General features: G+C 34.5%; 41 protein-coding genes, 1 long non-coding RNA gene, 1 other non-coding gene and 3 pseudogenes across 63 annotated transcripts; 25 read left to right on the top strand and 21 right to left on the bottom strand.

The window, feature by feature from the left end:
* Positions 1-2753: 2753 nt before the first annotated feature.
* LOC123215448 (peptidyl-prolyl cis-trans isomerase CYP63-like) lies at positions 2754-6532 on the bottom strand. The gene is made up of 4 exons (XM_044635544.1): positions 6407-6532; positions 3927-5090; positions 3194-3421; positions 2754-3030 (listed from the first exon to the last, which is right to left on the bottom strand). Exons 2-4 carry the CDS (start codon positions 5048-5050, stop codon positions 2895-2897), a joined length of 1488 nt encoding a protein of 495 aa, XP_044491479.1. The 5' UTR covers positions 5051-5090; positions 6407-6532; the 3' UTR covers positions 2754-2894.
* A 3476-nt stretch (positions 6533-10008) lies between these two features.
* On the top strand, positions 10009-11874 carry LOC123215513 (NEP1-interacting protein-like 1). Its single transcript, XM_044635644.1, has 6 exons — positions 10009-10214; positions 10305-10734; positions 10935-11086; positions 11223-11306; positions 11411-11575; positions 11673-11874. Exons 2-6 carry the CDS (start codon positions 10572-10574, stop codon positions 11796-11798), a joined length of 690 nt encoding a protein of 229 aa, XP_044491579.1. The 5' UTR covers positions 10009-10214; positions 10305-10571; the 3' UTR covers positions 11799-11874.
* Positions 11875-12622: 748 nt separating this feature from the next.
* On the top strand, positions 12623-15522 carry LOC123220089 (reactive Intermediate Deaminase A, chloroplastic-like). The gene is made up of 6 exons (XM_044642104.1): positions 12623-12887; positions 13543-13658; positions 13837-13881; positions 14288-14361; positions 14453-14502; positions 15030-15522. Exons 1-6 carry the CDS (start codon positions 12704-12706, stop codon positions 15131-15133), a joined length of 573 nt encoding a protein of 190 aa, XP_044498039.1. The 5' UTR covers positions 12623-12703; the 3' UTR covers positions 15134-15522.
* A 144-nt stretch (positions 15523-15666) lies between these two features.
* LOC123220098 (OVARIAN TUMOR DOMAIN-containing deubiquitinating enzyme 2-like) lies at positions 15667-19913 on the top strand. 3 transcript variants are annotated; one of them, XM_044642114.1, is made up of 8 exons: positions 15667-16310; positions 16763-16846; positions 16938-16986; positions 17690-17795; positions 18362-18453; positions 18993-19111; positions 19485-19560; positions 19719-19913. In XM_044642114.1, the coding sequence occupies exons 2-8, from the start codon at positions 16782-16784 to the stop codon at positions 19773-19775; spliced, it is 564 nt and encodes a 187-aa protein (XP_044498049.1). In that variant the 5' UTR covers positions 15667-16310; positions 16763-16781; the 3' UTR covers positions 19776-19913. The 3 variants fall into 3 exon arrangements, with proteins under 3 accessions (XP_044498049.1, XP_044498056.1, XP_044498064.1); XM_044642121.1 differs by having other exon boundaries at positions 18993-19124; XM_044642129.1 differs by lacking the exon at positions 17690-17795 and having other exon boundaries at positions 16938-16983; positions 18331-18453.
* A 116-nt stretch (positions 19914-20029) lies between these two features.
* On the bottom strand, positions 20030-23086 carry LOC123194953 (receptor-like protein EIX1). Its single transcript, XM_044608491.1, has one exon. The coding sequence runs from the start codon at positions 23084-23086 to the stop codon at positions 20030-20032; it is 3057 nt and encodes a 1018-aa protein (XP_044464426.1).
* A 2991-nt stretch (positions 23087-26077) lies between these two features.
* Positions 26078-28534, bottom strand: LOC123194870. Its single transcript, XM_044608393.1, has 6 exons — positions 28135-28534; positions 27833-27962; positions 27432-27579; positions 27193-27314; positions 26900-27004; positions 26078-26492 (listed from the first exon to the last, which is right to left on the bottom strand). The coding sequence occupies exons 1-6, from the start codon at positions 28532-28534 to the stop codon at positions 26078-26080; spliced, it is 1320 nt and encodes a 439-aa protein (XP_044464328.1).
* Positions 28535-30755: 2221 nt separating this feature from the next.
* LOC123194800 (receptor-like protein EIX2) lies at positions 30756-33791 on the bottom strand. The gene has a single exon (XM_044608264.1). It carries the CDS (start codon positions 33789-33791, stop codon positions 30756-30758), a length of 3036 nt encoding a protein of 1011 aa, XP_044464199.1.
* A 5143-nt stretch (positions 33792-38934) lies between these two features.
* Positions 38935-39258, bottom strand: LOC123194729. Its single transcript, XM_044608141.1, has one exon. The coding sequence runs from the start codon at positions 39256-39258 to the stop codon at positions 38935-38937; it is 324 nt and encodes a 107-aa protein (XP_044464076.1).
* Positions 39259-46613: 7355 nt separating this feature from the next.
* On the top strand, positions 46614-53404 carry LOC123221856 (eukaryotic translation initiation factor 3 subunit A-like). 2 transcript variants are annotated; one of them, XM_044644802.1, is made up of 4 exons: positions 46614-47199; positions 47750-47891; positions 48453-48584; positions 51420-53404. In XM_044644802.1, the coding sequence occupies exons 2-4, from the start codon at positions 47808-47810 to the stop codon at positions 52968-52970; spliced, it is 1767 nt and encodes a 588-aa protein (XP_044500737.1). In that variant the 5' UTR covers positions 46614-47199; positions 47750-47807; the 3' UTR covers positions 52971-53404. The 2 variants fall into 2 exon arrangements, with proteins under 2 accessions (XP_044500737.1, XP_044500745.1); XM_044644810.1 differs by lacking the exon at positions 47750-47891 and having other exon boundaries at positions 46617-47199.
* A 2106-nt stretch (positions 53405-55510) lies between these two features.
* Positions 55511-58920, bottom strand: LOC123194652 (annotated as a pseudogene).
* Positions 58921-59376: 456 nt separating this feature from the next.
* Positions 59377-61908, top strand: LOC123224429. The gene is made up of 5 exons (XM_044648087.1): positions 59377-59761; positions 60135-60795; positions 60881-61118; positions 61490-61552; positions 61634-61908. The coding sequence occupies exons 1-5, from the start codon at positions 59401-59403 to the stop codon at positions 61700-61702; spliced, it is 1392 nt and encodes a 463-aa protein (XP_044504022.1). The 5' UTR covers positions 59377-59400; the 3' UTR covers positions 61703-61908.
* A 160-nt stretch (positions 61909-62068) lies between these two features.
* On the bottom strand, positions 62069-67825 carry LOC123224418 (heat shock 70 kDa protein 16-like). Of its 2 annotated transcripts, none has more exons than XM_044648074.1 (10): positions 67607-67825; positions 65861-67176; positions 65049-65267; positions 64873-64968; positions 64678-64773; positions 64286-64486; positions 63613-63759; positions 63409-63537; positions 63199-63329; positions 62069-62499 (listed from the first exon to the last, which is right to left on the bottom strand). In XM_044648074.1, the coding sequence occupies exons 2-10, from the start codon at positions 67028-67030 to the stop codon at positions 62457-62459; spliced, it is 2232 nt and encodes a 743-aa protein (XP_044504009.1). In that variant the 5' UTR covers positions 67031-67176; positions 67607-67825; the 3' UTR covers positions 62069-62456. The 2 variants fall into 2 exon arrangements, with proteins under 2 accessions (XP_044504009.1, XP_044504013.1); XM_044648078.1 differs by having other exon boundaries at positions 67603-67819.
* A 3102-nt stretch (positions 67826-70927) lies between these two features.
* LOC123216605 (1-acyl-sn-glycerol-3-phosphate acyltransferase-like) lies at positions 70928-74237 on the top strand. 5 transcript variants are annotated; one of them, XM_044637088.1, is made up of 7 exons: positions 70928-71066; positions 71618-71982; positions 72393-72428; positions 72881-73030; positions 73165-73263; positions 73348-73440; positions 73772-74237. In XM_044637088.1, the coding sequence occupies exons 2-7, from the start codon at positions 71641-71643 to the stop codon at positions 74006-74008; spliced, it is 957 nt and encodes a 318-aa protein (XP_044493023.1). In that variant the 5' UTR covers positions 70928-71066; positions 71618-71640; the 3' UTR covers positions 74009-74237. The 5 variants fall into 5 exon arrangements, with proteins under 5 accessions (XP_044493023.1, XP_044493015.1, XP_044493046.1 ...); XM_044637080.1 differs by having other exon boundaries at positions 70946-71203; XM_044637103.1 differs by lacking the exon at positions 70928-71066 and adding an exon at positions 71279-71297.
* A 1483-nt stretch (positions 74238-75720) lies between these two features.
* Positions 75721-80248, top strand: LOC123219889. Of its 3 annotated transcripts, none has more exons than XM_044641846.1 (4): positions 75721-75898; positions 76058-76099; positions 78510-79661; positions 79766-80248. In XM_044641846.1, the coding sequence occupies exons 3-4, from the start codon at positions 78570-78572 to the stop codon at positions 79871-79873; spliced, it is 1200 nt and encodes a 399-aa protein (XP_044497781.1). In that variant the 5' UTR covers positions 75721-75898; positions 76058-76099; positions 78510-78569; the 3' UTR covers positions 79874-80248. The 3 variants fall into 3 exon arrangements, with proteins under 3 accessions (XP_044497781.1, XP_044497790.1, XP_044497797.1); XM_044641855.1 differs by having other exon boundaries at positions 76058-76110; XM_044641862.1 differs by lacking the exon at positions 76058-76099.
* Positions 80249-80426: 178 nt separating this feature from the next.
* On the bottom strand, positions 80427-85795 carry LOC123219881 (polyadenylate-binding protein-interacting protein 4-like). Its single transcript, XM_044641835.1, has 13 exons — positions 85425-85795; positions 84792-84913; positions 84524-84675; positions 84170-84320; positions 83645-83679; positions 83324-83372; positions 83184-83214; positions 82664-82932; positions 82315-82569; positions 81777-81875; positions 81580-81633; positions 81149-81236; positions 80427-80954 (listed from the first exon to the last, which is right to left on the bottom strand). Exons 1-13 carry the CDS (start codon positions 85591-85593, stop codon positions 80776-80778), a joined length of 1653 nt encoding a protein of 550 aa, XP_044497770.1. The 5' UTR covers positions 85594-85795; the 3' UTR covers positions 80427-80775.
* Positions 85796-86841: 1046 nt separating this feature from the next.
* Positions 86842-90798, top strand: LOC123220209 (polyadenylate-binding protein RBP45C-like). Of its 4 annotated transcripts, none has more exons than XR_006503002.1 (7): positions 86842-87240; positions 87596-88070; positions 88422-88503; positions 89662-89717; positions 89789-89919; positions 90014-90110; positions 90207-90260. XR_006503002.1 is itself a non-coding variant. In XM_044642288.1 (7 exons), exons 1-7 carry the CDS (start codon positions 86944-86946, stop codon positions 90474-90476), a joined length of 1218 nt encoding a protein of 405 aa, XP_044498223.1. In that variant the 5' UTR covers positions 86843-86943; the 3' UTR covers positions 90477-90798. The 4 variants fall into 4 exon arrangements, 3 of the variants coding, with proteins under 3 accessions (XP_044498223.1, XP_044498215.1, XP_044498231.1); XM_044642288.1 differs by lacking the exon at positions 88422-88503 and adding an exon at positions 90474-90798 and having other exon boundaries at positions 86843-87240; positions 90213-90371; XM_044642280.1 differs by lacking the exon at positions 88422-88503 and adding an exon at positions 90474-90798 and having other exon boundaries at positions 86843-87240; positions 90207-90371.
* A 68-nt stretch (positions 90799-90866) lies between these two features.
* On the bottom strand, positions 90867-91640 carry LOC123220227 (late embryogenesis abundant protein Lea14-A-like). The gene is made up of 2 exons (XM_044642311.1): positions 91328-91640; positions 90867-91226 (listed from the first exon to the last, which is right to left on the bottom strand). Exons 1-2 carry the CDS (start codon positions 91531-91533, stop codon positions 90977-90979), a joined length of 456 nt encoding a protein of 151 aa, XP_044498246.1. The 5' UTR covers positions 91534-91640; the 3' UTR covers positions 90867-90976.
* A 984-nt stretch (positions 91641-92624) lies between these two features.
* LOC123225494 (DEAD-box ATP-dependent RNA helicase 32) lies at positions 92625-96795 on the bottom strand. The gene is made up of 8 exons (XM_044649464.1): positions 96317-96795; positions 95818-96093; positions 95138-95461; positions 94670-94861; positions 94399-94554; positions 93809-94227; positions 93389-93540; positions 92625-93181 (listed from the first exon to the last, which is right to left on the bottom strand). The coding sequence occupies exons 1-8, from the start codon at positions 96683-96685 to the stop codon at positions 92823-92825; spliced, it is 2247 nt and encodes a 748-aa protein (XP_044505399.1). The 5' UTR covers positions 96686-96795; the 3' UTR covers positions 92625-92822.
* Positions 96796-97039: 244 nt separating this feature from the next.
* LOC123225472 lies at positions 97040-108360 on the top strand. 5 transcript variants are annotated; one of them, XM_044649434.1, is made up of 14 exons: positions 97040-97177; positions 97407-98538; positions 98646-99381; positions 99530-100025; positions 100738-100889; positions 100966-104400; positions 104507-104719; positions 105009-105212; positions 105304-105444; positions 106035-106193; positions 106511-106861; positions 106937-107369; positions 107653-107743; positions 108087-108360. In XM_044649434.1, the coding sequence occupies exons 1-14, from the start codon at positions 97144-97146 to the stop codon at positions 108298-108300; spliced, it is 7791 nt and encodes a 2596-aa protein (XP_044505369.1). In that variant the 5' UTR covers positions 97040-97143; the 3' UTR covers positions 108301-108360. The 5 variants fall into 5 exon arrangements, 4 of the variants coding, with proteins under 4 accessions (XP_044505369.1, XP_044505360.1, XP_044505387.1 ...); XM_044649425.1 differs by having other exon boundaries at positions 105304-105507; XM_044649442.1 differs by lacking the exon at positions 97040-97177 and having other exon boundaries at positions 98372-98538; positions 98669-99381; positions 105304-105507.
* A 1554-nt stretch (positions 108361-109914) lies between these two features.
* Positions 109915-113265, top strand: LOC123225501 (purple acid phosphatase 18). Of its 2 annotated transcripts, none has more exons than XM_044649474.1 (5): positions 109915-110072; positions 110851-111519; positions 112011-112199; positions 112283-112371; positions 112746-113265. In XM_044649474.1, exons 1-5 carry the CDS (start codon positions 109935-109937, stop codon positions 112957-112959), a joined length of 1299 nt encoding a protein of 432 aa, XP_044505409.1. In that variant the 5' UTR covers positions 109915-109934; the 3' UTR covers positions 112960-113265. The 2 variants fall into 2 exon arrangements, with proteins under 2 accessions (XP_044505409.1, XP_044505419.1); XM_044649484.1 differs by having other exon boundaries at positions 109920-110068.
* Positions 113266-114215: 950 nt separating this feature from the next.
* LOC123208792 (protein FATTY ACID EXPORT 6) lies at positions 114216-116924 on the top strand. The gene is made up of 3 exons (XM_044626342.1): positions 114216-114571; positions 115910-115997; positions 116599-116924. The coding sequence occupies exons 1-3, from the start codon at positions 114373-114375 to the stop codon at positions 116669-116671; spliced, it is 360 nt and encodes a 119-aa protein (XP_044482277.1). The 5' UTR covers positions 114216-114372; the 3' UTR covers positions 116672-116924.
* Positions 116925-117669: 745 nt separating this feature from the next.
* Positions 117670-123835, top strand: LOC123228979 (annotated as a pseudogene).
* A 198-nt stretch (positions 123836-124033) lies between these two features.
* LOC123228969 lies at positions 124034-128862 on the bottom strand. The gene is made up of 7 exons (XM_044654507.1): positions 128272-128862; positions 127562-127702; positions 127089-127454; positions 126223-126468; positions 125666-125758; positions 125080-125280; positions 124034-124566 (listed from the first exon to the last, which is right to left on the bottom strand). The coding sequence occupies exons 1-7, from the start codon at positions 128590-128592 to the stop codon at positions 124351-124353; spliced, it is 1584 nt and encodes a 527-aa protein (XP_044510442.1). The 5' UTR covers positions 128593-128862; the 3' UTR covers positions 124034-124350.
* Positions 128863-134521: 5659 nt separating this feature from the next.
* LOC123224974 (glucose-6-phosphate/phosphate translocator 2, chloroplastic-like) lies at positions 134522-139094 on the top strand. Its single transcript, XM_044648785.1, has 5 exons — positions 134522-135351; positions 136117-136342; positions 136874-137096; positions 137773-137986; positions 138716-139094. The coding sequence occupies exons 1-5, from the start codon at positions 134854-134856 to the stop codon at positions 138725-138727; spliced, it is 1173 nt and encodes a 390-aa protein (XP_044504720.1). The 5' UTR covers positions 134522-134853; the 3' UTR covers positions 138728-139094.
* A 649-nt stretch (positions 139095-139743) lies between these two features.
* Positions 139744-141343, bottom strand: LOC123222570 (annotated as a pseudogene).
* An 11426-nt stretch (positions 141344-152769) lies between these two features.
* On the bottom strand, positions 152770-155066 carry LOC123222553 (septum-promoting GTP-binding protein 1). Of its 2 annotated transcripts, none has more exons than XM_044645400.1 (6): positions 154422-155066; positions 154209-154329; positions 153984-154080; positions 153844-153883; positions 153490-153588; positions 152770-153130 (listed from the first exon to the last, which is right to left on the bottom strand). In XM_044645400.1, exons 1-6 carry the CDS (start codon positions 154767-154769, stop codon positions 152966-152968), a joined length of 870 nt encoding a protein of 289 aa, XP_044501335.1. In that variant the 5' UTR covers positions 154770-155066; the 3' UTR covers positions 152770-152965. The 2 variants fall into 2 exon arrangements, with proteins under 2 accessions (XP_044501335.1, XP_044501342.1); XM_044645407.1 differs by having other exon boundaries at positions 153490-153573.
* A 5073-nt stretch (positions 155067-160139) lies between these two features.
* LOC123214693 (protein LHCP TRANSLOCATION DEFECT-like) lies at positions 160140-161997 on the bottom strand. Its single transcript, XM_044634637.1, has 2 exons — positions 161647-161997; positions 160140-160624 (listed from the first exon to the last, which is right to left on the bottom strand). Exons 1-2 carry the CDS (start codon positions 161908-161910, stop codon positions 160367-160369), a joined length of 522 nt encoding a protein of 173 aa, XP_044490572.1. The 5' UTR covers positions 161911-161997; the 3' UTR covers positions 160140-160366.
* Positions 161998-162457: 460 nt separating this feature from the next.
* On the top strand, positions 162458-163595 carry LOC123214150. The gene has a single exon (XM_044633896.1). It carries the CDS (start codon positions 163230-163232, stop codon positions 163593-163595), a length of 366 nt encoding a protein of 121 aa, XP_044489831.1. The 5' UTR covers positions 162458-163229.
* On the bottom strand, positions 163592-165514 carry LOC123214142. The gene is made up of 2 exons (XM_044633884.1): positions 164994-165514; positions 163592-164142 (listed from the first exon to the last, which is right to left on the bottom strand). Exon 2 carries the CDS (start codon positions 164078-164080, stop codon positions 163592-163594), a length of 489 nt encoding a protein of 162 aa, XP_044489819.1. The 5' UTR covers positions 164081-164142; positions 164994-165514.
* A 1623-nt stretch (positions 165515-167137) lies between these two features.
* LOC123214675 (microtubule-associated protein TORTIFOLIA1-like) lies at positions 167138-172200 on the top strand. Its single transcript, XM_044634615.1, has 6 exons — positions 167138-168106; positions 168670-168861; positions 169308-169407; positions 169502-170121; positions 170210-171085; positions 171723-172200. The coding sequence occupies exons 1-6, from the start codon at positions 167408-167410 to the stop codon at positions 171918-171920; spliced, it is 2685 nt and encodes an 894-aa protein (XP_044490550.1). The 5' UTR covers positions 167138-167407; the 3' UTR covers positions 171921-172200.
* Positions 172201-172402: 202 nt separating this feature from the next.
* On the bottom strand, positions 172403-181510 carry LOC123214668 (DNA polymerase I A, chloroplastic/mitochondrial-like). The gene is made up of 12 exons (XM_044634604.1): positions 181135-181510; positions 179209-180064; positions 178897-179085; positions 177461-178140; positions 176217-176655; positions 175309-175404; positions 174677-174769; positions 174414-174608; positions 173658-173750; positions 173346-173558; positions 173170-173259; positions 172403-172928 (listed from the first exon to the last, which is right to left on the bottom strand). Exons 1-12 carry the CDS (start codon positions 181341-181343, stop codon positions 172767-172769), a joined length of 3315 nt encoding a protein of 1104 aa, XP_044490539.1. The 5' UTR covers positions 181344-181510; the 3' UTR covers positions 172403-172766.
* Positions 181511-183431: 1921 nt separating this feature from the next.
* LOC123230145 (probable serine/threonine-protein kinase PBL23) lies at positions 183432-185687 on the bottom strand. Its single transcript, XM_044656276.1, has 5 exons — positions 185387-185687; positions 184670-184845; positions 184391-184580; positions 183923-184314; positions 183432-183825 (listed from the first exon to the last, which is right to left on the bottom strand). Exons 1-5 carry the CDS (start codon positions 185511-185513, stop codon positions 183568-183570), a joined length of 1143 nt encoding a protein of 380 aa, XP_044512211.1. The 5' UTR covers positions 185514-185687; the 3' UTR covers positions 183432-183567.
* Positions 185688-189803: 4116 nt separating this feature from the next.
* On the top strand, positions 189804-192758 carry LOC123194515 (receptor-like protein EIX2). The gene is made up of 2 exons (XM_044607781.1): positions 189804-190995; positions 191050-192758. Exons 1-2 carry the CDS (start codon positions 189804-189806, stop codon positions 192756-192758), a joined length of 2901 nt encoding a protein of 966 aa, XP_044463716.1.
* Positions 192759-198253: 5495 nt separating this feature from the next.
* On the top strand, positions 198254-201229 carry LOC123194433 (receptor-like protein EIX2). Its single transcript, XM_044607661.1, has one exon. It carries the CDS (start codon positions 198254-198256, stop codon positions 201227-201229), a length of 2976 nt encoding a protein of 991 aa, XP_044463596.1.
* A 1763-nt stretch (positions 201230-202992) lies between these two features.
* LOC123194337 (receptor-like protein EIX2) lies at positions 202993-211546 on the top strand. The gene is made up of 3 exons (XM_044607556.1): positions 202993-203974; positions 204257-205830; positions 211382-211546. The coding sequence occupies exons 1-3, from the start codon at positions 202993-202995 to the stop codon at positions 211544-211546; spliced, it is 2721 nt and encodes a 906-aa protein (XP_044463491.1).
* A 5899-nt stretch (positions 211547-217445) lies between these two features.
* LOC123194253 (receptor-like protein EIX2) lies at positions 217446-222556 on the top strand. Its single transcript, XM_044607447.1, has 3 exons — positions 217446-218133; positions 218263-220265; positions 222470-222556. Exons 1-3 carry the CDS (start codon positions 217446-217448, stop codon positions 222554-222556), a joined length of 2778 nt encoding a protein of 925 aa, XP_044463382.1.
* A 958-nt stretch (positions 222557-223514) lies between these two features.
* On the top strand, positions 223515-232296 carry LOC123194153 (receptor-like protein EIX1). The gene is made up of 7 exons (XM_044607346.1): positions 223515-224967; positions 225564-226355; positions 228276-228861; positions 230267-230328; positions 231209-231317; positions 231453-232161; positions 232254-232296. Exons 1-7 carry the CDS (start codon positions 223522-223524, stop codon positions 232294-232296), a joined length of 3747 nt encoding a protein of 1248 aa, XP_044463281.1. The 5' UTR covers positions 223515-223521.
* Positions 232297-235192: 2896 nt separating this feature from the next.
* Positions 235193-238157, top strand: LOC123216747 (receptor-like protein EIX2). The gene has a single exon (XM_044637303.1). The coding sequence runs from the start codon at positions 235238-235240 to the stop codon at positions 238094-238096; it is 2859 nt and encodes a 952-aa protein (XP_044493238.1). The 5' UTR covers positions 235193-235237; the 3' UTR covers positions 238097-238157.
* Positions 238158-239436: 1279 nt separating this feature from the next.
* LOC123210641 lies at positions 239437-241758 on the top strand. Its single transcript, XM_044629116.1, has one exon. The coding sequence runs from the start codon at positions 239526-239528 to the stop codon at positions 241587-241589; it is 2064 nt and encodes a 687-aa protein (XP_044485051.1). The 5' UTR covers positions 239437-239525; the 3' UTR covers positions 241590-241758.
* A 210-nt stretch (positions 241759-241968) lies between these two features.
* On the bottom strand, positions 241969-243639 carry LOC123210651. Its single transcript, XR_006501281.1, has 2 exons — positions 243518-243639; positions 241969-242399 (listed from the first exon to the last, which is right to left on the bottom strand). It is a non-coding gene; the product is annotated as an uncharacterized LOC123210651 (long non-coding RNA).
* Positions 243007-243084, bottom strand: LOC123196159. The gene has a single exon (XR_006497621.1). It is a non-coding gene; the product is annotated as a small nucleolar RNA R21 (small nucleolar RNA).
* An 883-nt stretch (positions 243640-244522) lies between the features above and the next one.
* LOC123213707 lies at positions 244523-246650 on the top strand. Its single transcript, XM_044633188.1, has 2 exons — positions 244523-244786; positions 246247-246650. Exons 1-2 carry the CDS (start codon positions 244624-244626, stop codon positions 246528-246530), a joined length of 447 nt encoding a protein of 148 aa, XP_044489123.1. The 5' UTR covers positions 244523-244623; the 3' UTR covers positions 246531-246650.
* A 1483-nt stretch (positions 246651-248133) lies between these two features.
* On the top strand, positions 248134-252113 carry LOC123209293 (probable folate-biopterin transporter 4). Its single transcript, XM_044627284.1, has 7 exons — positions 248134-248344; positions 249446-249573; positions 250008-250229; positions 250426-250884; positions 251053-251250; positions 251329-251466; positions 251664-252113. Exons 1-7 carry the CDS (start codon positions 248264-248266, stop codon positions 251923-251925), a joined length of 1488 nt encoding a protein of 495 aa, XP_044483219.1. The 5' UTR covers positions 248134-248263; the 3' UTR covers positions 251926-252113.
* Positions 252114-252894: 781 nt separating this feature from the next.
* On the top strand, positions 252895-256102 carry LOC123194973 (vacuolar protein sorting-associated protein 22 homolog 1-like). 2 transcript variants are annotated; one of them, XM_044608496.1, is made up of 4 exons: positions 252905-252999; positions 253114-253226; positions 253441-253576; positions 255751-256102. In XM_044608496.1, the coding sequence occupies exons 1-4, from the start codon at positions 252948-252950 to the stop codon at positions 255771-255773; spliced, it is 324 nt and encodes a 107-aa protein (XP_044464431.1). In that variant the 5' UTR covers positions 252905-252947; the 3' UTR covers positions 255774-256102. The 2 variants fall into 2 exon arrangements, with proteins under 2 accessions (XP_044464427.1, XP_044464431.1); XM_044608492.1 differs by lacking the exon at positions 255751-256102 and having other exon boundaries at positions 252895-252999; positions 253441-253740.
* A 603-nt stretch (positions 256103-256705) lies between these two features.
* LOC123194076 (receptor-like protein EIX1) lies at positions 256706-261079 on the bottom strand. The gene is made up of 3 exons (XM_044607252.1): positions 258278-261079; positions 257122-257199; positions 256706-256801 (listed from the first exon to the last, which is right to left on the bottom strand). The coding sequence occupies exons 1-3, from the start codon at positions 261077-261079 to the stop codon at positions 256706-256708; spliced, it is 2976 nt and encodes a 991-aa protein (XP_044463187.1).
* Positions 261080-265005: 3926 nt separating this feature from the next.
* LOC123194330 (receptor-like protein EIX2) lies at positions 265006-268130 on the bottom strand. Its single transcript, XM_044607513.1, has one exon. It carries the CDS (start codon positions 268016-268018, stop codon positions 265073-265075), a length of 2946 nt encoding a protein of 981 aa, XP_044463448.1. The 5' UTR covers positions 268019-268130; the 3' UTR covers positions 265006-265072.
* Between the last annotated feature and the right edge of the window lie 7143 nt (positions 268131-275273).

Raw genomic sequence — 275273 nt, 5'->3', positions numbered from 1 at the left:
ATTTATATTTATCAATTTTTATTAAATATGATAATAATTTATATTTAATAATTTTTAAAATAATTTATCTTTAAAAAAATATTTTTATTTTAATAATAAAATTACAGCAAATTCCTCTTTAAACACTCGAAACATGAATATAATTAAAAAAAAAATCAGTTGCATGTAAGAAACACCTTGATTCATTACAAGCTTTTTGCAACTCCCATGAAATAAAAGCATAAATTTTTGCAGATTTCCGGCTAGATATTACACTTTGCTAAAAAAATAATTAAAGATTCTTGCAAGTTAAAACTTTCTTGGTTGAGCAAAATGAGGCTTTATATTATTATTATTTTTCTTTTTTTTATAATTTTATGAAATTTGAGTGGAAAATGGCACGTGTTTCACTTGGGTGGTCAGCTTTTTGTAATTTCGATGTGATGGGAGGCTTATCCTTAGCAAAACCAGACCACACATGAGAGTTAGTTATATATATATATATAAATGAGGTAAATTTGAGATATAATTATTGATTTATAATTCTTGTATTAAATAAATTAAAATTGTATAAACGTGACAGTGATTTAAATTTAAATTTTTATTATAAAAAAATTTAATATTTTATTAATTTTTATTAATTTTTAAGCTTTCATTTTATAGTATGTTAGTGTTGAAGTTTAGATGTAATTAAAATGTCTTATGTATTGTCTTAGTTTGACCATCAATTACAATCATGAATTCCGCTTAGAATTATGTGTTGATAGACGGTGCTCAGCTTATTCTACATGTTTTTATGTTCGAAGTTGGTAGAAATCTCTGATGGTTCCAGAGGAAGTTTGGCAGTGGGGTGGCTTTTGGAACCTGCAAAGAAAACTTACTTAAGACTCCTTATATTTTTAAATGAGAAGAATCTTAGCTGCGTGGATACTTCTGCATCCAATCAGTCATTAGTTAATTTATTCAATCATATGTGTGTGTGTGTGCATGCATATATATATATATATATATATATATATATATATATATATATATATATATATATATATATATATATATATATATATATATATATATATGACATGTTTACCAGAAGTTTGGTGCAGGAAAAAAAATGAAATGGCTTGAAAAATGGACTTGCAGTCATGGTCACTTTATGAATGAATTCTATGGAAAATGATAATCATGTCTTCAAGCCTGGCTTGTCTGTCTACCACTAAATGGCAGTTTTGCATTGAAAATGGAGGCTGCCCTTGACCCATGTTAGGGAAATAATGATAGTATTATTAAATTTTTGCTTGCCACTCTTCAACAACCCACCAGACCAGAAATGTGAATCAGAAGCTGATAATGACCATTATCTCTGCTTCTTCAGTTGGTTCAATTCAATTCCAGTGGCCGTGAGACCCCAACTAAAAGCAGGAAAAGACATCCTGGAGAGGATTGGAGACTGCCATGTCACAAGTCACAACACAATAAAAGTCCACCTGGTTTGAAATTATTTGCCAATTTGGATATGCACGAACTGGTTTAGTGCTTACACAGATGATGTGAAAGATTAGATAATGGGCAACAGTATTTGCCTAAGAGATATTGGAAATCTTCAAATGTTTCCAGGCAAATTTATGGTTTGAGTTTGACTACTGGATAATCTTAATCACGCTGCCACACATGGAGAGCTCAGGCACTGAATTCATCTCCATAGGTATCAAGAGAAATGGCGAATTGGGTAATCATTTTTTATTATGTACTTTTAGGTACAAGGTTAAGTCTGCAAACAAATGAACTGGACTAGCTAAAAACAAATCTACTGCAAAGCATGATAAGTAGTTGAACTGGTGAAGACATAGTCTTAGGACTAATTGAGCCACTAATGTGGAAGATGTTACATGATGCGAGGCAGTGAGCAATGTTTTCATAATCAGACATGTCCTTGACCCAGTAAAAGGCAGGAAAAGACATCCTGGAAAGGATTGGAGTATGTCATGTCACAAGTCGCAACACCAAAAAAGGCCACCTGGTTTGGAAGTTATGCCAAATCTGAATATGCATGAACTGGTTTAGTGCTTTACACTAATGATGCGAAAGATTAAACAATGGACGACAGTTTTGCCAAAGAAACAATGGAAATCTTCAATTTTTTCCACGCAAATATATGGTTTGAGTTTGACTACTAAAGAATCTTAATCATGCTGCCACATGTGGAGAACTCAGGCACTGAATTCATCTCCACCTGTGTCAAGAGACTGGCGAATTGAGTAATAATTTTTTAATCTGTACTTTTAGGTACAAGGTTAAGTCTGCAAACAAATGAACTGGACTTGCAAATATTAGATCTGCTGCAAAACATTATTAGATAAATAGTTGAACTGGTGAAGACATAGACTTGGCACTAACTGAGCCGCTAATGTAGATGACGTTATCTGATGGAAAGCAGCAAGCAATGTTTTACTAATCGGACTGGGCCATGACCCGGTCAAAGGCCTGGTTTGCGTTTTTCCCGAGTTGAGTGGTTAGATCACAGTCAAACCAAGAAAACAATACTATTTAAATATATATATATTTGTAATATACCACAAATTCATTTGTGGTCCGATGGTGTAACACCATTGAGTCACAACATTTGCAAGACATCAACATGCCCTTGAATCACGGTTCAATGGCTAACATGTTTCCTAAGTCAATTGGACTGGCCACCGGGTCTCAGTCAAACCACTCTAATTGGCCGGTTCAATTAGGTTTTCATAACCATTGCAGTGAGAACTAGTGAACTATTGTTTTGTTGAACACTAAAGCAAATTTATATCTATTCCCTTCAGACATATTTGTCAAGTAATATAAAGTTACACTATTTTGCTGAAGTCGATATCCAAAATACAAATGAGCTGTTGACCATAAATACTAAAACTATTGTTTCAATGTGTGGATTTTGACTTTTCAACAAGGATAACACGACCATTCCATTCAGTCTCATCTAGGGCTCTGATTGCTGCATCTGCATCGTCATCTGTTTCCAGGGATAGAAAGCCAAATCCACGAGAGTCCCCTGACCTTAAACATAAGAAAGAAATACAGGGCTTAAATCAATAGATGGATACGGCAGACCTAAATGAAGAGACCCTCCGTGCTGAAATTTAAACTCTATATTCAAGTGTGCCTTCATCAATTTCACAAAGCCATTATGCAACATGAATGACATGTATGATGTAGTTACCTCTTATTCCGAACAATACGAACATCTCGAACACGGCCAAACCTAGAAAACTTCCTCTCAAGATCTCTTTCTGTGGTCAAAAAGCTAAATCCTGCAACAAATAGATTCTTCCCGGGTTTCCCAATTCCAGTTTTTCGATTAGGAGGAGGTGACCAGGGCCTCCGCCTGGGAGAGTAGCGGCGATGGTGATATCCATGAGGAGATCTTCGCCCTGGTGAGTACCTTCTCCTACAACCAAAAGGAATGAAATAAATTATCATGCCACTGAAAAACAAACTTTGATCAGTAGAGAAAAGTTGCACAGACATAGAGAAGGTACAAAAGGAGAAAACAATGCGACAATACATGGAAGGTCTCGTGGTCCACATCGCCATAACATGTTTCCTAGTTTGGGATACTTAGCATCATTCTTTTTATTTGTCCAATGCTTATACATATTGTACATCATGAGAAAGCAAACTTATCTTTACAGTGTTGGCTTTAACTTATATGCAAATTGATGATTAGCATACACAAATTAAATACAGGAAACCTTTGTGTTTTAAATGGTTATATCATTTTGCCTTTACTAACAAGGACAGAACACCAATCTGCATCAAAATGATAAAGAATTAATATTCAGGGACATAAGGTGTTTGCAATTAGACTGGGCATAAGATACATTATGAATATATTCCCAATGTTTCACGTAATTAACGTTAGGCACCCAAAGAGATAGTAGAGAGAATATTGCCTGGAAGATCTATGATGATCTCTCATATACGGGGATCTAGAGTGAGATCTGCCATGATAATCTCTCCCATATCCAGAAGAGGTATCCCTATGCTGAATGGGTGACCTTGACATTGATCTATCATGCCTTTGGTACTTTTTAGGTGAGTAGCAGGGTTCTGGAGAAGTAGACACGTGTTTCAAGGATGAAAATTTCTTATGCTGTGACCTCTTTGGAGAAGCAGAGGGAGATAAATGATCATTTGGTGAAATTCTTTTAGCTAGATCAGACCTTTCAGGCAAAGCAGAATACTTCTTTTTATGTTGGGTCTGGGAATGCGATTCATCTTGGATACCTTCTCGTAAAGGCAGGGATAGCCTATGGCCATTGGGAGACAGGTGAAAGAGTGGAGATCCTTCCGGTGAAACCAACATTTGGTTAACTGTCACTGGTGATGCTGTTCTCCCGTGGGTGTTCCCAGGAGAGTGTAAAATAGAATGTGACATATCTAGCTTTCCACTCTCAGATGCAGAATTTTTTGAGGAGTTATACACTTCATTCTTAGGTTCACCTTCACCATCACCTGAGTTACTAAACTCATATACGGACTTCTCAACAGAAGGATCTTTAATTTCTTCATCTTGGTGACTGATATTTGGCTTATCTGCATTGGGATTGCATTCTGTTTCCTCTACTTGGTTGCTATCTGCTGCTAGAGGAGACTCCTGTGGATGAGCAGAACTTTCGGTTCCCCTTTCGTTGTGCAAAGTTTGTGCCTTAAATTCAAAGGAGGATTTATGAAAATAACTGCCGGGCAACTCATCCATCTCAACTCGGTAATGTTTACCATTGGAAGGAGACTGTGTCCTCTCCCGATCATAATCAATATTTGTTCTCCTCGCATTGTCTTGATCAAATTCATTTGGAACAGAGTGGGATTTACCATAACTGCATCTCAGATTGTCCTCTCTCAAACCAACATGAAGAGAGGAGGAATCCTGTGGGCCCTGCTTTTTAAACTCCACTTGAATTTCATTATCCATAGCTAAGTTTCCACAACCATGACCTTCAGCCTTTTCTTCTCCATCAATGGCAAAGTTGTGGTCTAGCTCTCTAGAATCATCTATTTTAAGAACCTCACTCATTTCTTTTACCCCTTTCAATGAACTCTATCTGTCCCTGGGGCTAATTTTCAAGCCATAAAATGGGTAAAAAAAAACGATCAAATACAGCACATAGCGCAAAGAAACAAAAGAAACTGGGCAAACCTTTTATCTGAAGCCATGAATAAAAGAAGTCAACCTTTAAGAAACAAACCCAAAAAGGAAAAAGAAAATGAATGCTCAACTATTATTTGAAATTCTTTGGCCTAACTCAATGAGGCATGTAAAATAAGTTATAAGTCATTATCCATGAATGAATACATAAGAAGTCGCTGAAGCCTCAATATAGATGGATACCAGGTTGCGCATCAGAGCTAGAGATTCATATGAAACAAAAAATCTGCCATCTAATAGGATAACTTGAATGCCTTAAAAGGATTTCTTAAAGTTCAGACTCAATCGCACCTGCCCAAATAAGGGCAGCACTCGCTCAGATAAAAAGGAACAGTATCGATTGCTACCAGTCACAAGACTTATAGAAGAGAAACCTATAGCCTTGCAATCGCAACAAACACCATCTCATGCTGCAGTCTTCTAGCTAAGATAGCAATACTACATATGATATGAATGAATTGAGCTTGCAAATTCATGATTGAAAGTCACCACTCTGTCTTGCACATTATCAGTTGCCACCTTTGAAGGCATACTAACAGAATATGACAATTACACTCATCCTCCCTCATCCTATGAAATGAACACTTAAATGATTTCCAAACACAGGTGAATTTTTTCCTTCATTGCCAGCTTTCTCACTGAATTTTACAGAAAATTTAATCATCCCAAGTAAATTTCCCAAATTTCTCCTTTTAAAATTAGAACTTAGAAGCAAACCTGTCTAAACTGTTGAGTTCACAAAATCCATCTCCAAACCAAGGAAACTTATTCACCAAAAACCAAAAAAAAAAAAAAAAAAAAGAGCTCAACTAAAACAAACACCTTGCAAGTTAAACTCAAGTACCAACAATGATACCCACTGACATGCAATTGCAGTTTTCTACAATAATCTTAAACTAGTCTCCATACACCACAAAGCACTACCAGAAACTCCATGCTCGGTCCACATACAAAGGGATTGGCTAATGCCCATATAAAGTTCCATCCTTTTCATGCATAAAATCAAAACTTGCACTAACAAACGAACAAGAAACATAAAAAAGGCACCCAAAAAAATATATATACACGAGCCCAGATGAAAAAATGCATGTTTTACATGCACCACGAGCTTCACAACGAATGTTTCTATCATAAAAACAACCAACTAAACTCCAGAAATAAGCAACATTACAAGTAGCATATAAAAAGACTGTACTTTATTATAAACATAAAGATATTGATCACCTTTTTGTGTAATCTTTATGTGAAATTTGTTTGTTAGGCAAGAAGACGAAAGGTGAACGAAATTTTCAGAGATTGGCAATGGCTGAACTTTATTTTTACTTTTTCACTGAGCAAAAGTAAAAATTCGGGAAAATAAACAGTTTCTGTTAAACTTTTTATCGGATCTAAGGCAACTTTTTCTGGGTTGGAATGGATAGTGATTTCGTGTCCATTTGGGCTGACATAAGTTTTGGTGGGGTTTTTTGTGGCCCATGATGTACAACACAGGGATAGTGCCCAAGAGGAGTTGCCATGGCGTAGAATATTTTATGTGTCCTGCTTTAGGGTTGGATTTGAATATAGTGGAACTCAAATAAGAGTCCGTTTGAACTTGGATTAAATTTAGAATGGTGGTCAATTTTAAATCAATCTCAACTTCCTTGAATTGGCCATAAGAAGTTCATTAAAGAAGTTATTGGATAAGATAGAAAAAAATTGTTGAAGATTAAAAAAAAATATCAAAAAAGAAGTAAAATCATATAAAAAATATAAAGTTGTAAAAATAATGAATTTACCAACGATTTGATCAAATTAAGTTAGGATTATTTTTACTTAAATTCGGTCTGATTTAGATTCACCCCTAAGTATATTTGCATATAGTATCAAAATTATGTTTTTGTTATATTCATATGAAGGATTGTGTTCTATTGTCAATGAATAACATTACTTTTATTTATGTTATCAGATCGATCATATCCATCATAGCCTCAAGAACAAAATTAGTGACCTGTAGGGCTGGATTCGAGCCGAGTCGAGCTCGACTCGGTTTATTTATGGCCGGCTCGAGTTTGGCTCGAGCCGAACTCGGCTAGGCTCGAGTTTGGCTCGGTTCGACTCGTTTTTCATATCAAAACAATATCATTTTATATATATATATATATATATATATATATATATATATATATATATATAAACGACGTCGTTTTATATAAAAACTTAAAAAAAAAAATCTACCGAGCCAACTCGAGCTCGGCTCAAGCTCGATCGAGCCGAGCAGAACCCTACTCGTTTCGGGCTCGAACCGAGCTGAGCCGAGCTCGAGCTCGAGCTGGCTTGGCTCGAGTCCAGCCCTAGTGACCTGACCCACAACAAACAGAGGATGAGAATAGAAATTAGGGAGAAGATCCCCACCCCTCCTCCCTTCAATTTGCATCCCAGAATAAAGGTTTCTAAAAATTCACTCTCACTAAATGAAGGAATACCAAAAAAGAAGGCCAAACGACTATTTCCCACCCAAGGTTTAGCGTTTTCTCAAAAGTCCCCCCTTTAACTATGGAAACACCAAACACCCACCCATGGCCGGTTAGATTTAACCAAACCCTAACGGCTGAAAATTTTATCTCCTTTTGCCCCCCTAAACTTTAAAAACTGAAATTTTCCCCCCGCCTAAGTTTTAAAAAATGACAGTTTCACCCTAGGGTTTGGTTTTGAAATCTCCGGCGACCTCTCCGGCTCCGTTGCCGACGGCCGCTCCCTCCGGAAGCAACCTCTCCTTCCGGCGATCTCTTTCCTCCCATTTGGAGGTCCGATCGGCGCCCAGAGAAGCCGTGGGAGACGAAGACTTCGTCGGGAAGACGAAGTTCTTCGTCTTCCCAGACGAAGCCGATGCCGTCGTCCTCGTCTGGGAAGACGGTCGTCTTCCCAGAGGTCTTCTTCTGGGAAGACGACCGTCTTCCCAGACGAAGACGACGGCGTCGGCTTCGTCTGGGAAGACGAAGAACTTCGTCTTCCCGACGAAGTCTTCGTCTCCTACGGCGTCTCCGGACGCCGATCGGACCTCCAAATGGGAGGAAAGAGATCGTCGGAAGGAGAGGTTGCTTCCGGAGGGAGCGGCCGTCGGCAACGGAGCCGGAGAGGTCGTCGGAGATTTCAAAACCAAACCCTAGGGTGAAACTGCCATTTTTTAAAACTTAGGTGGGGGGAAAATTTCAGTTTTTAAAGTTTAGGGGGGCAAAATAGATTCTATTTTAGTTTATTTTTAATATTATAGCTAAAATGACGATTTTACCCCTACCACCGTTAGGGTTTGGTTAAATTTAACTGGCCATGGGTGGGTGTTTGGTGTTTCCATAGTTAAAGGGGGGACTTTTGAGAAAACGCTAAACCTTGGGTGGGAAATTGTCGTTTGGCCAAAAAAGAAATAAACCCAATGGGATATCAATGTAGTTCTAAAAGATAATATATATAATTCAAACTGTGGACTCATTTTTCTAAGTTTGTTTTGGAGGTTTCATTAATGGAGTCTTGGGAAATTGCAAGTCAAGTTGGTTCTTAATTTTGCCGACCTGCAGCCACAAGAGAAATGGAAAACTTGGCCAACCATACTTATTTATTCAATTGAAAATTATTGCTTGCATAATACTGAGGTTCCATTTTCGGAGGCGTGCAGACACCAGAACCAGAGAGCAAAATATATTGGAGTGGACCTCATCCACAATAACTGATACTAGAGCATCAGACTTGATACATTCTTGGCTTATAATTTAACCAATTCGCTTGGTGAGCCCAAATGCATTTGGAGTTGCTTTGATTTGCATTTGATACAAACAAATAGGAGTCTGAGCTAGTTTACATTCGTATTTTTTGTTGTTGTATAGGAGTGACTTGAATTCTCAACACCACATATTCTAATTCAAGAAGTGTGGATCCAAGATGTAGATTGTCGAAGAGATCCGTAGTGGCAATTGATAGATCTGATCTCATAGTCCATCAATGATTTCATATAGGGTTCGGCGTCTTTGCCTCCACAATATGAGCCAAATGATTCAAGCGAATTTCTTAGTACACGGGTACAAATACGACCTGCGGGCAAGAAAGGCAATACCTACACATGTAAGTATCTACTTCTTATCTTGTAATCTTCTCAATTTATTTTGAAAATTTCTCCATTTTCAGTCAATGGTTTTTCATATTAGAATTTTCACATAAATTCTGTATTCTTGTTTAGAGAATTTGATCTCTTTACTGCTTATTAACAGCGAATAAGCGACGTGGAGTATAGGGCACTCTGTGAAACCTACAAGCAAATCTGCAAGTCTAAAATAGTTTGAAGAATAAGAAGTTCTAGTTTATTTTCTACAAAAATTTGAAACCATGTGAAGTTTTCGGTCTGCAGCGGCCAAAAAAGGTTTAGAAGCTAAAGGTTTCCTAACATTGGATGAGGCTAAAAACTAGACTAAAATTTGAAATTGAAGGGTGGTACATAGAATCATTATGGATAGAAAATATAATTATAGGTGAAGGAGACCTATCAACTATGTGAAAATATCTAGCCAATGCTAAGATTGAATTCCACTTAACAGGACCACTTTCTTCTGTGTCCCAAACATGATCTTCATACTCATAGTTAATTTTCAGCCCACAGAAGCTGCAAAAACAATCCCAGCACCCGGTTTTGGAGGTTTCGGATTCCTCTTTGAGCTGCTATTGGCGCCCCTGGCTTTGCTGAAGTATTGTAGGCAGTCTGAGTGTCACTAACTAGCCAAAGTTAACCTTAATTACATAATGCAAAAGAGCTATCTACATAGATGGCTGTGGACCTGTGGTGGTAGCCATTGGTGAGTGTTCCAAGACATTTTGTATTCAAACAACTGGTCAGGCTCACTTACTCATGGAACAATGCCCAATTGGTCATTTCTAATTTGTAGAAGATATACTGAGTTTTGATATATAAAATGAGAGAAGCATCAAAGCCTTTAAGCAATTACTAGCCAAAGTTATACAAATTTTTAAGCACATAATTCACTTTATCTGTCACTGTAAGCTCTAGGTAAGAGTTATCTTCTAATAGAAACAATAATGGATGAGCAATCAGTTCACTGACATTTTATATTATATTGTTTTACCATTGTTGTGATAGTCTGATCAGAAGCATTAATGCTCATTTCCCCATTCATGTTGCATCATTGCATGTTGCTGCACTTGTCTGGGAGCTCCGGCCCTCAAGTCTAAGCCTCATAAATGCTGCTTTTCTTCTTGCCCTATAAAATGCTTGAGTCTCCTGTGCACATTTCCAAGTGAACCTCTCATCTAATCCTTCTTCTTCTTCTTCATAAATATTAGCACGCCATCCAAGCTAGCAATTGGCCTTCACTATCTCCTTTTTCATCTCTTAGTTGTTTTCCCAATGTTGAAAGAGAGGCTTTCTGGGCTAGTGAACATTTCATTCAAGTGTAAAGTGGTGGTTTCTCTGTGCTTTTTTGCCATGTTTGGTGCTATTGGAACTGAGGTTTTGATTAGAGCCTTGAAGAGAGGTCTCTATGCTTCATTCACCTGCATTTTTGCATTAGGTATTGGTGCAGCAAAAGATGCTAACTGAGTTATATGTATTCTTATTGTTTTTGCTTTTGAAGATGCATGTATCTTCATTTCATTCATGCAGCTAAATCCATAAGGCTTATCCATCAACATTCGGTCATTCCAAGGAGTTTGCACATGTCATTTGTGGTTAAACTTGAAACTTAAAGGCTTATTTCTTTTGGTTTTCCAGGAGGGGCAATAGTTGGAACAATAGTGGGAGCCATGAAAGGCCAAACAACTGAAACTGGGTTCCTTCATGGATCTGGAATAGGTGCAGTGGCAGGTGCCATTACAGCTGTGCAGTTGCTAGAATCAGCAGCTGATGGAGAGTCATTGTCCAAGGTAATGGCCAAAACTTTCTCTAGTACTAATTATAACACACTTTCTCCATTAGGTAAGAACAGTTTTTTCAAATCAATAAGAAATGGAAATCATTGAAGGGCCGGAAAGAGATAATCAATTTGATTTATTTTTACAGCTAGCACTCTTAACCAGCTTAATGAATGGCAAGGTTTTCATGGAATGGGTAAGTCCTGCAATGCTCAAAGCCTATCAGTGGCAAGTAAGTATTGGATTATTTACATAATCTCCATTGAAGTTTGTTTAGTGATAAATTTTAGTCACATAATGTGGAATCTAATCAGAGTCTAACTTGGCTAATCTCAGATTAGCTCATTGGAAACCACTTACAGAGAGATTTCTGATGTTTATGATGTCAATGAAGTTAATGGACTGTCCAGAGATTCAATTCAAAGGCTTCCTGAATTTACAGTTAATTCTGACATAGTAGTCCAAATTTGCCAGGAACTTTGTTGCTCAATTTGCTTACAGGTGAATACAAATCTTGGCTTGTTTTGAGTTATTAACAGATTTATAGACTTCAGTTAAGAGTTGTGGGTTCTTGGAATTGACTGTTTTCTTTTTTCAGGATTTCTCGGAGGGGGATTCTGCAAGAAAGCTTCCTCATTGTGGACACTGTTTTCATTTGGAGTGCATCGATCAATGGCTAATTAGAAATGGCAATTGCCCTGTGTGTAGAGAAAGTGTTTTGTAAAGATATAACATATTTGTAATTGTAGACAAGTTAACTCACTCATCTGATCAATTGAAATCTAAATGTTGGAAGAGTATTATCATTTGCATGCATGGCTTGTTGGAGATTGATTGTGAATAGAGATGGTGTGCCTACCTCTCTGATATGTTGTCCTTTTGACTCTGCATTTCGGCAAATTGATTTTACGGTGGATTGTTAGAATAATCCTCTAGGCGTTTTCAGTTTGGTGGTCCAACTCTGCCAAAATGGATTTGATTGTTAAGTTTGAGACTGAAGAATTGTACTCTAAGTGGTAGTGGGCTTTAAAGACCCACAACCAGCCCAAACAACCCAAGTTATTTCCAGTCCAGCCCAATCTTGGTTTTGTGAAACCCAAACCCAACTAATAACATTTTCTTTTTTTAATGTCTGATTGATTGTTTCCCTCCGAAACAATGATAAAAAGGACGAAAATGAGTGGTATTACATATTTTATATATTAAAGAAATAAGTGGTATTATATATTTTATATAATTTTTGTCTCTGATTGAATAAATATATAATTTTTTTATATATTAAAGAAATAAGTGGTATTATATATTTTATAAAATGATAAGCATGCCCTTTAATGTTAAAGTTAACTAATGAAAATGAATTTTTTAAACTTAAAGATAAGATGGTGTTTCATCAAAGCTGAAGGAATAATCATTTTACTGTTTTTTTAATTAATAAAATTATATATCTAAATAATTATATATTATTATATAATTAAATAATTTTTTCAATCACATTGTGATAATATTTATGCACATAACTTTTTGGTTTTTAATAAAAACAAATAAACAGGGCAATAAAGCCACCTTTTATAAGGTCTTACCGAACTCCCCAGTAAAACCGAGACAGCAACTCAAGAGAGACAGAGACCAATGGCTTGGTGTTCATTAAGGTCGCTCAATGGCCTCACCATCGACATGGGTTTACTTCGCACCCACTCCTCGTTGGCTGCCGTCGGCATCGGCTGCGTTTCCGTCGCTGGCTCCACCCTGTGGCGTTCTTCTTCCAGAAGACACACCAGTCCCTTTGCTTGCTTATCAACCTCAGCTATTACTAGTAAACATCGATTTTCTTTTTAAAATTTTCGTTTTTCTGTTCTGAATTTTTCATTTTTAATTAATTTACGTGATACCCATCTGAGTTAATGATGTAAATGTATAGTGGAAAATCAGTGTGGTTGGTTTGAGAGTTTGATTGTGATGAAAGTTTGAGACTTTTTGTTGCTATGTGTAGTTTAGAGTGTCGGCGGGGTTTTGTGAGTTGAAAATGAGGTTAATTAGTTGTGTTCTTGCTTTTGTGATTGGATGATATTGTTGCAATTTGATTAGCATAAAATGTGTAGCAAGTAAAATTGCGATTTTGGAACTTAGGTTCAGTTTTTTGGTGCTGATATGTATTAATTTTAAGACTTATAATGAAGTTTGGGACTTTGATAGGTGATAGTTGAGTTTCAGCTGTAGACTCTAGTTGTTATATTAGTTGTGGATTTCAACTTAAATATAATAATTAGCTGAATGGTGGAACTTTTGGACTGCATTTTGCGCTAGAAAATACACCAATGAAATATAAAGAGATCACTGACTTGGTGATTTTGTTTTGAGATTGTGAGATTAGAAACCGATGGGATAATTTTTAGTGTACATATGAGGCTTTATTTTTTTTAATCATGAATTCATTGCACATAGTATTGCTGACTATCTTGTAAATGTAGGTTTGAAGGAGGCTGTTGTGACTAACAAGGCACCTGCAGCCTTGGGACCGTATTCTCAGGCCATCAAAGCCAATAACCTTGTTTTTGTCTCTGGCGTTCTCGGTCTTATTCCTGAGGTTTGTGCTGTTTTTCATTGAGGATCTGCTTCAATATTAGGTTGACTTATAAGTGGCTTTATCTCATTATGAAATGATAGAATGTTCTTTCAAATTGTGCACACACACATTTTCCAGTCTTGTAGATTTGCTTTTCATGTGCCTCTGCTAATTGTACTTGTCTGGTACTCTATTCTAGACTGGGAAGTTTGTCTCAGGGAGTGTAGAGGAGCAAACTGAGCAGGTAAATCCTTGACCTATGAGCTTGCCATCTCAGTCCTTAAATTTTCTTTTTAACATTCTGAGTGTTAGATGAATTAAAAACTCTGGTAATGCTAAATGCTGTTCATTTTTCTTGGTAATAATTTTTTAATAATCCATGTTTTAGTGAGGGCCTGGACTGTTTAAGGCTGTTAGATGTTCATACAACTTTTGCATGTTTAGGAAATGCTATCGCTTTTACCTTATATTTTTTCCTATCAAGAATCAAAATCTCTAGAGCACTTTTTATTTCTATTGGTAAAGTTTTTTTGACTTAAAGCAGTATCGACTGGTTTTTCTGTTGATTAGCACCTAGCTTGAATAAATTTGACAGATAATTTTCCACTTTCTTTAAAGCTGACAGATTTGGGCTTATGAAAAATTTGCAGGTTCTAAAAAATATGGGAGAAATACTGAAAGCTAGTGGTGCTGATTATTCCTCTGTGGTTAAGACAACAATTATGTATGATCTTCTTTCACTTTGCACCGCAGTCTTGATTCTTTAGGTCTATAGTTAGGGAAAGATCAGTCTTTTTAATTTTTTCTCTCTGCAGGTTGGCCAACTTGAAAGATTTCAAGAAAGTAAATGAGATCTATGCTAAATGTAAGTTTTATGTTAGTTGAGTTATGTTAATTGAGTAATCAATTTGGCATGTAATGATTCTCAAGATCAATCATGTTTGGCATCCTATTAACTGAATGAACAGAAAGAAAATAAGGTCTGAATCATGCAATTGCAGTATAATGTGATACATGATATGGTAATAGCTAAAGTGCGCTCATTTGGGAATTTTCAATTTGGTATGAAAACACGCATTCTACTTTGAGTTACCTAGTTTGTGAAAGTGATATGATGGATATTCAGTGGCAATCATGACAGAATCTCAAACTCATAAGACCTTGTTGTAAGTTACATGTAATTTTTATATATATTAGAGAGTGAAGAGGACCAAGATCAAGTGACTTGTTAAGAGTGGATTTACCACAACTTGAACAGAAAAAATCTTTCTTCCTTGAGTTCGTTATCCTTTTAAATCAATCCTATTGAGATGTACTTGATAACTGTATATTGTTTATCTTGCTGCTATCACCTATACCATCTAACCAATTGTTTTGTTTTTGTTGCTGTAGACTTTCCAGCACCTGCTCCAGCTCGTTCAACATATCAAGTAGCTGCGCTGCCTTTGGATGCCAGGATTGAGATTGAATGCATTGCAGCCCTCCAAAATGCCTAATTAGAGTGAAGTTCTGCAAGAGTGAATAATAAAGTAGAAGAAGGCATATCGAGAACTATAGCTTAGAAAAACTTTCTCAGTTCCATTTTCATTGCACGTAGTAAACTAATAGGCTGTAATTCTGCATTAGTCCATTCTTGCTGCTGTCAAGGTATGTTCTGGGAAGTTCGGGATCCAGTCCTGCCACTTTGGTGACCCTGGACTAAATCCTCTCCTGTTAACTGTACTGCTATTATGTGAACATTTTCTTAGAAAATGGATTGCCCAATTGCTATTTTCAGTTTCTTATTCGGTTAAGCAATATATATGCAGGCTGGGTGAGTGGCTCAAAATTGTGACCTGGCGGTTTGCTTGATATTTGCTAATAAAATTTGCTGCATGTGGTTGTATATTTGTGACTAGTGAGATGCATGCTCTTTAAAAGAAATAAGATTTAAGACATAATTTATCTTCCCAGTTTCTCTGTTTTAATAATCTATAAATCTCCTTTCTTGCTTTGTAAATTCGAGCTTGAAATTCATGAAAACGTATAATCTTTAGAAAACTGGAAACAATAGCCTATGGTTCCCGTTCATGGTTATATAACTCAAATAGGCATCATAATGGTAAAACTTAAGAACATCTCAATGAATTAAGTGAAACTAGTTAACATAATTTTTAGGAAAATAATGAGAAAGACGGTAAGACATGGATGAAAATTGTTTATGAATAAATATTAAGAGTTAGTGAGACATTGATTTGGAAGTCTCAAGATAAGACAAATCTTGAACTAGAAAGTTAAACTTGACTCACTAATTAAGATATTTAGTTAGAAAATCCGATGCTGATCTGTGGTCAACATTAAAAGTGTACTGTTGAATCCAGGACTTGGCCTACACATAATTTAAGCTTAGAGACAACTGCCATAATTTACACCTGTTTAATGAGTAAACAAAAAATTAGAAAAATATTCTACTCACTAGTTTTCAGATCTTTTTTATCATAACTATATGTCCACCAGAGTCCAGTTAAATTATCTAGAACACAAAGAAAAAATCTTCATTTATTTTATGATGCACAGCAGGCCTTTATAATTAGCACGTGTTTTGTCCATTTTTTTTCCTTCTTCTTCTTATCTTCTCCATTTCTTTACTGCAAAGTTACATTCTTTATTCCATTCGGTGCTTCTTTTTTCGTGGTATATATGCCTCTTTTTATTTTTGGATTCCCCTTTTGAGTTTTGATTGCTTATTGTCTGCCCTGTTTGCTTTCTGTATTGTTTTTCTAAACTGTGTTGGTTCAAATTTTAATTTTTAGTTTTTTCTTTCCAAGATTGGATTTCTTTTTTTAATTTGTGGGTGTGCACCAAGGAGAGATTTTGTATTTTCTTGGCGGGTTTTAATTAGCAACGTATTCTGTTTAGCTTTTGATCTTCTTATATATCTTCTATGTTACTATGGTTCTGAAATAAGGTTGGAAAAGTTGAGAAATTTGAGATTTTTTTTATGTGTTTACTTCATTATCCTTTTTATATAATTAAAATTTTTTTTCTTCAGGTTATTGCTTCATGCTATTGGTTTCTTGTTTCCTTTTTTGCTTTTTTGCTTGAAATTTTGAGGCATTTAATGATGTATTTGTGATTGTTTTCAGGTGCATATATCCCTGTAAGATGGAAGGGATTATAGTTAGAAGGGTGATTCCCTCAGACAATAGTTGCCTTTTTAATGCTGTTGGGTAAAGACTAAACTATAAGTTTATTGTTAGTTTTCATGAAATGAATTTTCATCTCTGTTTCTTCATTGCTCTTCTATATTTCTACTTACAGATATGTTATGGACCATGACAAAAATAAAGCTCCTGAATTGAGACAGGTTCTTATCTGCGTCATCTTACCTTTGCTCACAAACATGTATAGTTTAAGATCTCAAACATTATTCGGTTTCTGTTCATGTGTTTTTATTCAAGCTTGTGCGCACTATGAGAATTGGTGGGATAAGTTAATTTCAGTTAAGTGTAAATGTTCAAATTTTGTGTTGGAGAATCGATATAGCTTCATACATCTAGTTCTGATATATGTGCTAATTTTGCCGTGTGAGATTAATGATGTATAGAAGTTATGGAAAATGCCTTTATTTTTGGGTCTTTCATTTTATTTATCATTTTAAAAACAAATACTACCTACAAATAAGTGATATAATTGACATATTCAATTGCCCTTTTCTCTTTGATTTTCTGAACACTGTGATTATGATCTTTTGAAGGTTATAGTGGCTAGGGCTGGATTCGAGCCGAGCTGAGCTCAGCTCGCAGCCAACTTGGGCTCGGCTCGGTTTTTTAATGGCCGGCTCGAGTTCGGTTCGAGCTCGACTCGAGCCAAACTCGGCTTGGCTCGAGTTCGACTCGTTTTTGGCTTGGTTCGGCTCGTTTTTCATATCAAAACGACACTGTTTTGTATATATATATATGGATCAAAACGACGTTGTTTTGTATATATGGAGCAAAGCCCGGCTCGTTTCGGGCTCCAACCGAGCCGAGCCGAGCTCGAGCTCGAGCTGGCTCGGCTCGAATCCAGCCCTAATAGTGGCAACAGTGGCAAGTGATCCTGTAAAGTATTCCAAAGTTTTTCTTGGAAAGCCAAATAATGAGTATTGTTCCTGGATTCAGGACTCAGAGAAGTGGGGACGTGCATTGAATTTCCTTTTTTAGGGCATGCTTTGGTGGTCGGTAGACAAATAAAAGTAGATGGGCCTAAATTGTTACGTATGACATTAATGATTCATCTCAGAATTGCTGGCATTTCTTGTTTAGAAGTATATATGGGAAAGATCTAGCTTTGCCGTGGTTCTTAGTATGTGTAAAGGGAGTGATTTTCATGTTTGCACCATGGCAATGTCCTCTATTTTATAACTGTGCTCTTGGGGTTGGTTTAGGTGATGACTTCTTGTACTTTGCAATTGGATAATCTAATAATATAAACATGTTATCTCTATTCTCTTTTCATAATTGACCACCTGAAGTGACATTTTAGCTGCTTCTAGGATTCTCTTTATTCTCATGGAGAGGTTCTGAAATCATGTTGTATCAGCTTTGGTGCTTTCTTTGCTATATAGGAAGTTTCAATAAATTGCACAAATATTTCATTTCAGTGAATTTGTGTTTGCCCCCCTGCGTGTTTGTCTCACCATATGGCTCTGATGTTATTTCTGTTACTTGTTCAGTTACTTAGTTACTCTGTGTTCTACTCTGAAGGTGCCATTGAACTTGCCATATTAGCAGATTATTATGGATGTGAAATTGCAGCATATGATATTCAGACCACAAGATGCAATTTATATGGCCAGGTTAGAAGCATTCTCACATCTGTTTTGCATCAGATCCCAGCAAATTTGCATTACTAAAATTTTCTGTGCTGTTTTTTTCCCCCTTATTTACTAATTGACAGGAAATGAAGTATTCTTAAAGAGTGATGCTGATCTATGATGGGCTTCATTATGATGCTTTAGCTGTATGGAACCTTATGATCCATTCCTTAAAATAAATTTTAATTTTTAAAATTTTTTTCAGTCAATGATGTAGTCGAGGAATGTATTACAGCTCATATATAGAACTCCTGGTCAAGGAGAATCAATCAGTTTATGGATGTTGCCAGATATGAGGGCTGGTACCCAAAAAGTTCAAAAATATCATAACTAAAACTTGCATTTCTGAAGCCCTACAAGAAATTATTTTTTGGTGATTCTTCCTCTTGCTTAGGTTACTTATCCTAACCTCCTAATATAATCTTATGTTTCATTACATATTTGCATGTGCGGCCAAAAAGATTTATTCATTGCATGTTTTATCTTTTCAACTCATGATTGACACATGGTGTTATCAACAGATGTCTCCATTTGAGGGAGCTCCGGAGGAGTTTCATCAGAACATATTTGCTGTGGGGAAAGACAGGACCTTAGGGCCAGCTGAGGAACTTGCTCTTAATCTTCTTAAAGAGCAACAAAGGTGGTCGTTAACGGTCTGTGCAAGTTTTACTTAATGATCAATTCCTTAAAATTTTTAAATGTTTAATATCTCAAACCAAAATGTGATTGCACAAGAACATGTAAATACAAGAACTGTTTCCCAGATTAGTTCAACTGTTTCACAAGCGGGAAATTAGATGATTATGGACCATTTAAATAGGAACTTAGTGGTTCGAATTTATTGGGTAAATCTAGTAATTACACATTTTAGTTTTTAGCTTTGCAATGTGAGATAGATTATAATTACTAGATTTTTTTTTTTCATTTTTTCCTGATATGTATTTTTATGCATTTTGAAGCACTTTACTCCCCATCGGTACTCATCATCTGTACATCGTTATGTTATTTGCCAGGAGAAGGAGTTACACTTACACTGCCAAGTTCACTTTGCATTGTGGAGTATGCCAAATCGGGGTGGTGGGCCAGAAGGTAATTTCTTATCTGTACTAATTTTGTTGGCCTTAAGAAAGTAAAAATGAAAAATAACGCTGAAAAGGTTTATGCTAGATGTGCCTAGTTTACTTCTTGTTAGCTCTTTCTTATAATGATTTCACAAATTCATATGCTTATTTTACATGACTGTGCAGGAGGCTGTGGAGCACGCTCAAGCAACAGGCCATGTTAATTTTCAGGAATATAGATGACAGTAACCATGTGAGAAACCTGCAAAAATAGACCCATTTCATTTTAGTAACTCTTTGACATCAGAAACCACTGCTTCCTGGAATTATGTTACAGAATTGGAAGTTAAATACATTCATGATTGAACTACTTTTTATAAAGATTGCTGTCTTCTATGTTCAAACAAAATAAGGCCCCTTGATAATGGAAAACTTTATTCATGATTGAAGACATTAAGCAGGACAGGTACAAAGATTAAAAAAAAGAAACACTGAGTCTAGCAACATTTTCTCAGAATAATACCAAATTTGTTGCCAAGGAAATTCAAGAAGTGGCAGTACTTGTACCTCCATCTTCTGCTAACAATTAGAGGACCTAATATTATACCCCAGAACCCCATCACAAACCCAAGTGACATGCCCACATAGAACCAATCTACTTCATGTTCATTACCATCTCTTAATCCTCCATTCTCAAACGCCGGTGGTCGAACAATCTTTGTGCATTTTGTTGGAAGGGGAAGCCCACAGAGTTCATTGTTGATGAAAGAGGATGCATCAAAAGTTTGAAGTTGAGTGCCTGAAGGAATTTTCCCTGTCAAGTGGTTATTGGACAAGTTTAGATTACCCAAAAAATTTAAACTTGACATACTTTCAGGGATATTGCCACGAAGTTGGTTGACAGAGAAATCAATTGATTCCAAAGACTTCATTTCACCAATATTTTCAGGAATTTTTCCTGTAAGGAAATTGTGAGATAAATTCAGTGATTGCAATCCTTTAAGCTCTGTCACTTCCACAGGAATTTCTCCAGTGAACTTATTGTTGGACAAGTCAATATTTCTCACCAAATATAAAATGGTATTGTATTCCATCAGTTTTCCTTTCACTGCAACTATTGCATCCTCAAGTGTTCCAGCAACTTGGTAATGTGAAGCATAGTATCTTATCGTGAAACTTGGAGAATGGTATATTGTCACCATGGCACTAAAGTCATTGATACATTTAGGTATGCTTCCATCAAGATTGTTGTCAGCAAGGTCCAACACTTGTAAAGAAGATAGACAACAAAGCTTCATTGGTAAATGACCATGAAACTTATTTGAACGGAGGTTGAGAATCATCAAACTTGAAAATCTTTCCCCTATCCATCTAGGAACCTTACCAAAAAAATTATTTTCACCAAGATCAAGTGTTATTAGTTGTGTTAAACCTCTAAAAGACACAGGTATTATTCCAGAGAAACAATTATTACGAAGGTGCAAAGACTGAAGGGAACTTAAGGATCCCATGGAACTTGGAAGGCTGCCAATAAATTTATTATTATTTAACTTCAAAACAGTCAAATTTTTCCAATGCATCCAACAATCAGGTAATTCTCCAGATAGAAGATTATTTTCTAAGCTGAGAATTTTCATTTGTTTTGACTTATTCATCCTAGAACATAAAAAATACTTAATTGATCCTGAAATATAGTTGTTGGAAAGATCTAGTAATAATACATTGAAGGATATGAAAGGCAACTGACCAGATAAATTATTCCAACTGAAGTCAAGAGAACTAGGAACCTCATATAAATCTGGAATCACTCCATAAATTTGGTTACGAGAGAGATTTAAAAATTGTAATCCTGAAATATATTTCCAAAACCTACTAGGAATCAAATCTGAAATTCCTGAGTTGGATATATCCAAATCCACTAAATACTTTTGTGACAAAATCCAGGATGGAAAGTGAGGCCCTAACTTACAAGATGCCAAATATAAGGACTCAAGTTGGAAAGGAGGAAGCCAATCAGGATCGACTTTCATGGTCAGGGAGTTTCCAGATGCATAAAAAATAGACAATTTAGAGAGATTTTCAAAATGAATGGGCAAAACAAATCCGTTCAAACTGTTGTATGAAATATCAAGGTATTCTAAAGAAGAAAGTTTTCCTAAAGACTCAGGAATTGAACCACTCAAATTGTTATGAAAAAGATTTAGACGTATTAAAGACGAAAGTTCTCCTAAAGAGGAAGAAATATGACCAGAGATGGAGTTAAAACCTAGAAACAGTCTCTTTAGATTTTTAAACTTCCCAAGTTTACTTGTCAACTTACCAGATATACGACAAAACTTCAAATCCAGTAACTCTAGTTTCTTAAAAGCACATCCTAAAAAAATATCAAATATTTCAGATATGTCTTGACTCAGTAAATTAACACCTGACAAAGAAAATGAAATCAAGTTGCAAAGACTTCCCCAGGATCTTGGAATTCTCCATTCAAGTTGAAAATTGGATGAAAGATCTAGCACTTTGAGTGACGTTAGGTTTCCTAGATCCTCCGGAATTGTACCTTTCAAGAAATTCTGTTGAAGAAAAAGGTACTCAAGATGAACAAATTGGTGCCACCAGCCTGTGGGTTTTGTAGAATTGAAATTGTTCCAAGATAAATCAAGGTGCCTAAGAGAAGTCATATTTTGAAGCCCATCAGGGATTGGACCTGATAAACTATTATAACTTAGATCAAGAAAGACTAAACTACCTTGACCCAAAACCCAGCTAAAGATGAAAGAGTCTTCAAGTTCATTATAAGAAAGATCAAGAAAGGTAAGAGACGAAAAGTTGACAGTGGATAGTACAAGATGTTCATTTCTGAGTCCACAATCTGACAATTTTAACACTAATAAAGATGGGAGTGTGTTTACCACAGACAACCAGTCAGAGTCGTCTATATTGTTTACACTACTCAAATCTAGGTACTTTAACAAAGACAGGCCAGATAGCCAACGTAGATTGTCAACACTCAAATGATCGACATTGAGGTCAAGATATTGAAGATTAGAGAGATTCCCGATTTGGTGAGCAATCATTCCTTGAAATCCAGCTCCAGAAAGATTAAGATAAATTAAATTCTTCATAGAACCAAGAAATTTAGGAATCTCAATCCCTTGGAAATCATTAAAGCTCAGGTCCAAGTGAATTAATTGCTTTAATTCAATCAAGGAGGGATTTATCTTACCAACCAACTTTGACCTCTGAAAAGCCTCATAGTCAGCTTCTGATGCGTGATCAAGAATGTATATAGAATTAGGATTGCCTAGGTGGAGTTGAAGGACATGGCCAGTGAAGTTGTCGCAGAGAACACCAGCCCAGGTACAACAATCTCCATCACCACTAGTCCAAGAGGCAAGACGTTTGGAAGAATCCTTGAGATCATTCTTGAACCTTAAGAGTGCTCGTCTCTCACTTTCAATACAGCCATGCAGGTAAGAGTGGTTGGAACTTCCATTACAGAAGCCAAGGTTGATAGTTGCTATAGAGAGGAAAAGAAAGGCAACAATAAACCTCATTGTCGGTTTCATTTTTGTATGTAGAAGTTATAATGTGAATGTGAAGAACATCCAAGGGGTTGCTATTTATAGGGTGCTTTCTATCAGGTAATCCAATTTGAAAAGTAGAAATATATGACTAGAAAATTAATCCGTGTTGCACAAATTGGAATTCCAACATTTTTCAACAGTAATTCATACCCATCAAGTCAAAAAGTAGGACTCAATTGTCCACACGTAATTGCTATTGATTCTACCAATGCACTTCACAAGAAGTCATGAAACTACAATTTTCTTTGATAAATTTGACGTTAATGAATTATTCTGCCACGGATATGTAACAATTGAGTTTATTCATTGACAGAAAACAGAGCAGGCCATGGCAATTCCAGAAGAAATGCTCACATTCACATAGGCTCTACTGCCTGGTATCAGCAAGTTGCTAATGTAAATTTAGGAAAGGCCAAAGGACTATTTCCCACCCAAGTTTAGATGCAATTTTAAAGTTACACCCATCTGGTTTGAAAAATCTGAGATCTCACCCATTGACCAATTGTGGTTAAAATTTTCTGTTAAAAACATCAGTAAAATCGTCATTTCATTAATAATATTAAAAAAATATAAATTTATTACATTTTTCTCTCCTAAGTTTGAAAAACTAGCATTTCACCCCTCCTAAAGTTTTTTAACTTTGAAAAATCACATTCCCTCCCCCCCCCCCCCCCCCCCAAAACCTTAGAATTTTCTTCTTCCCCTCCAACCACTTTCTTCAGTGATCTGAAAATGACAACGACAAAACCTCTTCGTCGATGAAGAGATTCCAGATCTCTTCATCGAAGAAGAGACCTAGGATGATGAGATCTGAAACCCAGATCTCGTCATCGATGAATAGATCTAGATCTCTTCGTCGATGAAGAGATCTGGGCTCTGGATCTTTTCGTTGATGATGAAGAGATTCCAGATCTCTTTGTCTCCGGCAAAGATATTCTAGATCTCTTTGTCGACAAAGAGATCTGGAATCTTTCTTAGATCTCATCGGATTTCTTCATTCTAGATCTCGATGGATTTCTTCGGCTCTAATGAAGAGATCCATTTCAGATTTGTTTATGTACATTGACCAACCATTTAGGATAGAGAGGGGAGGTGGTCGGCGATGGTAGCCGGAGAGGTGAAGAAAAAATTTGGGGGGAAAATATGACTTTTTAAAGTTAAAAAATTTTACGTAGGAGTGAAGTTGTTAGTTTTTAAAAGTTAAGGGCGAAAATATAATAAATTTTATAATATTATTAATTAAATAATAATTTTATCTCTGTCTCTAACAGAAAATTTTAATAGAAATTATGTTATGGGTGGGATTTTGGGTTTTTTAAACCCCATAGGTGTGACTTTGAAATAACACCTAAACTTAGGGGGAACTAGTCCTTTGGCCTTTAGGAAAATATATTTGACCCCACGAGTTCATTTAGTACATTTTAGAGTAATTAATTTGTTATCATTCTTAAACGATATAAAACGTTCATACATATTAATATGTCTCGTAATTTGTTGATGTAAGATTTATCTAATGGTGTTTCTCCTATCGAAATTTCAATAAAATGATGGATTCTGTTTAATTTGTACTAAGATGAAAGCTCTGGAAATTTATTGATAAAGAGTTAATTTGTAACTTTCACAATGCCAATTGGCTCTTGGAAAAAAAAGTTATTAAGACTTCAGTTTCTACACAATGCCACTAGCAGGAAATTTACTTGATAATTACTTTCACCAATATCCTACTGACATTTAATAGCTATGAATCCGACAAATAGACTGGACTTGAAGTCTAGCAATGTTGGATACGGTGATCCTATTTGGAGAACATACGTTCTAGATAAAGAATTGCGAGTTCTGGTATTAGAACCGTTTTCCAAAGAGATGACACACGTTCTAGGTGTCATGGCAAATCAAAATGAGGCCGTTTCACCATTTTTCACTGGTCACTTGAAAAGCTATTTTGTTGTAATGTATTGGAATGGGTACTCTATAAAATGAAATAGTTGTTTGATTGCAGATATAAATTGTGTTATTTGTGAATTTATTATTAATATGAGAACTAGTTATTTAAGTGGCTAGGGTTTTGAATTATATTCTTGATATTCAAGAAGTCTATCAATCCCTTTCATTCTTCATATAATTAAATTTCAGTAAACTGAATTTTTCCATCATCTGCCTGTGGTATTCCCTAATTTGGGATTATACTTAAATTTACTGTTCTTTTTCTGCTTACCCTGTTTATGGATTGCTTGTTTTGTTACGAGTTACTTAGGATCCGCATAACAAGTAAACACCACATTCTGATGAAACCTCATAAGTGCTTACTGAACCATTAAAGAGCTTTCTTGTAATTTTAGTCGAATGAAATTCTATATTAAAGCTAGATGACTTGGAGTCACCAAAGTTGGGACAAATGGGGCGGCCTTACTGAGCTCATCTTTTCACATAAATGGGGCAGCCACCAAAGCAAACATTGCCGAAGGAAGAGGAACAGTACCCTTGATCAAAAGAACAAAGCACTCCTCTGTAGCTATATCATATGTTATCAAAACGACTACACTTACTCCGATCTGCACTGTTTTAATATAGTATATTTCATCTTCTGTTATCAGCACAACTCTCCATCTGTTAATCTTCTTCTATTCTTTAATGTTTCTAACACAAGTTCCATCAGTATGCTTAACTGCCTCCCTCCAGACAAAATTCTTCAGAATTCTGTCTTGCCTTAAGCACACTGACTTCTGCGTATTGATATCCAGCACACATCTTTGCCACATTTGCAAACAAGAAAACTGAACTTTACCAATTCTGAAACATCAGCACTCACCATCAAACATTCTAATTGTTGCTTCCTGAAATATAGTTTCAGTATGTCAAACACTACCTTCTCCACAATCTACTTCTTGTTTATCTTCTTCTTCTCCCAGAACATTCTTTCCCAAAGGTAGCACATTTAATTCACTTCTAAGTTCGCAAAATCTAGACTGCTGATGGTGGCTTGGTAATTGTGTCAGCAATTTGAAACTCAGAAGCTACATATTGTACCGCAATCACTCCTGCTGTAACCTGACTTCTTATAAAATGAATGTCTATGTGCTCTGTTCGACTATGTAAACCAAAGTTCGATGCCAGTAACCCTGCACTTACATTATCACACCATACAACTGTTGTTTGATCCATGTGCTTCACCTGTAACTCATTCAGTAAATTCTCCAGAAGCCCATAACGACTTGTTCTTCGTCTGTCACCAGTATCTCCTGCCCAGTTCGCATCAGAGTAGGCTTCTATTTTTACCAATGGTGCTGGTTTGAACACCAGTCCATGAGAAAGAGTTCCCCTAATACCCCGTAAAAGTCCATTGCATGCTCTCCACGGAAGCTGAGTAGTGATGAAGCTATGGAGCAGTGAAGTTGGCTGCTGGAAAATTTTGAATTTTTGAAGATGGTTTTGGTGCAGAAAGTTAAAGCTGACTGGATTATTTTTGTAGCCTTAAAGTGATGACAAACTTACTTAACCATTTTGTAATGCTTTTGGTTAGATTGCAACCAAACCAAAATTGTAGTAGTTGTGTTTGGTGTACTTTGATTATTAAGGTTTGGTTAGCTTGTGAGAAATTGTATGGGTAAGCTTATTTTAAGCTGCTGTTGTACATGAATTTAGTGGAACTGATGTAAATATAAATGTATGAAAAAGAATAGAAAAAGTAGACTTTTCACAGCCAAAAACTTCTTCTGTTCCAACTCTCTGTTTTTCCCTTTTCTCTCCTCTGTTTTTGCATTTTTTCATGTTTTCTTTGCATACAAATCTCCATTAAAAATCAACAAGTAGAACTGACTCAATTTGTTAACAGGAAAAGACACATCAAGTCTTATTAAAGTGATATACTGCAATGCTCCAATGGTACCCCTGCAAAACAATAGGATTATCGAACAAATTACTATTCCCACTGTACAGTTTTGTTCCAACAGCCATTGGTGTAGGACAAGGATGTGCTTATCCCATTCCAGTCCACTCTAGAAAGTCCACAGCTTACTTAGTTTGACATAACATCAGGCCTTCTTCTGTTTCCTGACTTTCAAGCCCAAGGAAATAACCCAACTCCCTTGATCATAGCAAATTCTTTGTTCAAATCAGCAACCAATTCTTGAATATACTTTGAACTAGTTCCAATCAACAATATATCATCAACATGTGCAAAAAAGTACACAGTCATCTCCTGATTATTCAAGAAAAACACACTTGAATCTGCTATAGAATTAACCAAACCCTTACTCAACAAGGCAGCCTTCAACTTCTCCACCAAATAAGCTTTTTCTGATGATGCTTATTTTACATGATTGTGCACAAGGCTGTGGAGCATGCTCAAGCGGCGAGCCCTGTAAATTTTCTGGTATATAGATGACAGTAACCATGTAAGAAACCGGCAAAAATAGACCCATTTCATTTCAGTGAACTCTTTGACATCAGAATTCACTGGATTGCTGAATAACCAATAAAAATTTTACTGTTACCTGGGACTTGTTGTGTAGTTGAAAGATGTACTACTTTATATTCTGGAATTCTGTTACAAAATTAAAAGTTAATTACATTCATGATTGAATTACTTTGTATAAAGATTGCTGTCTTCTAAGTTAAATAAAAAAAAAGGCCCCGTTATTATGGAAAACTTTATTCCTGTTGAATACATTACCAAATTTGTAGCCAAGGAAATCCAAGAAGTGGCAGTAATTGTACCTCCATCTTCTGCTTGCAATTAGAGGACCTATTATGCCCCAAAACCCCATCACAAACCCAAGTGACATGCTTACATAGAACCAATCGACTTCATGTTCATTACCATCTCTTGATCTTCCATTTTCAAACTCTGATGGCCAAACAATCTTTGTACAGTTCGTTGGCAGGGGAAGCCCACAAAGTTAATTGTTGATGAAAGAGGATGCATCAAAAGTTTAAAGTTGAGTGCCTGAAGGAATTTTCCCTGTCAAGCGGTTATTGGACAAGTTTAGATTATCCAAAAAATTCAAACTTAGACATACCTTCAGGGATATTTCCATGAAGTTGGTTGGTAGAGAAATCAATTGATTCCAAAAATCTCATTGTACCAATATTCTCAGGAATTTTGCCGGTTAAGAAATTGTGAGATAAATTCAGTGATTGCAATGCTTTAAACTCTGTCACTTCTATCGGAATTTTTCTAATGAACTTATTGTTTGATAAGTCAATGCTTCTCACCAAATTTAAAATGGTATTGTATTTCATCAGTTTTCCTTTCATCGAAACAATTGCATCCTCAAATAGACCACCAAGCAAATTGTCGTTGCAATAAATAGTGAAGTATCCTATGTTACTTGGAACAGGGTATATTGTCACCATCACACTAAAATTATTGATACATTTAGGTATGCTTCTATGGAGATTGTTGTCAACAAGGTCCATTATGTGTAAAGAGGATAAACAACAAAGTGTGATTGGTAAACTATCGTGAAACTTATTTGAATGGAGGTTGAGAATCACCAATATGGAAAATCTTTCTCCAATCCATGTGGGCACTTTACCAATAATATTATTTTCACTAAGATCAAGTGTGGTTATTCTTGTTAAATGTCTAAGAGACAAGGGTATTATTCCAGAGAAACAATTGTTGCCAAGGTGCAAAGACCGAAGGGAACTTAAGGATCCCATGGAACTTGGAAGGCTGCTAATAAATTTATTGTTATTTAACTTCAAAGAAATCAACTTTTTCCAATGCATCCAACAACAAGGTAATTCTCCAAATAGATAATTATTTTCTAGGTTGAGAAATCTCATTTGTTTTGACTGATTTAACTTAGAACATAAAAAATACTTGATCTATCCTGAAATATGATTGTTGGAAAGATCTAGTATCGACACATTGAAGGATATAAAGGGCAACTAACCGGATAAATTGTTCCAACTGAGGTCAAGATAGGCAGGATGAGCGACCTCATTTAAATCTGGAATCACTATAAATTTGGTTATGAGAGAGATTTAAAAATTGTAATGTTGGAAGAGATTTCCAAAACCTACTAGTAAGCATATCTGAAATTCCAGAGTTGGATATATCCAGATCTAGTAAATGCTTTTGTGACAAAATCCAGAATGGAAAGTGAGGCCTAAATTACAAGATTTCAAAAATAATACGTGAAGTTGGAAAGGAGGAACCCAACTAGGATCTGCTTTCATGGTCAGAGAGTTTCCGGATGCATCAAAAGAAGACAATTTAGAGAGATTTTCAAAATGAATAGGGAAAACAAATCCATTCAAATTGTTATGTGCAAGATCAAGATCTTCTGAAGATGAAAGTTTTCCTAAAGATATATAAGTCTCTAATTTATTACACTTGAATTACTGAAGAAAAAGTAGTGTTAATAGTGAAAATATTTACTATTATTTTTTTACAAAGTGTTTCAGCTCAAAGGACCACAAATGATAGTGAAAGACTTGGAGTCTTCCTCTGTTTATTAGATGAAAAGGCAATATTTCCACTTAACAAAGGTAGAGGCATGTCCGAGGATTTTTACATTGTTGAATTTTTGAAGAAAAAGCACTGTAAACAATGAAAATATGTACTACTATTATTTTACATCCTATCAGTTCATAAATAGTCTACACAAGAAAGTGTTATTTATTGACAAAAAAATGTTAATTTGTAACATTTAGGACCTCCGTTTTCCAACAAGAAAGTTTCCTTGATATTGTTAGGGATTTTTAGATTGAACTGTTATCTATACTAAATCTCGGTTACAATAAACACTTTCGTTTTGGGTATATATCTTTTCAATGATATTAGACATTTTGATTTTTGATTGATAGTGCATTACTTTTCCCCTTTAATTTCCATTTTATCTTCAACAAGTATGAGGGAAGCAAGCTTCCCTATGTTCAAAGGGGATATTGTGTGGTTGTTGTAGTGTTTAAGGGAGAGCTAATGGCTGGCAAATAATATTCAAATATAATGCCAGGAGCTATGTGGAAGACATTCCTTCCATAATGAAGTAATTTGTCCCTGTTTGATCAAGTGGAAAACATTTTCTTTATCAACTGTTTTGTATTCTTCTTAAACCTAGCCTGAATCCTGTTGTTTAAAGCCTCAATACCATAATGAAAGGAAACAATCCACAAATTGGGCAACAAGAGAAAGAGCACAAAGAATTTACGTGGAATACCCAAATCTAGTTGTGTTTTTTAATTCTTGTTCAATTTGTCCATTGTTTGCTTTCATTACGAATTACTTGGATTTCCGCATAAAAAGTAAACACCACATTCTAATGAAACATCATAAGTGCTTGCTGAACCATTAAAGGGATTCCCTGTAATTTTAGCCCAATGAAATTCTATATTAAAGCTAGATGAATTGGAGTTGCTCCGGTTGCTGTTTTTGTAGTGCATGATTCTGCTGGGTGGACTGCTGTGGCGATGTTCGATTACAAGAAGTGAGCTTCTACAAAGAACTTTCATGTTGGAGATGAAATCGGTATGCTTCTTCACTCTTCTACGTCATTCTTTTATTTTTATTGACTATTCTTATGATGATGAACTTTCTTTTGTTCTTAAAAATATAATCCTTTGATTACTGTAATACAATCTTACGTTATTGAGGTACATAAAATAAAGCAGCTTCTAATACATAATAAACCTAGTTGCAAATTCCCAAGACACAATAAAATTTTTCCCCTAGCCTATCCAAGAAGTGACAGTACCTATATCTCCACCTTCTGTTGACAGCTAAAGGACCTATTATGATCCAAAAGCCCACCACGAATCCAGGTCCCATGCTGACATAGAACCAATCCACCTCATGTTCCTTACTAGCTTTTCGTCCCCCCCTTTGAGACTGTGGTGTTCGAGTAGCATTAAAACAATCTGGAAGCGGAGATCCACAAAGTTCATTGCCAGAAAAACAAGATGCATCTAAGCTTTGGAGTTGAGTGCCTACAGGGATTTTTCCAATTAACTTGTTGTTGGAAAAGTTCAATCGACTCAAAAATGACAAACTTGTGATGCTATGAGGGATTTCGCCAGAGAGTTGGTTGTGAGATAGATCTATAGATTCTAGTGATTTCATAGCACCAATATTCTTGGGAATTTTTCCAGTGAAAGAATTGTGAGATAAATTCAATGATTGCAAGGCTCTAAGATCTGTCACTTCTGCAGGAATCTCTCCTGAGAAATTATTACTAGACAAGTCTACAATTCTTACCAGATTAAGAATGGTATTATATTCAACCATCTTCCCTTTCATCACAAGTAATGCATCCTCCAGAAAGTTCCCATAATTGATCCGATATTCTATAAGTTTGTCAGCAGAATTATTCATTATCACCATATCACTGAAATTATTGATACATCTTGGTATGCTTCCAACAAGATTGTTATATGCCAGATCCAGAATTTGCAGAGAAGCTAGATGACAGAGCTCAATTGGCAAAGGGCCCTGAAACTTGTTTGAACGAAGGTTGAGAAATAGCATCTTCGGTAATTCTTCTCCAATCCATGCTGGCACACGCCCAGAAAACTCATTTTCACCAATGTCAAGTGCTACTAAAGTTTTGCAATTTTTCAGGGACACCGGTATCATTCCTGAGAAATGATTTTTACGAACATGCAAGGACTCAATAGAAGGCAAAGATCCGAGGGAGGTTGGAAGATTACCAGAAAAATTATTGTTGTTCAAATTGAGAACCCACAAGTATGACCAATTTGCCCAACAATCAGGTAAGTCTCCAGACAAAGAATTGTTTTCAAAATTGAGAACTCGAAATTCCTTTGATTCATTTGTCCCACAAGACAAGAAATGAAAAAGAGATCCTGACAAAGCATTGTTGGAAACATCAAGTCCAAATACTTCGAATGATAACTGTGGGACTGGACCTGAAAAATTGTTCGAACTTAAGTCAAGAGACTCAAGTTGATTAGCCTCTATTAAGTTTGGAATCTTGCCATAAATCTGATTATGAGACAGGTTCAAATAATTATAGCCGGAAATGGATTTCCAAAACTGATTAGGAATAACATCCGAAATTCCTGAGTTGGATATATCCAAATGTGATAATTTTTTTTGTAAAAGAACCCAAGATGGGAACTGAAGCCCTATATGACAAGATCTCAGTCCTAACACTCGAAGTTGAAAAGGTGGTTTCCAATCAGGATAGACTTCCATCGTGAGGGTGTTTTGAGATGCATAGAAAAAGGACAGTTTAGTGAGGTTTACAAAATGAATTGGGAAAAGAGATCCATTCAATTTGTTGGATGAAAGATCTAAATGCTCCATGGATGACATGTTTCCCAAAGACAATGGAATGAAACCGTTCAATTTATTATGAGAAAGATCTAAATTCACCAACGATGAAAGTTTTCCCAAAACAGAAGGTATAGGACCTGAAATGGAGTTGTTTCTCAGATTTAGAGTCTTCAGGTTCCTAAATTTCCCAAGTTGATTGGTGAAATTACCTGAAAGTTGACTGTTTGTCAAATCCAATGACTCCAGTTTCTCTGAAACACATCCTGAAAAGACATCTAAAATTTCAGATATCTCTTGACTCATGTTGACATCTATCAATGCAATTGCACTCAAGTTACAAAGACTTCCGAATGATCTTGGAATTCTCCCTTCAAGTTCATAATTGTATGACAGGAAAATTACTTTGACAGAAGTCAGGTTCCCTAGAGCATGTGGAATAAGACCTTGAAACTTATTCCACTGAAGTGAAAGTAACTCAAGATATTTAAATTTGTACAGCCAGTCGGGTATCGAATAATTGAATGCATTAAAAGCTAAATTCAGAGATCTAAGAGAAGTTAAGTTTTGAAGTCCATTTGGAATGGCACCTCCAAAACTATTATAACTTAGATCAAGATGCACTAAATGACTCAGTTCAAAAACCCATCTAGGAACCAACAAATTATCACAATAATTCTGTGAAAGATCCAGGACTCGAAGAGAAGACAAATTAGCAATTTGTAGTGAGGGAAGATGAAGGATTTGGCAATATGAGAGTCGTAAAACTTCCAAGGAAGGAAGAGGATTCATCACAGATAGCCATTCAGATGCTCTACTTAGATCTGCATGAGTAAAGTCGAGGTGCTTCAGGGAAGAAAGACAAGATAACCAACTAAGATCTTCAGCATATAACGAAGTGTTATTACTGAGGTCCAGGAATTGCAGATTAGTGAGATTCCCAATTTGGTGAGGGATTCTATCTCCAAATCCAGCATCAGAGAGATTAAGGTATATTAAATTCCTCAAAGAACCAAGAAATTTAGGAACCTGAATTCCTCCGAAAAAATTAAGGCTCAAGTCCAAGTGAACCAATTGCTTTAACTCAAGCAAGGAGGGACTTACCTGACCACCCAACTTTGAATTGTAATAAGCTTCAATCTCAGGCTGAGATGCATACTCAAAATCTATTGGGTTGATCGGACTTTGAAGTTTGAGCTCAAGGACATGGCCTGTTATGTTGTCACAGACAATACCAACCCATTTGCAACAATTTCCTTCACCAGTCCAAGAGGCAAGGCGGTTTGAAGAATCAGTGAGATCTTGCTTGATCCTTAGAAGTGCTTTTCTCTCGCTTTCAATGCAACCAGTATAAGAGCTTCCGTTGCAGAAGCTGATGTTATTGATTGCTATAGTAAGTAACTCAAGAAAAAGAAGGGCAGTAGTGAGATTCATGGTTGGTTTCATTGCTTTATGTAAAGTATGAAGGAAAGAAAAGAAATGTGCATGAGAAGATAATCATCAGAAGCCATTTATAGTGTATTTCTCCTTCAGTACTGTTTCATTTCTGTTATCGTCTTCTACATTGTCGCTGCACATTTACATCCAAGTCAACTACTTTTGTTTGTTCATTGACTTTAGTAATTATGAACCTGTGGCCCGGAAACCAACTTGGAAAAGTAGCTATAATCTCTGTTTCATCCTACATAAGAATTGAAGGAAATGTTTTGTTGCAGACACCTTCATTTGCACATAGTAAGTCATATAAAGCGGGAGTTACTGTCCAATTTGAATTTTATTGAACTCACGGCTTTGTTTTTAAAAAAGCCATCTCATTAGGGAGAAGGACACAGTGAGTTTACATTGACCCAAGACCTTCAATTACAGTCCGATATAAAATTTTTGACATCAATATAACCCTTTGTCAGGAGGTTTGATTTACGTAATAAAGGCCACATAAAACCATTAGATATTATTTGTTTTATCGTTAACCTTACAGTTTTGTCTTTAAAAGTTGTTGCTCAAAGAAGGGGAAATAATGGGTTTATATTGACATAAAACCATCAACTACATGTTCAATGTGAGATTTTTGACGTCAACAATTTTCCTGGCAAAATTTTGCGTGAGGATTACGAAGATAATTAATTTCAATGATCCTAATCCCACGTCCATAGAAGTTAATCAAAGAGGAAATTGATATAGCTTTGAATTTTCAACATGAATCCCTTTCAAAATACAACTTGTAACTTGTCCACTCGGGTGTAATTAAGTGCTGATTGGTTTCAATTTAATTTAGATTTGTGATTGAAAATGAAGTAACATCTACCAACATCTTTCGACTGGGTCTTCACAAGGCAATTATTTTCTTTCACACAATTTTTTGACTGGCACGAACTTGACTTTTCAGAGTACTTGATCTTTCCCAAGCTCTTAGGTTAATTACTTTATCATATGTAGTTAGACTTCTTCTACTACAGATTATCTGATTAACTCTCAGTATCAAGCAAAAATATCTTTATTAGAAATTAGCAGGGACCCTCATTGTTGACTGATAATGCACTTTGTTTTGGATCGATTATCACAGTTGACGAGTTGCCAGTGGAAGACTTCGTCTTTGGGCGGCATGCATGGTCCTGTCATTGCTTTTTCAAGTGTCTCTATTTTGCTATATTTTGTTGGGATATCCATCTTATCCATCTTAGAAGCTGGACGCGACTTCAAAGCAATATTTTTAGACCAGATTGGGATGGTTTTAACCTAAATCAGTGCCATCAACATAATACAATTAAAGGGCCAAAGGACTTATTCCCACCCAAAGTCTACTTTTTTTTTTTTCAAGTTTTCACTTATTATCTTTCAAACATTTAAATATTCACCCATGGGTTATTAAAATTAACTAAATCCGTTAGTTTTAAAATTTTATCTTATTTTTTCCCTTAAACCCTAAAAACTAACAATTTCTCTCATACTTAAGTTTTGAAAAGTTACATTTCCCTTATAGGGTTTTAATTTTTTAGTGAGTTTTTTTTTCCAATGAATGGCTGCTTCTCTAGTGTCTCCCAACAAAGTCTCTCCCTCTCTGACGTTGTTTCTCTTTTCTGGCCATTCCCTAGTGCATTGCTCGTAAACGAATCGTTGGACGAACGATTTGATTTATCTGTGAGCAATACACCGACGAATGGTTGAAAAAGAGAGACAACACTGGAGAGGAAGAGACTTTTTCGGGAGACATTGGAGAAGCGATTGTTTGTTGGAAGAAAAACTCATTGAAAAATTGAAACCCTAGGGGGGAAAATGTAACTTTCAAAACTTAAGCATGAGAGGAAATTGTTAACTTTTACTGTTTAAAAGAGAAAATGAGATAAAATTTTATTTTTTTAATATAACTGGTTAAATAACATTTTTATCTCTAGAACTAATAAATTTATTAACTTTAATAATTTTTATATAAATATTTGGGTCGGTGAAAGATAACGGATTAAAACTTGGGAAAGTAATAAACTTTGTGTGGAAATAAGTTCTTTAGCCTAATCAATGTCTTTAGTCTAGTCATATCTGTGCCCAATCAGATTAGATTCACCGTTAATAGCTCAGTAGCACAATAGTCACTATTGATGTGCCAGTTGCTTGATCCTCAACAATTGGTTTTATTCATACTGAAGATTGAACTTTTTTTTTCATGGAGCCCAATAACACTCCATTTTCAAACATATTAATTACTGTAGAAAATTTTCAATGAGCTTTGCTCTCAAATAGCTCAAAGAAATTAATAGATTATGTTTTTGCTGATTTTCCCTCATGGTTTATTTTTTCTTAAATTTACATTAGCAGCTTGCTGATATTTCCAGGCAGTAGACCAGTCAAATACCAGTTATTTGACCTGCTAGCTCCTGGAATTGCCCTGGCCTGCTAGCTCTGATTTCTGCCAATGAAAGGATTCAATTGTTTCATGTTGCTGGCAGAATAATTCATTATCGTTTAAGTAAATTGTGGTTTCATGACTTCTTGTGAACTGTATGGGTAGAGTCAACGGTAATAGCACGTGGAAAACTGAGTCCTACTTTCTGACTTGATACGTATGAATTACTCCAGAAAAATGTTGGAACTAGCGACTAACTTCGTGCGATAAAGATTAATTTTCTACTCAAACCTTTCTACTTTTCATATTGGATTACTTGATAGAGAACGCATTATAAATACGAGCCTCTTGGATGTATCAATAATTTCAGTGTCATGGTGACAATATACCCTCCTCAAAACAACACAATAAGATACTTCACTATCTGTAGCAACGACAATTTTTTAGGAGGAATATTTGAGGATGCAATACTTGGGATGAAAGGAAATGTGATGAAATAAGATACCATTTTAAATTTGGTGAGAAGCATTAATTTGTCCAGCAATAAGTTCTTTGGAGGAATTCTCATAGAAGTGACAGAGCTTAAAGTATTGTAATCACTGAATTTACCTTACAATTTTTTCGAAGGCAAAATTCTTGAGAATATTGGTGCAGTGGGATCCTTGGAACCAATTGATTTCTCTACCAACCAACTTCATGGCAACATCCCAGAAAGCATGTCCGGTTTGAATTTTTTGGATAATCTGAACTTGTCCAATAACCACTTGACAGGGAAAATTCCTTCAGGCACTCAGCCTCAAAGTTTTGATGCCTCCTCTTTCATCAACAATGAACTTTGTGGGCTTCCCCTTCTAACGAACAGAGTTTGAAAATGGAAGACAAGAGATGGTAATGAACATGAAGTAGATTGGTTCTATGTGGGCCTGTCACTTGGGTTTGTGATGGGGTTCTGGGGCATAATAAGTCCTCTAATTGTAAGCAGAAGATGGAGGTACAAGTACTGCCACTTCTTGGATTTCCTTGGCGACAAATTTGTTAGTGTTATGAGCAAATGTTGCTACAAGTCAGATTTTTTCCTTTCTGATCTTTGTAGCTGTCCTGCTTAATGCATTCTATCGTGAACAAAGTTCGCCATTATCAAGGGGCCTCTTTTTGTTTGAACTTGGTACTTGGAAGACAACAACATTCATAAAATTTGGTTAGAATATCATGAAGCGAGGAGGCTGGAAGGAGCTTTGAGATCTTGGTTGAACCTTAACACTCAGTGCTTGTCTCGCACTCTCAATGCAACAAACAAAAGAGCCTTCCATTGCAGAAGCTGATGTTAATAATTGCTAAACTGATCATAGTTGATTAATTCATGTGACAGAATTTATAGATAATCTCCTATTTTCCATTATTGCACTGGAGATCCATAAGCATCTGGTGTTCTTAAAAGTTAAAAACTGAAGATAATCTTGTGAAATCATCTATAATGAACCCCCTTACACACAATGTTTGAATGTACATGATAAATTTCCATCGTTATGATTTTATTTCATTGTGAAATCCTCTGCATAAAGATATCCATTCATCTGGTTCTGTGAGTCATAAACAATGGGTAAAGAAAGGAACACAGAAGATGACTTTACATAAACAATGAACAAAGGTCTATCAATCAACCCACATGCACAACACATAGATTTTTACTTCTTAGACAGTTTTATTTAATAATACTATTAAGTAGCACAACTGACAGCAGCCACCAAAGTTGAGACAAATGGGCAGCCTTAATGAGCCCATCTTTTCGCATAAATGAGTAGACTTTTTCAGCCTTGCAAATTCCATTTCTTTATTTTTCATTAACTGGAGTATTAAATGTATGTTTCCAATGCGTTGAACCATTCAAACTAACCACATATTTCCCTGTTTGTGGACTGTTATTGTCTCTAGTGGTTAGAAAGTTGTTGCTGTTGAATAGCTAATTCATGGAAAATGATATACGCAAAAGAGGACACCCGAGTTTTGAGTCTCTTACTAGTTTCAGTTTTCCAAGTGTAACAGATACTCGAATACCAAATTTTTCTTAAAAAATTTTAATATTTTATCAATTTTGTTAATTTTTTTTAAATAAAAATAATAAAAAGTCTATTATATAAACATTCTTTTATTAATATATACAAATAAATTATTCAATTATATAATTAAATATGAATTGTATAAGATAATATTAAAATTCGATGTAACACAATTAGGTCATGGACATCTCACATCGTTTGATAATATTGGACGAAAATATCACAAACGGTTGCTAGTTGAGTTGGGTCCTAGCTAGTTGAGTCCCATGTTAGAAGATCTGGCCTGAGCAAAAATTGTAGATAACAAAACTTAACAGCAAATCTATAACTAAATATTTGATTTGACAAGTTTTACAAAGTTAATATTGAAAGATTATATTTATAAGTAGGAATTAAAAGAAAACAGAAAGATAAAGCTCTAAAAATTAGAAAATTGGTTAAATCAATGGAGCTGTACAGAAAACCAGAGATTGAGAGAGAAACCTGAACAAAAGTTACTCTTTGTTTACACTCTACAACAAAACCCTGGTGCCATTTCATATGTACTAACAAAACCTGCCATAGAATTCGAATCCCTGTAACTCCATTTTTCTTTTGAAATCCCCACTAAAAATTTTCTCAAAAATAGAGCTAGAAAGTTTCTCATTCACTGCCTATAATCAGATGTTTTTCCTTCCCCGTGTTAGTTCACTTCAGGAATACTCTGCAGAGCCGGCCGCCATGGCCGGTTATGCATCTCATAACGATCACTGACATTTATCAACTGGGCTAAAACCTGCTGCACTGACAACTCCTTCAGGTCCACCTTCCCCAGCAACTCCTCCAGCTGCTTCTTCGTTATCTTAATCTTCACCTCCGTCGGTCCTGTTGTTGAAGACGATGTAAATCCAACCCGTCGTTCCTCCATTTTCAAATCCTTCTCACTCTTATCACTGGCCAATGAACTCCAGTCGTCCCCCGCCCATTGCATAGACGACGACGATTCATGCCTCAAACAATTCCCCATTTAAAACCTGTTTCTGAGTTTTCTTTTCTCTATGCTTTTTCTTTTTTTGTTTTTGCGACGATTTGGAAATGGAAAGAGTATTGGACTTGCTCATATAAAGAGAGAGATTGGAGGATAAAGATGGAAAGGTGGATGATGGTGGGAGATAAGTGGCACGGAAAGAGTCAAACCTAATCGATGCCACGTGCGATAGTGTGTCTCTGACATGGAAGGTGACCTCATCAAGGAGCCGCTTTAGCTTCTTCAGCCGTCGGTGGCTACAAGCATGGCTTCATCTTCCTCCTCGTCGCTATATAATTTTTTGGGTTCACATTGTACACCAAAGAAGCAATATTTTGTGTAGATTTGATCATTTTTGCATTCAAACATGGAGTGCTATCTACATATTCCTTATAAATTTATACACAGATAATATATTATCATGTGATTAAATATTTCTTTATTTTTAATTCAAAATCATTTAATCATATAATATACACATAAATTGGGTATAAAAAATGTATATACATAGTTTTATTATATAACTATATAAAGATATAAATACTATTATATCATCATATAATTCGATATTATTTTATCTTTAATTCAAAATCAATTAATCATAAAATAATATATTAATATTTGTATTTATATTTATGCTCGTTGCTATTGTATCTTAATATTGTTTAAATTATATCTAGCATTATCTTTTCTTCATGATTTTCAACGTATTTTTCACATTTTTATTTATGAGAATAAATGTTTATTCAAACTAGTAGTGTGGTCTAATTTCTATTAAAATTTCTATAAATAGAATTTTTATTACTTTTTACTATCTTCTTTTGTAAAGCCAATTTTTTTCTTTTTGATCGATTTAATTGTGTTTTCAGATGTTTTATACAAAATAAATGCCTTCAAGGTAAGTATTATATTGTTCTTTTTAAGCACGTATTTTTTTCCCTAATAATCCAAACATTTTTTTGACGCAAGTTTGAAATTGAAAACCCCTATTTGCCTTCAAACACTACAACTTATAGAAAGCCAAAAACTATTTAGATTTTCAAAAAAAAAAAGAAGTTTACAATGTTTTGAATAAAAAAAATTATTTAATAAATTAATATCAATGTCATCACCCACCACGACTGTGAAATTTCAAACATCTAAGTTTGACTCACACTCTTATAAATGATCTTGAGTGTATATATATATTAATATATTTTGGTATTCTCGTATTAAAATTTTAAACCTTAAACAGATGGATTATTAGACTAGTTTTTAAAGGCTTAATGATCAAACTTAGGTGGAGGTCCACCAAAAGGGGGTTTTATAATTTATTTTTTATCATAAAAATGAGTCACAACCATCGAACCATCGAACAATGAAGCAAAATATAAATAATCTTAAATTCAAAACTTGTGTATTTTATCTCTAAGACATATCTTAAGTGTAAAAGTAGCGGCTAATATTCAAGCAAGAAAATATGTGTTTGAAATCTATTGACAACATATCAAAATTAAACTTGATTTTTAACTTATTTGATATAATAATTGTAAAGTCGATTATTGGATTTAGAGTTTCACCTTCTTAGTGTAATTAATTTAGTTATAATATAGTTTTATTCAAATAAGGGTTCTTCATTAACGGAAAAAAGAAACCATATACATTTTACCAATCAAATTCATGTATTTTGGTAACCCTAAGTAGCTATTCTTAACAATCAGTCTCCTCCTAAACACATTTAAAATCCTAAAAATTTCCTTTTTCAAAAACACTTCCAATTCTAGACAAGTCACATGAGTCAAGGCAGGTGTTCGGTGCAACCTACAAAGCCATGAAGCCATCAAATTTCTCTAAGCCGCCAAGCCGTTAAAATTGAAGCCACAAATTGAAATCATGCTCGGCTTTTCAAGTGTGAACGGAGTTCAAGATGGAATCTTTACACCTCAAAGCAGGTGTGAACACGATTTGTTGAAAGGAATCCTTCGTGTAGATGCCACTTCCCTTTCAAGTGGCCTCCCTTTACTATAATTAATATATATTTATTTTTTAATTTTTTATTAAGCACCCTACTTAAGCTAATCATCATTACGCTAATTACGGGTTTGTGAACTTATGATTCCTTTTTTAGGAGAAATTTGGAGAAATAAATAACCCAATAACACTATTGCTCTTTAATTTTTTTTATATTTTTACTTATTATGCTTTTATTTGTTCGAGCTTGATTTATAAAAATTTCGTTACGATTAAAATTAAAAATATGGTACAATAGATTTTTTTTAAAGAAAATTATACTATTTTAAGTTACAATTAAAAGTAAAACTCAAGTTTTTGTAAGGAAGTAAAACTCAAGTTTTACTGACAAGAAATCTTATTTGACAGAATCCTACCACTAGATGTAAATTTTGGGGGAGACTAACTCAATAATTTATTAATACAGTCTATTAAAATAATATATGTATATAAAAAAATGTTAATATATATATTCAAGTCTTTTTTATCAAGTGTATAGTTGAACATGAATCATTTAAGTTCATTTTTGATATATCACATCGTTATTCTAACTATGGTTGGTAATTTTGTATTTGTTTTAATAGTAAGACTTTAAATATGTATGTAATAAATTTTACGCAATTCACCAAATATGTATAAGCTTATAATGATGACAACGAGGGATAAATTAAGAGTAATGATATGTACACCTCTTAGATTCTAAGGGTTAATAAAATTAGTAAAATATTAGAATTTTTAAAGAAAAATCTTGAATTTGAACTTTTTCTGTATTTGTAAAACTTTTGATCACTACATTTCTGGTTTATCCTTCTGAAAAAATTATATATACATCTATTGACTTATTATAAGTACACATAATATTATTTATAAATTAATGTAATATTATTTATAAAACAATTCTATTGTAAATTAGTAAATTAACAATTGGAGAACATTTGTTTTCATTTATTTTTATAATGGTTGGTTGGAGAGTCCAATTAAGTTGGCTACCTCGAACATAACACTAACACACCTTCACGTTCAAGAATCGGTAGCTCTCTAAAACTAACCCTAATTTTGTGGTCATCTTCTTCATATTTAATTGCTTACACAATGAAAATCAAGATATAGAGTCGGTGAGTCCAAATTAAGTAATTTGTTGGATTGATATAATCTTTATGTCATATGACACCAGCTTCACTGGGTTTCCTACACGTGGCATGGTCAGATTGCTCCTGTTACACCCACCATGCCTGTAGTTTTACATCAACTTACATACAAGAAGAAAGAAAATTTTTTATATTGAGCAATGTTGATTAGAAAATAAAGTATATTTTATTTTCACTTAATGTAGTAACAAATAAACTGACATTTATAATAAAATTTCTTATCTTAAATAGTTACTGATTTTGTTGTAATGCATTAAAAATCAAAGTCAGCTTCAGACTATATTAGATTTATATACTTTAATAAGAAATTAAGTAAGATATCACGTGTCATTAATTATTTTATTAAGATTATTAAAAACTTTAGATTATATACGATAATATGAAGGGAAAAAGACAATTTTCTATCCAAGTTTTGTTAAAAATAATAAATATATCCCTATGATAAATGAAAAACTCAAATATTCACCTAAATTTTAATCTGTTAAGACATATTTACAAATTTTTTATTAGGATTGAAGGGTAAATTCATTATTTTTATCATTAATATTAAAATAATTAAAATTCTATCACATTTTTTCCCTTTAGTTTGGAAAACTAATTTTTCTTCTAGTATTAAGTTTTAAAAAATTTATTTTTCTCTCTAGGGTTTTAATTTTCTGGTGAAACTTTTCCCTCTCCAACAACCAGCACTGTCCGACTATTTCTCTCACTTCTTCAAGCCTCGTCTTTACTGGAGAAGATGAGTTATCGTCTAAATGAAGATGAATCGTTTTCATCCAAACGAATCAATGAGACCATTGATTCGACTTCATTGGCTAAAATCAACGATCACGCCTAAAACCATGGGCTAGGAGAAGACCAAAAGGCCACAAAAACATGGCGGCTGCTGCTGATTCAATGGTACATGATGAAAATACGATGGAAATGGTACGGTCTTCAATTCGTCCTTGATTTGTCTTCAATTTTTCATCGGCTAGAGCTTCTTTGCATGTCATCAGAGTCTTTGACAATGACAAAGGGAGAAGGGAGGACTGAGATGGTGGTTGTCAGCGATGGAGTCGAGAGATTTGAGGTAGAAAAGTCACTTTTCAAAATTGAGATCTAGCATAAAAAATTATTTTAAAAACCTGAAAAAAATGAGATTAATTTATATACTTTTTAATAATATTATTAAAATAATGATTTTATCCTCATATTTAATAACAATTTTAATGAAAATTTAGAGATAGATAGGTGTTTAGGTTTTTGAATTCCCATGGGTGTGTTTTAGTCCTTCTACCAAACATTGGGTGGGAGAAACAGTCCTTTGGCCTAACATGAATTAGCGACGTGTAGCCAACTCAAAAATGTTGAGTGTTTGACCAGAAAAATATAAGATTCAAATCTAAATTTGCTTTCACTTGATAATCATACTCACTCCATATATGTATACTACTTTTTTTTTCAAAAAAAAAAAAAAGAGCGTAAATCTCTATGTTATGAATATTCTTTTTACACTTAACATAGTGATATTCTTAAATTATGGACTAAAATATCAAATTAGCCTGGCTAAACTTGCTATATCAAGAGATATAAATTTTTTATTTAGAAAATAGTTCATGCAATCTTAATTCAACTTGAATTAAAGAATCAAGATCTGGGTAAGAGATATAAATATTATATATATGATATAAATTATCATGTGTAAATGTTCAACATGAATTTGTCAAAATTGGACAAGAAAGGCAATGAGATGAAGTCATGCCTAAAGAGCAACAAGAGGCAAAACCCGGCAATAACAATATTACGTGTATATATTTTTATATATAATTTGAATATATAAATAATATATTATTATGTATATATTTTATTTGTTTATATAAAAATTCAAATCTTTTTAGTAATATTTTAATATTAAATTTTTAAATTTTGATTAAAATTTCACTTGATGTGATCGATACTTTCCTGTAGGGAAGATTCAGTGAAATCCGTGAAATAGAGTTCGATGATAAAATATGAAAAATATATAAAATGAGTTCCATGTTAATGTTAGGGCAATAATGCCAATAATGAATCATGGAAAATTGAGAACCAAAGTGCTCACTAACTTCGTCTTATTTGGTCAGAATGAATCTTGAAAAGGAAAACCGCTCGACCCACTGAGGGAAAGTATCGGAGAAAGATTTTGGTAAAAAGCATCAACGTGTTTATGCATGTAAATAAATTTCAGAAGCTTCACATTTTTTTCTATAATATTGTAACACTTTATAATTGAGCATTGACCCTAATTTAATTGAATTGAATTGATCTTATCCAATATTGCATGCTTACTAACTTGATGTTTTAGCGAACCACCTAATTACCACTATTTTAAAATCCAGATTGATCGACTCGATTGAAAATTTGTGTCAAATTGATCTGGGTTATGGCTAAACCCTATTTCAGTCAATGAATTACCAAATTGATTTGGAGTTAAATTGAATAAATAGTATTGAATCAAAATTCAACTATTTAGTAAAATTGACTTAATTGTCATACTAACATTACATAAATAATTTTTTTTTTGAAATTTTAATTATATTATATTGACATTACCAATTTAGCCATTTGGTTAGATGGAACGACCTCCAACTGACTCTTTAACTGAAACAATTCTCAATCTGAGTTTATAAATATTATTCATTATAATGGATAAATCAATTGACTCACAAACAAACCTTTTGAATGAATCAACGCCTAATTTAAGTCTAAATATATTGTTAATTACAATATATAAATAATTTCATGTGCAACTTTGAAAAATATGTGATGTTCAATTATTTTGAACATATATATATGTTTATGGGTAACATGCATGACTTTTTCTTATCATAGGGTTACTTGAAAAAGTAAAACCATATGAAAATACTCTTTCATATAGTATAATTTTGTTTTATCTTTACAATATATCTTACATAATTGGCCATCCCTTAGAATTTTTTTTTATTTCATTTGCATGATCAAAAAAATGGTTCATGTTTAACATATTATGGTAAATGCCATTCGAATAATTTCTAATGAATAATATTTTTAACATATACTAATTAGAATAACCTTATAGTTGGGTTAACATTATCCTCAAATCTAGACATCAAACTAACAATTTCTAATAATCAATAATATTTTTTATTATTTCTAATTAGAATTACCCTATTATATTAGGGCAATATTACCTCTTCTCGAATATGAACTTATAAATTTTTAAACTTTTATTAAATTGTATAATGGGTATCATGAAATACAATACTACTTCATGTATTAAGAAATGAACGAGAATAATAATGAACACTAACAAAAAAAAAAACTTTTTGAAAAAAAAAACAAAGGAAAGAGATAAAAGTTATTTTATCTTTCAAAAATTAAAACAACAAATATGTTGAGTGTTGGATTAAAAGCTTTGATAGAAAATAATAATTTACTGGTGCAAATAAATAAGTTTCAAATAAATCAGAAATATATTTATAAATGAAAAACAGTTTTGAAAAACTAGTTTGGGAGAATTTGATCAAACAAATATTTTATTATTAAAATTGAAAAATTATCTTTAAAATAAATTATTTAAAAAATTATAGAATATAAATGATTATTATATTTAATAAAATTTAGTAAATATAAATAATTATTGTGATTGGTTAGAGGTAATAAAAAAATACTAATAAATTATTTTACTTAAATATTTTTGAGTATAATTATTCTAAAATATTTTTTTATATTACTTGTTATGTTAATTGAAAATAAAGTTATTTTTGTCTAAAAAATTAATAAATAAAAATATAATTATAATAAAATCAAGATTACCTTAATAATTTTTTAATACCTAAAATGAATGTGATAATCGAATAATTACTTATATTATTTATCATATCTTTATTAGTAATAAAAAATTATCATAATTTTTTATTATTAACAAAATAAATAAGATAATATAAATAACAAAAAATAAATTATTAAGATAATTTATATTACACATGAAGCAAACAACTTTTAAACGTTTTTAAACTTCATTAATGACATTAATTTTAATTCCAAAAGCTGGTTCATTTATTAAAAAATTTCCTAATTTCTACTTATCACTAAAACCACTTAATTAAAGTTAAGAAAACGACAGCGTGTAATCTCTAACGCACCCAAAGGGACTTTTTAAATGACACGAGTTGCAACGTCTCTCTGCAAATCCACATCATCATCGCCAACAAAGCGCGTCGCTGTTCCCCACACGACACCGTTTCACTCGTATTCCTCTTAGGTCCATCCTTTTCTCTCTACCCAACAAACGGAAACGTTCGCAGCTGGCTCACTCTTTGCCTACGTTCAGACGCAACACAAAAAGCAGGACACACTGACACGCCAAATACGAAGACTCGGACTCTCTTGTTCTGGTTTCTGTTTATGCTTCTTTTAATGGCTGAATCCGGGTTTCAACTATGAAGATCACTGAAAGCCCGCATCCCCGGAAAAGGCCGACTTCAGCTTCAGATCTCAAGCTCACTCGTAAGAACACCGGAATCCTAGTCTGAACCGGGTGAGAAAGCCCGGAGTCCCGGGTCGACGGAGTAGACCGGAGACCCCGCTCTTGAAGTGGAAGGTTGAAGATAAGGAGAGGAACCGGAAGGCTGAGGTTGAGGAAGAGGAGGTTAATGAGGATGGGTGGAGAAGTCGCCGGCAACATCGAAAGGCGGCGGCGGTCGTGTCTGCGAGGAAGCTCGCTGCTGCACTTTGGCGGTTGCAGGGGTCGGAGAATGGCAGCAGTGGCCGTGGAGAGTGTTTGGAGCGGTTAGGGTTTCAGGTGAGGTTTAAAGGTTGAGACTTTTTTATTGTTTTGTTTGTTTGAGAACTGTGTTTGTGTTTGGTTTGAGGAATTTAAATGAAGAATTATTGTGGGGTTTGTGTAATTATTTGATTGAAGTGATTTCTTGCTTTGTTGTGAAGTTTTGCAGTTTGAGGAGTGAGACTGATACTGATTTTTACGGCTCTGTCATTATCATTTTTTTATGTTTTTGATTACTCTTGTTGCTTAATTTTGAAGGGTTTTGTGTGTTTGTGCTTCAAGTTTTATACTTTTTAGTTTGATCATGATTTTGTCATAGCAGTGTTCTTTAGCTTGGTTTATACTACTTCTGAAGTGTATATAATACTGTATTTACACGCCCGTCATATTGAATTGGTTCTATATTGGGACTTTTATAAATGTTTAATGACTTCCCGGAAATTGGCTATCTTTTCAGGTGTGTTGTCTTCGTAAATGTGGATTTGTCTGGATGTTATCGTTCAGAATGCTTTTAAGTGCATTTGACAACATTTATCTGCATCTTTGATTTACTTGATTCTGTCTACAGATGTGTGTACACGTGTTAAATTGGCTTTTGCGAAAGGAATGTATCTGGAAGTGTTTAAATGGCTTCCGAGAAATTTAGGCTGTTTACTGCTGTACTGCATTTTGTCATTTTGTTATTTACTCTGATCTATCTGTCTGACTTGGTAAGTTTGTTCTGTCTCGATTTGGAGATTGTGAGGTTATTGTGTTATTTCTTTCCTGTAGCCTGGTTCTGGAGAAGTGGATGTTCCATTGGAAACATGTATCTGCATCTTTGATTTAGTTGATTCTGTCTACAGAAGTGTGTATCTGAAAGTGTATAAATGGCTTCTGAGAAATTAGTGTTGTTTACTGTATTTTGTTGTTTTTTATTTACTTTGATCTTTCTGTCTGACTTGGTAAGTTTGTCCGTCCCGATTTAGAGATTGTGAGTTAATTGTCTTATTTCTTTCCTGTAGCCTGCTTCTAGACAAGTGGATGTTCCATTAAAAACATTTATCTGCATCTTTGATTTACTTGATTCTGTCAACAGATGTGTGTACACATGTTTAATCAGCTTTTGCCAAAGGAATGTATCTTGAAGTGTTTAAATGGCTTCTGAGAAATTCATGTTTCTACTGGATTTTGTCGATTTGTTATTTACTTTAATCTTTCTGTCTGACTTGGTAAGTTTGTTCTGTCCTGTTTTGGAGATTGTGAGTTAATTGGTTATTTTTTTCGTGTAGCCTGGTTCTGGACATGTTGATGTTCCATTTCATGTTCGTCGAAGTGGCAAAGCATATGGTTCTGAACCAAAGGATCCTTTACAGAGCCCTAGCTCATCTATCACTGGCATTAAGAATGGATTCTTATGTAAGGTAATGTTTCTTAATTTATAACTGAACATGACTGTCGATAATTTGTCTGATTTGAAGAATATTGAGTGCCAATCATTTATGATAGTTCTTATAAAAAAGAATTTATTGAACTTATCGAAAAATTATTCATGGGAATTAACATAAGACTTACCCTGTTTTATCATCTTCAACATGTGGCATAAATTCTTCCTTGCTTTGCAACACACTATTTGATTGGATGTTAATGCAAATTTTGAAAGCACTATTTAAGTAAAATCATACCAAAGATTGGTTTTTTTCCTTAACTAGCCATTGCAATCATTACCTGATAACAAGTTCGTTTACTTTGCTTTAATTGATCAGTGTATAGAGAGATTGACATTTTCCCTGTGGAATAGTTAGTGCACATTTTACCCAGCATATGCACCTAATGACAAATAGAAGCTTGCAAATTAAATCCAGCTCAAGAAATCACCTGGGATTAACAAAATTCTGAGAGACAAATTATTTGAATTCTATTAATCTCCACATTGTGCATGTCTTTTACTTTTATGTCTTTTGTTTTTCTTCAATTTTGTTGGTATCATATCTTTTGCTTTCAGACTATCTTATGTCCTCTCTTAGCTTTCTTTATTTTAAACTAGTGTTAGACTATATAAAGGTTTGGCTTCCAGGAGTTTTTCTGCATTTATATATTTTTAGAAATCTAAGTTCCAAGTTTGAAAGTAACCAAATCTAAATGCATAAATTGTAAAACTCTATATTCTGGTGGAATAAGAGGAATTTTTAGGATTGCATCAATTATGCAATTCCATAGATTTTCTAAAAGAGAAAGGTTAGTGTCTGGGGTCTCTAGGTAGAATTTTGTAGGATGGTAACCACAGGTAAAATTAGACATCGATATAATAATTAGATGATGTATGTTGCAGATGGCAATATGTCTATTATCCTTATCAAATATACTCCAATCAAGAGTCACTGTGAACTCAAGATGAGGTCAGGCCTTATTCACCTAGACATATATAGCCTACATCAACAACCTAAGATTAGGTCTGGATTCGAGTCAAGCTAAACTTAAGCTCACTTGTAAGGACCAAATAAACATTAATTTAATTGTCAACATAATGGAAGATGTTCCAAAAACTAGTTAGACTTTATTTGGATTTTTCTCTTCGACTAGATATTGTCTAGCAAAAGCGGTCTTCCAATATCTTAGGTCGTGACTTGTTCATTGGATATATGATGTTTATCTTTGATTAGTCATGCGTCTATCAATCATATCTAGTTCTAGAGACTCATCATGTATTTCTTTAAACAAATTACAATAATATTTAATTGTACTACTGGTTTAATTCATCATCATTCCACAGGAGTAGTTGAGACTTGTACATTTTGCAGACCTATGCCATTATCCATGGCAATAATCTTCTAACATTAGTGCTTCATGTGTTACAAGTAAAGAATTACAAGCCTATATAAATGAAAAGTTCATGACTGGTTTTTCAATCAAGTATTATTGAGATTTGTTTGAGAAACACTTAGTGAATCTCTTAAACTAGAAATGATTGATCCACACATGATTTATCATAATTTCTACTATAAAATATATCTCACAAATTGAAAAAAACTTACACCTAATAAAATGTGAAGATACAACCGACGAATAAGGCCACAACCTAAGATACTGGAACCACTTTCACTAGACAACATCTAGAGGACTTGAGTACCCAAATGTTATAGGGGTACGAAACCATCGTAAGGGCTTGGTCTAGGCTATATACTTGGGCCAATAAGGCCAGCCTCATCTTGAGTCTGTTGGGACTCTCAACTAGAGTAGATTTGATAAGGATACTAGACATGCTATCATTCGCAACATACATCGTCTAATTATTAGGCTGATGTTTGATTTTACCTGTGGTTATCATCTTACAAAATGCAAAATTCTACTCATAGACCCCAATCACTAATCCTTCTTGTTTAGAGAATTTCTAGAATTGAATGACTAGTGGAGTCCTAACAATTCATCCGACTCTACCAGAGGGTAGAGTTTTACAATTTATGCATTGAAAAATTTATTATAGTTACTTTCAAACACGAATCTTAGATTTCTAACTTAGTATCAAGACTGCAAAAGCCTAATGATTCTTGATCCAAGACATGTTTCAACATGGTGGGTTGAGCTAAAAGAAGCTAGACCCTTGGGTTTAAAGCCAAGGAAGACCCATGGGCTAGCCAAGAAGAGTTAGACCTTGTTTTACACCGAGCCAAAGCCAAATTTAGATGGGCCACACCTTGTATGACAAGTGTGAACTAGTAGCACAAATGCACTTGAGGGAAAATGTTGGAATATATAAGACCCACATTGCGAAGAAAAATAAAAATTAAAGGGTGTATAATTTAATACATATCCAAGTTAGATTGACTTGAGTCATTTTAACAATTGGAAATCAAAACATGTTATAGCCTAAATTAAAACTCATAATTATTAAAATGTTAAAGTAGTTAGATTTCTAACAAGATTATCTAAGGATTGGCTGCAAACTGGCTAGGAGGGGGAATTTGCATATGGAAATTAGTAAAGTAGTGAGAGGGTAATAGAAACTTATATTGAGCAAAATGAGGGCTTAATTAAAATTTTTGGTTCTAGAAGTTAAATTTGGTATATAGCAGAAAGTACTTTTGCAAATTTTCACTTGGTATAAGAAATGAGATTAGCTGAGCTACATTTTCAGCTCAATGAGGAAATTTTAATTTCTGCTTTTGTTGAAATAAGGATGTTGCCTTACATTTTTCCTTCTTTCCTGTTCAATTTGATATTCTAATTATCTAATTGAAAACCTATTTCCTCTTATGTAGCTCGAGCCTTCTTTTCAGTTTTCTAATTCTGCAATGGAGGGGGCAACGAAGTGGGACCCTGTCTGCTTAAAAAAATCAGATGAGGCACAGCAGATCTATAGCAACATCAAGCTTCTTGACCAACAGGTAAGCGCTGTATCAGTGGTTGCTGCTCTTGAAGCTGAACTAGAGCAGATTCGCACTCGCATGCAGGAGCTTGAGACTGAGCGTAGGTCTTCAAAAAAGAAACTTGAGCACTTCTTGAGGAAAGCCAGTGAAGAAAAAGCTGCATGGCGGAGCAGGGAACGTGAGAAAATCCATGCATTTATTGATGACCTCAAAGTGGAGTTAAGTCGAGAAAGGAAAAATCGCCAAAGAGTAGAAATTGTCAATTCCAAATTAGTTAATGAGCTGGCAGAAACAAAATTAACAGCAAAAAGGTATATGCAGGACTATGAGAAGGAAAGAAAGGCGAGAGAATTAATTGAGGAAGTGTGTGATGAGCTTGCTAAGGAAATTGGGGAAGTTGAAGCATTAAAAAGGGATTCAATGAAGCTCCGAGAGGAAGCGGAAGATGAAAGGAAAATGTTACAGATGGCAGAGGTCTGGCGTGAAGAACGTGTTCAAATGAAGCTGGTTGATGCAAAGATAGCGCTTGAGGAGAAGTACTCTCAGATGAACAAACTTGTAGCAGAACTGGAGACATTTCTGAGGTCAAGAAGTGCACCACCAGATGTTAAAGAATTGAAAGAAGCCGAGACGCTACGACAGGCTGCTGTCTCTGTGAATATTCAGGACATCAAAGAATTTAAATATGAGCTGCCCAACCCAGATGATATCTTCTCTGTATTTGAAGATGTTAAATTGGGTGAACCCAATGAGAAGGAGATTGAACAATGTGGTGCTTATAGTCCTGTCAGCCATTCCTCAAAAATTCATGCTGTAAGTCCTGAGGTCAGTGAGGTTAACAGAGATAGCATTCATAGGCACTCTATTGCATATGTTGAGCAGAATATTGATGTGGAAGAAGATGATAGTGGATGGGAAACTGTGAGCCATCTTGACGATCAAGGCTCAAGTTATTCACCTGAAGGGAGTGCATTAGCTATCACTAATCGGCGACATAGTAATGTTTCAAGGAGTGGAATGGAATGGGATGATAATGGATATGAAGGAACCCCAATTACTGTAATCAGTGAAGTATGCTCAGGCCCAACAAAGAAGAAGGTGTCATCTATATCAAGGCTCTGGAGATCTGGCCTGAGTAATGGAGAAAACTATAGGATAATCACGGTTGAGGGGATGAAGGGTAGGCTTTCAAATGGAAGATTATCTAATGTGAGTATTGCATCACCAGACCGGGGGTCTGGTAAAGGTGGGCTCAGCCCTCCGGATTTGACAGGTCAATGGAGTTCACCAGACTCAGGAAATCCTCACATTATGCGAAGCATGAAAGGGTGCATCGAATGGCCTCAAGGTGCACAGAAGAATAGTTTGAAGTCGAAGCTTTTGGAGGCAAGGATCGAAAGTCAGAAGCTTCAGCTGCGACAGGTTCTTAAACAGAAGATTTAGGAGTAGCTCGTGAATTTGGAAGCCGAAGCTTGCTGAAGGTTACTGGAAACGTCAGTGGAAATAAGTGATTTATCTTTCAACCAGCTAAGGAACACCTTATCTCCAGCGAGTCCAAGCTGCTCAAGAAGTTCCTGAAAAGCTTGTGAATAATTACACAAGATCGGTCTCATAAACTTGCTCATGTCCCAGCGCCAACTTTTCTCCTGCATCTCATGCAATGCCCTGGAGTCTTGTTTTATGTTATATGTCAAAATATTGGAAACAACTTATCTTGGTCCTATTGTTGGATCCTCCATTGTGATGAGATGCACTGATTTCAATCATTGGGAGTATAGCAAATTTCTTTTCCTGTGATCCAGGGGGAGCAATTAGTGCTCTTTGTATCTTTGAAGATGTCAGGACACCATCAATAAAAGTAAATTTTAGACCAAAAATTGATATCCTTCTCTTTACTGCAGTCAGCTATGCCGTTGGGAAATTTTACGACTGAGCGCTTCTAACGTGTTCAGGCAATTTAGATCTTAATTCATTTGTCAAATTTTGCTAAGCTGCTCATCGGTACACAAGTGTTTGTGTTGGTGAGATGAAATCGATTTGAGTCAAGTTTAAAATTGATTTGAGTTGGGATTGAAGTCATAATTCCCAATTGAAGCTAGAATTCATTCAAGTTGATATATAATGTTATTGGAGGGTTATCGATAAAGTAAATAGTTAGCACGATAAACAGTATTAATAGATGGATAAATGAGTCAATTATAAACTAAACTAAAGCTTTAACTAAACAGTGTTAATAGATGGATAAATGAGACAGTTATGAGCTACACTAAAGCTTTAGCTAAATATTGATTTGTTCGAGCTATGTTGTGGAGTTGGTTTGAGTCAATTTGGATTAGATTCACTTTTAAATGTTTCAACAATCAACCTGTTTGTGACTTGTATACACTTCGACTCAAATCCATATGAGTCTCAAAGAAGTTGAATTTGAGTTGGAGCTTCAAATTGACAATTTGACTTGAGTTATATTTATTCACCTTTTTGGTGACATTGTTTTTTCCGTTGATGATATCCCTTAAACGATACTATATACTTTTTTAATAACACAATTCAATACCTTATCATCGACCGTACGATGATGAGATTATGATATTACATGGAGTTCTATGATACAAAAATTTGTGTCATTATCGGATCAATAGACATTTTATTAAGGAAAAAAATTGACAACAAGAGTGTAAGTATGACATATCTTCTGAGTCTTCTAACAAAGCAATAAGTGGCAAGTACCTGACAAAGAGTCTTCTAAAACCAAGTTCTGAATAATTAATAAACAATCCAGGAATGATCAACATTTTTGCATTTGGGGGAGTTCTGGAAATCACAGATAAAAATAATCTTACGATAAAACGATCTAATTACATTAAGAAAATGAGTTAAAGATAGATGTGTAGTTATGAAAAAAAAGACGTAAATTCTTTAGTGTACTAATTTATTAATGTAGTTTCCTTTTTAGTATAGTCTACCAAATCAATATAAATTGTACATTAATTATATAACACTAAAATTATGTCGACAAACAATAAATTTTATTACAAATGATAATATGTCATCATATGATTAGTTGATTTTGAAATAAAAATAAAATAACATTCTAATATATTATCGTTTGTTCTTAAGTTGATCTCTATTGTTTGTGCACATAATACTATACATTATATAAATGTTTAATTTACCCCTAATAATGCCGACCGGAAATGTTTTTCTCTCAAATTACATGAGAAAATCCATGAAACTTGAGCATTTCTTAAGGAAAGTCAGTGAAGAAAAAGCTTCATGGTGGAGCAGGGAATTATGCATTCACTGATGAACTACAAGCTGAGTTAGATCGAGAAAGGAAAAGTCGCTGAACAGTAGAAATTGTCAATTCCCGGATTAGTTAACGGGCTGGCTGATACAAAATTGACAGCAATAAGGTATATGCAGGAGTATGGGAAGGAAAGAAAGGTGAGAGAGGAAGCAGAAGATGTTAAGGAAAATGTTACAGATGGCAGAGGTCTGGTGTGAAGAACGTGTTCAAATGAAGCTGGTCGATGCAAAAGTGGCACTCGAAGAGAAGTATTCTCAAATGAAAAAACTTGTGGCACAACTGGAGGCTTTTCTGATGAGGTCAAGAAGTGCAACACCGGATGTTTAAGAATTGAAAGAAGCTGAGATGCTACGACAGGCTGCTGCCTTGGTGAATATTCAGGCAATGAACTTTGTGGGCATCCTCTTCCTAACAGTTGCTCTGGGATTGTACAGAATGAAAATGGAAGTGGCAAACATGGGGTGAATGACTTTATTATAATAATCAGATACAGGGCATTTATCTTATGTTAATTTGTATGTTCATTCTTCAATAATCAGATGTGATTTGTATATTATTACAACAAACTCAGAATGACTTTATTTTGTCCAATTAAGCGAACATCTTCTAGCTTTGCAGAATGAGTATCAGATATTTCCCATAGAAGCCATGTTTATTTAACTCTGTTCAATGCCTTCTAATAACGGAAGGATACATTAATGGGAAATGAAATTCCACTATCACCAAGAACTATGGTGTGTTCCCCAGAAGGTAGGAGAATATTGGCTCCATAGTCCACAATTCTTAAGCTCTTACAAGCATTAAACTCAAATTTAACCATCTTAGTCTTTCCCGATTCAACAAAAACCCTTTGGAAACCAATCACTTGCTTGATATGAGTTCCAGCAATGCCAGTTGGCGACTTGGAGTAAACCAAAATCACCTCACTGCGATCTAATTCACCTATATTTTGGACTGCCAAGTGAAACTTAAAATGTTCTTCACATCTTAGATCGTTTATCAGAATTGCAGGGCATCTGGGTTGTTGGGTGCCATTCATGTAGTTTATGTTTCGACAGGGTTTAAATTTATCCAGGTTTATGGAGATTAAGCTTTTCAAATATGTTATTTTATAGTTGAATTTAGTGTAGCTGAGACCATTACACAAATGGATACACTGTTGAACCATCGAAAAATTTATATCTTCAACCCAGGTAGCCTAACTTGGCAATAGGCCTCAATGACATAGAAGGCATGGGTAGCTTGTTGACATAATCAGATTAATACCATGTAATAGGCAATCTTCCACCTGAAAAATAAGTCCATATGCATATATTAAGACTAGCTTATCTGATATGGGAAAAAAATAAATAAAATGCTTGCCAGGGTTGTATTTGCCAAAAACTACATCTGCAATGGCTTGCCCACCATCCTGTCCAGGGTAGCCAGCCCATAAGATGGCTTCAATCTTTGCATTCTTCTTAGCAAATGAGACATTGACACCGCCAGCAGACATGATCACAAGAATAACTGGACCTTTGGCAACTTGTGCTGCTTGCTTGATAAGGTCAGATTGGTAACCTGGAAGTAGGTGACCTTCTCTATCCAATGCCTCATCCTCCACGGATAAGCCCAACCCAGCTAAAATTATAGTTGCATCAGCATTCTTTGAAGCTTCCATGGCTTGGAATATCAAGCTATCACTCTTGCAAGCAACATCACTGCATCCCTTTCTGTAAGTAACATTGGCATAAGCTGAGAAGCCATCAATAGCAGAGGTGTACTGACATGGAATACCTGCATAATTTCCAAGCATGGCATCTGTGGCATTGGCATGTGGCGCAATCAAAGCCAGGGTCTTGAACTTTGAGGAATCAAGAGGCAAAGTCTGGTTATCATTCTTCAGAAGAACAGTTCCCTCTTTTGCTGCTTCTTTGGCTAAATCTATGTTTTCAGGAGAGCACATATCAGCCCTTCCAAGAGATTTATATTGAGGGTTTTCATCGAAAAAGCCTAGCCTCATTAGCACTGCATAAAGGTGGCTCAATGACTTGTCTATATCTTCCTCTCTAACCTTCCCTTGTTCCACTGCATTTATGGTGAAGCTGGTGTAGTAGTTCCCACATTCCACATCTACACCTGAATAAATATTGAACCTAATTGTTTAGAAACCCAAGTAAACCCATCATGGTTATTATAGTATAATATAACACTCAATCATGTAATAACACATCATCTGAGTACTCTCAAATTGTGTGCACATAACATTGTTCTTAATATATAATCTGCTTTTTGTGCTTGTGCAATGGCACTCTATTTTGTGTCACCAAGAAATTTGTGGTTCACAACAATAACTTCTAATGCACCACAATCTGAAACTATGTATCTGAAAAAAAAATACTGAGTTACTTAAAAGGAAACATTTCGATGAATAATATATTTATCAGCAGCACACACACACACATACACACACACACACACACACACACACACACACACACATATATATAGGATCTAAATTTAGTACCCATGAAGATCCCATTCTCCCCTACTGGTCTGATTTAAAAGTTTAGGATCGGCACAAGAAGGTATGCTGTTGACACGATTATAAGAGCAGCTAACACTGCTAGCATCGCCTTCTTTAACGCACATTTTGAATGGTCTTTGAAATGTCTCAATCATATCTTGCTCAGTCACCTTCAAATCAAAGAAAATTCCGATAAAAAGAATTTCTGAAGTTGATTATTATTTGACATGCAGGAATTACCTTCACGTCATATTGTAAACGGTCGACTCCCTTCCAGTTTTCAAGGTCATAGGCAACATAGTGCTTGCAACAGGAAGAAACTTTCAGGGGTCTGGAGTTGAAATCCTCATAGTTTTCATATCCCTGCACATCTTGCAGCCCTCAAACATCGTTTACAGCATATCTAACAATAACAGAAGGATCTTCACCTGATGTTTCCATGATTCTTCCCCATCTGGGATCTCTTACTACGTTAACATTTGGACCCCAAAATGTTAAACCAATCCGCCGTAGATCGTAAATCGCTCTTGCTTCTGTCGAGATGGCCTGCAATAAATGAAACAAGTGCTACTTAAACTAAATGTGATACCCTTCACATAGTAAAACACATAAGAGATTGTTGAGTTTGTATATATATCATTTGTTGCTCGGAAATACTTAAATAAAACTAGCTAAATAATTTGAGTTATTAAGTGTATGTCTGAAAGCAAGTGGATCGGGCTATTAGGATAGGATGTTGAGTCCCATAAGAGAGGAGAGTTGTGAATGTGACACTCCTAAGTCCTCACTAAGTCAGGTAATGGATGAAAATCCTACATATTCTCTTGAGCGATGGTTCCTTCAATCTCAGTAAAAACATTAAATCCCAAAAGGTGAATATGACAATTCCAAATCCCAAAAGCAAAACTATGATGAATGTGAGGAAATAAATATGACACTTCTTGGTTATTGTTGTGTAACATAAGAGAGCAAAATTATGATGAAGTGTGCATCTAAAGTCTTATAAAAAGAGTGAATATGATAGTTTTAGAAAGTAAAACTATGATAAACTAAGTGTTAACAATATCTTTACAATTCGTCAGAATATTATACTATAATATAATAGTATATCTCTTTAATGTGATGTTTTCTTTGGTAAGCAGCAGAAGAATAATAACCTGGCCAATCTTTTTCCACAATGACTCGTTGAAGGAAGCTGTAGTGAGTATGACAGTGGGAAACATCGTTGCTGATGGGACAACGCTATCAAAAACAGTGGTAGGGGAGAAATTGGACAAGCCATGCAGAGCCTCAGACCCCCAGTTATATGACAGCAATCCCAACCTGGGCACACCAGCAGCCACAGGTCCCAGCTGCTTCACCTTTTCCTCAAGTGTCATACGCCCCACCAAATCCTTCACCCTCGCCGCATAGGGTAGCAATGAGTCACAGAAAGCAAAGCTCGACATTTGCAATTCAAGCTCAGCAAACCGGGATGGATCACACACATAGGTATAATTACTAACACTGCTCCCAAGATTAACAAGAAAAGCATTTAACAGACAGATTAAGAATAGAATAAAACTGAGAAATTTAGCCATGGCTTTGTGTGAGACTTGTTAAGGACTCCTGCATGGTGTTTTTATTCAGAATTTTGCAGATGATCCAACCAATGTAATCATTCAGTTTTCACATTTAGCTTTAACTAACATGGCGTTTTTTAAGTTACTACTCTGACAGGTTAATGTAACCATTCAATTAACGGAGCTTACATTAATGGGGCTTCTTCCAGAGATAGACTCACTTCTAGAGGAAATAGAAATAAGGTTTACAGAAACAATATCAATGTAAACCATTCAATTTTTTCATATAGTTTTTACATATAAGCAACTCTGTGAACAAAATCACAACTGAAACTGTTTATTGTTGTATGGTCTTGTATTGACTATAACATGGATCGGGTTTTTTAAAATCAAAGCCCAAAGGCCCACCCGCCAAAAATTTCGGGTTTTGGCGCAAAAAATAAATACGAATTAAAAAACAGATCTCCTCTCTCTTCGTGTCTCTGAGCGCAAATTGGAATGGCGGATTTTGAGCCACCGTCGTTCTCTCTGGGGCTCGATTTGGATACCCAGTTGGGTCCCCCGATCCCCATCCTACCCATAGACCCATCTCCTCAAGCTTCCCCTACCCATGCCGGCATCCGTACGGACAATATCGATGATCTGGAGCAGGTGGAAGTCATGGACTCAGATCCTGAACCGGAACTCGAAACAACCCGAGTGCTCAAGCGCCTTAGACGGGGTCTTGGAGCTGGACTAGCAAACCCAACATCGACGCCGTTGTCAGAGAAGAAGCAAGTAGTAGAGCAGCGGAGGTGTTTTGACTGTGATGATGAGATTGAAGAGTTCTCTTCACAGGAGGAGGGTTTGATAATTAGAGGTAAATTAGTTTTAATTAATCATTTTATTAAAGTGGGTTTTAAGTGTTAATCAGTGTTTTGACTAATGCAGTATTGTTTTTTTTTTTTTTAATATCGTAAATAAAGGTTTAGCGTGAACTTTAAATTAGGGTTTTGGTACTCATTTTGTGCTCATAAGATAGAAAATTTTTAATTGTTTTTTATATGGGTTAAGATGAAATCTTTTATAATTTTTTTTAGTGGGTTTCTCTGGTTAAACGTCTGTTTGTTTTTTGCGGTATAATTTGAAATCTTTTATATGTTAGTATCCCTGGTATCATTTGAAATGTCAATTTAATGCTTTTAATTTTTTTTTAATGATGTTTTCCGAATCAATTGTTTTTTTAAGTGCAGATCAGCATTCATCAGTACGACATCAGTCTATTTGTAGCAGTTCGAAGACCCCATTGCGTGGACATGGAGTTTTTATCACACAATCATTGAGGAAGGGTGGGAAAAGAGAACATGCTTCTGATGCACTTTCTTCTTCAAGTCTGGCTACAAACCAGAATGGATGGATGTTTCCGAAATTAACTATTAGTCCTCTTCGGAGGTTTCAGTTGCTTGATTCTGATTCCGACACTGATCAGCCTTCTGTCAGTGAAGATGTAAGCAGAGGAGCCCAGAGAATTGATTCATCAATGAAGGAAGCAGAGTGTACTGCAAGTGAACAAAAGAAAAAAAGGCCGCTGGATGGGCAACAAAATGAGGATTTATGGAAGGATTTTTGTCCAATGAAGAGCTCTCACATTCCAACACCTGTTTTGGACGAGTTTTGTGAAGAATATTTCCAATCTGTTAAGGATAAAATGCCTTACCAAAGTATGAACAGCAATGGAAACTTTGAACAGTGCTGGTATCCATCCGATCTTCTTCCTCCTTCGCATTATTACTTTTTTCATGATGATCCAAGGATTCAGAAATTGGTCCAGAATCGCTTGCCCTACTTTTTTCCACTAGGCATTGTTGGAAACAGAGGAAGTCAGCAGCCTGGTGCATCAGTTATTAATTATATGTAACCTCTTTGCAAACTTTTTGGTTAAATTTCCTGTGAACAACTTCATCCATATTATTTATGCAATTATATCTAACTGTGTCAGGAACCAATTCAGCAATGGAGAAGCTTCTAAACAGAAAGGAACTCAGAAAGCTAAAACAAATAAAAGCTCAAGTAGGGGAAGAAAAAAATCAGAAAAGCCAAATACTGAAGATTTGCATGCTTCTGAAGGCTGGGTAGACCCAAAAAGCAGTGCAATTCCAAAGGATGCTGGCAAAAGAAGAGTTCATGCAAAAGGTCAATCTGCAGGCCATTGGTATACTTCACCAGAGGGAAGGAAGGTAAGTTGAATTATAATCAACCATTTCTTTTACTCGATAAAAGTGCATTTGTGATGTAGAAGTTCTATAGCTCCATCGTTTACAACTGGCTTATAATGGCCCATATCACTGCCCTGAAATTATTCAAGAAACAGCCTTTTGACACATATACTATGTCATCAGTACTTCTAACAAAAGTAGAAAGAAACAGCCTTTTTACATACTATGTCATCAGTAGTTACTAACAAAAGTAGGCAGTTGGGTGGAACTGGAGGGTTTCTATTGTTATTCCTTTCCACTCAGCTAGCTATGTGTTTATAATTTCTTACTATTTAGACTGCATATATTTCATCAGTAAATAATCAGTTACATCCTTCTATAATTCTCTGCAGGTTTACATCTCCAGGAGTGGGCAGGAGTTGACAGGTCAATTTGCTTATAGACAATATAGAAAGGTACATATTATATCAAAAAACATTTTATGTTAGCATTTTGATACTCAGTTAACTAACAGTTCATACAAATGGTTTTTTTAGGAAACTGGCACAGGGTTTAAGAAGTCGAAAAAGAAAACTAGCGGCAAAAATAAGAAAGCCAAGAGTTGACATCTTCAGGGTGTCAGTTCTCAGGTTTTGTGGATTTTTGTAATTGGGTTCGGTAACCTGCATTCTGATTGTACAGTTGTTCTGGATTATTGTGAAAGTATAATGTTGCAGGTCTCTCACTTCGCTTACCCCTTTGAGATGGTAAGAAATTACAGATGCTTGGTATTTTGTAGTTAATACAAAGTTGTGAAAAGTTCTGGATCCAATTCTGAATCAGAATTTATGTTCTAATCATATCAAAATCCCATATAACCATCCACCATCCTAGATTGATACCATTCAATGTGTTGTAATTTGCTACTCAAAAGACGATGAAACTGGACTTTTCTCAGAAAGATCAGTAAAAGGAAAAAATGAGTGTAAAGATGAACAAGCAATACACTGCACTTCCTTTATAAACATCATACAAAATTCGTTAAGCATTGCATTGTCAATGAACTCTAGCAAAATTTTTTTGAATTCACAAATACAACAAACCAAACAATAAAATTCGGTATACATAACAAGAGTCAAGCCAGTTTTCTTCCGTATTTGTATAAAATCCCACTTAACTTTTTCTTTTTCTGTGATAAATTCTATTGATGACCAATGACATCTTCAAACTTTCATTTAATAATAGATGGTTGGAAAAAACTGTGGAGACTAACATTGGCAGTTTGCACTTAGTGTATGGCTAAAAATCAAATGATTAACAATAACAAGTCCTGAAATAAAGCTACTCTCCAAGGTGGTGATCTAAGCCTTAAATCTAGCCTCAATGCTTTGGATGTGTCTTTCTCCAAGCTGGCTGGCACTTCCTGAAATCAATTTAACAAAAATTAATACACTTGAGATGAAAATAAGGTTCACTAAAAGTAAATAGTTCCATATACATAAAAATGAATCTAGCCCCTAACACAACGTAGAATTACAGAATGGATGGTGTGGAAATCCATTAAACAAGAGCTACTGAATACTTTTGATGAAATTAACAATATCAGAAAGTAAAGAATGGAAAATACATTATTATAGCAATAAATGAATCAAGCCCTAAGGGATGGTACATAATTGAAACATGGTAGTGAAAACCATTAAACAAAAAGTTAGTAAATGCTTCCGAAGAAATTTAAAAAATTAACAAGTAACCAACTTGCGAATAAATAATTTATGGGAACAGATGGACTAGTTGATGATGGATAGTGAGTGTGAAAATTGCAGAATGGGTTAAGGGAAGAGTTAGGTCAAGCACATTTCCTTGTCCATAAATCAGTGTTGGACTGATAAAAGTCCCATAAAAACCTACAGGGCAAAGTAGAATGCAATAAAGATAAAATTCTCCCCATATATACAAGTTCTTATCTCCTTCCTAAATATATGATGTATAAATAATTATGAGAAGATATTTGATCTTGTAACAATGATTGACTTTGTTATCATTTACCTTTTTTTTTTTTTAACGACGAATCAATAAAAATCTAACTTTTCTAATATGCAAAGTAAAAGCACAAGAATAGTACAATTTTAGTTCCTCTGTCCTGTTCCTGATGTCAGTTGACCATAACACAGGGTCAGTGTTCTTTGGTAAGGAATCTTGTAGTTGAGTTTTCTCTCTTAGCCACTTCTCTGCTTTGAAGCACTCATTAATGACCTGAAATATTGAAAATGTCAAGCATAGCGAAAATGATCATAAAAATATAACTGTCACTATGACACAAGAGTAGTCATACAAATTCTTTTTCCTGAGCTGAAAGTGGCTCAACAGCAGTTCGGAACTCAACAATCAATTGTAATAATACTCTTTTAGCTTGAGCTCGAGCTTCTCCATCTTTATATCGATTCTCAATTGGATCCACCAACTACATGAAACCAATAAAAATCAAACTGGGATGAAGAACAAAAGAGCAAACATTGAGATTCAGATAATGACTCACTTTTTTAAGATCCTGCAGTTTCGAGGCATATGCGTTTTCAGTTTCATCATCACCATCCCCATAAAGCCACTCCTCTGTCTGCTGTAGATTCTTAGATATTCCTTCTCTCTCCTGATCAGTTGCAAAGCTCCGATATGTGTTGAAAAGCTATAGACATACATGTTATAGTTTAGAAAGCCCGTAATAGATACAAATGCACATAATATGAACCAAAATTCCTTAGTTTGACTATACCATATGGAAAGAAATACCCAAATAATAGTTCATCTATTTATATGGTTTATGCTAATAATAATAATTCCCTCTTTTGGTCAAGGAGAGACATTTGAAGCTATATTCTCGTGATGACACAACAACATTTATATTAGTTCTCACTCACATGTAAAAAAAAAAAAAAATGAAATGTATTAGTTGACAATATGAAAGCCATCCATTGTACATTATAGAGCCACATAAAAATCTACCATATATCTTTTAAATAGGTCATAAAATCCATTTACCAGTGCTTTATAGAATGGAATTACTAGATGCATTGAAAGTGTTATAAATTCTACGAATGAACATAAAAATTAAATTAAGGTTATGACATAAGTTAGCAGGTTAAGTCAAAACTGGGCAACATCTTTGTATCTCAGGATGACAATCTGTATTAATTGAAGTTTTAAAATCTTGCCTTACTCCGTGTCTCATAGACATAAGACTCCAAGTTATTTTTTTTGTCTTTGATTTGTTCTATAGTTCGATCATGTTGGGCCAACTGATGTTCTTTCTCTTGAGCATTGGTGAGCTCAGCTGCAGTAGTTTCACCATATATATTTTCACTAACTGACATCTCAAGTCTCCTGCCGGACTTGTCTTTTGACACACCATCAGCCTGCAGGAAAACAGCTCAAAGATTTACTTCTACACCAAAGCTTTACCCATAGGATTGTATTGAACATTATTCTATTCGGCAACAAAAGACCGAATGATGGGGAAAATATTGCACGTATCCTAAAGATGAAAATTCCACATTAACATAGGTCATTTCCATTCCCATTGCAATAAGAATGGCAAGAAACTTACAGAAGAATGTCCATGGACATTTTCAACCGCTGCAGACTCCATTTTACCCATTTTAGAGGGCTCTGTAACCGGATCATCTACATGACCTTCTATCAACTGAAGCCGCAATATTAAATACCACAAACGGAAACTCTCAGCAAACTGAAAACTAGTAAGCTACACAAGATAACAGAACAAAAGAGACTTCTTACTCACCGAAGCTGATTCAACAGTGACAATACCATGGAGGTTTAGTTTGACTTTAACTTTAATCCTCACATTATCACTATGGGAGCCCTGGAAAGGGCCAATCTGCATATGCATACCCAGCAACTTAATAGCTATTACAATCCAGTCAAAACAGGAGTTTTCTCTTCAAAAAGTACACTTACAGTGAAACGGCTAATTTTTGAAGATATACCAGATGGCAATTCACCTGGACTAACATAGAATGCTTCCAAATGAATCAACCCACTCCGCTGAAATGTCAAAAGTTTAACACTTGGAATGGGTTGACCTTTAGGAAACAGTAAGCCATTGGCATTTGATCCCAGGCATATTGGACCTTCATCTGACGAGATTCCTATGGAGAAAGGGATAGAATCTTGAACCTGCATAAGACCAATGACTGGATATTACCTTCCGCATTATATAAAAGATACACAAACTTAAATATACATCTGCATAACAGATAACATGCGGCAGGTAAAAGTTTTTTTTTTCTTTTGTTTTTACCAATCCAATTTCAGGCATGTATAATCTCTTATGTAACTACTTCTGGCAAGTATAAAATCATCATATTTTCTAAAACAAAACAAACCAGCCAAAAGTTGGTCTTCAGATATTACTTTTCACTCAAAACAGTAAAGAAAAGGAAGCAATTAATGTCTATTCATACCAAGACTCTACAGATCATAAGTATGCTTGTTTCCCAAAATCTTGCCAACAATAATTCAGAATTTCTATTATATCAGAGCCATGAAATTTTTACAACAATCAAAAAGACAAAAACTAAAGCCCCTCTCTATTATATTGATTTTATTCACTTTAAACCAACCGGGACAATTTAAAGTTTCAAGAGGAGAAATTCTTACGAGGTAATTAGCAACTACCAATGTGTCCTTAAAATAACAAGTTGAAGCTCCTTGGAAAAAAACTCAAAACATAAACAAGAGGTCAATAACTAATACTTATTTAAAAATACCTCGTATTCTTTGACCCGAAAAACAGGACTGAGCATTGCACACTGGAGTGCACAGCCACGTGCCACACACTCACTTGCATTCAAAGTCCGCTTAGGTTCTCTACTAAATATAGAAGTTAACAATCTAGTAATAGCTGGTATCCTAGACCCTGACCCAACAACCTCGACAGAATGAACTTTGTCCACAGTCAACCCAGCATCTGCTAGAGCTTTTTTGCAAGGAACACTAATCATCTCTAACAGTCCTGAAGCCAGCTTCTCAAACTCTTCTCTTTTAATAGAACTTCTAACGTCTTTCTCGTCCATCAAACACTCAATATTCACAGGTGCCTCTGGATTAGCACTAAGAACTCTCTTCAACTTCTCACATTCTGCTCTCAGCCTAATACATGCCTTAACATTAGAATACACATCAATATTATACTTCTCTTTGAACTCTCCGGCAAAATAACCAAATAACACCTCATCAAAGTCTCTCCCTCCCAAATTGTCATCAAATGCATGTGAGAGAACCCTCATGTGCCCAGCTTCAAAAGCTACAATAGAGACCTGGGTATCACAATGACCAATATCAACAAATGCGACATTAGTTGCTCCTGAACTAGAGAAATCTGTTTTATAGATCCCATAACCAAGTGCAGTTGCAGTACAGTCATGTATCAATCTCAAAGGCTTCAACCCAGCTATTGATGCAGCATTCAAATACTCGCGTCTCTGCAAATCTGTAAAGTATGATGGAACCCCAAAAACACAATCTGTAACAGGCATTTCCAAGCCTTTCTCCGCAATATCTTTCAAATGAGCAAAGAGCATCCCCATAATCTGAACAGGAGTAAATGTATGTGTCTCACCCAAGTATCTCACATTAATCCAGATGCCACCATCAGGGCCTTCACAAGATGGAAATGGTAACCTTTTTAGCTCATTTTCTAACCCAGGTTCCTTAAATCTCCTACCAATCAGTCTCTTTATTTGAGATATTGTGGATTTTGGATTCATCATTGCAGAAGCAACCCCAGAAGACCCAATAAACCGCTGCTTCTCCCCAAAACATACAACGGCCGGGGTTTCACGTTTTGATTCCTCATTCAACAACACATCAACACCCCGTTGCTTTACTGCAGCAATAACACAGTTTTCATTCCCAGTATCAAAGCCCACCACACTCATTTCGATCGACCAAGCACAAATACATACAGAATAACACTTAGAATATGAACCCGCCAATAAACAACCAAAGTCAATGCACTTTCCCTTCTACTCCTTCCAAAATAACCACTTTTTACCAGTACCTCTTACAGTATCCAAACCAAACGCTGCATACAACAATATATCAGCTCATGTTCATCATAACAGAATCTAAAAAGGTAGTAATATTCTATGCCTAGTCGATCATGCTTTGTTTCAACAAGACATAGAATATAACATAAGCCAAAACATCTAAATTTTCATATAAAGATTTTCATTTATAATATTTCAATAGAAACAGAATCCTTCATTCACAAACCCTGACATTACCATTTGACTCAAATGCGTTTAATTTTTCAATCCAACTAAACCAAAACAATAGCACCCAGAATTTCATTTTCTTTCTAGTTCCCCATCTTCCCGTCAACCAAACGTCCGATACTACGTAAAAAACCACAAACCTAATAGCAAAATGATAAACTGGAAAACAAAAGTGAAAACATTGATCACGGCCTATAGAGATTCAAACATTAAAGGTAATAGAAACAAAGTACCTGCCTTGTAATTGAAAAAACAAAACTTTGATGATGAGATGATGCAGAAAGTGAAGAACAATGAAACCTTAGAATTGAAGACAAAGTGAGGTGGTGGTAAAGAGACAATATCTCTGCTATATGCCCGCAGAGGCAGATATCATTTCGCTCTGAAAATTTACACGCGCAGTGCGTACTGGGTCAATTTTATCAATCTGTAAGGGGCAAATTGAGAGAGTTTCACTTAGTTTAAGTCCCTTATTTTCTCCACGTTTCTTATCCCCATATTATAACATAATAATTTTGTCAAATTTTAATTAATTTTTAAATAATAAACATTTATTTTTGTACTAATTGTGTGGGTTTGACCAACATAAATTGACAAAATAAGAAGAATTAATTTAATAAATTACCCTTTATTATTATTATTTTAATGCCTTATTGTTTTAAATCCATAATTTCCATATTTTTAATGTCTTTTTTGTTTTTTTAAATAGGCATGGTCTATGGTATGTAGTATCCAAATACGCATTCATTCTAATGATTAATGAGCATTAATTTAAAGCTTAGATTAGATCAAGTTTAACTAAAATAAATAGTATCAAATTATGATTCAATCACCAGGGTAAGAATCGAATAGTTAAACTAGGATATTAAAATCCCTAAAATGAGTCTCAAATCAAATTTCTACATCCACATAATTTGAGTTCTCAGTCTCTTATGTCAAGGTTGACAACCAAACTTCCTTTCAATTTTCGTCACCTATAAGACCTAATCCTTCCTTAATTGTTTTTGCCAATAAATTATAATTTTTTTTATATACACAAGACAAATTATAATAACTACAATTGAAATAAATGGATGTTTCAAATGTTGTAAAAGATTTCGAGACATTGCCCAATTTGTTTGGGGAAATGGCTTATGGATTGGATCAAGTAATATTGTCATGTGTGTTACTAACAAAGGATTAAGAATGTTATGGTGGAAATCATAATTGAAATGGAAACGGAAATGGATTTTTTTTTTTAGGCTAAAAGATTATTTTTCACCCAAGTTTTATTTCAATCTCAAAAATATATTCGTATAAGTTAAAAAATTCAAATACTCACTTATAGGTTAACTTTTATTAGAATTTTCTTTTAGAAGTAAATGTAAAATCATCATTTTATTATTAAACCTTAAAAAATTATATTATTTCCCCATTCTTTAGTTTAGAAAACTAATAATTTCTCCTATGGTTAAAATTTAAAAAGTTTTATTCCCTTCCTAGGGTTTCAATTTTTCAAGCAATTGACAATCTTTGACTATCTCTCTCTTCTTCTGGTCTTATCCTCATAAGAAAAGACAGTATTTTGTTTAGACGAACTCATTTTCATCAATTCATCATTAATTCTAGATGAATCGACAAAGATAATAAATTGTTTTTATTGCTTAAAGATCCAGTCTCACTATCTTTCAATAAAGACGATTCATCTTTATCCAGACAAAGTTTTATCTTTTTTAGTGAGGATGAGACCAGAAGAAGAGAGAGAGATGATTGGAGGCTATTGGTTGTTGAAAAGGGGAAACGTAGCTTTTAAAAATTTAATAATGAGAGAAATTATTATTTTTCTAAACTAAGAGGAAAAATGAATAAATTTTTAAAATTTTTGGATTTAATAAGAAAATAACTTGGTAGGAAATAGTCCATCGTCCTTATTTTTATATATGTTATATTGTTATTTAGATTATGAATTATATTATTTATTATTTATAATTTATTACTATTTTCTTGGATGGATGTATCCAAATAATTTGTTTATTAGATTTTAAAATCTTATTATGTCACGCTTAGATTTGTAAAATCGGGTCAACACTCTGACAGTTTCAAACTTATTACTGAGTTGTTGAAATCGATGTAAACTCTTGTCCATGTTGGATGTGAGTCAAATTTTTCAAAAGTTTGATTAAATTATGAATTGGTAACCCAATTGGCTTCTTCAATTGACAAAATTTATTATTTAATATTAATTGGTCCTATTATTTGTATAATGCAACAATTTTTACCTAAATGTGCAATTTAAATTTAGGCCAAAAGACTCACCCAAGGTTTAGTTTATTTCCAAATTTCGGTTTATAAAATTTTAAAAATTCAAATATTCATCAATTAATTATTAAAGTTAATAAAATTTGTTAATTTTAAAGGTAAAATCATCATTTAATCAGTAATATTAAAAAATATAAAAATTGATATTAATTTTTCCTTTAGTTTAGGATATTAATTTTTCCTTTAGTTTAAGATAGTAATAATTTTCTTAGGATTAAGTTTTCAAAAGTTATATTTTTTCTATAGAGTTTCAATTTTTTGGCAAAACCTCTCCCTTTTATGCAATCGACACCCTTCAACCCTCTCTCTCCTTTCTTTTGGACTCATCTTTGTCAAAGAAGATGAGTCTTCACTTAGATGTAGACAAATCGTCTTTGTTCAAACAAATCAATAAAAATGTAAAAATCATTTTCATGGATTTCAGACAAATTGTGATGGGAGAGAACGACTTTCAAGTTACCGAAGAGGGAAGAACATCGTCACAAGGATAAAGAGATCCGGAGAAGTTGACTATTTGTCAAAAAATTGTCTTTGAAAAACTAAAACCCTAAGGGAGAATGCAATTTTTTAAAGTTTAATTATATAAAGAAATTGTTAGTTTTTAGGATTTAGGGGTGAAAATAAGATAAAGTTTTATTTTTTTAGCATAATTAGTTAAATAACGATTTTACCCCTATAACTAATAGATTTTATTAACTTTAATAGTTTATGAGTGGATATTTAAGTTTTTGAAATTTTGTAAGTAATAGTTTAATAACAGACTAAACCTTTGGTGGAAATAAGTCTTTTAGCCTCAAATTTAAATATAAATTTTTATCAATAAAATTATAAATACTTATAACGAATAGTAATTTATATAATAATGATAATATGTTTTACATATACAGATGATATGTGATTGTGTGATTATATATTATATCATTCGTATATTTTATCATTAATTTAAAATCATATAGTCGTATCATAATACATAATCTGTATACTTTTATTATATATTAAAAATATATATATATAATTTTTTTAATATAATAAATATTTACTCTATCAGAATTAGATCCTATTTATATTAGTATTTCTTGAACAATTTTTAAAATGTGAGAAAATAAAAAAAGAAACATAGACCATATCTTTGTAAGGTTAAATCAAACCACATAAAACACATGCCAAATTTCAAAACCAGCTTGGACTTTTTGGGAGTGGCAAAATCTTCAATCGTTGCAAACAGTTATATGATCTACCATTTAGAGCCACTCTTTTTAGTCTTTGTCCTTATTTATCACTTTTCTTTGTCTAGTCGTCTCTCTGACGGCTTCGCAACTCGAACGCTTGTATAGTCTTCTTTGGCTTAAACTTCCTCAACTTTCGCTCTTATTTTCTCTGGAAAATTCTTGGTGACAAGGCAAGTTATTATGAATTTAGTCTTATTTGGTGAAGAAGAAGATTGGTGGGTATTTGTTGAAGAGTATTAAATAAATATACTTTGTAGCGGTGCTAGTTGTTTGAGTTTTGTTTGGTAACCGAGAAAACTACAAAAGAGTAAGTCTATGGAGGGCCATTTATTTTTGTTTAGTGAGGAGACCATTCTGTCTTTTTTCTTGTGTTTTATTGATATTCGAGGAAAGAACTTAAGGTGGTGGTTTTTTTCTTTTTCTTATGATTTGTGTTGTTTTGTTTCTGTACATTTTCTCGGCTGCCCAACGGAATGTTTTTCATTGCTTCAAGACTTTTCTCTTATCTACCCAGTTTCTAACATCATTTGTTGCTATCTTTTATCAAGTACTCTTTGTCTGTTTTATTCCAATATTCGTGTTATTGGTTGACGTGGTACAAATATTTACTAGAGATTCTGATTTTCCTTCTCTTTCCCAGCTTCGAAAGAGGAGATTTTTTCTTCAACCTATTGATTGAATTAAGTGCTAAAATCATCTGTTTTGTTCTGGTTCTATTCAGGGAAATCTTTTAACGATTGACTTATGGAAAGTGCTGGAAGTGATTCTTTTCTGAGGAACAGAAGGTTTGATAGTTTCTTCAACACAAGTTCTGAGTCTCAAGTGAAAGAACCTCTGAAAATTCCAGTGAAACAAGTTGAATATAGGTCAGGAGGCCCGCAAGCCAGTAATGAATGTGTTGATGGTGATGGTGATGATGATGGATGGTTTTGTGTGTTGATATCTTGGGTAAGAATTGTCACTTGTTTTGTGACAATGATGGTCACGACTTTCATCTGGGCACTAATTATGATTCTACTGTTGCCCTGGCCCTATGAGAGGATTAGGCAAGGCAATGTTTATGGACATGTTACTGGTAGATTATTGGTAAGTTAAAGTTTTTTTATTCTTTTTTCTAGGGTTTTAAGTTAAAGGTATTGAAATTTGTTGTGAGTTACTGTATGGTGCTATTACTTAACTAGACTTTGTTGTGCTTAGTCATATAGAGCTCTGTCAAAATTGTTGTCTTCTGCTCATCTAATTGGCTACTTTTTCTGCTTTGCTTTATTCTGGCCAAACATATGAATTCCTTTTGATAGGTTGGTGGGTCTGTATATCTAGAAAGTTCACTTAAATCTAAGACTAACCATAGTTCCAGAATTTACTATTGTCATTTAGAATTTATGTGGTTCTCACAAGAGTTTGTAATAAACAAGCTCATGGATGACCCAAGGAGAGGCTTTTTTTTATCTCTTGAAAGTTGGAAGTACTTTAAGTGTGAGAATTTGTTCTTGCAGATCATGCTAACTTACCAAAGCTTGGAACAGTTGCAGGTATAGTCTCAAGTGTATTTATGAAAAATAAAATGCTCGGATGGATTATTAAGAAACTGGTTTAGGAAGATAAAAAAAGTGTAGTGAATTAACTGTAGGGACAAATTTTCTTCAAGGTACCCATCTTTCAACCTGAAGCGAATTTATATGACAAATGTATGAGAGGCATATGGTGACATAATACAGTCCTTTGAGGAGCAGTTATGAAGTGATACAATTGCCTTGATAATAAGTTGGTAAAATGAAAATTAATTTTATGGTTGACAAGGGAATGTATTTATGCATTGTTTTTCTCATTGTAAATAATGGCAATGCAAGTGTTTGCTGACACTTTGTTGTTGATATGATTGTGTTCACTGTTCATGCTTTCTTGTCATAGGTTCCTTGTTTTTAACTTGAGGCTGATGCAGTTGCTTATTAGGTAATTGAAATTCTCAGCATATTGATTGCAGATGTGGATCTTAGGGAATCCAATCAAGATTGAAGGTGCTGACTACTCAAAAGAGAGGGCGATATACATCAGTAATCATGCATCTCCAATAGACATTTTCCTTGTAATGTGGTTGACTCCCACAGGCACTGTTGGCATTGCAAAGAAAGAGGTATTTTTCTTAATGTAAATGAGAGTTTATGTTTTTGAATGAACATTTCAAAGTGCCCCCTTTTATGAAAGATTGGAAAAATTGATTGAGAGTCTTAAATTTGATCAATGTATGAAAATTTCAACTTTGCATAGATCATATGGTACCCACTTTTTGGACAACTTTATGTTTTGGCCAGACATATCCGTTTAGATCGCGCCAAACCAACTGCAGCCATTCAGTCTATGAAAGAGGTAACCTTTTTTTTCTCCTCTGCATCATTTGTCAGCCATTTTTATTTTTGTATATTTCTAACCTGTGTTTGTTCTCCTGTTTAGGCGGCTTGTGCAATTGTTGAAAACAAACTCTCTTTGATCATTTTTCCTGAGGGTACAAGGTCCAAAAATGGACGACTTCTTCCGTTCAAAAAGGTAATACTATTGATATGTGTTGATTTTGATAGGTATATATACATCTAAGCAAATGCTGCAGTTGATATGGTCGTCTTTGGATGGCTAGGTTCATTTTATTCATAACAGTTATTCTCCGCAACCAACTGGAGGCAGATCTTTGATTTGATTAAAATATTAAAATTTAGTTTTCCACAGTTATAAGCATAATAGTAGATTGGAAAATGCCATAGTCATTGGAATTCTATAACTGCAAAACAATCAGTCAATTTATATGGTAGTTTTCTTACCTTGTTTATACGTTTTGCCAGAGGCATTTCCATTAAATTTGTTTCTCCAAACTTCCTTTCAGGGTTTTATTCATTTGGCACTGCAGTCCCGCCTCCCTATAGTTCCAATGGTCCTAACTGGTACCCATCGAGCGTGGAGGAAGGGCAGTTTACATGTTCGACCAGCGCCCATTACCGTAAGGTATCTTCCTCCAATAAGTACCGCTGATTGGACGGCTGACAAGATCGATGACTATATGACAATGCTCCATGACATGTACATCAAAAACCTTCCTGAGCCTCAAAAGCCTCTTGTATAGGATGGCTCCAAAACTTGCTACAATCCATAGGTCTGTTATCTCTATTGTTACTTTTTTCTCTCCTGAGATGATGCTCCATGTTAAAAGCAATAATAGTCATAGTCGAATAGATTATCAGCACTACCGATGTATCATACTGCCCATTCTCCTGCTGAAGTATCTCTTTGTTTGATGGCAAAGCTTTCATTCATTGTAATCAATCGAGGGTGGTTCTTATTTTCTGAGATTACTCTGAGATCTTCAAGACTTTGTTCTTTCTCTCTTGTTTACATTATTAGATCAATATTAAAAATTAAAAATTTTAAATTAGGCATGATGTTTGTTGAGGGAAAAACAGTTCAACTCTACCAGAAAAGGTTCACAGAACCATATAGATTTCTGCCATATGAAGACCAATTGTATTAAACCTAGACTGGACCAGCCTCTCTGACTGGTCTGACTGGGAACCGGTGATAAAATTTGGTCCCAATCATAACTAAAACTCGTTGAATTGGCTAAAAATGTTGCACTACAATTTAATTATTAGATTAGATTGATTCGACTATTATGTTAACGTTAATAAAAGTAAAACTAAAACCTATTTTGAAATTTTAATTATATCATATTAATATTGGCAATTCATCCAACTTGTTTGATTGATCATTTGATTGGGTGAAGCCCAATCTTGGACTAAAAACATCGGTGAAGACAAGTTAAGCAAGAGGAAAATAATAGATATTGAAACCATTGAAGTGTTTCGGTGTTTATTTATTCATCATTAACAAACAATTTGTACCATAGTTTGAATGGTATTATCTTTGTCAACTAGAAGTAGGGATGTCTCTATCTCTGTAAGGGATATCAATTCTCGTCTCTGTTATGGGGAGAAAAATAATTAATTATCTCCTCCTTGCAAAAAAAAATTTTTCTTCTCATTCTCTCTCCATTCTCACGGGGAAAAATCCCTTTTTCATATCTGCAAGAAAAAATTTCTTTCTTATATTCTCTAAACACAATATAATTATATTAAATAATAAAATTAAGTAAAATTAAAATCAATCTATCATTTCAAATGTCACAAAAACCTAAATAAATTTAAAAAACATAAATAATTTAAACTATAAATATATGTTAGTATTTTAAGTAAATATATTAATATAAAAAGAGAAGATAGGGAAGATATATATGTATCCCCGTCTTCGACTTGTCCCTAATTGTAGAGATTATTTTAATCTCTATCTCTATTTTTTTTTTCGTTTTTATCAGAAATCTCTTCTCTTTTAAGGTTAGAGTGAGTTAAGACCTATAAAATCTGATTAAAATTGTCATCTTTAACTAAAAGTGTGTGTATATATATATAAAAGAAGTGCCTATTTATAAGAATTTAAATTTCATATATTTTAAAAGAGATTTGAACCTTTTCGGGGAATTTAAACATTTTCTCATTAGTGAAGTTATTCTTAAGCTATTTTATAAGCATGTTAATGGTCAACCCTGCATAAAATCAATACATTATATTTGTAAAATAATTTTAAAAACACCACAAACTGAACTGTTCTTACCTTGCCTGCCAGCTGGCTCTACTCTCAAGACATCCAGTGGGGTCTACAAATCTACGTGTCACTATTCCAAATCATCCCATTACATATTTCCATTGCCAATACCACTAGGCTGTCTGCTGGCGTTACCGTTACGTGGCAATTTTCCATATGCCAGTTTTTGAAGTTTTATCTGGGCTTGAAAAGACCACCTCGTACGCTTCGCCAAAGAAGCCGAGACAATAAATCTTAGTAAAATCCCAAAAACAAAAACTGAAGATATTGTTTTTGACAGCAACAAAAAGTCCAGAGCTGTCATAAAGTATTTTCATAAAAGAAAAAGTTTTACTGGAAAAACACTACCCATAAGAAGGTAAGCAAAATCTGTTTCAAAACCCTAATTTTGCTCGAACTTTAACCTTCTTTTCTTTCTGGGTTTGTGCTATAGAAGCAAATGTTACTGATTTTGTGTAGAAAGTTACAAACTTTCTTGCAAAGCTTAGATTTTTATGCCTTCTGTTTCATGTTTCAGGTGTTTGTTTTGTCAAAATTGCTGCTTCAATGGTGTAGAGAGGTGGAGTGAAAGTGCTTACTCTTCTCTTTGTTGGAAAAAAGAATGATGAAATTGCTTGGTTTTGTTCTAAAGTTTTTTTTTTTAAATCACTGTTTTACTTGTTGTTACCATTGTTTTGTGACTTTAATTTTTTGTTTATTTTATGTTCAATTTCATTTGTGCTGGCTACAGCTTTTCTTTTTGGTAGACTTTAGTTGTACTTTCTCTCTGTCACTTTGCATGCTGTGAGTTTTGTGACGGTTCAGTAAGCATGTTGTATTATAAGTTAGATTTTTTCTTTTTTGCAATTATTGGAAAAAGAGTTTTGTGAAATATGTTTTTATATGGGTAATAGCTTTGTAGCTTGGCTTTCCTTTAACAGATCTCTGTAGATGCTATCTGGTAAGCATGGCTGCTCAAGGAGAATTTTTGGAGGCAGAAACTTGCCTAGTGTAGTAATGATAGCAATTGAGCTTCCTTTTGATTGAGTTGCTTTATTTTGGTTTTACATTTAGTGGAATTTTTGTATTATGTTTCAAAACACCACAGCTTATTTTGTATGATAATTACACTTCATAAGATTTCATATATGATTTGTTTGCTTGATTATAGTTAGCTAATTGTGATTATTACCACTACTTCTGGCCCAAATTGTAGTCCTGGGCAATTGCTAGACATAAATTAAATTATTGAATTTAAAAATATTGTGGTAAAATTCTTATTGATTATCATAAGTTCCTTGAACTATGATATTTAAGATCTAATACACTAAATGTAAATCAAGGCACAGAGGGAGTACTTATTTTATATTTCTTTTTTGGGATCAGATCATGAATTATTTTTTGCTAATTTAATCTTGAGATTACTTTCTAGATGTGAAATAAATGATGTGAATCACGCAACTTAAGCTCAGAATGCTGAGTTGTGGTTGCATAAGGGTGGGTTGCTCTCTTCAGGCTCTCGCCTGAAGCTCCAAATTTAGGTTTACTGAGATTTAATTCTTGTTCACCTTGCTATCATTAAAACTTTGATCCACATTCCCTAATAGGAGACCAAAATCTTGTTGCGGGGCACAGCTCAAACTTCACATGTAATCAGTTGCGAAGTTCCTTGTTATAGTTTTCTTCAAGCATTGATGCTTATTGTTTGAAATGTAATGCTTTGAAAAATATGCCCTTATTTTAATGATGACATATGTGGGGATGCCAATCGTGAAGTTTCCCGTGGAAAGGGGGATTCCAGATCTATAGGCAAGCGTTAGACTTATGTTTTACTCACATTTTCCAGTAGACTTTATGTTTCCTTTGGTGAACTATCTCTGCCACCCATCAATCTTTGTAATGAATTCAGGCAGCTGTAGAATTCCTAAGAAGGCATAGACTACAATCTTTTTTGATAGTAGAAGTACTATGGGAATACGGCACAGAATATTAATGTTTTAAAGACATGGAATCTTTTCCAGATATTTCATTCTAAATTGAAAATATTTTACCAAATGCCTCTCCTACATTATCTTCATTTTTCCCCTTCAAACCTGAGTAGATAATGTAATTTTTTTTTGTCTAGTAAACAAGTCTTAGTTTCACAGGTAACCCTTTGGTGCCTTACTGACTTTAGTGTTGCTTTTGTCAGTACCGAGTTGATTCCAAAATTATCAATATCTCCAAAATAAAAAGCCTTTGTTCTATGACTCTGTTCATAGTCGTCTATGTCAGTGGGCTTAATAGTTTTTGGGTTGATTGCTTGTAAATGTTAATCTTATTCTATTACATTTTGGAATTTCCTCCATGAAATAAATCTAACTTAATTGGCTTGGAGGGATTGACTCTTCAAAAATATTTCTATTGAGGCATTTTTTGTTTTATTATTATTATTTTTTGCTGCGTAATACTTAGCTATAAGAATGATAAAGAGGTTTATGGGTTTATCTAATTAATTAAACTTGAAGGTTTAAAAATAAAATTATTTTTATGGTAAGGCATCAAATTTTTTCACTTCTGCGTTGTCAAACGCAATTTAGAATTCTTGAATATGAATCATCATGATTTAATAGCTAACTTTGACAGATTGTTCAATCTTTGATTAAATCTCAGTTTTACGGGTACGGATATGAAATCTAATGATTCTGTATCGTATACGGTAATGAATCGGTTGTCTTAAAAGCTAGTAGTATGCAGCATACTAGCTAGGAAGTCACTACTATATCATATCTGTACCAGACATTAATTCACTTTGGATACTCCTTGATACGTATCAGAATTCATTAAATTGCAATATTGCTTTGTCTCATATTAGGGTAGCTCGATCTACATTGTTTACTCGCCCATGCATATGCACATGTGTGTTTATAGCTGTATAGCATTATGATTACATAATGGGTTTTAATGATGTGGTTGCTTCTATAGACAATTAATTTTTTTCTTTGCTGCAGGGGGAAAACCATATAAAATCCTGAGCAAAAGGCAAGATCCTATTACTATAAATACTGAGAATGGACCAAGATAATCCAGGGACTAACCCTGATAATTCAGCAAAGTTTCCCATAAAGCGTCAACGTGGTCGTCCAAAAAAGTTTTCTAGACTTAATTATGAGGAGAATGCTGTTAGAAGGGATCAGAATTTAAATCGGAGGGAGAATGCTGATAAACCTCGTGGATTCGCAAATGTCAATGGTAATCATTCCCATCAAGTAGATTCAAACAGTGATCTGAATGATGTAATGGTGGGTCAAGTGGTTCATGGTGTTATTGAGGCAGCTTTTGATGCTGGATATCTGCTGGCTGTTAAGGTTGGCAACACTGAAACCACTTTGAGGGGTGTTGTTTTTAAGCCTGGACACTATGTTCCTGTTTCAGCAGACAATGATGTGGCTCCTAATGTACATATGGTCAGAAGAAATCAGATTCCATTCCCAGCAGATAATCACAACCATTCCCGTGGCTATAACTCTCGATCCAGGGAGAGGAGTGAGCAGCATGTCAATTCTTCTAGAATTGGAACTATCAATACGGGGGCCCCAAAAAGCAGTCAGACAAGTTTTGCGGCAGTCCAAACTTCTCAACCAGTGATCCCAAGGAAAAACATAACACCTGTTGTCCTTCAGCCTGTTAATTTGTCAAATGGGGGAAGGGTTGCCTGCCAGCCAACTTCAGTTGCAACCCAAGCTCCTTGTCCAGAAGTCTCTAAAGGCAAGCAGGTCATGGAAACTGTGCATCCTTCAAATGGATCAACACCTTCCAACCAGGTGAAAACAGCTGAAAGCCAGCCTGTTCAAGCTCAAAATTACCACCAGGTGGTGCTAAACCAACCTTCAGTAGAAGTATTGCATGAGGCAGAAACCAAATCGATGAAAATGCCTGACATGCCTTTTGAAAAACTGGTAGAAGTCATTCAGCAAATCCAATCACCTTCACAGTCAGAAAAGGCTCAAACTGGGAATGTGAAGGATGAAACTGTTAACACAGACCAGGCTCTCTCTATTGAACCCCTGCAAGCTGTACAGCCTAATCCTACAGCTCAATCAGCATTTCTTTCTAAACCTTTTGACATCTTCACAACTGGCAAAATGACTGAGCTGTTGCAGGTAAATTATAGCTTAAACTGGAAATTAATTGCCTTTTAGTTTATCTTCTGTCAGCCAGTAAATTTGAGGCAGATAATTATAGAACTGATATCCAACACTTTCAGGCTGTGCAGGATAACACGATGGAGAACCAAGTGCATCAAGCTGAAGAGCTTACCACAGGTTCTGAACTGAATTTAGATAATCTCAAGAGCCCCGAAGCTGAAATTTGAGAGTAAGAAAATGTTCATTCCTAGAATGATTCAGGGGCTTGAGTGTCTGATTTATCCAGTCTTGCCCCAGGCCTTCAACTAAGAACCTTGTCCTGGCATTTTATGTTTTTCCTCACATGAATTTCTGGGCCATGGAATGTACCGATTCTGTGTAAGGTTTGTGCATCTTAAAATAGGTAGGTAATTCTCTGGAGAAAGTTATAATTCAGAATAGTTGAAGACCACAGAGGATCTATTTTCGGCTGAACCTAATATTTGTGCATTTTATTTCATGATCTTACAAAAGATTTAGCTTTGTGTAAAACTTTACCCTTAATTTTGCAGGGCTGTGTTCTTAATTTTGGCATCTTGTTGTATACCTTAAGATTCTGATCATGTTTGCTGCACACATCAATGGCTGTTGTCTTAGTTCTCGTCTTTACTTATGGCAGGTTGTTCACCAAGGAAGCAAATTTAATTTTTTCCAGCCCTTATTATAATCTCTGTAGTGGGTTGATATGTGAATATGATTAAGAATGACATAAATTCATAACAATTTAACTGGAGGACATTGTAAGCCAAACTATTGCAGCGATCTTCATTTCAAAATTGTAGATGCTACTATTCTTTGTAGCTACAGCTGTTTAACTGGCAATTCCCAAGTAATCTCCCTAAAACTTTCCCCACCAGGTAAGAAGAGAAATGAGACAAAGGAGCAATCTTCTCTCCTTAGTCCCAATCAACGCTTCAGTACAGCCAGAAAAAAAAATTTGCAGTCCCTTGTACATAAAGAATAAAGTTAAAAAAAAAAAAAAATCCTATTTTGGACGCCCTTAAAACAAACACAATAACCCAAAAATTTTTATTGGCAAAAAAAAAAAATTTGTGTTGTGATAACCGAAAAAGAAAAAGAAAAGGTATTTTCATGGAAATTTGGTGCTGTAGAGACCATTTGATCCTGGCACTGGAATTGGGCGGTTGGCAGGGATTGGAGGTTGCAGAACTGGAATGTGGGTATGATTTGGCACTGCAAAAGGTTGCAATCCACCGGCCACAAGAGGGGAGGGAACACACAATTGCAGTGCTTGGCCTGCTGCAGTTCCTGCAATCATTAAAAAACTGCTTGAGCCAAAAATGCTAGACTTCAAAGCAAGGTCATTAGAGTATAAAAATTAATTCAACTGCAGATATGTTTAACAGCAAACACCAGTACACATTCCAAACAACATGCATATTTTCTAACGAATTAATTTTTAGATGTTATAACAATATTCATCATTTTGCACTTGTTTATACCTTGGTGCTTCGGAAATGGGACCTGATGTGGTGTCAATGCAGGTCGAACAGGTGCTTGTGAGATGGCTGCCATACCCTGAACAAAATCCTTCCAAAATGAAATAAAATGTGGTTAGCCAGTCACAGAAATTCATGGTGATATAAATCACATAGAACTCAGGGAAGGACTTCTATAAAAGAATGAAGAGATTGAAATGCAATGAGTGGTCAAACCATCCACCAGAAGAAAAAAAGGAGACAAGAACTCTGAGACAGTAAATCCAGTATATCCCTCCATGCCAAGAATTACAAAAAGCAGAGGAGAAGACAAAGTAATATAATTAGAACTTTCAAACTAAGAGCATCTAAAATTAATGAATATAATTGGAACTCTCAAACATCTGAGAATTTAAACCATGCAGTTCTATCATATTGCCGGCATTGCATCTTACATTGGAAACTGGCTGCATATAAAGAAGCTGTCCCCCTAATCTTCCAACCATAACCTAAGAGAGAGAGAGAGAGAGATAAATAAGTATCATTCATAAGTAGATAATATCTAAATGTCCCCCTATATAGTAACAGAAACTCAAAAAACAAGAAACAAATTGCAACAAAGAAGGCAGATGAAATCCTCCCAACTACTCACTCTTTGTGAATTTGAATGTACATAAGCAGGTCCAGCCTGAACAGGAAACTGACCCGCATATCTAATTGGTTGCGTCCGGGTTCCAACATGTCCAACGAGCTATGGGCAGAAAGGAACTCAGTCAATAAATTGCACAATCTATACATACACATACATTGCAAACACTGCCAACCTAGGTACAATGACATAACAAATGATGTATGATGCTACAAGCTAATTCCACATAGACATGTTTCTGTTAGTAATTCATATTGGGAGTCCCAGAAAAAAAGAAACTTGCAAGTGAAAACCTATTTGATGCAAGAACAAATTCTTAACATAGGCAAAGCAAGTAACCATTCTAAGTAAAGCATGTCCATTTCATAACTGTAATTGTAGTATGCAATAGTACTACTAAGTACATTGTTCAAGCACCTCAACAAAGTTGGCTTTTGGCACCCTCAAAGATTGCATGTGGACAGTTATAGTTATGCTTGTTGCAATATAAATACAAAGAAAATGTAAACATAAGTACATAACAAAGTCTGATAGTACGCACAGGTTGGGAAAATTGAGCAGCACTGCCACCATTTCCAACTGCCAAGTTACCATATGGTACAAACTTAGCAGGCACTGATGAATGAGACACATAAGGACCCATTCCAACTTCTGACTGCGCAGCAGCAACAGGTATAAAAGAAGAGTTGCTCGGGATGTAAGGTGTACTTGCAGCCACTGGTGCTGCAGTAGTAGCTGATGATGAATTTGTAAATGATGGTGAGAAGATCTTTGCTCCTGGATTGAGCTTAAATTCCTAAAACAAAGAGGTATGCCTAAAAAATAAGCAAATAAAAACCTAAAAATAGAAATAATATCAGAAAGATTATCCTTCCCAATACATAACCTACCTTGGAGACTTTACCGGACTGTGAACTTTGTGGAGGGACCATTTCCGTTGATGATGCTGATGTAACATCAGCAGCTGGATTCAATGAAGTCAAAACATTTGAATAAGCAACATCTGAAGAAGTATCAGATAAAGTGGGCCTTTCACAACATTGATTAACCAGTTTGTCACATGCATAAGCAGGGTCATGTGATACACCATTATGCTGTTTGAGTGTCATCTTTGAATGGTCTCCCTCAGCAGGTATCACTTGAGCATGAGACGGTTCCACTGTGGATAAGTATTAAACAATTATGATAAAATTAATCAGACGATGGCAAGTGCTTATGCTTAACACCAATAAGCAATGATTACATGGTCAAAAAAACTCAAAGATAAGTTAGAGTTCTTGACTGTGTTGAATTTTGTAATAAGAAGCTAACAATATGGTGGTCCGAACCCCACTGCCAATGAAACACTTGGAACTTCTACTTAAAATAATTTTGGATGATGTCAAAGATAACCAAGGATATCAAACTCACAGTTTGAAACTGACCCTTGAACTTCATCAGCCTGCAGAACACAATCATAATCAATAAGTAAATATAGCATCAAAAACTACAGGACCAAATAATTTCCACTAAAACAAACCAATAAAAAGAATCAGCTGGAATTGACATACATTCTCCTTGTCAAGATCAAGCACCCAAGTGGGAGCATACTGAGCCTGTCTGTCAGAAAAACAAATGACAGGATACTCAGGGTGGGAAAGAAATATAAACATAAAGGATTTAATGAGATACGGCACAAAGCCTACCAATCTGTCTATTTCCAGCAAAGATATGGCTACTTGTTTTGTAGAATAATTGTGGAAAGAACTTCAAGCATAACTGAAAATTGGTTGATGTTTTATCCAAAGCTAAGACCCAAAATTGTTCAGGGAAACCAAAATACCAATTGCAAGAGATAGAATTGAAATAAGCAGAAAGTTGATCAATCATACCTCTCATTAACAGTGTCACAAGAAGCTTCTTCACCCTGCATTGAGGGGGAAGGTAAAAAAATGAACAACACTTCTTAAAAAAATTTCTCATCTTTGTTTTCCACTTTTATTTTGAAATTATGACAACTTGGTTGTGCTAGACCTTCTAGATCAATGTTTTTATAATCAATAATACTACATGCACAACTTTGAATACAACTTTGTGCATAAACAATGATGTGTCACTATGTGATTGAGTGTTGTTTTATCTTTAATTTTTAACTATCCAATCACATAATGACATATCATTGTTTGTGCACAAAAGTTGTGTGCATAGCAATACTCTTTTATAATTGGATGCTTATAATAGGAAGCATAGCTTTCTGTTGAAGAAATATCATGCTTGACTTACATTTACTTACATATATATGTAAAACAAGACAAAATTTTAAAGCCTCTTCCAAGACTAGACCAAAAATTAGTTAAACATATATCTGTTTGTGAATGTAAGTGTTTGTGAAGAATATAGAGATGTATAGCAGCCACCTTTGCCACATTTATCCCATCTTCTTTTGCATTATCAACTTCTATGGCATTCCTCACATTATTCAATGGCAATCTTTTCCTTTCATCATCCACCTCACCTTTGGTGGGCACATCACCATGGAGAAAACCATTCTCGTAGCCACCTGAGTTCCTGCTTACATAGTTAAAGATATTAGTACACAATGCATCTGAACTTTATTTTTCTGATAGGCACAACCAGCTTCCTAAAATACATCAAAATAACTCTATTTAGCAATTGCAACCTTTGCCCTCATGTAAGTATCTATTCAGGCAATTTTGTTACAGAGCACCCAATCTCACGAGAATTGCATGAAAATGAAGTGAAGCTTTTACCTTTTTTGATTAGGCTGTTTATTCATGTCAGATCTATAAGATTTATTTGCCTCACTTATTTGATCCTCAGAAGAGGAAACTGTCCCTGTAAAAACTTCTAGATTCTCACCAGCAAAACTACCAGCAACGCCATCAGGAGGAAGCTGAACTCCCTGTGCACAAAATCCCACATATATGTTAGGCAAATTGTACGAAAGTAAAACTGAACAAATAACAAGAATTTTAAATATATCAGAAAAAAAAGGAGGAAAAGAATAGCGATTTATACCCTTGCAACAACTTGCACAAGATCGCCCGACAGAATTACAAGTGTTTCCACTACAGCCCCATTTGCTACATTTGCATTACTTTTTCCCCTTCTAGTCATTTTTGCTTTCTTCAAGACAATGCCTTGACCAACCACAAACTAATTCAGTAAAACTCTCTCAACATTCTACGTAAGAAAAAGAATTAATGCCATATGAAAACATTACTCCAAGACAAATCTATGCTCCAATAGTTTAATTTTTGGTTTCTAAAACGAGAAAAAACTTAGTTGGACCATGTCAGGATCATTACATTAGCAAATTTTATCTTCTCAGTTCCTCTTGTATGGCAAATGTGCATAATAAAAAGGAAAAACAAATATTAAAAAAATAAAAAATTTAAAGGAAAATCATAAATACTATTGACATAAATAAACAAAAACTCAAAATCAAATCCGATCACAACCATTTATAACAAGATCACCACTAACACATAGAACCCAAAGCCGGATACATTTCCCCATAAAATGCAAATCCCAGATACAATTTCACAAAACAAAAAAAATTCCCAGAACCAATTCGAAAAAATGAAAAACAAGGCACAAAACTAACACAAACTTCAACTTAGAATAAAAGAAACAAAAAAGGGAAAATACCGTAGTCCTTTTCAACAGAAGCAGTGTAGAAGATTCCAGAGTAAACAGAACCGTCCTTTACGTGGACTTCGACAGGGAGGCCAATGATACACATCGTGGCAAAAATCAGGGCTTCACTCAACGAAGAAGAGTTATTGGTTTCGTGTTCTGTTCTGTTCTTGTACCCCATCTCTGTTTTTTTATATATATTTTTTTATTTCTCCCTCCCTTTGCTTCTTAGAGATTGAATAGAAGCGTTTGCGTTATAAAAGTGTTTCCTTTCGCAGAGACGTTTGCGTTGTATCGAAGGAGAGATCTGAGAAGTGGAGACGGTACGAGGAAGAAAGAGGGTACGTCTCAATGTCTTTATTCCAAGCTTATTTTCCGAGGTATCTTCCCCTAAAAATTCACAAATTTTAAATTAATGTATTTGCACCCCCTTGTACTTTGTCTTAAGTGGTGGGATCAACATGTATTTTTACATTTATTTTGAAGAAGTCTAAGAGAAAACATTGTTGAAGAAGAAATTAAAAATACAAAAAAATTATGAGAGAAAATAAAATTATTGACAACCATTTTAAGCTGAATTGGGACTCTTCCTATTCAGATTCGAGTTTTTCAAATCGAGATCAAATTGATTTGTTTCATACCCGCTCTTATTATATTTGACCATAAGACTATGAAAGTGTCGTTAAACTTGTCACATATAAGTTACATTAACAAAGATTTAGGTGTAACTTTCTGATTTTACTGGACCTTTTAAACTAAAGCTAAAGATTAGCAGTCAAAATACGTCACCAAGGTTATTTTCTGATTTTACATGTTTCTTCTTTATTAAAAACTTAGGAGAAGGTTATTTTCATCTAAGTCCCCAAGGTTTCAGAAACTAAATACGTCCTTTTTATTGCAAGCTTTAGGAGGCTTCTAATGGAAGGATCAAGATGAATAAAATTAATAATAAAATAGAGTAATTGAAGGGCACCCAATTGATCATAAAATTAATTGATCTAATGATGGATTAATTATTAATTAATTTCATATTATTTTTAAATATAAAATTTAGATGTAAATTTGGAAATTATTACTTACCATAAAAAAATTGGAAATTATTTCCCATATCATAAACAGAAATACTTAATATAGTTATTGCTATTATTATTATTTATAGTAAAAATATTTATTATTTAAATATTATTTTTATTTTATTTAATTTATAATTTTAATTATTTATAAATACACATAATAATGGTTATTTTAAGGAAAAAAAACGTTATTACATGCCTAATAAGTTGGGCCGGGTAAGGCCTGGCTTGGTCCAATCTGATACCCGAACAACCATACCAATGACAGCCGATGCACCCTATCCCAAAACTAACCTATAAGTTCCCTCCACGTGTCCTCGAGCTTTTCACCTATAAATAAGCGGCACGATTTCTATGATTTTCCCTTTAAAACATAACCCTCGCTTCTAGGGCTCACTCTCGCGTATTCGGATCTCAAACTAAATATTTTTTAGTTTAATTCTTTTTTTTCCTCAACGATGATGCAGCAGCCTCCTCCAGTACCGTCGCAGGTGATGCCGCCACCGACCTCCGATCAGAGCGGCCAGTACCAGCAGCAGCAGTGGATGACTTACCAGCAGCATCCGCAGCAATACCCGCCAGTTACGCCTCCTGCTGGATGGACGCCGCAGCCAGTCCCGCCGCCTAGTCAGCAGATGCAGTACGCCATCCCGCCTGATACGGCTACCGACGGGATCCGGTCGTTGTGGATCGGAGACCTGCAGCAGTGGATGGATGAAAATTATCTCGTCAGCATCTTCGCTAATACCGGGGAGGTATATACGCTTATAATAATGTATTAAAATATTTATATTTTATGGTTGCTATACCGAAATGTAATCAAATTAGTAGTGAATCGTCATCCGTTGTTTAAGATTTAGAAGATCTTCTTTTCTTGCTTGTTACTTGATTGCCAAATTTATCTCCTTTTAGATGATTTGTTTGTGCTTTTGAATAAGACTTACAAAGTATTTGCAAGTATTGTGTTTAAGTATGTTGATTGCAGTTAGTTGACATGAGAGGTTTAGCTTGTAGTTGAATAGTGGTTGTTAAATTAATGTTGATGGGCTTTCTTGTATTATATGATTCATACTTGTTTTCTTACTAATGTGTTTGTTTGTTTGCTTATAGGTGATTTCTGCAAAGGTTATCCGCAACAGGCAAACAAATTTTCCCGAGGGTTATGGATTCATTGAGTTTGCTAGTCATGCTGCTGCGGAGAGGGTTTTGCAGTCTTATAATGGTACACAGATGCCAAGCAGTGAGCAAAATTTCCGACTAAACTGGGCAACTTATGGAGCTGGTGAGAGGCGCTCTGACGAGAGTCCTGATTACACGATTTTTGTTGGGGATTTGGCTGCTGATGTTACTGACTACATGTTACAAGAAACATTTAGAGCTGTCTATCCATCTTTAAAGGGTGCTAAAGTTGTCACTGATAGGACAACTGGACGTACTAAGGGCTATGGGTTTGTGAGGTTTGGTGATGAAAATGAACAGCTGCGTGCCATGACTGAAATGAATGGAGTGCTCTGTTCTACTAGACCCATGCGGATTGGGCCTGCAGCTACCAAGAAACCTGTCAGTAGCCAGCAATATCAGAAGGGTATGTGTTGCAGTTGGTATTATGATTGCTGATTTGCTGTAGTTCTGCAGTAAAGCTGTTTGATTTTTGCTATGATTTGTTTATGTGTTTTTCCTCTCGTTCATCTTTTACATTATAAAGTAATTAGGTTATTTGTAGTGGTCAGTTGAATGTTTGTTGGTTATGTGTAAACTTTTTCAAGGTGAATTTGTCAAACAGTGTTCTAGATTCACGTTCTTTCAGTTAAGCACCTGGAGAATGCGGAATTTACGAAGTCATTTCCTTCCAATAATTGCCTTTGTAAACTTGGGATCATTTAATTCAATTGAAACATGCAAAAACTTATATAAAACTCATGTTGTCTTAAAGCAGGACATCAAGAGGCTCCATTATGGGGGGCCTGGAACTGATTTCGGATGAAATGATACCACTTTAATGCGTGGCCTCATTTTAGGTCAGTTATTTTGTTTACGTCATCAGCTTCTTCGGTTTCGCGTGGCATTTATTGTGCTACATTCGTAATTTCTTTTTTCCAGTTCCTCGTACCAGTTATGTTCTTTTTCCGAAGTCAATATTGTTCTTTTCCTTAGTTCTTTATTTATACAGAAAAACTGTTGTTTATTTCTTGTGGAACATTTTCCTTTGCGGTTACATTTTCTTTTCACTTTTTGGTCCATTTGTAAAATGTGCTTTTTGTATTAGAAAGAACCCGGATTTATTTTTGTGCTTGGTCAATTAACACAAAGCTATCTGGAAGCCTAATGGGTATTGGATAGTGTTGCTTGCATGTTAATCTGCGTTGCTCTGTATTCTTTTATAGATCTTGTATCATTTCTGGTTTAACTGTGCTTCCTTTTTATTCTTTTGTTCTCCTTTGCTACTTTTGTTGCTTTTGAGAGCATTTCCAGCCACACCAAACAACTCAGGCTGTAACATTTTCAATTCCTTAGCTTATGTGTGGTTGCTTCTTTTACCCCTACAAATGCATAGTTGACCCAATTTTCAGTTCAAGCTTGAAATCACTGTTCATCTGAATCTTAGTTGTGTTTCTGAAAGTTATTACTGCTTTTCTTTTTAATTTTATTTTTTAAAGCGCTGTGTATTCTGAAGCAGTTAAATTTTAGGTGTTTAATATGCCTATATCATCCTTATAACTTTTTGGAAGTGTTTTACATTGGTTTTGGACTTTCCGATGTACAACTTGTGTATCACATGTTATAAATTGTTTGTGGAAGCCCAAGATCATATCATTTAAATACATAGTTTGCAGTAATCCCCCCGTTTGTTGATTGTTTGTGATGGTTACTCATGGTCTTTGGTTTTTTATTATTTTATTTATTAATATTATTTACTATTTGTAATTGACTTATGTCATAGCAATCAGGTTTGGTTTTTTTGCCTGTTAATAAACATTATGGCTTGTCAATTTGGTAATTGGTGTGGGAGTGTAATTGTCCCAAATTTTCTTTACCAACTGTAATCGAAATTTTTGTCATGTTCAATTGTTTTTAGTGTGACAGACCATTAATATGCCTAGGTGTGAAGGCCTGTGGGAGAGAAATCAGTTTGAACTTTAATATTTTTATTGTTTTGACGTGTTTGTCATTTGCAGCTACCTATCAGAATTCTCAGGGAAACCCGGGCGAGAGTGATCCAAATAATACAACAGTGCGTCATTTTTCTTCATGTTGGTCCCTTTGTCTTGTCAATATTCGACTGACTAGTCACCTTGAATGCAGATATTTGTTGGAGGCTTGGATCCTAGTGTTACAGATGACATTTTGAGAACAGTTTTTGGTCAATATGGCGAGTTAGTTCATGTGAAAATTCCATCAGGCAAGCGATGTGGTTTTGTACAGTTTGCTAATAGGTAAACAGTGAGCTACTTCAAATTGTGTTTTTTTCCCCTTACATTCAATATTGTTTTCTTGCTTGATTTTGATGTTGCCTATGATGATCTTAAGAGCTTGTGCGGAGCAAGCCTTGTCGATGTTGAATGGAACCCAATTAGGAGGACAGAACATTCGACTTTCATGGGGACGTAGTCCCTCAAACAAACAGGTTGCATTACCACACCATATTTTTTATCAATCTTTTCTTGAGCACATTTTCCTGTCGTCTGTCAAATTGATAGTGTGCATCAATACATTAACTTAGGATCAGCCTGATCAAGCCCAATGGAATGGTGGATACTATGGATATGCACAAGGATATGAGGCATATGGATATGCGCCTCCTCCCCAGGACCCCAACATATACTATGGTGGCTATCCTGGATATGGAAATTTCCAGCAGCCAGGGGCATACCAACAACCACAGCAGGTGAGTTGCATGGCTGTGATTGATAGCTTATTTTCTAATTATATAGTGAATTTTGGGGGGATTATTATATTGATTTTCTTATTATGCTTGTGGATTGTGCAGTGATGAGTTCATGCTAAGATGTTGAAGTTGGTGTTGCTGTGATCAGATAATTTTAGGAAGGGATGTGCGAGCTGTGTTTGGAGTTAGAATATGATTTTCTATTTTTCTTTTCTTTTTATCTTTTGTTTGAAGTGGGTGTTTGAGCACAGAGGGGCATAGAGATCATAGAAGGGCATTTATTGATGAGATAATATGGTGCAGCTGCTACATTGCTTTTGATGCTATTTGTGTAACATTTTCTATATTTCAATTTTTCTTATTGTGATGTGTTTTCTAACAACATGGGAGTTTTTATAACGTGTTATCGCATTTGCTTTTGTGTTTACATTTGTTTCCTTTTTTGGTCAACATGTTTGTGACCTTAAGGCCATGAGTTTGATAGTTTCTTCTATCTGGACGTTTAAAAAAGATGTATTCATTATTAACTCAAATCGTGGTGATTATACATTTCACACCTCCATCATAACAACAAGAAACAGATAAGCTAAAAAGGGGGGAAAGCGCTAAAATAAATCAGAGAGTGTGGGGAGCTTGATCTCCCCCTTCCTGGAGATGGGAATAGTGAAGTCTCCAATGATAGGAAGATCAATGGTGAGACCCAACTCCACCTCATAGTCAATGTCCCAGTCTGCACCAATGTCCCTTGCCAAGCTCACCAGTATACTGTAGGGCACCTTCATTGGCACCTCCAGCATCGTCTTGTCACTTGCTTTCAGTGATCCAGGGTCCGGCAGTGTTCCCGAAACTATCACTCTGAACATATAAAAAAGAAAGAATATTAACATATTTCATATCCTCTTAAGGAAAGTGAAGAAATGAAATGAAGGTGATGGGTTGAGAAGAACTGAAGAAACCTGCCAGCACTTTTGAAGGTATAGGAGATTTCACAGATGGGAAGAGAATGGCTATATGGGTTATCCACGTTGACCTTAGCGGTATACTCAACACATTCACGACTAACGTTCTTCAAATCAACGTCTTCAAGGGTGGCCTCTGGCTTCTTTACATCGGCCAACTTCTCCGCCACAAAGTTCTTGGCTTTGTCCAACAACTGCGCCATTGGGAGAGAAGAAGATACGGGGTAAGAACCTCTTGTTGTAGTGCTTATATAGAAGGCAGCCGATGGTTGTTGACACGTGTGAAGATCGAAGTGTTTTGATGAAGACGCGTGTGGATCTACGTGTTGACGTCGTGGGGGTTTCCGTGGGTTAAGATCTGATTGATGGCGGTGTGAGTGAGGATGACGAAATAGCAGTGGCTTTCCATGCTTGAAGATTCAACTGCAAATGGGTGCATGTGCTTGTGTCCATATCATATTCAATGCAGCTCCATCCAATGCTCCGTTGATATTGGAGATCAACCGTCATGATATTATAATAAAAAAACACAAGCGAAAACATAAATTTCTTGGAGATGCGGGGCATCGATCCCGTACCTCTCGCATGCTAAGCGAGCGCTCTACCATCTGAGCTACATCCCCCTCTTTGATAATGCTTTGGTATATCTAAAACTGTTTTATAAGTACTCCGTGCTTGGGCATGCTATGCCCAAGCAACAAAGCATGTTGTAGATAATTACATTTTATAGTGGCTACTTACTTTACTTAGTAGACAACTTAACCATTAGAGAGTTTAGAGTAAATAAATCTCTTACAGTGAAATATAATATTAATCTCTTTTTTTTTTTTTTTGCAGATATTAATCAGTATACTCTTTGTTAAGTGAACATCTAATTTAGGTTGAGTTAGACTCAATTCAAGAAAATCCTTGTTTGAATTTTGCTTGGCTTGAACCTGAATTAAGCATTTTCAATCCAAGCTGCAAGCAAGGTTTGTTTTAGTTCAGATCAAATACACCTTAAACATATCTTTTTCTTTAGGATTGGCTCTAGACAAAAGGGAGTGAACTTGGAAGTTGAGAAACCCAACCGAGATATTGACAAGTGTAACCTTACTCACAAGCTGATTCAAACCAAGCAAAACCCAACAAAAACAAACTCATTTTTAAAAACAAGTCCAACCCATGAATCTCGCTTGCATAAGCTTGATCTATTCTTGTTCAATCCGAGATAAAACCAGTTTAGATCAAAATCTAGTAAGGGTTTTGTTTGAAGAGAGCTCATAATGTTCTCTTTGCCATGTGTAAAGAATACTTACTAATCAAAATTGTAACTTAATTTGAATATGGATTCATGTAAACAAAAGAGACAAAAAAGTTGCCAGCCTAAACATATCTGAACACTCAATATTCTACAACTAATACCGAAGCTCGTAAGTCACAACATGTTATGGCAGCAAAATTTTCACAGCAAAAAACTTGTACAAGCTGAGAGACGTAGCACGTATATATCTTATGAGTGCATTGAGTTCAACAATTTAAGAGCCAGTGCCTCTTGCTCTTCCAGAGTAATAGAATCAGCTTTGGAATCTTTGCTAGTCTTATTTGTTTTGCACTCACCATTTTCATTGTCACTATCATTATCACTTCCACTATCATAGTATATCTTTGACCTTTTCCTTCTTCCATGCTCCATTTCTTCTTCTGACCTAGAGGGATTATCCTCATCCTCTTCTTCCACGTCCCCCTTCTTCCACTTCATTTTCTCCTTGACTCGTTTCTCTCTACGACGCTGGCGATCAAGAAGCTTGTCTTCCTTGTCTGCATGCTTCATATCTTCTCTTAACTTCCGATAGTACTCGGATTTTTGGTCTGTGAAACATGGAACATAAGGTGCATCAAGATTAACGAGATTTCAGGAGAGGGACAAGAGTTTTGCTCTTATCACATTTCCAATTACAATCAGTCAGTTTCAAACGCTGATTGCCTTTTCATCCAACAAATTTTCTTGTGATCATTCAAGTTCAGTTATACCTTAAAAATAAGATTAGTAACACACACCAAAATTGCTAAACATACCTGGATCAAGCGGGAAATTGCTACTATTGGGGTCTGCCACTATCGCAAGTGGAGGTAGTGTTTTGCCTTCTTCATCAAAGACAACCCTGGTGCCCACAGGTCTATGGATGTTTATCTTCAACTTCTTTTTCTTCAAAATCCTAGTTGCTGGACTGAAAGACAAGAATACCAACTCAAATTACATAACAAAGGTGAAAGAGTGAGATTTAGGGTTCACTATGACTGATTCAATGAATTAAACAATTGCATTTATAATGGAAAAAAATTCTAGCTGGAGATAGTATATCAAATCATATATATTTTGGTTGGAAAGATACGCCATTCTGAGATAAGAATTAGCTGTCCAGCCCACCAGCACTTTTTGCAAGGCCATCTTTATCTTTAATTCATAAAAAAATAATTTCTAGGAAAGAAGCATACATAACGTCTTCTATCAAGCTAGCTTTCCCCTCATACTGGTTATCCTTCATTAGAACAATATCTCTGTCCACCTTCTCTTCCTTCGAATCATCAACAAGCAGATCCTCCTTAGGAATTGCTGAGGCATCCTCTTCCCCCTCATTATTTTCTAATTCAAGAACTGAGGGTTTTCCAGGCAGCTTTTTCCCTTTAATCTTCTGGTTCAAAAATCGGATTTTTGGGGTCATAGGAAGACCCAATGAGGCTGAAAATTCATCGATAGAAAGTTTCATCACATCGAAAACCTCTTTATCCTTTTGAATGTGAATTGACCGCAAATATGTGATGAAGGCCCTTTGTGCCAGATGCTGCATATCAGGATACTTGACAAGTAAGGCCGACAACAAGCCAGAAACTGGCTGCAGCCTTTTTGTGTTTGCCTAAAAAGAACATTAATACCACAAAATCAGAGTACAAAAGGTCACACATATATGTTCATGTGACATGATGAATTAAAAATTCAAGCCATCAATTGCAAGGCTATGGTCTAGCCAGGTTGCTTAACCATCCAAATAGTAACAGGAAAAAAACATATGAATCAATGGACCAACCTTTGTAAACTGTATGGGTATTTTTGCTTCTCGCAACTTTTCAAGCATTTTCATCTCTGAAGGCATTAGAAATAAGACTGACCTCCCACCAGAATTATAGCGGGCCGTTCGGCCAACTCGGTGTATGTAGGATGCAACATCTTCTGGACAATCCACCTAAAAGAAAAGGAAAAGAAAATAAGAAATGATCTAAGACAAATTTAAGGAAACTATGATATTTAATATATATCTTAAAACAGACGTTGCTCCCTTGAATAGCTAAATATCTCACCTGGACAACCCAGTCAACTGCCTTATTAAAATCAAGACCTCTTGAGGCCACATCTGTGGAGAAAAGAACTGAACGCTTCTCACAGAACTGGGAATATATTCCCATTCTTCTCTGCTGCTTCATCCTACCATGAAGACACTTCAAAGGTATCCCAGGACGCAATTTCTTAAAAGCTTCAAAGACAAATTTTACCTAGTAAAGTGTAATATTCTCCATTATCATCATCATCAAAGATAAGATTATGAAAAAAAGAGAGATGAAAGGGGAACAATTAATAATTTAAAAGAGAACAAAATGAAGGACATAACATGAAATAGAAGTTACAAGTCCTCATACTAACTGATAAATTCAAGCAACAATTAGGGGCCAAAGTACAGCAACTCATGTTGTCTATGTTCATCAATATGACAATCAAATTACCTTAACCAAGTCTATATTTGTAAACAAAAATGAATGACATCAAATTACCTGTTTGCAGCTTGAAAGAAACACAAGAATCTTTGAATTAAGGTGTGCCTTTATGAAACTCCACAACATGTCTAGCTTTTGGTCAAGGGGAACGATCATTGCAGTCTGCTGCAAGTGATTAGGAGTAGCTGTCACAGACTCCTCATGCACACTGAGATACTCAGGGTCTTTTAAACTCAGTCTTGCAAGATCCTGAACAGACTTTGTTTGAGTAGCTGAGAAAAGAAAAGTCTGTCTGTGTCTTGGAAGCTGTGAGACAATTGCATTTAAAGTCTTCTTGAAGCCAACATCAAGAATACGATCTGCCTCATCAAGCACCAAAACCTGTTTCCTGGCCAGAAAGTTCCAACCAGATCAGCAGACAAACAGATGGAAAATTAACTCTGAGCCTGAGTAATAGCATCTATATTGAGGTTAAGAAAGTAGCGAGTGGCAAGTGAGTGACATGGCACAAGGGATGACAACAACAACTACATGCAGAAGAGAACTGAAAATGCTTTGAAAAATTCAACCAGAGTACACAGAAGTAAAATTAGACAAATCTAGACTCTAGAACTGAACATCAGAATGAGATCACCACGGCAAATCTAAATTGTTAGACACAATCTGTCGAGAAATGACTACTAGAAAGGAAAAAAATCTTCAGGACCAATAACAAAAGGAAAGAACATAATTTTGACCTGAAGCTGTGAACATTCAAAGTTTGGTGTTTCATCCATGTGCTGAAGGAGCCGCCCAGGGGTGCAAACCAAAACGTTCAGCTCATTTACACGCTCCTTCTCTGTATCAACATCTTTGCGACCACCAATTAGGAGCCCAGCACTGAAATTATGGTACTTGCCAACAGCTTTCAATACATCAAAAAGCTGATCAGCTAATTCCCTGGTGGGAGATATTATGATACTGCCTACACCATCCTCGGGACCCCATCTCTCTCTATACAACTTCTCCAAAACCTGAAATAAGCAACAAAGTATAGCACTGGCTAAGTTCCTTTCCATGATTAACCAAACGAATTACTTTTCATAATTCACAAATAAAAATTAACTTTACCCCTCGAAAATATGAAAGGTTAACCATTTGAACACTATCTATCAATACACCAACCACAGAAACCATAACCCAAAAATAATTTTAAAAAAAAGTAAATTTCGAGTACCCTGCAAAAAAATCACTTACTGGAATTACAAAAGCTAAAGTTTTTCCGGACCCAGTTTTGGCTGCCCCCAAAATATCTCTCCCACACAATGAATGAGACAAAGCAGCCCTTTGTATATCAGTCATTTTCACAAAGCCGGCTTCTTTTAGTCCATTTTTCGTATTCCTTGATATGGGCAATTGATCGAATCTCGTGGCCCCCACATACGAGGAGAACTCACCTACACCAATACGCCCGACGGGTGCTTTCTTATTCATCGGCGGAAAGGATAGAGGATTGGTGCCGGAGTCCGGCTTCTGAGAGTCGATCCATGAGTTCAGGGTTTCGATTTCTTCTACTTCGTTCATGCGAAGCGTCTTGCGGTTTGCTTTTTGCTTAGGTTTCTTCATATTTGGAGCGGTGAATGAATGTGTGAGTGGCGATTGTTTGGAGGATTTGCGAGAAGAAAAGGTGACGGAGAGAGAGTGTTAGGGTTAGGGTTTAAGGATTTTATCAGAATTTGTTAAATCTGTAACAGGTTTCCTTAGACGGAGCGGATAAGTGTCCGGGCCGGATGCTGGCCCGTTTGAAGCAATTTCTGGGCTGAAGCTTTGCGTTTCTTGCTAAGCCCAAAATGCATCGTTTGAGACCGGCTGAATCTATTAAGTGAAAAGACACAATTAACCTCAACTGAGAACAAGGATACCGTTATCACCTGTTAGGGGTTCTGATCCCCGAAAGGAATACTGTCCCTCTAGTATCCAAACATCCTCCCAATGACTCCGCAAAACCCTATTCTGTCCTGTGTCCTTAAACCCTAGTAATTCTACATTGTCCTTCACGTTTAACGATTTTTCTTCATTCTTCCATGGACGAACTCAGATCACTCTCCGGTGATAAAGGTCCAATTTTTTGGTTCCTTTTTGAAAAAATTCAGTTTCCCCCAAAAGCTCCTCTTCTTCTTATTTTTTCAAACTGAACTGACAAGTTTATGTTTCTTCAATGAGAAATTTTTTTTTTTTGGGTTTTTTTAAATTAAGATTTGAAATTTGTGATTTTTGATATTGAACTTTAGTTGTTTATCCTTTTTGGGAAATAATTTGCTTAATCATGTTTACAATTTAATTGCAGTTATGTTGGATGACGATGATGAGAGTGAGGTGGAGGTGGAAGAAACTCCAATGCTTGTTTTCAAAGCAAACCATGAAGCAAAACTTAAAGAACTACTGCATAATTTAAATACCTTAGAAATTAAGATATGTTCACATGCTGCAAAGGAGTTTATTAAACTTCTGAAAGGAGATTCTGGAGGTGAATTGTTGAGGTTGTATGTACACACGTCTAATAATTTCTCGGAGGTTATGGAAGCATGGAAGCTTCGACAGGGAAAGCCGGGAATGTCTTATATTTTTTCTTTAATATGTGCTATTCTTAGTCATGCTGATGGATTATATAAACCAAACGACCAGGAGAGAGTTGGTACTAGTAGGGCTATTGACAAGTTGGCTAGAATGATAATTGATGAAAAGATGGGTGATGTGTATAGGGAATTGAATAGTAAAGAAGGGAAGCGCCAAAATGCTGCACTTTTGCTAATGGCTTCAGTTGTCAGGCGTGGCTCAGGGTTGGCCACCGAGGTTGCAAAAAACTTTGATTTTAAGCTTCCAGTATTTTCGAAGCTTTCGGAGTATAAACAGAAGGGGGGTGACAAGAAAAGAAAGCACTTGACAAGGAAGTCATTTATTAGGTTTGCAATGTCGTTTTTGGAGGTGGGGAAGCCAGGCTTGTTGAGATGGGTCTTGCAGCAGAGGGAAATGTTTTCTGGTGTGCTTCGTGGGCTTGGGAATGATGAAGATGAGATTGTTATGTATGTTTTGTCTACGTTACAGACTAGGATTTTGACGGAAGAGTCATTGGTACCCCCAGGTCTCCGGAGTGTTCTGTTTGGAAGTGTTACTTTGGAACAGTTAGTCAGCATCTGTGGGAGAGAGGACGGTGGTGCTGCTGCAGAGTTGGCTTACCGTGTTCTAGTAATGGTTTGTACTGAACCTTCCAATGGCTTGATGCCAGACTTGAAGAGACGTCCAAATCCATTAAGGGGTAATCCAAAGAGATTACTGGGGCTTATGAAGAAGCTAAAAGCTACAGAGATCAGCTATCATAGAGACTTACTTTTGGCAATTCTTGAAGGCAAACCATCCTTAGGTTCAGAATACATGGATCAATTCCCTTACAACCTTGAAGATTATGCATCTCCAACCTGGTCAATTTTCCATTACAACTGTATTTCTTATGTGATCTTTCCTTATAATTGTTTGTTTGATTATCATTATTCCTGTATTCTATGAGTGGTGACTGAAACTCTTGCAGGCTTGCTAATGTTTCTCTGGCAGCAAACTTGGTCTCCAAAGTGGGCATGGGCTTTTCATTTGATTTCCTCGATGCTCAATCCCATGATCCACCTTCTTTTAATAGTGCTGATGTGCAGAGTGTCTTGAATTGCATATGTCCTCGCCCATTCAGCCGATCAGTGATCAATAAGGGATTGCTTCATTCTGATTATCTTGTGAAGCATGGAACTCTAAGACTTCTTTTGGAGGCTCTGAAGTTGTTAGATTCCTTCATATGTGTTTTACATCAGAGTTCTTGTTCTAGCAATCAAATGATGCAGAGTTGGACATCTCTTATTCAAGAAGTTCAGAATGCAGTCCGAACTTTGTTCCCTGATCCACAAGTTTTACTTACTCTATTTTCTTTGCAAAGTAGTCATAATAGAAATTGTGAGTCACATTCAAAGAGAAAAGCAGAATCATCATATTTTCTGGAATGCAGCAAGAAAGGTGTGAAGAAAATGAAAAAAAATGTTATGGATGAGGATACGGATATAATTGTAGGTGGGATAAGTTCTGATCCTCAAATTGATCCATCTGAGGACAATGACAGAATAGTAGACACACTTATAACAGATGAGTTGGACCATGAAAAAGATTTTACGGATGTAATTTCTGAAATTTGGGGTTTGGACCAATGCTCTGGTCCTGTTGCTCTAAGTGATGCAGACATTATCTTCCTCTCTAAGCTTCTCGATGCTCTTAAAATATATATTGTGAGTTTTAATTCTCAGCCTCCTGTTTGTTGCTTACCTCTACTTTATTTATGCATCCTATTTTTTAAATGACTGATAAGATGGACTCTTTTGCACTTTTGTATGATTCTAACTTCAACAAGTCACTAACAATTTTTTGTCTTGTCAGCGATTGATGCCCAGTGTTTTGGAGGGATCATTTGATTTTTTTGCGAATCTTCTGAGTGATCCTTTAGCTGTAACAACCAGTCTGCAGAGCTCTCTTCTTTCTCTCCTATTCGAATATATTGAATGCTCTCCAAGGAGTGGGCTCCCCATCAAAGCACCACCATTGATGTACAAACATCTGCAGTCATTTATTAACTTGTCAATTTCTTCACCAATCAGTGAGATAAAGGATCATGCATTTAATCTGGCACAAGCAGCCATGTTCAGCACTGGTGCATTTGATAAAAACATAAACGAAATTAGTGCATGGTTCTTGTTTTTGCCGGGTTATAGTAGGAACAAATGTCTCACTGAGGAAAAAGGGGTAGCGGTGCTGCAGAGCTTGTCTCGAGTTGTTGTATCATTCCTTTGTGATGCCATTTCTACTGTAGGGAATAGTCTATTCAAATATTGGGCTATTATTGAGACACACACTAACCATTTGAAAAATTTTAAAGGTAAAAATTTATTTATATGCTTTTTATTTCAATTTTATGTAGCTATAACACTTTAATTTCATGGGCTACTTTGTGAATTGTATATGTCCTTTTAGAGAAGATACTGCATGTTTATACTGTATTTATTCCTTGCTGCTCCTTACTTCCATGTTTATATTGATTTCCCGTTCAGTGTGGTGTGGCCTGATGAATTTTCAATCTGGAAATTGTATTCAAGATCCTAGGGAAATTCTTGCTTTTTATAGTGTTTCTTCAACTAGTTGAAGAATTGTATTGCTACAAATATAATTCTTATTTGCTACTCCAGTTATCTGAATCTTCTGTTCTTTTGTGACAGACTGGGCCAGTGTTGCATCTAATTAGATAAAATGGGTATTAAAAAGGAAAAAACTGTCTTTATGAGGGAGTACCAACTGCTATCTATAGATATGCCATTTGTGCATGTCTCAGGACCAGGATTTTGTTTTATCATCTGTCCAATCACCATTTGTGTCTCTGTGTGTGCGGGTGTTTGTGTGTGTGTCACTAATTAGTTTCCTTAAACATTTTGTTCAAGAAACAGTTTTCAACTAAGAATTCATCTCTGTGCTTTTGCTGGGCACATTGTTGATGATTTTAATGTAATCTGATCTTTAGTTCAGGTTCTTGTACTTCTGACAAAATTTATGATACAGATACAATTTTCTGTGCTGACTTCTCATTTGTTTAACAGGTGTATCACCTGATTTCAGCCCCCTCATCATATGTGTGCTGCAGAAATGTCTAAGAATTCTCAATTCTGAGTCTGGAACTTTTTCATTGCCTGAGAAGTCTATGATTTCATTATATGTGAGCAATACATTGAAATATCTCTTGCAAACTCAGGTAAACATTTTCTGTTTTAGGTTATAATTGCAGGCTTTTTTTTATGTGAAATAATAAGAGAGCTGGATTTTGATAGGTAGATGTGGTATCATTATCTGCTTTGATTGAATCAAATTTGTCTGAGGGACTTGTGGGTCGCTGTTCTGTAGATGATGATTCTGGGGATGGCTTATGTGAGTGGAGGCCCTTGAAGAATTTGTTACTTTTTTCACAGAGCCTATCACATCAACAGACATGTTGCATCTTTTCTTTTGACAAAAAAGTTATGCCTTCTGATAACTCTTTTTTAAATACACTTGGTGAAGTAAAAAATATTGTAAGCAGTGGGCACACTGTTGAAATAACTGGAATTGTCAAAGCCTTCTCTTCTGCAATGTTGTGTACAACACCTGATGGATTATTGAAGAATTTTCCTTCAGTGATTGCCATTTCTCAGAATCTTCTTGGAGTTCCTTTCTCTTTATTAACATCAATAATCTTTCTTGATTCAAGTTTTCTTGCCAGTGTTTCTAAGATGTGGCCTGAAATTTTTTTCCCTGGTCTGGAAAAGGCAATCACCAGGATTCATCATGAAGTTGGAAAAGTTGATACTCGTGGAATTACCTCTCATTCTCTATTAGCTGAAGGAATGCAATGTGACATTGATTTTGAGGAAACTGAGTCTGCTGCTGATGCATTTAGTTTCTTTCTGAAGCAGGCACCTTTCCATGTGTTATTTCCTGCAATTATGAGAATGGATGTTCCTGATCTATTGGAGCCCTTGCTAATAAAAGACTTGCTTTTGGCTAAAGTATCTGAGTGGACCAGTGATTGCCTCATTTCCTATCTGCGACTTTTGCTATTTTGGCTTCATCAGATACAATTATCTTATAAAATTGAACCCATTGCGAAACTCCGGAAACTTTCTGAAATTTGCTTAATTTTTGTAAAGCATGTTTTTGCTCAACTTTCTGGATGTTCAAGGAAAGCTAGATTTCATTTGTCAGCAGAGAAAATTCAAGAAATGGCTGAAATAGTATTCCGCCATCCTGCAGTGTTAGCTTCATTGACCTTTCCTTTGAGCTGTAATGAGGAATTGACGAATGGAAACTTAGAGCAATGTTTGGAGACTTTGCTGAATTATTCTCAGCAAAAAGTTCATAAAATAGATCAGCATGCCCTAGATGTGTTGGCAACAACCTCTGACTTCTTGCTGTCTTCATTCAGTGGCCAAGATTCTATACTCAAAGTTGACGTTTGTGTGAGCAAGCCACTTATCAAGGCTTTCAATGCCCTGGTAAAAAGACTTTTTCTGGAACTTAGAGACAAGTTTGAGTTTTGCATTGCCACTGAAGATGTATTACCCCTCCTTCCAAGATTTTATGCTTTACATGCTTTGATAAGGTTCATATCCCCCTTTAAACTTCTTGAATTAGTACATTGGATGTTTATTAGAGTTAACATGGAAGAACTTTCCCTTCACAAATCTTGCGATGTGTCTGTTCTTTCTGTTGCATTTTGCATTGCTGGTGGTGCTTTTGAAGCTCTGTCCAATTACTTGCAGCATCCTATTATGAAGAGAGTGTTGTGTGATTTGCTTTGGGAGACTACAGAGAGAAATTTTGATGTGAACCATGTGGAGGAAATCTATGTTGGAGTATGCAAGTTTGCGATTAATTTTGATCTAGATATTGCAGACACTTGTTTGCTCAAAGTGGTTGAAGCCATTTACTGTCAGAATTATCTGCAGCAAAATATTCTTCATCCATTGAGCTTGGGAATTTCAAGGATCATAATGAGGACTCCTATAAAAATGATATCTCACTGTGTTTACAGGACAAACATGACCAAAGCTAAACTCCTGTTACTATTCACCAAGATGAGCTCTTTGCATCTATTAATGTTTGGGAACTTACTTTTAGGTATTGTGAACAAGGATTCACTTGTTTCCAGCAATCTGATGGGAACCCATGACAATGCTCTTGCAGATGAGGACTTTATAACGCTTTTGCCTGTCGTATTATCATACTTGGATTCTAATTTTGTTAAGTTTGAAGAGCAGTATCACAGTCATTTTAAAAGTATAACTTCTTATTATTCAAGGATTCTGTTTAATGGTTTCCGTAATTGGAAGAGCTTTGTGTCTGGATTTCTGTTTCAGGAAGAATACGACAACTTCTTCCCATCATCTGCTGAAGAACTTCTCAATTTCGTTGATGATAGTCTTCTTGGAAAATCAATCCATATTTTGCAGTATCACTTTGCCTTGAGCAGAGACTCATTGAAAACAAAGAAATTAATGAAGCTTTTCAATTCTATTTTCCCATGTTCTTGTGCACATGAGGAGCTACAAGTAGACTGTGATGTTAGTGAATTGAAATTTAACTCGGTTAGTGAAACAGTAAACCTCATTAACAGAGTTGTTGCTAAAATATCACTTGCTAGGATGCTATTATTTCCAGAAGATTATCAGGTTTCCTCTGTGCAAATGGAAGTGGATGAGGGATCAAAGGAATTTTCTGTGAAACCAGTATCTAAAGAACAGAATCCATCAAGAATGCACTTTATGAATATTTTGGTGGGTACCTGGCAAAAGATGGTTAAGAAATTACCCTCAGTCTCTGACAGTTCAAAAAATAAGAGCACAGATTGTTTGTTATTGTATAAATACTTGGAAGTATTCATTTTGAAAAGTATTCTTGAATTAACCACAATGATGCTTGATGGTCTTATTGAAATGCAATCAATTCCCTTCCTAGAACAATTGATCAGATCATCTCTTTTCTATAGGTTTGAGGATCCCACAACTCTGAAAATGCTTCACAGCATCATAAGTTCACTGTTGGAGGGAAAATTCTCACGTGTTCCATATCTGCAATTGCTGCTTGCTCATTCCCAGTTTGCTTCTGCCATACAGTCTGTCTGTATGCCATCAATGGCTGTGACTGGTGTATTTTTGAGGCCCATGTCCAGTATTCTGAGATTGCTTGTTATCTCTCATTCTAATCCAAATGCCATTAATGAGAAGAATGATCTGGAAAGAACTAAGATGTTTGTGAATCAGTTGGAAATTGTTAAGTTACTCAGAGCACTGCTTCAATCGAAGACCCATCTATGTGGTTCTGATTTTGACAAAGATAGTGGTATAAATCTTAGAGAATTGCATTCGTTACTTCTGTCTTCTTATGGTGCAACACTCGGGGATATTGACTTGGAGATCTTCAATGTTATGCATGAGATTGAGCTTATTGATAAATCTGATAGTGAAATAGCTCAGTTGGATTACCTCTGGGGAAGTGCTGCAGTAAAAGTAAGAAAAGAACGGGCTCTGGAGCAGGATATATCTTGGAATGTCATGACTGATACTGAAGCAGTTAAAGAACGTAGAAGAAGTCAATTAAGAGAAAACCTTCCTATTGACCCCAAAATATGTGCTATGACAGTTCTATATTTTCCATATGATAGAACTGCTAGTGGTGAACTTTCATCTTCAAACAGGCCTCAAGTGGATAATCTTACTAATATATGTGATGTATGTCCTTGACTAATGAAAATCTGAAATACAGCTTTAAAGTTGTTTGAAGTTGTTGTTTTTCCATTGCTCTCAAATTATGTAATAATTTACTGGTCATATGCAGATGCATCCCCCTGGCGTTGAAAGTATTCAAAGATACGATCCTGTTTTCATTTTATCTTTCTCAATTTATAGTTTATCAATGGGTTTCATAGAACCTGTGGAGTTTGCTGGTTTAGGCTTGCTTGCAGTTGCGTTCGCTAGTATGTCTTCACTGGATGTGGGAATGAGAAAGTTGGGTTATGAAACTCTTGGGAGATTTAAGATTGCACTGGAGGTAATGCTTTATTTGTTCTTGATGCTGCTTGTGGCATTATAAATTTTTATTGCATGCAGATTCTTTAGTCATATAATGGCAGAAATTTCTCTCAATTTAATCCTTGACAACACATGAAAAAATGATGACATTTTTAAGTTTTTCTTTCTCCCAGGCATTAGAAGCTAAACAATTATTTAATTTTATTTTTAATATTTTTAAAGTTGTAACTAGTGGTGAATAGTTTTCCTTCCTATAGTTTAATTATATTGAAAATTTTAATTTATCAAGTTTCAATCATTTATTGCAGAAGTGTCAAAAGAAAAAGGATTTTATGCGACTTCGGCTTCTGTTGACATACATACAAAATGGAATAGAAGAACCATGGCAGAGAATCCCTTCTGTCATAGCTATTTTTGCTGCAGAGACATCTCTCTTGCTGTTGGATCCTTCACATGAACATTATGCAACCTTGAGTAAGCTTTTGATGGGATCTTCGAGGGTGAATATAAAGGTATATGTTTTGCAATTCTGTCTTTTATTTTATATTTATTGTAATATTCTTTGCCTTGCAGTGATAAACTCCTTTTGTACTTTATTTGCAGTGCATACCCTTTTTCCATGATTTTTTCTTGAGCAGTTCTATTAATTTCAGAGCAGAGAGGCTGTGGATGCTTCGTCTTGTATATGCAGGACTGAATTTTGATGATGATGCTCAAATATATATCAGGAACTCCATACTTGAGGTTCTACTCAGTTTTTATGCCTCTCCTCTGTCAGACAACGAATCAAAGGAACTAATTCTTTTGGTAGTTTTTAATCTCATTATAACTATTCATGCTCCCTCTCCCATGTATGGATATATGTTAAAATCTTCTAACTCAGACTTTTCTTAAATCAATAAATAAAGATTAACGATGGTTGCCATCATAATCCTAAAGCACATGGGATGACATGTGGTTGAATAAAACATTTTTGTGCTTTTATCTTCTGTTCTAACTGTGCCATGGTTTTAAATATATAGGATGAAATCTTTGATGAACTGAGGTAATTGATATTGTTGTGTTCTTTCACTTCTCTAAAAATAATGAACAATGATATAACTTTAAGAGTTAGTTGGGCTTGTTGTCTTTTGGGTTTACAATTCTACCGAGTTGCTAATCTTGGATAGTTCTCATGTCACTATGTTTTGATAATGAATTGCAATTGTCACTTTTTGGGGTGCCTCTGAATGCTTGAATTTATAGGCTTGGCATATAGCATTTACATTTTTCTTCTGGCATACTCATAACTGTTTAATGGTAAACTGAAATAAATTGACTTGTTTGCTTTGCAGACAGTGAGGAAGTCTGTTAAATTGCACAAATTGGCTTGTTACCTAGTTGAACATTGTGGCTTGATTTCTTGGTTATCAGCTCTTGTCTCCAATATTAGTGGGATGCTACTTGGAGATGAAAAAGGGTTTTTCTTGGCACAGTTGGTTGTGATTACAGAGGTATCAAATCCTTGTCCATTTGGCTTGGTCTCGCTTGGTCATAACAATGTTATGATATTTATTTTTGTTTGTGTCCCTTTTTCGTCTTCATTTCCAGATGTGTTGTTGTTGTTGTTTCTTTGAGTAATAAAATAAACAATTGATATGTGTTTGTGTGTGAGGGGCATTGAAAAGGTTTGCAATTTGACTTTACATTTATCAATAGTGCAGTTACCTTGTGTAAGTTTGCATGCAATACTGCTAAAGAGTTATTATGTTATTGTTTCAATAGAAACATTTTCCAAGTTTCTCGGATTCATATGTGTCTTTGAATTTAGGTTGTCAACAATGCTATTTCATCCAGAAATATCACTGAGTGGCTGCAAACACATGCCCTTGAACAGCTAATGGAACTTTCATCTCTTCTGTTCAAACTCTTAGTTGCTGGGATGAAGTTGATAAGAGAAAATGTTTCATTGGTTAAATCAATATTACAGATTTTGATATCAACTCTGAAGATATCACAGAAAAGGAAGATATTCCAGCCACATTTGACACTATCACTTGAGAGCTTTTTTCAAATTTATCAGACAATCGATGCACATGATAATGCAAGACCTAGTGCAAATGCAGAGCTTGGGCTTAAAGCCATCCTTATGAGCACACCTCCAGTTGACATTTTCCACACTGTAACTCTCTCTTACTTGCTCTTTCCCTTTATTCTGTGGACCACCTAATGGATTTCTTCTTAATGTGCTTTACAGGACCAAGCAAAGCTTTCAAGTTTTCTTATGTGGGCAATTTCTACTGCTGTCAAGTCTGACTCTGGAAAAATGCACTGGCTTGGAAAAGTCCATCAGCATTTTGCGAGCATGTCAGAGGAGGCACCAGTTGAGGAGTCCTTCACATCAAAATTTCTGCGATGGCTAGTTGCTTCTGTTATTCTAGGGAAGCTTTCCTTGAAAAATGATGATTTTAATTCCAAGTTTTTAAAAAGGTCACACAAAACTTTGCTTTCTTTACTGGAGACTATCGAAAAAGGATGTGAAGGAGTCAACAAAAATAGATTGGAATCTGAAGAGATATTAGCTGCTGCTATCTTTTACCTTCAACAACTTCTTGGCGTGCATTGTCCAGTGCTTTCTTCTGTTATATCTGCACTCTCTCTCCTACTCTATGATGACTCACAATGTGCAGGTTTGCAACTTATGTCAAATAATTACCTGTTACTTTTGTGTTCGGCATCCTTGTATGATTTTATTTTGGGTGCACTAATTAGGACTGAGATAGTTGGATTGCCCCCAAACCAAATCTAATCTGAGGAATTAATTATCTTGTAATATGTAGACAATAAGTTTCCTTGTGCTTTGGCTTTCAGACTGATATATAATTGTTAGGTGAAATGGAATTTTCAAGTTTTATCATTCAATGGAAAATACATTTCTATGAGTTCTAAATTTTCTCTGTTCATGTTAATCAGAATCAAGTTTCAAGCTTCTTCATCATCCTTCCATGGCATCAGTGTGTTCAAGGATACGTTGTCCTGCTGAAGTAAACCCTTCTTGGAGATGGTAATGCATCCTGTCTTTAATACTTTCTTCCTGTTTTCTTTCATTTCCTTCTATTGCAGAGATAGGATTGATGTTCATTGCTTTAAAAATCCATGTTTTGTTAAATCTTAGGCCGTTTTTCATGTGATCTCTAATAACATCGGCTGTCTTCTTTTCAACCTGAAATAAAAAAACCAGTTGTATTGTTATTGAAAAATTGCGATAAATTTCCATTTCCATGAACATGGAAATAGATTCTCCTATATATACCGCTCAGTGTTTGTGCTTTTGACTGTGGTGCATTATTTGTTCCCTGTAATCATACTGTCGATCTAAATGGCTTCACCGAATCTGTTTTGGGCAGGTCATTTTACCAGCCATGGAAAGATCGTTCGTCCGAAATGACTGATTTGGAGAAGATGGATGAAGTTCATGCTTGCCAAAGTCTCCTAGTGATTATTTCAAATGTGGTTGGGAAAAAATCATTAGAATCTGGGGTCTTATCTTATCAAGATTTAGAAATTTCTGGTGTATTTGAATGGGAAAGGAGTATAATTAAGACCCAATTGTGTCTCTGAGCAAAATGTATCTGTTAAATGCTAAGTCTACTATCTATTTGAGATTAAATTTTGTTTGTACCAGGAGTTTTGATTGAAATTTGAAGCTAGAATCTTCTCAAATTCATGAAATCTTGATAAAATACTTAAATGGTAGAAAAAATAATTAACGTCCATCATTGAACACAATGGTCAAGCAATGATTCTAACATGCACACAAACAATTTTATATATTTTTTTAACTGGGATTTCATCCGTATTAGTTGGACAGACAAACTTGAGATATAGTGATTAGATATATAATTATTATAACAGATAAATCAAGATTTTATAAATATAATAGAGATTTAAACTCGGATATTTTTTCTAAAAGTTCTAGTGCACATAAACAATTTTACACGATCAAAATTAATTATAAAATTTCAAAACTAAATGGTGATACAAGAGGTAAAACAAAAACATTTAAACTTAATGCCATTTCCCAAAGTAAGCTTTTACTATACAGAAACAATCCTTCAACAACTATCTCTCCATAATTCCAAAAGTTGGATGGTTTTTTTAAGGATTTGTAAGGATTATGCTTTTGGAATATTATATTTTATTATAATATTTTCATTTACTATTATTTTTAAACCGGTCCATTCCATCTACTTTTCTGGCCATATCTTGAAAGCTCATATATGGAGATTAGGGCTGGATTCGAGCCGAGCCGAGCTCGGCTCACAGCCAGCTCGGGCTCGGCTCAAGTTCGGCTCGTTTTCAGTTCGGCTCGGTAACGGCTTGGTTCGGCTCGTTTTTTATATCAAAACGACACCGTTTTGTATATATATATAAATCAAAACGACGCCGTTTTGTATAAAAAAATTTTAAAAAAATATACCGAGCCAATCCGAGCCAGCTCGAGCTCGGCTCGAGCTCGATCGAGCCGAGCTGAGCCCGGCTCGTTTCGGGCTCGAACCGAGCCGAGCCGAGCTCGAGCTCGAGCTGGCTCGGCTCGAATCCAGCCCTAATGGAGATGCCTCGAGTCCAAAAAGATTATCCAATTATAATTACCAACTTGTTACTTTTGGATTCTAGTACCAAGATTCCTCTTTGATGGATATTGTCACGGGTTAGAGATCTGTCGCAGCAAAATTGTCCCTGTGGTACCTGTGACCATTTCATAGGTTTGATTTTGTTCGACTTAGATTCATCACGAGAGCAATTTTAACTTTTGATTAGTTTACCCATAAATGATTTAGTTTCTCAAAAATACTTTTTATTCATTTTCACGAGATAGTTTGATTTCAAGTATGATAAAATATAAATTCAACTATTCTTTAACAATATTTACTTGTTTGATATCATGATTGTTAAATAAATTATTACACTCAAAATTTTACCCAGTTAACATGGTTAGTTCTGTCCGATCATAAGGTAACTCACAGGTTAGATATCACCATGAAACCAATGCCTTTGTATGCTCTTCAAATGTTGCCTTCCCTGTTGCTGACAAAATACACAGATTGAGAGGAGTTTACCGCATGATTAAATACTCGAATTGACGATGCTGACTGACTCGAACATGGGCATTTTGGTCATTTCACTGTATCATGGAATTTTCCGGTTGCTATGATTAATGCGCAAACCAACAAACCGTGTCTCTTGACAAAATTATGGACCCGAAATTGGTGTTGACACTTTGTCTCTCTTTGCTCGGAGCAGCTGCCACCACTGCCGATTACGTTAGACCTCAGCCCCGTAAAACTCTTCAATTAACATGGAACTTAAAGCCTGCTTCTTATCCTCAGCAAGTAACCTTTTAGTTTCACTTCATTACTTCACTTTCTGGGTTTCTGAACTCTGATAGTTGTCTTCTTATCTTGTTCTAACTGTAGTTTTGGATCTTTTAGTGTCTAGTTCTTAATGTTAGCGTTGTTTATTTGATCTGATCTAAACTGGGTTTGTGTCTGTTTTTCTTTTCTTTTATTTTTGGCTTTTTATTATTATCATTCATGTGGAAAATCATTTTGGTGAAATTGCTGGGAGAGCTTCAAAATGTCTTCTTTCCAGCTTAATGTTACTCATTTGATAGTTTACATTAAGAAATATTGTTTCTTTTCTTCCGTTTTGGGTTTCAGCTAGGAAGTGGCTCAGGAGGATTTTTGTTTTTTCTGCATGTTCAACTATGATTTGATGTAAAAACCATCTGGGTATACAAATGGTGCTGAAAGAAAGAAAATTCCTCAAGTGGCTTTACGTTGAGAAATGTTTTACAGTCATGGTTAGGGTGCTCTTTGGTATATTTGATGAGTTCTTGAAAGGAACTTATGTGGTGTTAGCTTGATCTGTTATTTTATTACATGCTGAATTATAAGCATCAAATGAGACAATGGCATGTGATTGACTGGCGTATTTTATGGGAATGATTTAGAATTGTAAGAAGAGGGTGTCATGCTCTCTCGTTTTATTTTTTTGTCATTTCTGACTTTGCAGTTGAAACATTTTTAGGAATTATGGAGCAAATTCAGAAAACATTGAAGTATTTGGCTAGTGTTTGAGGTAGTTCTCTGCTTTATTTCCTCTTTGCAGGTTCACATTTCTTTGGCAGGAGATAGCCACATGCGAATCTCATGGATCACTGACGATAAATCTGCTCCTTCTGTTGTCAAATACGGAACATCACCTGGGAGATACAGTTCCACAGCTCAAGGAGAGAGTACCTCTTATAGTTTTCTATTCTATAACTCAGGGAAGATACACCATACTGTCATTGGGCCTCTGGAACCTGACACCGTTTACTTTTATCAGTGTGGTAATCAAGGTCCTGAGTTCCAGCTCAAGACTCCTCCTGCTAAATTCCCAGTTACTTTTGCTGTTGCAGGGGATTTGGGCCAATCTGGCTGGACTAAATCAACACTAGACCACATTGACCTATGCAAATATGATGTACACCTGCTTCCAGGGGACCTTTCATATGCTGATTACCTGCAGAGCAGGTGGGACACATTCGGTGAGCTTGTCCAGCCACTTGCAAGTGCAAGGCCATGGATGGTAACAGAAGGGAACCATGAAAAAGAGAGAATACTACTAGTTAATGATGGATTTGAGTCCTATAATGCCAGATGGAAGATGCCATTTCAAGAAAGTGGATCAAGCTCCAATCTTTATTACTCTTTTGAAGTTGCAGGGACTCATGTTATCATGCTTGGTTCATATACAGACTATGATATGTACTCAGACCAATATAACTGGTTGAAGGTTAGTTATTTTATCTTTTTCTTTTTGTTCCCTTTATTGACATGTAATGGCAATAGTTGATCTATTCAATATTAAACAAATGTTTACACCTCACAGATCTTTGGATTCTGTGATCCACATCTTTATGAGTTTTATGATTAATGTAATTCTGGTCTTCTTCTGCATATGTAGAAGGCCTGAAAGGGACTTTTCTAAATTTAATGAAATTTGGGGTCTTGATAATCAAGTTAACATCTTATGTAGGTCCATTTGAGGTATAATCAAGTATGATTTATTTGGAATTCCCCTACCTGTGGCAGGCTCATTCATTTTCATCAGGAATAACAAAGTGAAAGATTTTGTTTTCCAATTGATTTGTCTTGTCACCTTTCTTTGTCCTTAAAATCAATTGTAAATATGAAACTTGACCAGTTTTGTTGTCCATAATATGGTGCAGTTATAGTTCTATATATCTAGTCACTGAAGTTTGTTTCATCTCCCTTGATTGGTAGGATGATCTTTCGAAGGTTGACCGGGATAAGACACCATGGTTACTTGTTCTATTCCATGTGCCGTGGTATAACAGCAATGAGGCACATCAAGGTGAAGGGGATGGGATGATGGCAGCCATGGAACCATTGCTCCATGCTGCTAGTGTTGATATAGTGCTGTCTGGTCATGTTCATGCTTATGAAAGATCAGTATGCTATTGCTGCTTTAACTGCTCTCCTTTTTCTCTATAATATGAAATGTATCTCATCCTATTAGATTATCTGTTTGACAGAAACGTGTTAACAAAGGAAAATCTGATCCTTGTGGTACTGTCCACATAACCATTGGAGATGGAGGGAACAGAGAAGGTCTAGCACAAAAGTAAGTTATTCTTAGAGCAAGACCTTGAGTGCCAAATTTTGACTGTAAGAATAATTAAAGATAAATAAATAAGAGTTAGCGATAAATCCTCCTCACCATAATCATGGAAAAGATGGAGTTTAATTTATGTTTGTGTTAATGCTATGGTTGGGTGCTATGAGTGTGTTATAAAACATTATAATGGGAGTTCAGTAGAAAATTTTAAAGTTTTTGTAGCGAACTTTTCTTCTGATTGAGAATTATGCATTCTTTGTCATTTGCTACCCGAAAAGTCCTAAGCTGTGAATTAAGTTGTATTCTAAAAATGTATTAGAACAATGATCTAAGTTTGCCATAGGCTGATATTTAACACGGGTCCCATAAATGATTGACAGATACAAAAATCCGCAGCCTGAGTGGTCAGTTTTTCGTGAAGCAAGCTTTGGACATGGGGAACTCAAGATTGTGAATTCAACTCATGCATTGTGGAGCTGGCACCGAAACGATGATGACGAGCCGGTAAAGTCTGATGAAGTCTGGATAACCTCTTTGTTGAGTTCAGGATGCCTTCCTGAGAAGAGTCAAGAACTAAGCACCTTAGGCTTCTGAAAACCATGGTATTGCGACATACCTGGATATGGTTCTGCTAAAGCTCTATGTAAATATATTAAATAGAACTCTATAGTAATTGTGTGGATGAAGAAGTCACTGCTTGAATTGGGGAATAACCTCTTTCCCACTGTGCTGATATTATGAAATTGCTCCCATGTTTTGGGCTACATTTCCATTGTTTGTTTGTTTATAGATAAAGCCTTTTTCATAGTGAGAAATGGCAAGGCTTGCTTGTACTCTGTTAGCATTTTTTGTATTCTGAATGTAATGATTTCGAAGTCAGTCAATTTTAGTCGAACTCGAGATAGTGAGTCCCCAATACTTTATCTCAAATCCTTAGAAGTGGAATACAAACTCAGTAAGGGTGGCATAACGACTAAGCAACTGCTTATTTGAATTGGGGCCTTCTGATAGAACACTATTAAGCTCATGTTTCATGGAACATTGATCAATTTTGATTTTGATTCCAAAATTTTAAATCTTAGGTATAGGTTAATTTCGATTCTCAATCCGATTCTTGTATTTCTTCAAAGTACCTACACCCGCTCAAGCATAGGATTTATACCAAGCTCAACTGGCATTTTTCATTGGGTTGAATTCGAGTTTAAGTGAGTTTAAATATAGGTTAACTGGAATTTGTTATACTAACTTTAAATCAAATTTAAATTTGTTAAATATATCGTCAAAAGGTCGTCGTAGAATGAATAATATTATTGATGAGATAAATATTTAAATAATATTATCGAAATGATAAATAGTATCATAAGTGGAATAAACTGTATACTTAAAAGAGGATTTGAGTTAAGTTATCGAATTAAAACTTTAGTTTAAACCGAAACTGAGTTGGCTTTTTTTGAGTGTCTCCCTAAATGTTTTGCTTAAAATGGCTTTTTGTTGAATTATAAAAAAGTAGAGTTATTGTGGGGGAGCATTTGGTTTGTATTAATCATAATTTGACAACATAAAAAAATATTCATGGCATAAATTATAATTAATACGAAGAATATTTAAAAAAATCTACTAAACAAATCTTTTAATAAAAATCATGTTAATATTAATTTAATAAAATACAGTAATTATTAATTTTATTAAACAAAGTGTTAATTAGAAGACTTTCAGGTAATATCTTTTATTAATAATCTAAAATAAAAGATTATTTGAATTAAATGTGCCCTTATGGCAATTTTTTTTTTTTAAAGAAAAATAATATTCTTCACCTAATAAAGGCAAAAGAGTCATTTTGAGCTGGCAAAGCACTTGTGGAGAACACGGTCGAGATTCCTTTAACTAAAGCGCGAGCCTTTTAACTAACGGAAATTTTCCACGCGCCTCTGGGTCTGAGAGAAACTTTCACGGTTTCATTTTCTGTATATAAGTTTCCCGAGAAACAAACACCCAATTACCGTCAGTATGCACGACTTCTGCTTCACGATCCCCTACGGCTTGATCCTCGTTGGAGGAGGTGTTGTTGGATTCGTGAAGAAAGGTAGCATACCTTCCTTGGCTGGGGGTGCTGGCATAGGATTGCTTCTCATCTTGGCTGGCTGGTTGAGCCTCAAAGCCTTTGAAAAACGAAAGAATTCTTACTTTGCTTTAGTTCTTGAGACTGGTATACGCTTACTTTTTCTGTTTGTTTTTACTTCTTCTTCTTCTTCTTTTTGTTTTTAAAAATGTGATCTTTCAGTGTTCGATTTGGTTCTTCAATGATAATTGCTTATGTGGGATCTAGATTATTAGACTATTTTTAGTTTTTTCTTAATCTTTCATAAGATGTTTGTGTGAAAGCTTCGACATGTTTTGATGAAGTTTCTATATTTAGATGATTGTACAAATTGAGTTCAATTTCCTTGATTTACAAGTTACGCTTTCGGTTTTAAATAATTGCATGGTTGGATTTCAATATAATTTGCTTTACATATTAATTGAGGTTTGGTTGATTTGATGTATGCACCATGTTTTTTCCCTAGCATCTTCAACCATAAGTTTGGATGTGTTTAGGAATGCCTATCAGTTTGAGATAGATATAGATATAAGCATACATAATTTTTCGTGGATATTAAAAAAGAAATAAATGTAGTTTTGTTATATTAATATGGTTACTAGCATGTGTATATGAGTTCAGTCACAGTTATTTTTTTTATTATTACTTTATCTAAAATGCATGCGTCTTGTGTACTTGTACATTGAATCCTTCAAACATTCTTGATGTATTGTATAGATTCAGTGAATTTTGCAAGTTCATTGATGTTGATTTTTGGTTTTTGTGGATCCGAGGTGGCACTTTGTTTTCTTTTGGGATTGTTTAACATGTTTTGATCTTGTTTTGAACTCTTTGACAACATGTAACTTGGAAGGGTTTTAGTTTTAATTGTTGAAATTTGTTACATGTTTGGGGATTCTTATTGTTTTTTAGGATAATCTGTGGGGGTGGGTTTGAAAGAAAACTAATTTGGCATCCATTTGGTTGAGGAAGTGAGTCAAGTGAATTGTTGTATGGGATGCCTGGACAAATCTTTATTGATTTAGGATAGAGTTTGTGATTTTATTCTTTCATTCTAATTTTGTGAATGTGACCTGCATACATAGGAAGATAATTTGATGGACCATGTGTTCATTAGGGATGTAATTTCCATGACATCACATAGGTGGTTGTAGGAAGATCTGATGGTTAGAGAATAACCGACTCTTTAAATATAAGTATCGAAATTCTGATTTAGTTAATATGAGAGGTGAGTGACTTTAGAGCCAAAGAGCTGACAAGTGACTTTTATTTACAAACTACTTGCCTCTTCATTCCTTCTACTGGTGGGCAATTGTTGATAGAAAGCAGGTGTTTGTTTTATGTTTTTCAGCCTTTCTCTTTCCGTTTTTATCCATGTTTACTGCAATTTTACTTTCAACTAATGCTAGAATTTGTATTTGCTCTGACTGTTAGCTGTTGATGCAGTTTGTGCAGCAGCATTGACTGTGGTCATGGGATTGCGCTATCAGCAGACATCTAAGATTATGCCAGCTGGTATTGTAGCTGGGATCAGGTAATCTGAGGAGAAATCTGGCTTTTTTGGCACCCTTAATCCTCTTATGCTGATGGCATGATCCTGATATTGTATTCACCCACCTGCTTGTCATTTTATTTGTTCAGTTACACTTTGTTTCTTTAGATGCCATCCAGAACATATAAAACATAGAAAAAAACTCTTCATGTATATTTTTGTATTTATCTTTAGTGAACTTTCCCAAAAATGGATTCCATCTGATTGTCTATTAAAGAATAGTCAAACCTTTTTGGTGTGTTTGAGCTCATGGACATAATTTGTGCTCTCAATGTTTTAGACTATAAAAATTATGTTGTGGCTCATTTGTTATGGTGCTGCTCCTGTGGTCCTGTTCTGTATTGGGTTAGACTTGTTCTTTCAGTCCAATGAAACATGCTATGCCTTGGCCTCTACTTAGTTTCGCTTTACAAGAACATGATCATTTTATCCTTTTCTTTTAGACTTTCCTACCAGTGATGTTAATTACAGTTTGGATAATATCACTATTGACTTATAAAGACATCTAATTATACTTAAGTTGCTACAATATATTCATTATTATTATCATTTTGTATTGACACATAACAATTGTTTCTTGCAGCGCTTTGATGACTGGGTTTTACCTGTACAAAATTGCTACTGGGGGTAACCATATCCCTGCCAAGACTGAGTGATAGCTTTGAGTTTTTTTTTTTTTTCTTGTAAGATTAATACTGAAAGATGAAATTGACAACAGAGATGAACATGCTTCAATTAGAGGATTTTACTTTCTTGAACAAAGGTGTATTGGTATGTATTACTCCTACTGGTTGTGTGTATAAGACAAGATTGCTGGTCCTTGTAAATGAAACAAATGCTGTCTCTAAGCGTTATTGTTAAGGCGGTCCCATTATAAGAGGACATGGTAGACTCCAGTTTATTCTTGAATGGACGTGTTTTTAACTGTTAAAGCACATTGCATCTGATAAAATACACACAAACACGAAACACAAACAGAATCACAATCACTGTTGATTTTAGTCTCATGATTAAAAATTCACTTGTTCTGATTTGGGGGAACTGAAGCTTGGAGAGTGGCTTAAATCCCCAGAACATAATTTATATGTTTGATGTGAATTATTCATAATCATTACTCAATTACTCATCAATTAAGCTAAATGAACACCACTGATTGGGTGCAATGTTTAGCCGTGGTTAACTTGGTAATCTAGTGGTATGATTTTGACTTTCAAATGTCATCCTATCTATATAAAATTGTAACTTTACTTACTATTATTATTATTTTTTCTGTTTGCTACTCCATGCTTGATGAATATTGTGGGTTTGGAGATATATAAAGAATTTAGGGAAATATTGTGGGTTCTGATTTTACCTTCCCTTGGAAGGAGGATTATACAGGAACGGTAGACATCCATTGAAAGAGATTCTTGTTATTCATGTAATCAATAACAGTAGGACCAGAAGAAAGTTGAAGAAACAGAAAGAATTAAAACATTGAACAAATTGATGGTGGTTCATAAATCAATAAAATATGAAAACCTTCAATAATCTATCTCCATCATTGATAAAATAAGCAGAAAAATGACATGAAGATCACCTCGTATACAATGGAAGAGTAAAGTTAAAATAAAGCTTAAAAATGCATATTTGAAGTAAAAGGGATGACAGATTCCAAGTTTCCAGCTCCAAATAACAACAAAGAATATTAAATAATTTGAGTCTTAAGGTTCCTATATAGCTGTTCATCTTTTCTGTAGCTCATATTCATCAGTTAAACTTCTCTCATATTGCTACTTCCAGCTCAAACCATGAGTGCCTTGTTGACCTTATTCCTTCTCCTCATTCCAATTTATTTTCTCATAACCAGGAGAAGGTACTTGAAGAAGCCCCCTCCGGGTTCACTTGGAATACCCATTATAGGCCAGAGCCTGGGCCTGCTTCGAGCCATGAGAGCAAACACTGCAGAACAATGGCTTCAAGAAAGGATAAGAAGGTATGGTCCTGTATCAAAGCTAAGCCTCCTTGGAACACCAACAGTGTTCATTTATGGTCAGGCTGCTAACAAGTTAGTGCTCACCAGTGACTGCAGCACACTTGCTAATCAACAAACAAAGTCAATGCACATGATCTTAGGTGAACGGACATTGTCAGAACTGAGTGGCGAAGATCACAAGCAAGTGAGAGGTGTGTTGTGCAGTAGAAATATAAAACACAACTTCTATGCTATTGAATATAATAAATAATTAAAACAGAAAATAAAATGCAGAAAAATAAAAGAAAGAGAACACAAGAATTTACGAGGTTTGGTAAATGTACCTACATCCTTGGTGCCGCTGACTACTTTCACTATCGTCAAAGAATAGTTACAAAGGAAACATAAACTATTAGAGATCTCTAAATAATATGATTCTCTCAATACAATTGTATTTGACTACAACTGTCTTAGGGATGATTTTGAACTAAAACTAAAGCCTCTATTTATAGCCTTTAGTAAAATACAAAGAGATTAAATTAATAAATGTGAGACATAAAGAGCCACTTATTTCAATAATCTCCACCTTGGCGATTTAACGAGTCCCACCAAATTTCCTTTATACTTTCTTCTTCAGCGACGACTTCAAATACGCCTTTCGGCGCAATTTAAGCTTGCAGGATGTTGATCAAGTTCAAACAATGATTGAACTTGATCGTTGTTACCACTTTTGTCATCATATCTATAGGATTCTCAGGATTCTCAGCAGTCTCAACATACAATAATAGATAAATGAAAAACCCATCTTGTAGCATGCGAAAATATACACAATTATCATACTTGCTTCTTGTGTACCTATGCTCCATCATAAATTGATCAAATCGCTTGTACCACTGTCTTGGTGATTGTTTCAGTCCATAAAGCGATCTCTTCAATTTGCAAACCCAATTCTCTTTATCAGCAACCTTAAACCCTTCAAGCTGAGTCATGTAGATTTCCTCTTCCAAATTACCATGTAGAAATACAGTTTTCACATCAAGTTGAACTAGTAGAGGAATGTTTTACAACTGGAGAAAATACCTCATCAATCCCTTCCTTTTAAGCATAGCCTCTTGCTACCAATCTTGCCTTGTAGCGAATATCTTCTTTGTTAGGAAATCCATCTTTTCTTGCATACGCCCACTTGCACCCAATTGTCTTATTGTGTTTTGGCAATTGAACTAACTGTCAAGTTTCATTCTTCTGAAGGGATTATAATTCCTCATCCATGGCTTTCTTCCACTTTTCAGCTTCTAGACTTTTGACTGCTTCTTTATAAGTGAAAGAAATATCATCATCTACAATTGGAAGTGCATAGGCCACCATATCAGCAAATCGAGCAGGCTTACGTATTTCTCGTTTTGGTCTTTGTGATGCAATTGATTCTTGTTGCTGTTGAGGTTCTTGGGTTGAAACCTCTTCATCTTCACTTTCCTCCTCTGCCACTGGAGTATCACTATCATTTTCAACAACTCTAACTGGGTTTATTGTTGTGATTGTCTCAAACTCCACCTGTTGCGGAATACACTCCACTGCTGTTGAGTATCATCGATCTTCTTTGTTACCTTCTTTAACATGGCTGATTCATCAAAGGTAACATTCCTACTATGAATGATTTTCTTCAACTTTGGACACCACAAACGATATCCTTTCACTCCAGAACTAATCCCCATAAAGATTGCTTTCTTAGCTCTTGAATCTAATTTAGACTCCTTTGTATGATAATAGACAGTCGAACCAAACACACGTAAGGAATCATAGTCATTAGCAGGTTTTCCAGACCATACCTCAAGGGGTGTTTTCCCTTCAATTGCAGTGGATGGTAAACGATTAATGAGATGACATGCATATGTAACAGCCTCAACCCAACATGGTTTACCCAACCCAGCATTGGACAACATACATCTAACCTTCTCCAACAAGATTCGATTCATGCGTTCAACCACCCCATTCTGTTGTGATGTTCCTTTAACTGAGAAATGACGTACAATACCTTCAGCCTGACAAACTTCCAAAAACGGATCACTAATATACTCACCACCATTATCAGTTCTTAGTCGCTTAATCTTTCTGCCAGTCTGAGTTTCAATCATCTTTTTCCATTTCAGGAAAACACCTAATACGTCATTCTTTTTCTTTAAAGTGTACACCCATGTCCTTCTAGAAAAGTTATCAACAAAAGTAACAAAGTAGTGTCTACCTCTCAAAGAAGCTGTCTTAGTAGGTCCCCACACATCAGAGTGAACATAATCCAAAATACCTTCAGTATTATGAATTGCAGTGCCAAATCTTACTTTTGTTTGTTTTCCCAAGACACAATGCTCACAAAAATCCAACTTGCAGGTTTTTGCTCCTTTCAATAAGCCTTGTTTCACTAAACTAAATAAGGCTTTTTCCCCTGCATGTCCCAAACGCATATGCCAAAGTCTGGTTGTTTCATCATCTACATCTTTTTCAGATACTGCAGCTGTTGATCCAAAAACTGTACCACCATTATAATAATACAAGTTATTTCTTCTTGTACCTTTCATTACTACAAGAGCACCAGAGATAACTTTCAAGACTCCATCTTGTATTGACACCTTGAAGCCTTTGGATTCCAAAACTCCCAAAGAAATGAGATTTTTCTTTAACTGTGGTACATGTCGAACGTCTGTCAGAACTCTAGTTGACCCATCATTATTCTTCAAACAGATTGAACCTATCCCCTCAGTTTTACAAGGACTATTATTACCCATGAAAACAACTCCACCATTTAGTTTTTCATAATTGAAGAACCATTCCTTGTGTGGACACATATGATAAGTGCAACCCGAATCTAGAAGTCATTCGTCATACTGAGATATCGTTGGTAGACCTACTAGAGCAAAATCTGACCCATCTTCTTCAATTTCAGCTACACATGAAGCAACTTTGGTCTTCCCTTTATCTTTCCTTTGTAACTTCAGACAATCTTTCTTCCAATGTCCCTTCTCTCGGCAAAAAGCACATTCATCTTTACTAGGTCTTTTATGAGATCTACCCCTTTTTTCTTGCTTCTTCATATACTTTTTTTTTAACGTCTTCCACATTTTAGTTGCAAACGTCTCCTTCATGAATGGATATTTTTGCTCTCTACAAAGACACGTACGAATTGTACCACAAGTTTGATGGTTGATCCTCACCCATTCTTTATCATCCATCTTCTCTGGTTTTTCCTCTTTTAGAGCTATATCAAGATTTTCTTGACACAGGGTGTCCATCACCTCACATTGCCACAAGCCAAAATTGTTGCGGCCATCAAATTTTTCCACATCAATTTTTGCGGTTGTCACAATTGTCTTTGTTGATGTCGATGCCATTTTCTGCTTACTACGATTTACTTGGTAGATAGTTTTTCAAATAACCAAGTTTCACAAATTTATATTCAATAGCTAAAACACAATTACTATAACCCAGGATAGTAGTAAATGTCAAAAATGATAATATATGCACCAGAAAAGTACCCAGGAAAGATTGGTGGGGACAAAGCCTCCTTAAAAACCAATCTCCTTAGACAACATTTTCCTAGACATGCACATAACCATATAAATAGCTACTCACTGTTCTAAACCTAGGCTCTGATACCACTTGTTGTGCAGCGGAAATATAAAACACAACTTCTATGCATTGAATATAATAAATAATTAAAGCAGAAAATAAAATACAGAAAAATAAAAAAAAGAGAACACAAGAATTTACGAGGTTCGGTAAATGTACCTACGTCCTCGGTGCCGCTGACTACTTTCACTATCTTCAAAGAATAGTTACAAAGGAAACATAAACTATTAGAGATCCCTAAATAATAGGATTCTCTTAATACAATTGTATTTGACTACAACTGTCTTAGGAATGATTTTGAACTAAAACTAAAGCCTCTATTTATAGCCTTTAGTAAAATACAAAGAGATTAAATTAATAAATATGAGACATAAAGAGCCACTTATTTCAACAAGGTGCCCTTGTCTCATTCTTGAAGCCAGAATCTTTAAGGAATTATGTGGGCAAGATGGATGAAGAAATGAAGAATCACCTTGAGTTGCATCGGTGTGGGAAAAAACAAGTCACGGTATGTTGATGGCTTCATGGCACCAAAATTTTGTTTGCTTTTGCAGGTTAAAATTTTTCCAAATTAATGTGTTAGGTACCTCTTAAAAAGGAACAAATACACTAATGTGAACAATACTAATACAAATTGGTACCTAATAATAACTCTGCTAATCTCAAATATTTAAATTATTGCTAGGTGTTGCCCCTGATGAAGACACTAACATTCAACATTATATGCTCTCTTCTATTTGGTGTTGAGCAAGGAGGCCGGAGAGATCAATTTGTTAATTGCTTTCAAGAAATGATAGCAGGAGTGTGGTCAATCCCGGTTAACTTTCCATTCACATGCTACAACCACAGCTTGAGAGCAAGTCGAAGTGTCCAAAACATGGTGAAAGATCTCATACGCAAGAAGAGGATGAAACTTGAAAAAGAGATTGCTTTTCCTCATGCTGACCTTATCACTTGCTTGCTCAGCAGCCATGATCAGAATGATGAAGACGTAATTTCTGAGAAGGAAATTATTGACAATGTCATGCTTATTATGTTTGCTGGATGTGACACAGCATCTATTTTGATCACATTCATGTTGCGCCTTTTAGTTAATGATACCGTTGTTTATGAAGCAGTACTTTCAGGTATCTTCATGAACATGCATTACAGTTTAAACCATTTAAGCCACTTAATCTCTTTCTGCTCATTCTAAGAATCCAGAGAATTTATGCTCTAACAGGGCAAGGAAAACTTTGGTGAAATGATTCTATAGCATCTTGACAAATTAACTTAGTTATCAGGATAGAATGAGATGCTTAGGTGCTTGGTTAAATATTTGGTCTTGCAGAACAAAAAGAGGTAGCAAAGAGCAAGCCTATGGGAGAGTCACTTACAAGGGATGATCTTGCCAAGATGAAGTACACATGGAGAGTAGCATTGGAAACTGAGGATGGTTCCTCTGATCTACAGTGTCTTCAGGAAGGTTTTGAGAGATATTGAATTTGCCGATTACCATATCCCTAAAGGGTGGCAAGTAGTGATAATTTCTAACTTTATTTTACTTTGCAATCTATCAATGCTTTGTTGTTTCTTATCAAGTTCATCTTTCTAAAATATTTGACTAACATCCTCCTGATTCATATGCAGATTTTCTGGGTTTCTAACATGACTCATATGGATGATAGCACATTCCCAGATCCATCAAAGTTTGATCCAAGCAGATTTGAGAACCAAGCATCAATTCCTCCCTACTGCTACATTCCATTTGGAGGGGGGCCTCGCAAATGCCCGGGATATGAACTTTGAAGGATCGAAACACTTCTTACAATCCATTATCTGATCACTCAATTTTCGGGGAAGCAACTTTGTGCAGACACTTCTTTTAGTAGGGATCCTATGCCTGTCCCAGCAGGACTGCCTATACAAATTGAACCAAGACAGCTATTACAGAAGGCACAAAATATAGGGCGGTGGCATCTATTTCAAGCTTGGATAACTATCAGATTGGCATGATCCAACATTGGCACTAGGGGTAATGTATCCCCATTAAGTTACGTATTTCATATTATGATAGTTAAGTCCAGTGATTATGCATCTGTTAGTCTGTTACAAAGGATCTTCAAGAAGGATATCAGAAACTTCTGGATTATCTTTACTTTATAAGTTGCGTGCTGCTTCTAGTTGCATCCAAATCTACTTTGTCTTCAGGGTGCAAATCATGAAGAAATTGCCGCATTAGTCTGCACACAAATTGTAGCTCAAAAACTATTACATGAAATTGAACTTAAATTCCAATCTTAACATAAGCCAAGCCCATACATACTTATTAATAAGCATGCAAACAGGATAAATGAAATTGCCAATCACAAATCTAATCATAGCCAAATTATCCCCATAAGAATGTTCTATCTTTCAACAATAGATCAATTCAGCAAAACAGAGAAAAGTGCAAATGCTAAGAAACTGGGAAACTATGTAATTACAATTAATCTTCTAATGTTTACATTGTCTAAAGATTTGATAGCTAGGGTGGTCTCTTGAATTCCTATCACTGTATATACATTAGTAGTCAAGCCTGTACCCTTTCGGCATATTTCCTAACATTCTAGCAGTCAACACATATATTGGATATCCGTACAAAAACTGGTATCACATCAACCATAATTGAACCAATTCCAAGGAAAAATCAAATTGAAGCTGTTCAGCAGTCCTCTTGCCTGGAGTATCTAAGTGGCAGAGATTGACACCTGTCATTCCAATGAGGCTATGAGTTGGAGCTGTTCAGCAGTTCTTCATTCTGGCGTATTGTGGGGGCAGAGTTGGACACCTTTCATTCATATGAGGATATGGGTCCAATGTATTGTATCCAGGTAATTCCATACGATACTTTCCTTTAATCTGACAATAAGGGAGCTTCACGTCATCGTTATCATTGCACCACTTTGGCAGACGGCTTGAATTATTCTCAAAAAACTTGAGAATGTAGGCATCTTTAATCTGCAATTTCAACCATATATGAATTAGAATAAATAACCTAATGAATCTCACATTACCTTTTGACTACTTCCTCTGTATACAAATAATTATTGATATTTTATTGCACATTGAAGAGAGATTATAGAAGGTTAATAATCATCCACTTTGAAAGATGTTTGTGTTGTTTCCTCTAAAATCCTTTTCAGGTTGAGTAGGGTTGGGTGGGGTAAATTGATCCTAGGTAATCATTTGTATGCAAATAGAAAATAACATTATAATCTGACAGCCAAAATCAGCCTGAAAAGCATTGTAGTTGAAAAAAGGCATTTTCTTCCAGCAGCAACACCAACACAGTAATTAATTGTAACTCCCACATGATTAAAAAAATGTCTCAAGAAGAAAATGATTCAATTTGACTGCTGTACATTGTTAACATCAGGAAATGGAATTATTGGGGATACCAAGTCACTGAATGAGCCACTAGACATTTATTAGTAAATGAAGTGGGGTTGAAATCATTCTAGATAGACTAACCGTAAACTCGGTGACTTGAATAGAGCTAGCAATTGGACCAAACAATCCTGCCTCCTTATACATTTCAAGAATGAATGCAATACATGATGTTGACTTCCCATCACTATAAACCCAATCATCCTGCTCAGGTATCGTCAGCAGTTCATCAAAGGATAACCCGCGCCTTTCAGTTTCCACTAATAAATCAGGAAGATCGAGATCCTGCACAAAACATTAAAATTTCATCAAATATTCAACGATAACCCCTTGCATATTGTGTTTCAACAATGATTAAGCAAAAGAACACTTAAAAATTATTACAAAATTTCTTTAGACAAGGGATATCTGATTATAACGATCAGAGCTTGGGGTTCAGATTAAGCCATCTTATCCACGTATTGCACATGAAATACTTAAGTGACAAATGTATGAACTAAATGATCTCTAATACAGACGTTTACTATGTTAATCAGCCAATCAAAGGTTCACAAACTGAATATTGAAAAAGTAAATTCTTTGATGCAGGAGGTATCATGATTTCAAGACATTTTAATTATGAATTATGAGAAGCATGATTTGGGAAATTTAGAATAATTTTACATTGTACCTGAGTTCCAAGTCGCTTGTTCAAGGCTTCATTCCACATGTTTGCAGCATATGCAGGCTGTATGTGGTTCCATACGGTCATAACAGAAGCAACCTGTAAGACCATAATGTTTGCATTCAACTATTAACCATGAACAGAGAAACTATATTTTATTACATGAAATTCAATTGCAAAAAAACAAGCGAAGGGAAGGACAACCAAAATTATAAGTACTATAAAACTGGTTAGCTGTCTAAGAAATATAACATCTTAAGATTTCAATTTGATAAAGACAGAAACAAGATGGAGGCCATGACATTTTATTAGCATAGAAATATTATTTGTCCCTATTAAGGCTTTAACACCAGCTTTAATAAAGAAATCCAAATTGACAAGTGAAACAAATTCTCCAGGGCAATTTTCTAAGTGCATCCCCTTGTTTTCCAGAGGCAAAAGTAAAGCTCACATTGATGGAAATACAGCTTGTGAACAAGAATTAAAAAGATGATTGGACAATGGAAACAAGAAAAGAAGAGAATATCATAATACATATATTCAGATGGGGAAAAATTTATTACCAGATGAGCATCCAAGGGGGGTGGATAATTGTCATCTATAGTATCTATCCAGCTAAATATCAGGTTATGATAACCGTAAGGTTTTCCAGCCATGCTTAAAGCGTACTCCCATGCAGCGGTCTCATTAAACTTTGCTCGAATGTCAGGATGCAAAGGAAGCAGTGCTATATGGGGATTGGAATCATCCTTATTCAGTTCAAATTCCCACCATTCATCCCACGGTAACACTGCAATTACATCTTCACCCTGAAAAAAATGGAAGGCAAAACTTCAGTATTAATCTAATCATTGTTAACAGAAGTATATAATCAGCCATGCACGTGATTTCCTAGCCCCTATTAATCAAGCATAGTCTAAAATAACAGTTAACAAGAAATTTTTGTAGAACAGCATTTCAAGTCCCACTTAACCCTTCATAGGTTGTTGACACATGATCAATAATTCACATTAACACATTTGGCAGCAGGTTTGTTGTTTTCTAAAAACTAAAAGAATTGTTATGTTGAGGTGTTACATGAAATAGTACAAAGATTACAGTGGAATCTAAAAAAAAAAAGTTTAAAAGAAAATAGAAGGCAGATAAGTGGGGGAACAAATAAGGATAAATAAACATTTATGTGTCACAACCGAAAAAAAAAAAAACCAAAGTCTGTAAATTGGGCATGAAACATTCAAGAGGACTGCCACAGGAGCAACCAAATAGCTACAGCAACAGTTTTGCACTGCATAATTAATAGTAAAGGATTCTAACTGGAAAAGTAACAAAAAATTTAAGAAAGAAAAATAATCATGAAGAACCTAATAATAGTTTCAAACTTAATAAAGTCCCATTATACCATCATTGCTTAGCAAGTCTAAGGTTTTACCTGGTCATTTTCATGCCCTGATTCACCAACCCATAGCTTCCCTTCAGAATCCCTTAAGCAAACAGCAGAATGACCAGCGTAAGATCCACTGACCCACTTCTCCAAAGTCTCAAAACCTCCCCACCTACCACGGATCTTTGAAATTGCAAGGAAATCACCCGATTTAATGTCTTCAACACTAATGTTTGTAACCCAGGGCTTACGGCGCTCTTCAAAGTTAGCTCCCATGTGCTTTTGGAGAAACCCAATATTGGAGCTCTCACCCCATCCAGTATTAGTAAACAGAGGAAAGACATCCCATAGAGCTTCAAGGGTCCCAAGCATCCCAGCTTGCATGAGGAAAATTGAAACTCCCTTGTTTTTCACCTGATATTATAACAAGTACACACACAAATAAAAACAGATATGTGCTGCAACTTAAAAGCATCTAAAACAAAGAGTAAGCTCTGAAAAAGCAGAAAGTTGAAACTCACATATTCATACTCAGCTTTCCCTTCCCACTCATTGAATTCAAAAGTATGCTCCCGGGACAAAAAATAGTAATCCCAAGACACACGGTAAGGAGTTGCAAAGACATAAAGATCCATGCATGTCCAACTATGAGCTTTGGTAACCTGTTAAGAATATAGATACTTCTTTAAGTACTTCAAGTTTCAGGACTGTAACAACCAATTCTTTTACTGACCGATAAGAAACAGTAGCAGTACTACAACTATATGACTTGCACAGTAAAATTACAAGGCAAGAAAAAGCAAAGTTCAATGATATATGATGCCTAAACCCAAAAACAAAAAAAACAAAAAATCCAAAATTTCCAAGTTCAACCAAAATACTAAACATTATTCACAAGACCGCAAACTTTCAGAGAATCAAATACAGCCAAAGGTATAAGTACAGGAAACAATTCAAGTTAAATTATTTAATGCACCATAAACTTGACAACCTCAAATTCAGCTCTAGAAAGTTAAAACATTGACGCAACAAAAACATACAGAATTGTCTAACCTTTTCATCCATAAACAAAAACAACAAAATCTATGAAAGTAAGTAATTAAAAAATACTAAACTTTACACAAACCCAAATCTTTAAGACATGATTAGAAAAAAAAGAAGTCAAATTTATCAATAAATTCAGCAAAATCCTAACACCCAAATGCCAAATTTCCGAAAATAAAAAAATAACCTTGATATGAAGAGTCCCACCGCCGAACTCAGAGGCAGACTTGTTATGAAACTCCATCCACGCCTGGTTCTCATAAAAGCAAGCACCCTTCCACTCAACGGAGTCGTTTACTGACGAGACGGAACCCACAAAAGCCGGCAGCAAGTCCACCGGGCCGTTGAGGGAGTTCAATATTGGCCACGCGACCTGTCGGGGCAACAAAGGAAGAACATCGCGAGGGTGAAAGGGCAATTTCGTCCAGCAAGTGGCGTGCGTGAACAAAAGTGATAAGATTGTGAGAAGCTTTAAAAAAAGAGAAGAAGATGGAGGAGATAGTGCCATTATTTCAAAACCCAAGAAAATTATTTTTCATCAATTTATTGGGAAAGATAGAGAATCTTATGGGCACCGACATTCTTAAAATTTTAACATGGATTCTTTCGGAGAAAATATTCTAAAAATCCTATAGATTTTGTGTTCCTTGGCCATCACCATTAAACATTGCTTATGGGAAACTATAACCTCTACGTTAGAACAAACTATGAAATATTTTCACCTTGGTTTGTTCGGAGAATGTTCTTTCCTTAAAATTGTATTCAAGAATCTTTAATGGATTAATATTTTAGGATTTTAAGTCTGAGATGCGAGACTTTACCATTATATGAAAAAGGTAAGTAACCATATCACCCCCAGAGTCCGACAAAATAACCTGTTTTAACCTTTCAAATTAAAAAAAAAAAATTAACCTTATATTTAGCCATATATTAAAATAAACCATTAATTTTAAAAATTAACAAAAATTTATGTAATTTTATTTAGATATTATTATAGGAGTGCAGTTAACTACCATTCCGTCTTCCATATTTAAAATATTATAATAATATATTTATTAAATACAATATTATAAAAGTGTAAATATTATTTTTTTAACTTGTTATGGATAAAATAATATTTTTTTATTTTGTTTTAAAAATTATTATATTGTCTTTTATTTATTTTGAAAAATATTTATAGATTTGCTAGTTTGTGATATAAATTTACGTCCCTAAAAATTGTATTAATATCTTTAACATTTTAAAAAATTATAATTCACCATTTAAACACATAGCTATATATTATTAAAACTCTTATATATGCATATATTAGTAATTTTTGTTAATTTTTAATTGAAATTAAAAAAAATCCAAGTTCTTCCTAAGTCCTCCCTCAAGTGATACTTGCAGTTTTCAATTCTAGACAAAATTTCCTGCATCTTCTTGTTAAAATTTGTTGTAGCGTTTCCTCTATTGACAAATTTAAGTAATATTATACGTATTTATTTTAAGTATATAAATAAATATACATTTATGTATATCATTATATGATTTAGTGTTATTTTATTTTTAATTTAAAATAATCTAATTATAAGATGATACGTATCAAATATAAATCTATTCATGTACTCTAAATAGGTATGTATAGTTTCATGAGACCAATTTTGATGCTAACACTGTCAACTCAACTCTCACTTCTCCTTGTTTGGCAACTTAACGGTCTGCTAACGCCATCAATTTTTCAGCATTTTCCTCAATTCTATTACTCAACCTGTTTAGACCAGTAACAGGATTTTCTTCTGTTTTTTTACAACCATGTGAATTTTGTTATTATATTCTTCCATGAGTAACAATGTCATTTCCAAACCTTGGGAAGCTTGTAGCCGAAGTAGCTAGATTCAAAGGGACAAAGCAATAAGAGAAAATGTGGTTGATCAGACGATCTAACTGGTTTACCAAAGATACTGGGGCCATATCCAATGTTAGAATGCCGCCAATCGTACCAGAATGACGAAATATGAAGTTTTCATTAACGTGTGAGCAACCAAAAGCCATAGGAATACTTGTATCAGACAAAAATTGAAGTGTCTCTTGAGAAAGAACACCGATTGTCAAAGCGCCATTGAAAACACATCTTCGATTTACACAGTTGAAATGTCGCGGATTATTGTAACAGAAAGGATGATCACTAGGAACCTGCCTGAAAGTGTGGGGAGGCATTTGAATCATAAATTGGTGTCACTTGTGGATAACATCTCACACAAGGTTTGCATTGAGTTCAAGTAAGGCCAGAGCCAGTATCCACCAGTAGATATAAAGGAGTGCTTGGAGTTCCAATGTGTAATTTTGCTGTATAAAAATTATCATCACGAGAGAGAGATGAAGGCGCAAATTATCTGGGTTCAAATTGAAGGCTCTAGCTTTGGAAAGTAGCAATATTCTACGCATCTTTTCAGACTGAGATGTGTTTCTGAAATATAAAGGAGATTCAGGAGAGTCTCTAGGAATGAGTCTGAGGCTAAAGCCAATTGAATTCGGAGAAGTTAATTGGATTAAGCTCAGCATTCTGAGGTACAATATCGGAAGAATAGTTGCAGAAAAAGCTTGAATGTGAGCCATTTTGGACTTGATTGGTAAGATGTTTGATTGATAAAATGGATACTTAAAGAAGTTTCAAAAAGCAAAGTGGTTAAATGTTTTTCTCAAACTGGTAAAGCTATTACTATCTACAGGAATTCAATAGCATATCTCAATCTTCAAAAGTTAATTTAGGGAGGCTGAGTGGCCGACCTTTCCCGGAAGATTCAATATTTTTGAATTTGTCAAATGGTTAAAAACCCTAAAAGAAAATTATATTTTAGTTCGATTAAATGATCACTATGTGAGCATTTACGAATCTATCTTAAAGAAACATTATCTTTAAACAAATGGAATTAGAATATAATGGGCAATAAGTTTTGATGTATTCAAGGTATTTATAAATGTATTTAACAAACTATAAGCAATGTGAGCATATATGTTACACTTTGTGATTGTATTTGCACCAACTCTTCCATACTTGACACCTAACTGGCTTTATTGTCTAATTAACATGTGCATTTTTACGATTTAAACATGTGCCATCATTTTGTTTGCTTGAGTTGGGTATTTAAACCAGCTTTCTTCTTCGTTTGTAATAGACCTGAACTTTGCATTTTCGCACTGATTTTAATTAGCTTGGCCGGGTTTATTTTTTAATGTGTTTGCAGCTTAATATACTGTAGCCAACTGAATTGGAAGAACTAATTTGAACGGGATCCATTTTGGAATGCAGAGAGCCTAATTTTAATACCTTTGATAATGATCAAATGCAGAAACTCAAGAAAAGCCCAACAATTCATCAGTTAAACAAGACTTGTAAGTCTGTAACTTGTTAGGACTCAGCAAAACCATTATTTCATATTTCTTACCACTGTCACAAAAGGAGTAAAAAGCATTAGTTTCTATCCGAAAGACAGTTCTCCGGTGCAAATTGAAGTAGACTGACTATTGGTATCGTATATGAATCGAGTATTCTGTTGATGCAATGATCTCAATATACTTAGGCGTCCCCTTCTGTTTGGAAGTTTTGGTATACAAAAAATGCCTTCCTCATGGTTAAAAAGATAAACATGTGCTGGTTGAACATGAAGATCAGCCCCCTGAAAATGGAATGTCATTGAGGCATAATAATGGAATTTTGGATTATATCTGTAACAAAGATTATAACCCTGAAACCCACCATCGATTTTCTGAAGGTGGAAATGGGCAAAATACTGCTTTAAAATTGAAAATACAAGGTAATAGGTATTTTCCACAAGGGAAGTTGATACTGAGCCAGAATCTATGTGAAAGCCACCTCTTGCAAAGGTCCCTGGGGGAAACTGCACCTGCCTCCCGACAATACTTATATCAATTAAATTCAGAGAGTAATGCCAATTATCGCCTTCGTTGACAAACGGTGTTGATTGGAAATTTCTTCCGTGAGTAACAATGTCATTGCCAAACTTCAGGAAGCAGTAGCAGACGAAGCTAGATTATGAAGGACTAAACAATAAGAGAAACGGTAGTTAATTAAATGGCCTAACTGTTGTACTAAAGATTCCGGAGCCATGTTTCATTCCTAGAATGCTACCAATCTTACCAGTTCGACCAAATCCGAAGTTATCATTATCTTGTGAGCAACCAAAAGCCATAGAAATGCTTGTATTAGACAAGAATATAAATGTTTCTAGGCAGACAACATTTTTAGTTGGAGCACCGCTGATATACTGGCGATTGTAAATACATCTTTGATTGACACAATCGTAACGCCGTCTGTTATGACAAACAGGATGATTGCAAGGTACCAGCCTGTTAGTATGAGATGCCATTGAATCATAAATTGGAGTCGTTTGCGAATAACAATTTACACTAGGTTTGCACTGTGTCCAAGTAAGACCAGAGCCAGTATCCAGTGCTAGATATAAAGGTATGCTCGGAGTTCCCATGTGTAATTTTACTGTATAGAAACGATAATTGCGAGAGATATGATGGTGCAAATTATCCAAGTTTAAATTGTAGGCTCTAGCTTTGGACATATGGAAAATTCTGTGCATTTTTTCTGACTGAGATATGTTTCCGAAATATAAAGGAGATTCAGGGTAGTCTCTGGGAATGAGTCCCAGGCCGAAGCCTATTGAATTGGAAGAAGTAAATCGGATTAGGGTGAGCATTCTGAGGTACAATATGAGAAGAGCCGTGGCAGAAAAAGCTTGAAGGTGAGACATTTTGGAATTCATTGATGACTGGTGAGAAGTTCGATTGGTAAAATGGATATTTAAAGAAGTTTCAAGCAGCAAAGTGGGTTAAAAATTTACTTGCTTAAATTTGTGAAGCTATGAGTAATGGCAGGAATTTAATACTGCATCTCAATCTGCAAAAGCTAGTTTAAATTCTTATCTCTCCCAGAAGATTCCATTTTTGTGAATTTGCCAAATGGTTAAAACACCTGAAGGAAAAGTTCATTCCATTTTGGCTAAAAGATCACTATCTAAGCATTCACAAATTGCATGCTAGTTTCAGCAGGATTGCTACTAATATATCCTGAAGAAGCTTTATCTTTAAACCAATGGCAATGGGCAATGAGTTTTGATGCATTCAAGGTATCCTTATTTATAGAAGCTTCCAGTTTCATGCTTATTTCAATTGCTTTTATAATTTGGACATGGCTAGAGAGGAAGTATAAATATCAAATACAATTGCTGCGTCATGTCCCCTTTGTAGGATATTAGGGTTAACCCATGGGTGCACTTAGCAAAGCCCAAGGTTGACAGTTGATAAATGCTCAGTGGTTGGAAGAAATTTACAACACATATATTTAACATTTAAATATAACTCATTAATGATGCAACAGCATTGTGGGATTATCAACATATTACAATACAATAAATGGACCCTTTAAGTTAAGATCGATGAAACCATACAAGATTAATTACATGTCATAATGTCTTTGACATATATACCAATGAGAAATTCTTAGAACACAGTGACATAGTAATGCTCTTCTGTCAGTTTCTTTATAGCTGCTGACAAATTAACCTCTATGTGCATAGTTTTTATAAACTGTCTTCTTTCAGTCTACAACTGTCAAAATCTTGTTGGATCTTCTAGTACCTTCTGATGCTTGTCTGTTGTATTAAAACTAGTGATCAGATCTCATAATTTGATGTTAAAACTGTATTAGACTAAGTCCTTAATATGACTTTGGCCATTTGGGGGTTCAAATCTTACTTTCTAAACCTTTACTGCATCTAAAATTACCCCAAATTGACATTTTAAGAGTCAATGGAGATGGGTTGTTCAATGCATCCCTTCCATGAATTGGAGAATATTAAAAAATTGAAAAGGAATATGCTCTGGTTTCATTCTTAAGTCCCTAACGAATATTGATCTTTGAAAATTCCACTTTTTAAGGCTTCTCTATTTCATGGCTGGACAGCAGTTAGAATTAGAATTCCAATTTGTTATAATAAGTCGTAAAGAAAGAACATAAATGTTTTTCATGTTTTTGATTCATAGCAATTAGTACAGAAACAGGCCAAACTGGGTCAACAACAAACCAAAACAACTAAATTAATGAGACTAAGCCTTGATCTTCTCCTTCAATCTCTGTTACCCTTCAACCAAGTTGTTGAAAAGTTGCTGTGGGTAGTTGGCACTTTAACTCCAATCACAAGTTTTCTCTCTCACATGGCAACATATGTTTGGCAGCAGTTGAAAGTGTTTTCTAAAAACAAGAACTCCTCCCCACACCGAAACCAAACTCTTTCTTTCTAACCAAACCACCTTAACTTCTCCCCCTTTTATAATTGTAAGGAAAGGTTGAATGAAAGTTACTTTGATACAGTAATTTTTGTAAAATAAATATATATTTATACAATCACATGGCCTGATTCTCTATTCCGTAACATTAATTTTAGAGATTTTTGGACTGAAATTTCAGAGAAAAAGACAAACTTTATAAATCTTTTCTTAGTAGATTTCAAAGCCAATCTTGTCTTGTATTCTCCATATTAAACCGCCCAAAAGAATTATATTTTTCATTAAGAACAATTACAACTGTTCCTCGGTCGGTCCTTTCAACCTTTTTCGCTGTGTGTTTGCGTTTCAGTGATTCTGTTGTGCTGCAAATTTTATATATATTATATATTGAAAGACTGTTTTTTAAGTAATTTTCTTGACAGATATTAGTTTTTTTTCTCGATTATTGCGCATAAGGTTTGATCTCAAGATGATTTGTTCGATCAAAACTTCTGTGTCTGTTCCGATGATGAGTGGATCTGATTCAGTGTCTTGTAAGAGATTACTTTCACAAACACAACAGCGATCTTCTCTTTCGCCGTCTTTGCCACAAATCATCCCAAAGTTTACACTTTCTGTCACAAAACCTCTTCACGTTTCATCTGTTTCAAGCTTTGAGAAACCCCAGAAGTTGTCGGTTACATGCAAGGCTTATGAAGCGGAAAAATCGCAGCCCATTGAAGGAGCTGAAGTGGCTAAATCGGAGACAGCGAAGAAGGTGAAAATCGGAATCTATTTTGCGACCTGGTGGACGTTGAATGTGATCTTTAATATTTATAACAAGAAGGTGTTGAATGCGTACCCATATCCGTGGTTGACTTCAACTTTGTCTCTGGCTTGTGGATCGTTGATGATGTTGATTTCGTGGGCAACAAGAATTGCGGAGACTCCAAAGACGGATTTGGAGTTTTGGAAGACTTTGTTTCCTGTAAGTGCAAGTGGGTTTTGTTTGGTTTGCAAAAAAACTGGGGAAAATTAGGGAAAGTGATGTTTTTGGTTTTTATGTGCTTCTGGTTTTATCGTTCGTCGAAAGATAATTACAGTTTTTTTGTTTGTTTGGGTGCAAAGAAAGTGAAGGAAAAAAGAGCATTAAAATATTTTTTTAGGTGGGTTTTTAAAAAAATATTTTATTTTGTATTGACCTGTTTTCAAGGGGAAAAGGGTAAAAAATCTTAATGGGTTTTTGTTTTTAATTCCTTGTTGAAGATAATTTCATTGTATTTGTTTTGTTGCTGGGTTTCCAGGAAAGTGATGGAAAAAGAACATTAAAATATTTTTTGGGTTGGATTTTATAAAAAAAAAATTTATGATGTAATGACCTGCGTTCAAGGGGAAAAGTGTAAAAAATCTTAAAGGGTTTGTGTTCAAGTTCTTTGTTAAAGATAATTCCATTATGTTTGTTTGGTTGCAGGGTTTCCAGGAAAGTGAAGGGAAAAGAAAATTAAGATATCGGTTTTGGGTGTCTTTTCTTAATTATCTGAAGCTGTTGTAGCTTTGTTTACGGGAAAAAAAGATAGGAAATTTTAAATTTGGCTAAGTCAACTTGTTTTTACCATTTTTTATATTTTCTCGCAGAACAAAACGAAGAAATGGAGATTTTTGATACTTAGGATTTATATCATAGTTTTTATTTGCAGGCAAACTGGTGGAAGATGGTCTGATCTTAATTGTTATGTAATTTTGATGCAAACAGGTTGCTGTGGCACATACAATTGGGCATGTAGCAGCAACTGTCAGTATGTCTAAGGTGGCAGTTTCTTTCACCCACATCATCAAGAGTGGAGAACCAGCATTCAGTGTTTTGGTTTCAAGGTTTCTTTTGGGTGAGAGCTTCCCATTGCCGGTGTACTTGTCCCTTTTTCCAATCATAGGTGGCTGTGCTCTTGCTGCTGTGACTGAGCTGAACTTCAATATGACTGGTAATAAAATCTCTTTCATTTCTGATTTTAGAATATTCTCTCCATCTTTGTGATTTATCCTTTGCAGTATTTGGTAAACTTCAATTTCTTTTGATTATTCCTATCTTTTACCTTTGAGAAGGTGTAAAAATAGAAGAGAATTTAATTATTGATCTTGTCTATTTATCATTTGGGATTTAGGAAATATCTACTGCCTCAATTATGCATAATTGAGGCCAATGTAGCAATCATCTGTTGCAATGAATGTATGTTGTGAGTTCTTAGCATACAAAATTGTCACATCGGATATAAAATCAATTTGGCTTTATTAACCATAAATCCAGGTTTAGGTATGAAGGGAAATTTTTTCTTCTTATGATCATTTCAAGGCAATGATGAACTTTTTTTTTGTCTGTCGAAGCACATGGGTTTGATCTTGTGGGGAAATTCTGTTACTAGAGAAGATTATTACGGGCTTGAAACGGAATTTTAATTGTTCTTCCTTTAGGGGTTGTCAGATTGCTGAATTTGGTTGGTGGCTGTCTATTTCAGGTTTTATGGGGGCCATGATATCAAACTTGGCATTTGTCTTTCGGAACATATTTTCAAAGAAGGGCATGAAGGGAAAGTCAGTTAGTGGAATGAACTACTATGCTTGTCTCTCTATGTTATCTCTCCTAATTCTCACACCTTTTGCAATAGCTGTGGAGGGACCACAGATGTGGGCAGCAGGATTTCAAACAGCCATGTCTCAAATTGGACCGCAAATCATATGGTATTACCTCTATACCTTGTACTGTTTTGTTGCGTTGATTTGTCTGCGTGTAATTAATTTGTGGTTGTAAGATGGTTAAAGGTGCAAACTAAATTATGCTTTAACAAAATTTGTTTGGCCCCTTATCTCTTGTTTGATGTGGAAATCTTAACACTATCTGATTATCTCTTTATCTGATGTACTGCTCAACTTGAATGATATATGTTGTGTTGAGTGATGTCCCAGTAAGAAAAGTCCTTTTGATACTCCGATAGTACTAAAGTTCACAGACTGTCAAAAAATGTCAATTGGTTGGATAATTAACTAGTTACATGATGCTCCTCTCGCATATGCATAAGGAAGTATAGTACTTGGATGAAAATGGAATTCAGTATATTGATTTGGGGATTTGTATCCATCTGCTGTATAAATTGCATCATCAGTTGGCTAAACTTCATGCAGTAATTTTTTGTGTTGACTTTTCAAATTTAGTATCGATTCTATAGTTAATGATTTAACAAGTATAATCTCAGAAGCCATATGTTTCCTTCTCTTTAACCTAAAAATCATTAGTAGAGTTGGCATTCTGAACACATGTGATGTTAATGGTAATGACAATGATATAGTTTCTTTCATATTTTTTTTCTTTCTTGTCTTTGACTGAAGTAGTATGTGTGGCTGTTATCTTACATGATAGGTGGATGGCAGCTCAAAGTGTGTTCTATCATCTATACAACCAAGTGTCTTACATGTCTTTGGATGAGATCTCTCCTTTGACATTTAGCATCGGAAACACCATGAAACGTATATCTGTCATAGTCTCCTCAATTATTATCTTCCACACACCAGTCCAGCCCATCAATGCTTTGGGAGCTGCAGTCGCAATCCTTGGAACATTCTTGTACTCCCAGGTAACAAATCATACTCCTGACTTTTATTGATTTTGAAGTAGCTGACAGACCTGAGATACTGAGAATTTTATTTGTTTGCCTTCATCCTCACATAACCTTGTTTCTGTGACAAGAGGCCAAAATAAAGACCACAGAATTTATCTCAACCTCTTTTGGAAGTTAATAACTAATGCCCAGAAGAATATCAGATGAAAGATATGTGAACCTTTTGCTCAGACTTGAAATAGATGTTTAATCATTTTTGAGAAAAGACTGGTATAAGGGACAATTTACGGTACTAGTCATATAAGCAAGAGAATTGCCCTTTGTTCATAATATATTGAAAAGGTTCTAACGATTTATCTGATTATTGATCTCTTTGGTTGTAGTGTCTTCTTAAACTGTCGGTCGTCTTGACTAATAACCCGCAAAAATTACCCCTTTTTTTATTTTATCAGTAGCAGGGATGAATCATCTGCCAATTCTTTGAGCAGTTTCAAGTGGTGCAAGATAAACTACCAGAAAATCTATATAGCTGCTGTTGACATTTAGGTGTTTGCTGTTAGGTGATTTGAATCTGTGTCTCACCTAACTTGGGCATCTTATACAGACTCACTTTTTGTTTGCTTTTACTTTTTCCTTAAAAGATCTCGACTCGATATATAATGTGCATGTTAAACAAGTTAAATACCAATGTGAAGGTGACCAATTGCTGTAATCTAATCTAAAACCATGTTTTCCTTTCTGCAGGCAAAACAGTAAGGGAAGTGGGGCTGGAGACTGGAGAATTTATATTTCATCAAGCTAACAGCGATGATGAGGGAGTTTAGCGTAGAGTAGATCGGTTGCTGTCTTTTGGATCAATGTTCACTGGAGTTTGGTCAGATAGACCAGCAAAGTAGTGTCTTAGTGTAGATAATAATGAATAAAATAAATAAATGATGATTACAAACAGCATTATACAGGGTAATCAGGGAGGCTTATTTCTTATGAGGTTGAGGGGAGAAATATCCCAATAAACAAGGCTAATGTCTAGAACCTTGAATGTTTGAAGAGACTAAAGTTTTCTTTAGAATTTGTTCAATGTTGACAAGTGTGCTTTCATTTAAGAATTTGTTCTTTAGTTTTATTGTTCCATCCTATAGAAGCATTCTTCTACTTTTTCATTTTTTGGAAAAAGAAGTATTGAAAAAGTTGAAGGCGTGTTGAAAATTGATCTTTTGAATTGAATGCAATACTTACAAATTGTAAGTTACAATGTAAAATGCCCTTTCATCATATTCGGCTCAATTCGAATCAATGCCTACTCACACACAACCCGTCAAACCTTCTTTTTTTCTTTTTCCTCTTTGAAACTGAAGGTACCAATGGTATTTTTAGGACCTCTCCCCATGTTTGCCGGTTTCAAAGAAATCCTGAATTATCCTCTAGTATTTATTCAATAATATAATTATAAAAATATTCATTCATAAAAAATAAAATGCACAATCGAAGCATTTCTGTTGATAACTTATGAAGGAATGAAGTTCTTTGGTTTTGGTCCCTCTAGATAGAGATTCCATTGTCATAGTGAAACCATTCAGTATAAAAATAATTTATATGTTTTGGTGGCTCTGGTTGAATATGGAGGAGATTTCAGTGAGCCAGAAAAATAAGAGTTTATGCATATATATCTTCTTCTTTTTTTTCCTTAGCAACTATAAATTGATACCAATTATTCTGCCCAATCCCACAAGAGAAAAATGGTAGGAGATATGAGTAGTAGAAAACTTTTCTGATCTAAATTTTCTTTAAATAGTTCTGAAGATTAAAACCTTATAATACAAAATTGAAATACAAAACACTAGAAGAATATTATCAATGGAGCTTTTCCTTGAGATGGAATAACTCACTTGCTTATTGGCAGTCATTGAATCAAATTGCCGATGGTGAAGATTGCTGTCAAAGTTTTAGATGCTTGATTGTTGTTTGAACATCCTTATCACCTCTGCCAGTCCAGTTAAGCACAACTCTTGTTCCATTAGGAAGAGTCGGGCACAGTTGCTCCAAATAAGCCAGCGCATGAGACGTCTCCAGAGCAGGGATTACACCCTCTAGTTGCGATAATCTCTTGAAAGCTACATGCAAAACAAATTCAACCTCTTTTAAATGATGACTAATTATCTGAAGGATAATGAAATAGTTAACTATTAAAAAATTCCACTGATAATTGACTTTCTTGGCCTCAGAGACTAAACTTCGAATTTTCGAGGTAATAAATTAAGCATAATAAAATTGTAAGAAATGGCAGAATGGTTATTTGGTTGAAAAGTTTAGAATACAGTGGAGGAAACAGGAACTTCATAGCATAGCATAAACAACAATTGCAACCATAATTCATCTATGACAACTCAAAAGCTTGAACAGAAATCTAATGTCATCTCATACCTTCCAACGCTCCGGTATCAGTGACAGAATGGTACTCAGCTTTCAGAAAGCTGTGCTCAGGTCCAACTCCAGGGTAATCCAAGCTGCATGCTATGTTAAAATTTATAAGAACGCACAATATTTAAAGAAGGGTGAAGAAAAAAGAACAAATAATTGACAGTCTTACCCAGCACTGATGGAATGAGGCTCAATTATTTGCCCATCATCATCCTGTCATAAGTAGCTCCCAGCTCCATGCAACACCCCGACTTCCCTTTTGGTCAAGGTAGCAGCATGCTTGCCAGTTTCTATGCCAGAACCTGCAGCTTCAACACCAATCAACCTAACATCCTGGTCATTGATAAATTCATGAAAGAGATCCATGGCATTTGAGCCTCCTCCAACACACGCAACCAGGACATCTGGTTTCCCACCCCATTTCTCCATAGCTTGTTTTCTTGTCTCTTTACCAATCACAGCATGGAATTCTCTTACCATCATGGCGTATGGATGAGGACCGGCAACTTGATCCCAAAATATAATGGGTTGTCTCAACATTAGTCACCCAATCCCTTATAGCTGCAGATGTTGCATCTTTCAGCGTGGCTGTCCCAGAGCTCTAACCTGCATTATATAAGCAAAGTTTCCAATCATAATAATTAATACTGGTTGATTCAATTAAGAGAATTAGCGATAAAAACCAATAATTAGGAATAACAAACCTCAGCACCCAGAAGTCGCATTCTGAAAACATTAAGAGCCTGCCTTTCCAAATCTTGGGCACCCATGTATATAATACACTGCAACCAAATCGGGCACAAACAGTGGCAGTGGCAACTCCATGCTGACCAGCCCCAATCTCAGCAATAATTCTATAGTATTTCATTATCACCTTATCGGCAAATATTAACTTCAACAAGTTCATGTAACCCAGAACGTTTTAGTTTCTTGTTATCTAAATAATTGCTATTAATTTCTCGTTTCAGAGTGAGCTGCTAGTAATGAGTGGTAGTACACTGTATGATTAAACGAAATGTTGGATCTTTTTTTTAATGTTTTTTTATTGTCTATAGCTTTCTGGGAACCCAAACGAACAGACTGTAATAAGTGTACTTCGCCGTTTTGATATATTTGTTTGAAAACTATTTCATTTGGTTGGTTGTTTGTGTTGGGTTGTGCTTAATTTCTGACAATTTATGTTTTGATGTTGTGATCTTTTTTATATTTTGGCATTATCTTTGTTTACATGAATAAACCCTTGTTGAAGTTGTGCTTTGAATTCTCATTTTGTGCCACTATGGAGATGAGCATATAGTTGTGGCATTGAGAAGTAGTGATGGGGTGTGATATAAGCTACCATTCAGAATCGCCTGTTAGAGATCGGGGAAGAGAAGCCCAACTAGGAAGAGCTTGTCTCGAAGAGAACGATCACCTGTGCAGCGCAAGATCTCACATAGGGATATCTCTCCAACAATAGAGAGAGATAAAGAGAAAGAGAAACATACTAATCGTACTAAATCTCCAAAACGTTCTCAGCTTGACTTGCCAATTTCTCGCTCACCTTCCCCACATACAAGACAATTAACGAGAGCTTGAGATAAAAGAGAGGTGGAGAAAGTGGCAGAAAGGGAACATGAAAGAGATCATGTTAAGATTGGTGACAAGGGAGCACATAAGGAAAAATCTCTTTCTCCCATTTCTCATTCTCCGTCTCCGTGTTCTAACCGGTTGATGAGACTCCAAGATGAAAGGGAGGCTGAAAAGGCAACAGGGAGGGAGCATGAGAGAAATCATGGTAGGGAAGTGATAAGGGAATATACAGGGAAAGTTCACTCCCTCCTATTTCATGCTCTCCTTCCCCTCGTACGAATCAGTTGAGGAGAGCCCAAGTTGAAAAAGTTGCTGATAAAGTGACTGAGAAAGAACATGAGAGAAATCATGGTATGACTAATGATAAGGAAAGGCGCTCATCCATTTCTCGGTCTCCTTCACCGTGCACAAAACGCTTGAGGAGAGCCCGAGTGGAAAGAGAGGCTCCAAAAATGACACAGAGAGAGAGTGAGAAGAATCGTGATTGGACAAGTGATAAGAGCACACATAGAGAAAGGGGTTTAGATAGGGAAACTGTGAGTGAGAGAAAGGATAAACGTGGTTTTGATAGGGATATTGAGAGTGAAAGAAAGGCGAGAACTTCAGGAAGAGATGAAGACAGTAGCAGGTCTACAAGAACAAGACATGAGCAGTCTACTTCAGTGTCGGATCAACCCTGCAGGAGTAGGCATAGATCTCGCTCACCTCAATCAGCTGATGGTGCCAGAACACGTCGCGAGGCGTCCGTTGACATCATCCACCCCTTTCTACCTATGTTATTATCAACATTATTTGGCCTTTTCTCCCTGCTCAAAACAAAGTCATTGAATCAAGCTATCTTTAAATTCATGCATCATGAACAAATAGATTTTCTGACTGGAAGTCAAATTTTTTCCAGGTGACAAACTCTAGAGGAACTGAACGAAGGTGAGAACCTCTCAAGCTTTAAACTTATCTCGTAAGCTTTTACTAGAATTTTGCTGGGGACACCTGTAGTTATAAAATTATCCTTTTGTGCTCATTAATGACAATGGAAATAATATTCTAAAATTTAGTATTTTTTGGACGGTATGAATAATTTAAGCAATATATCACTGGAGGAAATATGGCTTTACCAATATATCAGACTTAACCTTAGTACTATGGTAAAAGCATACAGTGTACATGTGGTTGACTGGTTTTTTCAGTCACTATGTAAATGTTTTCTGTTTGGAAGAATGAAACTCCTTGATTCTGACGTCTTGAACTTTATAGGCCTTAAATGACAAAAAGGATTCTTTTCCTGAAATAAAGCATTGATGTTGTTTCTGAGGGGGCATTGGCAGGTTGCTTGACCAGGAATGATGATGTTGATTCAGTGGCTAAGATGAAAGCTGCTGAGGAAGCCAGAGACAAGGTAGTTATTAGCTTTTCCTCAACATTAGCTGATTATTTGTTTGGCGTCATTACTCATGGTAGCCTGACAACAACTTGCAATGTAATGATAACTTCTCTTTCCCCTTTGATTATCTGAGTCATTAAGATGGTATAGATCATCTTTACTTAGTGAGGTCAATGGTTATGTATTGTGTGTAATATTTGTTGCGTTTGTCTTTGTAACTTAGTAAAAACCTTCATTTGAGCTCTCTGGAAAGCTTGTTGCTGAAACAAACAGATTAAGAGGTAACAACTACTTCCCTGTAATTTTAGACAAAGAATCTCCCTGTCTCGATTTGCCTTATTATCTAGGGACTAGCTTAGTAAGACAGATACCTTATTACGTATGCCTTAATCGTACACTTTGATGTTTTTTAAGGCAGCTAGGTTTTTACCTTAATCTTCTCTATTTTAAGTAGATACATCTGCATGGTGAATGCTTTATTTGGCCTTTTCAAGTATTTTTCAGTTATCCGACACTTTAAATTTCTCTTTGTCAAAATGCACATCCTTCTGGTATTTTGATAGCTGTTAGGCAGTAACCCAGTGATATGGTTCTAACTCAGGAAGATATGTTCTTTATTTTGGGAAAAAAAGGGAGCGAGGGGATTCATCTAATGATTATGCTGCTGCCTCTCTGGCTTTGTTTTAGCGAATCTAGAGTAGTAAGATTGTCTAATAGAAATGATAGGAATCTTTATCAATTCCTTTTTTGTAATTTCATTCTCCTTGTATGTTTTTATCCAGGTGTGACACTTCTCTTCAGTGAGCCTCCTGATGCTCGAAAACCTACTGTAAGATGGCGACTTCATGTTTTCAAGGCTGGCGAAGTGCTGAAAGTTAACATTTCTACATCTGCTTATTTATTGGTTGGTTTGATTAATTCTTCTCCGTGTATAGTTAATTTTAATCTCTTTTCCTTGCTCTTCTCATTCACCATACATTTTTCTTGTTTCGTCCTTGAAAGTTGCATGTTTCTTATGAGTTCATTTGCCCAAAACTGTATGAGGACATGTTTATTTTATTAAAATTTTAAATAGGGATCATATAGTTGAATCAATGCCATACTTAGGGTACTTCAGATTTGGACCTTTGGATATTTTCATTTTTTTTTTCAATGTCTAAAGCTACCATTAAGTTTATAGAACTATGGTAAGGACTTTGGAAATATTGAATATTATCATAGGAGCTAGTGGAATAATACGATAGATTTAGACATCACATTGACACAAACAAGACTAGTTCAATCTTGACCTCCTGTGTTGGGCAACTTGGCCTGGAGATTCACTTCAGTCTGGCTGGAGCTAGGCAAGTATTTTTAAATGGTTGAGTTGGTCAAAAACCATACTGATATGATGATGTGGATGGTGAAGTATCTTGAGCTTTTATTTTTGTTTTGTTACTTTGTGAAATTGATTCCTGATGCTGAATGGATACTTTATTATGTACCCTGTTACCGAGATATTTGCGTGATCAACAGAGCCCCTTTATATACATCAACAAACTTGCTTCCTTTTTGGGAGAGAAAGAAGGGTAGCAGACATTCCTAGGGCCACCCATCATGCAGCAAACAACATGCCGTCATTCAATACGAGTAGATCCGTATATTGCTGTTTTATTTTGTGTCGGAAATATATATTGAGCTTACAAGTGTGTAGATTGAAACCCATGATACACAAAACCAATTGGCTTATGTTAAGGTCCAATCCACAACACTTATATACCACTCATTTTACTTAAGTTTATTAGATGTGAGACTCTTCTTTATTTGAGTCCTCAACACCCCCGCTTAAGTGCAAGCACCTAGGCTGTTAAACCTGCCTTTCGGCTCAGCCGATTCTTGGCTGGGTGCGTTGTCACTTGTATCCAGGAACACTTAGGTTGTTAAACCCGCCATTTGGCTCGCGCTCTGATACCATGTCGGAAATATATATTGAGCTTACAAGTGTGTAGATTGAAACCCATGATACACAAAACCAATTGGCTTATGTTAAGGTCCAATCCACAACACTTATATACCACTCATTTTACTTAAGTTTATTAGATGTGAGACTCTTCTTTATTTGAGTCCTCAACACCCCCGCTTAAGTGCAAGCACCTAGGCTGTTAAACCTGCCTTTCGGCTCAGCCGATTCTTGGCTGGGTGCGTTGTCACTTGTATCCAGGAACACTTAGGTTGTTAAACCCGCCATTTGGCTCGCGCTCTGATACCATGTCGGAAATATATATTGAGCTTACAAGTGTGTAGATTGAAACCCATGATACACAAAACCAATTGGCTTATGTTAAGGTCCAATCCACAACACTTATATACCACTCATTTTACTTAAGTTTATTAGATGTGAGACTCTTCTTTATTTGAGTCCTCAAAATCTGTGAGTCAGAAGATAGAAGAGCAGGAAATGAACAAATTCCAGATTTCAATACATTGTCAAACTAGGGCACAAACTCTCTTCTGAAATTCCTCAAAATCTTTCATTAACCTTGCAAACTAGCTAATACAGACATTTATACAAACACTTGAGTTGCCAGGCTGTCAGTAACAGAATTCTACATCCTGGCCATTGATTAAAAGCAGATTTCCTAAAACCTACAGCTCATTATCAAATACAATTGTACAGTAACTAACTATACAAAGAAAACATAAAACGTACACTGGATACTCTTTTAACAAAAGTCAATATACACAGTACTTGAGCTAAACTCTGTGACTTATTGAACTCAGCACCTCCAACTTAATACAGTGCGTCTTGCATCATTTACATTAATAAAACGCACCGTGTCATACACCTCATTTACTTAACAGCATTTGGGCCACGTCTGGGCTTTAGACTTGCACATAAACTGGGCTTCTATTTAACATCCTCCCTCAAGTCTAAAGCAATCAGAAGTTGCACCAAGCTTTGCCTTTCAAAACTTTCCATCTGAACTAAAGCCAAAACTACAACAGCTTCCTGTTCAAACTCTGATAACCACACTGCTTCCAATCTTGCAGAAAATTCTCTTTCCCAAATCAACATACAAGATCACAAAGTGGGACTACTTCTATCTCTGCAGTAACTACACATTTCAAAAAAACACCTTCACCATGACTACAAGCATATTCAAATAAACCATCATCAACAACTGGACTTCTTCCAAAAAAAAATAAACACATCCTCCCTGAATCATCTGCAGAAGAACGATCACTAATTCACAATTATCCTCCCTTCAACCAAAACAACTATATATATATATTGCACACTCAGTTCCTGCAAAATCAACTGCTCATTTCCTTCACTTCATTACACTCATTTGCATCCTCCTGCCACTCCACCATACTCAATCTAGATCTCAGTAATTCAAACCTAGCAGTAGGTAATGGCTTAGTTAGAATATCAGCCACTTGATGCTCTGTGGGTACATATTGCACCTTTAACTTCTTTTCTGCCACTTGTTCTCTTACAAAGTGCACATCTATCTCTATATGTTTAGCTCTACCATGAAAAACAGCGTTTGAAGTCAAGGCCCCTGCACTCATGTTATCACACCATATAATGGGCACTGAAAAGCTGTCAAACTTCAATTCAGAGAGTAAACTCTTAATCCACATGAGTTCTGTTGAACTCTGACTCACAGACCTGTATTCTGCTTCTGTAGATGACAAGGCTACAACCTTCTGTTTCTTAGAAGCCCACTGCACTGGATTTGGACCAAAGAAAGTGGTGAAACCACTAGTTGACCTTCTATCCTCCAATCCTCCAGCCCAATCAGCATCTGCATATGATTGCAAAGTAAAAATAGCAGCTGGTTTAAGTAAAATACCATAAAACCTTGTTCCTTTAATGTATCTTAGAGTTCTTTTACAAATCTGCCATTGCAAGGTTGAGGGCTCCTTGAGAAATTGACTTAATTTGTTCACAATATAGGCTAAATCTGGTCGTGTGAGAGTAAGGTATTGTAAGGCACCAACTGTGCTTCTATATAGCTTTGGATCCTCAAAAGCTGCACTGTCTCCCACAAATAACTTGGTTCCAGTAGTTATTGGATTTTGACAAGGCTTAGAGTCTTGCATCCCAGTTTTTAAAAGTAATTCTTCTGCATATTTTGATTGACAGAGATGCAGGCCTTCACTATTCTTGTGAGCTTGAATTCCTAAAAAATAGTTAAGCTCTCCTAGATCTTTTAAAGAGAATTGGCTATTGAGATCTTGAATCAGCTCTTGTATATAGTTATCATCAGGACCTGTGATGAGGATATCATCTACATAAATCAACATAAACACCTTCACTTTTCCCTCTGCTAAAACAAACAAGCTAGAGTCTGAGACTGTATTAGTGAACCCTCTACTCAACAAGGCACTCTTCAACTTGTCATACCAGGCCCTTGGGGCCTGTTTGAGTCCATATAGAGCCTTTTTAAGCTTGCAAACATGTTGTGGCTTTTCTGAGTTGACAAAACCTTGAGGTTGACTCATATAAACCTCTTCTTGCAAGTCTCCATTCAAAAAGGCATTATTTATGTCTACCTGGTGCACTACCCAATTGAAAGAAACAGCCAAGGTTAGGATGATTCTTATGGTTACAGTCTTTACCACTGGACTAAAGGTGTCAAAGTAATCTATGCCTGGAGTTTGTTGGAAACCTTTTGCCACAAGCCTAGCCTTCAACTTCTGCACTGAACCATCTGCATTATGCTTCACTTTGTAAACCCATTTGTGACCTACAAGATGCTGATCAGGCTTGGGAGGAACCAATTCCCAAGTCTGGTTTTTTATCAAGGCTTCATACTCAACTTGCATTGCTTTATACCAATTTGCATTGTTTAATGCTTCCATTGTACTAACAGGTTCTCTAATAGTAGATTCAATCAACAAAGACCACTTCCTTGATGGTGGAAGATGCCCAGTCTTAGCCCTTGTCAGCATGGGATGCCTTGATATGTCTAATGATGTGGCAACCCCCTCTGTCAAATCATGTGGAAAAGCAACAGCCTCCTGTCTAGGTAGTTGAGTGTCCATACTTGTAATTATACTAGGAACAATTAGTTGGGATGATTGAGACAAGGGCTGTGAATTGGTTGTGAACTTTTCATGCTCAGTAGAATTATATTCAAGTGTAGAACAAGGTTGAATATGATTGGTTTCAGAACAATCAGGTATGATAGTTGTTTTAGTGTTAGATGGACATTTGGTAGGCATAAAGACTTGTTCAGATGATGACATAATTGGAGAGGACCTTGAAGTGATAGATGTCTGTGAAGGAACTAAAACACCAGGATTGCTGCCCTTAGATACACTCATTTTAGGTACTGCATGAGTAACAACTTCACTACATTTTTGGTAGGGTAGAAAGATACCAAGGGGTGAGATTAAGGACTCAAAATTTGAAGTAGACTCAAACTTTTCTTTGAAATTAGGATCAGACTGAAAGGGGTACTCTGACTCATTAAATTTAACAGCTGCTGAAATGTAGAGTTTTCCAGCACTACTTAGACATTTATATCCTTTATGTCTTAAGCTGTATCCTAAGAATACACATTTTTGTGTATGAAAATCAAATTTTTTGTTATTATAAGGTCTGAGAAAAGGAAAACAGGCACACCCAAAAGATTTCAGAAACATGTAATTTGGAGACTTTTTGAAGAGCAAGGAGTAAGGACTTGTATTGGACAGGACTGCAGAAGGCAACCTGTTAATCAGAAAGGTAGCAGTTTGGAAGGCCTCCCACCAAAAATTCATAGGCATGCATGCTTGAGATAACAAAACTAGTCCTAACTCTACTATGTGCCTATGCTTTCTTTCGGCCCTTCCATGTTGTTGGTGTGTGTAAGGACAAGAAACCCTATATTCTATACCATGCTCTTGAAAATAAGGTAATAATGCCCTATATTCACCACCCCAATCAATTTGAATAGTTTTCAATTTGAAATCTAACTGTCTTTCAACAGTTTTATGAAAAAATGCAAAAACAGATGCAACTTCAGCTTTGGTTTTCAAAGGGAATAGCCATGTAAATCTAGTGCAATCATCCACAAAATGAACATAATATTTGAACCCCTCTCTAGATAGTATAGGTGCAGGTCCCCATACATCACTGTGCACTAATTCAAGAGGCTTCCTAGCTCTAGATTGTGAAATGGGAAAATGCCCTTGATGATGCTTGCCATAATGACAATCTTTGCAAAAAGTAAATTTATTAAAATCACCATGCACATTTAAACTTTTGAAAACAACTCTCATTGTTTTTTCACATGGATGTCCAAGTCTTTTATGCCACATATCAGTGTCACATTTATTTACAAAAAAAATATTGCTATCACAACCAGCAGCCTTAGCATTCTTGGTGGTTTCATTGGCTAAACATTGGTAAGGCAGATTGGGTTTGACAGAACAATGATTGAAGGCAGAATCATGAGGTAATTGGAGCTGGTACAGCCCATCTTTAAGTGCCCCTTGGAGCAGCACAATCCTGGTGGCCTTGTCCTTCACAAAACAAGAGTCACTTAGGAACTCAACTACTACATCATTATCTTTAGTAAACTTGGATATGCTTAAAAGATTTTTGGTTATTTTGGGTACACAAAGAATGTTCTTGAGATGTACAAATTTATTGTAAAAGGAAGTGGGCAATGAAAGAGAACCAGTATGTGATATGTCTAGACACTCACCATTCCCAACTTGGAGCTGTTGAGATCCCACATAATCTTCTTTGAGGGCAAGTTGATCCACTTTGGAGATGACATGATCAGAGGCTCCAGAGTCCATGTACCAGCTCAAATCTTCAACTGTACTAGGACAAGCAAAATAAGATTTTGAGGAAGTATTTACTGAGTTGCAGTTAGCATTACCATTGTCACCAGTTGATTGCACTACTTGGGCTGCTGACTGATTAATAGTGCGAACAGATTGAGTTTTAGGTCCTGATTGTGAAGGATGGTACCATTGGGGTGTGTGTATTTGAGAATATAACTGTGGTTGTTGTAGTTGTGAAAACTGGAGTTGATGTTGATAAGCTGAACCTGCTGAGGTAGACCCAGGAGTAACAAGGCAAGCAGCATTAGCCATACTATTATTGTTACTCTCATTGGTTTCTCTGTGGCCTAGGAAAGTGATGTCAAATCTGTGGTAACACTGTAAGGCCATGTGACCAGCCTTTCCACATAATTGACAAATGACCTTAGGCTTATTGGCATATTTTCCTCTGCCTCTCCCTTGAGTATACTGACCACTATTATGTGTCATAGGCCTAAATGGCTTATGACTACTCCTCTCAGTTCCAATATGCACTTCTGAATCAATACTAGAGTATAAAGCTCTTGCACCACCTCTATTGACAAGATTTGCAGTAACAGCCCCATAATCATATCCAAGAGCAGGAATTTTACTAAGTCTTTGTTCATACTTTTGTAAACTCAACTTTACATCTGCCAAAGACATTTTTTCAGTTGAAGAGGCTAAATTGGTCATTATAATGGCAATAATAGGTTCAAACTCAGGCCCTAAACCATCTAGCACAAAATTTATCAACTCTTCTTCTGTGAGCTGTTGACCACAAGCAAGCAGTGTATCATACATTTCCTTAATCCTTTTTACATATTCTTGTACTGAGAGATTGCCCTTTTTAAAATTTTGTAAAGCATTCCTAAGCGTGGCTACTTTCACTTTGGACTCAGAAACAAAATACTGCTCCAAAGTATTCCATACCTCACTAGCTGTTGTGCAATTTGCCACTGTTCCAAACATATCCTCAGAAATCGATGCAAGCAACCAACTCATAAGTAACTCATCATATCGTCTCCACACAAAATACTCAGGATTTGATTGCTTATTTTCAGGTAAAACATTATCAGTATTGAGATACAAGAACGGAGTAGGACATAAGACCAAACCTGTGAGATGCTCTCTCAATCCGTGAGCTCCTACCGTGTATAAGGCTTGTGCACGCCAATATCGGTAGTTATTTTCACTTAGTTTTGGGCTTATGGCTTGTAGACTTGAGATAGGAAAAGAACTGAAGCTACCTGATGTTGTCTTGCTAGACTCTCCACCAATCGATTTTTGGAACTCAGGCGTCATCACGTTTCCTGTAGCGAACAATCCAGAATCATGAGCCATTAGACGTGAGTCGAGGGCTCTGATACCATGAAAGAATCTGTGAGTCAGAAGATAGAAGAGCAGGAAATGAACAAATTCCAGATTTCAATACATTGTCAAACTAGGGCACAAACTCTCTTCTGAAATTCCTCAAAATCTTTCATTAACCTTGCAAACTAGCTAATACAGACATTTATACAAACACTTGAGTTGCCAGGCTGTCAGTAACAGAATTCTACATCCTGGCCATTGATTAAAAGCAGATTTCCTAAAACCTACAGCTCATTATCAAATACAATTGTACAGTAACTAACTATACAAAGAAAACATAAAACGTACACTGGATACTCTTTTAACAAAAGTCAATATACACAGTACTTGAGCTAAACTCTGTGACTTATTGAACTCAGCACCTCCAACTTAATACAGTGCGTCTTGCATCATTTACATTAATAAAACGCACCGTGTCATACACCTCATTTACTTAACAGCATTTGGGCCACGTCTGGGCTTTAGACTTGCACATAAACTGGGCTTCTATTTAACATTTTGTTACTGATAATCCAAGACCTTACATAACATGTTGATTCTGTTTTTTCAGGCAAGTAGAGAAGGAGAATCCTGATGGTACCTCACCTAAGATTAGGCAGATATGTAATTACTGGTGTGTGTTGGTCGGAGTTATCATATAAGAATTTATTGTCTAATTGTCCTCAGTCCAAGCAAGTAAACTAAGTTTTCAACGGAACAGTGAATCAATTATACTTTCTGTAATATCTGGTGTGCGCTTTGATGGTAATTACTGTGTGTGTTGGTTGGAGTTATCATATAAGAATTACTGGTGTGTGTTGGTTGGATATTCTGAAAATGGTGACAACAGGGTACAACACAAAAATGAAACCAACCAACAGAAATGAAAAACCAGAAATGCAGAATATCCAAAACTGAATACAAGAAAAGGACTCAGCTCTTATCCAGCATTCAAGAGGTTCAACTCTCTCTACTTTCTTTAGGTTTTGAGAGGTTTGCTCTCTCTTTTGATCAACCAAAGACTGTTTAAACAAAACCCAATTTCCTCCCCCATTCTCTCCTTCTCCAATCTCTCTTATGTTTAATCAATTAATAACTGCACATGTTTCCATACAGTCTTGACTGTCCATAATTTCATAGAAGTTCTTGTGTGCTTACCTGTACTCTCTATTCTCTTCTCTTACCAGTCACCTAGATCCTTGGCTGTAATAGATAATTTCACCGCACTCAAGAAGATAGTTTAATTTTGAAATTATATTTACGGTATTCTAGAAGAAAAATACTGAAATGGTTCATCAAAGTCCAAGTTAATTGATTGAGTCTTTGAAGTCAAAATTTTGATTGAGAAAGACTTTCAGTTGAAGGCATATTTTAAACGGAAAGAATTTGGAATATATGCCCATGAAAGAACTTCACATATAATATATTAGACTACCCACTACAATTGGCTCTCCAATCGCCAATTGTTAGAAAAATATATACACTCAGAAATCGATAATTGGCTCTCCAATGGTCAAGTTTCTCTCTACCGTCCACGGCAAGTTAAACAGCTTGGCCATTATAAATTTGAAGATCTTGTTGACATTGATGTTATATGTGGCACTTGAGAAGAAAAGGGTCGCCTTCATTGCCCTTGTATATGCCCTTGCCTGCATCATTTACATGGGTAAAGCAAGTTAAAGGGTAAAATTCTGAGTTAAGCCTTAATGAACTGTTGCTTATCTAGTAACGCGGAGAGAGAAAGAGGGAGATGCCGTGAATGTCAATTCAATTCATGGAAAATTGACTAATGAAGAAGAAAAAGAGGAGGAGGAGACTCTCCAAGTCACCCCAAAACATCCTTCAAATTCAAATCACAATCAGTTTAAGACTTAATTATTCGTCATATAAACCAGCTTGACATTCAAGGCATGCACACTTATGATTGTGATTACAGATTGATCAGCATTTAGAATTTCCATTAAAATACTATTTCAATCAAAGTTCAACCTTGATATGAATTCTGTACCTGGGTTACAATGGTCCATTGCAAATCTGGTGGGAGTCTCACAAAATCATCAAATTTGGTGCCAATAATTATGGGAATAGCTGTCTGCATATAAATAAACTCAATGAAAGAAGAAAATAAATAAGATTTAAACATTGATATAAGTATGCATTCATATACAAACTAACAAACATAAATGATCATCAATTTTTGTGGCTCCACTAGTGATCCAGACATTTCATTAATATGAACCAAGTACTTAATTAGACATCAATGGTGGAGCCTCAATATTACAACTTAAATTAAGCTCATGATCCATTACTGCAGAAACTAAATTAGCTGATTATCAGATGAAATTAAGGCTCTGTTTAGTACCTGATTCCACTTTCTTGCTTCATTATACCATTTAACAATACTGCAGATTAATTAATCACCAGAAATCATTGTTAACATCAATCCATTTCCAGAAAGGAAACATCTTATGATTTTGTGATGAAATTAATTAATTAACTTACTTGTTAAGTGTACAGCGGCTGGTGAGATCAAACATGAACAAAATTGCTACTGCATCTTTACAAGCAATGGGAACATGGTCATGAGAGCTACTGTCACCTGCAACCCAGAAAAAAATTTCAAGAAAACAGAAGAGAAAATGTTAGTAAATTCAATTCCCAGAAACAAGTTTGAGCAAGAGGTCTTGCTGTCATAAGCTTAGTTAATTTATTTAATTGAATATGTACCTCCTACATCCCATATACTGAAAGCAATTCTAGCTCCTTGAACCACCAATGTTTTGTCTATCAGATTTAATCCTGTCATCTCTAAACATTTCTCCTGTGCTTCATCTCCCACATACTTAATCTTCAAATAAAAATTAAACCAAATAATCAGCTTATAAATAATCAAATTCAGAAGAACTTGGATATGTATAGTTATACCGAAATTATACTCACCACAAAGCTTGTTTTTCCAATTTGGCAATCACCCAACAGGCTGATCTTCAAAGAAACCAAATCGGAATCCGTTTCAGACCCACTACTAGAGGTCCTGGAAAGGTGATCCAGGCCAGCTTCGACGGTATCCGGCGCCGGAGAAGACGCCCGGCCAGTGAGTTTCCGGTAACCCAAATGATCAGGCTTATTATTTCCAACAGAACAAACAAGAATTCTATCCCAAATGAAGCGAAAAAACCTCCGGAAAATAGAAACTCTGTCCAGTATACTCCACTTGATATTTACACGGACCACTTTCCGGCAGAGGTGAGTCATGCTTTCAGTGGCTTCATGAATGACTTTGGGCATGAAAATGAAAAGCAAAACCTTGATTTTGTATTTATATTTGGATTTGCTGGTAGTGGTGGTGTGGTGGTGTCATAGTCATTAAAAGTTTGGTGCTTTAACTAACAAAAACAAATACGAAAGAGAGAGAAGGGAGAAGATAGAAGTCAATAAAGAAGAGGCACTTGCAGTTGGGGGCGGTGGTGTTTAACGGTTGACTGGTATTTCACGATACGCAAACGGTCCAAATTGCCGGCTTCTTCCCTCCTCAGGCTCTCTCTACGTTGTATGGTGTTTTGGGTCAATTTTGAAGTCCAATGTTTTCATTTTTGGACTCTCGAGGCTTATTTTATTTTATTTTTCTCAAGGGTGCTTTGGGAAATTCACTTGGATGAAAAGAATATTACATCGTGTACAGTACTCAGGCATCTTGTGAAATTTTTTTTTTATATATTGATATAAAAACAACAATTTCATATACACATATTTTTTAACTACATAATTTAATACACAGATGATATGTTATTATATAATTAATATTATTTTATTTTTAATTTAGAATCACTTAATTATATAATAACATATTATTTATGTATCTAATTGCACATAATTCTATCAATAAAAAAAAAAAATTCCCAATGATTATTTTTTAAAAGAATAAAAAATATATCTAAATAAATTATACAAACTTATCTATACAAACCAATATGATAATTTGTGATTCAGTGATGTAATTGTATATTTTTTCTCTCACTCTAAATTCACTCAATCAGGTATTATCACATCATATTATATAAATAAATAATTTATTTATACATTTAATATTACTCTTAAAAACAATAAAACTAGATTCACTATATGATGACATATCATCGAAATACGTAATTAGATATTTAAAACTGTATTCATATATCATTACTTTTAAAAAAAAAAAATCAAAATAGATTAATTAAATGTTTATTAGCAATTAAAGAAATTATATGAGAAGTTATTAGATTCATAATAATTAGTAAGTAGTAATTGACAACAATTGTTCATATAATAGGATTTGTTTACAAATTGCCAAACCACATTAACAATAAATAAACTCTACTAAATTGACTAATTTGCTATTGATAAAGGCAATTGACTAACAAAATCTAATCCATCTTAATCTAGTGTTTAATACATTATTAATAACAATTTATAGTAAAAGGACAAAGAAAGAACAAATTGGGTTGATGTTGGTGGCAAGACCAACTTAATCAATCACAAAGTGTTGGAATTTTATTGGTGGAGCTAGATCAAGTGATCCTAAGGATTTTGGAATAAAGCAAAAGGGCAAAAGCTACAAACAACATCACAATGACCCATAAATTTCTCTATCACTTTCCACACCAAAAGAAACCAAAGTTGAAATCTATTACTAGTTGAAGAAGAATAACAAAAGAAGCTTTTGGTTACTTTGTTTGTGGGCATTGATTCAATCTTCAAATTCAATCAACCTTGCCATGTTTATTCCATTTAAAATAAAATTTTTATTTGGGTATATGGGTAATGATGAGTAATGTTATATATATATAAAATTTTAAGTACATAATTAGATATATAAATGATATGTTATTATGTGATAAAATGTTATTTTATTTTTAATTCAAAATCACTTAATGATATAATGATATATCCTCTGTATATGTAAAACTGTATGTATATAATTTTATTATTTAATGATACCCATCTCCAATCATACTCTAAATAATGTCTTATAATATAGTTTTAACTAATTGACAATAACAAGAATACAATATGGACATTGACATAACTTTGGTACAAGAAGAGTTGGATTTGCACGTATGAACATTAATAGATTGAGTTTATTAGTGTAATTAATTTTCATCAGGGTAAGAGATATATTCCTTTATTATTATTATTAGTAATTTATAAAGGTAAGAGGGGTGTCCTTATCATAGAGAAATATGAAATATTAACTAGAATCCATTTGGTGGGAGAGGAGCAAGCCACCTAGGGAGGACATCTACATTAAAACCACCTAACTAATTTAATATGTTTGTGTTATGGAGAAGTGGAGAGTTGGGTAGGTAGGGCATGAGAAAGGCAATACCAAACTTCTTATAATTAAAGAATGATTTCATGTGTAATAAGCTAGCAATGCTAAATAATTTGCATAATTACTAATAAAATTTTTGTTACCTTTTCTTTTTTGTTGAAACCCAATAACTTTGGTCAAATGATTATTTCCCACCCATGGTAATGACAAATTTTTACTCTTTAAATTTCAAAAAACCAAATTTTCAGCATTCATCCCCTTTTAATAATGAATTTTATTTGATAATGACTATTTTATCATTTCATTGAAAGTTTAAAACTTCTGTTAACACTAAATATAAATATTAAATTATCAATATATTTTTATCGATTGAAATATTTTTCATTTAGAGCTTTAAAAATATAAAAACTCTAACAGACTTTAAAATAATACATATTGTTCAGTTTTTTAAATGTATAGTTGTATTTTTTGGAAACTATTAAATGATATATTAAAATTTTAAAAATACCCTTAAACTTTTTCCAAAATTGTAAAACTTGTAAAAAAATTGATTAACACTTTTAATATTTTTAAAATTTACAATTCACACCTAAACATGCATGTTTTTGAAACAAAAAAGAAGAATAAAAAAATTTATATAAAATAATATTTTTATTTTTTACTTAATAAAATTCATTAATAGAAATATATGATGGGTGATAATACCATATTTTAAAACTTGGGAAGATTAACAAACCTTGGGCGGCCAATAATCTTTTGACCTATTTTTTTTTTCTCAATTTGTGTGCCAAACTTTGATGAACCAAGTGATACACGTGGTGAGACATCCAAAAGAAATTGAATTGAAATGATGGAGCTAATTAAAGACAAAAACTTGAGAAATGGGTCCTCCTACGTCCTTGAGAAAGTTACAAGGAAACATTTCCTAGCTACAAATAAAATTCATCTCAATCATATCATATGTGGTTGCTTACTATATTCCACAATTAACCCATCTTTGTTTTGTTCTATCCTTTGCTTCTTCTTGAGGGGAATTAACTAGCTAAGCTTTGGACAAGTGGGAAGTCCAATTTCATTTGATGGGTATTCTTAAATTTAACCTATAGTTTTATTTATCATTGTTTATGTTGATGTTTTTATATAATATGTATTATTTATTTACATTAGTTTTAGCTATATATATAATAATAATAATAATAATAATAATGATAAAACTTTAATCTCATAATCATTAAATAATATAAACTAAAAATCTAATATTGAAATATAACAAAAAATAATATAAATGTATATCCTCTTTTTAATAAAACCTCTCTTATATTATCATTATCATGTGGTGGCAATTATCCAAATTCTAGAAGAATAGGAAACATGATTTCTTCATAATTAGAGTCATACATTAAAAGATAAGAGGGCCCAATGAAAGTGATAAAAGAGGGGAAAGAACAAGAAGAGGAAAAAGAAAAGTTTTTCTATTGATATTTGAAGAGCTTGACAAGGACCATCCAAGCTATATAACTATTTGCCTAGGAATCAGTCTCAATCAAACACATCAATCTTTAATTATACTGCCTACCTGGTTTGTTCATTGTGCCCTTTAAAAAGAGCCCTTGTTTTCATATTTTCCCATTACTTTATGCAACATATAAAATATGAATTTCTAGAGAATCTTTGAGAAGCACACATATTTCATTATTGTTATTATTATTATTATTTTTATTGCCACATAATGTAGAGAGAAAACTTTCTTCATCTACAGAAATCTTCTGTACATTCTTACCTTCTGAGCTTTTAGATAGACAATAATTGCTCATGGGAAAATTGTAAGTGTCCATCATATGAATGTAAAGCAAGTGAATATTGGCTATTTATATATATATATATATATATATATATATATATATATATATATATATATATATATATATATATATATATATATATATAAAAGTTAATCAGAAAAGGACACTTATAATATAAATTGTATGAATTATAAGTGGCTAGAATCTACTTCAAAGTGTCAATCACAATCATGCTCAGTGAAAGAATGTAAGAGTAAAAAACAAACAAATATAATGTTAATTATCTATAGGTATGAAATGACTAAGAAAGCATAGGATAAGGCTCATTGAAAGTTCTCACCTAATCCTTCATGCAACACATCATTTGAACCATAAAAGTATTATCCACTTTAGCTTTCATTGACCTTTTGAGTTTGCCCTTAAAAGATTTTTTACGAGGAAAATGAGTTTTTAAGATTTTAAATGTCTCAATTCTTGTTAAATTTGAAATTTTTTGACATTAATATTGCTCCCTAATCAAAAGATTTGGGATAAATACATAACATCGTCCCCACAGATGACATCATTGTTGATATTGTCTTGATTCACATATAATACACCACTTAAAATAGTTTTTCCCTTAAAAGTGCTTTGTGAAGGGGGAGAGAGACAATGAATGTATATTGACTCAAGACGCTCAACTGATGTTTGATGTGAGATTATTTGTACAAATAAAAACATATTATTTATTACTAATTATTGAAATATTTAGTATTAGTAAAACTATACGTATACACTTTAAGTACACATATATATATATATTTGGTGTGTGACATCATTTGATTGAGTGATTTTAAAGTAAGGATTAATAACACTTAATCATATTATAATATATATAAATATATATTTATTTATATATTCAAATTAGATATATATAATATTATTTATTCAGTATTCTTATTACTGCATAAGATCCTTTTGGGCTGGAGACCCCAAAATTGGGCCTGAGACCCAGCGTGTTTCCTGGTTAAAGATGAGTTAGAGTTCGCGGCAGCAGTCACGAGAGAGTTAGATTTGTCAAGATTTTTTTTACCCCCTAGAATTATCTTATTCATTGTAAGATATTGGAGGAAATCTAATCTTTTGTGTTAGGCTTATTTTGGGTCGATTACTATTTCCCACCCGAACTATGATGAAATGATTGTCCACCCTTTAACTTTTAAAAGTTCATTTCCTCACCTTTTAATCAAAATTGGATGCTAGTAATAATAATTAAATGTTATTTTTACCATTTTATAAGTTTGAGTTCTCGAAGAAATTCTGTTGTTTGTTAATGATGGGCAATGACAAATTAAAATCCAATTACGTATCATTATTTGTACCCAAATTAATATCAATATAACTACACGTAACATCGCTCTTTTTACATATACCTCCAATTTTTCATCTTCCTCTTATGCTTTATCCTATTCTGTTTTTCAAATAGCTCATAAATGCATATCAAAATTGTCCAGCCTCCTCTAGCTCAGATCAACAGATAAAATGTGGGTTTAAAATAACAAATAATTGAAATTAACTTTGGATTTTCATATTAACATACCATACATTCTTAAACTATTCTTCCTGTAATACTCTTGTTGTTATTCCATTTTCTGCCTAATTTTTTATTTCCTATTATCCTCATGAAGAACCAGATAAAACACACTTTACTCATACTATTACATGCTAATAACAGCAATAAAAATAGCCATGAATATAATTAATTGAAACAACACTGATAAGTGTGAACTAGATCATGCCTTTTGGGCTGAAAAACCCAGGATGAAGTCCTTGATTTCATCACTTGCAGCTCTATCAAGTGCGGTTTGTCCATCAGCATCCTTGACAGTGTGATTAGCTCCAGCTCTCAATAGCTCTTCGATTTTTGGTTTGTCGCCCTCTGAGGCAGCGAGCATCAGTAAGATGTCAACCGGGTGAATGTTTTGGCTTAAGAAAGCCTCCATCTTATTATATGTACCCTCAACCGCAAGCATCCCCATGTAGTTGAAGTACTGCAGGGCAAAAATAGTTACTTCAGCAATCGACAAGTGCTATTATAGCTTCCTAAGAAAGTAATTCGTATTGCTTCAAACACACCAAGGTCTACTTGAACAATTAGATTGTTTCCGAAAGTTAAATCAAGTGTGTTCCTCAGAACAAACAAATGATCATATATTAAAAGAATTCTAATAAGCTTATTCAGGCAAGTTGCCTTGATTTCCTGACAACTATTATGCCATATCTCTGGCTTCTGACATGTCCCAAATTAATGTAACATCACAAAGTATGTCCCAAATTTTTCATCCAAGTGACACTAGGAATGAAAATTTTGGGATACTAATAAAGACTGGCTTTACTCATAACTTAAACTGATCCCTTGATGCCAAACCAAATCCAACTTCTATCACCATCAAAACATAAACTCCAAAGTTTGAACATGTTAAGTGCTATTTAGCAACTCCCACCCGAAAAACTAGCATAAGCAGCGACACTTTCACTCACACTTATATACTATCACCTAACCCATTTCACAACAAATGTGGGACAATTCAACAAACTTTCCCCTCACACGTTAGGTCATTGGTTTGACACTTCTCACAATAAGTTATCCAAAGGAGCTACGGGCCACTAGCAGGAACTTCACATTAACTGGTCACTTCCGTAGAATCTTAGGTGGAGTTGTTGTAACCGGACTCTCTGATACCACAGGTAGGTGCTATTAGGCCTCTCGCCACCCCGAAAGCTAGCTCAAGGTTAACACTTTCCCTCACACCACCTAGCCCCATTCCCAACCCTTGTGGAACAACCCAACAAAAGACCAGATTTCTAGTAAACAACAATAAAAGCAACCAATTTATAAAGATTACCAGAAATTTAGATCAATAACTTCCCACAACATAGGTTCATCCTAGACAGTATCATACATTCATATTCACACACACCCTTACCTTAAAACACAAACCAAGCCAGAGGAAAAAGACTGAAAATTTACAGATAAAGATGCACATGCAATGTATGATAAAAGAGAATGAACCTGCTCAACATCATCTCTATCAAAGTCATCACGTGACTGGCTTCCATAAATGCCAGCACCTTCAGCATCAACGCCATTTTTACCAAACTTAAACCAGCACTGAACTTTGGACCCATTGGAGGGTCCCATTCTGAGGGGTCTAAACCATTTGAGATTGTTTTTGGTACCCAGAAACTGGGAGCTGAATTTTGGGAAAGAAGATCGAGAATTCACAGGTTTTGAAGTAAAGGGCTGGTGAGTTACAGTGCATGAGATCGAAGCCATAACTCTAGATTCTTTTGATGCTTTGCTTCATCACTTCGGCTTCTATCTACACGTGTGTTTAGTTGAATGTTAGAGGAATAAAAAATCTGGTGTGTCTGAGGCTTCTGAGAAGAATGATCTGGACCGTTGATAACCTCTCAGTACAGACTTCATTTATGATTCGGGCATCATAGCCTCCCTTGTTAGATTTATTTATGTGCAGTATGCTCTTTCAATTTTTATGGTTGATAACTTGATATTAACCTAAGATATTTTGTATTTTTTTTTTTTTAAAACGAGATAACCTATCTATTTACTTAAATCGTATTTTCAAAGTTAAACAAATCATATTAAACTGATGAACTCTTAAATTTAATAACTACCACATTAGGTTAGTCAATTAGTCAATTTCAAACCTAAACCTCCTTACTTAAGAATTCTATATCCTTTACCTCAAAATGAAAAGATAACTTTAGATAAAAAGAATCAGAAAATCTTGCTTCTGCCAAAAGTTCCCACCATTGTTCACCATCCAAAACTGGAGAGAGAACTTATTTCCTGACAAATTTCACCTGTATTTTCTGCTTTAATTATTTTAGCAGTGGGACATGAACAATTTTAACAGTCAGCCACCATTAATATTGTGAGGTGGTTGTTTATTTTCATTTACTCTTTCCCTTACCAAGCTAGTATAGTATAATAAACCCAAAAGAAAATTAATCTTTTCACATTCCTCATCGGTCATGCATCTCATGAGAAGATTCTATTGAGTTTCTTTCTGCCATGCCCTGGCCATACCTAAAAGGCTCTCTGGTTGCTTCACCAACAGCCACCTACTTTCTAGTTTCTTCCTTTCCCTTGCCATTCAAGACATGAAAAGTAAGTAACAGCTTTATTGAAAATGCCCATGAATTTACTTATCCTTCATTTTAATTCTTCCCTTGTTTAGTTATATCTGATTTTTGTTGGATGGCATCATGGGAAGTCAAATTTGACATAAATGGCAGTCAATTTGTGAGTAAATAGTGTTAATAGTGCAGCTTTAATGGCAGAAAGAAAGTTTACAAATGGGTAAATGATAATAAAGAAGAGCTACTGTTGTTGGGAATTTAATTGTTGTAGCTGCACACACATGAATACAATGATCATGTCAACACCCAGAGCTCTTTAACCGTACCTTTGGATAAACAATTTGAGGTGAAGAAGTCATGTGAAAAAATGTGTATAAGACACCAAGTGCTTTAGACTCAAAGCAACTTCCCCACCAAGACTAGACTGAAAACACTCCAGTCTTCATCCACAATCTTTTCTTGACTCATTCAACCAAAACTAGACAAAACATGCATAAATCCAGCAACATCAATGCAGAAGATCCGGAGAAATTGGCTGCTCATACTCCTGTAGAAATCGGCACCAGAGGCACTGTTGGATCCCTTATAAAGAAAGAAATTGAGTACTTTAGCCGGCTTGAAGTAAGCAACCAGATGAAGCCTCACTCTCATGTTGAAGATATTGCTTCCTCTAGTAGCCATCCTAAACCGGCTATTGTGTCTGCGCTGACTACCCAAAAGAAGAAGAAGAAACGAGCAAACAGCCTACCAAGCATATGTTCTATGGTGGAAGTCTCAGATGACAGTCGGCCGAGGCTGATTTCAAGTCTTAGTTACAGGAGCTTGAAGTCTGATGTGAAGAAGCTGCAGGCTTAGCCAGCACTCTCGGATAATTTTGAGAATCCAAGTTTCTTCAGTTTATGAGTTTTAGGGCTAGCCCATGCTCTTTCTGGATGCCCACATTTTATGTCCACAATTTCCACAATATTAGATGCTTTCTTGTCAATTTTCTGCAAATCAGGAGTTCTACCTGAAGAAATGCTATCAGAGGCCAGCATTGGGATTAGATGAGTACCTTTATTGTAGCTTTTTGTTTTCCGGGGAATTTCCTGGCTTCTATGGATAGTGTCATTGCTGCTGCAACTTGTGCTTGCTACATCTAATGATTTCCTTGATTGATATCTTTTAGTAGAAGAAGTACCACAGGGAACCGAAACAGGATGAGATCTTGGGGTCTGCGGTGCAGATTTATCGGATTCCAATTCCCTAGTCATCAGAGCACTGATTGTTCCAGTAGTGCCAACTCTGATGGATCCTTCACCGCCCTTGATAGCTTCCAGTTTCTGAACCATGTTTCTCATTAGTCTCAATAAAAAAATCTGAGAAAACGACCTTCGATTGTAGTCGAAAGGACTTCAATAGCCTGGAAAGCAATAGCACCACACAATGCACATATGATGTGAGTTATGTTTTCTGGTTGAAATGCAGCTCATATTCTTCAGAATAGAGTTGGTATTCTCCCAACATGAAATAGAGTTAAACTAGTAAGCAGAAAGCTAAAAATTCAAGGTAAAAATGAACATGTTCAAAGTAAAGGGAACCAGAAAAGGTAAGTTTGATTAGAGAGCTGGGTCAGGCAGGAAATTGGGTGGCGAAAACGACACACTAACAGCAATGAAATTTCAGTAACAAGTAAGAAATACCAAGAAGAATTATTTTGCAGAAACAGACTTAAGATTTTAAACATACAAGAAGTACAATCTGGCTAACAAGCAACCACTAATAGCACAAATCAAATGAATTCCTGCAAACGCCAATTTAAAAATACAAGCAAAATCACCAGAAAAAATTGAATGGTATTAAGCTATTTAGACTTTTCAACTTCCAGAAAATCAAATCAGCAAAGTTAAGACCAAAACCAAGTTTTGTACCCCCCAGCTATGTAAAATTAAAACTAAGGTTTCCTTGCATAAAACCCAGAATTCAGACTGGGGAAATCTGTCAACCACTTGATCTCAAAGAGACATTCAGAAAAAAACAACATTCAAAGCAAAAATGAAGCTCTAAATTGAAGAAAAAACTGGTCATACAAGAGACATCAAAACCTCAAAATCACCAAATGCAAAATAAATAAAGGCTTCAAAATACAAAAGAATGACCCAGAATCATTAAATCTAAAACACAGTACCAATTCATCACTTCTAGAAACCCAAATCTCATAGACATTCCAACAAGCAACAGATCATAAAAATGTAGACTTTGAAGCATACCCACCAAGCAATTAAGGGCAGTCAGACTGAACTTGAGCTGCACAGAAAATTCTGATAACGACAGCAAAGCAAATGAAACCAAAACCAAAACCAACCCATTGTGTTGTGAGAGAGATCTCAGAAAGGTTTGAAGTAATATACTAAAAATTAATACAAGACATGAGAAAGTGTCAACTTGAAGGACATATCTAATCTCTTTCTAATGAAATCTAACTTTTTACAACGAGTGTATTTGTATGCAAAGTTATCTGACTTGCAGTCAACAAATGCCAATTACATAGTGAAGTGAAGGAGAATCTTTCTGGTTTGCCATTTGATAAATTTTTGTCTCATACATATCCATAAGGTTCATAACACAAATCAAGAAGAAAGATATACAATATTATCTGTTCTATATACACACACTGAAAGGAAGAATGATTTGTTACTCAGAGAAATAACTTATTTCAAATAGGGGTGGACCAAGTAAGACCAAAGGCTTAGCTCAAGTTCAGCACTAATTTGGAATTTGAGTCCATTGAGTTGGCCAAAAATAAGTTTAGAGAAAGAAAAAAAATCTGGAAAAAAATTACCTACAAAAGAAAAAAACAAATGCCATTATAATAACATCAATTAAATTTTAATCTCAAATCAAGTTTAAAACGGATGAGTGTTGAAATGTAAGTTAAAAATTTGATTTTAATATATCTCCATAGAAAATTTAAACTCATACTTTTTAATATATGAAACTTCCACTTTTACATATATATATATATATATATATATATATATATATATATATATATATATAAAAGAAAAATTAAAATCATAGCCACCTAAATCTACCAATATGAAAAAGGCTTAAATCATAGAAACTAAAACTCAAAATCAACTAACAATTAATATCTAAATCCTAACATTAACATGCCTACCACACTTATATTTCTTCATTTCTAATCCTCTTATATAATTGGCTTACCACTACCTGTCTCATCTTCTCCATGCAAACCACTCACTCAAATCAATGCCCATGATCAATGGCTCCACTTTCAACCCACTTGTCTATTCCAATTCTAATTTGGTCAACCTAATTCTATTCTTTCACCATATTCAATTATTATATACCCAACAATTAATAATTATATATTGGCCGAATGACTATTGCCCACCCACACTTTGATGACAGGATTGTTTTTCACTCCATAAGTTCATTTTCTTATCTATATATTAATTCTGTTAATGCAGACAACAACGTTTAGTTGTAGACTTGATGAAAAAAAAGAAAAATTGTTTTTAATAATTAGAGTTCAAAGCAGATCTAGTGAAACATTATCATTTGTTAGGCGAGTGGTGATGGAATAGGTTTGGAGAAGATGAATGACTACGAAAATGAGCAAATCTAGTGGAGCACAACTATTGGAATGAAAGCTGAGTGATGTCATGAAAGGGTTAGTTGTGGTATTTGAAAGTTTGAAGAATTTCCCTCCTTCAACTAGGGATACACCGTATTAGAATAATGAGATGTTATACCTGATAAACTAAAATTACATTACGAGATTTAATTAAAGAAAACACTTTCCATTGGTATCTAACACAAATCTAAGATAGGATGATACAATAAAAAAAAAAAATTATCTAATCGAAAACAATAAAAAAAAAAGGTTATTTAAGTTTAATAGAGGTAAACAATAACATTGTGACAATCTAATGGTTGTCCTTGTTAAGAGTGATAAAAGTTTTGGGTATTTTTTTTTCTTGTATGTTATGATATCTTTGTTTATTTGTTCTATGTTCTTTCATTTCGTTTATTTTTATAATTTTTTAAGTATAACGGAGTTTTTAATTATAATAATACCATAAAATTTCAAAACTTATCTCAAAATTTTAATCCCAAATAATGGATAATCCTATCTGGTGCTAAGATGGAAATGGAGTGGCTGTTTGATTAATGTTCTCAATGAAAAAGTCCATTTTAATTATTTGTTTCTTTCATTATGTCCCTTTAATTTCAACCGTCAAAACTGAGAAACAGGTGTACAAATAAACTTTTCAAAAATTAATGGGTGAAAATTCATTACAGAAAAGTTAGGGTGAAAAATGATTCGGCCTTATATCTAATGTATATTTAAAAGAACAGATCTGCCTGGTAATTCATTCAAATTAAATTACGCCATTTTGGCTTTGAGTTTTCCCTCACTCTCACGAGAAACAGTAATAGATCTCATTTCATTCACACATTCCCCACCTTCAAGCCTTGTCTTGGCTTTCACTCCATCTTCTACATCATTATCTTTCTCTCTCTGCATTTTCATCTCTAATAGTTGTTTAGTTGTTTTCTTCTATGTCACATTTCCATTCTTCATTTCTCTCTCAATTTTTTCTTTGACTTGTTTTAATCGAACCCCATTTCATCAATTTATGTAACAAAACCAACCCAAAATGAGTTCTCAACCATCTACCAAATCTGTCTCAAAATCCTCAAAACCCACATCCCAAACCCAGCAAAACTCTTCCAGATCCTCTTCTTTGTCTTCCCATTTAGCCATGGTTGAACTCAAGCAGAAAATCCTCAATTCTCTCTCTAAACTGGCCGATCGAGACACTCACCAAATCGCCATTGAAGATCTCGAGAAGACCATTCAAACCCTCTCTCATGAGTCTCTTCCCATGCTCTTGAACTGCCTCTATGAGTCTTCTAATGACCCTAAGCCTGCTGTGAAAAAAGAGTCGTTAAGGCTTCTGGGTCTCGTTTGTCAGTTGCATACTGATTTAAGTTCCACTCATGTAACTAAAATTATCTCCCACATTGTCAAGAGGTTGAAAGATAGTGATTCTGGGGTGAAGGACGCGTGTCGCGATGCGATTGGGTCGTTATCTAAGCTGTACTTGAATGGGAAGGAGGAAAATAGTGGGAGTGTGGTTATGTTGTTTGTGAAGCCCTTGTTTGACGCAATGAATGAGCAGAACAAAGGGGTGCAATCTGGTGCCGCTATGTGTATGGCTAAGATGGTGGAATGTGCTTCAGACCCGCCTGTTGCTTCCTTTCAGAAGCTTTGTCCTAGGATTTGTAAGTTGTTGAATAATCAGAATTTCCTAGCCAAGGCTTCTCTTTTGCCTGTTGTTGGGAGTTTGTCTCAGGTTTGCGCGTAATTTTGCCTTTTATTGATTGATTTATGTTGGAGCTTATTAGTTTTGGCAATGCAGATTGTGCTTTTAACTCTTTGTTTTGTGTTTATTTGTATTGACGCTCCACATTGTGTGTTTTAGCATAGTATGGTTGATATGTGAGGCCAGTTTGAGGAGTAATTTTGTTGCTTACTGATTGATTTACTGTGGGGTTATTAGTTTTAGCAATTATGTTTTTTTTATTGTTTTGTTATGTGTTATTTCAATTTGTATTGGAATTTGATATCCTGCTGTATATGATGGTATGGTTGATATTTGGGGTCACTTTGATTGATGTATAAAAGATGAGGATTTGGGGTTGTGATTTGAGTTTCCATTGCATTTGATGAAAAAAATGTTGAGAACATGGTGTCTGTTTATAAAGTACTCAAAATTTCAAATTCACCTTTTTGATAATAATGCGGTTTGCATATTTACATGCAATGGAAGTATGAACTAGCAAGTGATTTCTTACATGGCTTAAGATTTTCCTAAGGAGCGATGTCCGGGATGTAAAAGTATATCATTTGTTGCAGGTGGGAGCTATTGGACAACAAAGCGTGGAACCATTGTTGCAAACTATTCATGAATGTCTTGCGAGTACAGATTGGGCTACACGCAAAGCAGCAGCAGATGCTCTAAGTGCCTTGGCAATGCATTCAAGCAACTTGGTTACAGATGTTGCTTCTTCCACACTAACAGTGCTTGAATCTTGTCGATTTGACAAGGTAGCTTCTCAAGACTTTTCTCTTCTGCACAATTATGGTATTTTTATAGTTTTTGTATTCCTTGAAATATTTTCTTTTGATATTTCTCTTATGTTTTGGCACACTATCATGTAAATCCATTATAATGTCAAAGTTGCTTGCTTAACACATCAACACAATGTGCTTTCCTATAGTCAGTACTTGGGGCAAGAAAACATATCTGGGAAAAAATGTTTTCTTGTAGAAATGAAACGCTGCAATATTTGGGATAATTTATTTGGATTGTTTATAGTTTTTTTTAAAAAAAAAAAAATCTAGAGAGAATATCCTATGTTAGAATTTGGCAATGTTAATTTTTGTAATGTTTGAGAGTATAAAAGAATTTAGGGAATAGGTTTATGTTAAGTGGGAAGTTTTCTTTGGGATAACCATTGTGTTCAATTAATTACTTATTAGTGGCTTTGCAGATAAAACCTGTGAGAGATAGTATGACAGAGGCATTGCAGTTATGGAAGAAGATTGCAGGAAAAGGAGATGCAGAGTCAGATGACCAGAAAGCTTCTTATGGTAAGCATGTCAGTAATATTTCCCTGCTTAAATGAGTCTTCAAAAATTAATTTGTCTATCTCACTAATTATTTATCTTTATAATTAATATATAGATGGTGACACATCTGCATCTGCTGAGAACTCAAAAAATTCAAATCCTAGTGACAGAAGATCAGGGCCATCGACCAAAGGTCCATCTAATGGTTTGTCCCCTACTTCAGATTCTCTTGCTAAAGGCAAGGCTGGAAGCATTTCAGATAAAGCAGTTGTAATTTTAAAGAAGAAAGCGCCTGCCTTAACTGACAAAGAGCTTAACCCAGAATTTTTTCAGAAACTTGAGACTAGGGGTTCAGGTGATTTGCCAGTTGAAGTAGTCCTTCCTCGTAGATTTCAAAACTCTTCAAACTCAAACAATGTGGAAGAGTTAGGACCAAATGATTTGGATTCGAGGGGAAGATCTAATCGACTAGGTAACATGTCAGATGACTTTTCTGGATCTCTTAATAGTAAACATAGAAGCATTGACAGAGGAACTGCTGGTGTAAGTGGAAAAGACACAAAAATGAGGTCATCTGATGTTGAAAGGGAGTCGTCTGGCAGTCGTGCTGGTTTTTCTAAAACTGATAGCCAATCTGAAGGATCCTTCATTAACAACAGAGGGAATTGGTTGGCTATCCAGAGGCAGTTAATGCAACTGGAGAGACAACAAGGTCATCTCATGAACATGTTGCAGGTATTGTTGAATTTCTCATCAAGGAAATGACTCCTTTACATTTTTTTATGATTGGTATGAATCATAAGATGCTTAACTTATATTGCAGGACTTTATGGGTGGGTCTCATAATAGCATGGTAACTTTGGAGGATAGGGTTAGGGGCCTTGAGAGAATTGTTGAAGGCATGGCACGGGATTTGTCAATAACATCTGGTCGGAGAGGGAGTAATTTTGCAGTGGGATTTGAGGGATCTGTTAATAGACCCTTAGGCAAGTACAATAGCTTCACTGAGTTCTCTGGTGCTAAGTATAGTGGGTGGGTTCCATTTGGGGAAAGATTTGCTCAGTCAGATGGCCTTTCCACTGGTATCAGGGGTAGAGGCTCTTCTTGGAGATCAGACACTTCTGATGCTTGGGATTTTCCAGCTTATGGTACTTCCAGAAATGGACAGGTTGGTTCTAGGAGAGCCCAAGGTGGTGGTTCCATGGATGTTAGATCACCTAAATCAGAACACGAGAGTGATCAGGCCAGCAGCAGGAGAGCTTGGGATAAAGGAGGTGCACCTGTTAGGCTAGGTGAGGGACCTTCTGCAAGAAGTGTTTGGCAAGCTTCAAAAGATGAAGCTACCTTGGAAGCCATTCGAGTGGCTGGTGAGGACAGTGGACCATCTAGGTTGGCCAGGGTGGCTATTCCTGAAATGACTGCAGAAGCATTGGGAGATGATAATTTTGGGCAAGAGAGGGACCCAATTTGGAATTCGTGGACTAATGCAATGGATGCCCTTCAAGCAGGAGACATGGATACAGCTTATGCCGAAGTTGTATCTACTGGAGATGATCTCTTGCTTGTGAAGCTAATGGATAGATCGGGACCTGTAGTTGACCAACTCTCAAGTGAGATAGCAAATGAGGTCTTCCATGCTATTGGGCAGTTTCTACTAGAGCAGAACTTGTTTGACATTTGTTTGTCTTGGATTCAGCAGGTATGGCGTTTCCTTACATTCATTTTTCATGTAAGTTGCCCAAATTTTCCAATTTCAGTATCTTAAATGCATTTCACGGCTTCCCATTTTATTTTGTAGAGCTGGGTAATGAGCATTTAGGAACTGAGTATTTTTCACGCTTTCAAGATGACAAAACTGGTTTACCATCAATTATTGGCTTAGTGAATCCTTTTCCCTTTCATCAAAATGTTATTGTCCAGCTAATTTTCTGGAGCCTGAAATTGTGAATTCCATTTCTTTTTTTTTTTTTAATTTTATTTTATTGAATGTACTTGGAGAATTTGGTGAATCTTTTGAGGAATTAGCTAGTGTAAGTAATTAACATTTGTATGCCTGACATGTGATGTTATCTCTGTCTTGACTGAATTTGTTAATCAACATTTGTATAAAGAAAAAATGGAGGACCGATTACAGTTACATTCATGGCCCGATCAAATATGTTATAAACTGTTTTTGTTATTGGGTGATATATACGTCTCTGTTTACTCTTCTTCCTACTTGTTTATTTTTCCTTCGTAGAAATGATATGCTGTGCTACATCTAATCCGTCCTCATTGGTATTTGCCTCAGCATCCCATATTGATTACCCTTTTATCATTTTCGCTGTGTTGTTTAGTTGGTAGAAATAGTGCTGGAAAATGGACCTGGTGTCTTGGGCATTCCTATGGAACTGAAGAAGGAGCTTTTATTGAATTTACATGAAGCTTCTTCAGAAATGGACCCACCTGAAGAGTGGGAAGGTGTGCCACCTGACCAACTTTTGTTGCAGTTGGCATCAGCCTGGGGGATTGAACTGCAACAATTTGAGAAGTAGTTAGCTGAAAAGGCTGTTGGTTGCGGCATTCTGTATGGGTTGAATGGTAATTAAAGAGTGTAAAATTTAGACAGAAATGCAAGGTTTAGCACTCTGCATCAATATGTTGATTGATTCATTTTGGAATGATTTGTTTGGCATCCTTAAATCCATGCTATGGAAAATTATGCTTTTTTTTTTGTACTTCTCATTTTTGAAGAAAATATAGACATGAAGGATGAAGCATGAAGCTTTCCTTTGAAACTGTATATAAAATTTGCAATCTTTCCATACATCATAACCACTTTGTCAAATTTTTACATATCTGAAGGTGGGCACCAGTTAAAGATGAAAGTCCTGTTCTATTGACAATTGTCTTAAATTATCTATTTTGGTTTGATAATGCCAATCTGTGAATGCAGGCTGCAAGAGGGCAAGCCACCCAAGTCTAAAGTGAAGGCCAGAAAATGTGGGATTAACTGAAAACAGAACTGAACAGAATGTAAAAAACCAAAGTTGCAATTTCATTTCTTGCAATAAAATACAGAACTTTCTTACAAGGAGCCACTCTTAGAAATACTGAACACCTGATATACACAATGTTTCAATTCCCTCTTGTGCCATCATCTTGGTCATGATTCTCACAAAATATGGAACCAAAGGATCAGAGCACACTTTACATCCCCGCCCTTGGCCATGCCATTACCAACACCATCACCAGGGAAGAAAAATTCTGAATTAAAACCCAACACGTTAGATAGATTCCCTAAGCAACAAAATTTAGGGAAGCCGTTTTAGTGATTCAATTAGCTTAGAAAATCTAGATATTTTCACCCAAATCCATTCCTATTCTTGCAGATGGGCCACCTATTTGGCGGAGTACCAGTTTTGAGCACACTTAGCGTCGACATTTAGGTCAACTCGAAGAATATTCTTCCTGTTGAAGGGTTTGGACATGCACTCGACAACTATGGCCTTGGCAACTTCAGCTGATTCACTTGGACCTTCTAAGATTACTTCATCATGAACCTGATCAACATTAATCAGTTTCCAACATTTAGATTGTTCAATGAGATAGACAAAGGAAACAAAATGTACAGATTTCTATCATCAACTCTATTCAGTAAGAACTAGAAATCAACTAGTATTTAGTCCGAAGGTCCACATAGAATTGGATGCAATCAAATCTCAAAATCACAATACTTACAGAACAAAACAAGAAGATGCAATCACAATGAAAGAACAAACTAAACAAGGACGTAAATTAAACCTGTAAAAGCAGCTTCCATCCAAGATCTTTCAACTTTACATTCTTTGATATTTCTATCATGGCACACATGGCAACATCAGCAGCACTACCCTGTGGAAATTAATGAAGTTATAAGAGAGAGAGAGTGAGAGAGAGAGAAAGCGAGGAACTGTAAGCGCAGGATAAAAAGAGAGAACCTGCACTGGTGTATTAATAGCAGCCCGTTCAATATGATTTCTCTGTGAACGTGAAACAGATTTAAATGATGGGAACCTGCGAGCCCGTCCTAGCAATGTATAAACACATCCCTCCATACGTGCTTCTTTTTTACGAGCCTCTTGCCATGTGAGCACTTCTTTCCTATCACTATACCAGAGAGAAACTGTTTCCCGAGCTTCCTCAACAGAAACCTGAGCTTAAGGATGGCAGCCATCTTTAACCATCTTTGGATCAACTTATTCAATTCAAATCAAGGAAGCCACTAGTTTGGGAGTAATAGACAAGCATACCTTCCAATCCCGAGCAAGACCTACAGGAGTTTTTCCATATGCAATGGAAAAGTTAAGCATTTTTGCTTTTCTTCTTTCAGAACCAAAGGCATCCTGAGATAGAAGTTCACAATTTCTGATGGAATCAACAACTATTAATAAGTTTTATAACTTAATTAGAAAAAATAGTGGTTATACAGATTTAGATATTAATTATAACTTTTTCCAGCACATTTAAACATAAAAGTACCAATTAGGCTGAGAAAAGAAAATAAAGAATGATAAGTCCAACTTTCAATCCATAAAAATCAAAGCAATTTTATTCCTAAGTTACAAAGAGATATTATCACGCCTGAATCAGATGGATGCTGATGTATACTCACCAAATTACAAACGATAAGCTAATCACAGTAGAAAGTGAACAAGAATATATGATGAAGTCTCTTACTGTCTCTCTTCCTCTAATTCAATATATCTAAACTACCTAGTCAATTTATCTTTGAAGCGAAATCCAGTTCCTTTTCATACTTTTTCCTTATAAGCTATTACCAATGCAAAATGTACTTTCTCCTCGTTGTACAAAATCATAGTACTAACAGCACATGCCATAGTTTTGAGAAAACTTTACAAAGCACATTATGATGCTAAGATTTATTTTATCTCACCAGTCGATCCTTAAAAACTACTGAAATCGAATGTTAGCTTCATGACAACACTAATTCTGGCTACACCATTTGACATGTGTAATCACTAAATATCACATATGATCAAGTCTACCTTTAATAATGGAACTGGGGGTTTATCTTCACCAGGTTGAGGATGCCACTCAAGAAGCACTTGCTTCATTTCAATGGCATTACGGATATGTGGATACATATTCATTGCAGTCCTTGAATGGAAATCTCCACCAGCTTCAAAAGCATCCAACATGCTCTTACAATTAGCAAGGTGCGCAAGAATTCGAAGTTCCAGCTGTAGAATGAAAAACAAGTTCAACAACAAAAACTCCATGAAACAGGCTCATAATTTAATCAACTTACCTGCCCATAATCAGCAACAATAAGAGAGTTTCCAGGTGCAGCTATGAATGCCTGACGGATCTTATAGCGGTCCTTCTCCAGAGCCGGCTGATTCTGATATATAAAAATGAAGAACATTAACCAATAGTTCCTATTTTATTTAGTAAAAAGAGAAAAAAAAAAATTGACAAATTAACTTTTTTCCCTCATTGACTTCTAATATCATAAAATATGAATACTGAAAAATTAAATCCATACTACTCTCTGATCCATCAGATCCCCACATACTATGGAACCCAAATGGACAACTTCGACAAGATGGAAAAGGCACTCATGGAATAGAAATTTTGAATCACTCAGTCCCATAAAATTTTGACATTATCATAAGCGCTTAGATTGCAAAGCTTACCTATCAATACGTCCTCAAGGGCTTTAACTATCTAAGAAGCAAAGATGCACATATACTTGCTTGACCAGTAAGGTCACAGTTTGACTCAATACTGAGGACCAAAAGTGACTGTCACCACCAACAAACTTGATTCTACTCAATTCCTTTTGTACTAAAGTTCTTATTTTTCAACAAATGATCTTAAGAAAAGAGTTGTGGTATATTTATTGTGATCCTGCTTTACAAGTGACCAAGAAAAATTAACCTGCAAATTTGGTCTCCTAGCTGACAAGCGTCCTGTTTCTGTGTTGATATTTAGTGAACAATGAACACGCCCATTCCTGCCTGATACATTACATCCCTGTGATAGAAAAAATACAATAACATCACAAAGTATCTTAGGAACTTCTTGATGCAATGTTGAAGGAAGGACCAAGAAATGCTATTCTAAAGAGGGAAAATACAACATAAATGTTTAAGTTGAGTAATCTTGTCGGGAGAGAGAGAGAGAGAGAGAGAGAGAGAGAGAGAGAGAGGATTGCCTCTCAAGGTTGCATGTTTTGTCCTCCAGATTGACCAGCTATATAATTCAGATTAAAGGTTTCTATTTCAGCAAAACTAAACATATATGTGCTAGACCGCATATTATACTTCATAGACCCTATCTAGAGAAGGACTAAATGAACATGAATTTAAACTGAAAATATGTGATATTAGGACACAATCTTATAATTCATAAGACAATTAGAAAGACTATGCTAACCACAAAAGAATTGAAAATGATGGAAGATGGATAAGAAGCATAAGAAAAATATGCAATTCACAATAAAAAGGTGGCACTAACAGTAACTCCTAGTGCAACCAATAGAAAACTTATAAGAAATCCACGATATGTTGTAAATCGATTGAAGTATGTAACACAGATTAAAAGAACAATGCTGCAAGGTAAATACACATCATGTGACATGACTTCTTATTAAGGAATTAAAGCTTCTATCATTTCCTATATGATTAATTGTAAACGGGCAAATAATTGATAGAATGTTGAAGCATAGCTGGAGACATACAAACTAGTGTGGGGCACATGATAAAATTTCAACAGTGCAAGTTTTATATTGAAGCAAAAATGAAGATCAACAAGCATCACAGATAAAACAAGGCCATAGCATTCACCTGCAAGGGGAGGATGAAGTTGGATATCAAGGAGTCAATAGAGCAAACTTCACACAAAGAAGCAATGGCACGGCAAGCATCCCTTGCCTCTTCCTCTGTAGCAAAAGTTTTTTCTTCTGCAGGTGGCTTGTTTGCTTCTGATTCTTCATCTGCCTCTCTCTCTGCAGCATTTTCAGCATTATCATCTATGAGCAAGTCATTAGACTCATCCACAAAATTATATTGTGCCGAAATGTTGGCAGCTAAGGTCTTCAAAGCCTCTCCACCAACTGAAGGCCAACCAGTGGCTGTATACTTCTCGGTGGGCAATTTAACACCAATGCTATGGAGCTTGATATTTCGAAATTTTGTTGGGGCTTTCTTTCCTTCTTCAATAATTTTTTCAATATTGGGAACTTTGAAAAGTCTTTCATGTGGAAGAATCTCATCGGGATTGTTACTATATAAGAAAGAAACATCTTAGTTAGATAGAGCTTTCCAAGGCCCAACTAGTTATAATGACAATATCAGAAATTTGCAAACTTATACTTGACATTGATCTGGCATTTAAATCATGTAACATCACTTTTTTTCTCTTTTTATTATCAATCTCCCAACTTAGCTCATATGAACATGGTAAGTTAACTTCACCACCAGTGCTGTGACGCTAACTATACAGTAAGCGAACTCTTTTTTATGCTAACTTCACCGCCAACAGTTAGCTCATACGAGCATGGTAAGTTTCACACAAGCATATTGAACATTAAGAATTAAGAAAATAAGGCAAACATTGATTTTCATTGTCAGTGTTAATATTCTCAATCCTTCAGTTGCATCATGAATAAGTGATTTTGGCATAATTTGTAGTCTGACAGCAAACTTTCCAATGGCATTAAAGAATTAATCACAGTATATTAAAGCATCAACATACCAAATATAAAACAAATTAAAAACTTCAGAACAATAGAAAGGGAACAGACAAACAATCTACAGATGACCAGTGTCAAATCCCTGACAATTTTATCTTTATCATATTGCTGTTGGAAGAAGGGCGATAAAATGTATATTACATGAAATGGTTGAATACATATATCAAACTGAAATAGCAAAAACTTTTATTTTTTTGATGCTGATAAAATATCAGAGAAAAATGGCCAAAAAGAAAAAATATTTTCATCATCAAAACATTTAAGCCTTTCATTGCACGTGAAGAAATAAGTTGAAGATATTCATACGAAGCTATATGGGGGATATTTGATTTTTACCAGTTTAAGGTGCCACCAAATAAGAGTTGGCGCAGCTGTGTATCACTTCCCACATTCATATACTTGGCATCAGGACAATACTTTATTGCCCAATTTCGAAATCTGTTAACAGCATCCTCTTGCTCTGCCTTTGCTATCTTCTCAATCTCGGCAAGATATTCTCTATCAACCAACATACCTTCAGTTTCCATTTTAATCAGAATCTCACCAAATGGCAGCCAGTATTTCTGATAGAAGTCAAACATGGTTCCTCCTGGTACAAGTTTCCCATCAAGTTTCCAGTTCATGTTCAACAGTTTTTTCCGCAAGGTCTCATAAAGCTTTAGAGTGCTTATTGCATCTAAGGCAGAATAACAAATCCATGATTTCCGTTCTTCTCTCTGAAGCTCTTCAACAGGAGGGATGGTGATCAATTTGCCTTCAGATCCATCCTTTTTCACCTTTCTCCTGCCAAAGATTGTTTTCATCGATACTTTACCAAATAAATCGTTTTCCTGGCATGATGTTACATCAGACATGACATCTTTATCACTTGTGAGTGCTTCAAGACTATATCCACCATCTGCTCTTCTTGATGAATCCCATAATCGAGCCATGTGCATTGTGTCAGCGTGAAAACCCAAAACCTTGAACCCATAGTTCTCAATGACATGGTTATCAAAGCTATAGTTGTGCCAAACCTGCAGAAAATATTGGCAATTTTGTCAGTTTAATATTGTGCCTGAAAAATCCCGACAACATAGTTTCTCGTATATTCTAAGCAAAAACATATGGGGCAAAACCGTCAAATTTAAAAATCAATAGTGGAAATTAGATCATTTGTCTGTAAGTTGACAGCCAATAAGTACAACAAAAAGACAGAGACAAAAAGGTTTCTACAAGTATGCAATTAGAAGTACAGTATTTCATTCTTTAATAAACTTTTGGGTTTGGTTCATATCACAAGCCATCTAGAAGGGTGTGGGATTTAAACATCAAGATCTTCACTAAGTCCATGAACAATAATGCCTTTTCAGCGCATAGGTAAAATTTCAAAGCTTGGATGTAGGGGTGATCTAGTGATTGACTATAAGAACAACACTAGCATATATAGGCAAAGAACAGCAAACTTTAAAAGCAAATATGAGGAAAATATGTTCAACCTATCATTTCACCACTGGCAGACAAATAAGGCTAAAAATTTGCTGGCTATAACTTTTGCAAGTGTAAGAAATTAAGCAAGAGAAAATATAACAGCCAGGAATTTTCACAAATATAGCAACCTGGTGCAAGCTCCAGCGGCAAAATCCAGCACCAAAAGCTAAATGACAGGTGAAAATAGTCTAAGACATTTCCACAAACCATTTAACCAGATGATAGTCATGCTAATCAAAAGGTGGGCAAATCAGGAGGACCACAAACAGGAAATAAAAGCAGCAGGAGGGGAGTGAGTTCACCTTTTTGATGGATGGATCTTCAAAAAATGGAGCAAATTCAATCAAAAGATCCCTGCCACCGTCAAGAACATCTATCCAGAGGCAGGACTTCCCATTACCAAAATCTGCCTGTGGTCCAGAATAAATACTGAAACATATAATCTCTCCATGATCCACGGGTGTCGCTTGCTTCACATCAATCTTTGCCACCTTTCATATGCAATCATTAGATTTATTAATGCATGGTCCACAGAATGTAACTTGAGTAAAATATACGCTTTGCTACTACATTTCAAATCAGAAAACCATAAATCAATCTCAACCAATTATTACCTCAGTATCACATGCATGGACAAGGTGCCTATACTGTTGAGTAAGCATTTTAACAATTTTCTTCGCATCAGATACATTGTCAACAAGCAGAACATTGTTATAGATGCTAGTAAGTTTATGGTGAAGATCTTGCGGTTTTGCTTTAGTCTCCTTACTTAAGCGGCCTTTTGAATCTGAGCTCTCTTTTGTTGAACTGTCAGGTCTATGAAGATTTACAGGGTCTAAAGCTATATTTCTATTGCCAGTGCTGTCTGGTTCAGTAAGAGCTGGCTTTGTTACAACAAGATATTTAGAATTAAAACCATTGGCTGTAACATTTTCAGCATCTATTAGTTCCTGAACATCAGATTTATCCAACAGCTTATGATTCTGGGAAGTAATTTGCCTAGAACCAATGGCTTCTTGAAAATATAAACTGCTTTCTGCTTTAGTCTTCTTAAGTCTTTTTACTTCGTCATCCCACTTCAGAGTGCTGGGAGGTCCGTAAGGGCTGTTATGTCCAACCTCTTTTATTGATGCACTGCTACAATTTCTGGAAACTTGTTCTCCTCTTTTATCAACTTTTTGCTGGTTAAAAATTTCTTTAGAGGGCTTTCTTTCAAAACTATTTTGATGTTGATAGTATGGGATCATCTTAGCAGGAGACGAATCTGTCATAAGTTTAAAATACCATCTTTCCACAGAAGAGTGAGGGATCATCTTAGCTGGTGAAGAATCTGTCATAAGTTTATAATACAATCTTTCCACAGAAGATGCCCCACCATGGTAGAAGGAATGATAAAACCGGGGGCAACTACTTAACAATATACGGTTGGGAGTGGTACTAGAGGCACTCTGGATTGTACAAGCCTCTCTCCTGCAATTTATATCAAAGCAAACAATAACTAAAACAGAAAAGTACAACCAGCTGATACTACATTTTATGTTATCTGCTCTGTAAGACAGAATGGTAAACAGTGTATACATCCAAAACAGCAAAAAAAAAAAATTTTTTTTTGCTTGGAATGCATTGCTCAAATAACCCCTGTAAACCACTATGCATATTATATGACACATAACATATCATGGACCCTTAATTTCATTTAATTCCCTTGATCTCACTACTTTTTGCCTTTGAATGTCATCTTCAAGAAGACCTGATCATCCAATACATGCATGCAGCATTTACTTTTTATTCAGTCATTACATAACACATACTCAATACAACAGAAAGGCAATGATAGAGGACACCATACAAGACAGGCTTCAAGAGAATAGACAAATTAAAGTTTAAATAAACCCTAAACTAAAGCCTATTTAACATACAGATTCCAAACACGTTTATTATTTGCAATAATAATGAAATGTGTTATATAATTCTGCACATTTCTATAGTTCTAAATTAAGCTAATTATTAAGAGAACTCAAGGGCCTCAACCTTAACAACTTTACCTGTGGATAAGTAGCTTGAATCTAACTGAATATTGAAAACTTTTTAAAAGTAAATCTTTCAACAATTCTTTTCCACTAATTTTTTTCATTCCTTTCCCCCTGTTTCATCCATTGGTTGTGTGACCATTAGAGCATAAAAGTCTAACTTCATATACATAAAAATTTAAGTCAAGCATTAATTTTTAAAATTCTAAACTTGTACTATCTACAAGCTGCATATGCAGATTCTGCAAAGCAACTTAAATAAATAATAATTAAAAAAAAAGAAACAAAAGTTACAAATATGAACAATCTCTGAAAACTTCATACTAACTTAATCACAAGAAGAGTTTACCAAAAAAAAAGAAATCCATAACAACATAATATTTAAGTATTATAAAAACAGCTAAAACTATCTTAAAAAAATAAATGTGGGCATGAAAGAACACATAAAACGCATAAGAAAAGAGCCATAAACAACCAAAAGGGCATTATAACTGAGAGAGATAGGCGAACCGTTTCAAGGCTCTAGAGGGAGCAACAGTGACGAAACGAGAAGAAGAAGAAAAGAGGCAAATAGCCCCTTGAGAGGGAGCGGTGGAGGCAATCCCGGTGACCATTTTAAGGTCAGCAACTCGTGGCCTGCTAAGAAGCAGCAGCAGCAGCTTGTGGGTAGAGTTAGAGGTTGAAAGAGCCGTTTTGAAGAGCTTAAGCAGCAAAAGCATAAAATAAATCTGTTGATGGGGTTTAGGAGAGTGCGGTGAAAGTGTCTGTTTGCGAGACTTTAGCTAAATAGCAGAAGAAACAGAAACAAAGTGTGGCCATCAAAGTGAGAGAAAGAGTTGAGCCGAAGCGCGAGAGAAGCTGAATGAAAAGAAAACCCTTTCCTAGGTTTGCGCTATTTTTTCTATTTTTAATATTTATTAAAAAAAAAAAGAAATTAGTTTAGCTGTCAAATATTTGTCCATGTCCTTGTCTTTATTATTTCTATTAAATTAATGAGTTTTGAGAAATTTATATATTTATTTATGTGGATGTAAAATTATATCTAGTCTTTCCTCAATTATAAGGGTAATAAGGTGATTTCACTCTATTATTTATATATTACCTTGAATACAAATAAATTTTGGGCCAAGAAAAACTCGTGACTTTGGTTAAAATTTTAGGGTCCGAGGGAGAATAAAATTACAAATGTGATACTCTGATTTCGGTTGGGTGTAATCATATTATATGCTTGGGCTTGGGCTTGTAATGGATCCTGAATTTCTGAAATTTGACCATAGCAATTTCAAAATAGAATTGTCTTGTCACCCCATGTATTATCTAACAATAAAACTATGTGTATCCACTTTAGATACACAAATATATACACATTTATATGTGTCATCATGTGATTGGATGATTTTGAATTAAGAATAAAACAATAACCAATCATATGATGACATATATGAGTGTGTATATATTTATGTACCTAAAGTGCGTACACATAATATTGCTCATTATCTAAATAGCCCAATTCCTTTACAAACAAGGCTAAATTTGTAAAAGTATTATTGAAAAATGCCCAAGAGTGTGGGGGTTATACCGAATTAACCAAAACTTTAATTGCCATACTTTTGAGTCTAAACTATCCAAATAATCCCAAAATACTTACCCCCCTAACAATTCACTACTCAAGAACTCTTCAACAACTCCCACCACAAATGTATCTACATTCCAATCCTTATAAATGAGAATTTGATTTATCTTAATCGTGCAAATCAATTGCGTTTTGATGTTGTGAAAATAGTGTAAACGGGGTTCACGGTGTAAATTGAAGTTGAAAATTTAGAGCAAATTCAATTCATGCAAAATTGTGCAAAATTGAGTGTGGTTAGTGTCTTCTCTCTTGAATTATCTACAAGAATATGAAATGCCAAAATAGACCAAAAAAAAACTTATAAATGTATTTGATAAACTATAAATACGTCTGAGATTACATCTGTTAGTATTTATTTTCACAATGTTATATAAACATACAATGTATCCGTGATTATACTTTAAATGTAAACCTGATCTAATATTTGACATTTGCTTTTTGTCTGTATGTAATTTTGTTATAATGACACAGGTACTATTTTGATACACTCAAATAGTACACGTGTTAACTTTGTGTGTGCTTGATCTGGGTACCATTTTTCTTCATTTAATTTAACCTAAATATTTATAAATAATATATGAGATTTTAACTTTTTGGTCGGGTTCTCTTTTATTCTCATTTTGGAGTTCTATATTACATTTTCTTTATTATGTTCATCTTTTAGATTCTTCTGGTTAATTTATCTCTTTATACAAATTGTGGAACACATTTCCATTTGAGGATAGAAGGAATTTCAACCTCAATAGCGGAAGAGATTTCAACTTAACAATTCAAGGGGAACTTGAGCTAAAACCTAAGCAGGAAACTCGCAAATCGAGTTGGTGCTCACGTATGTTTCAGATATGTGTAAAGCTGCTGTCAAGACAATTTAGAAATTAGTTGATTAAGCATGGGAGCTTGTTCATTTGAGCTAAAATACTACTTGTAAATTTGAAGTTGATTCAATTAAGTCTTCCAGCTGTGGCTCTATGTATAGTCTAACTATACAAAAACACTCAATCCCCTTTATTTTTTGTTGTTTAAAGGCTTTCACTGTGTAAGAAGATCTTTAATTCGAGCTTAGTATTGTTAAACTAATAATTGTGCTTACAATCTCTGCACACAACCAACCTATATTGTAATCGATTTGAGAACTAAATATATTTGTCTTGGTCAATGGTAATGGAGTTTTCTTTACAATAACATACAAGTAGGCAGAAACATGAAATAATTCCAGTAAACAGTTCTCAAATGTCATGCTCAAAATTCATTTTTTCTTGCTTCAATGGCTACCCCTCAGCACCGTTATTATGGCTAAAGCTTTCTGTGTCTTAAATACTATATCTGTTAGTATATCCAGAGCCATAATGAATACCGCTTTCCATCATCTCTTCTACCTCTCTTTTGTTAGCTAAGAACCCTAGAGCTGTCACCACATCACTCATCAATGGTCGCATTGCTGCTTCTTCCTGAAGACACATGGCTGCCACTGCAAATGCTTGGTGAAGACCCTTTACGGGGTAGTTTCCTTTTAGCAACGGATCTGCCATCATTGTGAAGTTTTTTCTGTCCTTGAATAAAGGTGTTGCCTGCAATGCAATATGAACTAATATATTTACTTTAACTTAGGATTAAGGCTAGCATAGCAATCAATTTATTTGGAAAAATGGAGGACTTTGAACTTACCCAAGCAACTAAATTCTGTTCTTCTGTTGGTCTTGAATCGTCAATGACTCTCCATCCTGTGATTAGCTCTAATAATACGACTCCGAAGCTATAAACATCGGATTTGCTTGTCAATTGTCCTGTTAAAGCATATTCAGGTGCACAATATCCATAGGTGCCCATTACTCTAGTGGAGACATAAGATTTATCCCCAGTTGGACCAAGCTTGGCGAGGCCAAAATCGGAGAGTTTTGGATTGAAATCCTCATCTAGAAGTACGTTCGATGCTTTGAAATCACGGTATATCACCGGGGGATTGGCTGTTTCATGCAAATATTCAAGCCCTTTAGCTGCACCTTCAGCAATTTTCATCCTGGTTGTCCAATCTAAAGGTTTACTATTTGGAGGTAAATCTGTGAAACAAAGCTTCACCAGTAAGAAATTGAACCTAAAATGTTTGAAGCATATGAAGAGATTTTTCGGATATACCAAGAAGGTGGTCCTCCAGGGAGCCTCCGGCCATGTACTCGTATACTAAAATTCTTTGATCGCCATCAGAACAATATCCAACCAAATTGACGAGGTTTGGATGACTAAGTAGGCTTAACATCAAAACCTCTACTAGAAATTCTCTGTTTCCTTGAAAACCATTCCTGTCCAGTTGCTTAACGGCAACAACCTGAATGCCATGAACAACACAACACAGAGTTACTAACTTGGCACAAAAAGATTAATCAAAGGAGACTAACCAATGGATAGTAATACTACTTGATTTTCAAGCTTCCCTTTGTATACCCTCCCAAAGCCTCCTTCGCCCAGCAGATTTTCAGAATTGAAGTTTGTTGTCGCAGCGCATAGCTCTCGGTAGGAGAAGATCTTTGCAGACTTATTCTCTTTACCCATTTTACTTATTTCTTCATTTATGTATCTGTGCTTGCTACTATCTGCATCAGTTATGTTCAAATTTGGAGCACAATAAGTGGCCTCAACTTAGAGCATCACATGGACCAATCTCAGCTCATGGAGCCTTCATTAAATGATTAAAAAAATTCAACAAAACAGGGAGTATGCATTCATGAATCCCCAGAAATGGCAAAAAAGTACATAACTATGTGATGAGGCAAGTGATTGAGAAAGACAAGAAATGACTCTGGTACGAAATCTTCAACAAAATTCTGTCATTTAGGCCTTCAAAATTTCATTTCTGCAATAACTTTTCTTCAAAATGATATCAAGGCTTTTTCCTTTTTCATAGAACTTTTGTTCCAAACCATGAAGAACCATGAAGAACAATCAACTATAGAACCTTGGACCCCAAATCCAAACAAAATGTTATTCATTATGTATAAAACTATTATCAGGTTTCATATGTGACACTGAAATTAAATTTTGACGCCAATAATGGAGAAAATATAGAACTACATAATGGAGATAAATAATGAACAAGAAAAATTCTTCATCTAAAGAATTCCAGGGAGGATTTACCAGATTTAAAGGAGATGCTAGTAAATGGGCATACAGCATTATTGGGGTTACGGTAGTCCTTGCTGCTTCTTTTCAATGTTTTTCTGGCTTCTCTCTCATGTGGAATGCAACATGAAAAGCAGCCCATTATAATCCTAATGAAATTCTCTTTGGTTGCCCTTAGATAGGTCCCTGCTAAAAAATAATACTTGGCAAATCCTTTATACACTTCTTCAAACCAGGATTTAACAAATATCAAAATGAATCTTGAATTAACAGGCCTAGTGGTACTTTGCAAAAAGTACTACTACTTTCATGAATTTTCTTCCAATTAATTCAATTTTTTCGAAATCCGGAGCATGGTATCTGCCGAGCATTTGAATACCTTTGCCCTGGAAAAAAAAAAATTTTCCTGGATGCTTAGGACAACACAGAGAACTTCTTCCTCTAATGATTCAATTCCTCCATCTCTCTCCAAATTTGCATTGAGTTCGGATTAAAATTAAGACTCTGTCAACTTCTGCTAATTTTAGAAACTGACAGATGGTTACATTTGTTTCTATGTATACATATATATATCTTCTCTAATAAACTCTTATTCTTGCCAGGCTAGCCAAGCCAGAATATCCATTGAATCCCGGAATCTTTTCATTGAATGTGTCAGGTAATTCTTTTAATGGGAGGATTTGTAACAAGACATACATATTTTTCAGAAGAAACTATGGTGATATCATTGATTGAAAAAAAAAAATTACAAAAGGTGAACAAACTGACATCAGGTCCGATCCATTGTGTTTGGGAGAACTCTCATCCTTGAGGCCTTTAGAACATTCGTTTAACCAATTGAGCGGAACTTTTTCTGAAATTCACTTTGCAAACCTCTCTACACTTTCGATTTTTTATGTATGTGGAACTCTCTAACGTTCAACATAAGTCTATGCATCTTTAGCTATTTCACGATTAACAATTACCTTCATTTGGTTAATAGAAACAGTGTTAAAAATTGCATGAATAGCTTTCGAGTTTCAATGCGTCATTTCAAGTTCAGCATTAGTCCATTGTTCCACAGGTTTTAGTAAGATTAAACATTCATCTTTTCTATTTTAGGAGGTGACCAACCAATAAATACTGTAATGCATACTTTTTTGATCAATCAGTTTTAAATGAAGTTCTCAACCTTGCCTTCCAATAGGATAATTGGTTTCATCCAACATGGGTGGTCTAGTGGTTGAACAACCCTCACGAAACATATACATTACATTTTGAGGATTGAATTGTCAATTATAACTTAAAAAATAATCTGTCAATATAATAAAAGTTTAGATAATTTTCAGCAATTAACAAACATGAACAACTAAAAGATTAAATTCAAGCAACAAACTTTTTATAGATATGATAGAAGACATGAGTATCACACTTGTTTCTCAAAGCCTCCAACTTAGATGAGGAAGTTCAAGATCCCTTTGAATCTGTAAACCAAATCCCTTCGGTTGAAAGGGCCTTTCAACCTCGAATCTTTGTCAATTTTCACCAATTGTAGAATGACGATACCTGTAAGGAACTTGAGAGGAAAATTATTAGAGATCACAAAGTGTTCTATATGGGCAAACAAAAAACTATATGATAAGAAGTTAATGGTTTGCCACGAACATCTACATGAGAGCATGCAGAAATTAAAAGTTTTTAATAGTTTTCCGGTATTTTCCAATGTTTTCCACTTTTTTGGTGGGACACTTAGAGAAATTATTAGTCTTAAATTTTTCTTTACTCTCTTGCTATTTTTCCAAATTGGCTGCAAAAGTACGTTGACTACATGCATTTCATTTCTCATTAATACCAAGATATGTTCCTGTAGCATATATGGCCAAGGGAATATCCTGCAAATTACATGCAGAAAACTCAAGTTGTTGAGACTATCATATTAACAAGTTGTAACAAATTGCGGAAGAACAAAAGTATATATATTATGAATCATTAATACAATCCAAAAAATAAATTAATGATCCAAATACTTTTTTTTTTTTAAAGTGATTTTAATGAAATAATTGAACCCATAATCAGTTTGCTTATTATTTTTTTCTTGGCCACAAATATAATTTTGCGATACAGTAATCTGTCAGTGGGAGAATAAAAAAAGTTTTATTTAATTGACATGGAGTCCACTTTGTTCTTTAGAGACTTGGAAAAATTAAATGTCTTTGAAAGTTTTCCGGTAAGTTCAATGTTTTCTACTGTTAGTGGACCAAATTAGAAGTCATAAAATTTTCTTTCTCTTTTGCTATTTTTCCAAACTGGAGGCAAAAGTACTTTGACTATGTGCATTTGATTTCTCATTAATACTAACTAAGGTATCACAACTCAAAAATTATTTTTTTAGGTTGGAGAGTTTAAAACTATATAAATTTTACATCAAAAAGTTATACTTTTTGTTTAGGATCCAAGTAGAGAGACTACGACCTTTGAAATGAGTTGATAGCTTTTATTGCTAATACTGTTATCTTTTATTATTAATAATATATGAGCTAGATCGCTAACAATTTATCTAGCAGCTGGAAACAGCAAATTTGAATCTTGGGTCCTGTCCTGCAACATATATGATCAAGGAAACACTCTCCAAATTATATGCAGAAAACTCAAGTTATTGAGGCAGTATATTGTAAATTGTAAAAAATTACAGAAGAAAAAAGTTATACCCAAAAGCAAGAGTACAATGATCGGACTGATAATCACTGTGATCAGATAAGTCAAGGTTTAACAAGTATAACAGGGGCTCGAACTCATGCCTTACTTAGGCTTTTATCAAGTAAGTTAAGATTTCGCAAACGTGACAGAGGCTTGAACTCAGGTTTTCCCTTTAAAAGTTCTAATGTTTCACTAGTTTATGATTAAGGAAACACTCTCCAAATTATATGCAGAAAACTCAAGTTATTGAGGCAATTATATTGTAAATTGTAAAAAATTACAGAAGAAAAAAGTTATATCCAAAAGCAAGAGTATAGTGATCGGACCGATAATCACTGCGATCAGATAAGTCAAGGTTTAACAAGTGTGACAAGGGCTCGAACTCATGCCTTACTTAGGCCTTTATCAGGTAAGTTAAGGTTTCACAAAAATGACAGAGGCTTGAACTCAGGTTTTCCTTTTAAAAGTTCTAATGCTTCACTAGTTTTGCTAACCCTTGAGGTCAAAATACGTGAAGTTGCAAATTTATAAATTGATTTCGGCATGCAAGATAAGGTGAGGAAACTTTGTGCAATCTCATTCACGAGCATATTATAAATAGCATTTATTGATAACTTAATTTCTCATAAACATTTCCTTTCATTCTTCTAAAAATATGCCAATGAAACTAATCACGAGCACTGTTGTTGCCTTTCGTTGAATTTCTTGCCATAGTAACCACCCACGTTAGCTTCTGCAATGGAAGCTCTTACCAGAAGGGTTGTGTCGAATGTGAGAGACAAGCACTTTTAAGGTTCAAGCAAGATCTCATTGATCCTCGAAATCGACTAGCCTCTTGGAGTACTGTCAATGCAGATTGTTGTACATGGTCTTGTGTTGTCTGTAACAACAGGATAGGCCATGTCCTGGAGCTCAACCTCAGAAATGAAGTTTGGTTTGAAGACATAACTTACAAAATTCTTGCTGCCGAACGTGAAGCTCCCGGTAAGTCAATGCTGAAACGAAAGGTTAATCCCTTTTTGCTTAATTTACAACACTTGATGTATTTGGACATATTAAAATGTTCACATAATAAACCATAGGATAAAATGTAAATGGTTTGCCAAAAACATCTACATCAGAGACTTGCAGAAACTAGAAGTCTCTGAAAGTTTTCTGTTATGTTCCAATGTTTTCCACTCTGTTTGTGGGATACTCACAGAAATTATTAGTGTTAAATTTTTCTCTACTCTTTTGCTATTTTTCCAAATTGGCTGCAAAAGTACATTGACTACGTGCATTTGATTTCTCATTAATACTAAGATATAGTCCTAAAGCATATATGATCAAGGAAATATCCTGCAAATTATATGCAGAAAACTCAAGTTATTGAGACTATTATTTTGTAAGTTGTAAAAAATTACAGAAGAACAAGACTATATGGAACCCACATTAAGATAAAGTCAATACAACTTTAGAATATCATGAATTATCTGAAAATCCAGGAAAAGTGATCTAACTCAATTAATCCTCAGCAAATTAAAAGCTTGGGTAATTTTCTCCTTGATTGACTTCGATTGCGGAAACTAAACCATTGAATTTCCAACACAAAATGCACGAAATTAAATTTTATGAATCCGTTTCGACGTGCAAGATAAGGTGAGGAAATTTTGTCCAATCTCATTCATGAGCATATTATAAATAGCATTTATTGATAACTTAATTTCTCATAAACTTTTCCTCTTGTTTTTCTAAAAATATGCCAAAGAAACTAATCATGAGCACTGTTGTTGCCTTTCTTTTGCTTGAGTTACTTGCCATAGCAACCATCCACCTTAGCTTTTGCAGTGGAAGCTCTTATCATCTGGGTTGTATCGAAAGTGAGAGAGAAGCACTTTTAAGGTTCAAGCATGATCTCGAAGATCCTTCGAACCGACTTGTCTCTTGGAGTACTGTCAATGCAGATTGTTGTACATGGTCTGGTGTTGTCTGTGACAACATGACAGGCCATGTCCTGGAGCTCAACCTTGGAAATGATTTTTCGTTTGAGAACAAAACTACGGAAATTCTTTTAGCCGAACATGAAGCTCTCAATAAATCAATGTTAAGAGGTAAGATTAATCCTTCTTTGCTTAATCTAAAGCAATTAATTTCCTTGGACTTAAGTTGCAATGATTTCAAGGGAGCTCCGATTCCTAAATTTTTTGGTAATATGAGAAATTTAAGATACCTTAATCTTTCGGAAGGTGGATTTCAAGGAAGGATTCCCCATCAACTGGGTAATCTCTCTAATCTTGAATATCTTGATATCGGTTGGGCTAACTCCTTGATTACCGATGATTGCCTTGCGGTTCCTTACTATGAGGCTGTGCAAGTTGAGAATTTGCAATGGCTGTCAGGTCTTCCTTTGTTGAAACACCTTGACTTGACAACTGTGGATCTCAGCAAAGCCTCTGATTGGTTGCAGGTCATAAGCACAATCTCTTCCTTAGAAGTGTTGAATTTGATAAATTGTCAGCTCTACCACTTCCCTTCACAACCCCTTACAAATCTTTCTTCTCTTGCCATCCTTCATTTAAGTGGAAATTATTTTGAAGGTCCAATTCCTGATGCACTTCAAAATTTGACTTCCCTTAGACATCTTTTTTTATCTTACATCTTCTTCAATTCTTCATTACCTGACTGGTGGTACAAACTTACCCGCCTAGAAAAACTTTATCTTCCGGCCAATCGCTTGCAAGGTAGTCTAGGTCCTCTGGGAAACTTGACTTCCATCAAAACACTGGATCTCAGTCACAATAGATTTGATGGTGGAATCCCAGTATCATTTAAAAGACTTTGCAACTTAAGGAGCTTCTATATCTCTGAGGTTGAATTGAATCAAGAAATATCCGCAGTCCTGAATATTTTCTCTAGTTGTGTTTCAGATGTACTTGAGCATTTGAAAATGACTAGTTGCAAACTTTTTGGTCATTTAACCAATCAAATTGGATTGTTTAAAAACTTAAAAATTATTTTGTTAGGTTACAATTCAATTTCTGGTCCTGTTCCAACAGCTTTAGGAAAACTTGGGTGCTTGCAAAGTCTTGATTTTTCCTACAACAAGTTCACTGGAACAGTTTCCGATAGCCATTTTGCCAATCTCACAAGATTGTTGCGATTTGGTGCATCTGGAAACTCTCTAACCTTGAAATTCAGTCTTCATTGGGTTCCTCCTTTTAGACTTCAAAATTTAACTTTGAGTTCTTGTAATTTAGGATCTCAATTTCCATCATGGATCCGTTCATTAAAACATTTGTCTTATGTTGATATATCCAACTCAAGTATTTTTGATAGTTTTCCAACATATTTGTTTGAACATCCTTTTAATATTGTCTATTTGGATCTCTCACACAATAGTATCTATGGTCTGATTCCAAATTTGATTGAATTGGATAAACTTGAGTTTCTAGACTTGAGTTCTAACAATTTATCAGGTCCTTTGCCTCTTATTCCTCTAAGTTTGTATATGTTCGATCTATCCAATAATTCTTTCTCAGGATCCATTTTTCATTTCTTATGTCATGAGATAAATGCTTCAAAGTCTTTGCTGCAAATTCTCATCCTTAAGAAAAACCTCTTCCATGGAAATTTACCTAATTGTTGGGAGAACTTTCCATACTTAATAGTTTTGAATTTAAATGAAAATAATTTTAGCGGAAGCATTCCAATCTCTTTTGGATCCTTAAGTTCTCTTCAGTATCTACATCTCCGCAAAAACAACTTCTTTGGAACTATACCTGTGTCACTCAAAAATTGTACGGAGATATTGACACTTGATCTTGGTGAAAATTCTTTTGTTGGGAATGTTCCAACATGGTTGGGAGTAAGTTTTCCTCATATGGTAATTCTCAATCTTCGATCAAATAAGTTTCAAGGACGTTTACCAAGAGAACTCTATCATCTTGCTTTACTACAAATCTTAGACATTGCTGATAACAATTTTCACGGAATTGTGCCAAGATGTATCAATAACTTCAGTGCCATCACAAACCTTTGGGAAGAAAGCTCAGATCTACGATATGGTGAAACACTTGAATTCTTTCAAGGTTACATTGAAGATGCGTTACTTGTGAATAAAGGTCAAATGGTTCAATATAACACAATCCTCCTATGGGTGAGAATAATGGATCTCTCGAAAAATAATTTCTCTGGAGAGATTCCATTGGAAGTGGCAAATCTTGTTGCACTACAAGCATTGAATCTATCACACAATCATTTTACAGGTACAATTCCTAAGAATATTGGTGTTATGAGATCATTGGAGTGTATTGATTTGTCTGGTAATCAACTTTTCGGTGAAATTCCACAAAGCATTTCAAATTTAACGTTTTTGAGTTCTTTGAACTTTTCCAATAACAAGTTAACTGGAAAGATTCCTTTAAGCACTCAAATACAGGGTTTTGATGCTTCTTGTTTCACTGGTAATGATCTTTGTGGACCTCCCCTTTCAAAGAATTGTGGTGCGATTGTCACACCATCACACTGCAATGACGGAAATGTTGACAATGAACATGAAGTGGACTGGTTCTATGTGAGCATGACACTTGGATTTATGGTGGGTTTCTGGGCCGTAATAAGTCCTTTACTCATCAGCAGAAAATGGAGGTTTATGTATTATAATTTCTTAGATAGTCTTTGGATCAGAGTTGAAATTATTGTAAGAAAATTTTGTAGGTCATTTTCTGTTTGAAGCTATATGAAATGTTACAATAAATATCAATGTTTGTTTGCTTCTGCCTCATTTCGGGATGTTTTAATTAATTTATTTATTTCTGGGTGAAAATTTTTTGTTGTATCCCGTAAATTAATTTTACTTTCTCCCAGGACAAGTAACAGTGAATTGTCTCCATCATGGCTCCATTCTGAAAGGCTTATCAAAAAATTGCCGGGTGGAAAGCTATTCAGATATCCTTTTCCCCAAAATTAACAGTAACCAGAAGCAGTGCAAATAAGTTCACTTAAGTCATCAATGAATAATAAGTTTCGGTGATGTAACAACCATGGAAAGGGAAAAGAATGAGTGAAAACAGGATTAGAAGAAAAGAAATTGAGAAGACACTCATAAAAACAACTAAAAATAATGCTATGGCTTATTCCTGTCATATTTAGTAGACAATAAAATTATGTATATATACTTTTGAATATATAAATGAGTATATAGATAATATATTATTGTACGATTAAGTGATTTTAAATTAAAGATATTATAATATTTAATCACATGATGAATATCTAGTATTCAATTATCTAATCAAAAGTGTGTACACATTGTTCTTTAGTTTATTTTTATGTTTGAAAAAAAGTAATTATTTTTAAAACATTTTGTAAAATAAAATTGTTTAATAAAATTTATACTTTCATTAAGTTTTCAGTATGTGATTTTTAAAACTCTTTTGTGGCATATTTTTTTATCAAATAATCAACAATCATCCAATTAAATATTTAATATTAATGTGTTTGTATCGGCTATCACTTTTGTTATTTTTAGTCAAGAAAACAGTAATAAAATTATTGCAAAATTGTCACATATATTATATTTTACTAATGTAAAAGATGCTGAGTATATATAATTAAAAAAAACATAAAAATATTTGTAAACAAAGTTTTTATTTTAAATAAGTTTATATGTAAAACACTTTCTGACGAAATTATCAAATTATATTCATTTTGTTGATTAACATGGGTAGATTAGAAAAATATATATTTTTTATATTTCATGTTAATTAATTATTATTGATATAATAAAAATTCATTTGAGATACAATTTATTTCATTTATAACAGTTAATTACAAACGATGTGTGATCCCATGATTAACTACAATTAATCTAAATAATCAAGGTAAGCTAAATAAGCCTAAAACTATTTGACTCTCTAAAATATGATCAAAATCTCAACACATAAAAAGGTGGAGATTAACATGCATAGAATCTGAAATACACACAGATATACTCAAAATTAGATTAATGTGGAACCTAAAATACTAACCTCCCCTCATTGTTTTAGTGTTTAACAACAACGAAATTCTCTTGGATGCACAACTCTTTCAAACTTGCGTTTGTGTAACTTTAGAAATCAGTAGTTTGGAAACATATGCAATGCTCCTTGTATACATTCATCGCATCAAAAAATGCAAATACAGACTACTTCATGTGCTTAACTAAAACTGACTCCACTATTTACTGAATTAACTATCTGCGAGCAGTTACAATGAAAGTGGAGAAAAACTGATAAATGTAAGATCATCGCTTTATATAACATATTGTTCTCATTATTATAGGGTCTAAGCTATCAATTAAATTATTTGTTACTTTTCCAAATTGGATTGTCAGCAGAAGATGGAGGTTTATGTATTATAATTTCTTAGATAGTCTTTGGATCAAATTTGAAATTATCGTAACAAAGTTTTTTCGGTTATTTTCTGTTTGAAGCTATGTATGTACTTAGTTTAATGTACTACAACCATTGTTATATGAAAGTGTCACAGTAAATATCAAAGTTTATTTCCTTCTGCCTTTTGAAGGTATGTTTTTATTTATTTATAAAAGGCAAAGGATTATTTCCCACCAAAGTTTTAACTTAATCTTAAAAGCACACTTGTGGTAGTTAAAAAACTCAAACACCTACTCATGGGTTAACTTCTGTTAAAATTTTCTATTAAAGATAAGGATAAAATCATTATTTTATCCATAATCCTACAACTCTAAAAATTTATATCATTTTCCTGTCTCAGTTTATAAAACTAATCATTTTTCATATGATTAAGTTTAGAAAAGTGACATTTTCACCTTTTCTAATTTCTCGACGAACAACGATCGCTCAGTCTCTCTCAACGATAACCCTCCCTTTGGTGCCTTCTTTTTGTCTGAAACCCTCTTCCTTCGATTGGATTTGAATCCAGACAAAACCCTTTGTCTGGACGACAAAGGAGTCATCAAGACCAAATGTCATTGTCTGGACGACAACAATGTGTCCATACCAAGGGTTCATCATCCCAATGTCTATCCTTGGTCTGGATGTGTCATCTTCGTCCAGACGACGATGATTCATCTATACGACACCTTCGTCGTCCAGATAAATGGATTTCAATTGGATTCTAGACGATGTCAGTCAAAGGACGAAGGTTTCAGACAAAGAGAAAGAGTCAAATAGAGAGCCATCATCGGGAGGAAGAGCAGTCGTTGTTCACTAGGAAATTGAAAATGAGAGGAAAATATCACATTTCAAAATTTAATCCTAGGGAAAATTGTTAGTTTTCCAAATTTGATGAGGAAAATAATAAAATTTTTTAGGGTTTTAAAATTTAGAGGTAAAATAACGATTTTATCTTTGTTTTTAACAAAAACTTTTAATATAAGTTATCTTATTGGTGGGTGTTGGAATTTTTCCATGACCGTGAGTGTGTTTTGATATTGAACTAAAACTTGGATGGGAAATTATCCTTTAGCCTTTATAAAAAATATTAAAATTAGAATAATATTAAAGGTACGATTATTTTTGTGCATATTGGAAACTAATGTTCTTGATAGCACTGATATTGCTTTTTTTTTTTTTATTTTTAAAATGAAATTGAATTATTTTTTATTCGAAAATTTTTCTTCACGTTCATATAGTGTCTTAATTATGAACATACTGAAAATTTGACTTTGTTGAACATTTTGAAAAAGAAATTAAATTAAGTTGCATTCGAAACTTCTTTTTGAAAGATTTGAGTAAATGTTTTTTTTTATTATATAAAAATTATATAATTTTCTAATAATACAAATGTAAGGATGAGGTAATGAAATGGAATCTATTGTAATATTACTATTTATTAGTATTATGACGACTTAATTGACTTTTGCAATTAGAAGGGCATAAAAGTCAAAAATTATTTGTTACTTTTTCCAAATTGGATTGTTAAGTATGGAAAATCTCCTCTTTAATTGACTTCCATTGTGGGAACTAAACCACATAAATGTCCAACACAAGATACACGAAAAAGCCGAATTTGTAATTTTATATAAATTTTGATCTCGACGTGCAAGAAAAGGTGACGAAATTCTGTGCAATTTCATTCATGAGCACATTATAATTAATGTTAAGCTAAACAAGCCTAAAATAACCCTCTCCCTAAAATAAAATGGTTCCAACAAGAATTTCAACAAATTTTAACACAAAACAAAGGTAGAGGTCAACATCCTCCCGGTAGGATATATCAGACATATTGAGTGTTTAGTCTATGTACATAATCCGAATTACACACAAATGGAATCAAAATTAGATTAAAGTGGAACTTAAGTACTAACCTCCCGCTAGTGCTTAAGTGTTAAGCAACAAAATTATGCAGAATGCGTAACTTTTCCAAAATATCCGATTCTCACAAAGATGTTTTATGGATAACTTTAAAAATCGTTATTTTGGGAACCGTTGCAACGCTCCTAATATACATTACATTCACTACATCAAAGAAGGCAGATACGGACTACTTCATGTGTTTAACTAAAACTGACTCCACTATTCACTGAATTAACTACCTGTGACTGTGAGTAGTTACAATGAAAGTGGAGAAAAACTGACAAATATAAGATCAATACTTTATATAACATATTGTTCTCATTATTAAAAGGTCTAAGCTATCAATTAAATTATTTGTTACTTTTCCAAATTGGGTTGTTAGGTATGTGTGTCATGCAGAATCAAATTATTTACCACATTGTGGAATTGCACTATTAGGAAATTGACGATGCTATTAATTTCACATGGACTTTTTCCATACGGGTAATTGATTGCTCTTGAGGATTTTTTATGTCATGATTTTAAAGATAATTGAAGCGTTGGGAATTTTTTATTCTCTCGGTAGGTAAAATTTTGGATATGGAATTATACACAAATGCTACAGCAGAATATAGGGATATCAAAATCCGGAACGTCTTAACAAAACGATTATCATTTCAAAATGGCTTAGATATCCCTTTTAGATTTTTCCCTCTTTAAATGATACATTGAATCCTAAAGGAGATTCTAGAGTTGGAAAAATCAAAGGTGCTTTATAATGTGTATTAACCCCTTGAATTTACTTTGTAAGTGTCTTTGGCAAACTAACAATTATGTTCACTATTCGATTTCTATGTGACCGGTGGGTAGGCAAGATTAGTTAGTGTGAGCCATAGAAAGCTATTCGGAGAGCAAGGAGTGAAAGAGAGTGTGCCACAAAAGAGTGAACTAAGTTTTAGAGCACAGATACAGAAAAATTAGTTTCTCCTTTGCCCTGTAATCTTCTTCATTATAGTGAAAATTTTCTACAGAAATTGTCTATGGTTTTTCCCGATTTGGGTTTTACAAATGATCTTATGTTTTTGTGTTACATCTTCTGTGTTCCGTCTGTCACTTATTCTCTGGTTTTCATAACATAATTGAATCCTTAATCCATTTGTTTATTCACTTTTTCTTGTCCACTAATATAATTTTTCGAAACAGTAATCTATTAGGAGGAAAAAATTTATTCAGTTGGCTTGGAGTTCACGTTTTTGGTTAGAGACTTGCGACTTGCCAAAATTCTAGTCTTTAAAAGTTTTCTGCTAAGTCGGATGTTTTCCGCTGTTAGTGGAACCTTTTAGAAATTAGAAGTCTTAAAGTTTCCTTTTCTCTTTTGTTATTTTTCCAAATTGGAAGCAAAAGTGCTTAGATGATGTACATCTGATTTCTTGTGAGCAATAAGATATGTTTGTCTAGCCAGAATAGTGCGTGGAAAATGCAAATTTGAAACTTGGGTCCTGTCCTGCAGTATATCCTGCAAATTATATGCAGAAATCTCGAGTTATTAGACTATTATATGGTTAAGTTTTAACAAATTACAGAACAACAAAGCTATATGGAACCACATGAAAATCAAGTCAATACAACATTTGAATGTCATGAATCCTCTGCTAAATCCAAAAGAAAGGGATCTAATCCAACCCACAGTAAATTAAAAGCATGGAAAATTTCCTGTTTAATTGACTTCCATTGTGGGAACTAGACCATATAAATGTCCAACACAAGATACACGAAGAAAGCCGAATTTGTAATTTTATATAAATTTTGATCTCGACGTGCAAGAACAGGTGGCGAAATTTTGTGTAAATTCATTCATGAGCACATTATAAATAGCAATTATTCATAACTTAATTTCTCACAAACATTTCCTATCAATTCTTCTAATAATATGCCAATGAAACTAATCACGAGTACTCTTGTTGCCTTTCTTTCCCTTGAGTTACTTTCCATAGTAACCATCCACGTTAGCTTCTGCCATGGAAGCTCTAACCATCTTGGTTGTGTCGAAAGTGAGAGAGAAGCACTTTTAAGGTTCAAGCAAGATCTCATTGATCCTTCAAATCGACTTGCCTCTTGGAGTACTGTGAATGCAGATTGTTGTACGTGGTCTGGTGTTGTCTGTGACAACAGGACAGGCCATGTCCTAGAGCTCAACCTCAGAAATTATGCTTGGCTTGCAATGTCACGTTCTAAAATTCTTGTTGCCGAACGTGAAGCTCCTGCTAAGTCAATGTTGAAAGGTAAGCTTAATCCCTCTTTGCTTAATTTAAAACACTTGATGTATTTGGACTTAAGCTGCAATGATTTCGAAGGAGTTCAGATTCCTGAATTTTTTGGTCAAATGAGAAATTTAAGATACCTGAATCTTTCCCGTGGAGGATTCCAAGGAAGGATTCCACATCAACTGGGGAACCTCACCAATCTGGAATATCTCGATCTCCGTTTCCCTAGCTTTTCGATCACTGACACTGGTAATTTAGATGAGCTTACCTATGGGTTAGCGTATGTTGAGAATTTGCAATGGTTGTCAGGTCTTTCTACGTTGAAATATCTTGACCTGGCTTATGTGGATCTCAGCAAAGCCTCTGATTGGTTGCACGTGGTAAACACAATCTCTTCCTTAAATGTGTTGAATTTGATAGATTGTGGACTCTATCACTTCCCTTCACAACCCATTACAAATCTTTCTTCTCTTGCCATCCTTCATTTAAGTGAAAATTATTTTGAAGGTCCAATTCCTGATGCACTTCAAAATTTGACTGCCCTTAGACATCTTTATTTATCTTTTAACTTTTTCAGTTCTTCCCTACCTGATTGGTGGTACAAACTTCACCTGCTCGAGAAACTTTATCTTCCATTCAATAGCCTGCAAGGTAGTTTAGGTCCTCTAGGAAACTTGACTTCCATCAAAGAACTGTATCTTCATTACAACAGATTTGAAGGTGGAATCCCAGTATCATTTAAAAGACTCTGCAACTTAAGGAGCTTCTATATCCCTGAGGTTGAATTGAATCAAGAGATATCCACAGTCCTGAATATTTTCTCTGGTTGTGTTTCAGATGTACTTGAGGATTTGGAAATGACTAGGTGCAAACTTTTTGGTCATTTAACCAATCAAATTGGATTGTTTAAAAGCTTAAAAAATCTTTTGTTAAGTTATAACTCAATTTCTGGTCCTGTTCCATCAGCTTTAGGAAAACTTGGGTGTTTGCAAAGCCTTGATTTTTCTTACAACATGTTCACCGGAACAGTTTCCGATATCCATTTTGCCAATCTCACAAGATTGTTGCGATTTGGTGCATCTGGAAACTCTCCAATCTTGAAATTCAGTCCTCATTGGGTTTCTCCTCTTAAACTTCAAAATTTAACTTTGAGTTCTTGTCATTTAGGATCTCAATTTCCATCATGGATTCGGTCATTAAAACATCTGTCTTATCTAGATATATCCAACTCAAGTATTTTTGATAGTTTTCCAACATATTTATTTACATATCCTTCCAGTATTGTCTATTTGGATCTCTCACACAATGGTATCTACGGTCTAATTCCAAATTTGATTGAATTAGATAAGCTTGAGTTTCTAGACTTGAGTTCTAACAATTTATCAGGTCCTTTGCCTCTTATTCCTCTTAATTTGTATATGCTCGATCTATCCAAAAATTCTTTCTCAGGGTCAATTTTTCATTTCTTATGTCATGAGATAAATGCTTCAAAGTCTTTGATCCAAATTCTCATCCTTAAGAAAAACCTCTTCTATGGGAATTTACCTGATTGTTGGGCGAACTTCCCATACTTAACAATTTTAAATTTAAATGAAAATAATTTTAGTGGAAACATTCCAATCTCTTTTGGATCTTTAAGTTCCCTTCAGTATCTACATCTCCGCAAAAACAACTTCTTTGGAAATATACCTATGTCACTCAGAAATTGTACAGAGTTACTGACACTTGATCTTGGTGAAAATTCCTTTGTTGGGAATGTTCCAACTTGGTTAGGAGTAAGTTTTCCTCAAATGGTAATTCTCAATCTTCGATCAAACAAGTTTCAAGGACGTTTACCAAGAGAACTTTGTCATTTTGCTTTGCTACAAATCTTAGACATTGCTGATAACAATTTTCATGGAACTGTGCCGAGATGTATCAATAACTTTAGCGCCATCACAAACCTTTGGGAAGAAAGCTCAAATCTACGATATGGTGAAACCAATGAATTCTTTCAAGGTTATATTGAAGATGCGTTGCTTGTGAATAAAGGTCAAATGGTTCAATATAACACAATTCTCCAATGGGTGAGAATAATGGATCTCTCGAAAAATAATTTCTCTGGAGAGATACCTGTGGAAGTGACAGATCTTGTTGCACTACAAGTATTGAATCTATCACACAACCATTTTACAGGTACAATTCCTAAGAATATTGGTGTTATGAGATCATTGGAGTGCATTGATTTGTCTGGTAATCAACTTTTCGGTGAAATCCCACAAAGCATTTCAAATCTAACATTTTTGAGTTATTTGAACTTTTCCAATAACAAGTTAATTGGAAAGATTCCTTTAAGCACTCAGATACAAGGGTTTGACGCTTCTTGTTTCACCGGTAATAATCTTTGTGGACCTCCCCTTTCCAAGAATTGTGGTGTGATTGTCACACCATCACACTACAATGAGGGAAATAATGGCAATGAACATGAAGTGGACTGGTTCTATGTGAGCATGGCACTTGGATTTATGGTGGGTTTCTGGGCCATAATAAGTCCATTACTTGCCAGCAGTAGATGGAGATTTTTGTATTATAATTTCTTAGATAGTCTTTGGATCAGATTTGGCATTCTTGTAAGAAAAATTTGTGGTTTATTTTCCTTTTGAAGCTATGTATGTACTTTGTTTAATGTACTACAACCATTATTATATGAAATGTTACAATAAATATCAAAGTATGTTTCCTTCTTACTCATAAAGGTATGTTTTATATTTATTTATTTAAGTTATTGAAGTTAGAATAGTATTAAATGTAGTATTGTTAGTTTGTATTAGAAACTAATATTCTGGATAGCATTGATATACTCATTTGTTAATTTTTAAAATGGCATTGAATTTATTTTTTATTTACAAATTTTCTGGAGGTTCATTCATATGTCTAGTAATTTTTTTTTTTTTTTCAAAATTTCATAATTTTCTGATCAGTGTAAAATTCACTGATAGTCGTAGAACATGGACTATTTGTAAAGAGCCTGAATTCTGGACAGTTTGATATTTTTAGTTTATTAAACATTTTGAAGATGAAATTGAATTCGCTTGCATTTGAAACTTCTTTTTTTTTTGAAATTTTATTATATTAAAATTATATAATTTCCTAATGAAAAATATGTAAGGAAGAGATTATGGAATCAATTATAAGATTAAAATTATATTTTTTCCTATATAAAAACTTTTTTTTGGGATAAAAAATTATAACTTTATAAAAGTAATTCTTGAGCTTTACAAAAGCAGTCAATATCGGATAGCAATCAAAGTGTTCAAATTTTCAACAGTTGTAATGTAATTTTTAATACTCAAATAAAATTTTCAATTTGATTCACATTTTTATCTGCCATAATTATCCATAGTTACTTGTGAGATATTTCGTAAAATTAAAATATATAATTAGTAAAATCATTATAAATTAAAAAGAAAATTAAAGTCAAGAAACGCCAGTTGACCTCTTGACCCCTCCCCCGTCAATGCATGTAAGTAACTAAATTTACACCAAAAATATATTAGTCTTCCCTTGATTCCAACCGTGTTAATCACTCTGGAAAATTTCACATTCCTAACTATCATAATTCAACTTCAATAAGTGGTGGAGATTTTCGCAAATATTTTCGAGAATTGCAGTAGAAATGAGTTCATTATCAATCAAACATCAACAATGAATTTACACCGACGTGCACGCTGGTGAAATGACACTATAAATTGTCACTCCATTACATTAGGCATTACAAGGAATATAAATTGTATATACTTTTGATTCTAGTCAACTCTTATTAATGAAAGATCGGAAATTAGAGACCTAATTAACTATACATTAGGATAATAGTAAAATAAATTGTTAGTCATCCTAATTAGAGATAATGACAAAACTTGATTTTAAGAATTGTTTGATAGATGAGCTTGATTTGAGGAATTGCTTCATTGAATGAATTGGGTGATTGAAGAAGATGAGCTTGATTTGAGTGATTGTTTGATGGATAAGAATGATTCGATGAATTGCTCAATTGAAGGAAATTAGTTTGATTTGAGGAATTTTCTTCATCATATGGAACCCACATGAAAATCAAATCAATACAACTTCTGAATATCGTGGATCCTCTGTGAAATCCAAGAAAAGGGGATCTAATCCAACCCACAGCAAATTAAGAGCATGGAAAATCTCCTCTTTAATTGACTTCCATTGTGGGAACTAAACCATATAAATGTCCAACAAAAAATACACGAAGAAAGCCGAATTTGTAATTTTATATAAATTTTGATCTCGACGTGCAAGAAAAGGTGACGAAATTTTGTGCAATTTCATTCATGAGCACATTATAAATAGCAATTATTCATAACTTAACTTCTCACAAACATTTCCTATCAATTCTTCTAATAATATGTCAATGAAACCAGTCACGAGTAATCTTGTTGCCTTTCTTTTCCTTGAGTTACTTGCCATAGTAACCATCCACCTTAGCTTTTGCAGTGGAAACTCTTATCATCTGGGTTGTATCGAAAGTGAGAGAGAAGCACTTTTAAGGTTCAAGCATGATCTCGAAGATCCTTCGAACCGACTTGCCTCTTGGAGTACTGTCAATGCAGATTGTTGTACATGGTCTGGTGTTGTCTGTGACAACATGACAGGCCATGTCCTGGAGCTCAACCTTGGAAAAGATTTTTCGTTTGAGAACATAACTTCGGAAATTCTTTTAGCCGAACATGAAGCTCTCAATAAATCAATGTTAAGAGGTAAGATTAATCCTTCTTTGCTTAATTTAAAGCAATTAATTTCCTTGGACTTAAGTTGCAATGATTTCAAGGGAGCTCCGATTCCTAAATTTTTTGGTAATATGAGAAATTTAAGATACCTTAATCTTTCGGAAGGTGGATTTCAAGGAAGAATTCCCCATCAACTCGGTAATCTCTCTAATCTTGAATATCTTGATATCGGTTGGGCTAACTCCTTGATTACCGATGATTACTTTGGGGTTCCTTACTATGAGGCTGTGCATGTTGAGAATTTGCAATGGCTGTCAGGTCTTCCTTTGTTGAAACACCTTGACTTGACAAATGTGGATCTCAGCAAAGCCTCTGATTGGTTGCAGGTCATAAGCACAATCTCTTCCTTAGAAGTGTTGAATTTGATAAATTGTCAGCTCTACCACTTCCCTTCACAACCCATCACAAATCTTTCTTCTCTTGCCATCCTTCATTTGAGTGGAAATAATTTTGAAGGTCCAATTCCTGATGCACTTCAAAATTTGACTTCCCTTAGACATCTTTTTTTATCTTACAACTTCTTCAATTCTTCACTACCTGACTGGTGGTACAAACTTACCCGCCTAGAAAAACTTTATCTTCCGGACAATCGCTTGCAAGGTAGTTTAGGTCCTCTAGGAAACTTGACTTCCATCAAAACACTGGATCTCAGTCACAATAGATTTGATGGTGGAATCCCAGTATTATTTAAAAGACTTTGCAACTTAAGGAGCTTCTATATCTCTGAGGTTGAATTGAATCAAGAAATATCCGCAGTCCTGAATATTTTCTCTAGTTGTGTTTCAGATGTACTTGAGCATTTGGAAATGACTAGTTGCAAACTTTTTGGTCATTTAACCAATCAAATTGGATTGTTTAAAAACTTAAAAATTCTTTTGTTAGGTTATAATTCAATTTCTGGTCCTGTTCCAACAGCTTTAGGAAAACTTGGGTGTTTGCAAAGTCTTGATTTTTCCTACAACAAGTTCACTGGAACAGTTTCCGATAGCCATTTTGCCAATCTCACAAGATTGTTGCGATTTGGTGCATCTGGAAACTCTCTAACCTTGAAATTCAATCTTCATTGGGTTCCTCCTTTTAGACTTCAAAATTTAACTTTGAGTTCTTGTAATTTAGGATCTCAATTTCCATCATGGATTCGTTCATTAAAACATTTGTCTTATGTTGATATATCCAACTCAAGTATTTTTGATAGTTTTCCAACATATTTGTTTGAACATCCTTTTAATATTGTCTATTTGGATCTCTCACACAATAGTATCTATGGTCTGATTCCAAATTTGATTGAATTGGATAAGCTTGAGTTTCTAGACTTGAGTTCTAACAATTTATCAGGTCCTTTGCCTCTTATTGCTCTAAGTTTGTATATGTTCGATCTATCCAATAATTCTTTCTCAGGATCCATTTTTCATTTCTTATGTCATGAGATAAATGCTTCAAAGTCTTTGCTGCAAATTCTCATCCTTAAGAAAAACCTCTTCCATGGAAATTTACCTGATTGTTGGGAGAACTTTCCATACTTAACAGTTTTGAATTTAAATGAAAATAATTTCAGCGGAAACATTCCAATCTCTTTTGGATCCTTAAGTTCTCTTCAGTATCTACATCTTCGCAAAAACAACTTCTTTGGAACTGTACCTGTGTCACTCAAAAATTGTACGGAGATATTGACACTTGATCTTGGTGAAAATTCTTTTGTTGGGAATGTTCCAACATGGTTGGGAGTAAGTTTTCCTCAAATGGTAATTCTCAATCTTCGATCAAACAAGTTTCAAAGACGTTTACCAAGAGAACTTTGTCATCTTGCTTTACTACAAATCTTAGACATTGCTGATAACAATTTTCACGGAACTGTGCCAAGATGTATCAGTAACTTCAGTGCGATCACAAACCTTTGGGAAGAAAGCTCAAATCTACGATATGGTGAAACACTTGAATTCTTTCAAGGTTACATTGAAGATGCGTTACTTGTGAATAAAGGTCAAATGGTACAATATAACACAATCCTCCTATGGGTGAGAATAATGGATCTCTCGAAAAATAATTTCTCTGGAGAGATTCCTATGGAAGTGACAAATCTTGTTGCACTGCAAGCATTGAATCTATCACACAATCATTTTACAGGTACAATTCCCAAGTATATTGGTGTTATGAGATCATTGGAGTGTATTGATTTGTCTGGTAATCAACTTTCCGGTGAAATTCCACAAAGCATTTCAAATTTAACATTTTTGAGTTATTTGAACTTTTCCAATAACAAGTTAATTGGAAAGATTCCTTTAAGCACTCAAATACAGGGGTTTGATGCTTCTTGTTTCACCGGTAATGATCTTTGTGGGCCTTCCCTTTCAAAGAATTGTGGTGCAATTGTCGCACCATCACACTACAACGAGGGAAATGTTGACAATGAACATGAAGTGGACTGGTTCTATGTGAGCATGACACTTGGATTTATGGTGGGTTTCTGGGCCGTAATAAGTCCATTACTCATCAGCGGAAAATGGAGGTTTATGTATTATAATTTCTTAGATAGTCTTTGGATCAGAGTTGAAATTATTGTAAGAAAATTTTGTAGGTCATTTTCTGTTTGAAGCTATATGAAATGTTACAATAAATATCAATGTTTGTTTGCTTCTGCCTCATTTCGGGATGTTTTTATTTATTAATTTATTTCTGGGTGAATTAATTTTACTTTCTCCCAGGACAAGTAACAGTGAATTGTCTCCATCATGGCCTCATTCTGAAAGGCTTATTAAAAAATTGCCGGGTGGAGAGCTATTCCGATATCCTTTTCTCCAAAATTAACAGTAACCAGAAGCAGTGCAAATAAGTTCACTTAAGTCATCAATGAATAATGAGTTTCGGTGATGTAACAACCATGGAAAGGGAAAAGAATGAGTGAAAACAGGATTAAAGGAAAAGAAATTGAGAAAACACTCATAAAAACAACTAAAAATAATGCTATGGCTTATTCCTATCATATTTAGAAGATAATAAAATTATGCGTATATATTTTTAAGTATATAAATAAATATACATTTTACGATTAAGTGATTTTAAATTAAAGATATAATAACATTTAATAATATGATGAATATCTGTGTATTCAATTATCTAATTAAAATTGTGTACACATTGTTCTTTAGTTTACTTTTATGTTTAAAAAAGAGTACTTATTTTTAAAACATTTTGTAAAATAAAATTGTTTAATAAAATCTATACTTTCATTAAGTTTTCAATATGTGATTTTTAAAACTCTTTTGTAGCATATTTTTTATCAAATGATCAACAATCATCCAATTAAATATTTAATATTAATGTGTTTGTATCGGCTATCACTTTTGTTATTTTTAGTCAAGAAAATAGTAATAAAATTGTTGCAAAATTGTCACATATATTATATTTTACCAATGTAAAACATGCTGAATATATATAAACCACTTTACGATGAAATTATCAAATTATATTCATTTTGTTGATTAACATGGGTAGATTAGAAAAATATATATTTTTTATATTTCATGATAATTAATTATTATAGACATAATAAAAATTCATTTGAGATACAATTTATTTCATTTATAATAATTAATTACAAATGATGTGTGATCCCATGATTAACTACAATTAATCTAAATAATCAAGGTAAGCTAAATAAGCCTAAAACTATTTGTCTCTCTAAAATATGATCAAAATCTCTTAGATAGTCTTTGGATTGTCAGCAGAAGATGGAGGTTTATGTATTATAATTTCTTAGATAGTCTTTGGATCAAATTTGAAATTATCGTAACAAAGTTTTTTCGGTTATTTTCTGTTTGAAGCTATGTATGTACTTAGTTTAATGTACCACAACCATTGTTATATGAAAGTGTTACAGTAAATATCAAAGTTTATTTCCTTCTGCCTTTTGAAGGTATGTTTTTATTTATTTATAAAAGGTAAAGGATTATTTCCCATCAAAGTTTTAACTTAATCACAAAAGCACACCTGCGGTAGTTAAAAAACTCAAATACCTACTTATGGGCTAACTTCTGTTAAATTTTTTTATTAAAAGTAATGATAAAATCATCAATTTATCCATAATCCTAAAACCGTAAAAATTTATATAATTTTCCCGTCTTAGTTTGGAAAATTAATAATTTTTTATATGATTAAGTTTTGAAAAGTGACATTTTCACCCTTTCTAATTTCTCGACGAACAACGATCACTCTGTCTCTCTCAACGATAGTCCTCCCTCTGCCTTCTTTTTGTCTGAAACCCTCTTCCTTTGATTGGATTTGAATCCAGAAAAAACCCTTTGTCTAGACGACAAAGGAGTCACCAAGACCAAATGTCATTGTCTGAACGACAACGATGTGTCCATACCAAGGGTTCATCATCCTAGTGTCTACCCTTGGTAGGGCTAGATTTGAGCCGAGCCGAGCTCAGCTCGCAGCCAGCTCGGGCTCGTTTTTCATATCAAAACGACATCGTTTTGTATATATATATATATGGATCAAAACGACGTCGTTTTGTATAAAAAATTTTAAAAAAAATCTACCGAGCCAACCCGAGCCAGCTCGAGCTCGATCGAGCCGAGCAGAGCCCGACTCGTTTCAGGCTCGAACCGAGCCTAGCAGAGCTCGAGCTCGAGCTGGCTCGGCTCAAATCCAGCCCTAACCCTTGGTCTAGATGTGTCGTCTTCATCCAGACGATGATGATTCGTCTATACGACGCCTTCGTCGTCCAGATAAATGGATTTCAATTGGATTCTAGATGATGCCAGTCAAAGGAAGAGGGTTTCAGACAAAGAGAAAGCGTCAAATAGCGAGCTATCATCGGGAGGAAGAGAGCGATCGTTGTTCACTAGGAAATTGAAATGAGGGGAAAATGTCACATTTTAAAACTTAATCCTAGGGAAAAATTGTTAGTTTGTCAAATCCGACAGAGAAAATAATAAAAATTTTTAGAGTTTTAAAGTTTAGAGATAAAATAACGATTTTATCTTTGCTTCTAATAAAAACTTTTAATAGAAGTTATCTTATAGGTGGGTGTTGAAAATTTTCAATTCCCAGGAGTGTGTTTTTGATATTGAGCTAAAACTTGGATAAGAAATTAGCCTTTAACCTTTATAAAAAATATTAAAATTAGAATAATATTAAAGGTACAAATATTTTTTTTCATGTTGGAAACTAATGTTCTTGATAGCATTGATATTGCTTTTTTTTTTTTAATTTTTAAAATGAAATTGAATTCTTTTTTTATTCGAAAATTTTTCTTCACGTTCATATAGTTTCTTAATTATGAACATACTGAAAATTTTGACTTTGTTGAACATTTTGAAAAAGAAATTAAATTAAGTTGCACTTGAAACACTTTTTTTTTAAAGATTTTAGTAAATGTTTTTTTATTATATAAAAATTATATAATTTTCTAATAATACAAATGTAAGGATGAGGTAATGAAATGGAATCTATTATAATATTACTATTTATTAGTATTATGATGACTTAATTGACTTTTCAAATTAGAAGGGCATAAAAGTCAAAAATTATTTGTTACTTTTTCCAAATTGGATTGCTAGGCATGTATCACGCAGAATTAAATTATTTACCACTTTGTGGAATTGGACTCTTAGGTAACTGATGATGCAATTTATTTCACAGGATAACTATTTACCACTTTGTGGAACAATTTTTTCAAGAGTAATGTTATGTGTATTTATTGTTAATATATAATTTTTGTACACAAACAATGTATTACTATGTGATTGAATGTTATTTTATTTTTAATTTAAAATCATCAAATTATATGATAATAGATAAATTATATTTAAGAATTATATACCAAAAGTGGATACATAATAATTTTATTAAAAATTTAAATATAACTGACTTTGGGTCTACTCCCTAGTGGGAATCTTGTTTGCATAATTTCTTCTCTTGACTTAAGACTTTTTGATTGTTGTTGAGGATTTTTTTATGTCATGACTTTAAAGCTAACTGAAGCGTTGGGAATCTTTTTTTCCTTTTGGTAGGTAAAATCTTGGATATGGAATTAGACACATAGACTAAAACAAAGAACTAGATGAACAAAGAATGCGCAACTCTTTCAAAATATCTAATTCTCACAGAGATGGTGTATGAATAACTTCAGAAATTGGTAGTTTGGGAACCTATGCAATGCTTCTTATGTACATTCATCATATCAAAGAATGCGAATACAGACCACTTCATATGTTTAACTAAAGCTGACTCCACTATTTACTGAATTAACTACATGTGAACAAAGGGAGAAAATTTGATAAATATAAGATCAATGCTTTATATAACATATTGTCCTCATTATTAAAAGGTTTAAGCTATCAATTAAATTATTTGTTACTTTTCCAAATTGGATTGTTAGGTATGTGTCACGCGGGATTAAATTATTTACCACATTGTAGAATTGCACTCTTTGGTGAGTGATGATGCTATTAATTTCGCATGGACTTTTTCCATAAATTTTATGTCATGACTTTAAAGTCCTGAATATTTTCTCAAGTTGTGTTTCAGATGTACTTGAGCATTTGGAAATGACTAGGAGCAAACTTTTTGGTCTTTTAACCAATCAAATTGGATTGTTTAAAAACTTAAAAAGTCTTTTGTTAAGTTATAACTCAATTTCTTGTCCTGTTCCATCAGCTTTAGGAACACTTGGGTGTTTGCAAAGTCTTGATTTTTCCTACAACAAGTTCACCGGAACAATTTCCGATATCCATTTTGCCAATCTCATAAGATTGTTGTAATTTGCTGCATCTGGAAACTCTCCAACCTTGGAATTCGGTCCTCATCGGATTCCTCCTCTTAAACTTGAAAATTTAACTTTGAGTTCTTGTCATTTAGGACCTCAATTTCTATCATGGATTCGTTTACTAAAACATCTATCTTATCTAGATATATCCAACTCTAGTATTTTTGATAGTTTTCCAACATATTTGTTTAAATATCCATTCAATATTGTCTATTTGGATCTCTCACACAATAGTATCTACGGTTTGATTCTAGATTTGATAGAATCAAATAAGCTTGAGTTTCTAGACTTGAGTTCTAACAATTTATTAGGTCCTTTGCCTCTTATTCCTCTTAGTTTGTATAAGCTCGATCTATTCAGGAATCCTTTCTCAGGATCAATTTTTCATTTCTCATGTCATAAGACAAATTCATCAAAGTCTTTGATGCAAATTCTCATCCTTAAGAAAAACCTCTTCTATGGAAATCTACCTGATTGTTGGATGAACTTCTCATACTGAACAATTTTGAATTTAAATGAGAATAATTTTAGTAGAAGCATTTCAATCTTTTTTGGATCTTTAAGTTCCTTTCAGTATCTATATTTCCACAAAAACAATTCATTGGAACTGTATCTGTGTCACTCAAAAATTGTATAGTGATACTGACACTTGATCTTGGTGAAAATGCTTTTGTTGGGAATGTTCCAACATGGTTGGGAGTAAGTTTTCCTCAAATGATAATTCTCAATCTTTGATCAAACAAGTTTCATGGACTTTTAGCAAGAGAGCTTTGCCATCTTGCTTTGCTAGAAATCTTAGATATTGTTGATAACAATTTTCTTGGAATTGTGCCAAGATGTATCAATAACTTCAATGGCATCACAAATCGTTTGATAGAAAGCTTAGATTTATGATATGGTGAAACCCTTGAATTCTTTCAAGGTTATATTGAAGATGCGTTACCTGTGAATAAAAGTCAAATGGTTCAATATAATACAATCCTCCAATGGGTGAGAATAGTGGATCTCTCCAAAAGTAAATTCTCTAGAGAGATTCCTATAGAAGTGACAAATCTTATTGCATTGCAAGCATAAAATCTATCACACAATTATTTTATAGGCACAATTCCCAAGAATGTTGGTGTTATGAGCCATTGGAGTGTATTGATTTGTTTGGTAATCAACTTTCCGGTGAAATTCCACAAAGCATTTTGAATTTAACCTTTTTGAGTTATTTGAACTTTTTCAATAACAAGTTAATTGGAAACATTCCTTTAAGCACTCAAATACAAGGGTTTGATCCTTCTTGTTTCATTGGTAATGATCTTTGTGGATCTCCACTTTCAAAGAATTGTGGTGCGATTGTCACACCATCACACTACAATGAGGGAAATGATGACAATGAACATGAAGTGGACTAGTTCTATGTAAGCATGACACTTGGATTTATGGTGGGTCTATGGGTTGTAATAAGTCCATTACTCATTAGCAAAAGATGGAGGTTTATGTACTATAATTTCTTAGATAGTCTTTGGGTAAAGTTGAAATTATTGTAAGAAAATTTTGTAAGTCATTTTCTGTTTGAAGCTCTATGAAATGTTACAATAAATGTCAATGTTTGTTTGCTTCTGCCTCATTTCGGGATGCTTTTAATTTATTTATTTCTGGGTGAAAATTTTTTATTCCATCTGATAAATTAATTTTACTTTCTCCCAGGTCAAGTAACAGTGAATTGTCTCCATTATGGCTTCATTCTGAAGGGCTTATCAAAAATTGCCTGGTAACAATGACCAGAAGCAGTGCAAATAAGTTCACTTAAGTCATCGATGAATAATGAGTTTCGGCGCTGTAACAACCATGGAAAGGGAAAAGAATGATTCAAAACAGGATTAAAAGAAAAGAAATTGAGAAAACAGCAATAAATACAACTAAAAATAATGCTATGGTTTTCCTTGTCATATTTAGTAAACAATAAAACTACGGATATACACTTTTAAGTTTGTGATTGAATATATAAATAATATATACATTTAACTATACGATAAACATCATCATGTGATTATCCCTCCCATATTTACAATTGAATATATAAAAAATATATAATTATGTGATTGAATACTTTTAAATTAAGAATAAAGTAACATTTAATCATATGATAAATGTCTATACATTAAATTATCTAATCAAAAGTGTGTAACTTTTAAGTGTAACTTTTATGTTTAAAAAAGAGTACTTATTTTTAAAACATATTGTAAAATAAAACTGTTTAATAAAATTTATACTTTCACTAAGTTTTTAATATGTGATTCCTAAAACTCTTTTATGGTATATCTTTTATCAAAAGATCAACAATCATCCAATTAAATATTTAATATTAATGTGTTTATATCGACCGTCACTTTTGTTATTTTTAGTCAAGAAAACAATAATAAAATTGTTGCAAAATTGTCACATATATCATATTTTACTAATGTAAAACATGGTGAATATATATAAACCAAAAAAACGTAAAAACATTATAAACGAAATTTGTATTTTAACTAGGTTTATATATAAAACACTTTATGACGAAATTATAAAATTATATTCATTTTCTTGATTTATGTGGGTAGATTAGAATTTTTTTTTTTTTATATTTCATGTTAATTAATTATTATAGATATAACAAAAATTCATTTGAGATACAATTTATTTTATTTATAATAATTAATTACAAATAATATCACATTACTATATGGGATCTCATGATTAACTACAACTGATCGAAATAATCAAGGTAAGCTAACAAAGCCTAAAATTATTTGACTCTCTAAAATATGATCAAAATTTCAACACATAACAAGGTGGAGATCAACATGCGCATAATCTGAATTACACACAGATATACTCAAAATTAGATTAATGTGGAACCTAAAATACTAACCTCCCATCATTGTTTTAGTATTTAACAACAACGAAATTCTCTTGGATGCCACAACTCTTTCAAACTATTCGATTCTCACAGAAATGGTGTATGTGTAACTTTAGAAGTCTGTAGTTTGGGAACCTATGCTCCTTATATACAGTCATCGCATCAAAGAATGCAGATATGGACTACTTCATGTGTTTAACTAAAACTGACTTCACTATTTACTGAATTAACTATCTGTGAGCAGTTACAAAGAAAGTGGAGAGAAACTGACAAATATAAGATCAATGCTTTATATAACATATTGTTCTCATTATTAAAAGGTCTAGGCTATCAATTAAATTATTTGTTACTTTTCCAAATTGGATTGTCAGCAGAAGATGGAGGTTTAAGTATTTTAATTTCTTAGATAGTCTTTGGATCAAATTTGAAATTCTTGTACGAAAGTTTTTTCAGTTATTTTCTGTTTGAAGCCATGCATGTACTTAGTTTAATGTACTACAACCATTGTTATATGAAAGTGTTATAGTAAATATCAAAGTTTATGTTTCTATTTATTTATCAAAGGCCAAAGGACTATTTCCGATCGACGTTTTAGCTTAATCTCAAAAACACACCTACGATAGTTGAAAAATTCAAACATCCACTCATAGGTAAACTTCTGTTAAAATTTTCTATTAGTAGCAAAGGTAAACTCGTCATTTTATTCTTAAATCTTAAAACTCTAAATATTTATATCATTTTCTTGTCTTAGTTTGGAAAATTTATAATTTTCTATAGGATTAAGTTTTGAAAAGTGACATTCTTCCCCCTTCTAATTTCCTGACAAACGGCAATCGCTCTCTCTTTTTTGGCAATGGCTCTCCCTCTGGTGCTTTCTCTTTGTCTGAAACCCTCTCTCTTTGACTGGCTTTGAATCTAGATGAAATCTTTTGTTTGGATGACGAAGGCATCATCCAAGCGAAACATCATTGTCTGGACAACAACGACGTGTCCAGACCAAGGGTTCATCATCTTCGCGTCTACCCTTAGTCTGGATGTGTCATCTTCATCTAGACCATGATGATTCGTCTATATGACGCCTTCATCGTTTAGGTGAATGGATTTTGTTTGGATTCTAGATGATGCCGATTAAAGGAAGAGGGCTTCAGACAAAGAGAAGACATCGGATGAAGAGCCATCATTGAGAGGAAGAGAGCAACCGTCATTCACTAAGAAATTTGAAATGGGGGAAAATTGTTAGTTTTCTAAATCAAGGAGGGGAAATGATATAAATTTTTAGGGTTTTAAGATTTAAAAGTAAAATGACGATTTTATCTTTACTTATAACAAAAATTTTTAATAGAAGTTAGCTTATAAGTGAGTTTTAAGTTTTTCAACTGTCGTGAGTTTGTTTTTGAGATTGAGTTGAAATTCAGATAGGAAATAGTCCTTTAGCCTTTATAAAAAGTATTAAAATTAGAATAATATTAAATGTACAATTATTTATGTGCATATTGGAAACTAATATTCTTGATAGCACTGATATTGTAATTTTTTTAATTTTTAAAATGAAACTGAATTCATTTTGATTCGAAAATTTTTCTTTAGGTTCATATAGTGTCTTAATTATGAACAGATTGAAATCTTGACTTTGTTGAACATTTTAAAGAAGAAATTAAATTAAGTTGCATTTGAAACTTTTTTTTTAAGATATTACTAAATATTTTTTTATTATATAAAAATTATATAATTTTCTAATAATACATATGTAAGGATAAGCTAATGAAATTGAATCTACTATAATACTACTATCTATTAGTATTATGATGACACATGCAATTCATTCAGTCAGTGGAAGACTCGAAATAACTTGTAAGTCCTTTCTCTTTCATCGTAAGATGAAGTGAGAGGTCGTCCATGCCTAAGCAATACGGCTGACTTATCTTTTATATTAATTATGTAAGTAGAGGTCATATTTTATGTACACTAAAGATAACTTGGTTATAGATACTTAGAAAACCAATATCGGTTGTCCAACAACTTAAAAAATTGAGAGAAAAAGACAGTAAAGAACAATAGGAAAATTGTGAATTGTGGCTTAAACTTTTTTGAGGGCATAAGTGTAATATTAGTAAATATGTGATGACTTAATTGACTTCTGTGATTAGAAGGGCATAAAAGTAAAAAATTATTAGTTTCTTTTTCCAAATTGGATTGTTAGGTATGTATCACGCAGAATTAAATTATTTACCACTTTGTGGAATTGGACTCTTAGGCAACTGATGATGCAAATTATTTGATGGGGATAATTATTTGTAGTGAAACAATGCTCAAGTAGTGTGGGAGTCGAATCAGTTTTTTTAAGAGTAATATTATGTGTACCTACTTTTAGTATATAATTTATATACACAGATGATATATTATCATGTTATTAGATGTTATTTTATTTTTAATTTAAAATTATCTAATCACATAATAATATATCAATTATGTCTAAGAATTATTTAGCATGAGTGGGTAAGTATAGTTTTTTAAAATTTTTAAATATAACTGACTTTGGGTCTACTCTCTAGTGGGAACCTTGTTTGCATAATTTCTTCTCTTGACTTGAGACATTGATTGCTCTTGACTTGAAACAATTTTTAAATGAATAAAATTATGTGCACAATTTTTGTGTATAACTAATGATGTGTCATCATATGATTGGATATTAGTTTATCTTTAATTTTCAACTATTCAATTATATGATAATAAATTATTATTTTTGTATAAAAATTATGTATATAACACCACTTTTTTTACATATAACTGACTCTGGGTCTAGTCTCTAGTGGGAACCTTATTTGCGTAATTTCTTCTCTTGACTTGAGACATATTGATTGCTCATGAGGATTTTCTTATGTCATGACTTTAAAGCTATTCTATGAAGTGTTGGGAATCTTATGGAATTATACACATAGGCTAAAACAAAGAAATAGAAGAACAAAGAATGCGCAACTCTTCCAAAATATCCGATTCTCACAGAGATGGTGTATGAATAACTTCAGAAATTGGTAGTTTGGGAACCTATGCAATGCTTCTCATATACATTCGTCATATCAAAGAATGTGAATACAGACTACTTCATATGCTTAACTAAAGCTGACTCCACTATTTACTGAATTAACTTCATGTGAGCAGTCACAATGAAAGGGAGAAAAATTGCGCTCTTAGGTATGTGAAGGTGCTATTAATTTCACATGGACTTTTTCCAAATTTTTTATGTCATGACTTTAAAGCTAATTGAAGCATTGGGAATTTTTTGTTCTTTCGTAGGTGAAATCTAGGATATGGAATTATACACAAATTCTACAACAGAATATAGGGATATTAAGATGTAGAACATCTTAACATATCCATTATAATTTCGAAATCGCTAAGCTATCCCTTCTAGATTCTTCCCTGTTTGGCAAACTAACTAACAATCATGTTCACAATTCGATTTCTATGTGACCTGCGAGTAGGCAAAAATTAGTGCAACCATAAAAAACTAGTCAGAGAGAGCAAGGAGTGAAAAGATCCTGCCACAAAAGACTGAGCTAAGTTTGAGAGCACACAGAAAATTTAACCTCTCTTTCACTTTGTAATTTTTTTCATTATAGTGAAAATTTTCTCCTGTTTTCATAACAGAATTGAACCCTTAATCCGTTTGTTTATTCACTTTTTCTTGTCCGCTAACGTAATTTTGTGAAACAGTAATATATTAGTAGGAGAATAAAAGAAATTTTATTCAATTGACTTGGAGTCCACTTTGTCGGTTTGAGACTTGCAAAAATTAAAAGTCCATAAAGTTTTCTGGTAAGTTCAATAATTTATAGAAATGAGAAGTCTGAGAATTTTCCACTCTTTTGCTATTTTTTCCAAATTGCAGGCAAAAGTACTTTGATTTTGTGCATTTGATTTCTCATTAATACAAAATAAGATATGTTTCTCTAGCCAGATTACTGGTGGAAAATGCAAATTCAGCATATATGATTGGGGAAATATGCTGCAAATTATATGTAGAAAACTGAAGTTATTGACACAATTATATTGTAAATTGTAAAAAAATTACAGAAGAACAACGTATATGGAACCCACATTAAGATAAACTCAATACAACTTCTGAATATCATGAATTCTCTGTTAAATCAAAGAAAAAGTGATCTTACCCAACCCACAGTAAATTAAATGCATTGATAATGTTCTCCTTAATTGACTTCCATTGCGGGAACTAAACCATAGAAATGTCCAAGTTGTAATTTTATATTTTGATCCCGACGTGCAAGATAAGGTGAGGAAATTTTGTGCAATCTCTTTCATGAGCATATTATAAATAGCATTTATTGATAACTTAATTTCTCATAAACATTCCCTCTCGTTTTTCTAAAAATATGCCAAAGAAACTAATCATGAGCACTGTTGTTGCCTTTCCTTTCCTTGAGTTACTTGCCATAGTAACCATCCACCTTAGCTTTTGCTATGGAAGCTCTTACCATCTGGGTTGTATCGAGAGTGAGAGAGAAGCACTTTTAAGGTTCAAGAAAGATCTCATTGATCCTTCAAATCGGCTTGCCTCATGGAGTACTGTCAATGCAGATTGTTGTACATGGTCTGGTGTTGTATGTGACAACAGGACAGGCCATGTCCTGGAGCTCAACCTCAGAAATGATGTTTGGTTTGAAGCCATACCTTCCAAAATTCTTGTTGCCGAACGTGAAGCTCCGGGAAAGTCAATTTTGAGAGGTAAGATTAATCCCTCTTTACTTAATTTAAAATACTTGATGTATTTGGACTTAAGCAGCAATGATTTCGAAGGAGTTCAGATTCCTGAATTTTTTGGTGAAATGAGAAATTTAAGATACCTTAATCTTTCCACTGGAGGATTCACAGGAAGGATTCCCCATCAACTCGGGAATCTCTCTAATCTTGAATATCTTGATCTCAGTTGGGCTAACACTTTGATCATTGAAGATGATGACGAGGAAGATAAATATGGGTTAGTGCATGTTGAGAATTTGCAATGGTTGTCAGGTCTTTCTTTGTTGAAATACCTTGACTTGACTTACGTGGATCTCAGCAAAGCCTCTGATTGGTTGCAGGTCATAAACACAATCTCCTCCTTAGAACAGTTGAATTTGATATATTGTGAACTCTATCACTTCCCTTCACAACCGATAACAAATCTTTCTTCTCTTGCCATTCTTCATTTAAGTAAAAATTATTTTGAAGGTCCAATTCCCGATTCCCTTCAAAATTTGACTTCCCTTAGACATCTTTATATCAGTTATAACTCTTTCAATACTTCACTACCTGACTGGTTGTACAAACTTAGCCGTCTAGAAAAATTTTATCTTCCCTTCAATAGCTTGCAAGGTAGTTTAGGTCCTTTAGGAAACTTGACTTCTATCAAAGAACTGCATCTCAGTAACAATAGATTTGAAGGTGGAATCCCAGTATCATTTAAAAGACTTTGCAACTTAAGGAGCTTCTATATCTCACAGGTTGACTTGAATCAAGAAATATCTGCAGTCCTGAATGTTTTCTCTAGTTGTGTTTCGGATGTGCTTGAGCATTTGGAAATGAACAGGTGCAAACTTTTTGGTCAATTAACCAATCAAATTGGACTGTTTAAAAACTTGAACAATCTTTTGGTAAGCTATAACTCAATTTCTGGTCCTGTTCCATCAGCTTTAGGAAGACTTGGGTGTTTGCAAAGTCTTGATCTTTCCTACAACAAGTTCACCGGAACAGTGTCTGATATCTATTTTGCCAATCTCACAAGACTGTTGCGATTTGGTGCATCTGGAAACTCTCCAACCTTGAAATTCAGTCCTCATTGGGTTCCTCCTTTTAAACTTCAAAATTTAACTTTGAGTTCTTGTGATTTAGGACCTCAATTTCCATCATGGATTCGTTCATTAAAGCATCTATCTTATCTAGATATATCTAACTCAAGTATTTTTGATAGTTTTCCAACATATTTGTTTAAATATCCTTTCAATATTGTCTATTTGGATCTCTCATACAATAGTATCTACGGTCAGATTCAAAATTTTATAGAATTAGATAAACTTGAGTTTCTAGACTTGAGTTTTAATAATTTATCAGGTCCTTTGCCTCTTATCCCTTTAACTTTGTATATGCTCGATCTATCCAACAATTCTTTCTCAGGATCAATTTTTCATTTCTTCTGTCATGAGATGAATGCATCAAAGTTTTTGATGCAAATTCTCATCCTTAAGAAAAACATCTTACATGGAAATTTACCAGATTGTTGGAAGAACTTCCCATACTTAACAGTTTTGAATTTAAATGAAAATAATTTGATCGGAAGCATTCCAATCTCTTTTGGTTCTTTAAATTCCCTTCAATATCTACATCTTCGCAAAAACAACTTCTTTGGAACTATACCAATATCACTCAGAAATTCTACGAAGATATTGACACTTGATCTTGGTGAAAATGCTTTTGTTGGGAATGTTCCAGCATGGCTGGGAGTAAGTTTTCCTCAAATGGTAATTCTCAATCTTCGATCAAACAAGTTTCATGGACTTTTACCAAGAGAACTTTGCCATCTTGCTTTTCTACAAATCTTAGACATTGCTGATAACAATTTTCACGGAACTATGCCAAGATGTATCAATAACTTCAGTGCCATCACAAACCTTTGGGAAGAAAGCTCAGATCTACGATATGGTGAAACACTTGAATTCTTTCAAGGTTATATTGAAGATGCGTTACTTGTGAATAAAGGTCAAATGGTTCAATATAACACAATCCTCCAATGGGTGAGAATAATGGATCTCTCGAAAAATAATTTCTCTGGAGAGATTCCTATGGAAGTGACAGATCTTGTTGCACTGCAAGCATTGAATCTATCACACAATCATTTTATAGGTACAATTCCTAAAAATATTGGTGTTATGAAGTCATTGGAGTGCATTGATTTGTCTGGTAATCAACTTTCCGGTGAAATTCCACAAAGCATTTCAAATCTAACGTTTTTGAGTTATTTGAACTTTTCCAATAACAAATTAATTGGAAAGATTCCTTTAAGCACTCAGATACAAGGGTTTGACGCTTCTTGTTTCGCTGGTAATGATCTTTGTGGACCTCCTCTTCCCAAGAATTGTGGTGCGATTGTCACAACATCAAATTACAAAAAGGAAAATGGTGGCAATGAACATGAAGTTGACTGGTTCTATGTGAGCTTGGCACTTGGATTTATGGTGGGTTTCTGGGCCATAATAAGTCCATTACTTGTTAGCAGAAGATGGAGGTTTATGTATTATAACTTTTTAGATATTCATTGGATCAAACTTGAAATTATTGTAAGAAAATTTTTTCGGTTATTTTCTGTTTGAAGCTTTCTGAAGTACTACAATAAATATCAGAGTTTGTTCGCTTCTGCCTGATATAGGGATGTTTTTATTTATTTATTGGGTGAAATGTTTTCATTCTATCTTATAAATTAATTTTATTTTCTCTCGTGACAACTAACAGTGAATTGTCTCCATTATGGCTTCATTCTGAAAGGTTTATGAAACATTACCTGGTGGAAAGCTATTCCGATACCCTTTTCCCGAAAATTAACACTAACCAGAAGCAGTACAAATAAGTTCACTTAAGTCATCTATGGATTATGAGTTTCGGTGTTATAATATTCAATCACATATTAACATATTATTTATATACTCAATCACGTATTAACATATTATTTGTGCACTCAGTTGTGCAATTAAAAAAAGTGTATACATAACATTGCTCTTTTACAAAACTTTTTTGCTTAAAAAGAATACTTATTCTTAAAATATTTTGTAAAATAAAATTGTTTTATAAAATTTTTACTTTCTGCTAAGTTTCACCCTGAGGTTATCACAGGGATTATATTGAGCAATGATTGCCTTTGGCCTATTAGACATAGTCTCATTTTGCATATCCTGTCTCTTGCTTGGATGTAGACTACATAAGGTTTATCACCCATTGACGGTTTTATGAATATTTCCCTTTTTAATTTGTTAGGTTGGATTATGTGATCCTTAAAACCTTTTGATAATATATCTTAACACATTCTATTATAGTTAAGTACTGAATATTAATGTGTTTACTTCAACTTATTATTCTTAGTTATGAAAATGGCAACAGAATTGTCACATATATCATATTTTACCAATGTAAGACATGTTGTATATGTAATATATTTTAGGATGAAATTATCAAATTATATTTGATTTCATAATTCATGTGAATACATTAAGAAAATAAATTTGTTATTTTAATCCTATAAATATAATAAAAATCATGTGAGATATAATTTATTATATTTATAATAATTAATTATAATTGATTTTACATCACTATATGTGATCCCATGCTATATAATTAATGTTACGCTAAAGAAGCCTAAAATAACTCTCTCCCTAAAATAAAATGGTTCCAACCAGAATTTCAACAAATTTTAACACAAAACAAAGGTAGAGATCAACATCCTCCCGGTAGGATATATTAGACATATTGAGTGTTTAGTCTATGCACATAATCCGACTTACACACAAATGGAATCAAAATTAGATTAAAGTGGAACATAAAGTACTAACCTCTCGCTAGTGCTTAAGTGTTAAACGACAACAAAATTATTCTGAATGCTTAACTTTTCCAAAATATCCAATTCTCACAAAGATGTTGTATGGATAACTTTAGAAATCGGTAGTTTGGGAACCGAAGCAATGCTCCTAATATACATTCATTACATCAAAGAAGGCAGATACGGACTACTTCGTGTGTTTAACTAAAACTGACTCCACTATTTACTGAATCAACTACCTGTGACTCTGAGTAGTTACAATGAAATTGGAGAAAAACTGACAAAAATAACATCAATACTTTATATAACATATTGTTCTCATTATTAAAATGTCTAAGCTATCAATTAAATTATTTGTTACTTTTCCAAATTGGGTTGTTAGGTATGTGTGTCATGCAGAATCAAATTATTTACCACATTGTGGAATTGCACTATTAGGAAATTGACGATGCTATTAATTTCACATGGACTTTTTCCACACGGGTAATTGATTGCTCTTGAGGATTTTTTATGTCATGACTTTAAAGCTAATTGAAGCGTTGGGAATTTTTTATTCTTTCGGTAGGTAAAATCTTGGATATGGAATTATACACAAATACTACAGCAGAATATAGGGATATCAAAATCCATAACATCTTAACATATCGACTATAATTTCGAAATGGCTTAGCTATCTCTTTTAGATTCTTCACTCTTTAAATGATAAATTGAATCTTCAAGGAGATTCTGGAGTCGGAAAAATTAAAGCTGCTTTATATTGTGTATTATCCCATTGAATTTACTTTGTAAGTGTCTTTGGCAAACTAACAATTATGTTCACTATTCGATTTCTATGTGACCTGTGAGTAGGCAAGAGTAATTAGTGTGAGCCATAGAAAGCTATTCGGCGAGCAAGGAGTGAAAGAATGTGCCACAAAAGAGAGAACTAAGTTTTAGAGCATAGATACAGAAAAATTAGTTTCTCCTTTACCTTGTAATCTTCTTCATTATAGTGAAAATTTTCTCTAGAAATTGTCTATGGTTTTTCCCGATTTGGGTTTTACAAATGATCTTATGTTCTTGTGTTACATATTCTGTGTTCCATCTGTCACTTATTCTCTGGTTTTCATAACATAATTGAATCCTTAATCCATTTGTTTATTCACTTTTTCTTGTCCAATAATATAATTTTTCGAAACAGTAATCTATTGGGAGGAAAAAAGTTTATTCAGTTGGCTTGGAGTTCACGTTTTTAGTTAGAGACTTGCGACTTGCAAAAATTCCAAGTCTTTAAAAGTTTTCTGGTAAGTTGGATGTTTTCCGCTGTTAGGGGAACCTTTTAGAAATTAGAAGTTTCCTTTTTCTCTTTTGATATTTTTCCAAATTGGAAGCAAAAGTACTTAGATTATGTGCATTTGATTTCTTGTTAGCAATAAGATATGTTTGTCTAGCCAGAATAGTGGGTGGAAAATGAAAATTTGAAACTTGGGTCCTGTCCTGCAGTATATTCTGCAAATTATATGCAGAAATCTCAAGTTATTAGACTATTATTTGGTTAGTTTTAACAAATTACAGAACCACAAAGGTATATGGAACCACATGAAAATCAAGTCAATACAACTTTTGAATATCATGAATCCTCTGCTAAATTCAAAAGAAAGGGATCTAATCCAACCCACAGTAAATTAAAAGCATGGAAAAATTCCTCTTTAATTGACTTCCATTGTGGGAACTAGACCATATAAATGTCCAACACAAGATACACGAAGAAAGCCGAATTTGTAATTTTATATAAATTTTGATCTCGACGTGCAAGAACAGGAGGCGAAATTTTGTGTAAATTCATTCATGAGCACATTATAAATAGCAATTATTCATAACTTAATTTCTCACAAACATTTCCTATCAATTCTTCTAATAATATGCCAATGAAACTAATCACGAGTACTCTTGTTGCCTTTCTTTCCCTTGAGTTACTTGCCATAGTAACCATCCGCGTTAGCTTCTGCCATGGAAGCTCTAACCAGCTTGGTTGTGTCGAAAGCGAGAGACAAGCACTTTTAAGGTTCAAGCAAGATCTCATTGATCCTTCAAATCGACTTGCCTCTTGGAGTACTGTGAATGCAGATTGTTGTACATGGTCTGGTGTTGTCTGTGACAACAGGACAGGCCATGTCCTGGAGCTCAACCTCAGATACGATGCTCCGCTTGAAAAAATACCTTTCAAAATTCTTGTTGCTGAACATGAAGCTCTCGCTAAGTCAATGTTGAAAGGTAAGCTTAATCCCTCTTTGCTTAATTTACAACAATTGATGTATTTGGACTTAAGCTGCAATGATTTCCAAGGAGTTCAGATTCCTGAATTTTTTGGTCAAATGAGAAATTTAAGGTACCTTAATCTTTCCCTAGGAGGATTCACAGGAAGGATTCCCTGTCAACTCGGGAACCTCTCCAAGCTGGAATATCTTGATCTCAGTTGGCCTAACGTTTTGATCATTGACGATAATTCTGAGCAATCATATGGGTTTGTGCATGCTGAGAATTTTCAATGGTTGTCAGGTCTTTCTTTGTTGAAATACCTTGACTTGACAAATGTGGATCTTGGCAAAGTGTCTGATTGGTTGCAGGTGATTAACACAATCTCCTCCTTAGAAGAGTTGAATTTAATTAATTGTCAACTCTATCACTTCCCTTCACAACCCATAACAAATCTTTCTTCTCTTGTCATCCTTCATTTAAGTGAAAATTTTTTTGAAGGTCCAATTCCTGATGCACTTCAAAATTTGACTTCCCTTAGACATCTCTATTTATCTTTTAATTCTTTCAGTTCTTCACTACCTGACTGGTTGTACAAACTTAGCCGTCTAGAAAAATTCTTTCTTCCATACAATAGCTTGCAAGGTAGTTTAGGTCCTTTAGGAAACTTGACTTCTATCAAAAAACTGTATCTCGGATACAATAGATTTGAAGGTGGAATCCCAGTATCATTTAAAAGACTTTGCAACTTAAGGAGCTTCTATATCTCTGAGGTTGAATTGAATCAAGAAATATCTGCAGTCCTGAATATTTTCTCCAGTTGTGTTTCAGATGTGCTTGAGGATTTGGAAATGAGTAGGTGCAAACTTTTTGGTCATTTAACCAATCAAATTGGATTGTTTAAAAGCTTAAAAAATCTTTTGTTAAGTTATAACTCAATTTCTGGTCCTGTTCCGTCAGCTTTAGGAAAACTTGGGTGTTTGCAAAGTCTGGATTTTTCCTACAACAAGTTCACTGGAACAGTTTCCGCTATCCATTTTGCCAATCTCACAAGACTCTTGCGATTTGGTGCATCTGGAAACTCTCCAACCTTGAAATTCAGTCCTCATTGGGTTCCTCCTTTTAAACTTCAAAATTTAACTTTGAGTTCTTGTCATTTAGGACCTCAATTTCCATCATGGATTCATTCATTAAAACATCTATCTTATCTAGATATATCCAACTCAAGTATTTTTGATAGTTTTCCAACATATTTGTTCAAATATCCTTTCAATATTGTCTATTTAGATCTTTCACACAATAATATCTAAGGTCAGATTCCAAATTTGACAGAATCAAATAAGCTTGAGTTCTAGACTTGGGTTCTAACAATTTATCAGGTCCTTTGCCTCTCATTCCTCTTAGTTTGTATATGTTTGATTTATCCAACAATTCATTCTCAGGATCAATTTTTCATTTTTTATGTGATGAGATAAATGCATCAAAGTCGTTGATACAAATTCTCATCCTTAAGAAAAACCTCCTCTATGGAAATTTACCTGATTGTTGGATGAACTTCCCATATTTAATAGTTTTGAATTTAAATGAAAATAATTTGAGTGGAAGCATTCCAATCTCTTTTGGATCTTTAAGTTCCCTTCAGTATCTACATCTTCGCAAAAACAATTTCTTTGGAACTATACCTGTGTCACTCAAAAATTGTATGAAGATACTGACACTTGATCTTGGTGAAAATGCTTTTGTTGGGATTGTTCCAATATGGTTGGAAGTCAGTTTTCCTCAAATGGTAATTCTCAATCTTCGATCAAATAAGTTTCATGGACTTTTACCAAGAGAGCTTTGCCATCTTGCTTTGCTACAAATCTTAGACATTGTTGATAACAATTTTCATGGAATTGTGCCAAGATGTATTAATAACTTCAGTGCCATCAGAAACTCTTCTAAAGAAAGTTATAATCTACAATATGGTGCAACCGAAGAATTCTTTCAAGGTTATATTGAAGATGCGTTACTTGTTAATAAAGGTCAAATGGTTCAATATAACACAATCCTCCAATGGGTGAGAATAATGGATCTCTCGAAAAATAATTTCTCTGGAGAGATTCCTGTAGAAGTGACAGATCTTGTTGCACTACAAGCATTGAATCTATCACACAACCATTTTACAGGTACAATTCCTAAGAATATTGGTGTTATGAGATCATTGGAGTGCATTGATTTGTCTGGTAATCAACTTTTCGGTGAAATCCCACAAAGCATTTCAAATCTAACGTTTTTGAGTTATTTGAACTTTTCCAATAACAAGTTAATTGGAAAGATTCCTTTAAGCACTCAGATACAAGGGTTTGACGCTTCTTGTTTCACCGGTAATAATCTTTGTGGACCTCCCCTTTCCAAGAATTGTGGTGTGATTGTCACACCATCACACTACAATGAGGGAAATAATGGCAATGAACATGAAGTGGACTGGTTCTATGTGAGCATGGCACTTGGATTTATGGTGGGTTTCTGGGCCATAATAAGTCCATTACTTGCCAGCAGAAGATGGAGATTTTTGTATTATAATTTCTTAGATAGTCTCTGGATCAGATTTGGCATTCTTGTAAGAAAAATTTGTGGTTTATTTTCCTTTTGAAGCTATGTATGTACTTTGTTTAATGTACTACAACCATTATTATATGAAGTGTTACAATAAATATCAAAGTATGTTTCCTCCTTACTCACACAGATATGTTATTTATTTATTTATTAAAGTTATTGAAGTTAGAATAATATTAAATGTAGTATTGTTAGTTTGTATTAGAAACTAATATTCTGGATAGCATTGATATACTCATTTGTTAATTTTTAAAATGACATTGAATTTATTTTTTATTTAAAAATTTTCTGGAGGTTCATTCATATGTCTAGTAATTTTTTTTTTTTTTCGAAATTTCATAATTTTCTGATCAGTGTAAAATTCACTGATAGTCGTAGAACATGGACTATTTGTAAAGAGCCTGAATTCTGAACAGTCTGATATTTTTAGTTTATTAAACATTTTGAAGAAAAAATCGAGTTCGGTTGCATTTGCAACTTCTTTTTTTTTTTTTTTGAAATTTTATTATATAAAAATTATATAATTTCCTAATGAAAAATATGTAAGGATGAGATTATGGAATCAATTATAAGATTAAAAATACATTTTTTTTCTATATAAAAACCTTTTTTTGGGATAAAAAATTATAACTTTGTAAGAGTAATTCTTGAGTTTTACAAAAGCAGTCAATATCGGTTAGCAATCAAAGTTTTCAAATTTTCAACAGTTGTAATGTAATTTTTAATACTCAAATAAAATTTTCAATTTGATTCACATTTTTATCTGTCATAATTATCCATAGTTACTTGTGAGATATTTCGTAAAATTAAAATATATAATTAGTAAAATCATTATAAATTAAAAAAAAAAATCAAAGTCAAGAAACGCCGGTAGACCTCTTGACCCCTCCCCCGTCAGTGCATGTAAGTAACTAAATTTACACCAATAATATATTAGTCTTCTCTTGATTCCAACCGTGTTAATTACTATGGAAAATTTCACAATCCTAACTATCATAATTCAACTTCAATAAGTGGTGGAGATTTTTGCAAATATTTTCGAGAATTGCAGTAGAAATGAGTTCATTATCAATCAAACATCAAGAATGAATTTACACCAACGTGCACGCTGATGAAATGACGCTATAAATTGTCGCTCCATTACATTAGGTATTACAAGGAATATAAATTGTATATGCTTTTGATTCTAGTCACTCTTAATAATGAAAGATTGAAAATTAGAGACCTAATTAACTATACATTTGAATAATAGTAAAATAATTGGTTAGTGATCCTAATTAGAGATAATGACAAAACTTCATTTTAAGAATTGTTTGATAGATAAGTTTGATTTGAGGAATTGCTTGATTGAATGAATTGGGCAATTGAAGAAGATGAGCTTCATTTGAGTGATTGTTTGATAGATAAGAGTGATTCGATGAATTGCTCGATCGAAGAAAATTAGTTTGATTTGAGGAACTTCCTTCGTCGTATGGAACCAACATGAAAATCAAGTCAATCCAAGAAAAGGGGATCTAATCCAACCCACAGTAAATTAAGAGCATGGAAAATCTCCTCTTTAATTGACTTCCATTGTGGGAACTAAACCATATAAATGTCCAACAAAAAATACACGAAGAAAGCCGAATTTGTAATTTTATATAAATTTTGATCTCGACGTGCAAGAAAAGGTGACGAAATTTTGTGCAATTTCATTCATGAACACATTATAAATAGCAATTATTCATAACTTAATTTCTCACAGACATTTCCTATCAATTCTTCTAATAATATGTCAATGAAACTAATCACGAGTACTCTTGTTGCCTTTCTTTTCCTTTAGTTACTTGCCATAGTAACCATCCACGTTAGCTTCTGCCATGGAAGCTCTAACCAGCTTAGTTGTGTCGAAAGTGAGAGAGAAGCACTTTTAAGGTTCAAGCGAGATCTCATTGATCCTTCAAATCGACTTGCCCCTTGGAGTACTGTCAATGCAGATTGTTGTAAATGGTCTGGTGTTGTCTGTGGCACTAGGACAGGCCATGTCCTGGAGCTCAACCTCAGATATGATGTTCCGTTTGGAAAGATACCTTCCAAAATTCATGTTGCTGAACATGAAGCTCTCGTTAAGTCAATGTTGAAAGGTAAGCTTAGTCGCTCTTTGCTTAATTTACAACACTTGGTGTATTTGGACTTAAGCTGCAATGACTTCCAAGGAGTTCAGATTCCTGAATTTTTTGGTCAAATGAGAAATTTAAGGTACCTTAATCTTTCCATAGGAGGATTCACAGGAAGGATTCCCCGTCAACTTGGGTACCTCTCTAATCTGGAATATCTTGATCTCAGTTGGCCTAACATTTTGAGCTTTAACGATAATTCTGAGAAATCATTTGGGTTAGTGCATGTTGAGAATTTGCAATGGTTGTCAGGTCTTTCTACGTTGATATAGCTTGACCTGACTTACGTGGATCTCAGCAAAGCCTCTGATTGGTTGCAGGTGATAAACACAATCTCTTCCTTAGAAGTGTTGAATTTGATAGAATGTCAACTCTATCACTTCCCTTCACAGCCCATTACAAATCTTTCCTCTCTTGCCATCCTTCATTTAAGTGGAAATTATTTTGAAGGTCCAATTCCTGATGCACTTCAAAATTTGACTTCCCCTAGACATCTTTTTTTCACTTACAGCTCTTTCAATTCTTCACTACCTGACTGGTGGTACAAACTTAGCCATCTAGAAAAGCTTTCTCTTCCATTCAATAGTCTGCAAGGTAGTTTAGGTCCTCTAGGAAACTTGACTTCCATCAAAGAACTGTATCTCAGTCATAATAGATTTGAAGGTGGAATGCCAATATCATTTAAAGGACTTTGAAACTTAAGAAGCTTCTATATCTCTGAGGTTGAATTGAATCAAGAAATATCCGCAGTCCTGAATATTTTCTCTAGTTGCGTTTCAGATGTACTTGAGCATTTGGAAATGACTAGGAGCAAACTTTTTTGGTCTTTTAACCAATCAAGTTGGATTGTTTAAAAACTTAAAAAGTCTTTTGTTAAGTTATAACTCAATTTCTGGTCCTGTTCCATCAGCTTTAGGAACACTTTGGGTGTTTGCAAAGTCTTGATTTGTCCTACAACAAGTTCACCGGAACAGTTTCTGATATCCATTTTGCCAATCTTACAAGATTGTTGTAATTTGGTGCATCTGGAAACTCTCCAACCTTGAAATTCGGTCCTCATTGGGTTCCTCCTCTTGAACTTGAAAATTTAACTTTGAGTTATTGTCATTTAAGACCTCAATTTCCATCATGGATTTGTTTACTAAAACATCTATCTTATCTAGATGTATCAAACTCTAGTATTTTCGATAGTTTTTCAACATATTTGTTTAAATATCCTTTCAATATTGTCTATTTGGATCTCTCACACAATAATATCTATGATTTGATTCTAGATTTGACAGAATCAAATAAGTTTGAGTTTCTAAACCTGAGTTCTAACAATTTATCGAGTCCTTTGCCTCTTATTTCTCTTAGTTTGTATGTGCTTGATCTATCTAGGAATTCTTTCTCAGGATCAATTTTGCATTTCTTATGTCATGAGACAAATGCATCAAAGTCTTTGATGCAAATTCTCATCCTTAAGAAAACCTCTTAAATGGAAATTTAACAGATTATTGAATGAACTTCTCATACTTGACAGTTTTGAATTTAAATAAAAATAATTCAAGCGGAAGCATTCCAAACTCTTTTGGATCTTTAAGTTCCCTTCAGTATCTACATCTTCACAAAAACAAGTTCTTTGGAACTGTATCTATGTCACTAAAAAATTGTACAGGGATACTGACACTTGATCTTGGTGAAAATGCTTTTGTTGGGAATGTTCCAACATGGTTGGGGGTAAGTTTTCCTCAAATGGCAATTCTCAATCTTCGATCAAACAAGTTTCATGGACTTTTACCAAGAGAGCTTTGCCATCTTTCGAAATGAGAAGTCTGAGAATTTTCCACTCTTTTGCTATTTTTCGAAATTGGGGGCAAAAGTACTTTGATTTTGTGCATTTGATTTCTCATTAATACAAAATAAGATATGTTTCTCTAGCCAGATTACTAGTGGAAAATGAAAATTCAGCACATATGATCAAGGAAATATCCTGCAAATTGTATGTGGAAAACTGAAGTTATTGAGACAATTATATTGTAAATTGTAAAAAAATTACAGAAGAACAAAGGTATATGGAACCCACATTTAGATCAACTCAATACAACTTCTGAATATCATGAATTCTCTGTTAAATCAAAGTAAAAGTGATCTAACCCAACCCACAGTAAATTAAAAGCATGATAATGTTCTCCTTAATTGACTTCCATTGGGGGAACTAAACCATAGAAATGTCCAAGTTGTAATTTTATATTTTGATCCCGACGTGCAAGATAAGGTGAGGAAATTTTGTGCAATCTCTTTCATGAGCATATTATAAATAGCATTTATTGATAACTTAATTTTTCATAAACATTCCCTCTCGTTTTTCTAAAAATATGCCAAAGAAACTAATCATGAGCACTGTTGTTGCCTTTCCTTTCCTTGAGTTACTTGCCATAGTAACCATCCACCTTAGCTTTTGCAATGGAAGCTCTTACCATCTGGGTTGTATCGAAAGTGAGAGAGAAGCACTTTTAAGGTTCAAGAAAGATCTCATTGATCCTTCAAATCGACTTGCCTCTTGGAGTACTGTCAATGCAGATTGTTGTACATGGTCTGGTGTTTTATGTGACAACAGGACGGGCCATGTCCTGGAGCTCACCTCAGAAATGATGTTTGGTTTGTAGCCAGACCTTACAAAATTCTTGTTGCCGAACGTGAAGCTCCGGGCAAGTCAATTTTGATAGGTAAGATTAATCCCTCTTTACTTAATTTAAAATACTTGATGTATTTGGACTTAAGCTGCAATGATTTCCAAGGCGCTCAGATTCCTGAATTTTTTGGTCAAATGAGAAATTTGTGGTACCTTAATCTTTCCATAGGAGGATTCACAGGAAGGATTCCCCGTCAACTCGGGAACCTCTCTAATCTGGAATATCTTGATCTCAGTTGGCCTAACTTTTTGTTCACTGAAGATAATGACGACGAATATAAATGTGGGTTAGTGCATGCTGAGAATTTTCAATGGTTGTCAGGTCTTTCTTCGTTGAAATTCCTTGGCTTGACATTTGTGGATCTTAGCAAAGCCTCTGATTGGTGGCAGGTGATAAACACAATCTCCTCCTTAGAAGAGTTGAATTTAATTGATTGTCGACTCTATCACTTCCCTTCACAACCCATGACAAATCTTTCTTCTCTTGCCATCCTTCAATTAAGTGAAAATTATTTTGAAGGTCCAATTCCTGATGCACTTCAAAATTTGACTTCCCTTAGAAATCTTTTTTTAGCTTACAACTCCTTCAATTCTTCACTACCTGACTGGTTGTACAAACTTACCCGTCTAGAAAAACTTTCTCTTCTGTTCAATAGCTTGCAGGGTAGTTTAGGTCCTCTAGGAAACTTGACTTCTATCAAAAGACTGTCTCTCGGTTACAATAGCTTTGAAGGTGGAATCCCATTATCATTTAAAAGACTTTGCAACTTAAGGAGCTTCTATATCTCTGAGGTTGAATTGAATCAAGAAATATCCGCAGTCCTGAATATTTTCTCTACTTGTGTTTCAGATGTGCTTGAGGATTTGGAAATGGCTAGGTGCAAACTTTTTGGTCATTTAACCAATCAAATTGGATTGTTTAAAAACTTAAAAAGTCTTTTGTTAAGTTATAACTCAATTTCTGGTCCAGTTCCATCAGCTTTAGGAAAACTTGGGTGTTTGCAAAGTCTTGATTTTTCCTACAACAAGTTCACTGGAACAGTTTCTGATTTCCATTTTGCCAATCTCACAAGGCTGTCACGATTTGCTGCATCTGGAAACTCTCCAACCTTGAAATTCAGTCCTCATTGGTTTCCTCCTTGTAAACTTCAAAATTTAACTTTGAGTTCTTGTCATTTAGGACCTCAATTTCTACCATGGATTCGTTCATTAAAGCATCTATCTTCTCTAGATATATCCAACTCAAGTACTTTTGTTAGTTTTCCAACATATTTGTTTAAATATCCTTTCAATATTGTCTATTTGGATCTCTCACACAATAAAATCTATGATCTGATTCCAAATTTGACTGAATTAAATAAGTTTGAGTTTCTAGACTTGAGTTATAACAATTTATTAGGTCTTTTGTCTCTTATTCCTCTTAGTTTGTATATCCTTTCAATAAAATCTATGGTTTGATTCCAAATTTGACTGAATCAAATAAGTTTGAGTTTCTAGACTTGAGTTATAACAATTTATTAGGTCTTTTGTCTCTTATTCCTTTTAGTTTGTATATGCTCGATTTATCTAATAATTCTTTTTTAGGATCAATTTTTCATTTCTTATGTCATGAGATGAATGCATCAAAGTCTTTGATGCAAATTTTCATCCTTAAAAAAAACCTCTTATATGGAAATTTATCAGATTGTTGGATGAACTTCTCATACTTAACAATTTAAATAAAAATAATTTAAGCAGAAGCATTCCAAGCTCCTTTGGATCTATCTACATCTTCACAAAAACAAGTTCTTTGGAACTACACCTATGTCACTCAGAAATTGCACGAAATACTAACACTTGATCTCAGTGAAAATGCTTTTGTTGGGAATGTTCCAACATGGTTGGGAGTAAATTTTCCTCAAATGGTACTTCTCAATCTTCAATCAAACAAGCTTCATGGACTTTTACTCAGAGATTATTTTAGTTATTGTAAAAAAAGTTTTTTAGTTATTTTCTTTTTGAAGCTTTGTATGTACTTTGTTTAATGTACTACAACCATTATTATATGAAGTGTTACAATAAATATCAAAGTATGTCTCCTTCTTACTCATAAAGGTATGTTATTTATTTATGGCCAAAGGACTTATTCCCTACCAAAGTTTAGTGTTTTTCCCAATTTTCACCCATTAACTTAAAAAATTCGAAATACCCACCTATGAGCTGTTAAAATTAATAGAACCAGTTAAGTTTCAAGTGTAAAATCATCATTTACTCAATAATATATTAAAAATAATAAAATGTTATCCATTTCCCCGTTAGGTTTAAAAAACTAACAATTTTTCATTAGAATTAAACTTTGAAAAGTTACATTTCCTTCTCCATGGGTTTCAATCTTGTCTTTCCTTTTTCGGTAACCAGACTTCAGCCAACACTGCCTTCATCCCTTCTTCTCCCTCTGCCATTGACGACTAAGGTTGACAATGAAGAAACACCAGTGCACAACGTGAAGTTGACGAAGTGAAGAAGCTAGCAATGTGTCTTCGTCTCTACAAAAGAGTCTCTTTGTCAGACAATCTTCGTTCAATGAAAATGCATGACGTCATAGGAAGACCATGGTAGAAAGACTGGGAGGGAGAACGCCAATGTCTGAGAAGTTGTTGTTTGTCAAAAAAGAGGAGATCAAAACCCTAGAGGGAATTTATTAGTTTTCAAACCTTGGGTGGGGTTAGGGGAAAATTGTTAACTTTTTTAAATATTTTTATTAAATAATGATTTTATTCTTGATAGTAACTAAAAAATTAACATATGGGTGAGTGTTTAGAATTTTTTAAGTTAATAGATAAGAATTTGGGGAAACACTAAACTTTGGGTGAGAATAAGTCATTTAGTCTTTATTTATTTATTAAAGGTATTGAAGTTAGAATAGTAATAAATGTAGTACTGTTAGTTTGTATTAGAAACAAATATTATGGATAGCATTGTTATTCTTATTTGTTAATTTTTAAAATTACATTGAATTTATTTTTGAGCAATGTCATCTGTACATCAATTATGTATCAAAACTATATATGTATAATTTTATTATTTATTTTTATTTAAAATTTTCCTGGAGGTTCATTCATATGTCTACTATTTTTTTTTTTAAAATTTCATAATGTTCTGGACAGTCTGATATTTTTAGTTTATTAAACATTTTGAAGAAAAAATTGAATTCGGTTGCATTTGAAACTTCTTCTTTTTTTTTTTTTTTTTTGAAATTTCATTATGTAAAAATTATATAATTTCCTAATGAAAAATATATAAGGATGAGATTATGGAAACAATTATAAGATTAAAATTATATTTTTTTTTACTATATAAAAACTTTTTTTTTGGGTAAAAAATTATAACTTTATAAAAGTAATTCTTGAGCTTTACAAAAGTAGTCAATATCGGATAGCAATCAAAGTGTTCAAATTTCCAACAGTTGTAATGTAATTTTTAATACTCAAATAAAATTTTCAATTTGATTGCCATTTTTATCTGTCATAATTATCCTTAGTTACTTGTGAGATATTTCGTAAAATTAAAATATATATTTAGTAAAATTATTTAAAATTTTTAAATTTGAACATAATTATAAATTTAAAAAAAAATCAAAGTCAAGAACATTAATGTGACCCCTTGACCCCTCCCCCGTCAATGCATCTAAGTAACTAAATTTACACGAATAATATATTAGTCGTCTCTTGATTCCAGCAGTGTTAATCACTCTGGAAAATTTCACATTCCTAACTATCATAATTCAACTTCAATATGTGGTGGAGATTTTTGCAAATATTTTCGAGAGTTGCAGTGGAAATGAGTTCATTTTCAATCAAACATCAAGAATGAATTTACACCAACGTGCACGCTGATGCAATGACACTATAAATGGAATGATACTGATAACTTATTTCTCATGCACATTTCCATTGTTTTCCAATTACAAAGCCAATGAAACCAGCCATGAGCATTGTTGTTACTTTTCTTTTCCTGGGGTTACTTACCGTAAGCTTCCGCTATGCAAGCTCTTACCAGCAGGGTTGTATCGAAAGTGAGAGAATTGCCCTTCTAAGGTTCCAGCAAGATCTTGAAGATCGTTCCAACCGGCTAGCCTCTTGGGGTCATGGAAATTGTTGTTCATGGGATGGTGTCGTCTGTCACAACATGTCAGGCCATGTCCTTGAGCTGCACCTGGGAAATCCTCTCAGCTTATCCAATTCTGAAGCTGACCCGTTAATTGGTAAGATCAATCCTTCTCTGCTTGATTTAAAACAATTGATTTACTTTGACTTGAGCGGTAATGCATTTGAAAGAGCTCAGATTCCTCAGTTTCTTGGCTCTATGAAGAATCTAAAATATCTTGATCTTTCTAGAGCTGGATTTGTTGGAATGATTCCCCACGAGCTTGGAAATCTCTCAAATCTGGAATATCTTGATCTCAGTCACAGTTATATTCATCCTGGGGATTTATTTGTTGAGAATTTCCAGTGGCTATCCAGGCTTTCTCACTTGGAACATCTTAGCTTGAGTTGGGTAAATCTCAGCAAATCTTTTGATTGGTTGCAGGTGATAAGCCGACTCCCTTCCTTGGAAGAGATAAAACTGTCAGCTTGTGAACTCCATCACTTTCCTTCACTTCCCCTTGCAAATTTTTCTTCTCTTTTCACACTTGATTTGAGTGATAACTACTTTGAAGGTTCAATCCCTGGCTTGCTTCAGAACTTAACTTCTCTTGTACATCTTGATTTATCTAATAACTTTTTCAATTCTTCAATACCTGAGTGGTTGTCCGGATTTAGGCATCTTGAAGTCCTTTCTCTTCAGTACAATGGCTTGCAGGGTAAATTTTCAGGACCTCTTGGAAACCTGACTTCCATTCGAACACTTGATCTCTCAGGCAATACATTTGAAGACAAAATCCCAATGTCATGGGGAAAACTCTGCAGCTTAAGGGCAATATCTCTCTCAGATTCTGCGTTGAACCAGGAAATTTCTGAAGTCCTGCATATTTTCTCAACATGTGCTTCAAATGTACTAGAGTGGTTGGAGTTGACGGGTTGTCAAGTTTATGGCCCTTTGACCAATCAACTTGGAGAATTTAAACAGCTGGTCACCCTTCTTCTTTCTAAAAACTCTATTTCTGGTCCTGTTCCATCGTCTTTAGGAGAACTTTCATCCTTGCAAATTCTACAAATTTCACACAACAAATTGAATGGAACTCTTTCTGAAGCCCATTTTTCCAATCTCACAATATTATGGCTTTTTGATTTATCTGAAAATTTGCTGACGTTGGAAGTGAGTCCTCACTGGATTCCTCTTTTTGATCTTTTAATATTAGCATTGAGTTCTTGTCATATAGGGCCCCAATTTCCTGTGTGGCTTGCTCTACAAAAGGATCTTCTGTTTTTGGATATTTCGAACTCGGGAATTTCAGATAAGATTCCAACATATTTATTTACATTTCCTGATCTCCTATTTGTGAATCTCTCTCATAATCAACTCTACAGGGAGATTCCAAATTTAAGTGGATCTTTTAATCTTACAAGACTTGATCTGAGTTGGAATAATTTATCAGGTCCGTTACCTCTCATACCCCCTCTTTTGCGTTCACTTGATCTTTCGAAAAATGTTTTATCAGGATCCATTTTCCATTTTTTGTGTTCTGGGATGCACTTGTTCAAGAGTAAGCTGCAAATTCTCATTCTTAAAGAGAATTTTTTGCAAGGAGAGTTGCCTGATTGTTGGATGAATCGGCAGAACTTGAAAGTTCTGAATTTAGGCAGCAATAAATTCACTGGCATTCTTCCGGACTCCATTGGAACTCTAAGTTCCCTGTTGTCTCTCCGTCTTCGCAAAAACGATCTCTCTGGATCAATACCAGCATCACTTGAAAACTGTACAGAGCTACTAGCATTTGATATTAGCGGAAATAATTTTGTTGGAAACATTCCAGCTTGGATTGGAGAAAATTTCCTCAGGATGATGGTTCTCAACCTTAGTTCGAACAAGTTTGAAGGCCTTTTTCCTGTAGGAATTTGTCACCTTGCTTCTCTTCAAATTTTGGATATTGCTCACAACAATTTATTTGGAGCCGTTCCAGGATGTATCGGTAACTTGAGTGCCATGATGAGCAGGAGCTATTCTGAAGATGTGTCTATACAGATTCGATTCGATGAAGGTCCATTTACAACCTATGCTTCTCTTGAGGAGGCATCTCCAGTGATGAAAGGAAGAACATTCACCTTCACCAGACTGGATAGAAGAATAGACCTTTCCGGAAATAGTTTATCTGGGAAGATTCCTGTAGAAGTGACGAATCTTGGAGCACTGCAATCGCTGAATTTGTCCCACAATCTTTTTACTGGAAGCATTCCACAGAATATTGGTGCTATGAGATCATTGGAGTCCATTGATTTGTCAGGAAATCAACTTTCTGGAAAACTTCCAGAGAGCATTTCAACCTTGATATGCTTGAGTCAGTTGAATGTATCAAATAACAACTTAGTTGGGAAAATTCCTACAGGCTTACAAGGATTTGATGCCTCCGGTTTTACAGGCAACGAACTTTGCGGACCTCCACTTCCAAATAACTGTACAGCGACTGCTGTGGTACCCGATTCCAGAAATGCAGGAGGGGAGGTGAACTGGTTCAATAGAGGAATGCCAGCTGGGTTTGCGGTGGGATTCTGGAGTGTCATAGGTCCTTTGCTTGTCAAGAGGAGATGGAGATCGGCATATAATCTTTTCTTGGATCGCCTTGGATACAGAATCAGCTTTTTTATGAGGAAGTATTTCCGGATTAATCTGTAAATTTTGTTGTTAGCTTACTTGCAGAGCTAAGCATTTAGAAGTCCTGAAAGTTTTCTTCTTTTTATCTGTCCTTTCCCAAGTATGAATTTGTGTATATATACATAGAAATGTGTTATAAAACCCATAAAATATATAGCAATGAATCAACACAATCAAAATAAAAACACCAAGATTTTACCTTAAAACCCAAATCGTAGAAATTTCACTAAATCTAAAGATAATTATTTCTCTCTACCCAGAAGCAGAGGAAAACCCTAATTACAAAAAGTTATTACAAATTTGTATATTTGGGCTACAATAACTGGACTAAATACTAATGGAGTTATGTATTCAGAAATTCATATTCCGAATCCTCTCTTCTCGTTTTCAGTTGGTCCAATTCAGAATTCGGATAACCATTATACAACAAAATGAATCTATAATCTACCAAATAAGCTAGTAATTTTATAACCTTTTTTCTTGATTTTATTTATGGAATTTGGTTTGAGTTGACGAGTTAAGGATTTAATCCAATTCATTTTAAATTTAAATATTTGGATCAGTTCAAACTTAATTTATTTTCATAGAACGAATCTAATATTTAATTGAAACTTGATTTATTCTATTTAAATTCGAATTTAAATTTAAGCAACTATGATATATTATGCAGCCATAGTTAAAAATAAGAGAATAATTTTTCATATACAAACAAATTTTGCTAATTTAATCATGTACAATATAATATATGATTGGATGATTTTGAGATAAGAAAAAAATAAACAATTACTTATATTAATTACATTTTTATACGTAAATTTGTATAAATAAATAAGTACATAATTTTTTTTAAACAAAAAACCTTATTTGAATTGAAGTATCATTTTAATAGAATTGATCACACTAAATTAAACCCTCAATATAATAATCGAAATCATAATCACTTTATGAGACAAGTTCAACTTTGGACGCATAAAAGTTTTATACAATTATACATACAGTTTTATGCAATTTTAAGTTTCACACTCACATATTTTTTTGTTTCTAAACCAAATTTATTTTAATAAAATTAAGTATGCTTATTATAAATATATAAATAAGTATATATTATATTTATTATTTTATAATTAAATAATTAAAAATTAAAAATAAAATAATAATAATAATAATAATATAAATAAATATATATTTATTTGTATATTTAAAATATAAACGCATTGTATATGACTTCTTGTATTGGTCTCTCTTTTTACTCCCTTCAAGCAAAGATGAATGGCCCTATGCTGACGCAACCTACCTTTTTCTCTCTCTCTCTCTTGGAAAGGCACCTTTTTTTTTTTGTTATTTCAAGACTGTCCCTTGTCTCTCGACTTTCTGTCAACCTTCCACACGAAGAAACCCACAAACTCATATCAAGAGAGGGTTTTTGAGTTATCGTTTGTGAGCTTTAACAATGGAGAAAGTACTACAAGTTGGCGTTCAAGTGAGGGAAGCGCTGACGGTTCCACCAACAAGTGATGGGATTCCTACTAAGAAGCTGGCCCATTTTCTCAAACCGACCATGAAATCTTCTACAGATGTGGTCTTTGAGCTTCCTTCACATTGTCTTGACCATTTACCGCCCGCTTCTGAGCCCAAAAATTGGCCTTTGAAAGTGGCATATCATGGATGGAGGTTCCCACAAATGAATTGGAGAAGATGGGTTGAAAAGATGGTTTCTTTGTATGAATGCGCATGGGAGAAAGTTGGCATACGAGAAGCCATTTTGAATTCTGTCTATCAAATTAAGAGAAATGATAATCTGATTCTTGGTCTTGCTGAGAGATGGTGTCCAGCAACTAAAAGTTTCATTTTTTCTTGGGGTGAAGCTACAATTACTCTAGAAGATATGATGATTGCAGGGTACTCTGTGTTGGGGTCCCCTGTATTTTGCCCTGTTGAAGAGGATGAGTTGAAGCAGTTGGAAAAGAAATTGAGTGAAGCAGACATGGAACTCAAAAGGAGTAAAAGCGGGAAGGCACATCATTGCTTATGGATGAAGAAATTCATGGATAGTGGGAGCGAAATTGAACACGAAGCTTTTCTTGCCTTGTGGTTGTCAAGGTTTGTACTTAGCCCAAGTGATGTAATTGTCAAATCTGTATTTCCTATTGTGGTGCATTTAGCTAGAGGGACTAGAATTGCCCTTGCACCTGCTGTTCTTGCCAGCATTTACAATGATTTGAGTTCATTGAAAGAAAAGATTGTTGCTTTAACTAAGTTAGACAATTGGGGAGATGAAGTTAATGAATTAGCTATTGCTATACGTTCACCATTTCAGTTGGTCCAAATTTGGGCTTGGGAAAGGTTTTCGCACTTGAGGCCAGATCCTAATTTGATCAAAACTGGTGAACCTAGATTTGCCCGTTGGCATTCACAAAATATTATTGTTGAGAATGTGAGGAAAGTAATAAATTCATCAAAAGACGATTTCGATTGGCGTCCCTATGTAAAACCTGTTAAAAATTGGAAATTTCCCAAGTTCTATGGAGAAAAAGAAATGTGGATTTCGGTTAATCCTAATTTGTCTGAAGAACTACTGTCATTTGCTCATTGCTTGAGGGTTTCTGAGCTAGTTGGCCTTAAATGTATAGAGCAATACCTTCCGCATCGTGTTGCGATGCAATTTGGAATGGACCAAGATCTTCCAGTTCACGTTGCCCGAATTAATGAGACTGCATATGTTGCATGGAGTTATTACAGTCAGCCAATTTGTTATGCTTTGTATATTCCATGCCGGCTGAATGAGGGTGATGTAACTAGCCGATACTCAGAGTGGTGGAAACAATCAATTTCAGGTCTGCAAGGTGCCAGTGAGCGTAGCTTCATTGGTACTAAGAAGATCATGGAGACCGCAAAAGGAAAGAAAGAAGCTGGTACTTCATCAAGCATTAAGACAAAGCCGGTAACAAATGCAAAAAACTTTATCAAAAGGTTCAAAATAACACAAAGGAGGTTTGATGGACTGAATAAAATGGATGGTGCCTCTGCTCATTCTAGTTCTTCACTGAAGAGTTTGTGGAAGGGCAATGATTCCTTGGTTCCTCCGGGTTTTCCTCCGAAATCTGATGTGGCAGCAACAAGGGATATAGTGGAGGAATATGATATGACTGTTGCAGATTTTTCAAAACACAGTAAAAAGCATGATAATGGGAAGAATAAACAGGTTCCAGCCGTTGAACATTTGTCAAGTAAATCTAAAAAATTTTCCTCGTCAACCACAGGTGATGAGGCTCTTAAAAGGATTGATCCACAGACAGAATTGGCAGAAGAAATTTTGCAGGATGAACCTGATATTGCAACTGATAGTAAAGCAAGGGATCAAGATCATATTCATGATGGGTTGTGGATACAGGATGGCGAAGAACATCACAGTGAAAATACAATGAAGATACTGGAATTACAATTTGAAGAACGGGTCAGTAAGCTTGAGAGGATCTTTGCGCTGCTGAAAGCTGAAAGACTTTCTCATGGATAACCTTTTTTGACCCATTAGTATCACAGTGAATTGCAAGATTAGCATGATATGCTATGTCAGCTTCATTTGTACAAAATCTTAATATTTTGTTGAAATAAGTAGATTGATGTCAGATCAGAGCAATGTTTCTCTATCCTTTAAAAGTTACTATTTGGGGATTTAACAGAAACTCTTATGTGCAGCAGAAACAGTTTATTAGCTGAAAATAATAGGACATTATTTTTCTCTGATATTAAATGAAGCGTTTAAAGCAAAAAATAATTCCCATTCAACTAATAGCGACATTATTTCAGACTCTCAGATATTATCTGCAAAGCACCTGCTGCAGATTTAAAACAGTTACATCTCTGAGAACATATAAAAAATTATTCTTCACTCGTACAAAGCAGCAACAAAGATACTAACATTAATTTCTAATGGCTTGGAGAACACACAGTATACATTAAGATCAATACAGGCTCATTCTTGACTAATCAGAATGGTAAGTCTTTAGAATCACAAAACTTAATGGCCACAACAATTAACAACCTCAGTGGCAACAACTGCATCAATACAGATAAAAGGTCCAGCAACTGCTTTCAGTAGAAACTGAACTGTATGGTGGCAATGGTCACATTCTCAAAGGAGGACATATCAACCTCCTGCAAGAGATTCTCCAGCTTCTGACAGTCCACACTCCTGCGCATCTTGGTTATGCATCAAACTTCTAAATTGTTTGGGCATTTGATTTCATCCTCCTTGCTGATGCCATCCAAATGAATATATCCGGGTTTATCTACACAAATCCGTCCTCTCCTCACCTGGTACTCCCTGTAAATTGCATAGCCACAACATTGTAGAACCTATGACATGAAAGATGTGAACAAAGAACAATACTTTATGTACAAACATTCTCTTACTATCATTCAATTACATGATGACGTATCGACTTGTTTGTACCGGCTAATAAGAGAATATTTTTTTATGTAGTAACTCATGAAACAAACCCCTCAAAAAAGTTTTAGATTAAAAGAATCAGATATTCATTAGCTTAAACCTCTTTATACAATTGCAAAAAAGATATTCATCCAAACAGAACGAAGAAATGTTTGTGCACACACGAAGTCAATTCCCCCGAGCCATAATTCATGTCAAAGTAATGAAGAAATAATGAGCGCATCCCTCGGGATCTGTTATTCATCAATTACGAGAGATCAGTAAGTGCACTATTTTCTATTTGCAAATTAATCTTTACAGGATTGCAAAACAAAATTGTAAGGAGAAAACATTGTTTTTAAAAGAAACGATATCAAAAGAGATTCAAAGAAGCTCAGGAATACAAGTATCAAACATATGCAGATATCAATTTTGGAACCCCCAAATATATATTTATTTTTTTAAACTGGGGACTCATTGTTAATCATTGTAGTAAGAATGCTATCCCTCAGAATTCGCTGCTCATCAATGGAAATCAGCTCACTACTTTAAAATGATCAGATCATTCTTCATAGGGATATAGACGGAACAAAATTCCCATACAAAAAATCAATTGCAGAAAGGAATAACAAAACAGCTTCCACATAGAAAACCACCAGAAACTTCACAGATATCAGAACAAGGAACAAAATTTGTTATAAATTATAATGGCAGAGGTTGAAACAATGAATACCCAGTACAAAATTTTCATATGAAAATTATATTGAAACAATGTCATGTTGAGAGTTTTGAACTAAACTAGCATCACATGATCTTTTGCTACTGTACAGTGAAAAAACACTGCTTTTCTTATCATCTAACAACTTCATCATGATCTATGTAACAATGATGTAACGAAACTTAAAAACCAAAACTGAAAAGTGAAATACAGATCAAACAATAGAAAAACAAAATAAAAATGAAAGACACCCGAATTGCGAAAGAAATGAATAAAAGGGGAAGCAGCCTCTTACAACCATCAGCCATTGCTGAGAGAGAATGCGAACTTCAGTTTTTTAAAACATAAAGAGCTATCTTTTCTCTTCCTCATCTGGTACTTTCGCACAGGAGAAGTTAAGAGTCCACAAGAAAGTTGCCACTTGTAAAACTGGGCTTAGTTTGTCCGTTATAACTAAAATGGAGGGGAACTAGAGGTAAATCTCTATTTAGTCCTTGTCAATAACCAAATGATTTTTAGGCATGTATCAGCTCGTGAATTAGAGAAATACATGGACTTCCAGAAAATTATATAAAATATAAAGTAAAACACTGACGTGTAATAAAGTATAATCCAAATATGCTGCAGTCAATATTGGAAAGCGTTATTTGAATAAAGCCCGATAGACTTAATCCCACCCAAGGTGCACTACACCTCAGATTATCTTTCTACTTTTTTAAATTTAAATACTTAATTAAAAAAATATTTTTTTACAAAAAATCTTAGTTAGAGCTAAAATTAAAATTATCTTTTAATAAAAATTTCTAAAAATTAAAGTTGTATTATATTTTCTTTTCAAAGTTTAAAATTCTAATAATTTTTTTCAACTTCAAGTTTGAAAAGTGATAAATATTTTACAAGAGTTTGTTTCTCTTCTCTCCAGTGATGATATACCGTCGATTGTCCTCCCTCCCGATCTCTCTCTCTTCCATTTTTAATCAAAATAGACAACTGAGTACCTGAGATGGTGAGTTGACACCAAAGAGATGTGAAAAAAACTTTGAGTATTTATCACTTTTCAAATTTTGAGTTTGAGAAAATTATGAGTTTTTTAGAAAAAAATATAATCAAACTTTAGTTTTTTTAATTTTTTAATAAATAACAATTTCACCTTTAACCTTACTTGAAATTTTTAACTAAAATTTATTTATAAATTGACGTTTTGGTCTTCGACATTTGGAGGGTTAGAGTATTTTCATTATACTTTGGGTGGGAATAAGTACTTTCGCCTTGAATAAAACAAAGGATTGGCTATGAAGTAAACTTTATATTTCGCTAATAAATGTCAGGAGCCACTCTGTGTGCCTGATTTTAGTCTGAGACATTTGGAGTTAGGTTAGCTCTGTGAGAAAACCAGCATTCATGGAATCTCAGAAGAGAAAACTGGTTATGGGTCTCTTTGTTTTGGCTATGACAACAATGATTGTATCAAATGTTTTTGCTTGGACGGGTGAGATCCACGGAAGAGTTGTCTGTGATGTCTGTGGTGACTCCTCTATTGGACCTGAAGATCATGTTCTTGAAGGTCTGTTCTCTCACTCTTCCTCAGATGATAAAGTTGGAATCTTTGTGTGATTGTATATTGTTTGATTATATGATTATACAGGGTTTTGTCTCTGGTTTTGAATATATGATGGGTTTGTGATTCTAATTTGTGGGTCGTGCTAAAGTTCGTTCCTGTTGATTAATTGTTGGTTTATATTTCGTTAGGAGCTTGCCAACGAGTGTAATGAGTTTAATTTGTATATATCATGTATAATTGGGCGACATTTTATGATTATCACTTCTATAATTGGTTTTTCTTTCTTTCATTTTTTTTTTTTTTGTTGGGTATCAATTTCTGGTTTCTCTGGATTGCTGATAGGTATATGAGCTTGTTGATGAGTGTAAATAAATGAGTTTGCTTGAAATTGTTAACTGAGAATGATGAATAGTCCTCTACACTTTTTAGGCATACTCCTTTTCTTTTGCCTATTTTCAGGGGTTTTATACTATAATGAGTCAGCATAATTTACATGTTTCCTCCAGGTTTAAAAGGGCAGTAACTCCGGAGTTAGTTTCATTTTGAGTTCTCAATGGTTACTTCTTATGAGAATATGATTAATGTAATTTGATTTTGGTTCCATCTTATAACATTTTTCTATTCTATCTGGCTAAGTATTTGTCCCTCTAATAATTATCACTGAGCAGGAACTTTTGATAACATCATTGAGTTCCTTTCCTCTATTTGTAGGACTAGGATACCATCTGATTGTGTTAGTTCCTATGGTGTGGATATTGTTTTCTCTTGGACATGCTGTAAGGTCAGAAAACTCAAAGCAACCAAATCCATCCATAAAACAGAACATTCTTTGCTTCCAAATAATTCCTTAGGGGCTAAAAATTGACATGGTTATATACTTCACAGTGCCTTAATTATGTTTCTTTTGCTAATTCCTCTTAGTTATATAATCACTTGGGTTAACTTATAATTCTAGTATGAATTTTTAATGTCTGTTTTTTCATGATAAAGTTTGTAACTGGTTAGGATCATCTAGGGTGATGGCTTTGATGGCATACTAAGGTTTAATTATTTGATGATTAATTTCTGCTTGTTTCAGTTTCTTCCATGTGATTCGATTAGTCATCATGTCATCACTGTTAAATGTCCTTAGTTTCTTTGAACTTAGACATCATCTGTATAATTGCATATAGTAAATTTTGAGAACAGAGGTAGACGTTGGAAGTCTCCCTTTCTCATCAACTTGACCTTGCTGCATATCTCTGGTAGTAGTTGTAAAAAAGTTTGTTTATTGACTTGAAGTTGAACTGCTGAATGAAAAAGCTTGACAGGCCCCATTTTATCTTGTTCCTATGATGCTTGTCAAGTTGATGGCTGCATATATATAGTATATCTGACAAAAGTTCCTTGGGATCATTAGAAGCCTTTCTGATTTATGACACATCTTATTCAATTAAGTAACATATGTTTTTCTGTGGATACAGGTGCTGAGGTTGCTGTTCTCTGCATAACAAAATCTGGGGAAGTTCTAAACTATCAGGCATTTACAAATGCTAAGGGGATATATACAGTGGCTGAGACAATGCCTGAAAGCGACCGGTGGGATGCATGTCTGGCACGACCAATAAGTAGTTTCCATGAACACTGCACTCATCTAGGAGGAGGCAGTGCTGGAGTTAAGTTCAGCTACAATCATCCATCAGGCTATTTTCACACTGTCAAACCTTTTGTCTATCGCCATGGCAGTGCACCAACTTACTGCATGTGAGATCTCCAATATCAGTGTCTATATTATAGTTGAGAGATTTCTATGTATTAGAGATCATAACTGATGATGACATCACTGTGATATTTATAATTGCCATAATCTGATATTTATGTTTGTACATGTTATGGATATCACTAAAATTTCTGATGAAAACCTTATCATGGCTACATAAACTAGAAATTAGAGCAAATAGAGCAGTAATATATGAAATCAACTTGACACAAAAAATGTTTAAAATCATGTTGAACTGCAGTTTAGCTCCTCTATAGCCAGTTTTAGCATCTCATGAGCATGGGAGGGTGTACTCTCCCACATTGTTTCTCATTTTCTTATATTCATTGGCATTATGGTCATCATTGAGCAGATGAGTGCAGCTTCTGTAGGTTTTTTGTCAGCCATCTTTTCTGTAATGCTATTTCCTCCCCTTCCTCTTTAGCTGGGAAAGTTTGAACCCTTGAGATTTTAAGGCTAGGGGTCATTCATGAATTCGTCAATCATGGGGGATGAAATGGGAAAGTTCTGTATATTTGCTGGTGATGGGTGCCAAGTTGGTTCATAAAACACCAAAAACAAAAGGGGTAATTTTCACTTCCATCTTGTTATGAGGGTATGATTTGCCCTTAATAATTATGTTGCTGGAGCACCAATTCTCAGGGATAGGTCCTTGATGTGCGCTTAGCTGATTAACGATATAACGTCTCGGCACATTTTGTAGTTAACTCATGTCAAGGTGACGTAGATAACTCACGTTGTCTAGACTCATATATTTATATAATGTGAATATATCTTTTTGAATAAAAAAAATGTTCGAGCAAATCAATCATAACAACTTTAGTCCACCGTTAAGTCTAAGTATTCAAATTGTTGGAGTGTGTAATTGAGTATAATCATTATTATCTCGGTCAAATTGTGTCACATTTAATTTAAAAAAATAGTATTATTCTAATAGTATATTAAAGTACACATTTTACATTTTATGAAAAAGTAGTGATATTATGCTTTATCTCTTTAAATATATAGTGATCTAGATGATACACAAATTTATCTTAATCAAAGTGATATGTAAATTTGTTAAAATCTTCAAATCTAAAGGATAACAATGTACTTCCACTCCAAATGTATACACCAACGGAAGAGGATATCGTAGAGATCTTTTTGCATGATTGGGCTTTCATTGTTCCTAGTTAACACATTATTATTAAAAAAAAATGTAAAAAGAGTAAGTGGGATGATTTTTTGATTGAGAGTCGGGGCAGTTACCTGATAATTTTCACCGTCAGCCTTCAGTAATTTTCTATTTTGCCTGAACTTCTACAATAATAAAATCATAATTTACTTATAATAAAATATTAATTTGAGTGTATTTTTAATGAATGATAAGTTAATATTCAAATTATCTGATGATGTATATGTGTTTTTCAGCCACATCAGTGGGCCGGTATGCTGTCATGGTGAGTGCTGATAGGAGGAAGTACGTGTCCACGGAGCTGAAAACCTTTTAAAATGACCAAATAGCCACCGTAACACTGAACTTGGTCAACCCTCAATTTTCAGTCAACCGGGATATAAACGTCCACAAAAATTGTACTGATACGCTTTAACTGACGTAGAGGCAGAGACATAACGATGAAGACTGATGTTCAGGAACAATAAAGAAACGAAAGAGAGCGAATGATATAACATAAGCACAGCGGGCGAGAGAGTTTGAAAATTGTTAAAGTGCAAGTTGAAAGATGAAAGAATGGCTGAGTCAGTTGAAAAAAGCGTTTGGGTTTTCGTTTCTTTGGCTTATTTGTTTGATCTACTTCACTCAGGTTCTAATAACGTAGCCTTTTTCTTTTTCTCTTTTTTTTTTTTTAATTTATCTCTTGCGTTTGTGTGTATTTATGTATATTAATGCTATGTTTGTATGCCTACGTGGGATCTCTTTGTTCTTGTAGGGATTTGATCTTCGGGGTTAAAGTTTAAGTTTTTTTTAAATAAACAATCTTGGGTTCTGGGTTGTGGAGATGGGTGACTTCTATTGATTATGGTATCTGGGTTTGTGTTGTTGATTCTAAGTGGTTTTGGTGGTTTAGATGATAGATAGATTGATTTGAGACTTCAGTTGGTGTTTTTGGAGCGCATGGTTTTAAAATGTTGGTTTCGATCTCTTTGTTGATTTTTGTTTAATTTTCGTCTATGAAATTCAATGAGGATTGCATTTAATTGGTCTTAGAAGTATCTTTGCTTCTGAATTAAATGCTCAATTGAAGTTTGTGAAAGATATAGCTTCAGCCAGTGTCTATTCCTCCTTTGTATCCTTTCAAACAGCATATATAATGGCGTCTGTTTAGCTTCTTAAGTGGGAGACTAGCAATATGTTTGCAATAATATGTTTTTCTGGTCCTTAGCGATCACATTGTCTTTCTTGGCCTGTTCTCATCTGAACAAAAATTGAGTAGTAATGTGTATTTTTTTCTATCATTAAACTTTCTTATAGTTATTTTAATATGTTGAGAGAATTAGATGTTATATGCAACCAATATTGAATCTGAATTTTTGCTGCTTGAGATAGAACAGATTTTGTACTGAGAAAGCAGTTTCTATGTGGCATTGTAAAATAATTAAAAAAAAAAAGATTTGATGCACAAGCTTGTATCAGAATTTGTTGCTTTGGAAAATAAGGAAAAAAAATACAGTAGTTTCCTTGTATTTCTTATTAGTTTATTGACATCACCATATGAACACTGTTAACAGTACCAAATCATATCTGATTCTGATGATAAATTAAACAACTTTTTTGGAGAATGGTTTTGATACTGCAGCTTCCCGGTTGCTTTTTTTTTTTCGTTTTAAGTTCAGTTCACTTCATTTTATTCTCATATCCCATTCTAATTTCATTTATGTTTTTTTTCATGGTTATGTGAATGCAGGGTTTTAGATCATTTGTATGGACAGCAGTTTCCTACCAGTTGAAAGACAAGCTTAAGTTGTCACCCTCAGTATCCCAGTCTGTGTCTTCAATAGCATTTTTCCCATGGAGCATAAAACCGTTATATGGGTATGAATGTTATGGCAATTTTGTAATGAATTATTTAGAATTGAAAATAAAGTTTTTGGATGAAAGTGAAGATACCATATGATATAATATGTATCCTACTTTTTCCTGCATGATAGTAAATATCATTTCATAGATAGAAGCTCCTAAATGCTTTTTAAGAATAGATTGGATATTTTTAAAGATTGCATGTATACGGTATAAGGAATGATTTCCTGGCACGTTTGAGTGGTATTAACATTCTACGTAAAAGTATTGGTTTAAAGTTTGTGTGCTGTATTAACACATGTTCTCTAGTATCTAAGCATAGCAGATATTATTGGAGGTTATATTCTTATATGTGTGCCATTTTGTGGCTCTCAATGGGGCAAGTTGTGCCAAGAAATTTGTATTTTTTGTATTAATTCTTTTGATTTCTTTTTCTATTTTGCACACAGAATTTTGTCTGATTGCATTCCAATTAGAGGAAGGAAAAGGGTTCCGTACTTAATCATTGCAACAATGCTGTCTCTTGTGCCATGGATAATTCTGGGCCTAAATGATTATGTGAGGAGTTCCCAATGGCACCTAATAGTCTTCTTGACAGCACAAAATTTGGGCTCAGCTATGGCAGATGTTGTAGTTGATGCAATGATTGCTGAGGCAGTAAAATCTGAGCAGTATGTGCACATTATAAGTTTCTTCATGTTTCTGAGTTCACAAGTTTTAAATTATATATTCACTAATTGACAAATAGTAAGGAAACAACATATCAATCAAGAGACACTGAACTCCTCTTTTTTTAATTAGTCTTAATTATTCATATTCTGAAAGTAAGATATTAAATATCATCAGTTACCTCTATTCTTAAAACAGAGCTGCATTTTCTGGAGACCTCCAGTCAATATCTTGGTTGGCAATGGCTTTTGGTGGAATATGTGGGAGTTTATTAGGAGGATATGCATTAACCAACTTACAGATAGATAGAATTTTTCTTCTTTTCTCCGTGCTGCCAACCATACAGTTATTATCATGTTGCTTGGTTAAGGAAACTCCTGTAGGTAGTGAAGCTTTCCAAGAGTTTTCTAATTCAAGCAGCTCCCATCCAGTGAATGGGAATAATCATATTTTGGATGAGGACAATTTCTTTGAGAAGTCCAATATCACCATGTCAAGAAGAAAGAAAAGACAAAAGAACAAGACAAAGAGATTGGTTATGACGAGGAAAACTCGAAGTCCTGAAAAAGACAACCATTTAGTCTTGCAGTGGTTCCACTCTCTGAAAACAGCCACTTACAGTTTGTATTCTGCATTTAGACAGCCATTGGTTCTGAGGTAATTACTGAACACTATTGTGCTGCATTATCAGTCTGTCTTGTGGAAGTTGAAGGTCACAAATGATGTATCCATTTCTGGGGGCTCTGGCATTTTCTGTTTTGTTGATTTTTGTACCATTCTAATTATGGTTTTTTCTTTCTTTTTTACTGTTTATGGCAAGGTCAGGCCAATGGCTTGGTTTTTCATGGCAAATGTAACTATTCCCAACTTGTCAACAGTCATGTTTTATTACCAGACTGAGGTATTGAATTTGGAAGCATCCTTTCTGGGTACTTCCCGTGTTGTTGGATGGGTAGGCCTCATGCTCGGAACCTTCATTTATAACCGTTACCTGAAAAAGATGAAGCTACGGATTATTCTAATGTAAGGACTACAACATTTTGGTTAAATATCTTTGGCAAATATTTTATAGCTTAGTCCTGATGTATAAACATCATGCAGGTGGACTCAAATTGGTTTAGCAATCTTGAGTTTCCTAGATATTGTTCTCGTCTCTCGAATGAATGTCTCCTATGGGATTTCTGATAAGACCATGGTGCTCTATGGATCTGCTCTGTCTGATGCAATCAATCAATTCAAGTATGTGCTTCTTTGCTAGTTCCATTTCACCAACATCAGCTTATTCCTACCATTACGTGCATTTTTTAGAAAGTTTGATTTCATTTTCCTGTTCATTTGTATACTTATAGGTGCATGCATTCATCCTCCTATTTACTCATCCACCTATAGAAATGAAATTTTCATCACTCTTACTGAGTGTTGCAATGCATCTTCAGGTTCATGCCATTCCTCATCTTATCTGGACAGCTATGTCCTCCAGGAATTGAAGGAACTCTCTTTGCCCTTTTTATGTCAATAAACAACTTTGGGTCCACATTAGGATCGTTTGCTGGTGTTGGGTTGGCTTCATTTTTTAAAATCTCTTCAGGGTCTTTCGACAACCTTGCTTTGGGGATCATTGTTCAACTTCTCTGCACTTGCATTCCAATTGCCTTTTTATTTTTGATACCGAAGGAAGCCACAGGAATATCTGCGTAGTTAGCAATGATTGCAGAATTGCCTAGCAAATGAAATGCATAGAATCATTTTAACATTAACCTTCAGATCGAGAATCTCAGGGTCATAGCATATTTTTTTTAACATAGAGAATGCCATTTAGAAATATGCCTCCCATAATATTGTCATGTATACACAGAGAAATTTATACAAAAGTTTTGAGTTGGCCACTCTTCTTCAGTGCTACCAGAAAAACAAAAAAGTTGCTAGTTCTGCAGTTTTCTTCATCTGTTCATGGACTCAATAAAGTCTCAGCAAGGAAAATAAGTACTGTGGGTGGATTGAAAACTCACTGGTCAATATTGAATATTGTACTGAATTACTACCTCTTTGCTGTGAGGGAATAGCTATGAAGGCCTGCACATATAGAGGTCCACTCTGATAGATCACAAACTTCATTGACAGAATGCTGGGTTCTTATTGTTTTAACTTAATTTTACTAATAAATTTTGATAAATTTACAGGATTTAAAAATAAGAGATTAACCATATTAAGTTGGTATTATAATTCGTGTACTTATAGGCAGAGTGAAGCCACTCTCTGGTTCCATATGCTCCACATTGATCCTGCATCAGAATTCACTTTGACCCAGATTTCAGTTTCAATCCCATCCTACCATCTATATAAACAACGTTATTAAAACAAGTTTGGTCGGAGACTATTCTATTGCGGTTGTTTTATTAAGAAAAACAAAAAGAAAAGGAAAATCTAAGCTATGGTGTTAAGACGAAGGTGAAAGAGAGAATTCTGAAACTTCAGGAAATGCAGTTTTATTAAAAAAAGGAAAAACTAAAACTATTACAGATCTTTGCGGGTATTTGCAAAGGGTGAAATCACACTTTACCCCTTGACAATTTACAAGTTCTCAAGGCACAGTTGTATTGTACAATTACAGCTGAGACACAGACATATTAAAAAAACAATACTTTCACCCTTGCTAACAAACTTCTATATCCAAACATTTCACAATAAATTTACAGAACAAAGAGAAGAAATTTTTGAAGATGAGACGACCACCAGGAATTGGCGGTTTACAGAAGGCAGCTGCTGCAAGGGTTTGTTTTTTTTCTTTTATCAAAAATCTTTAATCTGTGCTCAAATTTCTTGCTTCGTTTTATTTTTTTTTTTCATGTATTAATCTTTTCATTTGCGATTCTATATTTTTCCACTATCCGTATCGATTACTGGGAGAAAATGTAGCAAAGCTTAGAACTGATCTCATGAAAGAACAAACTTGCCCCACTTTTGGTTCCAAGCTTGAAGAGTTTGCTCGTAAGCACAAGGTCAATTTTCTTCTTTTTCTGAGAAACTGGTTTTGTTTTTTATAATTTGGTCGAACTGATAATTTTTTAATGTGTGGTAGTGTGAAGAAACAGATACTGTAGGTGTTTATGGTAATTAAAGTTAGTGCATGAATAGATATAAAGGATGAATGGTTACTCGTTGCTTTCATTGGCAAAATTTAATTGAGATAATAGTTGAAATGGGTTGATGCAGAATGATATACAAAAGAACCGCATATTCAGGTCTCGGTTTCATGAGATGTGTGCAAAAGTTGGAGTGTATCCATTGGCGTCAAATAAGGGTTTCTGGGCAGAGCTGTCAGGGATTGGTGACTTCTATTATGAACTTGATTGGTTTCATTTTCATGAACTTTGGTCCACGTCTCAAGTTATGGCCATAGTTTTTTGAGCTAGGGTCATAGTTGTCAAAAGCACTTTTATGGTAAAAAACTCCTCAAAGCAAAATTGGTCCACCGCCTCTAAACATGCAAGGCGAGCAAAAGTCCAAAACATAGCTTAAGTGTGCTTTTATTGCCTTTAGAAGAAGGAAAAAAGGTCAAAAAAACTCGTTTTTTAATCAAACCTAATAATATAAATATTATGCTTACTATGACAGCTGAGTTTTATAACTCTCTTATTTATACTCATTATGACAACCAAATTTTTTTTTAAGTCTAACTTTAAATCGATGTTTAAGTATGAAAATGTTTTAGAATATAAGTTCTTTAATGAAAAAGAATGTTTTAATAAAAAAAGAACGATATTAGAGATGAAAATTTTGATCATGAGAAGATGTGATATTTTATGACGAAAATGAAGACTTAGATTTCGATTAAAATACATATTTGATAAAAAATTATGTTAATTGAAAAGTTTTAATGTGTTTTAATGTTTTATTATAAACATCTATTTATGTTTTAAAGACATCATCTGTAGTATTATACTTTGGTATTTGAGTGATTAGTCTTTATTAATTTTTTTTATCGGTTTTGGTCCAAAAACAACGCCTTTGACTTGCTTTTTTTGCATAGGCGATAAAACCCCTTATTGCTTTTAAGCGTTTTTCGCCTTAAACTATGACTAGGGTGTTACATTAAGTGTTGACAAAATTTTGGATTCTTCTATATACCTACTACACATTTAACTTTCAGATTTCCCATGTGGGGAAATATAAGCATGCGTTAACTGGAATTTGAACATTTGTTTAGGCCTAACTTACTGTTGACAGCAGTGTGAAGTCTTTGATAATTCTTATCAAGGAAGCACGGAAACGCTCCAAGGGGTGAGTTTCGCCGATTCCGAAACGTTTCCGTTTCTGAAACGCCCCGAAACTGGTACGAAACGTTTCGGGGCCGTTTTGCAAATTTTAGAAAGATGCAAAATGCATTTTCAGTACCTGAAACACGTTTCTTTGTAGAAATCCGTTGCATTTCCACTTCTGTAAACATTTCAAGCCACACCTCTCATACTGGCTTTGTCTTCTCAATGTTCCGACATCTGAACCTCCTCTCCTCTCCTCTCCGGCGAAACTCATCTCTCCTCCTTCGTTTTGTTCTTCTTCCCACTAGTTGTTGCCTCCTTCCAACTATTTGTTTCATCCTTCCAATTATCAGTTCCCTACCCGGTATCTGTTTCACCAGTCTTCACACTACTGATTCCCTCCTTCTCATTTTTCATTTGTTCTCTGCCGAAATGGATCCAAAGCTTGGGAAACATTAAACACCTTTACAGTACCTGATTATGTGTCCTATTAATAAGTTGTATCCTCTAAATCCATTTACCTGTGTTTTAAGAAAAATGAATTACAAAGAGAGAAGTAAGTAATATGGTTATTAACTGTTGGGTTTTGGGGAGTTTTCATTTTTTTTCTTTTTTGATCAGCGGCATGAGTTATAATTTATATTTGCTGGCTGTAAGGTTTACAAAGGTAGAAACAATTTCATTAAGCTATAGTGTATATTTTACATAGAGACTTTAGTTTATATAGGTCCAATTAGTTCATATTTACAAGCTTACAGCAGTAAAAACTTAGTTTCATTGAATATTTCTTTATACGCACTTTTAAATAATTCAAAAGATAAAAAGTTTGCACACTAAATAAAAGGGAAAAAATAATAAAAGTAAATTGTTCATATATTATATAAAAATATTTGTATATTTTTAAAGGTTATATCTTTTTAATAAAATTTTGGTATTTATAATAAAATCCTTATATTTTTAATATTTACACGTTTCCCCACGTTTCGTTTCCTATATTTTTTAATAAAGACGTTTCAACGTTTCCGTTTCGCCGTTTCGAAGTTTCCACGTTTCCGTTTCCGTGCTACTTAGATTCTTATTATGAAGTCAACAAACTTTCTGACGATCAAGAAGCTATTTCAGTGTTCAATCCTTTTATAATCTCTTTAAGATTCCTTTTAGTTAATTGGCTACTACTTGTTCTTATTATTTGGTTGTTTCTGAAGCAGCGATTGGAATTTAGAATTTGCAATCTGATCTATACTTTTGCTCCTCTTATTAACAGGAAATTGCAGTTTTATGTTCTAGTGAGAGCAGGACGTTTCAGCCTAGTGGTGGATCTAGTAGATTTGGGTCTTTAAAAGTAAATACTCATAATTTAATAGAGATTCTGTTGAGGAAAGACTTATTATTTTATGTGATTTGGGAGGAAATCCCTTAGTAAATTGTATACTCTGTTAGATAATAGTAGCGAACATGATTCAGTTCTTCGCAACCAAAAATTTTGAAGCTGCCCTTTGAGTTTTCATTATATGTTTTAATTGAATCATAATATTCATGATTTTGTAGTAACTGGGTTTTTGCATTTATAACTCAATCATCTGAACTTTTTGGCACTGCAGCTACAAGTTTCTGCACGTGGTGGGAAAATTATGACTTCTAATTGATGCAGCCTTATGTGCACGACACAAAAGGAGGAATCATGATAGTTTCTCTCTATGTGGATGATGTTTTAATTACAGGTAGGAATACGAATGACATTAAAGAATTCAAGAGAAATGTGGCCAAGAACTTTGAGATGACTGACTTGGAAAAAATGAAACGTTTCATAAGTCTTGAAGTTAGTCAGGGGTAGAAGGCGTTTTCATACTTCAAAGAATGTATGATCAGGAATAGTAATGAAGTTTCTTATGGAAAATTGCAAGCCCACGACAGCTCCTTTATCATTGAATTTAAAGATTAGAAACCATGATGGAAATAGGAGGACTGTTGAAACAAATTTTGGAAGCCTAGTGGAAAGTTTAACATATTTTAAGGCAACAAGGCTTAATTTGATGTTTTCCACTAGTCTTTTTTCCAGTTATTGAGGAACATCTCTCAGCAGGAAATGCATTCTAAGATATTAAAAAAGGGACTAAGTACTAAGGAATTTAGTTCCAGAGAATTAAGGAGGAGAAGTTGAGAGGATCTGTTAATAGCGATTGGGTTGGAAGTGCAGATGATATGAAAGGCACCACATGTTACTGTTTCACTATTGCTTCAGGAATTTTTTTACTGGTGTTCAAAGCAAGAGATAATGGCTCAAAGTACAGCTGAAGCTGAATATGTTGTAGCAGCTGCAACAAATCAAGCAATATGGATTAGAAAATTAATAAAGGATTTGGGAGAAGAACATGTTGGAGCTCAAAGGTAGACCCAAGAGAGGTGAAGGAGGGTCCGTAACCCCCCTTGGATTTAAAAAATATGAAATACTCCTCTTGCATATAACAAATAAATATTTAATATCCTTTTAAATTTAAAAAATTATCAGTTTAATATATTTAAAATCTTAAAATAATCTTTAAATCTTACACTGATCTCTCTCAAATTTCATTATTTCCTAATTGAATTCCTTATATTTTTCCTTTTATTCAATTTTGACCTCTAAATTTTGTACCTTTGAGCCCACCATTGTTGAAGCTACTTTGACCAAGCGTAACAGTAAATCTGCTATTTCCATTGTTGAAAATCCAGTCTGATATGGAAGGACTAAACACATAAACAAAGTGTCAATATTGAATAAATAGAAAATATAGGGGATCAATAAAAAATTAATAAAATCTAAGATGAGTTAGTGTAAAATTTTAGAAATTATATAAATATTTTCAATATAATTAAACTAATGATTTGTCAAACCCGAGAGGGGTCAATTGACCCCCCTCGGTCCGTCATTGCAAAAGCATTAAGCATCACGCTATTAAGGAATGTGAGAAGTTGAAGGAAATCAAGATGGCCAATTGCAAATCAGAATTCCAAGCAGTGGCTATCCTCGCCATAAATGTGGCCTAGGTAAATATTAGAAATGTCAAAGAACCTTCTTGGAATAGCTACCAAAGGGTACAAGGAGGAGTGTGGAAAGATGATCCTTTTGCTAGAAATTGGAAAATATTCTAAAGAAGGCTAAGCAGCAGCATGAGAAAAGTCATGCCGTGACACAACAAACAAACAAAGTTGACAGAAGGCCCATGCTGCGACACATCTTCAAAATGTTTGAATGTTTGAATTTTCTAGTATTTTTTTTCTTTTTTCAGTTTTTTTTTTTAAATTCTAAGAACTAAATTTTCTAGTATTTTTTTTCTTTTTTTTATTTGAATGAAGTAGTTTCCAATCTTTTTTTTTTTTTTTCCTAAAGTCAAATTCTTTTTTTGTTTTCCTCCAATTATAACAATAATAAATATTTTATAAAATTTATTCTAGGTAAGCCATTGGTTTGGACTCTGACTGTTAATCTTAATCAGGCCAATGCGAGTGTGTGAAGTCTGAATATTATCAACAAATTAAAGGTGTTAGTCTATTCCACATATATGTTTTTGCATACTATACATCAAATTACACCTTCAAGCATACACACAACATTTTTCTAAAGTTTACAATAATTGCTTAGTTTCTAGTACATTAAACAAAGTACATACAGACCTTCAAACCGAAAATGACCTACAATATTTTCTTACAACACTGCAAAATTTGATCCAAAGATTTTTTAAGAAATTATAATACATAAACCTCCATCTTCTGCTAACGAGTAATGGACTTATTACAGCCCAGAAACTCACCATAAATCCAAGTGCCATGCTCACGTAGAACCAATCCACTTTATGTTCGTTGTCATCTTTTCCCACATTGTAGGTTGATGTTGTGACAACTGCACCACAATTCTTGGGAAGGGGAGGTCCACAAAGATCATTACCAGTGAAACAGGAAGCATCAAACCCTTGTATTTGAGTGCTTAAAGGAATCTTTCCAACTAACTTGTTATTGGAAAGGTTCAAATGACTCAAGAACGTTAAATCTAAAATGCTTTGTGGGATTTCACCAGAAAGTTGATTATCAGACAAATCAATAGACTCCAATAGTCTCATAACACCAATATTCTCAAGAATTCTACCTGTAAAGTGATTGTGTGATATATTCAATGTTTGCAATGAAACAAGATTTGTCACTTCTATTGGAATCTCTCCAGAGAAATTATTTTTGGAGAGATCTATTAATTTCACCCATTTGAGAATTGTGTTATATTGAAACAATTGACCTTTATTCACAAGTAACGCATCTTCAATATAACCTTGAAAGAATTCCTCAGTTTCTCCATATCGTAGATTTGAGCTTTCTCCTGAAAAGTTTCTGATGGCACTAAAGTTACTAATACATCTTGGCACAACTCCATGAAAATTGTTATCAGCAATGTCTAAGATTTGTAGCAAAGCAAGATGACAAAGTTCTCTTGGTAAAAGTCCTTGAAACTTGTTTGATCGAAGAATTAGAATTACCATTTGAGGAAAACTTACTCCCAACCATGCTGGAACATTCCCAAAAAACTCATTTTCACCAAGATCAAGTGCAACTATCTTCTTGCAATTTGTGAGTGACACAGGTATGGTTCCACTAAGGTTGTTTTTGCGAAGATGTAAATACTGAAGGGAACTCAAAGATCCAAAAGAGATTGGAATGTTTCCAAAAAATTTATTCGTGTTTAAATTCAGAGCTGTTAAGTGTGGGAAGTTCATCCAACAATCAGGTAAATTTCCATGTAGAAGGTTTTTCCTAAGAATGAGAATTTGCATCAAAGATTTTGCGTTTATCTCATGACATAGGAAATGAAAAATTGATCCTGACAAAGAATTGTTGGATAGATCGAGCATATACAAATTAAATGGTATAAGAGGCAAAGGACCTGACAAATTATTAAAACTTAAGTCAAGAAACTCAAGTCCATATGACTGTGTCAAATTTGGAATGTGACCATATATACCATTGTGTGAGAGATCTATATTGACAAGTTTGAATGGAAATTTAAACAAGTATGTTGGAAAACTATCAAAAATACTTGAGTTGGAAATATCTAGATAAGATAGATGTTTTTGTGAATGAAGCCATAATGGAAATTGAGGTCCTAAATGACAAGAACTCAAAGTTAAATTTTGAAGGTTAAAAGAAGGAACCCACTTTGGACTGAATTTTAGCTTTAGAGAGTTTCCAGATGCGCCAAATTGCAACAATTTTGTGAGATTGGCAAAATGGATATCGGAAACAGTTCCGTTGAACTTATTGTAGGAAAGATCAAGACTTTGCAAACACTTAAGTCTTCCTAAAGCTGATGGAACAGGACCAGAAATAGAGTTATAATCTAACAAAAGCGTATTTACATTTTTGAACTGTCCAAGTTGATTGGATAAACGACCAAAAAGTTTACACCTAGTCATTTCCAAATGCTCAAGTACATCTGAAACACACCTAGAGAAAATATCCAGGACTGCAGATATTTCTTGATTCAATTCAACCTCTGAGATATAGAATCTCCTTAAGTTGCAAAGTTTCCCAAATGATACTGGGATTCCACCTTCAAATCCATTGTTCCCAAGATCAAGTTCCTTTATAGAGGTAAGGTTTCCTAGAGCACCTATCATACCATGCAAGCGATTGGACGGAAGATAAAGTTTCTCCAGATGGCTAAGTTTGTACCACCAGTCAGGTAGTGAAGAATTGAGATAGTTAAAAGAGAGATAAAGATGTCTTAGGGAAGTCAAATTTTGAAGTCCATCAGGGATTGAACCTTCAAAATGATTTTCACTTAAATGAAGGATGGCCAGAGAAGAAAGATTTGTAATGGGCTGTGGAGGGAAGTGATGTAGTTGGCAGTCTGTCAGATACAACACATCTAAGGAAGGGAATGTGTTTATCACCTGCAACCAATCAGAGACTTTGCTGAGATCTACAGAAGTCAAGTCAAGGTGTTTCAACAAAGAAAAACCTGACAGCCATCGCAAATTATCAACATGCAGAGCCGCATAATAACCATCCTCATAATGATCAACAATGATCAAGAAGTTTGCCCAGCTGATATCAAGACATTCCAGATTAGAGAGATTCCCCAGTTGATGGGGAATCCTTCCTTGGAATCCACCTAAGGAAAGATTTAGGTATCTTAAATTTCTCATATAACCGAAAAATTTAGGAATCTGAACCCCTTTGAAATCATTGCAACTTAAGTCCAAGGAAATCAGTTGCGTTAAGTTAAGCAAAGAGGGATTAATCTTACCACTCAACATTGATTTATTGAGAGCTTCATGTTCGGCTAAAAGAACTGCAGAAGGTATTTCAGCATACGAAAAATCATTTCTCAAGTTGAGCTCAAGGACATGGCCAGTCAAGTTGTCACAGACAACACCTGACCATGTACAACAATCTGCATCGCCAGTACTCCAAGAGGCAAGTCGGTTTGAAGGATCTATGAGATCTTGCTTGAACTGTAAAAGTGCTTCTCTCTCGCTTTTGATGCAACCCGGCTGGTTGAAGTTTCCTTCGCAGAAGTTGATGGCAAGTAACTCAAGGAAAAGAAGGGTAAAAACAACAGTCATGGTTGGTTTAATTGGCATATTATCAGAAGAATGGAACCTAAGGTGCATAAGTAACCAATAACTAGCTATTTATAACGTCCTTGGAACTTCTCGTAAATGACGAATTCATTTGCTCAGCCTATCCAGCTCATCTGGAACAGAAGTCAGAAGTCCCACTTGCTTGGAGATTTCTGATATTAATTGTTGATGCTTGATTGATAATGGCCCCTTCTAGGTAGTGGCACTTGCTGCACCTTAAGAAGCAATGAAAAAGAAAATCTACCCTTTTATATGCAGAATTGAGTAACACTATATATACCAATTTGGATAACAATGATGATGTATTATTGTATCATTAAATATTATTTTATCTTTAATTCAAAGTAAGTGAAACATTTTATAACAAACCATCATTAATACCATTATTGATACTCATCATAAGCATACATACTTTCGTTGTGTGGAATAAAATTATAGAATGTTCAACCACCCCTCTTATAAATAATGCTAATGAGAGTATTATCAGTAGCAAGAGATCAATAATAGCATGTCTGAGTCCAAATCAGAAAAGTTGCATATCATTTTCAGTCTTCAATGACTTCTGAACTGAAAATGATGTTTTGTTAGTAACATGTTTTTACCAGATTAATCAACACGTCTTTTTGTCAAGGGAAGACTAAAACCCTCATTGGTTTGGTGGTTCTTTCAATTCCCCTTTCTTGTCTCTTTGGTTTTCAATTTCCCATCGCTAATTTCTTCATATTTTATTATTTTGAACATGTTGAAAGATATTGAAAAACTAGGTAGGCCATTCATGTGTTAAAGGAATAGCAGAATCAATCATAAAAATTGAAATAATGTTGAGAACAAAACAAATTAAACTATTAATCTTAATTAGGAATTGTGAGGGTATGAGTTCTGAATATTATCAACATAGAACAGTAAATAAGAGGATTCAGGTCAGATCATCACTTCTTCAGGGATTACATTGAAAATTATATATACACTTTGAAAATATTCATTCAGCCATGTACATGTCTTTCACCAAAATTGAATAGTCATGAGCTGCGTATGCGTTGGTGTAAATTTATCGTTCTGGTTCGATTGATAATGGAATAATTTCTACTAGAATTCTGATAATAGATACTAACGGTTAACGTATTTTACCATGATGATGAGTCAACCCGTTGGTATCTCCACCAAACATTGAACTATGATAGGCAGGAATGTGGAGTTTTCCAAGACAGATCAACACAGTTGAAATCAACAGAAGACTAAAATGTTATTGGTGTTGGTCCTTTCCTGTTCTTTGTTTTCAAATGTCTTTGTATTAATTCAATTTCTTAGGTGCATGGATGGAACATGGAGGGAGCGGGGTCATTTGGCCCTTCTTGACTTTAATTTTTTTTTAACAATATATGTTTTAAAATTTTTAAATTTCCCATAATTATATTCATCAAATATATCTATTGTATTTTTTAAAATTTGTAAAATATCTCACTAGTATATCTATAAAATTTTACACTGAAATTTACGGCTTTTTTTGAATTATACAAAGCATAAAATAAATGAATTTTATTATAAAAGCACAAAATAAAATTTATGCTTTTATAATTTTGTATAACATAGGATCATTGAATTTTTTTCTTACAATTTGTTCACCGGGAAAATTCCTGAGCTTATTTCTGGCAAAATCCCAGGGAGTATGGCAAGTATGGCGTTCTTGAATGACCTGAACTTATCCCACAACAACTTGGAGAATTTCTTGAAGCGCATAACTGCAAAGCTTTGATGCATCTTGTTTTATTGGCCTCGAACTTTGTGAACCTCCACTCTCTCTGGTAATACTTGATAATGAAAATGGCGGTGGTAGTGAACATGAAGTGGACTGGTTCTATGTAAGCATTGAAGTATGTACATCAATCATCGAATGTAGTATACAGTGATAATGCCCTGAAACAGGGAAACATTTTTTATGAACTCATTCTCAGTTCCCAACATTGATTAACTTGTTTTACAATGGCTTAATGCCCTCCAAGTTTCATATAGCCGGACATAATTAAAGGAAGAACAAATATGCATGGACCATTAATAAATAATAACTGAATAGCCATGGTTTCTGTTTATCACATCAGGAATTCTACCGAAAGAATACATTGGATTTCTTCATGAAGAAACCAGCAACACTAATTTCTTAATAAGTAATAACGTTGGTTACTGTTTTTTTTTCCATTGATTTTGTTGTATAGTGGTCATCCAAATATTTTAAGGAATTACTCAAATTTATAATGTGCAAATTTGCCTCTTATATTCCCCAAGTTGATTCTACTAGACTCCAATAATTTTTTGTCAGGTTCTATTCCCAATTTCTTTGTCATTGGGTGGATGAACCAAAAGACATGTTTTAACTCAAACTTGGAGACAATTCTTTATCAAGATGAGTATCTAATTGTTAGATATATTGGCTATCCTTGATGGTTGTAAATTTAGGTATTGATGTAAAAAGTCTCACATCGAATAAGGGTCAAGAGTCTTAGGTCAATATAAACTTATGATCTCTCTCTTCCTTAAGATGCACCTTTTAAGGGCAAAACAATAAGACTAACGAATGACCAAGCGGACAATACTTTGTGGTTTTAGGTGGCCTGCTATGTGTGGCAACATGTCACACATCCCCCATCAAATCATTATTTAGGAGGTATAGAAAATGAAAAGAAACTTTGATCCTTCAACTAAGGTCACATGTCCCCCATTGATGAGGTGCATGAATCGCCATTACAACATATATCAAGGGAAAATCATCATCAGACAACAAGATGATCTGCAACACATAAATGCAGAGTGGTGCCACCATTTCCAACAATTTGTTGCATGTGTGTGATCTTGATTACACAGGCATCATTCATGACAACAAAAACCCCATGCCTCCTGTGTCTCAACAATTGAAATAATGTCCTTTTTCTATGAAGGAAGAGTTGTACAACATGGGGAGGAGACGATTGAAATAAGGTCCTTCATTTTCTATAAAGGGAGAGTTGTTCAATGTCAGGAGGGAGGGTTTCTGAACTCCAGCTGGAGAGGGAAGAGCTCGTTGTTTTTCCCTGGCCATTCCAGCTCGCTGCGAAATCCAATCCTTTTTCGATCTCTAAAAGTATATCAGAATTCATTCCAAAATTCCTTTAATAATCTTTCGAACCTACTTAACTACTGAAAAAAGTAAGAAGACTCTTTGTAATTGTTTCCGAGAACACATACTAAAAAAAATAAATTATAATAGTGGGCGGAGGTTCTGCTCAGGTAATCAAACAACTTAAAAATCTTAATGTGTTGACTTTCTTTGTGTATTCATTTCATTCTGTATTCTAAAGAAGAGGAAAATTAATCGTTAACAACAGTAACTTTCCCCCCTATTTCGATTAATGCATTCATTGCAGATGCCTCTGGTCACTGGAAAAGAAGCAGATCATTTCATTAATTCACTTTCTCAATTGCTTCCCACAAATAATCAAATCAATTTTATTGAACTCCATGAACGTTCTGCATCCTCAATGCAGTTCTAAGCAGCTTACTTAAGAGAAACTTTCCAGCTAATCACGAAGTGATTACTCTGGAAATAATTAAGATTGTACGTGTTGTTTTAAATTTGAACAGAGATCATAGTAAAATTCTAGAGGGCATCTAGTTTTCATCACCTCTGTTTTTTTTTCTTTTACACGAGGGAAATGCTATCGGGCACCAAGCTTTCCACCTGCAACATCTGCTGCCCCTGTTCGAGTAACTTGCGATTGACATTATAGGCACCTCATCTTCCTACAGTATGACTTCTACCGGTGCCTCAGCTTCCATCAGAAGTTATATGTCAGTGGTAACTTTCACTCACGATGCACTGCTCAAAGAATTTTTCGGCAATGAAACGACTGAATTTAAGCATAAGCAGTCTTTGGAAACATCCCTTTATTGGAACACTTTTTACAAGAATGCTTGTTGTACATTAAACAAAGTACATACATATCTTCAAACAGAAAATAACCCACAACATTTTCTTACAACACTGCCAAATTTGATCCAAAGACTATCTAAGAAATTATAATACATAAACCTCCATCTTCTGCTGACGAATAACGGATTTATCACGGCCCAAAAACCCACCATAAATCCAAGTGCCATGCTCACGTAGAACCAGTCAACTTCATGTTTTTTGTCATCTTTTCCCTCATTGTAGTTTGATGTTGTGACAACTGCACCACAATTCTTGGGAAGGGGAGGTCCACAAAGATCATTACCAGTGAAACAGGAAGCATCAAACCCTTGTATTTGAGTGCTTAAAGGAATCTTTCCAATTAACTTGTTATTGGAAAAGTTCAAATGACTCAAAAACGTTAAATTCGAAATGCTTTGTGGGATTTCACCAGAAAGTTGATTATAAGACAAATCAATACACTCCAATGATCTCATAACACCAATATCCTCAGGAATTGTACCAGTAAAATAATTGTGTGACAAATTCAAAGTTTGCAATGCAACAAGATTTGTCACTTCCATTGGAATCTCTCCAGTGAACTTATTTTTGGAGAGATCTACTATTTTCACCAATTCAAGAATTGTGCTATATTGAACTAGTTGACCTTTATTCACAAGTAATGCATCTTCAATATAACCTTGAAAGAATTCATCAGTTTCGCCATATCGTAGATTTGAGCTTTCTCTAGAATAGTTTGTAATGGCACTAAAGTTACTGATACATCTTGGTACGATTCCGTGAAAATTGTTTTCAGCAATGTCTAACATTTGTAGCAAAGCAAGATGGCAAAGTTCTCTTGGTAAAGGTCCATGAAACTTGTTTGATCGAAGATTGAGAATTACCATTTGAGGAAAACTTATTCCCAACCATGCTGGAACATTCCCAACAAGCGCATTTTCACCAAGATCAAGTGTAACTATCTCTGTACAATTTGTGATTGACACAGGTATAGTTCCAAAGAGGTGGTTTTTGCGGAGATGTAAATACTGAAGAGAACTTAAAGATCCAAAAGAGATTGGAATGATTCCAGAAAATTTATTCTCATTTAAATTCAGAGCTATTAAGTATGGAAAGTTCATCCAACAATCAGGTAAATTTCCATATAGAAGGTTTTTCTTAAGGATGAGAATTTGCATCAAAGGCTTTGATGTGTTTATTCCATCACATAAGAAATGAGAAATTGATCCTGACAAAGAATTGTTGGATAGATCTAGCATATACAAATTAAGGGGTATAAGAGGCAAAAGACCTGATAAATTATTAGTACTTAAGTCAAGAAACTCAAGTCTATTTGACTGTGTCAAATTTGGAATATGACCAAAGATACCATTATGTGAAAGATCTAAATAGACAAGCTTGAATGGAAGTTGAAACAAATATATTGGGCAATGATCTAAAATACCTGAGTAGGATATATCTAGATAACGTAGATGCTTTTGTGAATGAAGCCATGTTGGGAATTGAGGTCCTAAATAACAAGAACTCAAACTTAAAAATTGAAGTTTAGAAGGAGGAACCCAATGAGGACTGAATTTCAACATTAGAGAGTTTCCAGATGCACCAAATTGCAATAATCTTGTGAGATTCGCAAAATGGATATCGGAAATAGTTCCGTTGAACATGTTGTGGGAAAAATCAAGACTTTGCAAACACCCAAGTCTTCCTAAAGCTGATGGAACAGGACCAGAAATAGAGTTATAATCTAAAAAAAGAGTATATACATTTTTTAGCTGTCCAAGTTGATTGGTTAAACGACCAAAAAGTTTACAACTACTCATTTCCAAATCCTCAAGTACATCTGAAACACACCTAGAGAAAATATCCAGGACTGCAGATATTTCTTGATTCAATTCAACCCCTGAGATATAGAATCTCCTTAAGTTGCAAAGTCTTTCGAATGATACTGGGATTCCACCTTCAAATCTATTGTTTGAGAGATCAAGTTCTTTGATAGAAGTCAAATTTCCTAGAGTATCTAACCTACCTTGCAAGCGATTGAACATAAGATAAAGTTCCTCTAGATGGCTAAGTTTGTACAACCAGTCAGGTAGTGAAGAATTGAAATAGTTAAAACTGATATAAAGGTGTCTAAGGGAAGTCAAATTTTGAAGTCCATCAGGGATTGGACCTTCAAAATAATTTTCACTTAAATGAAGACTGGCAAGACAGGAAAGATTTGTAATAGGCTGTGGGGGAAAGTTATGGAGTTGACAATCTATCATATACAACACTTCTAAGGAAGGGAATGTTTTTATCACCTGCAACCAATCAGAGGCTTTGCTGAGATCTACGAAAGTCAAGTCAAGGTGTTTCAACAAAGAAAGACCTGATAGCCATTGCAAATTGTCAACACGCAGAGCGCCATAATAGCCATTCTCAGCCTCATCTAAATCAACAATGATCAAGAAATTAGCCCAACTGACATCAAGATATTCCAGATTAGAGAGATTCCCAAGTTGATGGGGAATCCTTCCTTGGAATCCACCTAAGGAAAGATTAAGGTATCTTAAATTTCCCATGTAACCCAAAAATTTAGGAATTTGAACCCCTTTGAAATCATTGCAGCTTAAGTCCAAGGAAATCAGTTGTGTCAAATTAAGCAAAGAGGGATTAATCTTACCTCTCAACATTGATTTATTAAGAGCTTCATGTTCGGCTAAAAGAATTTCAGAAGGTACGTCATAATGAGAAAAACTGTTTCTCAACTTGAGCTCCAGGACATGGCCAGTCAAGTTGTCACAGACAACACCAGACCATGTACAACAATCTGCATCGCCAGTACTCCAAGAGGCAAGTCGGTTTGAAGGATCTATGAGATCTTGCTTGAACCTTAAAAGTGCTTCTCTCTCACTTTTGATGCAACCCAGCTGGTTGAAGTTTCCATTGCAGAAGCTTGTAGCAAGTAACTCCAGGAAAAGAAAGGCAAAAACAACACTCATGGTTGGTTTAATTGGTATATTATTAGAAGAATGGAACTTGCTGTGCTCAAGTAACCGATACCGAGCTATTTATAACATCCTTGGCACTTCTCGTGAAGGACCAATTTACTTGCTCAGCTTATCCAGCTCATCTGGAGCAGAAGTCGGAAGTCCCACTTGCTCGGAGATCTATGATATTAATTGTTGATGCTTGATTGATAATGGCCCCTAAGATTTGTACATATGTGTTATATGTGTAAATATACATGATCATCTCTGCCACAATGCAGCTTGGAAGGGGTCAAGTTTTCTAGGTAGTGTCACTAGATGCACCTGAAAAAGTAATGAAAAGAAAATCTACTTTGTTATTTACAGAACTACCTGAAAAAAATTATTATCTGTTGAAACACCCCTGCTATAGGAAATGTGAATGAGAGTGTTATCAGTAGCAAGAGATCAATAATAGCCTGTCAGACTAAAGTTGCTTATCATTTTCAATCTTCAATCACTTCTTTATGCTCCAAAGAGAAGTCATTGACGACTAAGAATGATATTCAGTTAACTAGTGCGTGTATGTTGGTCTAAATTAATATCGTAAGCTGGATTGATAAGAAAACTAATAATGTCTACATCTTTTCTGGAATAATACGAGTTAAACATCTGTCCTACACTGACTTTCAAAGGTTAGTAACACGTTTTTATCAGATTAATCTACACGTCTTTAGTCAAGGGAAGACCAAAACCCTCATTGGTTTGGTGATTCTTTCAATTTCCCTATCTTGTGCCTTTGTCTTCAATTTCATATTGCTAATTACTTTATTTTTTACTTTCTGAACCTGTCAGTAATGTTGTTGTTATCATAAATAATATGTACCAAATTTAACTCATCTATGAAAATAAGTCTAATTCTTAGTTTAAACTTGACTCGTTCAATTTGAATTGTAATTCGAGCTTGAGTAGCTCAAATTGAATTCAAATCCAGCCCTAGTCTCATTACCTGGTCTGCCACAATGAACAGGTGAGTAGCAGAGCGTGATTTATTTGGGACACTTTGAAGGAAAGAAGCATTATAGACCAGTGGTGAATAATCTTCAGAAAGTATGGTTTGAATAGCTCTTCTATTCTAGACAATTTTTCTTTTTTTGGTAGGAATGTGGAATTTTCCAAGATAAGATTAACACGGTTGGAATCAAGAAAAGACCGAAATATTATTGGTGTTGGTCCTTTCCTTTTCTTTGTTTTTCATGTGTCTCTGTATTGATTTAATTACTTAGATGGATGGATAGAGGGGCAGGATCAAGAGGGGTCACTTGACCCTCCTTTACTCGACAAAATTTTTAGAAGCATATATTTTCAAATTTTCAAATTCTAGGTAATTACATTAATCAAATATATCTGTTTATATTTGTAAAATACTTCACAAGTATATTTATAAAATTTTACATTAAATTTTATCTTTTATTTAATTATACAAAGTACAAAATAAAATTTATGCTTTTATAATGATGTAAAACTCTGGGATCATTGAATTTTTCTTACAATTTGTTGTTCTGTGCTTATTTCTGGCAAAATCCCAGGGACAATGGCAAGCATGAGGTTCTTGAATCACTTGAACTTATCCCACAGGACGTTAACTTAGAGAATTCCTTCAAGCACATGACTACAAAGCTTTGATGCATGTTGTTTTATGGTTAACGAGCTTTGTGAACCTCCACTCTGATAATTTTACAGCATATCCGCCAATACTTTATAATGAAAATTGTAATGCTGATGAACATGAAGTGGACTAGTTCTATGTAAGCATTGAAGTTGGATTCTTGGTAGGTCCTTTTCTTGTCAACAGAAGATGTTGGTATGGGTAATGTGATTTCTTGGATTGCTTTGGAGACAAAGTTAGCAGTGTTCTAAGAAAATGTGGCTAAACAAAGTATGAAGTGATAATTCCCTGGAACAGGAAAATTAAATACCAATAAAAAAGGAAAAATCTCCTATTTATTTGGATACTGCTGATGAATCTGATGTAAATTTCAGTTTAGGAATGGACAAGTCGTGTGTAAAATGAATTTGTATCATGCATAACATTGCCCATTTAAATAAATTTTAGAATCAAATAACTGTTAGCAAGATCGTTCACTCATAGTGTAAAATAAATTTATATCATGCATAACATTGCCTATTTAAATAGACTTTAGAATCAAATAACTATTAGCAAGCTGATTCACTCATGGTGAACAGTCTTTCATCACTTAAAATTACTTGATATAGCACGTTATCTAATTTGTCAATCTAGCTAGCATAACATGAACAAATGTGTGTCATTTATGTATGACCATTCAACATCTTATTTTCTCAAACTTAAATATTAACCTTTTTAACCTATGCAAACACCAAAATGAACTCAATTTTACATGCTTGTGGGCGGTACAAAGGATCCCTAGATAGCTGATAAAAGTTATCCTAGATAATATGTGTTGAGATAATTATTTTAATTTAATTACAACTAATTGAAATAGTTTGGAAAATTAAGTTAGATTTGTTGTATCTTGTCATGATTGATAGTATACTTGCTAGTCATTTATTGTTACTCATTATCAATAGTTGCTCACTGTTAGCATCTAGTCACTACTCGTAGTTGATAATTATTACCGTTATTAACTACTCTTAGTAATTGAAAGTCGCTACTCGTATTTGTGGAAAATAATCAAGATTGTTCATTAATGTATTAATAGTGTAGACTTTGGATAATTAATTTTGATGTCAAGTCTAAGGTATTAGTGGGCTAAATCATAAAAATCTACTTTGTTACATACAGAACCAAGGAATAAAATTATAATCTGTTGAACTATAGAAAATGCAAATGAGAATATTATCAGTAGCAAGAGATAAATAATAGCGTCTCTGTCAGACTCCAATTCAGAAAAGTTGCCTATAATTTTCAGTCTTCAATCACTTGTTTATACTCCAATAAGAAAATTCAGTTAAATAGTGCGTGCATGTTGGTGTGAATTAATAATGTAAGCTGGACTGATAAAAAAACCCTGTAATGTCTACATCTTTTCTGGAATAATACAGGTAAAATATCTGTCCTCGACTGACTTTTTCATGGTTAGTAACATGTTTTTGTCAGATTAATCAACACGGCATTAGTCAAGGGAAGACTAAAACCCTCATTGGTTTTGTGGTTCTTTCAATCTTCCTTTCCTGTGTTTTTGGGTTTCAATTTTCTTATTGCTAATTACTTTATCTTTGATTATTTTGAACCTGTCAGTAATGTTGTTGCTACCATAAATGAGTCTTATCCTTAACTCGAACTTCACTTATTCAGTATGAGTCGCAATTCAAGTTTAAGCAGCTTTGATCAAATTCAAATCCAGCCCTAGTCTCGTTGCCTGGTTTGCCTGAATGAACAGTGTGAACGGAAGAGAGTGTGATTTATTTGGGACACTCAGAAGGAAAGAAGCATTATGGATAAGTGGTGAATAATATTCAGAAAGCATGGTTTGAATAGCTCTTCTATTCTAGATAATATTATTAGCAGATCAAGGGAAGATAATATATGCAAAAACCTCCACCACACTTTGAACTATGAAGATAGGTAGGAATGTGGAATTTTCCAAGACAGAGTAACACGTTTGGAATCAACAGAAGACTAAAATATTATTGGTGTTGTTCCTTTCCTTTATTTCTTTTCAAGTGTCTTTGTATTGATTTAATTGCTTAAATGTGGATGGAGGGATGGTTAAAGGGAGGTTACTTGACTCTCCTTGACTTTATAGAATTTTCAAAAACAGATATTTAATATTTTTAAAATTTACATAATTATATTAATCAAATATATTTATTTATATATTTAAATTTGGTAACGTGTCTCACAAGTATATTTATGAAATTGTACACTAAATTTTATGCTTTTTTAAATTTATACAACGCACAAAATAAATAATGTTTATTATGAAAGCAAACAATAAAAATTATGCTTTTATAATTTTGTTAAAGCCAAAAGACTTATTCCCATCCAAGGTTTAGTGTAAACTCAAACTTATATTCTTTAATTTTTAAAAATTCAAATACTCATTCGTCTGATAAATTTTGTTGTTACTATTAGTGATAAAATTGTGATTTAAAAAACTATAAATTGATGACATTTTTCCCCATAGATTTAAAAACTAACAATTTTGCCCTCTTAAAAATTTGAAAAATAACTATTTCCCTTTAGGGTTTGCATTTCTCCCTTGCCACTCCTTTAGTGACTAAAGCCAACCAACCTCAATTGTCAACTCTCCTCGCTCTCCCATACGATGACGAATCATCAACTAACTGGAAGTGAGTTTACAATTCGTCAATGCACCAAACAAATATGTGTGTCATATAGACACGTGCCAATGATTCATCCTCATCCAGGAGATGGGAGGGAGGAGGTTGGTAAGCTCTGGTCGTTAAAGAAGTGGCAAGAGAGAAAATGCAAACACTAGGGTGGAAATAATTATTTTTCAAACTTTAGGTGGGGAGAAATTGTTAGTTTTTAAACTTAAGAGAGGAAATGTGATTAATTTATAGTCTTTTTAAATAGTTTTGTTAAATAACAATTTTACTTTTGATAATAATAACAAAATATAACAGATGGGTGGGTATTTAAATTTATAAAAGTTAATAAGTTTGGATTTACACTAAACCTTGGGTTGAAATAAGTCTTTTGGCCTTTTGTTAAACATTGGGGTCATTGAATTTTTTTTACAATTTATTTCATGTAGCTTGAACTTTTGGGTTAGACTGTAGAAACTTTAACATTTTAAAACTAATTTAAAATATATATTAATAAATAGTTATTCAACAATCATATTGTAACAGCCTAAGCATATAAAGCAACATATAAATTAAAATAATTATTGATAATAGTTTTATATGGACTCTAAGATTTAGTAAAACTGGTGGAACATTAAAACTTCTATGGTGAAGACTTTGATTTGAACTTCTGTCACGCTTGTCGGTCATTTATCGGCTACTCTCAGTAATTGAGACTTGGGGCTTAAAATAACTATTGCTAGTCGTTTATTGTTACTCATTATCAATAATTGCTCACTATTAGCATCTAGTCACTACTCGTAGTCGATAGTTATTACTATTATTAGCTACTCTCAGTAATTGAGAGTCGCTCCTCGAACTTGCGGAAAATAATCAAGATTGTTCATTAATGTATTAATAGTGTAGACTTTGGATAATTAATTTTGATGTCAAGTCTAAGGTATTAGTGGGCTAAATCATAAAAATCTACTTTGTTACATACAGAACCAAGGAATAAAATTATAATCTGTTGAACTATAGAAAATGCAAATGAGAATATTATCAGTAGCAAGAGATAAATAATAGCGTCTCTGTCAGACTCCAATTCAGAAAAGTTGCCTATAATTTTCAGTCTTCAATCACTTGTTTATACTCCAATAAGAAAATTCAGTTAAATAGTGCGTGCATGTTGGTGTGAATTAATAATGTAAGCTGGACTGATAAAAAAACCTTGTAATGTCTACATCTTTTCTGGAATAATACAGGTAAAATATCTGTCCTCGACTGACTTTTTCATGGTTAGTAACATGTTTTTGTCAGATTAATCAACACGGCATTAGTCAAGGGAAGACTAAAACCCTCATTGGTTTTGTGGTTCTTTCAATCTTCCTTTCCTGTGTTTTTGGGTTTCAATTTTCTTATTGCTAATTACTTTATCTTTGATTATTTTGAACCTGTCAGTAATGTTGTTGCTACCATAAATGAGTCTTATCCTTAACTCGAACTTCACTTATTCAATATGAGTTGCAATTCAAGTTTAAGCAGCTTTGATCAAATTCAAATCCAGCCCTAGTCTCGTTGCCTGGTTTGCCTGAATGAACAGTGTGAATGGAAGAAAGTGTGATTTATTTGGGACACTCAGAAGGAAAGAAGCATTATGGATAAGTGGTGAATAATATTCAGAAAGCATGGTTTGAATAGCTCTTCTATTCTAGATAATATTATTAGCAGATCGAGGGAAGATAATAAATGCAAAAACCTCCACCACACTTTGAACTATGAAGATAGGTAGGAATGTGGAATTTTCCAAGACAGAGTAACACGTTTGGAATCAACAGAAGACTAAAATATTATTGGTGTTGTTCCTTTCCTTTATTTCTTTTCAAGTGTCTTTGTATTGATTTAATTGCTTAAATGTGGATGGAGGGATGGTTAGAGGGGGGTTACTTGACTCTCCTTGACTTTATAGAATTTTCAAAAACATATATTTAATATTTTTAAAATTTACATAATTATATTAATCAAATATATTTATTTATATATTTAAATTTGGTAACGTGTCTCACAAGTATATTTATGAAATTGTACACTAAATTTTATGCTTTTTTAAATTTATACAATGCACAAAATAAATAATGTTTATTATGAAAGCGCACAATAAAAATTATGCTGTTATAATTTTGTTAAGGCCAAAAGACTTATTCTCATCCAAGATTTAGTGTAAACTCAAACTTATATTCATTAACTTTTGAAAATTTAAATATTCATTCATTTGATAAATTTGGTTGTTACTATTAAAGATAATCTACACGTCTTTAGTCAAGGGAAGACCAAAACCCTCATTGGTTTGGTGATTCTTTCAATTTCCCCTTCTTGTGTCTTTGTCTTCAATTTCTTATTGCTAATTACTTTTGATTTTTCTGAACCTGTCAATAATGTTGTTGTTATCATATATAATATGACCAAACTTAACTCATCTATGAAAATAAGTCTAATTCTTAGCACAAACTTAATTCATTTAATTTGAACTGTAATTTGAGCTTGAGTAGCTCAGACTGAATTCAAATCCAGCCCTAGTTTCATTACCTGGTTTGCCACAATGAACAGGTGAGTAGAAGAGTGTGATTTATTTGGGACACTTTGAAGGAAAGAAGCATTATAGACCAGTGATGAATAATCTTCAGAAGTATGGTTTGAATAGCTCTTCTATTCTAAATAATTTTTTTTTTTTTTGGTAGGAATGTGGAATTTTCCAAGATAAGATTAACACGGTTGGAATCAAGAAAAGACTGAAATATTATTGGTGTTGGTCTTTTCCTTTTCTTTGTTTTTCATGTGTCTTTGTATTGATTTAATTACTTAGATGCATGGATACAGGGGCAGGATCAAGAGGGGTCACTTGACCCTCCTTTACTTGACAAAATTTTTAGAAGCATATATTTTCAAATTTTTAAATTCTAGGTAATTATATTAATCAAATATATCTGTTTATATT

This window comes from Mangifera indica, chromosome 1 (genome assembly GCF_011075055.1).
Source record: "Mangifera indica cultivar Alphonso chromosome 1, CATAS_Mindica_2.1, whole genome shotgun sequence".
In the NCBI taxonomy this organism is placed as follows: Eukaryota; Viridiplantae; Streptophyta; class Magnoliopsida; order Sapindales; family Anacardiaceae; genus Mangifera; species Mangifera indica.
This window is presented reverse-complemented; position numbering and strand designations above follow the sequence as displayed.

What these genes read in the sequence shown, in the direction of transcription:
- LOC123215448 (XM_044635544.1), bottom strand. Translation starts at nt 5,050, where the DNA reads ATGAGTGAGGTTCTTAAAATAGATGATTCTAGAGAGCTAGACCACAAC. An exon ending in GATCATCATAGATCTTCCAG is followed by an intron (nt 3,422 to 3,926) that starts GCAATATTCTCT and finishes TTTTGGTTGTAG; the next exon opens with GAGAAGGTACTCACCAGGGC. An exon ending in CGTATTGTTCGGAATAAGAG is followed by an intron (nt 3,031 to 3,193) that starts GTAACTACATCA and finishes CTTATGTTTAAG; the next exon opens with GTCAGGGGACTCTCGTGGAT.
- LOC123215513 (XM_044635644.1), top strand. Translation starts at nt 10,572, where the DNA reads ATGTTGAAAGAGAGGCTTTCTGGGCTAGTGAACATTTCATTCAAGTGT. An exon ending in CACCTGCATTTTTGCATTAG is followed by an intron (nt 10,735 to 10,934) that starts GTATTGGTGCAG and finishes TTGGTTTTCCAG; the next exon opens with GAGGGGCAATAGTTGGAACA. An exon ending in GTTGCTCAATTTGCTTACAG is followed by an intron (nt 11,576 to 11,672) that starts GTGAATACAAAT and finishes TTCTTTTTTCAG; the next exon opens with GATTTCTCGGAGGGGGATTC.
- LOC123220089 (XM_044642104.1), top strand. Translation starts at nt 12,704, where the DNA reads ATGGCTTGGTGTTCATTAAGGTCGCTCAATGGCCTCACCATCGACATG. An exon ending in ATCAACCTCAGCTATTACTA is followed by an intron (nt 12,888 to 13,542) that starts GTAAACATCGAT and finishes TTGTAAATGTAG; the next exon opens with GTTTGAAGGAGGCTGTTGTG. An exon ending in TTCTCGGTCTTATTCCTGAG is followed by an intron (nt 13,659 to 13,836) that starts GTTTGTGCTGTT and finishes ACTCTATTCTAG; the next exon opens with ACTGGGAAGTTTGTCTCAGG.
- LOC123220098 (XM_044642114.1), top strand. Translation starts at nt 16,782, where the DNA reads ATGGAAGGGATTATAGTTAGAAGGGTGATTCCCTCAGACAATAGTTGC. An exon ending in GGACTCAGAGAAGTGGGGAC is followed by an intron (nt 17,796 to 18,361) that starts GTGCATTGAATT and finishes TCTACTCTGAAG; the next exon opens with GTGCCATTGAACTTGCCATA. An exon ending in GATGCAATTTATATGGCCAG is followed by an intron (nt 18,454 to 18,992) that starts GTTAGAAGCATT and finishes TGTTATCAACAG; the next exon opens with ATGTCTCCATTTGAGGGAGC.
- LOC123194953 (XM_044608491.1), bottom strand. Translation starts at nt 23,086, where the DNA reads ATGAGGTTTATTGTTGCCTTTCTTTTCCTCTCTATAGCAACTATCAAC.
- LOC123194870 (XM_044608393.1), bottom strand. Translation starts at nt 28,534, where the DNA reads ATGGACCTTGTTGACAACAATCTCCATAGAAGCATACCTAAATGTATC. An exon ending in TCATGGAAATATCCCTGAAG is followed by an intron (nt 27,963 to 28,134) that starts GTATGTCTAAGT and finishes TTTGGCCATCAG; the next exon opens with AGTTTGAAAATGGAAGATCA. An exon ending in GCTATGATCAAGGGAGTTGG is followed by an intron (nt 27,005 to 27,192) that starts GTTATTTCCTTG and finishes ATTGTTTTGCAG; the next exon opens with GGGTACCATTGGAGCATTGC.
- LOC123194800 (XM_044608264.1), bottom strand. Translation starts at nt 33,791, where the DNA reads ATGAATCTCACTACTGCCCTTCTTTTTCTTGAGTTACTTACTATAGCA.
- LOC123194729 (XM_044608141.1), bottom strand. Translation starts at nt 39,258, where the DNA reads ATGGGGAATTGTTTGAGGCATGAATCGTCGTCGTCTATGCAATGGGCG.
- LOC123221856 (XM_044644802.1), top strand. Translation starts at nt 47,808, where the DNA reads ATGGCTTCCGAGAAATTTAGGCTGTTTACTGCTGTACTGCATTTTGTC. An exon ending in TGATCTATCTGTCTGACTTG is followed by an intron (nt 47,892 to 48,452) that starts GTAAGTTTGTTC and finishes TTTTTCGTGTAG; the next exon opens with CCTGGTTCTGGACATGTTGA. An exon ending in AGAATGGATTCTTATGTAAG is followed by an intron (nt 48,585 to 51,419) that starts GTAATGTTTCTT and finishes CCTCTTATGTAG; the next exon opens with CTCGAGCCTTCTTTTCAGTT.
- LOC123224429 (XM_044648087.1), top strand. Translation starts at nt 59,401, where the DNA reads ATGGCGGATTTTGAGCCACCGTCGTTCTCTCTGGGGCTCGATTTGGAT. An exon ending in GCATCAGTTATTAATTATAT is followed by an intron (nt 60,796 to 60,880) that starts GTAACCTCTTTG and finishes TAACTGTGTCAG; the next exon opens with GAACCAATTCAGCAATGGAG. An exon ending in CTTCACCAGAGGGAAGGAAG is followed by an intron (nt 61,119 to 61,489) that starts GTAAGTTGAATT and finishes AATTCTCTGCAG; the next exon opens with GTTTACATCTCCAGGAGTGG.
- LOC123224418 (XM_044648074.1), bottom strand. Translation starts at nt 67,030, where the DNA reads ATGAGTGTGGTGGGCTTTGATACTGGGAATGAAAACTGTGTTATTGCT. An exon ending in TCACTGTTGAATCAGCTTCG is followed by an intron (nt 64,774 to 64,872) that starts GTGAGTAAGAAG and finishes TTGCGGCTTCAG; the next exon opens with TTGATAGAAGGTCATGTAGA. An exon ending in AGGACAGAGGAACTAAAATT is followed by an intron (nt 62,500 to 63,198) that starts GTACTATTCTTG and finishes AATTGATTTCAG; the next exon opens with GAAGTGCCAGCCAGCTTGGA.
- LOC123216605 (XM_044637088.1), top strand. Translation starts at nt 71,641, where the DNA reads ATGGAAAGTGCTGGAAGTGATTCTTTTCTGAGGAACAGAAGGTTTGAT. An exon ending in AAAGCTTGGAACAGTTGCAG is followed by an intron (nt 72,429 to 72,880) that starts GTATAGTCTCAA and finishes TATTGATTGCAG; the next exon opens with ATGTGGATCTTAGGGAATCC. An exon ending in TTGGCATTGCAAAGAAAGAG is followed by an intron (nt 73,031 to 73,164) that starts GTATTTTTCTTA and finishes AACTTTGCATAG; the next exon opens with ATCATATGGTACCCACTTTT.
- LOC123219889 (XM_044641862.1), top strand. Translation starts at nt 78,570, where the DNA reads ATGGACCAAGATAATCCAGGGACTAACCCTGATAATTCAGCAAAGTTT. An exon ending in AAATGACTGAGCTGTTGCAG is followed by an intron (nt 79,662 to 79,765) that starts GTAAATTATAGC and finishes CAACACTTTCAG; the next exon opens with GCTGTGCAGGATAACACGAT.
- LOC123219881 (XM_044641835.1), bottom strand. Translation starts at nt 85,593, where the DNA reads ATGGGGTACAAGAACAGAACAGAACACGAAACCAATAACTCTTCTTCG. An exon ending in AAACAGCCTAATCAAAAAAG is followed by an intron (nt 84,321 to 84,523) that starts GTAAAAGCTTCA and finishes CTATGTAAGCAG; the next exon opens with GAACTCAGGTGGCTACGAGA. An exon ending in ATATGCAGCCAGTTTCCAAT is followed by an intron (nt 81,237 to 81,579) that starts GTAAGATGCAAT and finishes TCATTTTGGAAG; the next exon opens with GATTTTGTTCAGGGTATGGC.
- LOC123220209 (XM_044642280.1), top strand. Translation starts at nt 86,944, where the DNA reads ATGATGCAGCAGCCTCCTCCAGTACCGTCGCAGGTGATGCCGCCACCG. An exon ending in TCTTCGCTAATACCGGGGAG is followed by an intron (nt 87,241 to 87,595) that starts GTATATACGCTT and finishes GTTTGCTTATAG; the next exon opens with GTGATTTCTGCAAAGGTTAT. An exon ending in TAGCCAGCAATATCAGAAGG is followed by an intron (nt 88,071 to 89,661) that starts GTATGTGTTGCA and finishes TGTCATTTGCAG; the next exon opens with CTACCTATCAGAATTCTCAG.
- LOC123220227 (XM_044642311.1), bottom strand. Translation starts at nt 91,533, where the DNA reads ATGGCGCAGTTGTTGGACAAAGCCAAGAACTTTGTGGCGGAGAAGTTG. An exon ending in ACCTTCAAAAGTGCTGGCAG is followed by an intron (nt 91,227 to 91,327) that starts GTTTCTTCAGTT and finishes TTATATGTTCAG; the next exon opens with AGTGATAGTTTCGGGAACAC.
- LOC123225494 (XM_044649464.1), bottom strand. Translation starts at nt 96,685, where the DNA reads ATGAAGAAACCTAAGCAAAAAGCAAACCGCAAGACGCTTCGCATGAAC. An exon ending in CAGTTGACTGGGTTGTCCAG is followed by an intron (nt 94,555 to 94,669) that starts GTGAGATATTTA and finishes CTTTTCTTTTAG; the next exon opens with GTGGATTGTCCAGAAGATGT. An exon ending in AGCTTGATAGAAGACGTTAT is followed by an intron (nt 93,541 to 93,808) that starts GTATGCTTCTTT and finishes CTTGTCTTTCAG; the next exon opens with TCCAGCAACTAGGATTTTGA.
- LOC123225472 (XM_044649425.1), top strand. Translation starts at nt 97,144, where the DNA reads ATGGACGAACTCAGATCACTCTCCGGTGATAAAG. An exon ending in ATGCTCTTAAAATATATATT is followed by an intron (nt 99,382 to 99,529) that starts GTGAGTTTTAAT and finishes TTGTCTTGTCAG; the next exon opens with CGATTGATGCCCAGTGTTTT. An exon ending in TGATGACTCACAATGTGCAG is followed by an intron (nt 107,370 to 107,652) that starts GTTTGCAACTTA and finishes CATGTTAATCAG; the next exon opens with AATCAAGTTTCAAGCTTCTT.
- LOC123225501 (XM_044649474.1), top strand. Translation starts at nt 109,935, where the DNA reads ATGGACCCGAAATTGGTGTTGACACTTTGTCTCTCTTTGCTCGGAGCA. An exon ending in ACCAATATAACTGGTTGAAG is followed by an intron (nt 111,520 to 112,010) that starts GTTAGTTATTTT and finishes CTTGATTGGTAG; the next exon opens with GATGATCTTTCGAAGGTTGA. An exon ending in AGAGAAGGTCTAGCACAAAA is followed by an intron (nt 112,372 to 112,745) that starts GTAAGTTATTCT and finishes AATGATTGACAG; the next exon opens with ATACAAAAATCCGCAGCCTG.
- LOC123208792 (XM_044626342.1), top strand. Translation starts at nt 114,373, where the DNA reads ATGCACGACTTCTGCTTCACGATCCCCTACGGCTTGATCCTCGTTGGA. An exon ending in TGCTTTAGTTCTTGAGACTG is followed by an intron (nt 114,572 to 115,909) that starts GTATACGCTTAC and finishes CTGTTGATGCAG; the next exon opens with TTTGTGCAGCAGCATTGACT. An exon ending in GGTATTGTAGCTGGGATCAG is followed by an intron (nt 115,998 to 116,598) that starts GTAATCTGAGGA and finishes TGTTTCTTGCAG; the next exon opens with CGCTTTGATGACTGGGTTTT.
- LOC123228969 (XM_044654507.1), bottom strand. Translation starts at nt 128,592, where the DNA reads ATGGCACTATCTCCTCCATCTTCTTCTCTTTTTTTAAAGCTTCTCACA. An exon ending in GGAAAGCTGAGTATGAATAT is followed by an intron (nt 127,455 to 127,561) that starts GTGAGTTTCAAC and finishes TTATAATATCAG; the next exon opens with GTGAAAAACAAGGGAGTTTC. An exon ending in CAGGGCATGAAAATGACCAG is followed by an intron (nt 126,469 to 127,088) that starts GTAAAACCTTAG and finishes CATTTTTTTCAG; the next exon opens with GGTGAAGATGTAATTGCAGT.
- LOC123224974 (XM_044648785.1), top strand. Translation starts at nt 134,854, where the DNA reads ATGATTTGTTCGATCAAAACTTCTGTGTCTGTTCCGATGATGAGTGGA. An exon ending in GCTGAACTTCAATATGACTG is followed by an intron (nt 136,343 to 136,873) that starts GTAATAAAATCT and finishes TGTCTATTTCAG; the next exon opens with GTTTTATGGGGGCCATGATA. An exon ending in ATTGGACCGCAAATCATATG is followed by an intron (nt 137,097 to 137,772) that starts GTATTACCTCTA and finishes CTTACATGATAG; the next exon opens with GTGGATGGCAGCTCAAAGTG.
- LOC123222553 (XM_044645400.1), bottom strand. Translation starts at nt 154,769, where the DNA reads ATGCCCAAAGTCATTCATGAAGCCACTGAAAGCATGACTCACCTCTGC. An exon ending in CAGTATATGGGATGTAGGAG is followed by an intron (nt 154,081 to 154,208) that starts GTACATATTCAA and finishes TCTGGGTTGCAG; the next exon opens with GTGACAGTAGCTCTCATGAC. An exon ending in AATGGACCATTGTAACCCAG is followed by an intron (nt 153,131 to 153,489) that starts GTACAGAATTCA and finishes TAAATGATGCAG; the next exon opens with GCAAGGGCATATACAAGGGC.
- LOC123214693 (XM_044634637.1), bottom strand. Translation starts at nt 161,910, where the DNA reads ATGGCTTCGATCTCATGCACTGTAACTCACCAGCCCTTTACTTCAAAA. An exon ending in ATAGAGATGATGTTGAGCAG is followed by an intron (nt 160,625 to 161,646) that starts GTTCATTCTCTT and finishes TTTGCCCTGCAG; the next exon opens with TACTTCAACTACATGGGGAT.
- LOC123214150 (XM_044633896.1), top strand. Translation starts at nt 163,230, where the DNA reads ATGCATAAATCCAGCAACATCAATGCAGAAGATCCGGAGAAATTGGCT.
- LOC123214142 (XM_044633884.1), bottom strand. Translation starts at nt 164,080, where the DNA reads ATGAGAAACATGGTTCAGAAACTGGAAGCTATCAAGGGCGGTGAAGGA.
- LOC123214675 (XM_044634615.1), top strand. Translation starts at nt 167,408, where the DNA reads ATGAGTTCTCAACCATCTACCAAATCTGTCTCAAAATCCTCAAAACCC. An exon ending in AATCTTGTCGATTTGACAAG is followed by an intron (nt 168,862 to 169,307) that starts GTAGCTTCTCAA and finishes GTGGCTTTGCAG; the next exon opens with ATAAAACCTGTGAGAGATAG. An exon ending in GTTTGTCTTGGATTCAGCAG is followed by an intron (nt 171,086 to 171,722) that starts GTATGGCGTTTC and finishes TGTGTTGTTTAG; the next exon opens with TTGGTAGAAATAGTGCTGGA.
- LOC123214668 (XM_044634604.1), bottom strand. Translation starts at nt 181,343, where the DNA reads ATGCTTTTGCTGCTTAAGCTCTTCAAAACGGCTCTTTCAACCTCTAAC. An exon ending in TCCATGCATGTGATACTGAG is followed by an intron (nt 179,086 to 179,208) that starts GTAATAATTGGT and finishes TGCATATGAAAG; the next exon opens with GTGGCAAAGATTGATGTGAA. An exon ending in ACTTCATCCTCCCCTTGCAG is followed by an intron (nt 175,405 to 176,216) that starts GTGAATGCTATG and finishes TTTCTATCACAG; the next exon opens with GGATGTAATGTATCAGGCAG.
- LOC123230145 (XM_044656276.1), bottom strand. Translation starts at nt 185,513, where the DNA reads ATGGGCTGCTTTTCATGTTGCATTCCACATGAGAGAGAAGCCAGAAAA. An exon ending in TAGCATCTCCTTTAAATCTG is followed by an intron (nt 184,846 to 185,386) that starts GTAAATCCTCCC and finishes TAACTGATGCAG; the next exon opens with ATAGTAGCAAGCACAGATAC. An exon ending in AACAGAATTTAGTTGCTTGG is followed by an intron (nt 183,826 to 183,922) that starts GTAAGTTCAAAG and finishes ATTGCATTGCAG; the next exon opens with GCAACACCTTTATTCAAGGA.
- LOC123194515 (XM_044607781.1), top strand. Translation starts at nt 189,804, where the DNA reads ATGAGCACTGTTGTTGCCTTTCTTTTGCTTGAGTTACTTGCCATAGCA. An exon ending in GACTAGTTGCAAACTTTTTG is followed by an intron (nt 190,996 to 191,049) that starts GTCATTTAACCA and finishes TTATTTTGTTAG; the next exon opens with GTTACAATTCAATTTCTGGT.
- LOC123194433 (XM_044607661.1), top strand. Translation starts at nt 198,254, where the DNA reads ATGCCAATGAAACTAATCACGAGTACTCTTGTTGCCTTTCTTTCCCTT.
- LOC123194337 (XM_044607556.1), top strand. Translation starts at nt 202,993, where the DNA reads ATGTCAATGAAACCAGTCACGAGTAATCTTGTTGCCTTTCTTTTCCTT. An exon ending in TCCGGACAATCGCTTGCAAG is followed by an intron (nt 203,975 to 204,256) that starts GTAGTTTAGGTC and finishes TTCTTTTGTTAG; the next exon opens with GTTATAATTCAATTTCTGGT. An exon ending in GCATGACACTTGGATTTATG is followed by an intron (nt 205,831 to 211,381) that starts GTGGGTTTCTGG and finishes TTCAATAACAAG; the next exon opens with TTAATTGGAAACATTCCTTT.
- LOC123194253 (XM_044607447.1), top strand. Translation starts at nt 217,446, where the DNA reads ATGAGCACTGTTGTTGCCTTTCCTTTCCTTGAGTTACTTGCCATAGTA. An exon ending in CAAAGCCTCTGATTGGTTGC is followed by an intron (nt 218,134 to 218,262) that starts AGGTCATAAACA and finishes AAAATTATTTTG; the next exon opens with AAGGTCCAATTCCCGATTCC. An exon ending in GCTTGGCACTTGGATTTATG is followed by an intron (nt 220,266 to 222,469) that starts GTGGGTTTCTGG and finishes ACCTGTGAGTAG; the next exon opens with GCAAGAGTAATTAGTGTGAG.
- LOC123194153 (XM_044607346.1), top strand. Translation starts at nt 223,522, where the DNA reads ATGCCAATGAAACTAATCACGAGTACTCTTGTTGCCTTTCTTTCCCTT. An exon ending in GAATTTGCAATGGTTGTCAG is followed by an intron (nt 228,862 to 230,266) that starts GTCTTTCTACGT and finishes AAAATTGTACAG; the next exon opens with GGATACTGACACTTGATCTT. An exon ending in GGGCAAGTCAATTTTGATAG is followed by an intron (nt 231,318 to 231,452) that starts GTAAGATTAATC and finishes ATCTTTCCATAG; the next exon opens with GAGGATTCACAGGAAGGATT.
- LOC123216747 (XM_044637303.1), top strand. Translation starts at nt 235,238, where the DNA reads ATGAAACCAGCCATGAGCATTGTTGTTACTTTTCTTTTCCTGGGGTTA.
- LOC123210641 (XM_044629116.1), top strand. Translation starts at nt 239,526, where the DNA reads ATGGAGAAAGTACTACAAGTTGGCGTTCAAGTGAGGGAAGCGCTGACG.
- LOC123213707 (XM_044633188.1), top strand. Translation starts at nt 244,624, where the DNA reads ATGGAATCTCAGAAGAGAAAACTGGTTATGGGTCTCTTTGTTTTGGCT. An exon ending in TGAAGATCATGTTCTTGAAG is followed by an intron (nt 244,787 to 246,246) that starts GTCTGTTCTCTC and finishes CTGTGGATACAG; the next exon opens with GTGCTGAGGTTGCTGTTCTC.
- LOC123209293 (XM_044627284.1), top strand. Translation starts at nt 248,264, where the DNA reads ATGAAAGAATGGCTGAGTCAGTTGAAAAAAGCGTTTGGGTTTTCGTTT. An exon ending in AGCATAAAACCGTTATATGG is followed by an intron (nt 249,574 to 250,007) that starts GTATGAATGTTA and finishes TTTTGCACACAG; the next exon opens with AATTTTGTCTGATTGCATTC. An exon ending in GAGGCAGTAAAATCTGAGCA is followed by an intron (nt 250,230 to 250,425) that starts GTATGTGCACAT and finishes TTCTTAAAACAG; the next exon opens with AGCTGCATTTTCTGGAGACC.
- LOC123194973 (XM_044608492.1), top strand. Translation starts at nt 252,948, where the DNA reads ATGAGACGACCACCAGGAATTGGCGGTTTACAGAAGGCAGCTGCTGCA. An exon ending in GAAGGCAGCTGCTGCAAGGG is followed by an intron (nt 253,000 to 253,113) that starts TTTGTTTTTTTT and finishes TATTTTTCCACT; the next exon opens with ATCCGTATCGATTACTGGGA. An exon ending in AGTTTGCTCGTAAGCACAAG is followed by an intron (nt 253,227 to 253,440) that starts GTCAATTTTCTT and finishes GGGTTGATGCAG; the next exon opens with AATGATATACAAAAGAACCG.
- LOC123194076 (XM_044607252.1), bottom strand. Translation starts at nt 261,079, where the DNA reads ATGACTGTTGTTTTTACCCTTCTTTTCCTTGAGTTACTTGCCATCAAC. An exon ending in GCATGGCACTTGGATTTATG is followed by an intron (nt 257,200 to 258,277) that starts GTGAGTTTCTGG and finishes CTTCCATATCAG; the next exon opens with ACTGGATTTTCAACAATGGA. An exon ending in CAACAATGGTGGGCTCAAAG is followed by an intron (nt 256,802 to 257,121) that starts GTACAAAATTTA and finishes GATTTGTTGCAG; the next exon opens with CTGCTACAACATATTCAGCT.
- LOC123194330 (XM_044607513.1), bottom strand. Translation starts at nt 268,018, where the DNA reads ATGAGTGTTGTTTTTGCCTTTCTTTTCCTGGAGTTACTTGCTACAAGC.